At 41.8% G+C, this 280,228-nt stretch overlaps 7 protein-coding genes and 4 long non-coding RNA genes across 26 annotated transcripts; 7 read left to right on the plus strand and 4 right to left on the minus strand.

Moving 5' to 3' along the window:
* The first annotated feature begins 7,127 nt into the window (after positions 1-7,127).
* LOC125317826 lies at positions 7,128-15,572 on the plus strand. 2 transcript variants are annotated; one of them, XR_007200194.1, is made up of 4 exons: positions 7,128-7,221; positions 8,047-8,220; positions 8,698-10,442; positions 14,103-15,572. It is a non-coding gene; the product is annotated as an uncharacterized LOC125317826 (long non-coding RNA). The 2 variants fall into 2 exon arrangements; XR_007200193.1 differs by lacking the exon at positions 14,103-15,572 and having other exon boundaries at positions 8,698-10,708.
* A 3,782-nt stretch (positions 15,573-19,354) lies between these two features.
* On the plus strand, positions 19,355-55,302 carry PTCHD1 (patched domain containing 1). The gene is made up of 3 exons (XM_048287949.1): positions 19,355-19,826; positions 31,925-32,585; positions 50,654-55,302. The coding sequence occupies exons 1-3, from the start codon at positions 19,398-19,400 to the stop codon at positions 52,306-52,308; spliced, it is 2,745 nt and encodes a 914-aa protein (XP_048143906.1). The 5' UTR covers positions 19,355-19,397; the 3' UTR covers positions 52,309-55,302.
* On the minus strand, positions 47,132-135,748 carry LOC125317890. Its single transcript, XR_007200221.1, has 5 exons — positions 135,548-135,748; positions 80,828-80,909; positions 50,440-50,701; positions 49,707-49,799; positions 47,132-48,002 (listed from the first exon to the last, which is right to left on the minus strand). It is a non-coding gene; the product is annotated as an uncharacterized LOC125317890 (long non-coding RNA).
* PRDX4 (peroxiredoxin 4) lies at positions 135,047-142,967 on the plus strand. Of its 2 annotated transcripts, XM_048288046.1 has the most exons (8): positions 135,047-135,289; positions 137,054-137,171; positions 138,129-138,245; positions 138,805-138,927; positions 139,511-139,641; positions 141,233-141,267; positions 142,474-142,520; positions 142,844-142,967. In XM_048288046.1, the coding sequence occupies exons 1-8, from the start codon at positions 135,073-135,075 to the stop codon at positions 142,845-142,847; spliced, it is 792 nt and encodes a 263-aa protein (XP_048144003.1). In that variant the 5' UTR covers positions 135,047-135,072; the 3' UTR covers positions 142,848-142,967. The 2 variants fall into 2 exon arrangements, with proteins under 2 accessions (XP_048144003.1, XP_048143996.1); XM_048288039.1 differs by lacking the exon at positions 142,474-142,520 and having other exon boundaries at positions 135,049-135,289.
* A 3,989-nt stretch (positions 142,968-146,956) lies between these two features.
* Positions 146,957-169,570, minus strand: ACOT9 (acyl-CoA thioesterase 9). 9 transcript variants are annotated; one of them, XM_048287964.1, is made up of 16 exons: positions 169,397-169,570; positions 167,986-168,077; positions 166,426-166,452; positions 163,446-163,491; positions 159,667-159,837; positions 159,537-159,574; positions 157,427-157,510; positions 156,743-156,846; positions 155,877-155,950; positions 153,733-153,800; positions 153,187-153,298; positions 152,037-152,127; positions 151,182-151,267; positions 150,333-150,420; positions 149,997-150,147; positions 146,957-149,738 (listed from the first exon to the last, which is right to left on the minus strand). In XM_048287964.1, exons 1-16 carry the CDS (start codon positions 169,408-169,410, stop codon positions 149,680-149,682), a joined length of 1,305 nt encoding a protein of 434 aa, XP_048143921.1. In that variant the 5' UTR covers positions 169,411-169,570; the 3' UTR covers positions 146,957-149,679. The 9 variants fall into 9 exon arrangements, with proteins under 9 accessions (XP_048143921.1, XP_048143937.1, XP_048143928.1 ...); XM_048287980.1 differs by lacking the exon at positions 169,397-169,570 and adding an exon at positions 169,021-169,122; XM_048287971.1 differs by lacking the exon at positions 169,397-169,570 and adding an exon at positions 168,992-169,115.
* A 144-nt stretch (positions 169,571-169,714) lies between these two features.
* LOC125317895 lies at positions 169,715-173,597 on the plus strand. The gene is made up of 2 exons (XR_007200222.1): positions 169,715-169,879; positions 172,654-173,597. It is a non-coding gene; the product is annotated as an uncharacterized LOC125317895 (long non-coding RNA).
* A 1,472-nt stretch (positions 173,598-175,069) lies between these two features.
* Positions 175,070-177,816, plus strand: SAT1 (spermidine/spermine N1-acetyltransferase 1). Its single transcript, XM_048288076.1, has 6 exons — positions 175,070-175,342; positions 175,453-175,504; positions 175,589-175,672; positions 176,857-176,958; positions 177,045-177,085; positions 177,304-177,816. Exons 1-6 carry the CDS (start codon positions 175,277-175,279, stop codon positions 177,472-177,474), a joined length of 516 nt encoding a protein of 171 aa, XP_048144033.1. The 5' UTR covers positions 175,070-175,276; the 3' UTR covers positions 177,475-177,816.
* Positions 177,817-181,337: 3,521 nt separating this feature from the next.
* On the plus strand, positions 181,338-189,886 carry LOC125317916. The gene is made up of 3 exons (XR_007200223.1): positions 181,338-182,507; positions 182,585-183,531; positions 185,251-189,886. It is a non-coding gene; the product is annotated as an uncharacterized LOC125317916 (long non-coding RNA).
* Positions 189,887-197,785: 7,899 nt separating this feature from the next.
* On the minus strand, positions 197,786-225,613 carry APOO (apolipoprotein O). 2 transcript variants are annotated; one of them, XM_048288089.1, is made up of 9 exons: positions 225,524-225,613; positions 221,446-221,553; positions 218,996-219,115; positions 216,309-216,363; positions 215,166-215,261; positions 213,591-213,682; positions 208,437-208,544; positions 200,934-201,029; positions 197,786-198,099 (listed from the first exon to the last, which is right to left on the minus strand). In XM_048288089.1, the coding sequence occupies exons 1-8, from the start codon at positions 225,530-225,532 to the stop codon at positions 200,961-200,963; spliced, it is 657 nt and encodes a 218-aa protein (XP_048144046.1). In that variant the 5' UTR covers positions 225,533-225,613; the 3' UTR covers positions 197,786-198,099; positions 200,934-200,960. The 2 variants fall into 2 exon arrangements, with proteins under 2 accessions (XP_048144046.1, XP_048144056.1); XM_048288099.1 differs by lacking the exon at positions 225,524-225,613 and adding an exon at positions 223,363-225,461.
* Positions 225,614-235,297: 9,684 nt separating this feature from the next.
* On the minus strand, positions 235,298-263,823 carry KLHL15 (kelch like family member 15). 5 transcript variants are annotated; one of them, XM_048288145.1, is made up of 5 exons: positions 263,594-263,823; positions 263,275-263,358; positions 261,185-261,281; positions 250,574-251,285; positions 235,298-242,094 (listed from the first exon to the last, which is right to left on the minus strand). In XM_048288145.1, exons 4-5 carry the CDS (start codon positions 251,276-251,278, stop codon positions 240,985-240,987), a joined length of 1,815 nt encoding a protein of 604 aa, XP_048144102.1. In that variant the 5' UTR covers positions 251,279-251,285; positions 261,185-261,281; positions 263,275-263,358; positions 263,594-263,823; the 3' UTR covers positions 235,298-240,984. The 5 variants fall into 5 exon arrangements, with proteins under 5 accessions (XP_048144102.1, XP_048144092.1, XP_048144080.1 ...); XM_048288135.1 differs by having other exon boundaries at positions 263,588-263,823; XM_048288123.1 differs by adding an exon at positions 259,352-259,462 and having other exon boundaries at positions 263,275-263,823.
* Positions 263,824-264,148: 325 nt separating this feature from the next.
* On the plus strand, positions 264,149-278,385 carry EIF2S3 (eukaryotic translation initiation factor 2 subunit gamma). The gene is made up of 12 exons (XM_048288182.1): positions 264,149-264,255; positions 266,521-266,584; positions 267,051-267,178; positions 267,295-267,416; positions 268,809-268,903; positions 270,145-270,303; positions 271,490-271,624; positions 272,527-272,621; positions 273,529-273,673; positions 274,093-274,262; positions 275,214-275,386; positions 277,638-278,385. The coding sequence occupies exons 1-12, from the start codon at positions 264,187-264,189 to the stop codon at positions 277,699-277,701; spliced, it is 1,419 nt and encodes a 472-aa protein (XP_048144139.1). The 5' UTR covers positions 264,149-264,186; the 3' UTR covers positions 277,702-278,385.
* Positions 278,386-280,228: the final 1,843 nt, after the last annotated feature.

Raw genomic sequence — 280,228 nt, forward strand, 5'->3', positions numbered from 1 at the left:
ATGACATGTAGGTAGAATTAGAATTCAGATTTTTTTTTTTAATGTGTTGTATATGGGGGCTAAAATCTGGGTCTTCAATTTAACAGAATTCTCTTAAACATAGGTTTATATCACATACATAGATATTTTAACATCTTGTTGCATAGGAGTCACTTGAGACTTGTTTCATGACAGACTATTAAATGCAACTTAGTTTGAACAAATTATAGAAAGAGTAAAGTAACATTAAAATACTTCTCACTGAAGTACAAAGTTACTTATTTAGCAAACTGCTTCTCATAACATTATCCCTTCTTGTTACCAGCCAACACTTCAGAACACACTCATTCTCAGTAGCAACTAGTAATTTGTATTAAAGCATTTGAGAGATTAAGAGACAGTCATTAGACCCACTGTATTTTGGATTCATCCTACCTAGAAATGAACTAGAAGTTTTATATTGGAAAGATATTTTAGTGGCTAATGGAGATCCTACATAATAAAGCACTGGTGGGGATGAGGATATCTGATGATACTTTTTGTCTTCACTAACCACAAAAACTTTTAACTCTACTCCAGTTCAGATGTAAATATTTTATTTTGACACAAAATGCTTATGTTTTGAAGCAGTTTGGTTGGGTTTCACTGTAATGGTATGTTCCCCTGCTGTGAGCCTTTGGTCCATGCCCACCTTTGGTTGGGACATTTTCCCTGAGCAGTCTCACCTCCCCTGTTACAAAACAGCCTTTTCCCACTACTTGCAGGACCTACATTTGGCTCCAGCTGGGGTAAAGAATGACAGTAACATTTTCAACAGCCTAAAAAATTTAGAAAAAATGTAATTCAGAAACTGTATTTATGCCCATTTCATTGTTTTCCTATGAGAATTTATTTTTTAAAATGTTGATAATTTGTCTTTTTTCCTTGACAGGATAAAAGCCAATGTTAGGAAAAAACCTTAAATTTTCATCAAGATCTAACCTGATGTCTCCCAAACATGAAATCAAAAAAGAAAGACAAATTATTCCTTAAAAAAAAAAAAAAAAAAAAGGAACTAACATGCAAAACAAAGCAGGCATTTTCTAAAATCACAAAACCAGAAAAGACACTGCAAGTAACTTTTAAATTAACAGCAATGCTAGTTCATTCTGCTGAATATGATATTAAAAAATCTGTTTTAAAACATAAATGGTAAGATACCAGGCCAAGTGTTTTTTATAATGATTCTTTGACTAAAGTGCTTTTCGTGGTACTGTCCATCCAAAGACCTCACAGCAATTTTCCAGCACTGATGCGCTAACTCCCCTGACATTGACAAATACACTGCTGTTCTCTTTAGCAGTTATGGGAGATGAGTCACAGAATATAAAGTCTCTCACAGGAGGCTTTACAAGCAGCCAAAGTTTTCTAGGTGTGTTCTGCAACTCAACAAGCAGGCAATTTCCTGCACCCTGTGGGTGCCAGGTTCAAAATCCTCAGCTGTACCTTCAGCAGTGTGGGTCCCGCACAGCTCTCCTTGCCCCTCTGTGACATGGACATTTTCTGCAGCCCCCATCACCACTGCCTTGTCAACACCTCCAACCTAAATATCCTTAATTTTTCCTCTATAAAGTATGCCTGGATACCGTTCTAGAAAGGTCTAGATGGAGCATTTTATGCACTCTACTTGAAAGCCACCCTCAGCTGCAGACCTACCCTAGGACACCTGACTGTTGTGTCCCTACACCTGGTGCCTCTTCCCAAGCTCTTGTGTTTTGCTTCACATGCTCCTTAATATTCATTTCACTCCCAAAGCATTTCCCTCACCTCACTCCAGTTCCCACCCAAATTGTCTGGAGAAGGGGTGGGTGGGTAAAGACAGGAGGAAGAAGAAAGTTGCAATTAAATGGACCCCAAGATACATTCATGCTACAGTGAGAAATGATGTTATCCTTGCTTTCCCCACCTTCCTTCCTCTCCTCCCTCACATCTACTTGCCTGCTTATGATCTTTTTTTCTCCCACAAAGATTTGATAATCCTTTCACAGGACAAGAAGAGGGACCATATCTGGCAGGAGTGAGTGGTGCAGGGGCTCACAGTCCTCTCCCCAGCCCCAGGACAGGGCTGCTCCCCCTGTGCCCTGCCCAGGCTCCTCCCCAGGCAGGGTTGCACCTTTACTCCTGTTCATCAGATGTGTGTTTGGAAGCACAAGGAAAAAATAACAAGCTAAAGAGGAAGCAAGTCCCTCAGCTTGGCTCAAGTGCAGTTTTCAATGTTTAACCTTCTAAAATGGCATTAGGATTGCACCACAATTAGTTTTTAATATATCACTGCCTGAATCAATGTATCTTTGTTCCAAGTATTATATTTGCTGTAGAAATCATCTTATGATGACCTGCCACTGCAGAATTACACATCTGAAATATGTTCCAGGATTAATTAATTTATTAGTTATCATAAAATATCAACGTCAACTATTTTCATCATGCCGTCAACTGCGTGTGTACACAAGCTAGGGAGTACACACACCTTGTCTGAGGTAACACTGGTTTGCATAAATCACAATTAGGCAATGATCACAGTGAATAATAACCAGAATTAACAGTACAGCACATTCATCTTAGGGAAGATGAGAGTGACCAGGGTGAGAAAAAGACTCCAAGATCAAAAGACTCTGCTTGTCTTGGCAGCAGAGGCTGGCAGATGAGAAATACAATGAACCCAAAAGGCACAAGTGACTAAATTTACCACTGGTTCTTATAAGAAATGTATGATCAGGAAAACTCCATTGGAGATGTGTTTGAAGCATGTGAGGAAATGGGGAGAGGAAAAGCCTCACACTAGGTGAATCTTCCTGGGCCATGCCTTGTTTTCCACAAAGGCAACTAGAAGTGTTGGAATTGAGCTGTGGAACAGCGCTTCATACCAGAAAAACATACAGCAAAACAATGTTTCTTCCCCCCTTACTGAAAAGAAGCTACAAACCAGAGTTCCTCCTCAAGGCTTCCTAGCAGGGCAGTGGGAGCTCCTTTTCTCCTGCTCAGTTTAGCAAAACCATGCAGGAAAGGGAGGTGATAATCCCCTGGCGACATTTCACTTAACACTTCTCTGGGAGGCAATAATTCCTGTGTGCCACAGGAACCAGAGTAATGGAAGCAGGATCTGTCTCAGAGAAGTGTGTTAACATACTTGCAGCACATAAAGGACATTATTATGAGCTTAATCCAAGTTTTGATGAAAGCACTGTAAAGTTCTTATAAGGCCTTTGTGACATTAGGCACTTTCACTTCAGAGATGGTGCTGTTCGGCAACCCTAAACACTGAGAAGCTCCAAACAAAAGGAAACCCAGGCTTGACCCAGGGACCAGATATACAGATGGATTCCACACACTGAGGGTAAGTGAGCCACATCCTCTACCCCTTACCTGCAAGGTGAGGACAACAGTTCTGGCTCCAGTAAATAAGCAAATTCATAAGCATGTAGACACAAACCCAAAAGTAATAAAGGGTCACACTGGAACTTTTCTAAATTAGGGCTATATGATGAATTTCAGTTCCTAATTCACAAGAGAAGGCTGGGAGCATAAAAACTGGGGAACTGACCCCTATCCCTTCCTTTTTTGGACAATTTATTTCCTCCCTAGACATCTCTTGGCTCATCCACCTTGTAGGCACAGGTTTTCTTCATCTTCTTTGTACACCTAATATCAAGTTTTCTTCCAAGCTGGTTTCTCTTCACTGTCAGTAACAGCAGTGCTTATTGCAGCCCTCATGCTAACATATCCTTACACATTTTTAAGGGCTGTTGTGGACTAAGACATGTTTCATGAAGAGATGGAGAAAATAAGAGAGAGAGCAGGAAAATGGGCTAACCAGAGCTGAAAGTGTTAGGATATCAATACGAAAATGTATCTGTAAATTACGGCCTTTGCTATTTTTAGCTATCATTTCAGAAACAGCAATAATGATGGATACCACCTTTGTACCTCAACTCCTCAATGGTAACTTGTCCTTGAGACTTTGCCACTGCTGCATGAATAGGAGATTCTCCCGAAGCAGACAAGGAAAGCAGAGCAGCTCTGCATGGGACTGTGCCCAGTGATTTAGCTGCAGAGCTGCCACTCATTTTGCCATGTTGCTGTAGAGAAGCTAATTAGCCCCACTGAGAGTCAAGCTTTATTAGCCTCAGTGCATGTTTGTTAACCTTGTCTCACCATCAGGGACAACAATTGGCCAGCACAGGACAAGGGTCTTTGCACCAGACGCCTGCACACAGACATGCCACATGTTCTGGGTCTGTCCCTGGTGCAGTATGCTGCCCCAGTATCCCCAGTGCCGTGGCCAGGTGGGGAAAGTGGGGGCATGATTCACCCTGATCCCCACTTCTTTCCCACTGCTTCTCCCACATGCAAGCATAGGAGAGGGCTTGCACCAGTTCAGCAGAAACAACATTCTGCCCCACAGCTGCTGCTCACCCTAGGAGTAACCATATACACCTCTATTACAACAGCAACTTCAACTTTGGAACTAAGCTGGTACTCACTTTCAGTAAACACTGTCACCACATATTTGGCACCTACATTCCTGTTGCTCCAACTGCACTTTAGACCCAAAGTGCCTGCCTACTACAAGCAGGACTGAGGATACCCGGTGATGGACCATGCCTTGAGGCACCTGGGCCTGAACCTGCCTCTCAACACAGGATGCAGGAGACTACATGCCCATGGCAAGGCACCAAAGGTGCTCAAGCTTGTGGAAGTGCTCAGGGGCTGCAACTGCCATGTTCCAGAGCAAATAAGGAATGTGTATGTGCATGGAGAGTAGGTCGGACGATGGCTTTAGGCTCTCACCCTACAAAGGGAGGAAAGAAAATAATATCCTTAATCTGAAGAGAAGAAAATAAGGGAAACCATTTGGTCAGGACCACACAGAATCACCAGGCCAGAGATAGGAATCCTTTTGGTTACTACTGAGAATATGAATTAAGGTTGCGCATCATCTTTAACAGAAATGTATCAGATGACCCAGGGCATTGGGATTTGGCCTTTTGGCTGCACCCCATGAGCTCATTTCACTTGTGGAGCATTTCTGGAGTCCATTGCCCTTCTGTAATGAAACAGCTACACAGATCAGGACCTGGGCACAAAATGCTCTCCATGGCACCCTAAGCCTCCAGGTCTGCCCATGGCCTGCCTGCTCCAGCCATCCCTGGGCTCGAATGAGCACATCTCTGCAATGATCCTGAGAGGCACACACTGTCTCTATGGCAATGAGAGACAGGAAGAGCCTGGGAAAGATGCTGCAGAAAGGACTGTCTGGCACCAGGAGGAGACAGCAGAATGTGCAGAAGACCAGAGGAAAACATTCCCTGCAGGCTTAGGAAAGTGATGTGGCCATTGGATGACAATAAGGGACCCACAGGAAGATACAAATAAGTGTCAGTTTGCTTCAAGTCAGGTTTTCCTTACCATCAATATTTGCATTACCTTTTATTTATAATGGATTAAATTTTAACTACACAGTACTGTAAAAAGTGCTTACTGCACACCACCCAGCTCGAACTTCATCAGGCTCCTGAAAACTGTGAAATGTAACCTTTTCAGCTTTCTAGTGCAGAACTGCACTGCCTGTTATGTACTTTGTTGCAGCACAGGAAGGGGTATTATGAAATAACAAGTACTGCATAAGAGTACTTTCAGGTGCTCTCTGTATTTGTGTCAGGCTTTTCCCTCTTTGGAAGAACTGCAGTTAAAAGGCATTACATTAGCATAAAAACCATATTTAACTAAAAACATACCTACTATTATAACTGATGATTCAGAACAGAAAAGGAAAGTAAGACTTCTAATTCCACTTTTCCTATTTATTGTTTGTTTCCTTTTCAACACTTCATTCAGACAAGTGCAATGAAATGGCCTTGCCAGGTTCAGCCTCTGTTTATAGCTACCCTTCAGTTCTCAGTACTAGTGCCTTCTTGCCTCATATACAGGAACAAGAGAAGTATGTTTTAAAATGTACGTTTTAATTTTGTCAGGATTTGACGTGTCACTAGAGAAAGTGCAATAAAAGTCTACAAGCTTCTGCTTCTGCTATAAACTACTGATCATGATCAAGACAATATGACAGGGATTATTAGTCACATTAATTGTTACAATTCATATTCACAAATTGGTTTTAATCCTCCATGTACCTATTTGCTTTCAAAATCCAATCAAAACAGAAAGGTCAATTTTCTACTTAAATCCCTAAAAAGAAGTTACCTACAAAAGCTGCTGCACTTCATCTCTCTGAATTCAGGGGGCAGATTATGGAATGGGGCAAATTTTTACCTGTGCCAAGTAAATTAAGAAGCAGTATAGCATGTATTTGCAGGCTTATTCACCTGTGCTGTATCCCCACCGCATGCTCTTTCACAGCCACCTATTCCCTATGAGTGGGTAGGAGTGAGGGAGAAAGTGAGAAGGATGAAATATTGGGACAAGAATCCTGAAGTCACTGAAGAAATCAATATATCAGTAATATATTCAAGTTTCATATGTATGTGTAAACAAAAGATCAGGACTTACATATAATTCTGCATGTGGTATATGGGACCTCTTCCGAAACAACTCTCTGAGACATATATTGCTGCCCTACTGCTGTGTTTTTCAAAACCCACATCTTTTCTAGAAGAGAAAATGTCTGCACCTAGCAGATTCTAACTTTGTGTGGGTGTGTAACCGACTTGGTTACCAAAGAAACTAGTTCATGTTCTACACCACTGAAAACTAATATTACTATTAGAATAAATAATTGGATGGAGAGGAAGGGAGGGGGGAAAAAAAAAAAAAAAAGAGAGAGAGAGAGAATTACTGCACTGCAGATTTGTAACAACCAATTAATGGCCAGGGAGAGAAATGCCATAGCCTCTGTCACAAAATTTTCAGTCTACCTACACCGACCAAACAAGCCTTTGCTTTCAATACAAGTGTTTCAAACCCAAGCCTACACTGCTGTGTTCACGCACCACTGCACTGCCTACACGACGCGTTTTCTGCATAAGTGAAGGAAAGTTGCAGACATCTTGTCCTGTTGCCAAGACACTCTGACACTTGCTCAGAGACACTCTGCTGCTGCCGCTGCTGCTCAGGAATCCTCTGACTCCCTGCGTTCCTGTGCCGCACCTGGGCACTCCCCGGCTGCTCACACCTTCTGCTTTGCTTTTCCATAGCATTGGATTTGCCTTTCTTCTCTGCAGCAGCATCCACCTGTATATGTGGAAGGTGAACAAAACCCCAAAGAGCAGAACCGGATCATTTCTTTGGGGCAGAAATACTGTATTACTTCATGCTCGCTATGCTGGCAGGGTAACACCCATATGCTTAACGCAGCCTCGCGCCAGCACCACCAGCTGCTTTTTCAGGGATTTTTGGCTGGTTTTCCCAAAGTGCCACACCAGTGCTCTGGGTCGCTGCCCGTGTTCGGCGGCCGCTCCTGCGCGGTGCCGCGTCCCGGCGGGGCGAGGCGGGCGCGCCCGGCAGCGCTGCCCGACACCGCCGCCCCGCGGCCCCGCCGCCTCCGCGGGCCGCCCGGAGCGCCGGGAGCCGCCCGGAGCCGCCGGGAGCCGCCCGGAGCCGCCGGGAGCCGCCCGGAGCCGCCCGGAGCCGCCCGGAGCCGCCGGGAGCCGCCGGGAGCTGCCCGCGCCTCCCTTCCCGCAGCCCCGTCCCGCCTTCCCCTCTCCTCCCGCGGGCGAACGCGCGGGGTGCGGGGAAGGCGGCGGAGGAGATGGTGGGAACCCACAGCGGGTCTGAGGGGAAAAGGGAAACTGAGGACAGAGTAAAGGAGAGCAAGGAAGAGCGGAAAACGCGGGATCTGATGTGGACGCAGGATACAACTGCGCCTTGTGCAGCAGCCCGGCAGAGGCGGGGATGTGGCCCCGCCACACGGCCAGGATTTGGCCGAGCGCGGCCCCAGAGACCCAGCGAGCCCTTTGGGAGGCTCTTTCCAAGAACTGCAGGCAAGGGGACCCCCACAACATCGCAGTCAGTGTGAATGGAAGGCGCTGTTTTCCTTGCAAGAACTAATCGGCTCTTTTTTTTTTTCCCCAGGTAATCCTCTGTTTACAGTCTGTGGCTGATGCATCAGCGAGCTGGTGGCATCCCCAAAGAACGCTGAAAGCAGCAGAGACTCAGCAACGGGAAATGGGAAAAAATTATAAAGCTTTACCAAGAGACGCTGGAGCTTAGCAGTCACTCTCGACTCTGAACTCCACCTTACCGAAGGTGTCCCTTTTTCATTACCTTTTTTCTCACATCTGTGAGTTTGATCGTGCCAAAGCCCGGCCACTCTTCATATTTGTACTCCCTTTCCTCTATCAAGCTGCAGCCAGTTTCACCTTTGTCCAGGCCATTCCATGCCACCTGGACCTCTGGCTACAGATCAGTGACCCAGGGATTAGTGTGACTTATCTTGATTTTCTCTTTTGCTCAGAGGATCTCCCAGCCCTGACAAGAAGACAGATAACAAATTTCAGAAGCCAAAGTTGAGTTCACCCACCTTACTGCAGCTGTTCTCCACTCAAGCCCTTTCCTCCCATACTTTTACCCAGACAAAACCATGTTTCCCAGCTCTCAAATACCAGAGTCCTCAGGCAGTCAGACATAGCAATGAGAGGCAAGGACAAAGTCTGATGTGCGAGAAGGTGTACAGCTACGTAACTCATCAGTCTTTCCTTTAAATGGTCTTTTGTCTCGTTCCAGTCACAGCTACATTCCAGCACCTACAGCAAATGACGAAGGGTCTGGCCTCCAGGGAACAGACTCATTCCATATGCAACTCTGACTCCTTCCTTAATTGATCCTGGACACCTAAAAAGGAATGGCTTAATCCTAAAAAAAGCTAATGTGTCAGCATGTAAGTAAAATGTATGTTCACACTGAGGCCAAATTAATATTTTGGCACCTGAAATTAGGTGTTTCTGAACATTTCAGTGCCTGACTGTGCAACATGAATGCTCTTTAATACATACCTGTATATAAATTCTGGAAATGGGGCTGGGGGAGAAGTGGGGGAGGGGGGGCAGATGTCTCTAAAGCAAATGGCTTCCCATCCCCCACGTGAGTTCCTGAATGCATTATTGTCTCAGAGGACCCACTGACAGATCTGAAGCCTTAATATACAGACTTTGACCTCACAAGCCAAGAAGGAAACTTTTCAAGGGAGAATAAAACACTATCTTTACTGTGATTGTCACTACTCTTCTCTGGCAACAGAAGCGACACAGAAATACAAAGAGGGGTGACGTATGGTGATGGAGAAAGACAATTCTCCCTGTTCATTTTCCACTCCTGTAAGTAATGTGTTCCTCAAAACCAGGATTCATCCTCTCACTGTTATATCCTACCCGCTGGTTCCAGTTCCCCTCTACACCATTATTCTCCATCAGCTGCCTAAGATTTCTGTATCTTCATCCACCTCTCTTCCTCTCTATTTCAGTCAGGCTAATCCACCTTCCATCATATCAGAGAAGGATGCATTAAAAAAAAAAAAAACAAACAGGAAAACAATCTCCTTGAACTTAGCAGAATTGCCAGGGACCAGAGCAGCCCCTGGCTTCCAAAAAAAGCAATTACAAAGCCCCAAACTGAGCATGCTAAATACAGTGCTGTTTAAGCAGCCATCTCTTAGGAACCATCTGCTAAGCATGTGCAAATAGTGACTTTGGAGATTATTTTGATTTACCAAATTTTGGAAGAATTTTACAGGAACAGCAAGAGAAGGCTCTAAGTACTATTCTGACATAGGTTTTACAGAATAATGACATACTGATTTTAGTTTTAGGAATAACATTCATCTCCCATGAACCAAAATGTAAGCTTGCAGCAACCTTGAGGGGAAAAAATTACTCTTAATGATTTCCTCAAATGTACAGTAAATTTCATTGAAATATAGAACAGGCTTTCCTTGTATGATATTCCCATGCAGTCAAAAAAAAGCATGTGCCTTCAGGTGCAAAGCCAAACTCAATTAGTATTTTACACAAACCAGAATATACCCTGAATTCTGATCAGAGGCAGGCTGATGATTCATACTGCCATGGTCTGCACATTCGGATTTGCAAGAAAAGCCAGTGTACAGCTTGATAAGGGGTTTTGATCCAAAAATAGGCACAGATGTGATTTTAAACATTTGCCTGAGAAAATTAGGTTTAGACACTCTGCTTTAATTGTGTGTCATCTAATGCTGATGGGCACTTACCCGGGTAGAACACCAGCTCCTCGATTAAAATGTAAAGCAACATGTAACATTTACAGTAATGTAATTCTGTATTCATGAGCAGAAAGCACTGCTTGGAATGCAGCTTTCATCGAAAGCAAACCCAAAAACCCTATAAAGATCAAATGTACATCATACAGTAGGATAATTCCCTGCCTTTTTATCTCAGAAACATCAGGAACAATCGGAAAATCAAGCCAGTCCTATGAAAAGCATGTAAGAGAAAAAGGTATCTGATGTTTTCTTATTTTGAATACACATCTGCTTAATTATCTGATGGTTCTGAACTGAAAATGTATGCCTTGAGAATAACTGACCTCTCTCAAAGGCTGTATGCATTTCACCTGCTCATAAAAGGTACACCTGTGACTTACTGATGTGGGTTTCTTCCAGCACTGTACATTCCATGCTTTGTCATGAGAGACTTTTAGTACTTAAAAATAAAAACAGGCAGACTGTGGTCTTACCCTAAATACAGTACTCAGAGAAACCTTCTCCTACTGTCCTGCATATTCTTTAAATAGCAGTGTGGGGTAAGCAAGTAACGAGACATTTTAGGAGCTATTTAAATATGGTTGTGGTACATTTTCAGTGAACACGTGTTAACGTAAGGGGTGTATGAATGGCAAATCCCTTGCTTTATAATAACCTGGCTGTTTTGTTTTGTTTGCTGTTTTGCTTCTTAAAGGTCCCAAGAAGCTCCTCTTTTATTTTCTCCTGATTATAGCCAGTTCCTGGCTTTATTCATGGGTATTTACAGCAATGCAGGGGAAAGATATGTTTGTGACAGACAGAAAGGACAGTAGCAGCTCAAGGTACAGCAGCACAGAGGTACATCCAAACTGCTGACAAACACATCCCTGGTGCAATTTTCTGGTATTTGTTGAGAAAGCACGGGTGCAGGGCTGTAACAATGGCTATCTGGGATCCATATTTGTGGGAAGTTGAAAATGGGCTGGTTAAAGAGTAGGTAAAACTCACTTCCCCTTTATGATTCATTATATTACTTGGCTCACGTCAACATTTAAAAACAGTTGATAAAACATAACAAAGTATAATGTTAAGAATGATCTTACAGTAAAGGTTCTCTGGTCTGAATAAAACTCTGCACTGGTTTATCATACTGTATTTCCTAAATGCTGTTATACTGTTGATCATGGTCATTCCACTCCCTGTAAAAGGCAGGGGGTTTTTTTATCATCCTAGTTTTAAAGATAGGGAAACTGAGGCAAGGAGAGAATAAAAGTGAATTCCTTACAGCAACACAGCAGTTGTAGAACCTGATTCCTGCAGTTTTCAGTCCTTGGTCTGTCATCTGTGCTGCAGCCTATAAATGATGCCAAACCCCTGTGATATTGTCTAAAATCTACTCAGTCTGATACCAGTCCATAAAGACATACTGAAGGACTGAAGAAAAATTATAGGGTTTTTTAAAATGTCCTTTACTGAAGGTCTCTTACTTTATAGCCAACAACACTGTCAATATGACTCAATATGCAATCTAGATGCAGGTGGAAGAATGTGACAGAGCAGTATGAAGACAATTCTGAGTCAGTGTGCTGTCCCAAAGCTGTACATCTGTAATATACATTTAGATAATTGTTTTTACTAACAACTTTAGAGACACAAAGCCTAGCCAAAGGCTGTAAAGGGGATGTAAGTCTGACTACGAAGAAGTAAAGCAGGGGAGAAATAGGTTGATCAGCCCCATCTACACAGCTTGACTACTCTGCCAGGGACTTCATCAAACCCACATTTTCTCTTGAAAGAGAAAGTAGGTGAGCTAGGTAGGAGCTGTTCACTGTTCTCAGTAAGAAGTTTTTTTGCATCTGCAAATCACAGGCTATTTTTCTTATACTTCACCAGTATAAGATGAAGTATATATCTGTGTATATATATATATATATATATATGTAAACAGATGTGGAAGTGTGACACCTAACCTATTCTTAGGCCATATCTTTGAGTCACAGAAAATAGTGCTGGCTGAGAGAGTCCTCAAAGATACCTAGTTCCTTCTTCTACACCAAAGTGGGATTAGCAATACTTATGTCACACCTTATACATCTATCCAGCTTGCTTTTAAAATCCGCCAGTACTGGAAAGCCTGCACCTTTCCCAGGTGACCCTGCTGCTCCACATTAGTGTTAGAAAGGTGTCACCATTAAAAAGCTTTTTTAGTATCCAACTTAAACATCTCCTGCTTTTATTTAAGCCTATGTAAACATACATTATATAGATATAAAGAAGCATTTATATATATTCCATATATACAGTGTATACATGTGCCTTCGCATATACATGTGTATACATGTGTGCACGTGTATGTATTCATTCCTAAATCTGAAATCGGATGCTAACCTATTTTAATAGCTCCATGTGTTTTCTTCTGCTTTCACTTGCAACCTACTTCTTTCGCCCATTGTTGTATGAAGGCATATAAACAAAAGAGAAACAACATTCACACTATTCTAGGAGTTACACTCTGCCAAAATCCCAGTATGTCCAGACATATTTACTAAACTCACAGCTAATGTTTTGTTTTATACTAAAACTTGTCTCTTAAAGCAGTACTTTACCTTTAAAGTAGAGAAGTCATACATTTTATACACTTAACTGTTATGGTTAAATTAGAAATTCCTATTTTCTTAAAATAATTTATCCACAAATGAAACCTCTTTTCTGTTTTGGTCCCTTGGACACTGAATACTATAATTCCTTTTCTAGTAGCATTCCAATATCAGAATATTCAGGGTTATTCTAATAAGAACTTTGTATTGTGCACCCAGGGTAACACATACACAGCTATGCTTCTTCATTGGCTCACAGACATTTTTCCCAAAGGATATATGGTTTAAGTCTGTCCTCTGCTTTAGACAAACTCATGTTCTTGATAAAATTTGTGCATTTCCTATTTTTTTAGAAAGCTGCATCATCCAGTTATCTAATACAACTGCATTCAATTAACATCTACCAGACTGGGACAACAGCAAATTTATTGTGTTGTCTTGTCTGCTTGTTTTGTTTCTTAAAATGTAGTATGAAAGCTGTAAATTGACTCGTCTGCTTATATTAGCTGTAACATTTCAGTACATCAGGACCATTCAGACTGCATTTCAAAATAAGAACTTAATCCATCTTTCTGCAAGGAAGGACTTTTTTTTATCAGGCCATTATTATTTATGGTGAAGGAAAGACCTTTCCCTAGGTCTGGCAGAAGTGTCAGCAGTCACTCTTTTAAAATAAACAGGTGAGAGGCCATGATTAATAGTCTGATCAATCGCAAATAGCAGACGGTGGAGCCAAAAATACAGCCAGAGAGAGACCCAAAGGTTTCAGTTTAAGAAGCAAATCTAGATCTAAAAAAATATAGGGGAACCCAAATAAAAGCAGAGCATTTTTGTGCAGCCTATGCAATATGCAAGGGAACAGATCTATCCTTCCCCTCTACTGAGCTTTCATACAAGCAGAGGGGGAAAAAAGAAGAAAAAAAAAAGCACAGGCTCCCTTGCTCCCTGTTACATTCCAGGGTTTTTTTTTCAATCTGTTCATGTTAATGGTACAATTGGGGATTTCCAGTTTTTGTATCATCACTGCCAGGAGCAGGCTAATGGAGCATCTCAGAGACAGACCACAGAACTGCCATTCCAGCCACACAGGGCACTTTCCTCTTTTATTACACTCTGTAAAAGATGTCACACATGCTTTCTCTTAGCAGTCCTCATGAATCAGCAAAGAGCTGCCGAAGAGTGACCACCAGGGCACTTGGGAAAGAATCAGGTGCCAGCTGACAAAGTATTTCTTGGTGATTTACGTTGTTTTCATATATCTCTCTATCCACTTGGAGGAACAGGCCAGAGAGGAGCATTTACATATTTGCATATTACAGGACAGACTGCAAAGAAGAGATGTTGTCATGCAGGCGCAGGAGGGAGGATTTCTTCCCTTTTAGCAGATGCAAAACAAATATTCCAGTTCCTGTGATTTCTCCCAAGATCTGCATTAGCAAGTCCAATGTGCGGAGCGTGTGAGTCCTGTCACCACGGGTGGCAGCACGTCGGGGCACTGGGGAGTGCAACGTCAAAGGGCATGCACAGCCACAGCTTTTTCTCATCTTTGCCTCTCTCTTCCCTTCTGTTTGGTGAACACTAGGGGCTTACACACACTGAAGAAAAAATTCCAGCATGACTGATTTTGTCAGTAGCCTGTTTCACAGAGGTGAGAAATCACCCATCTTGAATTCCAGCAATGAAATCTATGGATGCAGGTTGCAAAATATGCGGCCATCCCTGGGCAGGGTATTGCTTCCTGGTTTGTACACTGGGTTAAGAAGGCAGCTGTTCTTCAGACAGCCCCATCCTTCACAACCCAAAGGACTAGTGTAGAGAGAGAAAACACAGGCTTTGTGATGCTGCTTTCTTCCTCTATTAAATTTCTGCTTTCTCTGGTTGCATAGTTTAAAAAGTCACCTTAGTTTTGGGGTTCTTAAGCTCTGACCATGCTGTTTGTGCCCATGGTGTCCCACTCCTTGGTGCCAGTCAAAAGAAGGTGGGACTGAGGAGAGGAAAAGAGGCAAGTGAAGTTTCACTGATTAAATATAAACTACTAACTGCACTGAGACCAGCTTTCAATTTCCCAAGGTTGCTTCTAGAATGCCCTTTTTAGCATAAGAAAATTGTCATCCGTCTGGGAGAAGTGCAGCACATATGAGTGAAAAGAGTGAAACTTTTGTATAATATTCCTACTGTGATGGAACCCAGGCTGGAAATAAGGAGGATGCCTCCTTCTACTTCACTTTTCTGTTAATTTCAAATGGACAAAAGTTGCAAGTTGTGAGGATCCCTCACCAATCAGCAATGGGAAATTAACTTTATCATTAACCTTGTCTGTGCCCTCACCAATTCAATTGGCATTGGCCCAGGTCCCAGACCTGAGGCCAACAAATACAGAGCAGAGCTTGGTCAGGTGATGCAATGAGAGCTACTTCTCTCCCCAGCCATCCTGGACTGGCTACATCTCGTCTTGACCCCTTGGCACAAAGCACTGGGTCTTTCCATGCCACCAGCGAGACTTTCAGCCAGTATAAATGAGCATAACAGAACCAATTTCAATAAAATAGCTTTTGTAACCCTTAAGAATCTAACCATAATTATTAAACTCTCCTTGAAAATTTTCTTTTTAGTTCCCTTAAAAAAAAAAGGTCTTTGTTACCCACCTCCTCACTGTGGGTAACCTCATCCTCTCCAAGCTCCAGCTGGAACCTGCATCACACATTGCTCAGTGCCTTGTTGCAAAAAACATTCCCCATTCGCAGCACTAAATCCCCTGCACATACTCCCAAAATATCTTCTGTGGTTCCTCATGCCTAACTAAACAATGCAAAATCCTGATTCTCTGCATACCTCCCACAGCCATCCCAGCTGCTCCTGACACCTTTCCTTTCCCCTAGGCCCTCTTCACTCATCTGAAGTTACTCATCAGGAATCCCCTCCTCCATCACTTCTCTCTGTTTTTTTTTCATTGGACCACTTTTGGGGAGGTAGGATAAAGAAGTTATTTTAAATAAAATCTTCTTCAACTTCTTCCTCTCACATTAGTTTTAAAACTTCCCATAGTAACAAGATTTGAGCAGATGCTTAAAGATATGCTCATTTCTAGATGGTCAAGCCATCCTAAAGCCCTCTGGCCTGGGCTGTGGGTTGCTTGACCCATCAAGGCCTTGCAGGCCCTGGGAGTGACACCATGGCCTCATGCTAATCCACATGACCCGTTTGGCCTTGAGAGCTTGTGAGCATAGGTCAAGGCAGTCTCTTTGCAGGGATCTGAGAGTCAACAAATGCTCACCAGCAGATAAATCTGCTCTTGAGAGCAGACTTGAACCCTGTGCAGATGCTGCCTTTGAGTCACATCTTCTCCATCTCCCTTTTACACTCTGTCCCCAAAAGTAGCTACCCTGAGGCATTTGCTTTGAAAGGACATAATCATATTGTTCCCCCCTCATTATCCCTATTCCCAGCATCTGCACCTCATTGTACGGTCATGTCTTCCCATCATTCTCTTCTTAATTTAGTTTGGAAACTCTCTGGAGCAATGAGACATCATTATCTATTTTGTAAAGCACCATTCAGAGCCGGAGCAGAGTGGCACACATACGTGATAGAAAACCTACCCTTCCATTTTCCTCCAAAGCAAATGCAGAGCAGGTTAATGCGCGGTGCTCACTGTGAGGCACGTGCCGCTGGCTTTCCCCTACAACGCAGGTGAGAGCTCACCGGGCTTTGGTCTTCACAGAGTGCTGTGGGAGCCTCCAGCTTTTCCACTCCTGACAACCACATTCCCACAGAACGCATCTTGATGGCGATTTTTGGCGTGCCAGAGCAATGATGCTCAATAACAAGGTGATTTCACTACCTGCGGAGTCAGGAGTATGCAGGTTTCCCCTCTGGTTTGGTAACATCCACAGGGTGTTTGCAGCATTGTAATGTACTCAGTGCAGTTCCAGCACACACAGCTGAGCTCCAGTAGCACATGTCAAGCTGCCTCACATTCCTCTGTATGTCCCTCCCCTATGGGAAACCCCACAGTCAAAGGCAGGGCAATTCCTTGGGCTAAAGGGAGGCAGAATTTTATAGGGTGAAAACCTATGACTATCTTTGGAAAGACATCATTTCCACTGCAGCTAACAGCACAGCCTGATGCTGGTTACAACAGGCAGTAAAACTGACACTGCTCTGGGAAGACAGAGGAACATCTAGCAGAATTGCTGATACATCAGTTTTTTCCTCTGTGCCCTTGCAAAAATGCATAGATATTGTTAAAGGTTGGTTTCAATGATCTTAAATGATTCTATGAGTCTTCCTGGGGTCACCTATAGCTTACCCAAAGTTAATGTGCTGAGAACTGGGCTAGATGTCAGATCCTCAAACTAGTTTTCCTGAGATACCCTGGAGAACTGCGAATTGGCCACTGGATGGTTACTGAAACAATTAATAATCTTCCTTCATTTTTAATAATGACAAAATATCTTTAATGGAGACCCAAAAAAACCAGCACAGATGATACTGCCTGCAGCAATGACAAAAGTTCTTTACTTGTTGCTAATGACGTAGAGCACTAGGCACATCCCGATGTTCCCCCAATATACAATGAGGTGAGCGAGCCTGTGTTCAGATCTGTGTAGAGTCATCTGCAGTGAGGGGAAAGTGCTGGGCTGGGACACCAGAGACCTGGGCTCTGAGGCCTGACCTAATACTGAATGTCACCTAAACTTGGGTCCAATCCTCTCCCATGTCTGTGCTTATGTTTCTATTTCCACTTTGAGATTTTCTTTAAAATATATTCAAATTAAATTTTCTTCCTTAAATTTACATAGGACTGATACAAGCAGTGGGGATCCACCTCTGTGGGAGTGGAACTGAGGAGGGGCGTGATCATGTTACAAACCCCAGCATTCCTAGATTGGGCACTCTAGATGCAGCTGCACTGACTTCACAGGCAGATCGCTCTCAGAGCAATTCCTGGTCCTGGGCATGAAACCCAGAAGAACCAGGCGATGGTGGGACCTTACTGACCTTGGCTGTGCTCAGTCAAGCCACTCACTTGCTCGCCACATTACAAGTGAAACATGGAAAGAGTTTAGCATTCAAGCTGGGTGACCTAGCTGTGAGGAGACAGGAATGGTGTCAAGGTTTTGTGCATGAAGCGCCCATGACAAAACATTAGCTTAAGTCAGACGCTACTGAAATGTAAAAGGGAGGATGACTGTCAGCCTATCAACAACCGAAACAGGGAGCCACTGCCGTTTTATGCACCAACACATATAACAGCTGTCAAACAGAAACTTCTTTTTCTCAGATTTGTAAAACCACCGGCCTGGGTAGTAGCTGGACTCCCACTACCAACACCTTTAGATTAGGAAGTAGTCGCTTGGGCCAGATAACAGCGCTAGGAATCAGCGTGCCCAAATATGCCAACAGCCAGAGCATTTATGCTCGTTGCTGCTATTTAAACACAATTTGCGTTTAAAAATGAGGCCGTGCCCCTGGACCGCACCCGGCAGGGACGGGCTGTAGCTACACACAGGTGGGCAGCGCGCTCAGGCACACGCCGCCGGGGCTGCCGGTTCGCGCTGAGGGGAGCGGCGCGGTGCCGGCAGGTGCCGGGGCTCCCCGCGCGGGGCACTGCCGGGGCAGCCCAGGGCGGCTCCGGAGACGATGCCTGGTGGCCGGAGACCGTGAGACGAGCAGGGACAGCCTCGCCGCCGGCACCCGCTTTCCCTAATGGGCATGTGCGGCGCTCGCACATGCCCACTCGGGCCGCGCGGGGCCGGCGGTCTGTGCCGCGCCGCGCTGCCGGCGCCGCCGCGGTAGCCGTGCGGCGGGACCGCGGGGCGCGCCGTCGGACACCCCGGGACCCCCGTCGCCGGGGGTAGCGCCCGGACGTTTCTGGCGGCCGGTCCCCGGCACGAAGCCCCCCACGAAACACACCCAACTCCCCCTCCACGGGCAGCGGCCGTTCCGCGCCCCGCCGCCCGCCCGTCGGGGCCAAGGGCAGCCTGCGCTGCCCCGTCGTCCCGGGGGCAGCGGTGCCGGCGGCGGCGGGCGGGGCCGGGCGGGGCGGGACGCGCCGCGGCGTCCCGAGCGCGGCCGGCGGGCGGGCGGTCCCGGCGGGAGGCGCGGCGCTGCGCCCGCCGCCCCGTGCTCGGCGCCGCCCGGCGTGGCCCCGCGCCCCCGGGCGGAGGGCGGGGGCGCCGCGGAGGGCTTTCCGCGCCCGCCCCACCTCGCCTCGCCTGCCGCGGCCGGGGGATTAGTCAGCAGTCTGCGGGCAGCCCCGCTCCCGCGCAAACTCCGCGGCGGGGGCGGGGAGCGGCGCTTGCCCCTTCCCCTTCCCGCGGCGGGGCGGCGGCGGGGCTGCCCCCCCCCCCCCCCCCCCCACAGCCCCCGGCAGTCCGCGCCGCCGCTCCGCGGCGAGGGGCGGCGGGTTGGCAAGTCAGGCACCGAGGGGCTGGGAAACTCCTCTCGGGCACGGCGGCGTTGCGGGAGGACGGGCGCCCGAGCCGCCCCGCGCACGCACACGGGCGGGCGGGCGCGCACACACACCGCACACACACGCACACGCGCGGCGGCGGCCCCCGGCCCCCCGCAGCCGCGGCCGGCGGGGAGGCGGCGCCCGGCGGGGCTGCCCCATGGTCTTGCGGGGGCCGTGGGGGAGCTGCGGGGGCCCCGGCGCGGCGCTCGCTCTCCTGCGCGCCCTCCGCACTAGGATGTTGCGGCAGGTCTTGCACAGGGGGCTGGGGACGTCCTTCTCCCGGCTCGGCCACTTCGTCGCCAGCCACCCGGTGTTCTTCGCCTCGGCGCCCGTTCTCATCTCCATCCTGCTGGGCGCCAGCTTCAGCCGCTACCAGGTGGAGGAGAGCGTGGAGCACCTCCTGGCCCCCACGCACAGCTTGGCCAAGATCGAGAGGAACCTGGTGGACAGCCTCTTCCCGGTGAACCGCTCCAAGCACCGGCTCTACTCTGACCTGCAGACGCCTGGGAGGTACGGCCGGGTGATCATCACCTCCTTCCGCAAGGCCAACATGCTGGACCAGCACCACACCGATCTCATCCTCAAGGTAACCCCGGCGGGTCCCCCGGCCCCGAGCATCGCCACCCCGTCTGGCTCGGCGCCCCGCTCCCCGCACCTGCCCGCCGGCACGGACCCGCCCGCGCATGCCGTGCTCTGCCCGCCCGGCACGGGCGCTGCCACCGCAGCTCCCCGGTCACCTCCCTGCAACAGTTGGGACGCCAGCCCGCCGCGGGGAGCCGGCACCGCGCTCCCCGCCAGCGCCGCAGGCTCCGCTCTCTTCCTCCTTTTTTTTTTTTTTTTTTTTTTCCCCTCATCTTTTTGTTTTTTCCCCGTTTTGCTTGTATTTGTTTTGGGTGAGCGAGAAGGGCAGTCTGACTAGCTTAAATAATTTTTCGGTGTCTCTACTCGCGTGGCAGTTGTGCTCCCGGCTTAAGGCGTCTCGGGCTTTGATAAACTCAAACTTAAAAAACAGTTAGGTACCAGTCAGGCTGCCGAGAATGGTTTGGGGGGCTGCTGCTGTGTCTGGACTGCACTTCTGCATGGAGAGGGGTAGCACAAAACCACCTTCTCACTGCTCGTCAAGGCAAATGACATAACTCAGCAGCTTATTTTTAGTGGATAGTGTTTTTTTCCCCTCCACTCCCAGCCCACCACCACCACCGGTTTCATAGATGAAGAGAAAATCCAGCCCAGCTATAGATTGCAGGCATGGTGCAGCCTGTGCTGCCGGTTCAAGTTAGAGCGGGCAGCATCTTCCCACTTGAGCAGCACAGAGCGTGCGAGCCACAAAGTGACAGGACATCTCTCCATACCATATATCATAACATGTCGGAAACCTCCGTTTCTTGAAGCTGGTATGCTAGTTCATACCCCAGTAGTTTTGAACAATTTTGGAAAGAAAAACAAGGAGGATAGATGCAAAAACTGAGTGTTAAGAGGGCCAAGTTCACTCAAGAAAAAGGAAAGGAACATTTGGAAATAACCAGAGGTGTGGCTAGCTCAATCCTGCACATTTTTGCTGTTGCCTTGTGGAAGCCCAGAAGATTTCAGCACTGCTTTTTTTTTCCCCCGAATGTCAAACTGTCAGCCCATATAAAAGCCAATGTTAATTATCCTTAATCACTTCAAGGAGTGTCTCTTCTAAAATGAAAAAACAGATGCAAACACTATTGTAAGAGACTTCAGGGAGACCTCTTTACTAAACAGTGAAATAACTGTTACAGTGAATTTATTTGTATTTTATTTCCACTGTAGGCACATATAGAACTGTGGTACAGAGCCACTCAGTATTTTCTGTTTTCTTTTTGACATATTACCCAACAGTAATGAGCAAACATTTAATGAGTGTCGACTCACTAAGTACAGTAACAGCAATGTTACTGGCAAATGAGAAAACTCCAGAGAAACGATTGTCATTCCTTCATTTTCTTGTACTGTGAATTGCATTTGTATCCAGTATGTGCACATTTACTTAGTCATAGAATAATAATGATAATGGATTTTTTCTATGTACTGCTTTCTCTAGAGATGTGTAGTTTTATCAATAGCAGAGTGACACACAAATAAATGGTACCCTGAATCTTTCCGCAAGCAAACTTCTGCATAAGATTTATCACATCAGCAAAAGAGGTATAACTTAGAAAGTTCTGTCAGTATTTAACACAGCTTCATTTTTAATAGACAGAATTCACTAACAAAATTATTCTTTTTCTTTTAGTGAGATAATGAACATCATTGCCATTTGATTGTTTAGACATTGTCAGGCATATCTGATGCATTATGTCCAACTCTTTACTTATCTACTTAATTCCAATATGCTTTGTGTAGAATAGAATAAGTGCCTTGTCCTGATTATGTTTCTGTTTGTGGGCAAAGGCAGGCTCAGGCAGCTGCCTGTCCAACCTTGTGGATGGCCCCATGGGTCAAAGAACAGCAAAACAGGAGGGAGTGCTCCTAGTTCCAAATATTGTTATATCTGTGGTGATGCAGGGCTACATCATTTTGTGTTAACAGGGCCCACCAAGGGAAGGAGAAAGAAAAAGGTGGCCATCAAGGTTTTCCTATACACATTCTGTTGCATGAAGGAGAGAAGGGAGCAAAGGCAGCCCCAGCTGCAGTCCAGAGCCAACCAACTCAAAGGACTGTGCTTGTAAATAAGTGTCCTGGGTGAAACCATAGAGTAAATCCCACTCACATTTCTGAAGCTGCCGTGTAGGCACAGTCAGGGCAGAGAACTTACATGGCACCTTTGCTTATCTTTTCTTTTCTGGAGGATGACCTCCCCAAGGGAGAGGTTTTGCTTTAGAATAAGTGTCAGGTCGGACGCTGGCTCCTCCCACATGACTGTTGCTGCATCTCCACCCACAAGCAGGAGGATGGGAGACACAGGAGGATCGTTGCCCCAGGCAGATGCTGGCTCCTGCTAGAGCACATCTTCTTGGTTTCCTTACCTGCCATATCCCAGTTCATCTGCCAAAGAAGGAAGAGAATGAGCCTTGAGCAGCTAAAGCTTCCCTAGTCATGTGCCAAGGGAAGGAGATTTCCCCTGATTTAGGGAGAGGAAGAAGTCAGCTTCTGTTATTGTCCCTTAGTAAAGGGATACGAAGTTTTGGGCTCTGAGCGATCAAAACTGAAACATAGATGGTAGTGTCAAAAGTTAATCAGTCTAACATCCAAATCAGTTCATCATTCAATGAAATAACTCTTGTTGTGACTTCTCTAGAACACTCTGGTTAGCTCAGTGCAGTTCCTCAGGGCATGTTATTAGCCTGAGAAAGTCACTGTTGCCAGTACTGCACGATACCTTGTTGCTGGCTGGGAAGGGACTCTGGGCAGGGCTCAGCCTCAGAATTGTCTCAGCCCAGGGCTCAGGCAGCACTCCCAGAGCAGGAGCTGCTGAAGGGCTCCCGCTGTCAGCGCACATCTGCCAGCGTGACACTGGCTGCTCCCAGGACAGCCCCAGGTCTTGCTGGACACACAAGCTGCTCCACACAGGGTCTCTCCTCGTTAGCAGAGAGGTGTGTGGCTGCCTTACGGAATAGTTTTGATTTGGAGATGATGCCGAGTACTCTTTCATTTCTTATATTTGTGTAAATCTCTATCCGTAGTTGCCATAGCTCCCCATAAGTGCTTACACCATTCTAGGCCTGCCATCCCAGCATTGCATTTCCAGCTGCCATAGTCACTTGCAGAAGGGAGAAATCTGAACATATCCTGAATCTCTGGTCTTGAATAGTTGTTCCAATAAAAAGCCTTGGTAGAATCTCAGATATGGGAGAGATGCATCCTGAGACTGAGATATCGTGGGAGGACAATAATGAAATTTTACTTGCTGCAATACCTGCTCTATAGCTGAGCATAGGGAGCTGGCATCCTGTGCTATTGGTGTGCAGGATGTTTCTTCCTCAAAATTTGTCTTTCAAGGGAGAGGTAGGAGATAAAACACCTAATTGAAGAAAGTGTGCTTTTACCCCTGTATTTCCAATAAGTGCTTAGAAAAGCAAAAATAATTGGGATATTTGGTGTGGACCATCATGCAGAGGTTCAGGTGATTATATGAAGTCTGTAGAATTTGTCTAAGAAAACCTAGAATCCCACCTAAAAATAGTGTTAGAACAGCCCCCCTACCATTTCATGGTGATATTTTCACTTGCAGCAAGATACTTGTTAGGTTAAAGTCATACAGACTCATTGGGAATACAGACCTAGACAGATTTTTGAACCTCAGAAAATATGTTCTAACTTGGACAGAATTTGAGACACTGATCCTTTTGAGTCTGTTTATTGCTGTATGCTTACAGTGACTTAACTGCATTATACTAAAGACTTTTTTTAATTAAAGACTTCCCCTTTTTCGCAGAAAAATATTCTCTCTTCCATTTCCATTACTGTGTTAATAACATAGTACTAATATTTTTGTGGCAAAAACTCTACTTAAGATATCAAGACATAAAGATGAAAAGGGATTGAAATGTAACATGCCTTACTGAAGGGGATTGTATTTGCAGTTTGCTTCTATAAAAATCTGTAGATGACAGGGGTTTTTTTCTTAAAGAAACCTTTACTAACTACAAATTTTTAGAAGTGCTTATACATTGCTCCTCTAATATAAACTGGCCATTAATCAATCTAGATAACTGACTAAATATGTATTTGTGCAGACAAAGTAAAATTGGGTATTTCTGTTTAAAGACACATTTATTTAAGAACTTCATAACTTCTGATTTTGCAGAACAAAACAGTTTAGCTTCAAAATCTTGCAGACCTCATATTTGTTGGGGTTTTAGTTCCTCTTTCTGCTCCTTAATTATTCTGTTCCTGTTAACGTGTGTTTTGGCACGCTCTGTCTACGGTCCTCACGGATTTCCTCACTTACTTTGTACATGTGAGGAAATTCGTGGAGGAAACAACCATCTTTAGAAATAACCACGTTCCCTTGTCTGTGGTATTCCCAATTGCTCTGCTGTACAAGCATGGCACGCTTAAACCATTATTTCCAAAGTCAGTGGAAATGGGTTGTGGTTGTTCTGCGGAGCCAAAAGCTGGGTCTGTTGCGATCCTGAGTAACGCAAAGTACCCTTTTTTTAGAAACTTTTCGCTACTTCTGAATGCCTGGACGCAGGCAGTCAGCTGTGGATCTAGCAATGGATGTAGTAGGTCTCCACCTTCTCTGGGTAGCTCAGGCACTAAAAACACTTCTCGGGAAACCGTCAATAGAACGTACAGTGCATTCTGCTGAAAACAAAACAAAGGATGAAGTCCTGTCTTTAGAGCAAGGCTGTAAGATGAGGGGAAGAGTCCTAATACAAGGAAAACAAGGGTGTGAAAGCAGCAGAAGTGCAAGCCTGTTGTCATAGCAGCACAATGCTGCAGGGCTAAAATGTATCTTATGTGAAAACAGATGAGAATTAAGATACGCAGGTAAGATCCGGGCACAGCCAGGGAAGAGGGAAGGTAAATAGCACGTTGCAAGGACAGTGTGGAAGTGTGTGCAGAAACCCCCCTGAGCTCCCGGTGTCAGCAGCAGCAGCTCCTCTGCGTGATTCTTGCAGGCAAGAGGGTTTGGTCTCTTCCGCAGGCACTGGTCAGAGCCTGGAGCAGAAGTCCTAAAGTTGCCTATGCCTGGGAGGATGACTACATCTCACTGGTGCCCACCACACCCCTGCCCTGCTCCAGTAGCACCTGCTGGGACAGGGCCCTTCTGCTCTCCCTCCTTTTTCACTCTGTGGTGTGATGCTCCCTACAAACCCTGTGCTGCTGCCGGCTGAGCAGCCAGTGCTCGGAATGCCCAGCATCCCATGTTGCCTTGCCTTTCCTGCCTTGGAAGGTCAAACTTTGCTTCCCCTCTAACAAACAGAACACATGGAGGACAGGTGTTTTCAGTAGGTGGCTGAATGCGTTGTGTGTGCTGGGGGCATCACCCCTCAGGGAGAGCACACAAGTGGGCAGGGCAGGCATCAGAAGCCAGGGACATCTGTGCGTCACAGCCACCGAGGCCAGGCCACCCCCAGGCAGTGCCACAGGGCTCAGGGAGAGCTGCCGGGGCTCCCCACTGACCACATTTGTACTTCCCAAAAGCTGTGACAAGGCCCTGCCTTTAAGTTGGGGTTTACAGCAAGAGAACCCCCTCTCCTGTTGGAAGATAGAAGGAGGAGCCGAGCTGTTAATTAACACCCTCATCTGTGAACTTGCAGCTATTAAGTTTTCCCTGCAGCGCAGAAGGGGTTGTTCCTCAGCCTTCTGCTGGAGGAGCTCTTGGCAAGAGCCCCCTGAAAAGCAGTATAAGGATGGAAGGGTGTTCATGGAGGCATCTGAGGTGCATGAGGAGAGCCACCGGTGGTGGAAGACACAGGAGTGAAGTTTTACTGTTTTTTCCCCATCACAAAAAATTGATCTCGTTTGCCGCACACCAGGCTGTGCAGAGGTTTCTGCTGCCCAGGTGTCCTGCCCTCTAGCAGCAGTCGTCCCAAAAAAGAGAGTGAGCTTCTCTCGTGTGAACAAATTCAGGCAGATTTACAAGGTGATTGTCAGAATTAAGATGGTATTGATTAAAAAAGCTTCTCCACTTCAGGTTAGAGAAGAAAAATCATATCTAGTGATTTTCTGTAGCTACCAAGAAGACAAATGGAAATGTAAATGCACGCACATCTGCCGTTTCGAGCACTAATAGTTGTCCCTCAGTTGACAACTTGTAGTTGGAACAATTTTTAGATTTTATTTTTATGAAAATTGTTTGGAGAAAATATAAATCACTGTGTTTTGGACAGCTAAAAAAATTAGTCGCAAAAATAAATCCCGTGCATAATTAGTATCTTAGTATCTCTTCAGGAAACCTGATTGTAGGACTGAGAAAAAGAGCCAAGCTACTCATAGTGATCCTCACTGCTTGCTCTCCAGCTGTGACTTCTAATGTTTATCCCAAGCCATTAGAATCTCTTGGCTTGGTGCACGCTCGTCATCCCTCGCTAGGCTCGCATGGTCTGGAGGCCACTGCCCACTGCCCCCTTTGAACCTCTGCCCTGCACCCGCAGTCTCGGACTGACAGCAGGGCACAGCCCGGGCCAGGGGCTCCCTTGCCCTCCCCCTCAGCACCTTCTGATGAAAGTACACTCTTGAAAGTTTAATTCAGCCGATGTCTGCAGAACCCATGGTGGGGTTTTTTTGTAAATTAAGCTGGAAGCTGTGCAAGTCTTTTCTCTCTCATAACCTTTTTACGTTTTGACTGAGGCCACCTCTTGATGTAAATAAAAAAGTACACTGCAAAGGTATGAAATGCCAGAGATTACTGAGATCATAGGAAAAGTGGAGAAATTTATTGCTGTCCATTAAAGGCATTTTCTCATCTTCATTTTCCTTGGCACAAGTTACCTGCAAAAATTACTAAAAGAGTAAACCAGCTTCTCATAAAAATGAAGTGTATATTTAAAATTATTGTCTTCATCCTGCTTTCTAGTTTTTTAGTCTTGAACCCAAAACAGTGATAAAATTTTAAACAGTAATAGATAATGAGTTCAGAGCCTTCTCAGTCTTTCCTCCATAACCACAAGATCAGACATTTCTTTACTTTTTTTTAATTTTTTTTTTTTAATGAAAGCTGAAACTAAAAGAAAAAAATCACAATACTTCAGGCTCCAGGACTCACGGAAAAAACAAACTTGGTGAAAATGACAGCAAAAAAAATTCTAAGAGTGGCAACACTGAGGAGCGAAGCTAATGTTGAATTTGAACCATCAGATGGAGACTGCAAGACCAAATAAGGCAAATAATAGCAGCAACAACAAAGTAATATGGCTTTGCAAAGATGATGCTCCTGAGAGTAAAACATGTGTGTTCCAGATCATTTGCAGTGCAAGAGGACATCCATATATCCAGCTAGTTTTGTCTCATTGGCCATTCATCAGCTGTATGTCAAGTACAAAGTACAGCCGAGTCCTTACGATGAGTGATGTCCCTTATAAACACCACGTCACCACTCAGCAGCAAAACCAAACATGTTTTTGAGGTATATATGATGAGCAGGAGGTAGTTGTGCACATCCTTGTGATTAAAAATGGTGTCTGTGACTGACCCAGCTTCCAAGAGAGTCAGGATGTGTTTTCATGAGCTGGGCATGGGAGCTTGTCAAAGACTGAAGGGTCCCATTGCATGTTGCTGTTGTTGTCACAGTGGCGTTTCCCTGGGAGCAAAGCTGTGCCACCAGCAAGGTGAGACCCAAGTGGGACACTGGTGGCTGGGTCCTCATCCTCTTTGCCCAGAGATTTGATTGGGGTAGGAGATTGTGTAATGTGAGCTTAAAGGATTTCCGGGATTGGACCATTTTGCAGATGAATCAGCAGTTTCTAACCCATTCCTGCTGGGATGGGATCTGTTTCCTTCACAGGGAGGCTGCAGACTTCTTTGTTACCTGATTAAATTAACAAAATTCTGGTAATACCTGCTCACTTCTGAATGAAAGAAAGGATTTCTCAACAAAGCAAAGGCGTACAAGTTTTTCTCACCCCTTCTTGTAGCTTTCTGCATCTTTCGCAGGGACTTAAGAATAAAAACTAGTTTTGCTTTCTGTCCTGACCATACATCTCCAAGTACAACCCTTTTGCCTTCAGGCACAGCTTTGATGCCACTGCTGAAAGTTGTGCCAAGCTCTGTGCAGTCGAGAGCTGTCTCATAGAGCCCGGTGTGGGACTTGGCCATCCCAGGGCACCCAAACTGACCCTACTGCAGGGCTCTGGTTCCCAGCGTCTGTCTTCCTGTGCTGGTGGCAGAAGTAGGAGGACTGGCAAAAATAAAACAGCTTGAAGAATTTACAGCCATGGCTCCCTGAGGCCCTGGTGCAAATGGCTTAGCCCAGGATAAATGAAATGATTTTTGCTTCCTGGCATCTCCTCCTGGACAGAACCAGCTGGTGGGACAGTGCGATTTCACCACCTCCCATCTGTCAGCTGTGCCACAGGCTTAAACATGGCTTGATGTGGAGGTGTGAGACCAGTACAACCCTCACCTGGAGGTGTTTGCCAAAAGGGATTTGTCTCCTGGTTGAAGGCATCTTTCTTCTCTGTCTAAAATAAATAACCAAGTGAGCATGGGACTTAAAGTAAGCAAAGACCAAGATGTTACCAAATGCAAATTACTAAAGACTATAGGAAAACACTGTTCCAGAAATCTCTTAATGTTGTGCAGGACACACATAAAACACCATTTTCGGAAGGTAGAGGGGAAGTCCAAGGAATGGTCACTGTTTAAACAATGGCGAAAGGAAGAGGTGGAAGTTATTATTTCATGTCTGAACACTTTCAAGGACCACGTGCCACCGTGGTGAGGGAGCTTAGGTGCTGCTGTGCAGTTCTCATGCTCAATGCTCTGGCATCTCAGCAGCAAACTGATTTTTGGTTCCTTGCACTGTTAGCTAGCTGAAAAAGCTGGGAGTGATGAGCAAGTAGTGCATGTCTCCCTTCAAGAAAAACCATTCATTCAGCTTTTGTTATTCCTTTAAATTTCCCTTTCTCCTAATAGGATCAGTAAGGATAAGAACAGCTGGATAAGTGAGGATCTGGTAGTCAGTCATTTGTCCCAGAACTAGGTGCCAGGTTTATTCCAAGTATGGGTACTTGCTATTACAACCCTCTGCACCGAGGAGTGCAATATGCATTGTGCATTAGCATATTGCTAATGTTGTCCCCATCACACAACAGCCCTCACCATCAGACTGAAGTTTCCTGGAGGACCTCCTGGTGTAACATAGGCAAGCCAAACTGCAGGCTGTGCAATCCTTTGAACTCACAGGATGTGCCCTTGTAAGTTCTTGGAGCTTCTGTTTTCTGTGGAAACCAGTCACCCAGGGTTATGAGTGTGGGTTCCAGATGTGGGTGGAAAAATCTGTGTGGCTGCAGCTGAATTCCCAGTGTGGCAGCAGAAAGGAGAGTGCCGTGGGACTGAAGCTCTCATCAGGGAAGAGGCAGCATCTGTGGCTCACAGGCTGCCACAGGCAAGCAAAGGGAGAAAGGAGAGAGAGCCTGCAGCCATGCTGCAGCACACCCCTGCCCTGCACCAAGGCAGCAGAGGGCTTTCCTAGCATCAGGTCTGAAAAAAGTGCAGATAAATTGATGTGTTTGTCTTGAGAAGGAAGTCTGGGTCAGGATTCCCAGTGCTGAATTCTTGGGCATGCTGGTACAGTTCTCAGCATACTTTGTTGGGATGGAGGGAATGGCAAGTTTCCCTCTTTTTTGGCTGCTTGCCGCCGATTTGAGACCAAGCATTGTGGCCACTGGCAAAGCTCAGGATATATCTCATAGCTGCTCTAAACTGCACGAGCTTGCAGCCAGCTCTGGGGGCTGCTCAGCTGCCAGGATATGCCAGGACACAGAACTGTCTGCCTGTGTCCCTCTCCCCCATGAAGCCTCATTGCTGAGGTGGGGTGGGCAGGTCCTCCTCACACAGTGCCCAGTCCAGCACAGCATGGCCTCAGAAGCACCAGGCCACTGCTGCAGAACAGGCTCCTCAGCCTGAAATTATCATTTCCAAGAGGAAAGGAGTGTTTTAGGTATGACATTGAGCTTCTAGCCTTTCACTAAAGATGAAGTAATAGCTGTGATAGATGAGGTTATTTTATAACCTAAATATTAAAAGAAAGTGCTTCAGGTGTGGAAGGAAGCAAATGCTGCAGTGAGGCAGGGTGGGTAAATAGCAACACACACTGTTTGATAAAAGTTGCATGTCAGTTTAGTTTCTTCTGTGTTGTGTCACTCCATAGATCCTCTCTGAAGGAGTTGTATTGTGAATGTAATAAAGGCAGGAAATTCCTTCTATTCCTCCTGGTTTCCCTCAGCTGCGCTTCTTTGTGTGACGTCTTGTTTTATAGTTGTTGTCAATGAAAACCATTCAGTAGCTTCCACTGCAAAAAAAATTTAAATCAGATATCTGTCTTTGATCCGGTAAAGCAGGGAATTTTCGCCAAACTGTAGTGACATACATTAGAATTTGTACCCCAAAACAGCAGAGCTTTGCAACCCCAAACTGAAAACCCCATAGAGGTTCATTTCTTTGTCATGTTCCTATAAATCTTTTAATTTGTTTTGTTTTAGAAGAAAGTTGTGCAAAAGACCCTAATCTGTCATATAGACAGTTACATTTGCTCTCCCACCACAGTGAAAAATTTTGCTTCTCACCATGGCCAGGTATCGTGTTCTCACAGTAATGTGAAAAGATTTGTTAGTTCAATTCATTTCTCAAAGTTATCTTTCTAATATCAGTATTGAACTGTTACTTCTGTTAAAAAAATTAAAACTCCTCAAATGTGGAAAAATACACCCCCAAGCTGCTAGAGAAACAAGTTGAGAATATAGGAATGTTGTAATCTTTGTCTATATGATGTCACATTATCCTGGGGAATGGCGGCAACATAGCTAATTTATACCCATCACAGACTCTGCAATGTAATCACAAAACAATCAGATTCATAGTACCATATAAATGATGGGGGGTTGCTGCAAATAAAGTCACTATGACTGTTTAGTTTCAACAGATGCAGGAGGTTAGCCAGGGTTACTAGGCATTTTTTCCGTTGCCCCCAGATGAGTGTATAAGCTCTACTGCTCTCCTGTACACTGTCTTCTATTTCTTTAAACAGTGTTTGTCATCAGAAAGAATGATACATGTTAGCAAACTCAATATTTTATTTTTGAAAAGCATTGTAACCCCACCCTATTAGGGCTATTCTCTTGCCATATTTTAAATTTCTTGTTTCTTCTATGTTGACCAAAATGCATTCAGAAAATGTTGCAAGAGTTTTCTATATTTTTTCAAGAAGAGATGGTAATTTTTTCTGCCTTTCTTATGGTCAAAAATAACTGAATGTTTTTGAGGTCAGAGCTCAGGCGTGGCAAATTACAGAAGGATGAGAAACAACTTAAAAAGGAGGGTGCACTAAGAGCTGCTAGACCTAACAATAACCTACAAACCCTAAAGTTAGGGGACCCTCACTGGTTAACTGAACCTCTCAGAGGGAGCAAGAGAAAACCAGTGTCTGTCTGCCATTGCTTCCTGCTCTCAGACTACTGAGGATTTGATGGGGGAAGGAGGGAGGAGAAAAGAGGGCAAAGCAGTTGTTGCCAGCTGTCTTTTCCCTGCTGTGCCAGCAGTCTCTATACGTAGGACATGCAGCTGTGGCCTGTCCTTTACTCTGAGCGAGTGCTGGTCCCCTGCACTGCCAGGCTGCTGGCGAATCCTGCACAGGTGGCACACCTGGTCATGGTGCTCTTCTGCCTTCTGTACCTCAAGTTGATCTCTTGAGAGAGTAATTGGGCAATCCTGAGCATGACAGTGTCCCTGGACATGGTTGGGCTGTCGCTGGACCTGTTGAGTTTACTTATTTAGAGAGGCCAGTCAGCAGATGCATGTGGCACGTATGCAAGTCACATTATGCCAGAGTTACCAGCAAAGGACATAGGGGAATAATACTGCTGGTTGGATGCATGTTTCTTTTTTTTTTCTGCAATATATGTGCTATTAATACTGCAGTCACTGGAACTTTTGTTGTTGTTGCTTAGATCAAATAGAAAAGGGACGGCGGTGAGGAGCTGCTGTCGTTCTGGCTGCTGCTGTGCGAGATGAACTGATGAATAACGTGTGTGATTTCTCTTTCCCTTGTAGTTGCACTCTGCAGTGACCAGGATCCAAGTTCAAAGACCTGGTTTCAATTACACGTTTGCCCATATATGTATCCTGAACAATGACAAGACATGCATAGTGGACGACATAGTGCATGTACTGGAGGAATTAAAGGCTGCTCGTTCTTCTAATCGAACTAATTTTGCAATCACTTACCCGATTACTCACTTAAAGGATGGCAGGGAAGTGTATAATGGGCATCAGCTCGGTGGGGTTACTGTGCACAGCAAGGACCGGGTGAAGTCTGCGGAAGCCATTCAGCTCACCTACTACTTGCAGGCAATCAACTCCTTGAATGACATGGTGGCAGAGAAGTGGGAATCCATTTTTTGTGACACTGTTGAACTTTTCCAGAAATCCAACAGGAAAGTCAAAATGTATCCTTTCACTTCTTCTTCGCTGAAGGAGGATTTCCAGAAGACGAGCAGGGTGTCAGAACGCTACCTGATCACAAGCTTGGTCCTTGTGGTCACCTTGGCCATTCTCTGCTGCTCCATGCAGGATTGTGTCCGCAGCAAACCCTGGCTTGGCCTTCTGGGATTGCTGACAGTGACCCTTGCCACCCTGACTGCAGCTGGGATCATCAATCTCACTGGTGGGAAATACAATTCCACCTTCCTGGGAATCCCCTTCATCCTGTTAGGTAACTATCTCCTCTCTCTTTTGTGTGTTTGTGCCTCCCTGACGCATTTCCCAGTAAGCCGAGAAGCATCACTGCATGGTTCCTGTTCTCTCATCCCTGCAGCACTGCCCCATGCCAAATCCACACTGCCTCTTTTCTGAAACTCTTTTTATGCTGCCTGGATGTTAAAATCGTGCCTGGGGCTCCAGTATGGTGTAACACAATGCTGTGGGATGTGGAGCCTGTGCAGTAGCAAGGAACAAGGATGTGCAAATGCCATGCCTTTTGCAGAGAGGGAGCCCAGCTGCTGCTTCTCTGTGGATGTTTGATTCTGGTTTTGGAGGGAGACCTTTGCAGTGGTCCCTATGCAACACTGACAGCATCAGCTGCGCTGGCAAATCATAGGGCTGCCCATGTTGGACATTTAGGGAGTGCTGGCTCCTTTGGAGACCAGAGTGGTGCTGTCCTGGCTTGGCAGGTGCCTGCCTGTGGGATAAGAGCGGTGGTTGGTTCTGGGTTGCATTGCTCCAGAAGTCCCTGTGTTGGCTGAGCAAACATAGGGAGGGTTTCACAGCCCTGGGGGAGAGAGCTTTGACACCCCTGGCCAGGGATGGATGTGCAAGCCCAGCACCAGCGCACCCCACGGCAGAGGGTTATGGAGGGAAGTAGCACTGGCTGCTCCCTGGCTCCTGTGCCAGCAGAGACATCTTTATCTCCCTGGGTTTTGTACCACCTTCACTCGCTGTGGATATGGAGTGGTTTTGGTTTGGTTTGGTTTGTTTTCCTTGAAGGTAGGAAGGGGGAGGACAGAAGTGTGATCTTCTTGCTCCCAACCCAAAGTCAGAGCCCTCTCCTGCACCAGGGCGTTTGTGGGAATGCTGCATACTGTACCCAAAGAAGCAGGAGGACTTCACAGGAGACAAAATGAGAGCTCTGGAGAGTTCACAGCCTCTTTGTTTGTGTTTGGTTCATAACCAGTGTGAAAAGCTTTGTGCACTGTAGGTGTTTAATATGTCCTTGTTCACGCCATTATTCATTTGTGGAGAATAATACATGCATTGATTTGATCACAGCTTCCCCGGCTGAAAATCAGTGTTCAGTAATACTTCAGGTTTCAAGTGTGAGTGTCTCCACTGACTTAGTCACATCATCTAGTGATATCCGGCACCAGGTTCCTGTGCTGTGGTGGTACTGTAGTGCTGTAGCACTGTGGTATTGTTGCACTTTAATTAAAGGCTATGCTTCAGTGCATCACACTACCAGTTAACATACAGAATATATTCAGTGACAAACAGAATTCAGCTACATTACATCGGCTGTCATTTTCAGATGACATCCATGAAAGTTAAACTACATTGTAATCTAGAGGAAATGCAGCACAAGAAAGTCAGAGTCAAAAGAAGGGTGTCTTTCTGACCTGAGTCTCTGGTTTCTTTGGTGGGTTTTAATGCCTTTTCATGTATTATAAAATTCAATTCCTCAAATTAAGTAGTGTATATTAAGTGTAGCTTTAGATAGGAGGGGATTTTCAGATGTGTTACAACAGTAGCAGAAAAGCAGTCTGAATTCCAGACATATGAAGTGAAAGTACATGGGGAAAGCGACTCAAAAATATGAAATATTAGCTTTGTTTAGGGATCAAATATCTGCTCACTGGGACAACCTTTCAGATCTTTAATTTACTAGTAGTGATAATGCTGAGACTTGAAATCCTCAAAGACTTACAGATAACTATGAAAAGTTTCACATATCTGTTTTAGTGTTCCTTTAAGTGCCAAGCTGTATAGTCAACTCTGCTTTTCTTTTCCTTTTTCTTCTTTTTCCTGAGTGTGGGTTTTTTTTGTTTGGTTTTTTTTTTTTTTGGTCTGGCTTGGTTGAAGTATTCCACTCTTAAAAGGGCAGCTCAACTCCCACTGTGAACAAGCCAAGATATAGCAGCCAAGTTCATGTGAATCTTGCCCGCTTCTCAGCTGCATAAAATCTCCCAAGGGATGGGAATATCAACAGGTGAACAGAAAGCACTGAAGGCATTTTGGAGTTCTTAATGAGAACTGTTTTAAACTGGCAGATAGCTAGAAAGGCAGATTGGCCTTTTTTTTTTTCCTGAAGTACAACGGAAAGATTCAGCATGAGTTTTGAAATGTCTTTCATACCTAGATGTTGTTTTGCTTATAAAGGATGTTTTAAGCCGAGGCAACTGAAGGGTGAGATACTAAGAACCCTCCGTCATAGCCCGCTGAACTGCTTCCGCTTAATTTCAGTGAGCGTCAGATTAGATCATAGATTAACTGACCTTTAGAAAGCGAAAGGATTTCTGGCTAACGATGCAGCCCTGTATCTATTACTCATAATCTCATGGCTAAAAGCAAAAATGAGATAGAAAAAATGATTACACTGGACATGTTTCAGGCGAGGCCCCTTTACTGGTATACCTCATTAATGAAGTTTCCCTGGTTTATAGCAGCTGAGGATTTTTAACTTTTCATCAGCGTTGCGAAGGCGGGGGGACACTCTCCAGACATCATTTGACACAGGATGAGATTACATCTTTCATAACAGATAGTTTTCATCATGCACTTTGTCTCCTCCTTGGACTGCTTCCTCCTGTGTTTCACTGCACAACCACTACAGCATTTGCATCATGTCTAACCTGAGTTCCCCTTTTGCAACCTAGCTGTCCTCCTTATTTATCCACTGCATCTGGAAAATAATTTATTTTCTTTTTCTTTGTATATTTGGGACCATTCTCACTTGCCCAGTCCTCTTCCTTTTCATTGCAGCTTGCCTCAGACTATGTTTACCAGACTTCCAGCACTCTTCTTACTTTTGACCATTCCACCACATCTTCTGTGGAGTGTGGTGCCTAAATCCAGACACAGGATTCAGACTGAGGCTTTCAGCAGCACGGAGAGTAGGAGGATGATTTTTCACATCTTGCATATGGCACTGCTGTTCATACATCGCCATATGTCATTCATTTTTTTCTCAGCTGTGTGAAATGGTTGGCATTTGGTTGGTGGTATATGGTAATTCACAGATCCTTCATGTCGTTTTCTACCCTGTTTTCACAGTCATTTATTCCAAACAACACGTAGAAGTTTGCCCTTGTCCTTGCTGAATTATAGCTTGTTTATCTCACACCATTTCTCTTCAATAAGTTTATCTGGAGACCATCACTGCCATTCCAGGATGTATTAGCTGGTCAGCAATGTTTTACAATTATCAACCTTTTCATATTTTCAAGAATTACTTTCTGAATAGGTTGTCCAGTCACAAGCCCATTCTAAAAATATCGGCAGTGTGTCTGGAAAATAGTCTGATCCAAGTGCTTTGTAATACCTCTTTCATTCATCCTGTTTTCTTTGACATCCCTTATTCATCAGCCATTTCCAAGAACAAACAAGCTACAGTGAAGGGTACCAGCCTCTGTAGATGTTGAATCCTCAGCTTTAACACCAACAGGGAATTTAAAGTTACTAAAGTACCATGACTTACCAAATTACAGTCTTAAGCTCAGGCTGTGTAAGTGTCGGCAGGAATATCTTTTGCCTACTCCACCTGTTAAATATGACATGCCAGTTTAAACACTTCATACTTTGGTTTTAATCATGGTAGTTTGTTCTAATTTATTTTACTTTTTAATTAAGGCAGATTACTGTAACCTAGCTTACAAAAGATGATTCTACATAGTGTGTCACTACTGTGACAATTTTTATGTTGGGGCAGGTTTCTTTTTTGCCCTCCCTGGTTTCTAACTCAATGGCAAAAACGGAAGCCAGGAGGGATGTGCCAGATACCCCCTTCTCCACCAGATACTAAAAGAATGAAGGTTCCCTTTGGTGACTGGAGGCCCAGCTGCAAGAGGCAGGCAAGTGGCCATGGCTGGGGCTGGCCTGAACCCCACCGAGGGGCTGTGGGGTGAGACAGCAGAGGGGAGGCTGGCTGCAGCCACTCTTTTCTCTGGGATATCTTGTCAGGTCAAACTGGGAACTGTTCTTCTCCAGCTATAGGTTTATATAGGTACTTCTAACCTGAAAGTGAAGCCTAAAACCTGGGAAAATTGGCAGGCTCCCACCGTTCATCTGGACGTAGTTTGAATTAGCATACGTCTCAGTGGTTTTTAAAATTGCCATCCACATCTATCAGTGTGCACACAAGTCATTTAAGGACAAGTTTGCTCACATGTGTAGTTCTTTTGGAATACTTTGCTGAATTAGGGCTATTCATTTTTGACCATAGGAACCAAAAAAAAAAATTCTACAACTTGGTTTGATTTAAAATAGTTGATTTATAGTGTCAGCTGAAAAACAGAATTAAAATTCTGATTTCCTATTGCCTTCTTCATTAAAAACTACAGATGTTTGGTCTGGCACAGATGCTAATATAGCCGTCATAAGTTTCCCTTACACATTAAATTCTGTTTAAAAACTGCCAAACCTTTAAAAATACTGTTTTCCTCAAAAAAACACAGTGTTACCAAACAAATCATTGGACAACAACCAGCACTGTCTGAACAAGTTTTTGGCGTGACTTTTTTTCTTCCCAGAGGCAGAGTGGAACCTAGGCACTCAAAAGAAAATTGCAACATAGCCCTTTGCACTGCAAACTAGCAATGTGTTTGCTGTTCCTTCGGAAATGAATACAGCTTACTTGGGGAGAAGTGGCTGTCTTCAGCTGCCAAGTTCGTGAAAAGCATCGGCTGTGTGAAACCGCGGTGGAACGCCAGGCGCTGCCAGATATGGGCAAGGACGCGGGGCCAGCTCTGAGAGCTTATATTTAGCCTCCAATGCTGGCAGGGGAAAACCAGGTGGAAGTTATGAGAGAGGCTTGAGCTTGTAGCACACTCTAAAAGGAAACGATAGGCAGCAGCATGTGAAACAAGGCAAAAACAGGGACAAATGAAAAACCCCTTCTTAGCACCTCCCTCGCATCCCACCATGCAGCATGCCCCTTCTGGGAAGAGAGAAGGGAAAAGCAGTCAACAGAGAGGTGAAGGGAGGTATGACTGGGAAGGAGCAGGTGGAAATGTCAGGCAGGACCCAGGCAGGGTGCTCCTGAGGTTCAGTCCCAAGTGGAGGAAAGTCAGGAGGAGAAGAACACTTACATAGGGCTATGTCTGGCAGGAGGAAGCAGAGGAGCAGGTGAGTTGCAGAACACTTTGGAAGGTACCTGGAGGAACCAGGGCTCATAGTGGCACCTCACAGATGCAGAGAAGTTCCAGTTGCTGCTTAGAAACAGATTTGTTGGACAGACACCTTCCACATGGCTTGCCTGGAGGAGAGCTGTGCTGATGGAGGAGTGAGCTGAGATAGCTGTACAGGGGCACTATGGATGCAAAAAATTGGAGCACCAAAGATGGGATCTGAGGTCAGAGACAGCTGGGAAAGAAGATTGGAAGGAAAAGGTAGGCAACAGAAGAAGAGGGGAGGTCAATGTGTTTGATTATAGGAGTGAAAAGTACAGGAGGGCAAGTGAGAGGATTGTTGAAGGTTAGAGACCATGAAGGCAGCTGGCAACTAAAGCAAGCAGGGCAGCTGACAGCACAAACACCTGAGGGTGCTCAGGCCAGCACACACCAGTACATGGGGCTCACTGGAGCTGTGCCTCGGTGCCAGTAAGGCACCTGGCCTGGCTGCTGCTTAGTTCTCTGGAAGAACGTGCTGGTAGGGAGTTGCAACATATGCCAAATTAATACATCCAAAAAGCATTCATTATCCTCCCTATAAAGCATCCAAGTGTTTGCTATATTCAGTAAAGCTGAAGAGTCAGCATTGGTTACATATAGAGAGTTTCAAAGGGAGAACCAGCCCCTCCACAGGTCTCCCCAGTGCCCTTCAGTCCACGCACAGAGGTAACACACACCCCCAAATGTTTGACTTTGTACAGTATTTTTCCACCGATTTTCCTGCTGTCAGTTAATAAAAATGTAAAGCTTACTGAGTCTGGTTTTTTATTCCTCAGCTAAGCTTTCTCACTCTACCTGTCCAACTGTCCCTCTGCTGTCTTTTCATGCTGGGAAGAAGCATGTCGTCCCTCAGCTGGCTGCCTCAGCTGGCTGCCTCAGCTGGCTGCCCCCACATCCCTGTCTCACATCTCATCCATCTCTTTTGCAATATCTGGCTGCCTCCTCCAGTAGGTCTCACCCATCTTCCTGCTCCAGGCCATGGCATCTCCTTCCTAAAGCCTGCACAGCTATCAGCATTTTTTGGTCTCCCTAAGCTTCCTTCATCTTTTCTGCTGTTTTCCCCATTCCTGTCAATGTGTTCCCTCTGCCATTTTTGTTGGGTTTTCTTTAAATTTCTCCTCTCTCATCCTCCCTTCTTCTCAGCCACAGCTGGGCCCATTGTTCCTACCATTTTCCCTATATTCCTCCATAACTTCCTTGGCTCTCAGCTAGGTCCCCACTATACTCTGCAGTTGTATCTCAGCTGCTTCAGATTTCCCAGTGATTTCCACCATTCATCCTTTCCTTTTTTCACACTGCCAAAGCACTCCAAGAGTGCCCTGGAAGTACACTTGGTTTTTTGTCACTCCATCTGCTCAGTTTTCCCAGTTCAACCCTGCACAGCTCAGTTACAGTCCTGAAGCATTTTGTGGTTTGTTCCTTTCATCCCTCTTCTAAGAAATGAATAAAATTATCTGGTTTTATCTACCCTGAGCAGACAGAATCCCAGGCATGTCACGTTGCTCATCATGCTTTTTTCCTCTCCTGTCCTCAGTCCCTCAGTCTCTTCTGACATCTCTAAGCAGCCATGCATCTTCTGCAGTCCTTCAAGCATCACCTGGCATTTCTATTCCTCATGGGGGAGACGGGGTAAGAGCAGAAGTATGTTCCCAGGCCACCCTTTCTCACTCAGTGTAGCAGCTAGTCTCACGAAAGTCAGCGTTTTCCACCCAAAGTGGAGCTGATGATTCACCTTCTTCACCTGCTGGTCTTCCTCACTCCAGCTCTCCTCCTGAAGGATGATGTCCCAAGCCCCTTAAGGAACCCAAAGACTGAAGCCACTATTGTATGGAAAGGAAACAGACTTGAAATTGGTGGACAAATGGTGGCAGACTGTTTCAGACACCAGCTCTTTCCTGAGCTGTGCAAAAGCGGCAAGTAGAGCTTGCAGCTGGCACACATAACACACAGCCAACAAGGTGTCCAAGTTCCCCCCTCACCACCACAAACCCCAGTGAAATCCCTGCACATGTACATGCTTCTTGGCTTCAGAAGACTGCTGATGACTCAGATAATTTACAATATCTTTTGGAAAAGAGGAGCTATATCCATAGGAAGTTAGTCCAGAGAACATCTTAATATTGAAACCAAGTGCTGTACAGTCATTGAGTAAGATCAACCATTTCCTCTTGATTGGTGGTGCTCCAATAAACACTTGTGAGAAGTATGTTAAAGGTGATGCAGCGTGTTCAATGAGCATTCATTTATGCAAAGAGTGACAGAAAGCTGTTACACTTTTGCTGTCTGCATTCTTTTAGCTGCAGGGAAGTCAGTCCATGCGAGGGCTCAATGGAGGGCTTTGTCAGAGGTGTCCCAAACAGTCACAGCTACCAAGAGTCTGGCACAGACATCCTGATTTTCTTCAAGTAGTGAAGTCCCTCAGGGGAAACTTTCACATAGATGTGAACATACTGGAAATTCAGAGATTTAAGAAAGGAATCCTTTCTTTATATACACATGTAGGAAGTATATATGTGTATGTTTGTGATACACTTTGCGTACTGGGCCTGGGTGATCAATGAAGACCTGGGGAATGTCAGCAGGAACCAATGTTACTTCATTTTAGGTCTGTGAGAGAGGTGGTGCACACTGTGAGCTTCAAATAAATGACAGCCCCAAATAGGGAATAGCCTAGAGGCTTGTGTGCAGAGAGGGGACCAGTCATTTTCAGGTCATGAAACCTCTGGCGGAGAATGATTTCATCCAGAGGTGGATTAAATTGAACTGGAATAAATATGGATGCTTTGTGAAAAGCTCAGGTTGAGTTCCAAACTTGTAATTACTTTTTTTTTCTTTTTTTCTTTTTTTTTTTTTAATCAGTAAAAATAGGTTGGATGTGCTTTAACCGAACTTTTGCAACGTTCTGAACATTTTGTTTCACATATGGTTGATCTGTATATTATGAGTAAGAGTAGTGACAAACATCACTTAAACAGGAGAATTTAAGTGTATGCCTGAGATGTTGTGGTTGTAGCTTTCTCACCAGAAAAGGGGAAACCTGAAGTGTGGTAAACAAATCCATATTCCACTGGCCCATATTGCACTGGGTCAACACTCCTAGAAGCAAAGGATATTTTAGCTTGTGGCCTTAGAAATTTAAAGCAGATTTAAAATGTGTTTGCCCCAGATGTACCCACTATGTCTTACTCCATCTCCAGGAGGTTTGCTGTATGTTACTTGGCTGTTCTGTAACATGGTAAACATTAGCCTTGCACAGGTGGTTGCAGGAGGCTCTCACTTTTAAGTGCTTCTTTTACACAGCATGCATAAAATCTGTCCAAAAATCACTTAATAATGAAAATCAGTTTTCAATTTTGTCTGCTGATCCAAGTTATAGCATGTCATGTATGAGATGAGCCTGGGTTTCTTAACATACTAACTCCACATCTGACCACGTCCTCAGCTAGTGAGGCTTGAGGTACATGCTCCACGGGGAAATTCATCTTGCCAGCCACATCTGTCATTCCTTTACTGCCCTGGCATGGCACTCTCCCATCCTGTACAGCTCCTCTGGTGCACAGGGTGGTCCTGGCTCCCCACACACCCTGGGGTCTGCACCCCATGCCAGCAGCAGTGGCGAGCAGACCCCCGGTCGTCCTCCACACGGCTTTCTCCCTGTCTCTTCAAATAACACCTTACGCAGGGCACTCTGCTTCCTGAGGGATTTTCTGATGTGTCTGAGCTAAAGAGGATGAAGAGGCATTCCTGGAAGGACTTTGGGGCAGGGAGACCCTTTGGAGGCCGGAGTCAGGTGCTCCCCTGGTGCTTGCTCCAGAAGCACAGATTTGCACATACAGCACAGGTTTGGCTCAAATGCTTTCGGTTCAGATCTGCACAAGGTCTGGGGTGTCAGTAGATGAGCAAGCCATGCAGACATAAATATTCCAGCAGCTAAAACCAAATTTTGATAACACGCAGCTCCTTCTGTTGCACTGAAAGAAATATGACTTTTAACTTTTTCCAGGTCTTTTGTGAAAACAGAGGAAAGCAAGTGACACGTTTAAACAGAGCTGACAGCATGCTATTTAAATGCCAAAACAAGCCTTTGCTGATTTTTAAGTGGAATTAAATGTTCTCTTTATATATAAAAGTATATTTTGAACTATAAGTTAGTTTGCTTATCAAAATACAAGAGCCACTCAAGTTTCCTCTCAAATGTATCTCTGTTTTTAAAATGTGTTTATCTGACATTCTTGCTATCACTGTAACAACAAAATCTCAAATATTACATTGTTTCAAAAGTAAAAAATGATGATACAATAAAAACATCCATAATTCTCCCAAAACCTAAATCAATAATTTTATTTTCTTGAAATCAATGGGACTATTCAGGATTAACCACGTAAGTGCTGAATTGCATGTATAATCATTGTAATAGGAGGCTGTTAATTTAAACAGAATTTGGTATGCTTTAAAAAAATAATTTGAAAATGCAGTATTAAGTAGTAAGATTTTTTTCTTAGTGAATAGCTTTAAAATACACATATTCCAAAAATAAAAAGTGGTGAACCTTGTTACCAGCATTGCTGATTAGGGATTGTGGTGAAGTCTAGGATTGTGAATACCAAGGCATTGTAGAATTCTACTTAATTAAAATACTTCTCATGCTCTTTGTTTCTTTTCCCCTTATATAGGTAGAAAAATTACAGAATGTTTATGTGTGTCTTGTGTATTGTGTTTGTATTTCTTCAAAGCTAGAGATTTATATGTGGAATGATTTTCATTTCAATAGTAATACATAGATCATGGTTTTAAAATTAGCTTGTGACTTGTACCATTTTCTAAAACATTGGCTCGTTATTTGTTTGCCACAATAAAAAATACTACTGGAGAGTTTATAGTTGGGGTGCACCATGTACCCCAAGCATTGCTGACTGCATCTCCACAATTTAGGGTGAGACCGAGGGGGTGATTTCTTTTTGTCCGTGCCCACTTTGTGCAAATGTGTACTTCTTAGTATTGGTCCAAAAGGGCTATGCCTGACCAAAACAGAGTTTCACAGGAGAACAGAGAGTTGATTGGGTGCTCCATTTCCAAAAGCTCAGTTTAAAAATGTAGGATATGGCAGACATTCATTGCCAGAAGGCTGGGATCTAAATTACTCCGGTGCAGCAGATCTGTACGAGTCTTGTGAGGAACCTGCCCCCCTTTTGTGCTTGGGAGTGCTGCACAAGGCCTAAATGAGGCATCAAATTTGTGCTGGATTTCCAGACACACCCCATTTTCCTGACTGTGCATTAAGCAATTTGAGTACAGGCTTAATGGCCCGGAGAGTCTTTCAGCAGGATCTACGACTGAAAATACCATTGTGGTCTCCCAGCATGAAGCACTGAGCACCAGTTGAAGGCGTCTTCTCTGCGCACACCAACCAAGCCAGGGTGTGCTGCACGGGGACACTTTCTCTTCATGGTGTGTTTCTGTGGGCACAGCCGCCCACAGCTGTGAAACACAGCAGATTCTGAGAGCATATTATTAAACATTTTAGTTTCTCTTACTTTGTTGCCAAGTAGATACAGCACAAAACACAACTCTCTCTCCAGAGACTGAGGCAGATTTTAATCTGGTGTGAATGCACCAAGATACTGTGTTTTTGATGCTGGTAGTAAGTTCAGGAATACTTGGGCATGCCTGGGGCTTTCTGACTGGGATGGCCATTGCTGTTATAATATATATAGAGAGAGATCAGCCTGACACTTGAGGGTTAATGGTTAATAATCAAATGTAAAGCAAAACCAGAGAGTGATCAAATGGTTTCATGCCTAGATGCCTAACAGGCTCACCTACCTAATTTCAGTATGTTTCTTTCTTGGGAAGATCCCAAGTCAGGTGTTAGTACCTGCAGCCATAGTACATCTTAGGTGATATATGAGTAAAATTTAGTAGCCTTTAAAACAATAATTGCAAATACTGAATCTACCCAACAGGTTTGTCATCATGTTTTTGAGGTATGTTGTCATACCTGTAATTCAGTTACAGTACATGTAGAGTCTATGTGACAGGAGGTAAATAAAGCACAGCAATATGTACAGCCTATTCTTATACCAGTACATCCCCTCCCATGTTGCTCTTCACGTGTCCTGAATCCATGTACCATGCCTGCACATAGCATTCAGGCTTACTTGGCCTTTGAGCCTGTGCTTGGAGGTATAAAATGAGGTCAGGCTGCGCTTGTGTGGCTGGGACTTCAATCACTTTGCCAAAGAGAGAGGAAGCATTTAAGACTATTTAACTGTCCACAGCCTGCAGTCCCCTAGTCACAATTCCCCTGAGCTGAACACTGCTGCCTGGAAACACAGTTGTTTAGATGAGTACCTTACAGGATGTTAGTACCCTCTAGGATTTTACTCTACACTGTGAACTGGGCTCCCACAAACAGGCAAGTGTAGGAAAAGCGAGTAGGATTTACAGTGTGTTTTCTCAGCTCAGCACAAATGTTTGGGACAGACAAGTCTGCACTGTGGGATGTTCAGCATTACACACCCTCCTTCAGGTCTGACATTCACGCAGCAAAACTGGAGTATTGCAGCACCATTTATGGAGGACAAAGTTGGACATTGCTTAGGGTAACCCACAGTTTGTTCCAACAGCATGCTAATGATAGTATAGCTGGTCAGCTCCACCCTTGCCAGTAAACTCTTATCCACTCAGTGAAAAGTGTTGTATAAATTAGGCTTGGTGCTGATTCTGTCTGCATGCTGAAGGATCTCATTTAGCTGTAGTATTTTATTATTTTAGTGAGAACAGGGTATGGAGCCAAATGTTTGCTTCAGCTGGATGCAAATATTCTTGCTCTGCCTGTCATATTCGGTAGCAGTTTGAGCCTGCTATATGTTCTGAGCTGAAATCGTGCCTGCTGGGAGAGGCCACATGAGGCAGGCCGGGTATTTAGTCAACAACTGGTTGATTACAACTCCTGTGACAAAGGGAGTCCGGATTAGCGGTTTCACTTGGCTTGTCAGAAGATGGGAGCTGATGAGATCACTGATCTAGCTGGAAAAAAATAAGTCAGCAGGGGGAAATTATCTCAGTCTCTTTGTTGACATTACTGTGGAAAGCAGTCCTAGAGTTGAGCAGTGTACATTGTTATTTTTAATACTGTCAGCTAGGAAAATTCATTGCACCTTCATTATATCATATGTTATTGCAGGTACCGTTTTGGAAAGGGCAATTCCTGCGATATGTTTCTGATCTCCTCTGTACTATTTTTGCACAAGAGCAGTTCTTGAGACCTTGCCTGCATTTGCAGCAAGCTGGGATATGAATTTACAGCATCCTAGCTATTTCATGTTAATTCATCTGCTGTTTGTCTCTGCAGATGATATTTCACTCCACTTTGAATGTGAATCAGGCTGTGCTTCACAGATACCCACAAAGAAAGCTGGTGCAACATCGTTTGCCCTCTGTACATTCACACCCTTTCTCACAGCACACTAAATTCCTCTTGCAGACAAGTGCTCCAATTCAGTGGGGTGATTTCAGGCTTAAATCAACCTGAGTGGGACAACATTGGTCCAGCTGAACTGATAGTGTTACAAGGATGCAGCCATTACAGTGCAAGCAAAAACCTTAAATCAAAATCCATACTTAACCTCAGAAATTCCATCAGACCATGCTTCCACTTCAAATTTTCACCCCCCCCCCAGTTTACAAGGCTCCTATATATCCTACCATGAGTCATTACCCATTTCAGATGGTCTTTTGTGCCATCAGCATCAGGAAAAGATTTCGTTTAAAAAGTAACCTTCAAAAAAAAAAAAAAGGCTACTTTCTAATCCCCACCATTCTTTTAGTCCAGTGTAGACTATAACAGGTGAATTAGTAGCCATGTGGGAACAGAGAACTTCTGTAGGAGAAGGGAAGTAATGCCTACAGAGGGAGAAACCACATAGCCCAGCTTTGCCTCTAGTGAAGTCTGCCCCCTCTGGAAAACAATTTGTTGCTTTATTGGTGTTAATTGTGGCAGTTAATGGGCACCATACATCCTGGTGCAGCACTCAGCCTCACTGAGGGGCAGATCTGTTGTTGTTAGTGTTTTGTGTGCCTCTGCATTAAAATGGGATTGATAAAATCCATTACCCCTGAAATGCAGCCTTCCACACAGAAGACTGGAACTTCACAACGTGTAAGTGGTGTTTTATTCAGAGAGATTTTACTCAAGCATCAAACACATGCAGAAACATACAACCTTCAAAATAATAAGGACAAACCAGATGAGACCCACAGTGTACTATTATTCTCAACTTTCATAGATAGTTAAGAAGAATGATGCAAAAAGAAGAACCAAAAACCTCAGTCATTCCCCTTAATTTCTCTGACAGACTAAGTCTTTTTGGATATCCAAGCCTCATCTTACCATGATAAGATCAAAACTTCACATGATTTTAGAGCAAAATTGAACATACCCCTCAGTCTTTTTATAAAAGCAGGCAGCAGCCCTTATTCCAGGTAGGCAATTAAACCAAGCAAATAAGAGAACTGATTTGTGACTCCAGTGACCTGAAGGTCACTTCCCTGCCCTCTCACAGGCTCTGGGGCTGCTTAAATCCCTTCATCTCTCTCTGCTTCAGTTTCACTGTTTGCCAGTCAGGAGCAGAGCCAGCACTAAGCCTGGGCTGCCAGTGCCAATTCATAAAGGCCCCTTGCTTGAGCAACCACTTAACAGGGGAAAGGATGCATTTCTTTTTTGGGGTTTGAAAATGGTACTAAAAAGAACAGTTTCAGTGCCTGCACATTAGTAGTATTTAAAAATGAGGTAAATTATTCGATAATTTTAAGGAACAGAAAATTTTGCTTTAGTTTTCACAGCTTCCTACAAGTGCTTTTTTTTCTCATCTATGCTCTGCATTGATTTTGCAGAGCATATGTAATTGCAAGACTTGTTTCTGAAGGAGGCAAATGAAACTTTTTAAATAGCATTTTCAGGCTGCTCATAAAAGTGCTGTGTTTAAGCTAGGCGTAATTTATTTGGTTTATTGGTATTATTATTATTATTATTATTATTATCAGGTTCTAAAATTAAATGTAGCCCACCATAGGCTGAAAAACCTGTGAGCTCCTCAGCATTAACAGTAATTATCTTCTTCATTTTCTTTGGCTATTAAAGTCCTGTTCTCAGTCCTCCAACACATGGTAGGAGTATCTCCTAAATGCAAAGTAGCAGAAAAAGAGAATAAGAAAAAAAGTTTTATCCCCATTTTGTCCAATACCATTCTCCTATCCCTTTAACATTTTGCTTTGACCCTGAACCTCTTTTTCTTTAAAAAAATCCCATTTTTCTGTGTACTTCTTGTAAGCTCATGATTGTACAGCCTGACTGTAGGGCATGCCCAGTGAATCATAACAGCAAATGTCAGCAGGAAAAAATCTCCAGTAGCCCATTAGCTGTTTGAATTCATATTTATTATTTACTGAATGACCGTGAATAATGAACAAGTTGTTCTAAATGATTACAGATTTGTGGCTAAATCTCTATTAAAAAGGGAAAATCAGTTGAAGCAATTACACAATTTATTTACAAGGAAAAAATTTCCTTCATCTCATTAATATTACCTAGAGTAGATAGCAAGAGAAATAGAGTTAATTGGTGCAAATTGATTAGGGATGTAAAAAAAAATGAAAACTCTGAAATGACAGAGAAGTGAAAGAATGCTTCCATGGAGATATCTGCCCTAATCTTTGTGGGCTAGACTTATATGAACATCTGCGAGTTACTGTGTTGAAGACTGTTACCCAAGTTGTGTTTACAGTCAGTATTTAGAGAGGTAAATTAGGTTAGGTAAATCCCATCCCAGCTAAATACAGCTAATCTTTTGACTGCCAAGCCTAATTTGTGCTTGAGTTTGGGCCTAATTTTTTTCTCAGACTAAACTGGATCAGGTCAGGAGTGCCACTGGTGCAAAAAGTGTGCAACTTTGTCATTTAAGCATGTCCTCTTAAAGGTAAATGATAATTCCGTAGCTATCATATAAATGGACAGAGAAATCACAAACTGTACAACTGAAGGAAAATACCAGTTCCTAGTGCACAGATTGTGTAGCAAACAACAAAAGGAACCTATCCTAAAATAGGAGAGTATCCAAATATTTTTCTCTTGGCTTTGTGGAGCACATGTGGTGACGCCTCTTCATGCATTTAGTTGAGCAGCTCTCTAAATCAGATTCCATTTTAGGGTAGTCTTGAAGATTATGTAAGAGCAAATTGTGGTTTTCTCTTTCCTGCTTAAAGAAAGAATGTGGCATCAGAAGTCGTATTATCAGGCGTTATCCAAAATCTTATACCTGTTAAAACGGCATGTTCAGCATCATATTTAACTAGCTCTAATTTCCTTCTCTCATTGCAGAGTCAAAGGGTTTCCAAATTAATATGGCTATTTGAGTATTTTTAGGCAAGAGCCTATTAGCACTGATTTTTTTTTTTACAAAAACATGCTATAGCTAAAGCTCATAATGGAAGTAATTTGTAATATTCAATGACCTCATTTTATTCTGTTTTGCTCACTCAACGCTAATGCGTATGATGCCATGTGAAATTCACAGACGAGCCTGTCTGCAGGACTCATGGGAGCCATAAATGGATTAAACCTCTCACTCCCTGCTTTGGCAAGTGATCAGTTACATTTAAATAAAGGTCAGTCTGTCTTTACAAAGAACACACTGAAAGCAAGCTTAATAGCTTTCCCTACTGAGCCTAGAACATAACTATTTGAAGCATAATTAGCAACGGGGTGCCTGTCACTGATTGTGCTTTTTATGTCTGGGGAATTCCAGTATTCCCCATTAGCTTTAAGAGGGGGCACAGTGCTAGTTATCAAATTGACAGTCTTGACCTGGCCTCTGAAAGCAGCTGTAAAACATTGTTGGGGAAAATTAAGATGAATGCCAAAGCCAGGCTGTAATACTGCTACAGATTGGACATTTGAGGTGCATACCATGACTCTAAATAACAAAATAGGTAAAATATCTGATACACATGAGAGTATGGACTTTGTTACACTAAATACCAGGTGATAAGGACATACACCAGCTGTCCTATTGTCTCATCTTGTGAGCTCTGTATTGTGATTTCTTTATAAAATACTCCATATCTGTTTTTTTCAGCATAGCAGAGTGACCAGCTCTGCCATCTGTCAAAATACAGATTTCAGGAAGGGTGGAGTGAATCAGCTACAACTGCCCCTACAGTTAAAGGTGCTGGCCACAAAAGGGTTATTTTGTCAAGTTAAATACTTAGCCTGTATGAGGCATTTAAGAATAAACATGATTATAGACTCATAGAATGATAGAATAGTTTGGGCTGGAAGGGACCTTCAAGATCATCTAGTTCCAACATTCCTAATATATCTTGTGGTGTTCCAGTTCTTCAAAACACTTCATTTGCTTGAGGTTTCTTGACTGGTATTTATAGCCCTTGTAGCAAAAGTGATAATTGTCTACAGGTGGAGAGAACAGAGCTGATACAGCAACTTTGGTACTCTGCAGACAGCCTGAAATTCTAAGAGAGATCTGTGAATTACCTTGACCTTCCTGACTGGAGCATGAGCTTCAAAAGTCCAGTGATTGCACTTCAGTGTTATCAGCAGCTAATTTAGCACTGATCATTTTATCTAATACTATCAGGGAAGCTGGGTAAGAGCAAAACACAGTGGACTGGCTTTTGGGAATTTCTGGAGATAATCCAAGAGCAGACCAGAGAAGTACACAAGTGACAGCAAAATCAGCAAAAGAATAAGGAGGAGGAGGAATTAAAAGGCAGAAAAGAGGCTGGGATTAGATGGAAAGGATCTCTTTAGTAAAGATGAACGTTATAATGAATTATTATGAGAAAATATTACCATCTCACATTTTAGGGGTGATACAAAGATTATAGTCTGTTTATCTCTGTGTAAATCATCAACCTACATTTACTTAAGCCCCTCTCACCTGGTATTTGGTCAATGGCTGCATTCCCAGCTCAGGTTCACTACGAGAGAGCAGAGGTCTGTGTCCTCCAAACACATCTTCACAACATAGAAACTGTAAGAGGAAGATGACCTACCAGGGATTAAGTTAAAAGCATGTACTTTTCCTGATTTACGTGCACTTGGGGGTTAAACACAGGATTTTAAGTGAACAGGTTTTCTTCTCCTTTCATGAATGGTATATCCATTTTAAGAGTCAATTAAATACATCACAAAATGTAGGCATTGCCAAGAAAAATAGGGCTGTATTTGGTTTTATAAGATCTTAGATATATAAAGAAGACCAATGCCTTAAGCAGCTCCATATCAATTTTACCACTCTCCTTCTCTAAAATTTATTTGTGCTTTTATTTGTTTGTTTCATTTCTAGGATTTCTTTTTCCTGATGGAAAATTTGTCCAGGAATTAGAGAAATCAGTAACTGATTTAATTGATAATTTTCAGCTTATATGGAATTTTCATTTTTTACAGATTTTCTGCAAAGCAGCCAACTAATTCTCTGGTTCCAGAATAGGCACTTCAAGGTCATATATCTTTGTTTTCACCACAGGTCAAGATACCATCACCAGGAAAAACTAATCTGAAAGCATCTTTCGTCACAGGCCCTTGGAAATAATGAAACAAAACAGCCAAGCAGAGTAAAAAAATCCTTTTGCTTTAACCCATGAATCCTGTGCCAGCGGTGCAGAACTCACCTCAAGCACTGGCAGTAAGGTTTGCTAGGCAGGTAGCAAACAGACTTCTGTGGTTTACACCTCCATAATAATTTCTCTCTTCTGCAGAACGTTTCCTTCAAGCACTGGTAGCATCCAGCTGTGTCTCCTTCGAGCCTTTTAGCATGTCCACTTTACATTTTTCCATGTAATTCAGGATTTGTACTTTAAACACTCGCTTTGTTCTCTGTTGTAGGTCATGGGTTGTATGGGACTTTTGAAATGTTGTCCTCCTGGAGAAAAACTAGAGAAGACCAACACGTTAAAGAGAGGACTGCAGCTGTATTTGCAGACTCCATGCTCTCGTTTTCTCTCACCACTGCCATGTACCTGGTCACTTTTGGAATAGGTGCCAGTCCCTTCACTAACATTGAAGCAGCCAGGATTTTCTGCTGCAATTCCTGTATTGCAATTTTCTTCAACTACCTCTATGTACTCTCCTTTTATGGTTCCAGCCTGGTGTTTACTGGCTACATAGAAAACAACTACCAGCATAGTATCTTCTGCAGAAAGGTACCAAAGCCAGAGGTATTGCAAGAGAAGCCTGCATGGTATAGGTTTCTTCTGACAGCCAAATTCAGTGAGGACACGGATGATTCAGAGGAAACGAACACTTACGAGAGTCATCTTTTGGTGTGGTTCCTGAAACGCTATTATTGTGACTGGATAACAAACACTTACGTCAAGCCTTTTGTAGTTCTCTTTTACCTTGTTTATATTTCCTTTGCCTTAATGGGCTACCTGCAGGTCAGTGAGGGGTCAGACCTGAGCAACATCGTAGCGACTGCGACTCGGACCATCGAGTACACAACTGCCCAGCAGAAGTATTTCAGTAACTACAGCCCGGTCATTGGGTTCTACATCTACGAGTCGATCGAGTACTGGAACACCAGTGTCCAGGAGGATGTGTTGGAGTATACCAAGGGCTTTGTGAGGATATCTTGGTTCGAGAGCTACTTAAATTACCTTAGGAAACTCAACATATCTACTGGATTGCCCAAGAAGAATTTCACTGATATGTTGAGGAACTCCTTCCTGAAGACCCCTCAGTTTGCCCATTTTTCAGAGGATATCATCTTTTCCAAGAAATACAACAATGAAGTTGATGTTGTGGCCTCCAGGATGTTCTTGGTGGCCAAGACAATGGAAACCAAGAGGGAAGAACTTTACGACCTCCTGGAGACCCTGAGGAAGCTCTCTCTCACCTCCAAGGTGAAATTCATCGTTTTCAATCCATCATTTGTGTACATGGATCGTTATGCCTCTTCAGTGGGAGCCCCCTTACAAAACTCCTGCATTAGTGCTTTATTTCTGCTCTTCTTCTCTGCATTCCTGGTGGCAGACTCTCTGATCAATGTCTGGCTCACTCTAACTGTTGCCTCGGTTGAATTTGGAGTTATAGGTTTTATGACCTTGTGGAAAGTGGAACTAGATTGTATTTCTGTGTTGTGCTTAATTTACGGAATTAATTATACAATTGACAACTGTGCTCCACTGTTATCAACCTTTGTCCTGGGCAAAGAGTTCACAAGAACTAAATGGGTGAAAAATGCCCTGGAAGTGCATGGGGTAGCTATTTTGCAGAGCTACCTCTGCTATATTGTTGGTCTGATTCCTCTTGCAGCTGTGCCTTCAAATCTGACCCGTACACTGTTCAGGTGCTTGTTTTTAATAGCATTAGTCACCTTCTTTCACTGCTTTGCCATTTTACCTGTGATACTGACTTTCCTGCCACCCTCCAAGAAGAAGAGGAAAGAGAAGAAGAATCCTGAAAACCGTGAGGAAATAGAGTGTGTTGAAATGGTGGATATGGATAGCACCCGAGTGGTCGACCAAATTACAACAGTCTAACTTGATTTGTTGGCTGCTTTTTTACACTAGGTCTTACTGAGGAAACAAAAAGAAACCAGTACTGACTAAATGTGTGGGGAGAGGAAGGAGATTGGAGGTTTTCCCCTCCCTTCTCTAAGCTAAATCCAGGAATATTCAAAATTATGGGAGAAATTAAAAATAAATTTAAAAAAAAAAAGAGCCGGGGTATTGTACCTTGCTCAGTTCCTGTAACAGATTATATGAGAGAATTTGCACACTCATGCAAAGAGAGGTTAAATTGTAGATGCATGAAGTAAGATCTAATGGAAGAAGTTGGGTTCTTAAGCAGTCGTCTGCATCGCCTGTACTGCAGATGCTGCAATTATTGTGGCTAAACCAAATCATGTTGAAAGGTCAACTGTCAAGGCTGAAGTAGCACTAAATGTTCGCTGGATGTAAAGGCTTTACAAACTTTCTGCACAGCAATAACTCAAGTCAGTGAGTCAGCTCTTATAAGTCTTTGCCATCACATTTAATTTTTCTTTTCTCCCCTAATCTAAACATTTATGCAAGACTATATAAAAGATAGCAAACTGTACTGGGAAAGAAGGCAGTACACAGCAACCAAGTGCTTTCCAAACACTTTTATGTTATGAATCACATTTTTTTTCCTAAAAGTATCATTATTTTAAAATGGAGATCATCCCTTGTAACATTTTTAATCATGGTTTTATAGCTGTTTCTTTTTCTTATAAAAACAAAAAAGAACAAAAAAAAGGAACAAAAAAATCCATGTGACTCTGTCACTCTAGAAAATATATAATTCTATTTTATACATGTCTCGCTACTAGTTAAACATGTAATCTGCTTTACTAACTGTAATTTTGTTAGCACTCTACTAAGACACATGAGTGGATCTAGCAGCAGACAGAAGATGGTGTACTGAATATTTCAGCACCAAAATCCATGATACAAACCTCAGATACTAAAATGTCATCAAGAAAGTGAATGTTAGGGCTCTTTTAGTGAGAGCCTATTTCAGGCCATTCACTGGTAATGCACACTAAGAGGATTAGAGGGTAGTTTTACATAATGTATAACTTAATCCCTCGATCGTCCTAGAGTACCTGTAAAGCAATAGACCTTGCAGCTATGGGCTCTTCCAGGAGACAGTAGACAGGGAGAGTTGTGTGGAACAAACCGAAGGTTGGGACTGTGGTTTAGTAGCAGCAAGTTTAACAACGTCCCCAAAGAGCCCATATCTAAGGAGCCTATTGAAAACATCACATCTGAGAGGGGAAAAAAAACCAACTTAAAAATATTACATTACTGGGTCTTTTTGGAGCCGTGAGTTCTAAATCAATAATTCTGTCAGCATCTGTGATGTGGAGTAATACAGATAAAGCAGCATCTCTTCCCTCCTCCACCCCCTCCACCCATAAGCGCAACAAGCTCATTACTGTAAGGTTTTATCATGCAGTTGAACCCTAGTGGGGATGTGTAAGCCAATTCTGTAGGTTTTGCTGAGAGTTTTCTGACCATACATTGCCTGTGAAAACCCAGTAGCAGGAAGCTGGCTGGTGTGTCGGGTGGTTTCATATGGACTGTTGCTTTGTGGTGCAAAATGAATGTATTCCAACCGGACTCCCTTTTGCAGCTCATCTGGAAACTAAGAGTACTTGAAAAGTTTTCAGCACATGGCACAAAGTTTGCTTCAGTGCCAGTATCTGGAGGGGAAGGGATATGGCAAGAGCCATGGGGCTTGGAGCACTGGGAGCACTGTGGCTCAGGAGGCTGCCTGTGGTACCTGTACAGTCACTAGGACATCTGTGGTCACAAACCCAGGGTGTGCTTCATTCCATGAAACATCTCTTTAGCATCCAAATCCCAGTGACCCCCAAATGCCCTGTGCAAAACCTGCAAATGCCACCTACTGAATATTAATTTTCAAGCCAAGAGATACTTCTAAAGCATCCTTCCTAGCAGAAAATAAGATAACCAGATATTTTGCCCTGAAGCAAAATGTTACATTCTCACTAGCAAAACAAGTCAGCAGTGCAGCTGGCAACATTTACTTTCCCCTGGATAAGTCCCTTCCCTGACCAGAAGAAAGGAAGCTGTGTCCAGGAATGCACAGGCTCTTTGCTTAAGTAAACAACAGTTGCTTCGGTAGCAGCTGGGAAGCTGTAACAACAACTTCAGCCTTGGCAGAACACAGGCGGACACCTTGAAGACAGCCAGATGAATGTAAGGCTAGGAAAAAGATCTGTTTCCCCTGTTTTCTTTAGACTCAGGCTTGGGGTTATGTTTTCCAGCCAAAAATTATTCCTTAAATATACTTCACTGTAGATTTTCTGTGATCATCAGTATGTTGTTTAAATAATAGTCACCCTGTCCCCAGGCTGTTCAACAGGCAGCTGCAGTGGCTTTTAAACTTCTGAGGGCATTAGCAAATTAGCTGAGAGTTACAGAGGAATTGCAATTCCTCTGCAGTAATCTACTGACCTGTGGGACACTTGGAAATGGGACATGTGTCAAAGAGGTTGTTTGTACACTGCAGAGAGGAATACATGGCAAACACTGATTTTACACCTCTGCTATCCCTCATGCTATCACTTGCAGACACCAGACACCAAGATAGTTACCATAAATCTCCTCACATCTAATTGCAGTGCATAGACAGGAGCATCTTTAAAAAGATGTCCAAAGACAAGATTGCAGTTTCACAGATCTCTTATTAAATCTCACCATGTGAGGCCTTCAGAGATCTTCAAGAAAGGTGATAAAACCAGGGATAAAATTACTTCTCTATCTCCAAACCTGTCAGAAAAAGGATGTGGAGGCACTCCTGTGACAAAGTGCTGCAGAAGAGGCTTGGGTGTCCACAGAAGGCAGGGTGAGAAGTCATGCAGTCCACGCCCTTGCCCCCAGGGCAGACTCAACAACATGTAAATAATTTGTGAAGGATGTTTGTTCAGCCCATTCCTAAAAGTCTTTTTAAGGGCAGATTCCTCTCCCAGCAGTTCTCCCCCAGTGCCATGTTACCCTCTCCAGTAACCAGTAACCAGTAACCAGTAACCAGTAACTCCTGCCAGCCACCCAAGACTGGGTTAGAGAAGAGGAGCTGTGCTCCTCTCCACACAGGGATAGGACAGGCAGGAGACTGGAGCATCCCCAAAAGAGAGAGAACCCAGAACAGAGCCGAAACCACCTTACATACATTTTTCACTGTGCTTCACATCAAGCTGCCATTCCATTCCCCACCTCCAGGGTTGGCAAGGTACAGCTGATGCCTTTTCCTGGTCTTAAAATCAAGAGTCAAACACGGTTAGAAGGGGAAAAGGGATTTTACTTTGGTATTTATTTTTAAGGATCCTTAGGTGCACACATCTAGGTCAAGTGCACCGAAATGCACACCCCCAAAAGATCTGGTATAACATTATATGTTTTACTAATTAGCATATCTATCAAAGATTCCCCAATGAGAGGCTCGAATGAGCCCCCCTCCCCAAGGAGCCTCCCCCTGGATGGTTCTATCTTGGTTTACAGAATGTGTTCTGGAGAGGACCTTGGGGTCTGGGGCACACTGATCTCTAACTACGAAGCTTCTAAAATGTTTAGTCTCCCAGCTTGACAAACAAGTCCAAGAACGTAGGCAAAAGCACTAAGAATACAGAAGTTGTGAAAAGGTATAACAGGGGTATAAAAGAAAAGGCAAAAAATCATCATGGCATCACAGCCATGGAAGTGTCCAAGGTGCACTCAGCCCAGGTCCATGAGACTTCTGCCTGAATCCTGTTGGATCTGAGGGATGCACCAAATGCTCCTTGTCTACAGGTAGCTTGAATACCTCAACATGAACCATGTTCTCAAGGTTTCAGACTATGCTAAGCCACTTTGGCCTTCCTCCCCTTCAACTTTTTCCTCTGGAGCAATTATCTTCACCAAAGTCAGTGGACCTCCCTGCGCCGACTGCGCCTGGTGCAGATGCAGCGCTCTGTTCTCAGTCCAAAGCACTCCCAGTGTCGAACTGTGCATAAGATTTTACCCTTACTGGTGAACCTCCATTTTGGAAGACTACCTAGGCTTAAGCAGATTTTTGTCATATTCTTAAGTGGCATTTTAGCCCAGGTATCACTGTGGTTTTGTTTGCAATATAGAGGATCAAATTTTTTATAAATTCAGTGAGTAGAATACAGTATTATACACTGTCAGGCACTGACTAAAATCTAACAGTGAAAGTTTTAGCTAAGGCTAATAAGACTATGTAGGACTATGGCTCACTGAGCACATATACCTTCTACAAACATTAAAATTCCCATACAGTAAGGTATGGTGTACAGTATATTTTTACTACAGGGTAAGCATGGGGAAAAAGAGCCAACCTATGTGCATATGGCCCTCAAGATCAATCCAGTTTTCTTGTTATATAACTTCTGATGTTGTGTTAGCACAAGTCCACTTTCAATTTACAATTACTCTAACTGGAGAAAAAAATAAAGAAAGAAAATGTGGTATAGCTGGAATAACCATGTCATAAAAATTAATTGATGAAGGCAGAATTTTCTGCCCAAAGCAGAAATGTGAAAATGTTCTAGTTAGATTAAAATTATGGCTGGAAAGGTTGAGAAAAACCTGTCAGTCAAAGAAAAAGAGCTTCTTTTCCAAAGACAAGCAAATACACTTACCATGGTCAACTGCATGAACCTGGAGGGAATACAGTACCAAAGTGGCCTGAGGTTATGTTGAGTCACGAGAGGATTCACATCTGCTCTCAGAAGCCTTCTGAGCCAGCACTGAATTCAGGTAAAACATGTACTGTAAATTGAAAGGTGTACTTTTAAATGCTTTTTTCTAGGCTGACTGTCCTCCTGCGAGCCATGAAATCCCACCTCAGTCAACACCTTTATTTTTATTCAAAGGGAAAACAAAACAAAGTGGTGGCATGACTGGGCGGAGATCAGGGGAGTCCAGAAGGAAGACTGGCTTCTCTGAAAAACAGAGCCAGCAAAGCAAGGGGGTTGCGGGAGAAGACCTGGTGACTTCAAATCTTAGCAAAGTGGTGGTTTTTCCTATTTGTTAACTTTGGAAGCAGATAGCACGTTCAGGGAGACGCAGGGAAGGGAAGCCGAGTTAACAGGAGCCAGCTCCGGGTTTGCTGTGGACTCCAGTTACAGTAGCTCCTCTGCATGGTTGGGAACTGTCAGCAGGACGGGAGTGTGGGAGGGGCAGGGACGGCCCCTGTGTGGGCACTGGGGATGCCAGACCAGGGGCTGTGGTGGTGCCATTTCCCTTGTCCCTATCCCACAGCCCTTCCCAGGGGTTCCCGGGGTGAGCAGCCTGCAGAGAGCTCCAGCTCCCGGGCAGGAACAGCTCCTCACGATTCCCACGCTGTGGCAGCACTGCTGGCAGGTTTTGCTGAAGCAGAGCTTGCGTGGTAATGCACAGGCCCTCTAGGAAACCACTTTCTGGAAGCTCTTGGTTAGAAAGAATTACCCAGAGCCCTTACCTCCCCTGCCTTTGCACATGTTAAAACCCTGATCCATAAAAATCAGATTGTACAATTAGCTGTGTAGGGACAAAGTATTTCTTCCATAGCTTTATCCCTACATATATCACTAAAAGTACTTGTAATTTATTTTCTTATAAATATTGTGAAATAAGTAATCCTTTCTGGGGTACACACAAGTCTGATGAGAAGGAGGCAGGGAGGGGAGAGAGCCCCTTCCCCTTCCTGAAGGTAGGAAGAATCTTCCACCCACGGCCAGGCACTACACCATCGCTGCAGGGCACCCCCATGACCCCAGCTCAGTGCAGTGGGGGGGCAACCTTATCCCCCCTCCCGATCTTATTAGAGAACAGGGAGAAGCTTTAGCTCCAAATTATGGGGGGGACGAGCCCCCAGGAAGCCCTTGTGAAACCCATCCACTGCCAGGAAAGTGCAGTGGCGAACTTCTTGTTTGGTTGGGGTTTTTTTGAGAAAGATACGGCAAAAGTATCACAGGAGGGGATTTGAACACAAATTCCTGTCCATGGTGCATGGGTTGGAGCAGAGTGGCATGCCCTGACATGCCACCCCTTGCCCTGTTGTCCTGGCACAGCTTCCTGCCTGGAGAGAGGGCACCTCAGCATCACGTGCGCCTGCCTGGGGCAGCCGCTTCTCAGGCACAAATTGTTCTGATGTCGTTGGCATTCTGCAAGTCATTACCTTTTTTTAATTTTTGGGAAAAACAAAAAAAAAAAAATCAGCATAAACAATTCTAGATTATTTAAGCTCCAAGAAGTCTTAATCTGTGCATCAAATAAATGGCTTGCAAGATGTCAGGGGTTTTCGTTTAGGCTTTTTTTAACCTATTTTTACTATTTTTGTATTAATTTAGGGGAAAATTGTATAATGAATCTCAATGTATAGCATAAGCCTAAAATAAAATGGCTGTCTCTCTCTTTGCTTCCTGTGCTCCCAAACTGCTACAGAAATCCTGTGCCATCACCAATGCAACAAACTGATTTTCCTGGCCTAACCCAAATAATCAGGATGTGCATCCTCTCCAGATCCCCACAGAAACGGGTGGTGGAGTAGTTCAGGGGCACCTGCTCAGCATGGAGCCAGCGATGTCCCAAAGATGATGGGCATGCTGCTTCTCCAGGAGCCCCTCTTGTTCCAAGCTGCACACTGCTCAGCAGCAAGCACAGGGAAAATCCCTTCACTTCTATTAATTTCCATGTTATTGGGATCTAAGTCCTTTTTGGGGGAGGTGGTTCTAGATAATCCAGCAGCAGGACCCCAGCCTCAGCAGGCAAGCCAACATCTAAGGCAAAAATCTGAAACTGGATCAAAAACTACAGGTTATCTCCTCAAACAAGAACCAGACCTTCTGAGATCTGGTAGGTAGTAGACCTGAAGTATTTCTATTGAACAGAAGTAGTTCTATTGAACAGAATTATTACTATTAAATTTTTTCTTACCAAGACCGTACCAGCCACAAACTTAGAAGCTCCATCACCACTGAGAGACCCACCTCTCCCACCTGAAGAACTGCAGCTGCTGCCCCAGGATCTTCTGATGACTGTGCTCAATCATCTTTTTCTCATACCCAGGCAGATCACCCATTTACACTTTTGCCCTAATGTTTGGAGGAGGGGAGCAGCATTCCTACAGCCCCACTTGGACTAACTGCTTCAAAGCAGAAGCAAACCACCCTGCCAGGGGATGAGGGTGACAGCTACAGATGCTCTGTCACACGTGACTGCAGAAATGAGATATAATTCACTTTACTGTAAAAAGCAGGTGAGCCAGATCCAATCCCAAGTCACTGCAACAAATATCAGGGCTTTGGGATTTTTGGCTACCAAGGGCTTTTGGCCTCTTTAGTTTAATGGAAAGTTTGGGATAGCAATTTAAAGGTGACTCCTGTCACCTCTTACAGCTCCTGGCCTTGGCGCTTTCAGTCATTCTTTCTCTCATTGCCTTAAATGCAGAATCCACAAGCACTGTTGCCAAAAATTCTGTCTGGAACTGAAACTCAAATGATTTCAATTTTTCTAATTGCTTGTATAATATGAGAGGCTACGTCTAAGCATTGTGCAGGAACTCGGAGAGCAAAACCCCCGTACCAGGCTGCGTGTTCCTCATTTGTGTTAGCAAGAGCTCCTTCATGCAAATCTCCAGAGATCTAATTTACAAAATTCAGGCTTTCCAAATGTGTAATCAGCACATTTTATTCTGAAAATTCATCTGTACGTATACCTTCAAAATAGAGGCATGTTAAATCTGATTTTTAGCTTATCAAGGAATACAGTTCAGCCCAACAAACGTTCATGAGCAGCATGTGTGAATTCCACATGCAATTCTTACACTGCCACATACAAGTCAGAATATTTTCATTCCAAAATACCCACATTTCCATCTTTATACAACTAATTTGCACACAGAAACTAGGCAGGATTGTGAACCCAAAACAGTGAAGTGTGCTCATGTCCATGTTCATCCTGTAAATATCACTTGAACTTGTAAAGGTTAATGGCAATATAGAACTCATTGAGAAGAACAGGGCTTTTTTTGCCAACTTCAGTTTACTGGCAGAGAATAACTGAAATATATGCCAAGCACTAGCTAGAAAGAACCCAGTAATAAGACATTCAACAGTCCATCAGCAGAGAAAAAAGTCCACTTGAAAATTTATACATATGAGAAATGTAAGAATCGCGTTAAAGGCCTTAGCTGGGTATCCAGACTATACATAGCATATGTTATATATGAATGCAGAATATTCCATTCTGATTCTTTTTGGCCACATTCAACCCTCTGAAATATTCTCTGTTCTGTGAAGAGGCATACTTTTGAGCAAAACTGACATTTTTCTTCTTAGAAATTACCAATTTGCACAGGTGAAGTTTGCTGGAAACAAAATTTTAAATGCATACAAACAAACTGAAGCCAGAAAACACAATTTGTAAAAAATATGCCTTCACATACTGATTATATTTCATAATAAGCAATCTGTTCCCTGATGCTACAAGTAAAAAGTGATTTTTTTATTTGTCAGCTCTATTCAGGAAAATGAGATGCCCCACTAATGTATATATAGTGCATACACCCCCATACCTATTATGTATTTCTTACACGCCCAACACAAGTTGGCTCTGTATAAAGAGGAGGAAAAGCCAACCTAGAAATGTAGTTAAAAGCTGGTAGGAAGAATAGTTTATCTGAACTGAAATTAGTAATGAATCAGCAGGGGAGGAGCGACAGAGAAGTTTGGTAAAGAGTTTAGGAACAAAGACAATAGCTGCAGAAATGCAGAGCTGTTGAGAAACTAAAATACTCAGGTTTTATTGTGTCAGGAGGACGAGAAAGAAATTATATAAAAACTTCTGAGTTGCAAAGGGAAGGAAGGTCTAAGGTAGTATGAGAGAGAGAAAAATCATGTGAACATATGTAAGACTAGCAACTGTAAGTTATATTAAGGCTATCTAATAAAAGACAGGATCTGTCCATATAAGGAAAATAAAAAATCACAGCTGCCTAATTATATGATTTCAAATATAGATTCAGTACCTCATTGTTTTGGAATAAAAGGAGGAGATCATTCATAATCTAATCTGGAGTCCAGAGCTGGAGACTTTAACATGATATATAAACAATATCATACAGAATAAGAGATCGGTCATGGATTCTGGCTCAGAACTTGCTGAAAAGTGACAAATTGACTCTCACTATTTTGCTGCAGCTCTTACTTAGAGAAGAGCAGCTGACTTTAATGGTTCTGAAATGGCCATACCTTCCTGATAAAATACTTGTTTGTTGGAAGCATTTCTTTTCTTTTCTTTTGAAGATGTGATCAATTTTCTCTCTGGACAAAGTGAACCCTCAGGCACATAACCTACAGCAAGAAGTGGGAAATTCCAGCTCTCCTAAGGTGATTCCTGATTCATGGACATCCATCTGAAATTGAATTTCTCTTTTCTTTCCTCTCTGCATGCTATTGCAGGCTGTTCTAAACTTGTCTGTTGACAGTTTTACCAATCAGTATATCGTGCCCCTCTTTGCAAGAGAGGTGAGGTTCTACCAAGCCTCTCCTGATGTTGGCTCCAGAGGCAGTGGCCACCTTATAATTTCAGGATTATTCCTGCTCACTAGCTCCTCTCCTGGGAGCCTTTCTGTCAATATCTTGGATCTTACTGGAAGGGTGGCTACAACGGCTGTCACAGGACAACCAACATTTTGCTGATCTGACATGCCTCTGATATACACAAGTGACATAACATTATTAGATCTAGCAAGGAAAAGCATCCAAATCTCACTGTCAGGACATCATATGATATTTAATATCACCATCTGTGAGGATGTTTATACAGCAGATTTATTATATGGAATTTGCAGAAATGGGGAGAAGAGAGAGAAAGAGAATATCAATTAGACTGCTCATTCAGCACTTTCCAAACCTATCCATCAAAGGAAGAGTTCTTGCCTCACAGTCAGTGGTGATACCAAGCCTGAAGAATCTAATTTACAGAAAAAGGTTAAAAGAATTTGGCTTAGAAAGGGGAAACATGGACTTAAGAATTATGGATAAGATTGCTAACATCAGTGAGTTCCTTTTTTTTTTTTTTTTTTTCCCGCAGTATATGCTTCAAAGCCAGAATCTCTGAATATGAAATGTCTGAAGTGAGAAGCAAATAATAAATTCACGGAGAACATTTCACAGGTAGAAATGACAAATACATATAGGAAACTGTAAAGTCGAGGGAGACAAAAAAATCAACTCAGATGAGAAATGCCTAAATTTATTGTAGAGAGCTCCATAAAAACCTAGACAGAAAATCTCCTAAATGTACTCACAGCCCTGGAGAGCTCTTCAGGTGGTCTCTTCCAGCACCAGACCAAAATAAAGGTAAGAGTTTTAAATTATTGACAACTAAAACCAACAGAGCTTTAAAGTGTGGAACATGGGTACGGGAGAAATGGAAAAATTATGGGAAAAATACTTCAACAAAGTATTTACTCTTTGTGTGCACTGGCACCTCTCCACAGATTTCTTGGGAGTTATAGCCAATAACATTTGTTTAAAGCACTACCCAGACAACTGCTCCCCCCTTCCCCTGGAAGCCAAAGGCTGAGTTTCATTTTGTCACTCTGCTTTCAAGGCAGACGATCCCTCTGACAGTGTCTGAGTGACAAAGGACCTGAGACACAGAGGTGAGCAGAGATCAGCACAGGAAATGACCCATACCTGAGCCATGGCAGGGCAAAGTATTATTCCTCCTTCATCAGAGAGCTGTGCAAAAGAGGGCATTCCAATTCTTAATGTACTTTAAAAGCTTATAAGTAAAATCGGCCTCTGTGGTAGTCTGTGGTTTCCCTAAGCACAGACTGTGCTATGGATGCTGTCCAGGCCTACTTATGCTTGTGCTTTTCCAAAGCTTGGTAGCCCTCAGCCTTTGGCTTCGTGTCACACAGCCCCTCTGACACTCATATTGCAATTTTTATTGAGATACCTTTTTGGTGAAAAAGACTTTGTTCAGAACAAGCAAACCTTTTTAAATGCATGCTCTTCTATTTGCCCCAGGTTCCCACACCTGCCATCTCTATTCCCTGTAAGTACATTTGGAAATGAAGGTGGCCACAGTGGGAAGGAGAGAACTGGAAACCAAGTAAAAGTCCCATCATTGCAGTTAAGGGACAGCTAGTTTTGTGAGGCTCAATTACCAGTGATTTTGTGAGCCTCATTTTCCACTACCAAATTTTAAAAAGGTGCTCACTATTCTACTCCAAGCCAGGGAGAGCTATGGATTTTCAGTATACTCCAAGCAGAGTATAACCATTGGATTGAAACCATGTTGCCCAGTGGAAATAAAGCATTGGGAAGGGGAGGAGAGGTGGATGGAGTTGCTGGATTTGAAATTTTCAGCAGAAAAGACTGTGTTTTCTTTTTCTAAAGAAAGTTCACATATTTACCTTTGTTCTGATAGGAGAAGTCTTCAAGTCTGACAAACTCAAAGCACATAAAATCATTTACAAAACCTTCTGTGCAGGAGAAGAGAGGCGGGAGGTGAGCTGAGAAAAGACATTAAGGCAGTAGCAAATGCAAACAATAGCAAACATTGCACTTCTAGGAAACGCAGATTTGAATGCAGAATTGGCTAAATGTTACCAAAACTCTCCTGATGCAGGAGAAATAAAGTCAGGGAACGATTGTCAAAAAAGCCTTTCTACAGTTTTTAACTTCCTGTTATGGTTTATTTTTAAGGTCACCAGATCCGTGGCTTTTACACTCCATTCAAATCTGTAACTGTTTCTTCAGACGTAGGTATCATTAAGACACATTCAGCCATTGACCAAATATAAACCATACTCAGGTGGCCAGCCATAGATCTCAAGTAGTCAAATGTCATCCCTTACAGCTACCGCTATTCCTAAAATACATATAAAGTATATATATTTCACAGAATAATGGGGAAAATCTATACAAAATTCTAACCTACCTGAAAACAATTTGCTTTAAACAGGCCAAACAGAATTGAAAAATTGTTTCCAGCAAATACTTTTATAGGCTCTAAATGTGAAGGTAAAGTAGCTCTATTCAAGCCTTTTGAAGAGAATGAATGAGAGAATGAATGTGAAAAAGCACATGGAGTGCAATTTAAAGAAGCAAGCAAGCGAATCATGACCAGAGAATGTCTATAAAACCTTGGCAGTTGACCTTCACTGGGTGAGGATGGTAAGTGGTTTGGAGAATCAGCATTTCATCAAGTGGTTGAGTATATTTTTACCCTTTTCGGATATGAACCAGCTCATCAGGTAAAAACTGATCATGGAGGTTTGTCCATTTGCCTGCTCTCAGTGAGCATGAAAAAAAATCGTATTCCTAAATGAGTCTATGGTTTCTGCTGACTTTGGTTAATTCCAGTATGTTTCTGTTAACCACTAAGGGGACAAAAAACAGAAATAAAAATGCTCCAAACCTTTATTACTTTTTCTTTTCTTAAGGATCTATCCTACACCTCCCATTATCTCCTTTTGCTATGCCAGACCTCTCTTACGAAATTCCCCAGTTTTGGCCAATTGACTCAAGCACTCCCCTAATACGCTCTTGCAATTGTAAGTACTCAGGGGTTCCACTAAAAGGGTGGCTGGATGCAGCTTCAGGACTAATTGTATCCTATGAGTTATAGAATTATGCACCAACAGCTAAAAGGACACAATTACAAGGTGAACTATTGTGACACACACTGTGTAATGTCATACAATCAAATGCAATGTTTAGTAAACATGAACCTCTTTGTCATTTTGTATTTATTTATACAGGTTTAAAAAAAATAAAAATAAAGCACACATTTAAAAATATCCCTTTCTCCATTGTGTCTCTGCAGCATTATGCAGCTTCCTGTCGAGGCTGATGGGTAGGCAATGACTCGGTCGGTGCCTGGGGAACTAGGCAATGACTAGCAAGGAATATGCAATTCTTGTTTGATTGAATTATACCTGCAAAGAGAGGGATACAACCTTCCAGAGAATGTGGGAGAGAAAAGGAACAGCTCACCAGGCATTTGCTAGGAGCTGCCTAGGTGGGAACACCAAATTTCTGCAGAAACAGGAGCCTTAACTAACTCACTGCGTAAAGGACTGCATTTTTCCAGCAATGTGCCAGTAATGAAACACCAAAGGGTTTCTAATTCCTGGGCTCTCTTCCCCAGCTACAAAGTCTGGGGGAAAAAGGAAAGGGGAAAAATGTCTTCCACTTACAGCTGGAGAACTGATAAATCTCTGGCATGCCCTCAAAACAGGGATGTGACACAGCTCTGCAGGGAGCCAGCTCCTGCCTGTTTGCCCAAGGACCCATGGGCTATCCCACCAGCTCTCTGTAATACACAAAGGCTCTGCTTTGCAGACCTCCAGCACAACTGTCCCCCTCTCCTCTGGCAGTGACAACACACATTTCCAGATCTCTGTCTTTCTCCAGAGGAAGATTCTCTGGCACCTTGCCCTCCTGCAATTCCACCCTCCTTCTCTCTCCTCACTTGTTCTCATCCTCATTTATCTCACACACTCACATAAGAGATTCCTATGCAAAGGGGTGACCTCAGTCCATTCCCCTCTGGCCTAAGCCACACGACTTCCACCAGCAAAGGAAAGCAATTCACAATTCTGGCAAAATGATAATTTTTCTCCTTTCCTCAATACACCACGAGAAATGGAGAATAATCTAAAGACAGATATCCAAAATACTGCAGAGGGAACAAAAGCCAAACATGTTACTAATTTTTACAAAAGATGTACCATGAGTTTAGTGTAACTACAATGAGTGGAGGGGCCATATCATTATTTTTTCCAATGGTTACAGAATCATAGTGGGTTTTGTGGCAACAGTTTTGGTTTGTGCTTTGAATACAAAGCAATTACAATGTCAAATGGCATTATTTTGAAAAAAAGAGAAGCGTTTGTGAAATTTAATTGTGTTCAAATCCCAGAGTAATTGTGGTAATATGAATTATCATGTCAAGTTTCAACTCCATCTCTACATTTGCACTGCATGTGTGTGCGTGCTCACATTTGGTGCACTCAGTGGTACTCTTAGCAGTCATACAAGAGGGAGATCCCACATGGGCTGTTCAGGGCCAGCCCAATTCAATGTTTTCACTACTACCAGCATGGATAGTGTACAAAAGGATATGTTAATAAAGCATTTTCTGCCTAAGTTGGGAAGAACTGCAGAATTCTGAAGGCTGAGAACAGAGTCAAAACAGACCATTGGAAGAATGATGTGAAATCAGCTGTAAGAAATTCAGAAAAGGCAAGTACATGGAGGAAAGAGAAATCAGTGATGCAAACACAAAGTATGGAAAAACTGATTAAACAGCAGTTTAGCAGAAGACTATCAGAGGTTGCACTTGGTCACTGCTTCACAGTGAATAAAAACTGTCACAATGCTACAAAGCCACCACATCTAATCCTTACCCAATTTATTAAAAGAATCACATACAGAAGACATGGAAGACTTTTTCTTTTTTTTTGTTCTCCTTAGAGGTGATGAATCTTCAACTGAACACTGTAGGCATGACCCTTGGAAAGAGAATGGAATTGAATGAGAATGAGGAGTCAGAAAAATGCACTTTCTTCAGGAAAGCCTGCTTATTCTAGAAGAGATGAATTTGTGAACCACAGTAATGCTTTTCTGTATTAAAAAGGAATATAAGAACAGGTATCAAATGCTTCTTGTGTCCCCTGAAGGTGGGACAAGACACAATCAGTTTAATTTGCAGCAAATACAAGTCAATTTGCATATCCTAATTCCAAGAATAGGCATGCACTGGGAATATGCCTAGGCTGGCTGTGGAACCATCTTTAGCAGGGTTTAAAGAAGAGGTTACACAAAAAACTGCTTGAAACAACCTAGATACTGATTCAGCCCTTTTTTTTACAAAATCCAGTATTTTACAACTCAAGCATGGTATAGCAATTTAGGTTGCCCCAAGCTATGTCCCTTTAAATTGGCTCAGATTGTGTATTCAGAAACAGAGGCACCTTGAATTGCTTGTCATGTTACTTAGCATAAAAGCTGGATTCCTGGCCTGTGGAGGCTGGGATGTGTTAAAAAAAATGGGAGATTTATGTATCTGTAGCTAATACTTTTAAGTACGGCAATTTAAAAGTTGTAGCAATTCAGCCACAATGAGTGGAGAAAATGCAATGTCTTCTACTGTTTCCTGATGCACTTTAATATGTATCTGTGAAATTCAAGCTCTTTGGCTCACAGAAAACCTCTGCTGTAAAACATTCAGTAAGAAGGGTCCATGAAGTACAGAATAACAGCAGAAGAAAGAGACAAATTAATTTGCTGGATAGACGATTATTGGAAGCTTAGGAGAGAGAAATACCAGATTAAATACTTTCTCCATTTCCTTCTTGCAAATCACTCTTTCGGTGTTTAATGAGTTCCTATCGGTCTATGCAAATAATTCACAATGAATAATTTATCTGATTTTTTTCTGTTTGTGGGATATCTAAAAGCAAATTGGTTTCCTCTCACATATTCATTATTCAAAATTATATTAATACAGCCTTAGGTGAGTGCATTTTTGCTGCAGTTGCTTTGCTCTATCATTCAGTTTTCATACCACCTACATGTGGCAAGGGTCCCACCAAACTCCCCTTGTCCTCAGGGCAAAGATTCCTTCAGGGTGAATTAAGGTCCCACTTTTAACAGGCTCTGCAGGGTATCTCTCTGTCCACTGATGCCATGGAGGGGGCTAGCCTCCTAATCTGAGCATCTGGATCCAATGTGGGTGTCTGGACTAGGCTGCCCAGTGGGAATTACTGCCAGTGCTAAATTAAGGATCCTCTTGAGCTCCCCCTTTCCAAATTAGTTGGCTGAAGAGAAGCAAGATTACCCAGGGAAAGAGAAGAAGGACTCCTCCAGGCATCCCATTTCTGCCATTAATGTTCCCCGTCTCTTCCATTGGCTGTTCCTTGTCAACATTATCATAGAATCATGGAATACTTTAGGTTGGAAAATACCTTTAGGATCATTCAGTCCAACTGTGTATTACATATATGCTTGCACTTGGTTTGCACACAAGTGGTAGGAAAAGGATTATGACCTTAGTTTTGAATCTCATTTTAATAGTTCCTCCATGAAGGAAATTGCCACCATACTTGAAGTATCTCCACAATTTTGGGTACAGTCCATGGAACTCCTTCTGCTCCTTGGAACAGAGAATTAAATACTTGTGTGGAGAACTTTCAATTCACCTCTGTCATGAAGTTTAGGGATGCCAGACAGACCAGCTAACACAACAGGCATTGCTCCTGTCGTGTAACACATTGAGAATGCCAAACAATGACAGAGAACTAGCAAGGTCCTTCAGCAAGCAAATTTTGAATAGGAAGAAAAGCTTGAACTGCAGTTGTTTTTCCACATGCAGTCAGGTCTTTTGATAATCACATTATACAGAGGCAGTTCTATAAATTTCCTCGTGACTTCAGTGCAGACAGTTACGGGTTTTGGTAACTGAACGTGATGAAATATTTGTGTTGTTAGAGGCACTTGACAAGGAGACACACTGTATTAAAAGTTCAGTGTGTCCAGCTCCTTCAAATTCCTTCTTTAGCATTTTCAGAATTCAGAATGCCATATACACCGCAGCATTTGCCTTTGCAGAATCATCTTCCTCAGAAGCTCACCTCAGACTTCCTCTTTCACCATCTCAGACTGTTAGAAGAAGTCATTCAAAGTTATCAAGAATATTTTTATTCACAAATGGAAAGGTTCATTCTCTTTACTGCTATAAAAAGCCAGCTTAAACTGCTGACTGCTTGTGGCTGGCGTATTAATGTAAAAGTGAGAGAGCTTGCATGGGGGAGATAAAAAGGGGCAAATGAAAGAACAGAAAGCATGCAGGGAGAGAAAACATATTAACAGAAGAGGGGGAAAAAGGTCAAAGAAATAAGTGGAATGGGAAAAAAGCAGAAAAAGAAGGCAAAATATAGAGATATCCTCAGTAGAAAGGAAGAAACAGTAAAGAAAAACAAGGGTATTGGGAAAAAGCAGGGATGAGGATGATACCAGATCTTAAAATAATTCTGAGAAAATAGATAGTGATGCCAAAATCCCAGTAATTGAATTTTTGCCTTGAAAAGCCAGTGACAGCTTTGCTTAAATGTTTAGCCACATAAAATCAAAATCCACGTCCCTGACTGCATGTATCTCTCAATGAAGTCAACAAGAATCGATAGCAAGAGCAGCATTCAAATCCATGCTGTTTTCCTTGCAGAAAAGGTAAATACAATACTCTTTCCATACCTGCACCATTTCTCCATCTTTTTGTAGCCTCTGACATGCTTTCTAATATACGTCTATCCCAAAGCCACTGTTGTTAGCCTTCCTGTATTGATGGCATCCAGCTGAAGAGAAGCCAGTGAGGGAGAGCTCACATATTGTCTGTTCTTAATAAATAATCATTAAAGCATAGATTGGCAGCACCACAGCATTGTCCAGCTCTCAGTCTATTTGCCTTGAGTCAGCTGCTCTGTACTTTCTCCCTATTCTTGCATAATTGAATACTACATCTTACATTTCTTTTTTTCTCTGTGCAAGGACTGGTCTTACCTGAAAAATATTGTAAGCTCATTCAAATTTCATGAATTCATCGGATCTAATGCAAACTGGAGATACAGGAAAAACAAATAAATTAGTAAACCAGCACCTCTCCACTACCCATTAATGGTGGGTTTTTCTGTTTCCTTTAATTGCAGCCCAGGCCTGCCTAGCGTCTCCTCCATCCTTTGCAAAGGACACTGAAAAATTTATGAGCAGCCCAAACTTATTCAATCATTTCAATATCTCAGACTTATAATATATCACATAAAGTGAGTACTCAAATGCTTGAATCATTACACTGAGGCTGTGTTTCTTGGATCAGTGATGTTTCCATCCATCCACCCGATGGGTCTGATGAGACAATCTGCAAACAGGGGCCAGACAAGGAAGTAATAGTGTCACATAAGAGTTAGATAAATGCTTCACTAGTGGAACCAGCTTGAAGATTTCTTGGCAGTTTAGACAAAAACTTGAATGTCTTCACCACACAAGCAAATTAGTGGGTAGGTCTCCTTTCAGACAGTGGTGAAACTCAGGTGATCATGGTGGTAGAGGGTTGTGGGTGGGAACAGGGGGCACAGTGTCACCAGGAGGGGCAGGGAGCTGATGAGGGCCATGAAAATCTGGAAGGGGTGGCAGGTGGTCAGAGGGTTTCTGGAGTTTGTGGGGATGCCTGTTTCCTACCTTTCCATCTATCTCACAGGTACAGATGCACAATCTCCCAGTTTATTTTATCTCTAGTGAGGCTCTGGTCTACAACAGGGACACAACAGAGTACCAGACCCCAGCCCTGCTCCCTTGGGACCCCAACCCATGCCCTCTGGTGGAGGTGATCGAGCTGCCAGGCTGTCCTTGCTCTGTCCCACCCCAGTGGCGCAGCTGCCTGAGGGGAGCTGCACTTCTTCCCAGACGTGGTTTCCACCCCATCAGCTCAGGTGCTGCACACCGAGGAGGGGACAGCTCGGGCACTGCAGGCACTGCTCCCAGCAGCTGCCAGTCTCCCTGCCTGTCTGCTGGGACATGGGTAGGAGCACACTGCCCCGTGCGCCAGCCTGAGCCAGAAACACTAACGCTGAAAAGCACATTCTAAAATGTAACAGGCTCAGGTCTTCAAGACCATCTCACCCATGCAAAAACCTAATGATTCTTCATGTGGACATCAGTCTAGATACCAGAGCCGTGATGATTTGTAGGGAACCATCAGACTTGTAGGCTTCTCTGTATGTCTCATTTGGGATGGGAAGACAGATAATATACGATCAGGTTGATTAGCCAGAGGGAGTGACTTACAGTTTCGTGCACCGTCTGCTTTGTACACCTAAACAACAGAACAAATTCAGATATATTCCTGAGTGGCCTATATAATCAAAAATATCTATATCTAGACCCTAAAACAGAGCGAGGATTTGTTTCCCTTTTAAAAGTCAAGGTGTCCAAGCACATAATATAGAAGGAAAGAAAACTTAGTATTTCCCTCTAGAGGTCTTTTAACGAAAGAATGTGTCACAATGATGTACCGCAGGTAGAAAACAAATTTGATAAAATAAAAATGTAGAATAAATATTATTTTTAAGGACACTGTCTCACAATATTTTTGGTTATGATACAAAAGCATATATTTGATTTGCACAATAAGACCCTTTCCAGAAATACTGTATAGTCCTAAAATGTCATGCTGTAAAGCAGAATCATCCATCAAAATGCAAAATGAGCAAGTTTCTTATTTTGGGACAAATAGAGTTCGCCAAAGATATGAGGTCAGGTGAAAAGACGGAAAATTTTCTGTATTTTTCAGCCACCAGGATTGTGAGAAAAATCCTTTCTGAATTCTTCCCATCTATGTGCCTGTGATGTACCTGTGCAGCTCGAGGTTCCTTGTACACAGAAAGCAGGATGCATTAATCATGAGGAACAGAGGGCCTGGAGCTGCAGTGTGCCACTCCACTTGAAAAGCCTCTAAAATATGCTAGTGCCAGATCTGCCTCAGCTGAAAATTGTGTACTGCTCACAGTGATGCATCTGAAAAGAGTAAAATTAAATGTATGCTCTCAGAAAATTTGCTGCACATCTACTCCCAATTTCTTTCCATTTCTGCCCTACCAAAGGCTTGCAATTTCCTTCTCTGTCTTAAGCATGTTCCTTCTCTATCTTTCATCAGACCCACAAAGCTACCTCCTGCCTTTCTCATGAAAGTTCACCTCAATGAAATCACCAAGGTAAATAGGGCAAGCAAGATTTTCCCACTACCTCGCGGGGAATTCATCTGCCCAGGCTTCATTTTCTGTAATGTATGGCTTTTGTTCCTGGCCTCCTCCACACAGTTACGCACTTAGGCACGATGATAATCTGGCTTTCTCCCCATGTACACCTGGCAGATGGTGGTGTGTATTAGCTCTGACGGCAAGCACTGAGCAATGCAGCCTGCTCGTTGTCATACTGGAGCAAGAACAGCCTCGGCCACATTCCCAAGCACTTACTCTTTGTCTGGAGTTCCTCAGATATTTCAGTGCCAGCCATACATCACAACTTTAAGAGCTGAGGTGACAATTCAAAATACGAAAATCATTGCAGAGTAAATGAAGCAAATGATCGTTTTTGACAAATACACATGAGTGTGGCACTCAGAAATCTGGCTTGAATGTCTCTAAATAATTAAATTTATCTACCTCAGTAACTACATTTGAATTGCAAATTAGCTCTCCACCTCAGCCCTGCTGCATGCGTGCATCTCTGCTGGTACCTGAGCTCCCACAGCCTGCTAGCTCCGAGTGCAGGAGCACCTTTGGGTGGATGCATTTCGGTGCAGAGAGCACCCAAGGGTGAGGACGCTTGGCTTTGCTGCACAACGTTTTGTTGTCACCCTCCTTGCACTTCCTTTTGGTGCTTTTTAGTGGGCGCTGTGCTGTGCGGCACATCCACAGCCCAGGGACAGTGCCACACACGGAGCTGCTGGGGCAGGGCTGCTCCTGCAAACCTGGCTTAGTTCCATCACGTGTGTTGTGGTATCTTTTAACTGCATAAACCATCCTCTCTACCACGCTCCTGTCCTTTTTACACAGAATAGACAGGGGCATCACTGCTCACCTGATATTCCCCCCTGGGGGAATGACAAAATACACTGTTAACTCCCTATATTGTTTCCATCTTTGTTCAGTTCTCCACCAATGCCACCTTTATTACAAGTTACTCAAATCCCATTGTAAGACAGAATTATCCATCTCCCTACCACTTCTCAGCATATGAGCATTTTCCTGAGAACAATGACTTTGTTCTCCCAAATGTCCTGTGAGATGAGGAAACTTCCTTACATCCATTTTACAAATAGAGGCTTGAGGCACAGAGATATTAATGTCAACAGGGCTAATTCATTTGAAGTGTTTGCAGTTTGACTTTCTTAGGGAACCAGGCATTTTATTGCACTGCATTTCTCCACAAAATACCAGTTTCCTGGTCTCCATTGGAAACTCCAAGCATCCTTCACTTCATTTCAGTAAGTCAGACTGAAGGGCTCAGATAAGAAATCCAGAAATTGAAGAACACACAGGCATTACCTGTGAGAAATGTCAGTGAAGTGATGTGATTTAAATCCCCATGGAATTCCAGCACGTCAGGAATAAAATAAGGTTCTCCAGGGCAGTATTTAACAGCCCATCCCAGGAGACTTCCTCTTGTTCCATCTTACTCACTGCACAGATTCCCAGTTCCTGCAGCAAATAATGCAGAAGTCCTGGAGGTGACGGTTTCTCCCCATAGCTGTGACACATCTCCCAGCCCATGTACCCTGAACTATTTACAGCTCTGTGGAAAACCCTGTGTGTAAGGGGTGAGCAAGTAACCCAAAATTGCCGTTGTTGCCATTCAGGATTGTAAAGGCAGCTTTGCACTGGCAACTTGAAAACTGATTTTTTTTTCCAGTTCCATATCTCCCTCTGGTGCTGTAAGAAAACCCTTAGGACAAGTGAAGAAGGGGCTAGGAAGTTTCCAGGTTTCATGCTTGCAGCTCTGAAGTGATCCTGAGGTAGGAATAATCCTCTGCACAAGTGTCACAAGGATGCCAATGGCAAAGGGCCACTCTGGTTCCTTAGGAAAAGGAACTACACTCCACAATGGCAGTAAGTGAATTTTGGCCCTTGTGCCCTGAGCTATTCTATTCCTCAGGCCAGGTTCAACCCTCCTGGCACCTTGTGATTCTTGATACCTCAGGTTCTGTCCCACCTGAGCCCTGTCCTCATCCTGCAGGGCTCAGTCCTGCCTCCTGCTTCCTCATCCCCGCTCTTCCCTTAACCATTCCCATGACCCTCTCCAGCACAGACACACACTCACAATGAGCACTCTGCACACAGAATGAAATCAGACAGCAGAAACTTCAGTCTTTCATGGGCATTTTCACAGCCAGAGTAAGGGACAGATCCTGACACCAGCCCTGCTCCTCACCCAGCTTTCCAGCCCTGCCCTAAAGCTTTAACTGAGCAAGGCTGTCCCCTCTTTCTTGCAAACAGGCAAATTGTTTCAGAGAATAGAAATTGTGCACATGTTTTGGCAGTGAAAGTTCTAAACGTAACTCTTAAATTTTAGAAAAGTTATGAAACATAGAAAAACAATTATAAATATTGTTGTGTCCTAGAGTGAGGCTTGATTACCTGGCTGCATTATTTAAGGAAAGCTTTTACAAACAGAAAGAATATGCATGTGATCTCCGGATAACCAGACAATCTCAGCTGACAAAACTGTAACTAAATGACCACAGTACTCAGTGTAATTCTCTCTGTCAGGTGGCCAGCTCTCTACTAGCCAGAGATCAAGAGGTGAATTCTCTCTATAGTGTCCTTTCTCTGTATCTGAAAGCAAAACTCAAAGGTTTTTAGCAGCACATCCAATTTATCTCTTCCACTAACAGGCAGCGTCCTCTTAAAAATCTTTTCATCTCTCTATAGTACTAAATTACACAGTCCTAATCCCAACTGAATCAGATGATTGTGCCCATCTGTGCTGTGGAGGCACTTGCAGATAGCTTCACTCAACATAAGCAGCACCTGCTCTGCAAACATCATACCTGCTATCCACACCTAGAAGCGGTTTTGGCTGACTGACAAGCATTACTCTTGTAACGTTAGCCCAGCTGTATAGTATTTATTTATATAATCTATGTATGTGTTTATGTATTATTATTGATAAATAATAGAATAGAATAATATAATGCAATGATAAATTACATCACGGTTTCATTTGTTGGTTTGTTTTTATAATGAATTTATAATCTGTTAGTCCAGCTACATCTTTAGGTGTAGTTAGACGTATGGGACAGAATAGGCTATCTGGAGTCATCTGCCATATGCACTGGCTACAGACATCATGGATAGCCTTGGCAAGGGGAGGAGGTTCGTGCAAGTGTGATCTTTGTATTTTTAGAACGAGTTTCCTCAAATCTATCAAATGAAGAAAGGATATTATACTGATTCCAAGTGACTCCATCACTGCAGCTGGATACAAGATGCTGAGTGGTCACAGTGCCTGCCCACAGTTCAGTGTCTTACATCAGCCGGGTTGCAGCATCACCTTTCAAACACAGACAGGCCTGGTTTTCCATGACACACCTAGCTTGCCATTTAGGCCTAAGCCTGAGATCTGGGACCAGCAAGGCTGCCAACCTGCCTCACTGCTGTGACAAACTCATCAGCGACCGCCGGGCTTAAGACCATGATGCTCTGGCTGGACCCCTCACACCTGTAGCTTCAGGTTGCTTCCAGGAGGACAAGAGGAACTTTGGAACATGGTTTAAGCTGGGCAGATGTTCATTTGTGAAGTAATGTGCTAGAAGTTTAAGGAGTTGCTGTCTCAGCAGGGAGCTCCCTGTCAATCAGCTGGGTGCTGAAAGACTCCACTGAAAGAGCTCAAACTTGTTAAACATCCATGAGCTCTTTCCAGCGCCAGTGCCAGTGCCCTGGGCTGGGTCACACTGGAAGTCAGTGCCCCAGCACTACAGGCACAGCTTTAAAGGACCAATTTCAAACTCCCCACATGTCACCAGCAGAACTGATCCAACAGAAGCTTGAAAGCTTCAACATCCAGCCAAGAACCATAGGCTTGGACTGAAAGTCTTGGGAAAGAAAATGTGGGGTCTGCAGCCTGTTCCTGTGTGGTGGCCGGTGAACATACATTACAAGGGACAGAGAGTTCTCAGTAAGACAAGTCCCCAGCACCACAAGAACCTCTTTATGTTAGGGTGACCAGAAAGGCTTCTCCCAGGATGCTTGTTCTGTTATGTTAATCTATCCCAGTTTGGATTCCCCGGTTGCCTGTCAGCCTCTACCCCCTTGTCACTCCCCCAGAGCTTCCCCATTGGCCCCCGTTCCGCGGTCCGGCCTTTTCCCCACCCCCAGATAAAACTCTGAGTTTTGGGCTCGTGTTTGTATTTGCCTCTGCAACCTTCGGCAGTGTAGCAGCAATAAATGCTCCTGGCAGAACGCACCCAAATGCCCTTCTCCACTCTTCGCTGCCGACTGTAGCACTGAACCCACCCGTGTGTCTGTGGGGGCACGCGGGACCCCACGGAGCCGGGCAGGGACAGTGTTATTCCTGGATTCAGGGGGAAATTGCAGAGTATATTTCCCTGAATGATTAATGTAGCGGCCACAGAGCTAATCAATAATAGAAATAATGGCACACTGTCTGTGCTTACTGCATTGCTGTCCTTGCTTACTTTCACGGCCCTGGCCAGCCCTGCCTCTGCCACTTCCTGAGCAGGGCAGGGAGGAGGATTTTGTCACAACCGTGGTAGCCGAGCACAAGACGAGCCATGGCTGCAGGAGGATGTCCCATGTACCCTGGCTGGGCACATGAGGTTTTGGTGCAGGCAACCTCCCACAGCTCCAACCATGGGGCAGGGGCAAGAGCAGGCATCTGGAGCTGCTGGTGCTCTCCTGAGATTCATGACTGCCTCTCTGGCTCAGGGAAACATCCCAACAGCTCTGCACTTGCAGAAGTCACTGGGGGTGGGAACTACATGATCTTTAAGGTCCCTTCCAGCCCAAGCCTTTCGATGATTCTATGAAATCTATGAAATATCCTTCATTATATTTTAAATAGAAAGAACACTTCTTCTTTTACACTCTGTTTTCTGAGCCTTTGGATTGCCCTTGTCCAGGCTGGTCCCTTTGACAATGAAATCCTCCTCATAATGCAATATAGTAACATGACTTCAGACAGGGGAACTTCAAGGAAAACTCCAAAAGCTGCAGTAGAGCTCTCAGAGCCAGCAGCAGCAGGAAGGGATCACAGGTACACTCTCAGCACGCTGCTTACCTGGGGACACCTTCTTCCATTTCCACTCCACCATGTCTCATCAAAGTGACAGGTGTGAGACCATGGATCTCAGTTAATGTCTGTTAACTGCTTGGATGGAATTTGACAGAATATGAAATGCTATTACTAAATGCACAAAAATAACTAAAGACAGTATGAAGTGAGCATGTATAGATATATAAAAATTATATATATGTATGTATGTATGTATGTATGCATTATTTTTTTTCCCAAGAAGCCAGTAAAAAGTTACTGGCTTTTATCCCCTTCTGAGATACTTTTGGAATATGTACAATGTACAATGTACAATATGTACAAAAGCCCTGATAATTATTCTACCACTTGTTACATAAAACACTAGAGTGTCTCATATGTAAGCAATATCCTTCCAGAAATAATTATCCTTTTGACATAATGTTATATATATGCTTCTTTGTTTAGGCATCCAGCAGATTAATAAAATCAAGACCCAGATGCCTTGAGACAAATTAGCTATTTCCTGTCAATAAAATATAATGCAGCACACTTAATCTGTAGGAAACACTGGTGCCATGAAATGCTTTGGGCTGCCTGTGCTGCTCATCCCTGTGGAAGCACTGTTGCTATTACAGCCCTACAACCACACAGCATTGGTCCACAAGTATAGAAGAGCTTATCTAAATAAGAGCCATGAACAACGTAAGATGGTTCCGCACCAAAAAAGAGCCATTTGACTTTGAATTTGCTTAGTCACTCTCCAATTCATTTTTCATCTACAGGATTCTCTATATTCACTTATAAAACCAGGTTGTTTTTATGGAGGTTTGAATAATGACAGTGCTCTGCAGCTGTTTGGCACTGCTTCTGAAATGGCATTCCTGACAGGGAAGATGCCTCTGACAAGACCAAGTGATCACAGAATCATAAAATCATTAAGGTTGGAAAAGATTATTAAGTCCACATCTAACCAATCACACTGTTGTTAATGGCTTGAGAGAAGAAATATTCTGAAAAAGTTTAAAAAATCCAACCCCTCTTATCATCCTATATTTTTCTTGTATATTTCCAACTCATCCAAGGGTTGTTTTCTTCTCTGGACTTTGGTTAAAACACTTAGATGCTCCAGCCTAGTTTGGAAAAAAATCAGTGAGACTCATTTGCAACTAGCACAGTTAATTTTGGAAGACCTGTTGCCATGCCACAGTTAAGCTGCATTATGTTTTATCATGTTGTTTAACACACAAAACACGTGGTATCACCCTCAAATGTTTACCGCATACTCTCTTTTCTAAAACTTGACATTTATGACGTTTTTCAAGAAAGACAATAATTCAGGCTCTAAGCACTAAGTAATTAAGAATTAGTGCCCAAAAGCCCATGTTTTGAGTTCTGTGATTTATTGAAGATTTTCTACACTGACGAGGTCAAAACAGAGAAAGTGAAAACATACTGAACATTTCATGACTTCTCAGTGGCTCTGGCTTTATTTTACTCTCAAAATTCAGACTTTCAGCAGTCAACTAACATAAACCAAAATTTCTGACAGTTTCTCCAATTCTTCAATGCTGTATGAAAAGCCATCTTAACCAGCTCAAACAGTAAGTATGTTGGGACCAATTCACACAGGACCCTCTTTCTCTAAGGCTCCCAGCCCCCACCAAGGAGACAGAAATAACCTCTGCTGGACTTTCTTCTTTAATATAAAAAATTATAGGGGGAGAGGAGGGCATTCACTAATGATTTGTTAAGACAAGGTGGAAGTCCTGAACTGGCTAACTTTAATGGAAACAAAGAAATCTGTTCCTCAGCCAAAGCTTATGACTCTCACTGCCCGGTCCACTTCCACCTCCCTTTGATTTATAGCAAACTGATCCATTCCTTGAAACAGATGGGTTTTTTGCACTCCCCTCACAAAAAAACTAAACAACAAATCCAGCCAATAAAAACAAACCAAAAAAATCCTCTTCTTTAAACAATAGTGACCTTTTCTCAAGAAAATAACAATTTTGATAAAAGTTTATTGTTTCCCCCAGACTTCTGGTGACCAGGAAGGAAAAGGTCAAGTTCCCACTAGAGCATTTTTCATCTGGGCAATTTTGAGAGGACAGAGAGCTCAGTATGCTGAAGGTGAAGCCCCGAAGGTGACCCTGTCAGCCTGAGCACTGGCTGCCACCACTGATCCAGCCCCGGCCCCCCAGCCCCAGTGCCCCCTGCCACCCCCCGGGCTGCCTCCCCTCCTGCCACAATGCAGAGAAAACCCACCAAAACACAACCTCACCCATGCCACCCTGACAGAAACCTCAGAGAGCAGGACAGGCTCTAACAAAGCAAAGGACCCTCTTTTTCTTTTACACAGAACAGAAAGTTCTGCTCTGAGCTATGTGGCTCTATGAGGAAAATTGGATGTTAGGCAAAAAACAAATCTCAAATCTTTTCCATCTATCTGAGTAAGTGACAGTTGTGATTAGATGCACACACTTGGGAAATTACAGCATGTGGCAAGGACGTGGTACCGTAATCCTTTCAAAAATAGTTGTGGTGCCAGAACAGACCCCTAAGACACTCCAATATACCCCATCTTTCTCCCATTTCTGCTCTGTGTGACCCCTTTACCCCTCCCCACTGGGATCCCCTGCCCACTTCCCCACTCTGATGCAGGGCATTCCTTCATCTTGCAATGGAAGCAGCAACAGCAGGAGGCTTCACAGCTCACTGCCCTCAGCCCTGCAGCCTGGAACACGAGGGAGAAAAGCAGGGACAAAGATTATAGTGACTTTGATGGAGCAGGGGAACATGGATATTAAGTTGCAGCAGAATACGGATTAGAAGCTGTTGAACCTGGTTTGGCACAGAAACTCTGCGATGTCTATCTATTGCCTCTGCAAAGCTGCATTTGGCCAACCTGCTTGTAGCTTCTGGAAAGGTTTATTTATAGGCCACCCTTTCATTTTTGTTCATGCACAATTAGGAAGTGTGGAGAACTAAATCATTTGCAGCAAATGGAATTTGAACCGAAAGGGAAAATGCCTCCTTACATCCCGTGGAAAATGAGTTCCTGCTGTCTACCGCAGGAATCTTCTGTTTAACACCTCTGGATCGTGCATGAGTTGCAAACTGATGTGCTTTGGCTGATAGGGGAGACCCTTCTGCTCTTTTACATCTGTCTTTTCAGGTTCCAAGAGGAAGGAAGAAGCTTAGGAGTGAATTTTAGAAAACAATTTCATTTTGTGTATGCAAACATCCTCACTAGAGAACCTACTCACACCAGTCAAATCTCAGTATAAAGATCACTTATTCAACCCAACAGGCTGATTCCAAAAGCCCAGTACACAACATACAAATGGAAAAAAATCTGTGTATTTGCTGCATATTTTCACAGTCTTCAACTCGCTTACAATTAAACTTTCCATTTTAAGGAGTATTACAATGGGGTTTTAATTCAACAGCATCTCCAGAAAAAGATTTATACCTCATACTTCCATATTTATCATGCCAAAGGGTAGAAATAAATGAGCGTTGTCACATTCTGACACTGAATAAAATGTCATGAAAGTCAAATGACACACTTAGAATTTAAAATTTTTTATTCCAGGAGAGAGAGAAACTGTTAAATATATTTAAGAAAAGAAGTAAGGCAATCAAAACAATGAAATAGAGGATCTTTCTTGCTTTATTACCTCTAGTATGCCAACCTCCTCTTTGTAACAGCCAGGCAGACAAAGACCTGTCATCCAGTATCTTCACAAATTACAGTCCAACCTGTAAATACAAACAGAGCACTTGATATGATCTTCAGGCATTTCTATTTTCTATTTAATACTGTTTCATGCATTCATGTGCTAATAAAGGTTAAACTAGGTGATCTTTCAAGCAGCTCTCTACACTTTATCTGCCAGAGCTATAAAAGCCAAAGAAAATTGGTGCATTTATATTGTGAAAAGAGAAAGACTCCGAGCATTGTAATGAAGTAGGGTATTTCTTCTTGTGTATCATTTCAGCAGCAGTTGTTTACAACAAAAACATTTAGTCAGAACTGGATTTTTATGAGAAATCCTCATGTGTTACTAATCTTCTGCTGACATCAGACTGATTCTCCTGGATCTTTCATTTGCTTCTGGTGAATCACCTTGCTCATAAAACAAATTGCCTTGTCCTGACTTGGATTTCCACGTTGATTTTCCGTGTGGCTTCAGGTATATGCAGCAGTTTACCCTTGAGAAAATTCAGCATAGTCATGCTAGCACAGTCTTCATCCTAAAATAACACACACCATTCTACAACGAACAAAATAAAATAAAAAAATTGGAGGAATTAATTCTAAAATTAATTCCAGTATAGAACAGCCTTTTTACCTCAGATTCCAAAAGCAGAACCAGATGCACAATTAAGTACAAGGTGGGCCACATAACCACAGATGAGAAGCAGACAAAAGTGTTTATCAAAATATCTCCTTATTCCTTTTGACTTCCCAGCCTTGTCTTCAGCCTTCCTAAGGTAGCAATTTCTCCTCTATACAGGAAATACACAAGTCCCTTTTTAACCCTCTCAGTAGTCTGAAATACATACCAAAAAACCCCTTTGTGGGGCCCCACAAAGAACCTTTAGGCAAAATAAGCAGCTGACTAAAATCACCTTTTCAGATCTCCACATCCTTCAAAAGATAAGAGCACGGTCCTGAACATGAATGGTTGGTTTGGCTGAGAACTGGCAGAGTTGGATTACAAGATGAGGAAAAGGTGTAATGAAAACCTTTGCAATACATAAAAGAAATCTCAGATGAACAAAGCCAAAGAAGAACATGGATAGAGAGGCTGGGTTTAGCAAAAGTGCTTCCACGGTTTCACTGAATAGCTGAGATAAACAAGAACAGGCAAATCTTGATGCATCCACTCATCAGGCTAGAGAACGAATTATCATTACAGAATAAATGGCATTCTCCTTCAGGCAGAGTTGATATACAGCCATCTAGAGAGAAGGAAAAAAACCAAGAATGTCCCCTGCAAAGGAATTACAATAAAAACCCTATGTGTTACTATAATGTTTCATGATCACACAGGACGAGCCAACACCAATTAAAGGCCAAACTCTGCTCTGAAAGTACAAGCTCATCTCCCATTTACAGCAGCAATGGTAGAAGAGGCAAATTTTGGCCATGACCTTGTCTTTTATTAACATCCTAGATGCCAGAAGGCAGATTTACAAAGGCATTTTTCAAGCTAAAATTGCATATGGGCCCATTGACACAAATACAGGGATTTGCAGAAAATCCTCACAGGATGCCTGAAGTGGCTTTTTAAATTTTTAATCACAAACAAATGAGTCATGTTAGAAAGAGTACACAGAAAGAGAACTACCATCACCACCAGCACTGATTGTTTTAAAAAACCTAAATTAAGCTTGCCAAACCTAGCACTTGAAGTTTCTTTTCTCTGTTATTTGTATGCATACACAGAGTCTGACAAAGCATCCCCAAAATTATAACATAGACTTAAAAAAAAAGAAGATGCAAATTTTTAGAAATACCCACTATGGTGCAGTAAAATTCTTTCATTATTTTCCCATCATTTCATTTTATTCTGATAAATGCACACATTAAGCCCTTCTCTCAGTAATTTTTTTATACTCAAGTGGAATCTGATTTTTTCCAACATAGTTACTCTGAACTACTTCCTTCCTTTTCCAAAGACATTTGATCTTTTGCATTTGAAATGGAGCAACTGAAATTGGAATTGAGCAAAACATTTAATTTCCTTAGATCAAGAGATTCTTAGCACTTTCCAGATATGCTTTAATTATTTTGGGAGAACAACATAGCTTTCCTTGCTAACTCAGACCAGGTCTAGTAATTTCCCTGTATTGCAAACTAGTCAGTGCTTCTTTAGCCTAAAAAAAAGCTGATCTTTTAAAATATTGAGTTATGCTCTTTGAACAATCCACATCATGTGGATTTTTGTGGGGTTTTTTTCTGAAATATCTTCCTTGAATATTTTTTTACATAAGTTGGTAAAATGTAGATTATCTAAGTGTCTACAATTGTTTGCATCATCCTCCTCCACTTACTGTAATCTACAGACCTCAAGATTCTGGATATGACAGCAGTGCCACCATTGAAGGCACTTACGAAAGAAACAAACACCATGGCTACAGCAAGAACTTGAATTCATGTGCTAGAGGGTTTCTGCATTTCACAGTTATTGTTCTTTGTTTTGAGGTGGTGCCTACAGTTCTGAACAGCAAAATGATCCCTCCTAGGTATCAGGGGATGTGTAATGAAAACTGAAAGGGAAGATGAGAATAATAACTCGTTGACTAATCTTTTTTCCCCAGCTGTCATTTATGCCCTCACCCATGCCTTCATTTCTGTTCCCAAGTTATTGTTTTAATTTTGACCAAGCCCATGCTGAAATTGAACACAAAGCTATTTAAAATACTTAGGGTCCAATCTAACTCCTATTCAAGTAGATGGAAAGAAAGATGGATTTTATTTCTTTATTTCAGAATAGAAAATATTCCTGTATTTCTGCTAAGACAAAGGCTAGTGCAGGACATCAAACCACTACATTCCATCACATCAGAAGCATTTCCCACATGGGTCTTAACAACGTGAGATACAGATGAAAACAAAAGCCTTTTTCCCAAGCAACAGCACCACACCAGTCCCGTCCCAAGCTCCTCCTCACTCCTTCCTGACCCGGGGCAATTGCTCAAAGTCTTGTCCACATTTTTTTCAATTTACTTTCCTTATATTTACTGCCCAATTTATACTGGCAAGAAGCCAGCCAAGTCATTCCTTTTTGTTTTGAGAAGAACAAGGTGGATAATTTTTTGTAAATCATTTTTACAAACACAATATTCATTATCCTAGAGATGAACTGAAAAATCTACTGCAAGGACTGAGCAGCAGTTCTTAAACAAACTTTCTTGGTTTTATTGCTGGTGCTTTATTTTTCCTTTCTTTCTCCTCTCTTGCTGTCTCTGTCACCAGTACCAACCATTTTCACTCTTAATATCACACTGTAATTAAAGAAATTTCTTGTTCTATGGTTTAAAAAATTATTTTAATGACCTTCACTAATTCAGATACGTCTTCAAGTCTTTGTGCTATAGCTATTGAAGCAAGCAGGAGTCTCAAAATGTCTGTGAAAAGCACTTACTGAAAATTTTACATCTAAAAACACTAGCTAAGAATTCTTTTCAGAGGCTTTGATTCCATGAAGCCGCCATGATCTTCCTCCTAAACCAGACAGACAAAAAAAAAAAAAGCCACTTAGAGGAAAATGGGAAAAAAACCATAATACAGAAAACACTACCCTGCAGCAGAGTTCACATCTCAACAAAGAAGAAACTCAAGGACTGCATAACATCTACTAGGATGTTTGTTGTAGATATTATATTGATGTAAAAATGTATGTCTCTGGTGAGATGAAGGATGGTAGCGCAGAGCTCGAGAGAGAAAACAGGACAGCACCTGAATCCTTTGTTTTAAGCACAGAATCATCATATCATCATTAGGGCTGGAAAAGACCTCTAAGATCATCGAGTCCAACCATTCAACTGTATGGCACAGGAGACATATCCTTTGAGATACAACAGTTGTCTGTGTCCTCTTGCATGAAAAATATTACCCTGTCTCATGCCATGAGTTTGCAAACCACGTATCCCTACATGTGAAAAATAATGTGGAGCCAGACTCAAGTGAAGTAGGAGCAAGAAGCCCACAGGACAAGTATTCCTGCTCCGTGGCCTTCCTACATCACCAGAACAGCTTCTGCTGGCTCCCAACCCAAAAGACAGGACCCAGGAAAGGGATAAAAGAGGTGGGAGGCAGGACCATGAGGAAGCTTGGCTCCCAGAGCAAACCAAGCATCAAGGGAGACCAGGGACAGGAGAGCAGGGAGGCCTGAGTCCTCACCTCCTTTGCTATCCCTGTGTCCACGCTGAAGGAAATCCAGTGTTCACATCTGCCTGAAGCACAGTATTCCCCGGGCTCCCACTGCAACACAGCAGCTTTGCTCTGCCCCTTGCACAGCTCTGCAAAGCCTCATCTGAAACAGTTAAGTACAAGGAAGTGTAATTTTAAGTTCTATCCGTAACTCACACGGAGCTATTATAAAAGGAGGAACATTACCCATATTATAAATGTTACATGAGTAAACGAGGAATATGAATGAGTGAGAGCTATTCATCTCAATGAGCACTTCTCTCCTGGAGAGTGTTACAAAGCCACAGGATGTCCCCAAGTTTCAGAATTTGCATTCCCACCTTTGAGTTAGATGAAAAACTTGCAAAAGCATATGTATCTAGATAGCTCCTTAATGACCCTGCCTCTCAGGGGAATTCTGTGCATTGCATATTCAGGAGAAAGATGGCAATAGACACAACCACGCACGCTTACCAACAATAATTGCTACTTAAACAGCCATTTTCTCCTGCAAACAAAGCTTTACTGGGCACCTACTATCAACCCTCTGAATGAGGGAAAGCCAAAGATCTGCCAAAGATGTAGATGGGGAGCAGTGGGATAGCAACTGAAACCATTTCCATTGCCTACAGCTGTGTCTGTGTTGCAATTAAAAGATGTATGTGGAGATAAACGCTTAATGCTGAGGACTTAATGCCACATTATTTTAAAAACCAGGGAGGGTAGAGAGTGGGGATGTACTTCAGGCACAGTCAAGTCTGATCTGATGTGCTGAATTAGCAGTGGGCACACTGGTCTCCGTGCAGGAGGAGCTGAGTTCATGAGCTCTGAGACCACTCAGTACCACAAACCACATGACCTTAGTGCAGGCAACTGGAAGAGCTGTTTCAAAATGCATTCCAGATCTGAATAAAACCACTAATGTAAATGCACACTTCTTCATCCTGTTCCTCAATACTTTTGAAAACACTGAAATAAGTCATGCACAAAGGCACAACTCAAGGAGAAGAAAGATTGCACAGTAACTTCTCTTTTGCCCAAGCTGCTATGCCTTTCATGTTGCTTTGATAATAAAGGGAACGAAAGTCTGAAGCAGAACTATTCAACTAAACTACACTCCATTGCCTGGTTCTGAATAAAGAAATTTCAAGCTTTTCTACCTTACCTATTATGCTATTCTAAGACAGAAAGATTTCTATAATTTTAAAGGTTTGTTGGGGTTTTTTTCTCCTGCATTAACGAGATTTTTTTTCCTCTGAGAATTTAGCACTTTTCTCACAATTACCATTCCACCTCCAGTTTCTTTAACACACCTGTTTCTGCACAGCAGACAAGAATGAGCTGTTTTTGTTAGGTAGTGTCTTCCCAGTAGATGCTGCCACTGCAGTGCTGAGCACCTCTCACAGCAACACCGAACACTTCTTTATGAACCTTCAGTGCCAAAGTTGCACACTGATTTTGCTGCACCAGAATTCCATTCAGCAGAATTCATTGCTGCACCAGAAGCATCTTTCCTGCAGCATTAACAGGGATACCCCTGTGCCAGTGCAGGAACTGTAACAAAAGCAGGCAGAATTGCAGCCTCTCTCTTTCTCCCAGGTTGTTTGAGAGGGCAGGTACTTCATTTAGCATATTTCTTAAACTGGGAATTGTTTTTAAGAAAAGAAAAATACACACACAAAAAAAATCCTGACTACTCTTATTTCGGTTCTGATGCTCACAGAAACACCATTTTTTCCAGGTACAGGGAAGGTAAATGACAGCTTTAAACCAAAGTGATCTGTTTCAGCCAAATATATTTGCTTTTTTTCCTGAAACTTTTCTCCTGCCCTTCCACATGCCCAGACTGGAGAACAGGCAGTGGGTACAGAAACTCCTCCCTGCCAGGAAGCCAAACCACAAGCAGACACCTCCAGGGGTGAGCACAGGGCAGGGAACAAGCTCAGTGAAAGCTGGTTATAAACCAAACCCACATCGTGGATGCCCTGCAACCGCCCCCATTCCCCCTGGGGCTGCCCACTTACATAGGCAGTCAGCAGCTCCTCCGTGGCTCTTCCCTTTCCAAAGATACTGTGGCCCCAACCTCAACCCCTGCTTTGGTGTGGGCAGCTCTTTCCCCCTGGGCTGGGGACACAGCTCACTTCTGGCTTTGAAATTAAACCATTTGCCTAACAGGTCTCCCAAGATCTGGGCACCATCACAAGATGCCCAAATCACCAAAATTTTCACACCTAGCTGGGTTAGAAAGTTAGGTGGAGAGCAGAGCAGCATTTTCATCTGGGAGCCCAAGGAAGGGACATGACTGGCCCCACTGTGAAAGCAGCGAAGGATTCGCACTGCCCCGCAACCAGATCTTTCCGTGATGCCAGCCTGAGCTTTGTGATGGAGTGGGGAACATCTCCACTGCCTTCACATGATCCCACCTCAGGATTTTAGATCTAACTTTACTATGCTTTAAAAAAATATATCTGTTGTATAGGATTGGTCTGTTTCTACTCCTTGGTGATGTGCATGACAGCAACACAGCAGAAATATAGCACATGCCCTTAATTTAGTCCCTGTAAAGCTCTCCTGTAACTGCTTAATGCAATCAATTCCCGAGTAATCTGAACTGTGCCCACAAATGAGCATAAATTGGCATCGAAGCTAGGACAATGCAAGCAGTGGTGTTAATTCCCAACCATCTATTGTAATTCTGTATTCATTGGAGAGGTTCCTCTCCTGGTTAATTTTAGAAGTTCTTTACACAAATGACTGCTATCCTCTGATGTGGGGCAACAGGGAATGTCTTTTTAGCACTAAAATTACACAAAACATACTATGCATGTATGTACACAAGCAGAACTGAACAAAGAGTATTTAGAGAAATTCTGGACTCATTTGCTTTGGTGGATAAATACTGTTTTTAGGTAAAGTCCATTTACAAAATTACATGACACATCCATATATATATATACACACACGCATCCCTTCAGTACAGAAAATTCCCTTTAAAAGTATTTAGAGCTACACTGTGCATTAACTACAAAATAAGCCACATGCAGACTTGCAGATGACAAACAGCAAAGGGGGAATGATTTGCATTATTGCAGAGCGAGGTGAGGCAGGCAGCACGGGAGCCCTGCCCTCCTGTTCGCTCCGTTGTCTCCGGGGAAGGGAGGGAGCCGATGATGTTGGGAAGGCTGCACGGCCGTGCTCCTGCGCTCCCTCTTCCTCTCGCCCTCTCCAGTCTTTTCCTTCTCACACTGCCGCAGAGCTTTCCAAATGAAGAAGCTGTTTCCATGACACCAAACCCTTAATTTGAAGCATACATATAAACAGCCTATGATTGTGATCACAATGCACCATTTCTTATTTATTTTATTCTTTCTTTTGGTTCTGCTTTGGACAGACAGGCAGTTCTAATGAAATACAACATAAAAATCACTGGTTGTAAACAGCAAGCAGTTTCACCTTTAGTGTTTTACAAATACCTTGATTTTGTTCTCTATTAAATTTCTTGTCATGTTTAATAAACCTAAGAAGCAGACTAGTTGCCTAATCAGAGTGCTTTGTGTTTACGCTTTGTACTTTTAGCCAGACACATCTCCATGGTGCTTTGTTCTTTTGGTGAGGTCTTAGTTTAGTGCATCCTTTCCCCTCACTATTTACTTTTCCTCAAAAGCTATTTTTTGGTCACTCTCTTTCCCAGAACAGTGTTTTGTATTCCTCTATCATGGCAAACTTACAATAAGAAACTACAAATGTAAGTATTCTTTCTTTTTAAATTTATCTACATTTTTATCTATTTACCTAAAAGATAAATAAAAGAACATTCTTCTGGCATAAAAAACTGTAATAAAATATGTGCCACATTAAGAAAGACATAATCTTATATTGAACAGGACTACCATCAGTGGAACACACCCCATAAGCAACCATTTTATTTTTTAATTATTTAATTGTGCATTCTTAATCACAAGATCAAGATTTATTTGTCCTTCTAAAGAGAAATTTTAGTCAAAATATTCTCCAGTTAAAACACTGTAAATTTGTTTGATTCCCAGTGAAATGGAATCAGAAAGTAAAGATGGCAGGAAGATGACGGTTTTGTGCATCCACAGCATCCTCTCTCTCATCCAACTCCTGCTACCAATGAAAGCAGTGGCAGAAGCAGAATGCAATAGCAGGTAAGTGTTATTCATTTCCTCAGCTTTATTTACAAGTCTGAGACACCTACGGCGTGTACACCCGCACACCTGCTAAGCCAAGGGCAGGGAAAGCAGGCATTTACTGAGTGCCTTATTTCCCATTGCTCCACACCTGCAAGGCAGCTGCCCATGGGTGCCCTCAGCTCCCTTCTCAAACACAGCAGCTCCTGCCCCACTGCTACAGGTAGGAATTACAGCTAGGAATTACACTGTAACTGCAAGTCCCGTGCCATTCCCTGAGTGCGCAGGGGGACGCAGGGAACGTGACAAGGTGGCACATTTCCATCTGGCCATCACTGGTATGCTCACTGTGGAGAGCAGCTTGTACATTTGGGCCAGATGTTTCGTTCTCCTGAAAGACAGGAAGCAACAAACAGCCAAAACAACACTGGGAGCAGCTTCTCAATATGGAGGCCCAGAGACTGATCCCAAAATCAACACACAAAAGACAGAGCTAAATATGCACAAGTGATTTGATGTACCAGCAAAATCAGCACCATCCCTTTTCCTACCCCCAGATTACCCAGAAGTTCCTGCACACAAAGGAAAGGAGAAAATTCCATGGCTTTATGGCGCAATTCAACCCCTGGCATACTTGCAAGCAGTGATATATTAGGGTAAAGGTTGCAGGGGGGCTTCAGAATTGGAGCAATAAATCATTTTATTGGTATCTTTTCCCCATTCATGGAGGCTTTCTTATGACATAGACTTTTCCCCAAAAGCAGCCTGTTCCAAAGGCCAAGGAAGGCAGAAAGACTCCCTGCGCTGAAGACACCAGGTGTCCCACGAGGTAAAATGTGCTACCCATAAATGTGAGCACCTGGCTGTGCCATCCATGAAGGACACATCCACAGAAACTTGCAGGAAGCAACAAGATGAGTAAAGCCTGGAAGCCCATAAATAGCAGAAAACACTCAGGACGTAGAAATGTGAAACACAGGAGCAACCAGCAAAGCATGGCACCCAGAGCTGAAGGGGGTGAGACTGCTAGGTGGCCACAGGAGCTCATGCATGGGACACTCCCTTCTTCTGTGTGGCTACTTCAGCCAGGCATGATCTGCCCTTCACATGAGACCACACAAGAGCTAGGCTCAAGCCTGTGCCATGCAAGTTTGCTCTGCAAACCTCAAGCAAGTTTTTCAGTCATCTGTCAAAGAGGAACAGCAGTAGAACCACACTTCACAGGGACAGAGTGAAGACAAATATGCGGGAGCACATAGAAGACTGCAACAGCAGGTACTAAGGGACATGAAAAACCTTGAGAGAAGCAGCAGGTCTGGGGTTTGCAGCATCCCCATCCCTGCCTTACAAAAGGGCTTCCTTTCCTTCAGGAAATCCTCACAAGAGCATCCAGCCTGGAGGGTGAAGTGTGATCCAAGCTCTGTTGAGGGGTATGGACATCAAGGCCTGTGCTCACAGCTTTTTCATCGCTTGTGGAGAACCTGGCAATCTCTGAAAATAATTTGAGATGTGACAAGGAAATGAGATAATGATGCACTTTAAAGTCAGCTACTGAAGAGAGATGGGGTGCCTGACGAAGGACAAAGTTACTTGCTGGATCACACTGACAGGGCGACACCAGAGACAAGTGATTTGAACTGAAGGAAAGGCTTTTTCAGTTGTAGTGTAGGGTTTATACCATTAGGATGCTGCCGTTCTGCATGTTATTCTGAGAGCTATTAATGCATCTCTATCTTTTATTCAATTATATTTTTTCCCTTTAATAAACTTGCTTATTCAGTCTCACTATCACACCAAAGGACTAATTTGGATTTAATTTATCTCTCTCTGTGTACTTGCCATAGCCACTGTTCCTTTTACTTTTTCTCCCCTATCTGCCAGTCTTTTTAATTCTCTGTCTTTTGTGTGAGCCTCGTAGGGCAAGGATCATACCTACTTCTATTTTTGGAAACCATCTACAGGGAATAAATTATGGTGATTATGTCCAGCAGAATTAGATTGTAGTGACTGCCAGACATGGAATAGCCACTGTCAGAGATCCTCAGAACAAGATCATCTGGCTTTGCCCTCAAGTAAGAAAGAACAAGGAAGATGCACCACCAAAATCAGTATTATGAAAATGCCTCTATCTCTAATCTCTGAAAAAGTGCATGGTGAATGCTGCCTACAGCCAGGGAATCACAGAGAGAGCCAGGCATTTGAGCTTTACCACAGAAAGGACATAATAACATTAGTGACTGCTGAATTTAAAATTGAATTCTACTGAAGTTCCCATTTGAAGCTACACTTATTCCCTTGCTCAAGGCTTTAAGTGTGGGTAAAAGGGTGGGAAAAAGCTTTGAATGCAATCTTCATTTTACACATTTCTGATATTTAAAATGTTTCAAAATTATTAATGTTCTACACTTTGCCTCAGTCCAAGTGGTGGCTTATCTAATATTACTTTATGAAAAATTTGGAAGTATGAAAATAGTATTATCCATATATTCAACTAAAATCTGTTTATTTATGTAGTAGGAAAAAATGGCCAAATATTTTAACATCAAATTAAGTGTGTGGCATAGACCTCCCAGAGGAAAAGAAATAGACTCCTGTGAAGGTGCTCAGTTCAGTAGCTGTAAGGTGAAGGATGCCAATGCTAACACAGCTGCACTTTTGACTCAGACACTTGAGGCTACATTGGTGTGATGCTCTAGAGGTAAGGTGGTTTAAGGAGACAAGGTGCAGGCTGAGTTTCCCTAGCTTGTTCTTAACTGCTTTAAGCACTTTTTCTCTACTGGTGCCTCTATATATGTTCAAAGAGGGCCCATAAGGAGGGAAAGAAAGGGTGCTTGAGCCCTTATCTTGTTGCTTCTTGGTGTGTTAGAGACATCTGCAAGAGCTGGGAGTCTGGATTGTTTGGGTTTTGCTGGCTTTTTCTATCAAGAATGTAGGTTCTGTGTCTTGTTTGAGAGGCAGTCATTGGTAACCAGAGCTGTGAGAGTTCTGCTGACTCTCTAGAGTGAGGAGCTTCCACAGGTCCAAAGAAGACTGTCACCTGGCACCCAGAGCAGGTCTGGGTGTCTGCATGTATGAAAAACAGGTTGTTCTGAATATGTTTCACCTTTTTGTCTAACTGATGTAACCATGATAATGTGGATTAACATATCCATATTCATCTTCCTGTAAAAAGTATAAATTGCAGAGTTTCACAGACTTTTACCATAGTAGGTTTGTTTCTGTGGGCTCTCTTACCAGGTAGATATTTCTGAATATAAGGAACCAGTATCCATTAAAAGGCACTTTTTTTTCCAGTAACAAACAACCCTGCCAGTGTAAGAGGAGACCAGAACACTCCAAATATTTTTCTCCATGCTGACAATCATGACACACAGGTGAGATGATTGATGAAGCATCAGAAGAGCAGAAGGGAATGGACATTTTGGGCACATGCCAGATCTTCCTTTAGGCTGCTGCATTGTGAGCCTGCCTTAGGGCAGTTTCATTTCTTCTCCAGCAGCACATCATCCCAGAGCAGCAGAGCTCCTCCTCTGTGCCATGCTCTGGAGGAACCCAGGGCAGAGCAGTAACCACCTGGAATCCTCCCTGATGAGAGAAGCTGCCAATATCTGCCCAAAACCTGAAAGTTTATAAATAGACATCAGAACAGATGGGGAGATGCATCCCTTCCTAAGTCAGGATTTACATTTTCTTGCATTCATATTGCAAATGTTTTGTTGCAACCAACCCTTTGGGGATTTCTGTGATGGCTGAAATAAAAAGAGAGGATTTCAGGCAACACCTGACTGTTGAATTCAGAGGCCTAAGCCCCATACTCTTCAAAAGGTCAACACCTTCCCCTGTGAATCTGTGACTGATTGCAGGTATTAACATCTCCTCAACCACATAAATAGTCTTGAGTAAGGAAGGATTTCAGAACATTAACCTCAGTAATTAGTCTCCTGTATCACCTCCTTTAAAGGACGCATGCTGAGAAGGAGGCAATAAAGACATTCAAAGAAATTAATCCTTTTTCCTATATTTTTTCTTGTTTCTTCAGGCTGGCCCTAAGGAGGAGAGAAATTTCACCCTGATAGCTGGAAAGGCTCCTATGGTTGAGCCTTTGGACATCTACTCTTTTCCCTGTCTTAAGGAGGAGCTGGTTCTGGTGCACTTATGTAAAACGCAGATGTTTCTTTCAAGGTCACTTGGCTGAAATAGCCACTCGATGTTTTCTTTCCTTATTCCAACATGCTTTCACAATAGCTTTGTGTTCATCTGGCAAAGCAACATGTACAGCCACACAGTTTGGATAGCTCACCCAGCAGCCCACTGCTCACCACTGGCACGGGGTATATCGTGATATCTACAAGATACCTATCACAAAGATTTTTACCTTGTTTGTTCCTGTCAGGATTGGTGAGCAGTTTGGAGGAAAGTAGCCAAGGCTGCAGAGTTCAATTAAAACTCCCCCATTTAATGACAACCCTTTACCAATCACAGATTTCTGAATCACTCCGTTCATTCTGTCTTAATTAATCTTCTGGCCTCACATCACCCCAGCTAAAAGAGCCTGTATTGGATATGAACAACACATATAAGCAGCCCACACATCTTGCCTAATACCACGATGTGCACATGGGGATAAGGAGCTGAAAGAAACATGAGATGCAATTGATAAGATAGCAGCACCATCCCTGCACTGTGCACACAAACTTCACAAACACTCCCATTGGAAAAGGAATCCCTGAGGAGCCATTGTGTGGGGAACCCACAGCTCAGGCTCTGTAAGAAAGCAGTGGGAAAACCTGCTGTCTTCTAGGAGCTGATACAGTGTCACTGTCACAGAGCTACGGAGTGAGTGAGCAGTACCCACTGCATTTTCACACTATGAAATCATATGTCTTTTTAATTTGAAAAAAGTTTGGCTGATTAAGGTTATTGATATCTGTATTTCCTATGGGAATTTTAATAGCAAACAGGAAACCACCAGATAGAAATATCTATAATAGTAATGCTGACAGACCTCTGACTATAGCATCCTAAACTCTGGCTTTATAGCAACCTGCTTAGAAGTTTCTCCACCCACAGAATTTCAGTCCTAGCCTAGCTCTTGGGACTGCTATATTCCACTTTTAAAAGCAAACCCATCAATTATCTGGATAGTGAAGGAGTGAAGGATAAACTTGAACAAGTTACATGAACATTTTAATTAAAGCACATCTTGACAAAAGATCAAGAAGAGAATAGTAAGTTAACATCCATAAAAAATGTGTTGAGACAGCTCTGATATATTTTCCAGTTGTAGAAAAGGTAATTGGATGAAATGAAGGGGAAACAAATTCAATGTGATAAATGTAATAGATATTTATTGCTACAAAGGATTAGCTAAAATTACCTTCAAGCACAGGCTTGATATGATAATTTGGTAAGAAGAAACTGCCTTTCCCTTTCATACTATATCAACTTCTTTTATTATGATGTTCCATAAAGGGGAGAAAAAAATCACATTATGGATTTGCTGGCCTGTGGGATAACCTTGAAATTGTGCCACTGAATTTCCACATCTTTTTTTAGACCTCCAGTATGGAACCAAAATAGTACTGAAAGTACATGGAAGATTAGAATATGGGTAAATACAGAGTGGGACCTTTTCTTGCCACAGAGAAAATCCCTGCGACCTCCACTCATTGAGAGTCAAGGCACAAATGAAAGTGCCTAAAGGGAGAAGAAAAAAATCTTACTCAGAGAGATAACAGAACTTTCTCAGCTGTGAGCATTCCTTGTTGAATGAGAAAGTGTTCCTTTAAACTATCACTCCACACATACTGTGTGTGTGTGTGTAAATAGCGGTGATATATTCGTGTCACATCTGTACTGGTTCCGTGCCACAGGGTGTAATGAAGCACATGGCTTTTGCCTTCCCAATAATGACTCACATGCTACCTACAGTAAACTAAGAAGAGAGGGGTGGCACAGTAACTACAAATGCAGAAAAAATGTGTGGTTTTTTATAATTTCCGTCTTCTTGTAACTATCCTTTTCTGTTTTCCTTCAAGAAGCCAAACCAAACCTAAGTAGCACTTTTGCCTGAACAAGGAGTGCTATAAATAAGTGTTACAAACAAGGAGTGTTATAAACAAGTGTTATAAAGAAGGAGTGCTATAAAGAGTTGAAAACCCCTATTTTATCTGCAAAACAGACATGCTGACATCTATGGCATGACAAAGCAAATGGATTATTTCTAGACTCCAGGTTGTGCAGAGGTGGGACCTATGTCTGTAAGACTGTTCCTAGCACAGTAGTGTTGCTACTAAAATATTAATAACAAATGATATACATAGCCTGAAGGGTGGGATCTTTTGCTTAAACTCAAAAAACTCCACTGAACAAGCGTATGACACCATCAGACACACTCTCTCGAAATTGTTCTAACTCAGTATTGACATTTTTCTCCATTATCCATCACATCCATGAGATTTTAATATAATTATTTCAGAACATTGCTCAGCTCTTGTCTGCTCTTGGAAATATATCAAAATAGCTACAATTATTCCGAGATGGTTTATTTCAATATAAATCCCAAAGCGGACACTCTTATTCCAAAATAAGAGTTCTTATTTCCAATTTAATTTAATCTAGTTCTAAAATATCCTCCTGGGAGCTTATTCTGGAATAGTTCTTTTGGTACATTTCCAAATGTAGGCAAGCCCAAAGTCAGGGATTGGAGACTGGAGTTTGCTGAAGAGAAAACTCTGTTTCCACTTGAAAAAAAATCCAAACCAAATAAGCTCAAGAAATCCATCCCTTTCAGAAGCACAAGCCCTTACACAAAAAGGGTAGAGATCCTATTTCAAGAATAGCAGTTTGTTACGTTTGCATGTGCAGATACCAATTAATGTTTCATCAAAGGAGTCACTCACAGAGCTCCTCCACCCCTTTTTTTTTCATCTAAACATATACTGTCAAAGCAAAAGAGAAAAAAATAAGAGTTGGAAACTAAGCAAAGAAAATAATATAGCTCAGGCAGCCTTCTGATCCTGAGAAAAGTGAAATGTAAAAGTCTCCATTAGCTCAGCCAAACATTTTCCATCAGTTGCTAATTTTATACAGAAGGTGTTAGTATGCTGAATGCTAGGCTGTATACAAAACCTGCAATAGGCAAGCCTGAAGAGAAGTACAATGAAGCTGTGAACCTATGGAGGGGGAAAAAAGGATATTTGTTGCTTTTTAAAATCAACTATACCTTCACTACACCAAAGCCTAAACTTTCTAAAATCTCTGGAATACAAAAGGGAACTTGGAGAAGATCTCAGTTTTCTTTACCACAAATGAACTTAGAGAAGTAAAATCAGAGAATGGTTTGGATTGGAAGGGACCTTAACAATCATCTAGGACCTATGACTTAACAACTTCCTTGCTGGGGATATCAGCAATCAGTGATGGTGAAACAGGACACTGGGAGTGTTTAATGTCAGAGTGGTTAAAGTCATTAGAACACGAGCAAACATGGGGACCTGTGTATGACTCAGCAGCTTTCTCTCTATCATTTGGCTTCACTGACCACTCAATAATATTTCCAAGGGTGAAACAAATTCTGATATCAGCAGATATTGACAGATAGTTGTTACCCAGAGCCTCTGCCTCTCAGTGTATATGGGCACAAACAACAAAAAAATCAAAAGAGCTTCCTAATACACTAAATGTAGGTAGTTGATCCAAGCAAGTTGTTTTTATTACATCTGTCCCACAAGTGTTAGTAAGAGATATGGTCTATCCTTTATGGATTTTGAAGACTGTCAATAATACTGCTTTTTTTCCTCATTTTCTACTCATCAGCCTAACGAGAGAATTCAAGGCTTTCTTATTTTCTTTAGAGTCTTTTTTTCAGCCTGACCATGCACAAAATATATACAGCAGCATTTACCAACACTGCCACCAGTATCCCACAGAGCCAGAACACATCAGCTCTATCTTGCATCCCATGTACACCTTTCAAATCTGTCCCGAGTACCAGTGACATGTGAATCCCCTGTCCTTGTGACTGTGCTCTTCTCTGGGACTGCCCAAAGGCTCTGCAGTGGCTCTGCAAGGGCCTGCAAAGATAGCAGTCCTGTCCTTGTGAGACAGTTGTCTCAGCAGCCCATCTTCACCCTGGGTCACACATCACACAACCAAGACTTCGGAGTCAGGGACGGAGTCTCCTGCTTTAAACAACATCCACTTGGCAAGCCAAACATGTAAAGAAGAAAAGCTACAAAAAGTAGCTTCATGTCCCTTTTCTGCCCTCAAAAACACACCAATTACACCTACAGCAGCAGTGCTTCAGGCCCACAAAGGTTGCATTGCCATGGTTTTGGTTCTTTCTCTTCCATAGGGAAGATTTGTCCCTTCTTCCTCCCAGTGCAGAGGAAGAACCATGACTGTCCCATCCCACATGATGCTGAGCTGTGTTTCACAGCCAGAAGAGAGACCTCAGCATGTCCTGCGCTCTACAGACCATCTGTGTTTGAGTTGGGAACTGTAGAATGAGAAATGGCAACAAAGGTGTAGATTGCCCCACAAGCCCCATGCAACCCCCTCTGATCAATCCCTTCCTCTGGATATCACCAGCCCTCCTTGTACCTCGGTAACATCACCACCAAAGCTGTGAGGGGTACCAAGAGCCACAAAGTAAGCAAATATCCCCATCTAGTGTCCCTGAGTGCTGCAGAATATATTCTACTATTTTCCATCTCTTTTATCCCTTTCCAGTCGTCCTGATTCTTAGTGAGAAAGAAGCTCTCTCCAAAAGAGAGACTAAAAATTACCACTGCCCCCCAGAAGGGCATTATGCAGGCTTTAGGCAGGCAAACAGCTCAGCCAGCATGCTGCTAATTACATTTCTGCAAGTCTGGTCTGAGCTTTCTCTTGAGCAACAGCTGCTTATTATTCCATCTCACATGGTCAGTCTCTGTGAGGTTTCTTTCTTGGCTCCATTCTGCTAATCTGACCACAAGGAATCGACAAATTAGTTCTAGAGGATAAACCAAAGGGGTTTTCGTGTGGTCCTTACCCCCTGTTTTGCATACGGTGCTTCCAGCTCACGACTGTCTCCTCAGTTCTCCTAGAAAATCTCCCTGGCTACAGAGGCGTGTTATTTGAGGGTGAAATGCATTAGCCTCTGTTTGCTCCAAATTTAATTCATCTATTTAAATAATTTATTTCAGCATCCATCAGTATGAAAGCTGGGCAAATTGAATCCAAAGGATTTGAAGACACATAGATTAAATAAACTACCTTCCAATCCTGGCTCTCAAATTATCACTGCCCCTGGATTAATTCTACCTTCTCAAAATTATTAAATTTGTGAAATAAAGATGAAATAAACATAAAGCAAAAGCAAATGGAATATAAACAGCCAGAAATCATAAGATATAATACAGAGCCTTAAATCATACTAGAAGTCATTCAGTTTAGGTTCTTATTAGAGCTCTATAAAGTCATGAGTGGCATGAAAGAGATGAATAAAAAATTTTGTTTCTCAAAATACAAGAAATAGGGGTGCATCACATGAAACTTTCAGCCAGGGCTCTAAAACAAACAAAAGTGAGGACTTTCTGACAGAGTGAATCATTGAATTGCTAAACTCATTGCCAAAAGTGCTGCAGATGCTGAAAGCAAAAGTAGAATCTGACAAATCAACAAGATAAGGCCACAAAGACTTATTAAACACAGAGATCAGAAAATCTTTAAGCCATGAACTGCTGAGGGGTGGGAGAACATATTGGGCAAACATCACTCAATACTTTCCCTGCAGTTACACCCTTTCCTTAATTATCAGCTACTGTCAGAAGCAGGATACTGAGCTTGATGGGCTTTTGGTTGAGCATAATGGGGCTATTCTTATAGTGTGACAAGTCACGAACTGGATTTACTTTAAAATGTTGACACTGGCTTCAGAGTCTTGTACCAGAAGGTGACTAAAGAGCGTCCAAGTTAAACTCAGACCATGGAGTTTAGGATAACAATTAGTCTCTCAGACTTATCTAACTTGCAGGAGTTGTTCATGTTGCAGCTCCAGTTGATTGTCAAATCCATTAAGCATCACTACTGCAAATGCAAAGGCAGATATTTTTCTATGGCTATGGCTTATGATGAGAGCAAGCCAGCAGGTTACAGCACAAAAGACAACTCACTCTACAAAAGGTCCCTGACAAGCAGCTTCATTAACAGCAAGGATTTTAAGGAAAAAAAACTTTTTAAAGAGTAATATCTTCAAGAAAGGCCCCAAAATTTGAGGACAGGATTGAAATTATTTACAACATCTGTTCCACGCAGGTAGCTAGAAACCATAGTCAACACTGCTTTGAAGTCTCTGGAGAGTCCTTTGGAAGGAAGCATAGAAGAGCACATGGTCCCTGCCCCATCTGGACTGTAATTAAAAGCAACACTTGGAGAACAGAGTCAGAAAGATGCTTGTCCAAGCCAGCCCTCAGAAATGAGAAGCAGAGCAGGTCATCACTCCAGAAGATCTGGTGCTAAATTCAAGGAGAGGAAACAATCTAGTTTTATATCCTTGCAGTAAGTGGTGCAGACCCATACTTCATCACATAACAGGCAGCACCACCTGGCAGACTGATCTGCTCTTGTTCAACCACAACGCCAAAGTTTCTGAAAACATCAAGACAGCTCAGTTTTACGCCAGTTTTAACACTAGCTGGAGAGTCACCAGGACTCTGAGAGCAGTGCAGCAGATGATAGACAATATTGCCATACCCCAAGTCTACTGCCAGAGCTGGATCCTCACACCAACAGCATTTTTCAGAAAAGCCAACATTTAATTTTTGTCTGCTAGAAAAGATCACACATAAAGGGGGAAGAAAGCCCTAGATTGATGCAGCCTGCAGACTTGACTCAGCCTTTATTGTCTTCAACATAAAGACCCTTGATGCCCTCCTGGGAGTGGAGTGCAGCCTTCAAAGTTGCCTGGAAACGTAAAACATGATAAGAGTGCTCAGGTATTGAAGCTGCTCTCAGAAGCCAGGTGAGGACAGCCTCAGGCCCCCACAAAGCTCATGGAGAAACAGCAATTACCAGGAGCAGCAGAGGGAGTTCACTGCCTTTGTCGCCCACATCAAGAGCGCTCAAAAGCCAGACAAGCAGGTGCTCCCAAAGGTGGCATTGGGACATGCAGGCAGGTGTGCCTCACCACTGTGACACATTTCACAGTCACATCAAAACAAGCTCTTTCTTTCTTATTCTTCCCTTGTTCTTCCTCCCTCAGTTCCCCATGCAAGGTCTGTCTCCACCTTCTACCATCATCTTGCCACAGCAGGAACAGCCAAATACCTCAGCCCGGAGTCAGAAAATGTAATGCCCAACCTGCTGAGTGTCCTGAGCCAGCTCTCACTCTGCACCTTCCTTTGGGGAACAGTTCTCAGCCATACACATTTCCTCCACCAGACTTGTACTGGTACTGACCTCTACTCTTGAAACAGCCTTCAAAACCCTTATCAAGGCTTCCCTTCACCAGTCACCATCCTAACCCATTTACAGTCTTAAAATTACAAGCCCTGGATGCCTGCCAGCTTAAATAATGCAGATCCAAATGACTTTAAATCTGTCTTTTTTTTTCCTCTCTGCATTTTCCATACACGGTGTTAAGACCCACAGCAGAAAACTCTGTTTCCCTGTGTTATTCTATAATTTGCAATGCCACCCACCAAATGGTACAGTAGAAATAGTTAATCACATAGGCTTGGGCTATGCATAAGCTGAGTTGTAAAGGTGCTAATAGATATATTTGAATTCAAAAGAGATCTGAGAGGTGGAAAATAATATCTTATTAGTATGCTATATGTGTGTGCAAAGCAGCAGCCTGTTCTCTAAAAGATGTGGGGAAAAAATAGTAGAATCAAAGCCCTCAGCTTCTCTTATAAGAACATATTAAAATCAGTAATCTTTCTACTTTTTCTCATTCGAATTATTAACACTATTGATTTCTAGATCACATAATTTTGAACCATTGCAAAAAATATTACACACAGTAAATCTGCATTTCTGTATATGCACAACCACTCGTGTCTGTCTCTGGGTCCAGCCTCAGGTACCAGCAGCCCAGTGTTTCCATACAACTTGCAGTTTGCCTGGCATTTGAAGAAATGTGTTGAACCTGAATCACGTAGGAAATGGATCCTCAAAATGAGCTGTTAAAATGTACTGAATATGGGCTGAAATAACACAGCATGGCAGCATCTTCAACTTGGTTACCTTTATTTCCCAGAACAGACATATTCCTCAAATACATGCAGTTTATGGGAATTGCTGTTTCTGTCTTCAACACACTGCTGGTTTGCAGGTTGTTTTCTCTCATTCCCTCTGCTCACTCTGTGACCAACAGCCTTCACAGAGCAGGTCCAATTGAATGTATGACTGAGCACTTATATCAAGAGGCCAGGGACAGAGGTTCTCCACAGAGGCAAGGGAGAATAAGATCAGTGAAGCACACAGATTATGCGTGGGCAGGATCATACGTTTAAAACTTAGACAAAACAAGTATACCCAAGCAATTAATCCAAGTTTCATTATGACTACTTAATGCGCTCCTGTTAGTCAACACAGTAATTCCATCACATCCATCACATTGACATCTCAGCTACAGAATTTGGAAATGATTCTGCAAGATACAATTTGGGGGAAAAAAATTATAATTTCTTTTTAAACCTTGGAGCATGAGGGGGAGAATAAATACTAGGCTATCTGAACAGACTCAGAGTGTTTCCACTGGCATGGAGAGGCATAAGATTTCAACCTGTTCTCTTTTTAAACTGAATTTCAACATTAAAAATGGATAAATGGGTTGTGCCACCCACAGCACACTCTGGGGACCAGGAGCATGACTGAATTTTAAAAAGCATTAGGCAGTCCCTGCCTGTAGGCATTCTCCCCCCTATCCAGTTCTCTAATGTACAAACTGGCACAGTGAAACCTGCCATTAGAGACTGTGTTTCCACAAGCAAGGGACGACTCTTGCAGAAACTCTTCTTGGTTCATCTGGTCTCAAACAGCAAACCCAGATGAGATGAAATTTGCTCCCATGGGCTTCTACTTGGAAGTACTTTCCTTTGTACTGAGTAGGTAAAACAGAAAATGAAACAAAGCAAATCCCTTGGGCATATTCCACTCTCCTCAGCTGTTCAGCATCAACCTCCCAGGGTCCTTAACAGCATGAGTCAGGTTAAGCAATCTCTGCTGACCAAGGCAACTGGAAGATGCCATCCTGAGTGTGGCACACACACCATGAGGCCACCATGCAGCTCTGGCGCCTGCAGGAGGGCACAGCCAGCCAAGTGCTACATCAGCCACTTGCAGCAGGGAGGGCAAACACATTGTCAACACTGTGGTCTGACACTGGCTTTGCAACCCCCATCTTTCAACCGAATGTTGCCTTGAACACCAAGAAGTTTGTATCCGTATTGTATTCAACACACCAGCTGTCTTGGGGATACCAAAAAGATAAAAAACCAGAAAGGAAAACCGTCTGTAACAAACTCTTTCACCTCTGTAATCACAAAAGCTGTCAAGAATGCAGAGGTCTATAGAGTGAAGCTTCCTGTTCATTCTGAGCACTGGAACAGGTTGCCCAGGGAGGTTGTGGAGTCTCCTTCTTTGGAGATACTCGAATTGTCTGGACACAATCCTGAGCAATGTGCTTTAGGAGAGTAGAGAGGTTGGACCAGATGACCTCCCATGATCCCTTTCAACCATTCTGTGTGATTTTGTGATTCATCATTTTCTGGGAATGAGGTGGTGCTCCAGCAAAGCACACAGCACACTATACATGAAAGTCAGGGTGACACAGTAGATGGATAATAAGAATCACATACATCTACTCTGTTCTGCAGGGATCAAAACATCCATTCCTTTATCCATATCCTTTTTGCAAGGATGAATCATGCCTATAGCAATCATGTTTTCATTAATTAACACTGAATCTGTCTTTCCTGAATTTAAAAAAAAAAATCAAAACACAAATTCATTTTAAAAGTTATGATTAAATGAAACAATGCTCTTCTGTAGGACATTTAAACCTTGCTTAATCATGTGCAAACCCCTAAAATCAACACTTATATATGGTTGGCCCATCACTTTTTAAATTATTCACAGAATAAAATATTTTATTCTTTTTATACTGGGTCCTCTACATCACCTCTGGAAAGTATCCCACAAAGTACAAGTATACATGCAGTCAAAACATAGTTGCAAAAAACCTGTAGTGCAAAACACAGAGCACTCAAAACTAGCTCATGTGCATATGGGTTTTTAAAGTTGAACTGCATAAAACCCAACAGAAGTGCAAAACACTGAAGACTTGATTACCATTTTTGCACCAGTACAGCCTCCAGGAAGATGCAATATTTTCTTAGTATTTTTCAATTGAATCTTTATCAATAATATTATTACTTTGTTTTCATTGAGTTTTGATTAAATATTTCAGTTTTGGTTTTGTGGTTTTTAATGTTCAGATAGAAATTGTAGTGTTTCACCTGCCACAGACATCATGGAAAGTATTTGACACTTCAGGGGTTTTCTTCTGTCCCTGGAGTTACAGCAAAGGCAGCTTCACCATAGAGTTTAGGATCTCCTTTAAAAAAAATCTCTCAAATGAGTGAAAACTATTGCTGCTGGGAGCTCAGTGGGTAGCAGACACACCAGGTGCTGCTGAACATTCAGTTCATGCACTGGGCATAACCGGAATTGGAAATAATTAGATGAATACTTCAGTCCTGAACTGTGCCTGTTCCTCTAATCCTCTCTGTTGCAACTGTATTTGCTGCTTAGCAGTACCAGCTTTAATTCCCAGTTCCTAATTAGTGCTATCAAGCACCACTCTCTCAATTTCATTATACAGAACTGGATGAAACCTTAGGTCAAGTGTACCTCCCAGGTGAGCTTACATTACCATTTGCTTCCTAGTTTCTATATATGCTCTGCATGTTCCACCTCAAGCGATGGCAGATCCTCTGTAAGTGCTGAAATTGTTCAGCTGGGTCCTCAGGGCACCCCAAAACACAGCAGACACCACACAACAACTGCCACAGCCCTGAGGTGTTCAGCTATGGCAGTGCAGCTGGTAAAAGTAAGCAGCCTAATAGCTGATAAATGTCACCTGGGTTAGCACAAATCATCCTTCACTCAGTGTTTTTCCCATTCTTACCATCCTCTTTCATGACAAACACTTTGAAATAAAGTTACATAAGCAAAAACTGGTAGCTCACATCCACGACAAATTACGAGCATGAAATACGTGACAACTTTACATATTTACAAGGCTTAGAGGAGGCATTTGGATCATCAAGAGCCCTAACCACATGGTTCTTAATATGCATTTCCAACTCTCAGGGATATGATGAAGAGTGTTTTCACACTGCTGGCTGAGCACTAATGGATTTGGAGCTGTTAACTGTAGTCCACAGGCATCCTGAGATGGTGAGCTAATGTGCATTTAATTTTGCTCATTTGGTTTAAGCACAACCAGGTTTAGTTATAACACTGTATTGTCAGCACCAACCATCTGGGGGTTGAACACTGTGAGAAAAGGGTATGAGTGATCGGTGAAACCCTTTGAGAAGGGAAAATTTAAAGAAAAGCAGAAGAAAAACAGAAGAGAAACGGGCAGGGATAAGAAATAGAAAAAAAGTCAGAGAAACAACAGCAATAACAGGCAGTGACAAAATAAAGCACCGAAAAGGAGTGCCTTGAATAAATATCAACATGTCTGGTTGCTCCACACATCTGAGTAAAGACTGGGTGCTGCGAAGAAACTCACTGAAAACATTAATATCAGCAAACTGAGAAATGCCAGTGTTTCTGTTTTAGATATCAGCCCTCAAATTAGGATTTGAGTACTGGATCCTCTCCTGGAAAAAGAGCAATTCTAAAACCATTCAGTTAGTCCTGGAAACATTTAGGGGCTGCATGGCCATTAAGCAGCTTATGTTAAGTTTCCTCCCTGAAAAGCATTCAAAATACAATATTTCAAAACAAAGGGGGGAGGAAATGCTTTTCAGGGAAGAAACATAACATAAGCTACCTTGATATTTTACTGTCAACTTTCACCCGTAAGTTTTGTAAGTTATAACAGGCTGGCAGGATGTTGGCCCAGGAACTAAAGGATGACAAACCAAACATTGATACAGAATCACAGAATTTTCTGAGTAGGAAGGGACCCACAAGGATAGTGTACAGAAAAACAAGATCATCTCAGGCTTTTAGAAGTGTTGCTACCAGCAGAAAGAGAGTCCAAAGAAGCAAAAGGGTCAAAGACATGAAGAGAAGAAGATCTGAGCAGGGACACCTCTTCTGCAAACCAGGAACACAATCGTCTTCCTCAGCTCTTGATGTGCACCTCAGGTACATCCCAGCATGTAAGGACCTGAAACCCAGACACATTCCCAGGGAGAATACAAGCAGAAAAAAGTGCCTCCAAGTACTTCAGGGTGAAGGAAAAACAAGAATGCAATACCGTGTCCAAAGCTGTAAGCACAGACCAGCAACCAGACTGACACCAGTTCGTCTGACTGGAACCAGCACAGAACAGCATCCTGGCAGGGAGACCATGAACCAGCCCCAGCCTGAAATACTCTTGGCACTAACAAATGGACCAACCATAAAAAAATCTCAATAGATCATTTTCATCCTTATAAATTTTGTTACTAATGATTTCACATCAGTCCAAAAGAACCTTCCATAGCTCTTACCCTGGCGGGGCCTGAAGCAAGGCCAGCTCTGAGCAAACAGTAGGTATATGCCCCTAATTTTTAAGACTAACTGTGGTAATACAGCTTTGTCATCACCAGCAGCAAAGACTCTCCCAAGAGGCAACCTTGGAGAGCCTGGGGGGGACTTTTAGAATCACATTAAAATATGTCTGGTCTTTAGCATTGGCCAGAACTTCTCTGTTTTTCATGTTTTTCAATGCAAACTGAAGACAGAGGAAAATCCACCATCTTTGAGTGACTCAAAACAAGCATCAGTTTAAACTGCAATGTCAGATGTACAAGTGGAGTGTAGATTCAGAACCTGCTGGCAAATTAATATTTAACAGGAATCTTAGGACTTTAAAAGTATGCTGCACACTGCAGGCTTTTTTATATTAAAGGAAAGAAACTAAATACCAGCTAAGGTTTCATTATGCATTCATACACTACTTATAATGGGACATTTGTGGAGTGGTCCCTCATACCAAGGTCCTGCAGCAGTTTAGGCCAGGTAGGAGCAGGGATCACAACACAGGTGAGCTGCCTCCACCACACTAAAGCTGCATCTCACATGTGTGAACACCACCCCGAAGCTGGATGCTGCAAGGGCCAAGCTGTGTCCTGAGCTGAATCAGCTCATTTGGCCTGGGTACTGGGATGGTGTTTTGCAGTAGAAATTGCAGACAAATCCAGAAGGATTAGTGGCTGGAGAGCAGGAGCTGAACTGAGAAACCTGCTCCTCCTGCCAAATAAATGCAGCAAATGAGTCTTGGGGAATCAAGTAGAGGGTGTTATGTGAAGGAAATGAGTATCACTGTCTCCTATAATGAGGGCCCCCAAGGACTGGTTGCACCAATTAAATTAAATCAATTTCATAGCCAATATTGCACTATTGCACAATCATCTATAGAAAGTGATATTTCAATTAAGAGAATTTTCTCTCAGTTTAGATTAAGACAGTTCACAGTAAATTTTTTAAAAATTAATTTAAACCATTGCTGAAGTGAAATCCAAGCCTTGACAGCACACCATTAGCTGATTTCATGCAAGCCTAGAAAAAGTAACTTCTCAGCAAGATACATAAAGTTATGAGAAAGATTTTTGGGGTTTGTGAGAAGATTTATTATTGCCACTTCTTTTCTAAAATTCATTTCTAAAGCAATGTGAGACTTCCCTTCATTGTGGCTGGTTTTGTGCTTGAGTGCTGCTAAGCAGTTTGTGTACTGAAAAGGGCTTTTTTGCTGATAAAAGATACTGAGAATTCTCTTAAGCTTGGAAAATTAAATGGCCAATGAAGATCTATCAACTTCCAAGCCCTTTTTTTTAATTAACTTATGAATTCATACAACCAATCATTACACAGCAGTTTAAAATCTTCAGAAGATTTTTTTGTTTGTTTTTATAGGAGAAAGAAACTCTTGAATGGCAAAACTGGTGAACAGTGTTTGTAGGTAAGCCTGTCCATCAGAAGCAAGAACATTCAGAATTTAAGCATTCAGTCAGACTGACAAAGATTTACTGCAAAAAGCGAAAGCATACAGACATTTGAGTTAAGCTGCCTTATGGGAATACTTATTGGAGTTTTCTTCCCCTGCAGTGAGGTTTTATTGTCACTTCATCTCAGGCAAGGTCCACTCTTGGAATATTTGCCAGTATAATCATCTTCTATGTATATATGGGGAAGGAGGGACCAAGGAGGAGAGAGGGAGGAAGCAAGGGAGAGGAGGAATGAGATCATAGGGCATTTTTAGACTTGCCAGCATAGATACATTTCTGTTGGAAAGTCACTTTAGCTAACCTCATTTGTTTTATTCCTTATCATATACCTGGTATAAATAACAATGTTAAGTGTAACTTTTTGCTGTTAGAAGCTTATAAAGACTCCAACTATATTACACAACTGTGAGCAATGAACCTACTGCTCATCTAGAGGTTATCTGAGATGTAGTGAACGGTTTTTCATGTCTCCTCAGCTCAGTTTCATACAAAGTGCAGTGGCTTGCATTATTTCAGCTCAGATGGTTTGAGATAGCACCGATAGCGAGGTAGGAATCACTGCATCCACATTCTGCAAAAAAAACTTTCTGTCTGACAGCAAACTAAGCAGTCACAGCTTCTGCACTGAAAACCTTTTGAACCACTTCAAGGTCTTGCGTGTGCCTGGTGATGTCATGAGAGGGCTGGGCTGTAAAGCTATTCCACTACACCAGACAGCTTCTAGAGTAGCCTATGACCATGACCCAAGAAGGTACATCCTATGGCTCCACTTGCATTGCTCTGTTATGATTTCTGATCATTTCTCCATCCCTCTTATGAACTGGCAGAAATATCAGCCCCCAAATCACAGACGAGCAACGATCCAGTCCTGCCTCTCTGACCCTTCCAGACCTCAGCTCCCTGTGTCCCTTCTTTGAAGCCACAGTGGTACAACTCGTGTAAGCAGTTCCAATGTATTAAACTATTCCCTGGGGAGCTTTCCTCACCTAGAAAAGTCGATAATGTCCTTTTCTCAGTTAAGCATTCATTAGTTTTCTGTATGCAAGCCATTGAGTGGGCAGGGAAGAGCAGAAGGATGTGTATTGAGAAGACACAATGTTCTCCTCTGGCAATGTGGGAAGACTGGCACATCATAATGCTCAGGAATAATAATTGCACCTCTAGTACTCCACTACCTACTTGATCAATGTTTAATAAAGATTTAACATACTGATGTTTTTGAAAAGTAACCATCAGTCCAGATACACAGCTTGTGAGGGTCAGGAAAAGGGCAATAGAGCAGAACTCTTAAAAAAATGGCTCACTAAGAAATTTGATTGAAACAAATAGAGTTGAAAAGCAAGTTATTATTTCTGACTTTTGCTACCAAAAAGCAAAATTTCAAATTAAAAAAAAAAACCAAAATAACATATTTTCAACAAAAACACTGCGAAAGCAGGAATAGTAACTATTTGAGTAACTTGTGTTGCCCCCCTGACATAGGCCAAGCTCTGTGGTCCAGTTGTACATCACATCATGCCTGAAGATATCACTCCCCCTCACTCATGAAAACCATTGCGTCTGGGGAACCTGGCTTACAGGGCAAAATGGGGGCATGAGGAAAACAAATGGCAGCTTTCTGAAAAATTTGGCACAGTGCTTCCAAAACCAAAGGCACAGGTCTTGGCTGTACTACCTCTGTTTTCAATGAAAAGCACCTATTTCTGCCAAAATGCTATTGAAGTTCAAGTGATTATTTTACTATATCTTAATTGATTGAAAATGTTACCTCTCAATTTTTGTGAATTACCCTCCTTGAACCATTGGAGGCAATGATGGACTAATCTTTCTTCTTACATTAAATGTGGTGCTATGGTACTTGACTAATTTTGCTAGACTTTCAAATCTAATAATAGCATTCTACTTAATTGATTTAGTCTTTCTCAATTCCACTTAAATTAGCTTTCTGCTTTAATTAAATCACAACATATTTTATGCCAGGAGAGAATTGGTCATTTTTACCTGCTGGTATAATTACGAAGTATCACCACAATGCACAAGAGAATCCTGAGGTCTTTAGCTATAAATAAGCTTAAGAGTTAATTTTATGCTTCTGTTTTCCCTCCAATATTTATAGCATATTTGCATTGCTGATATGTTTTATGCTGCTATGTTTTACAGCGTTTTGCAGACAGTCTTGCAATTCTCAATATGCAATAATAGGAATTAAATATTTATGGTTGTGCATAACTTCAATTCTCTCTGCAGTCTTCAGAGTTCCCCGTAGAAGTCAGCATTTGTCAGCTCGGAGCCTGCACTGGCACCAGTGATGATTGTACTGGCACTGCCTCATGCTACAGCAAAGACTCTCTCTAGCCCCAGATCATCCATAATTTCAGTGCATTTCATCCCATCCTCTTCACAGAAAAAAGTTATCAAAGTGAAAACTGTTGCCCTACTTTCCCAGCCTGAGGAAGACATCATCTGAGAGCTGAGATTTTGCTTTGGTTTCCATGTATCTCATGCACACCTTGGAGTGAGAGGTTTGACACTGTGTGGGACACTTGTAACTCATGCCTCTGGTCAGGCCAAGACTTCAGAGTTCCCTACACCTGAGAATAGGTCACACAAAATACACAAGGAAGAGATGTACAAGCTCTCTCCAGGGTGCTTGAGTCTTGCCCAGAGGCTGCAGTGAGGGACTGAAGGAGCAGGTTTTCAGGGACAGCTGCTCTTCTTCCATCTGGAGCCACAACAGGACAGGACCAGGAGAGTATCCAAGCTCCCAGCAGAACCAAACCTGCAGCTGACACACACAACAGCTGAGATGAGTCTTTGCCTACTGCTGTCCTGGGTCCTACTCCCTCCTGGGTCTGGGTATCCTCCTTAAAACCCACTCTGGTGCTGTTGCTAAACTTTAAGATCCTTTTCTAACTAGAAGGCAGAAAAGCCTTGTTAGTGGCAGGCTATCCCATGCATTTATTCTAGAAATTTCAAGATTAAATAAGAATCAAAAATTAAAAGTGCTGTTAGCTTCTGTTAAAAATGTCTAGACTTTTTATTTCTTTTTCTGTTCTCTTATCTGACCATCTGTGCTGCTTTGAGAACAGGAACTCAAGTTGTTATCTCCACTGTACACGATGAAATGGACCCCGGTAAATCTGCAGGTCCCTCCCCACAACTTTTGCCCTCTGCTATGTAAATTACATTATTTCACATAGTTATTTTAATGATAATATGGTGCTCTTACATTAGGCCTAATTTCCTTTCAACACAGCCTCAAAAGAGGGAGCTCATTTACAGCGTTCTAAAGCACTTGTATTTCCTTATTGCCTGAACTTTTCTAATATGAATTCTTGTAAGACAGAGCACAACATGAATTATGTGTATCTGTATTCACTCATAAGCCTATAAAAACTTGCATTTACTCCCTTCCTGCTTTTTCTCCTTGTTGGATTTGTTGTTTTCTTCTCAACACGATCTGTTAGGGAACTGGTCCAGAAAGCAAAATATTCCTTTGTTATATGTACTCTTTTTTATTGTTCCTAGATATAATTTCAATTTTTGTCTGGCAGAAGGAAGGAAGGGACAGTAATGATTTCTCCTAAAAAATGAAAAAAGCCTAAAAAGTTTTGGAACAAGATTTATGCCTCCAAAGGGCTACTCGCTCAAAATGCCCTGTGTCTCAGTGTGAGCAGAGTTACATGCCTTCCCAGCTGAACATCATCTCTGAGTGCCCTGTCTGAAAGAACATTCAGTCTGTACCTTGGACATTCATTAAATAGAAGTGAGGAAATCCTTTTTATAATGCTGCGCATAGACACAGAAAATTATCCCTTGTGCATAATTGCAGATGACAATTCTTTTTTTTTTTTTTACATGGGTGTTTGCATACATATGTGTGCATTGAGACATAAATAATATAAATATGTTATTAATGACTCCCAGTAATAATACTGCTGCATATTCTGGTGGTAAATGACTTAAGAAATCTCCCAAGGGATGCTGTCACTGCAACAACATTGTTCCAACATTGCTGGAATGGGACAAGCGGAGTGGACAATTGCTACAGTCAACTCACTCCTCACGTGGAGATAGAGCCCCTGGTAGCTTTCCATGACAGATCTCTACCTATAGCTGCACCAGCTCTCTACACAAAAACATAGGTGAAGTCTTCAAATCATGTGAAGGCTCACAGCACAAAAGTTAAGATCTGAAAATATTTTATGGAAATATTAAATATTTTAACAAAATACAGCTGTGTAGTAACGGGACTGGTTCAGTAAGTGCTTGGTGTAGTCATGTACATATGGCAGTGTCTATCTGGAGATCTCTTTCAGTCTAAAATTAACCTGAGTTTTAATAAAAGATTGCTAAATGAAAACAGCTAATTAAAGGCAAAGGCAAAAAAGTTGTAACATCTTAACTTTTATTTTCTACCACTATGACCACAAACAAGTAGCAGAATTCAATCACTGATCTTACATTTGACCTCACTTAGATGTTACCCACAACCTGCTGATGTAGTAGCTGAAGGCAAAAGAAGTAAGGTGAAGAATAATTATAATTAATAATAATAACAACTCATAATATATTACTGCTACACATATACACAACATGCAAGAAAAAGAAATCACATTAGCAAGAAGAACACATGCAGGAGACCTAGTGCTTTTCCTGAAAAATTGTCCAAACTTCTTCCTTTAAGTAATACTTGGGAGCACATTGGGTTTTAAGGCCAATTGTTCTCACATATTGAAATTCTGGGAACATTGACTTTCTTCATTAAGTCAGAGCTATAATCCATAAGATTGACAATAAAAATATTCATGGTACTTTGTCCAATTTTCAGCTGATCATCATCCTCTGCAAGCAAAGCTGCAGGAAGCAAAAAATTGAGTAACTCATTGAAAAACAGACCAAACTGCTTTACTCTCAAAAACCAGTGTCCATCTTTGGGAACACACTGGCAAATTTAAGTAAGAAAAATATTTGTCCATGATCTACTCAGCATATGACCTACTTCTTACATAATGATTTACTTGAAGTAAATTAAATTAAGCATTGCCAACCATCAAGTCTTTACTTACTGAGCTCTATTGGGCTTGTACCCAAAAAATCCTAATTTAGTGTGAGACTCAACTATTTTTAAAAATTTTTGCAAGTCTGTCCTGTACTTGTTATAGAAGGGACAACTTTGCCATAATCATGTAGCATTATTGACTTGACAGAACTACTGGTGACCAGACCAACCACTCATCTGCAGTGTGGCTTATGACATTTCACCTCTGGCCTCCTCTGCCCTGCAGCTCCACTTACTCCTCCAACCAGGCCAAGACCAGCATTTCTCACATAGCTGGAGTGACTTTCCCTCCGGGGGGCTGGAGAGGTCTCCGAGATCACCTGCGACAGAATGGAATGTTCCTCTCACCTTAGAATCATAGAATCATTTAGATGGGAAAGACCTTTAAGATCATCAAGTCCAACCATTAGGACTCTTTCTGCAACAAGTCCAGACAGACTTTTGGCCTGAGGGTACGAAACCTGCTAACAGATTTTGGTAGACTTGCAGTGAGGGAGAACCCAAGCTACAAATCCCAAGCATTTGGGAGAGTGTTCAGGGAAGTATCACTGTGTACTTTCTCTTATCTTCCTCTCTCACTCGAGTATCTGCAGCTGGACAAAAGGCAGGATAACTAGTCTGAAATAGTATTTCTTTGCTTATGTTCATTAGGAATTACTGGCCAAAATTTGATATTTGGAATTCACAGAAAGAATGAGATGACGTAATGATGCCATGAAGATTTTTTGCCTTTTCTTTTATACCCCTGTTATACCTTTTCACAACTTCTGTATTCTTAGTGCTTTTTGCCTACATTCTTGGACTTGTTTGTTCAGCTAAGAGACTAAACATTTTAGAAGCTTCGTAGGTAGAGGATAGTGTGCCCCAGACCCCAAGGTCCTCTCCAGAACACATCCTGTAAACCAAGATAGAACCATCCAGGGGAAGGTTCCTTGGGGAGGGGGGCTCATTCAAGCCTCTCATTGGGGAATTTCCCTCGTTCCCTTTTTCCCTTCTCTTTTTGATATTCCAAGGAGTGCAAATAACTCACTGGCTTTAAGAAATCAATGAACTGTCATGTCCCTGCAAGTAAATGAATGACATTTAGACTTTCCACTATACAAGTTTGAATATCTGATTGATTTTATGCTGGAAAATTTAGTTTAGGCAAGCAGTACTGCTAAAGTCTCCTGTATCAAAACAAGACAAGACTTTCATTTGAGATCTCCTGAAAAACAGAGTGAAACTGTCCAAACTCTTCAAGTACCCTTGGATTGCTTGACCTTGCAGGGGAGCTACTTGTATCAACCAGGGAAGTGCAGCACAGAGTGAGACTATGCTTCCATCTCTAAGGCCTCCACTTTGCTACACCCTTCTATATGAATGACAAAAATTATCTCAGGAATTAAAGTACAGCTTAAAATACAAGTCCAAGATGTTCTCATAACAAGGGTCTTAGTAGCACAGCAGTAGGTAGCAAAGTTTACAAACTGTGCCATCAGAAAAAAAAAGCAGTGCAGAGACACTTCAGCTAGAAAACTTCCTGGGGAAATAAGGTGGACAGTGGCTGAAGAACTTGTTCAGACTTTGTGCCCATTAGAGCAAAACCACCCCCAGCCATGTCAGTAACTCCAGGTCACCAAGAACTACAACTCCCTTCCCAATACCAAACTGAAGGTCTCACTCAGCTAACTAGTCTACAGTTAAATCTCACTATCTGATTTAATTCTGAGCTTTAAGATTAATTCTTTTTTCTGTCATTTGACTGCATTTTTTTGCCTTCCTTATTAAGGAGAAAGTTGGACTTAAGTTTTATGTTATGACAGCACCCTTCCCTGAGACTATGTGCTGATAAACAAGGCTCTGCCACTTCCATAGCCATTTTTTCTTTTAGATATTAACCAAACCAATAACAATTTTATCTGAAGATAAAGAGGTGACCAACAAAGAGAAAACAGCTTTTTATTACCTTAAACATTCTACAAAGTTGTCAACAAAAGAAGAGTGGGTTGACTGAAATGCACATCAGTCAATAAAGCAGCAATCATCATTTCAAATCACTCAGGGAAAAATATGTTTATCTGGGGCTGCTTTTATGAGTGGAAATGAATTCAGCCAAATTTCAGAGAGGAATAAATGCCCTTTTGTCAGAGCCACCATAGCAAAATCGTTACTGCTTTCTGACTTCTATCACGATGTCAAAACCCAGAATCTCACAGGACATGTGAGTGCAGAGCCCCCTCAAACAGAGATCAAGGAGAGGATATTGCATAGAACCAAAGCCAGCCCCTTCCAGAGCTGGATGTATTCAGCCCTACCCTGATTTGGGTGAAAAAAGAAAACAGTGCAGGGTGAATGTGCCAGCTCAAATCCATGGCCAGGTGTGCTGCTGCATTTCAAATGAATTGCAAGCGGCAGATCAGTTTTACCAAACAAGAAGGGAGCCACAAGCGTTACATCTCAGGAAAGCACAGGTTCTGATCACCAGATCAATTCAAGATAAATAACAGTGTATCCCACACAGCCTGCGTATCTTAAATCAGTGCTGCTGAACTATGCCTTTTGAAGCAGAGCTAAAAATGACATTGAAGGTTTTCATGTGACTTTTACTTCAGAGTGAATCCATTCAGCCTGGGGAGACATAAAGATCCTCTCAGAGAATCTGCTCTTATCTAGCAGCAGCATTCCTGCTTCCTTCAGGGCTGAGGACACCTTTAATACCAGCATTATCACTCAGGCATCTCTTCCCACAGAACGGAGCCCTAATTTGATGAGTATGTGGAGCATAACACAGAAGCAAATCACGACAGCTTTAGACCCTGTGCCCTGCTCATCTCCCCAAACAACTCCACTTCTACTTTCAGTGACTAGTTACCAAACTTTCCTGACAAATGAGTCATTACCTATCCACCCATGATTCTTTTGGCAGAAGAAAAAGCCTTGTGCAATATCCGTCACTCTGAGGGATAGCAACAACAGCTGAAAAACAGCTATTACCAGCAGGGCACTGCTCACAGAGCAAGGGACCAGTGTACAAATCCATGTGCCAGGCTCTCCCAGGCCACAGCACTTGCAGACCACCACCTAGAAACCTCCACCTCTAAAAAGGGACAGGGCTGGCTCCCCAGAACCCCTCACGTTGGGTTTTTTCCATGCTGAGAAAAGCTTGGCCACTGCAACTGAGCCAGACAGAGCCAGATGTGCAGGAGAGCTGGTCCCAGCATTGTAGCCCCATTGCTGCACACAAAAGACTCTCAGAGAATGGCTGAGCTCTCCAGTTACCTTAATACCATTACTAACAACTACCTCATACAGCAAAAAAGATTACTTTTACTTTTATGCATTTTTCCTGAACACTTGAAGGAACTATCTCCTAAATACCCTCTTTCCTTTGAAACTCTGAGTTTACCCAGGTAGCATCTCACTCCATGCCTGCCTCACCCTCCCTGACTCCACTTTTCCCACCTGCATTCCCTCCCCCGTTTGTTTTCTCTATCATCAGTGTGCTTCTGCTTAGAATCATTTTTAAATTAAGTTTTCATGTTAGTTCTTTATCAAGTATCTTGATCTAAGTTTGTTCTGTTGAAAAACAAGTAAATGGCATTGAGCAGGTCCCTTCTAACCCAGGCCATTCTATGATCCTGTGGCTCTATATTTGCAATTTTTTGTGCAGAGTATAATCTGCGCTGCATCTTCCTGTTATATCATACTGATAGAGGCCCTATCATCTGATAAAAGATTTTTACCCTTTTTCTTTTCTCTGTTTTCTCAGACACAAAGTTCTTATTTTTTTAGTAGCACCTGATTCTTATGGAAGACGTCTTCCAGATAGACATTCTGGAAGCAGCAGCAATAATTTCTGACCTGTTATGGGCAAATCAGCAGTATTAAGTGATCTTCAAAGCACTTCTGTAGATGGTACAAAATACATATAAGCTGCTCCATTGGCAAAATTATCTACCTTCTGGTGCCATTACACAGAACAGCCTAATATGCATAATTACAGTAATTATACAGAGTACAGCACAAACAAAAACAAAATTATATGCTGCTTCACACTGGCACTCTTTCAGACAGAAATTCATTTTCACATTTACAGTATTGCAAATATGGACAACATTATTAAAGCAGAATTTGAACATAATTATGCATACCAACTCCACATTAAATTGGTGTTTTCCATCTTCAGTAAGTTGTAGGTAGCTGTTGTGATGTCTTCTTGATAGTACACTAAACCACCTAAACTCTTAACAACCTGTAACTCCATCTCTGCTTTTCTTTCAACAGTACCACTGAAAGTTAAATATCACAGTACCACTGAAAGTTAAATATCACAGTATCACTGAAAGTTAAATATCACAGCATCTGTAACCACCTGCTGCCTTCAGTCTAACTGATTCTGCTTTACACAGCGTACGGAACTAGTAGGAATTGCCAGACAAGAAACCTTGACTTTGGGACAAAATGGATCTAAAATCGCATCTTCAGGGAATTCTAAATAAGGAATATCCTTCCTTGTTTAGAATTTAAAACATACTTTTCAAGTTTCTCTGTGAAAAACAAGAGAGAGAAAATATTTTAAGCAGGACTGTTTCATTTCAATTATTTTTAAGCAAAATGAAAACTTGGAGCCCAAGGTCAGAGATTTCCTACACTGCAGTAACAACCTGCATGAACACAGCTCTTTCCAAAACACACGTCCCCTATATCCTATGATAAAATTTCAAGCTACTGTTATTTTATGCATATGGTTACATAAAAGGAGAACCCCTGTCGGGACACAAGACTGCTCTGACTTTGGGCCTGCCACATTGGCTGGGAGGTATCCTGGACCTTTTCATCCTTTCAGCCCCAGCAGCTGCACAAGGCCCTGGGGTAAGAACAAGAGGGAGATGAGTGAGTATTAAAGTGTTGAGGGTACCTGGAAAGGACCCATCAGGCACCAGAGATAAGACATTGCTGTGACTGGAAGAGTATCCAGAACCCATCTAGACAAGCAGAAAGTGCTTGTAGTGCTGGGGTGTGACTGCAGGCAGTGAGCTGCTGCTGGGACAGAAAACCTCCACTTGGAAACTCAGTAGCTGGAAGAGGTAGAATAACAAATGGCCCAGTGTAAAGCCTCCAAGGAAAGAAGGTTGATCCCAGTAGCAATTTCGGAAGTCTTTCTCACCTAACTGTTTGGACAGCAGCTCTTTCACAGATGGTTTCATCTATCCAGGCTTTTGATACTTAGGATTGGGAAGGCAGAGAAGGAAGGATCATTGCAAGCAAGCTGCTGAGCAAAGCCAAACTGAATAATTTGTTAAAGGACTGTATTAGTAGAACAGTTTTCCACACTGTCACATTATGATGACCTCAGCTCAGAGTGGATACACTGGCAGACATTAAAACCAAGACCACCAGGAAATGCAAAGATTGCAGATGTGAGAGGAAACCCATGAAGCCCTGCTGTGGGTCAGCAGAGACAGGGATGTTCAGACTTGTCCAGACTGATCAAGCATGGGAGAGGAGATCTTGATACCAACAGCCAGGCTCCTTCAGCCACCACCCTGTCCTGAAAGTCCCCAGGTCTGAAAAACCATCTGAGCAGAAAAGCACTCTTTCTTTCCAGGCATTCCTCTAGTCAGCTCTGAGTGAAAGCTAAAATGCTAACATTGCTTAAGGAAACAAGGCTCTTGGTGTCTGCATCCAGGCCTGTTTGCCTTTTGCTTGTGTCTCTTCCCTAAACTTTTTTGAGCTCACCGGACAATTTAGATCTAAAAAAGACAAGCCAGAAGTCTTACAGTCATTAAGTTCCTACACATTTCCTGAAAATAGGGTGTGGGTGGAAGAGAAAGACCTCATTAATGCTGCCTGTGAGGGAAAGGCTGGTGAACAAACTCCCACCTCTTTAGAAATCAGATTGTACTCAAAGGAGAGAAAGCAAGTGGTTATGAAAATCCCAAGTGTGGGGAAAGCTTGAGGTCTGCAGAGGACCCAAACAGAAAGATCAACACCACAGAAACACAAACTTTCCTTCTTCATATCTTTTGACATTCAGTCTTACCATTGGGGGTAATCCAATCTATTTTGTTTCAGGACCTGAAAAGAGAAGGGACCAGATGTGTTTGTGCTTGGAGTCTAAGTGTACACATCTGTGAGCCCACATAAGCTTCATGCAGGAAGGAAACACTCCTCAGATAACACATGAAGCTGTCATGTATTTTTAACTGCCCTGAGACTGGGGAATTGCCATCTGTAATTGCTGATAGTAGATGACCATTGATAAAATTGATGGAGCCCTGGTTGTCAAGTGGACTGCATTGCACAGGCAGGGCAACAGCTGACAAGGAAGGAAAAGAAGAGTTTGGTTACCACAAAACAACTTAAAAGTAGGGTGAAAGCTTTATAATCAAAGTTGTGGTTGTGGTTCACATATTAGATGAATATTCTGCTTCCGAGTGGAGATGCATCCAGCTGACTCTTTGATAAAATTATCTATTTAATCAAATTCAGAATCAAATAGCAGCCATCTTCTTCACTGTTAATATGGGGGGGAGGGGTTTTTATATATATGTTAGCATGTTGTATTCTATGTGGTCTCTGACTGGATCTCCACCAATTGCAAGGACTCAGTCCTTCACTTTTCTTGGCAGAAAATATTCTACAGTTTTCCTGAAGTTCAAGCCTCAGTTCTCATCCCTACAGCACTCTGACTATATAATAATCTTCAAGTTGTCACTAAGGAGCTATGGCAATTGCTTGAAGACAGTAAGCCAAAGCAGCTTTTCAAACATCTACTTTTTTTTCCTATATTCTTTAATCTTAATAATCACAGAGACAACATATAAAAAGATTGAAATATTTTAAATAAGGCAGAGGATATTTTAATTTATTTAATCACAAGATTTTCCAAATGTGACCATTTAAAAAAACATTTCCACTGCAAATACATGAAAAATAAAATGCATTACATAGAATGATTTCAGCTTCTGACATTTTATTTCCATATCTGATTTATTTTATGGGAGTGTTCTGTCCATTTTGCTTTATCCCATGATGTTGTTAGATGAATTAACTTTATGCTCAGATCAAACCACCTCCCTAATAAGTTCGTTTAGCCTTTTGGATGCAGCGCTGAAATAGGCACATCCAAGCTAGTCACAAATGAAGATTGCTCTGAGTGGAACTCACTTATGGCCAAAGGCCAATTTCTCACAGTTTTCAGGGGTGGCAAGTCGATAAATCTGGAATGACAGCCAGTTGCCAGGAGGTCAGTTTTCTGAAAGTTGCATGGGACTTCAGTTTTGCAAAAGGACAAAAAGCTAAGGAACTCAAGGAGCCCAGTTTGATTCATAAGAGAGAAACCCTTTTCAGAGCCTTCTTCCCCTACAGGGGACCTGGGTTCTGTTCTCTGCACCAGTTCCCATGAGAAGGTCCTAGCGACTGATTAAAAATGTATTCTGGATTCACAAAGTCATAGATTGGTTGAGTTTGGAAGGCAGATCATCCTGCAGCACAGGCCTGACCTGTGCTCAGAGCTGAGTCAACAAAGGACAGTTGCCCACGGCTGTGTCCAGTCAGGTTTTGAATGTCTCCAAGGAGTTTTGCCTAGGAGCACTTTTTCCTTGACGTTCAACAGCAGAAGAATAGGTGCACTATACAAACTGTATCGAAAAATTTGGTAAAAGCAACCATCTCTCCCTAAAACATCACCTCTCTTATTAGACCAGTATGGTCTTTACTAGTACTACTGCTATTGCTACTATAAAATTTCAATTTCCTATTTTGGACTTTAAGAGTAGGTTTTACAGATACTTTACCAGTATTTAAAACCTCCTGCCTCTTACCTCTGCATACTTGAACAGATTGCCTCATATATTCTGTAAAACTATTATTAATCACATTTATTACCTGAAGATTTAAGCCTTCACTTGAGAGATCCATATAGAGAGTGAGAAGGTGCTTTTGGAGAGGCACGTTTCTGAGCTGTGTACTTCTTCCATTAATCAAGGCACCAAAGGAAAGATCTCCACCGACACAGCTACACCAGTTCTCAGCAGGCAACAATCTCCCCTTAATGTCTGTAAAGCATTTCTTATTTAACAATATCAGCTAATTAAATAATCAGAGAAGCATATGTCTATGGAGAATTAGAGAAGTATATGCCTATGAAGACTGTTCAGTCCCAGGCACAAGTGTGAGAATGTGTTTTTTTTCTTCTAATTAGCATTGAAGCTAAATTCCTCCTTAACTCTTTATCTTACTGCTCATTTGAATTTCTCAGAAGCATTCATTTTGACTCTAAGAAAAGCTGTGATTCAAATCCTTGCAGCTTTGCTGATGTGCAGATTAGATCTCCTTGTGGAGCAAAGCGTTCCCCAGGACGGCTCTGCTTAGCAGGATGCAGGGTTTGGTATTTGTGTGAATCAATCCAGACCACTTCAGGGTCACTTTTAGCAAAGGAAAGCCTGCCTGTTAAGACCAGATAAGAGTGAGGTCATTGATTTATTTTTTCCTCATTATCTGGCAAGGTTTCAGTTGAAGCCTAAACTCATTATCTCTGTGGAAATACAAACACAACTTGGTCCCTTGAAGCAAGTTAATTTAGTTTGAAAACAGTTAGGGAGTTACCTTCTGAATTCAATTAGCTAATAACTCCTGATGGGTAAAGGTCACAGAAGAGCAAGGCACTGTGCTGTTTTAAGTTAAATGCAGTTCTAAGTAATATCAGAGCAGCACTTCTCCCCTTCTTACTGAGTCATGGCTGCAGCTTCTGGCCACCATCCCCAAATTCTCTGTCAATAAGAGAGAAAAATTTATGCAAGAAGGGATCACCTTCAGGCATGAGAACAGCAGCAGAACCTTTGAGCCACAGCTCCTTCAGTGTCTTCCCTTTATATTGGAAGTAGATCAGCAGCAAAAAGACCTCGTCCCTTTCAACCACACTGAATAAAGCCCCCTTACTCACCAACGTGAATCAAAATAATGTGTACATTAAAATCCAAATCCCTCTCTGCAACAAGACGCAGTCAAATGCAGTATTCACTTTCTATTCCCAGCTGCAGAGATGGTTCTTACAAGGACTGATGCTGTAGGAGAGCCTGTGTTTCTGCAAAAGATACGACACTTGTGGATCACTCATGGGCCACCAGCTGCAAGAGGCTGTTTCAGGCTGGGCTGGGAAAACATTTCCAGTTTAACATCCAAGTTAGAAATAATACTGTGATAGAAACACTGACAGGCTTGATCACAGTATAATAACTGTTGGTATTAACTACAATAATAGAGGGGAAGTAAATGGTGGGAGGGCGGCACATTTTAATTGTTCTCTCAAGGAAATACCAGGCTCTGAACTACCCTGGCAATCACGAGCTACAAGCAGTTCCCTCTTAGAGCAACAATTTTTCATTTTATAATGTGAAAGCAAATTTCTTGCCAGTATTACCTCAGGTCATTAGCTATATTGTAATTCTTGTGTTTTTCCAAACTGATTTCCCCCTTAATTTGATTTTGAGCAGCTGATTAAATTTGCCCTCCTTGAAGAAACAGACATTCAATTTAACTCTAGTTCAACATTCTCCTGGTATCAAAATACAGTTCTCATGGTCACACTTCTAGCTACAGAGTAATTTTGTCACCGCTTTAAAGGGACATTCTCTAACCAATGACAGTATGTTGGCTTGCTCCTGTACATCCATCAGATGTGCTCAGAAAGCAGAACAATAAACTGTACAATGCAAAAAAACCTACAAATCATTGAACTACAGGATGAAGGAAAACCCAATGCAGCATAGGTATTAATTTTACTTACTTATCCTACAAGGAACCAAATTTGATACCCAGAAGCCTGGGTGTCTCTGGTTCATTACTGAAGTCACCAGGGCTCTCACCTTCTCAGGCAGCTGGATCAATGAGGCCTTCCAAATACGTTCTCTTTCAAGACTTCGAGTGGACATCCGGGCTGGGTCTAAATTTTTTTAATAGGGATCAAGCCTTGGGACCCTGTGGATCTCTAAGCTATTTTATGTGCAAAAACATAAAAAACATTAAACAGAAACATTATGCAGAAGAATTCTGTTGGATCAGATCAAAGGTCCACTTAGTCCAGTATTCCACTGCTGACAGGAGCCAGCAGAAGATACCAAGAGAAACAACTTTTAAAAGGGGTAACCATGCAGTCATTTCTCCACTCTCTCCTCCCCACATCCAGAGCCTGCCACGCAGACAGCTCCTCGGGCACAAATGTCATCTTGTTGCCTAATAGTCCCTGATAGATTTCTTTTTCCATTAATTCACCTGATTGGTTTTGAGCCCATCTAACCTCCTGGCACCCAGCAGAATACTGTAAGACTGGTTCCAGTTTAATCACACACCACAAGGACCAAGTCTGCTGTTGTTTGCTTAAGCCACTACCCAGTAATTCCACCTGATGTCCCTTGTTCTTGTTCTGGGAGAAAGGCAAACAACCATTTGCTACTTATTTTCTCTGTGCCACTCATGATTTTAAACACCGCTATCGCATGCCTTTCCACCTTCCCTTTTCCCATCTAAGGAGTCTATTTAATCAATCTCAATTCAGAAGCTGTTCTTTGTTTGTGAAAACACTTGTCAGGTTTCTCTGTCCCCTTCGAACACTGCCATAGCTTTTCTTAGACGTGGAGATCAGAACAGCGCACAGTAATCAAGAGGTGAATGCACAGCAAAATAATTATTTTGTTTGCTGTGTCTTCCCTAGCAATTTCAGACAATCCATTTGCTTTTGAGCATTGCTCTGCCCTCAGCCAACATTTTTAGAATTACTGACAGCTAATTTGAACTCTCTTCCCTGAGTCACAATAGGTAGTTTAAAGTCCATTTCAGCATCGTACAGTCAGGTTTATTTTTTCCCATGTGCGTTATCTCGTGGCTATTGGCACCAAATGTAGGCTGCCATTTTACTGCAGCACCACTCACCACGTTTTTAAAAGTAGATTTTTATTCTTCCTACCCTGAATAACTCAGTCAAAGAAGCATCCAGCACTATTTAGGACATTTTCCAGACCACTTATGAATACGCCAGACATCACAGAACTCAGTGCAGATCCCTCTGGGATTCCACTTGTTATCTCCCACTGAAATACCTGACTGTTTATTCCTCCTCCTCACGTCATTTCCAGCAGGGAACTTTCCTTTCATCCTGCTACCGTTTTGCTTCTTTAGGATCTTCCGACTGAGGAGCTTATCAAAAGCTTTAGAAAAATCTGAGCACACTGTACTGACCAAATCACCCTAATCTACACTCATGTCAGTGCTTCAGACAAAGAGCAGTGGATTTCTCTCAGACACGATTTCTCTTGACAAAAGCCACATTGACATGTTTCCAAAGTCCTTTTTAAATACAGGTGTCAAACTGCTATTTTCCTTTCCTGTGGTACAGTGGAGGTGTACTGTGCGGTGGAGGTGCAGGAGTTTCTGTTCCGCTACTGAAAGTTGGATGAATCTGAGTGTGCAGTGGTTGCAATGACCAAAAGTCCCTCCAGCCCTAATCATGCAAACAAGACCCTGCTTGCTCTTCTGAACAATGCCAAGCACTGCCTCTTCTCCAGGGATTCCCTGTTTAGTGCCTTCAACTCACAGTCACTCATGTTGCTTTACAGCAGCAGAATCCCTCCCCATCATGACTCTTTCTCCACTAACACTCCTATTTTATTCTGCAGCTGCTCAGTTCTGTGAATTACTCCCACACCTTTAGTGCCCTACACACCCCCACAGAATAACCTTTCCCTCAGCAGCCAGACCTCTCCTGCAGCCAGGCTGCACCTTCCTTGTGAACTCAGGCCTTTCTGGAGCTCACGGAGGGGGGCAGGATCTGCTCTCACAAGGGAGAGGCCCCTGCCTTTCACCCCACGTTCAGCCATCACTGAAGAACATTACATGATAGAACTAACTTTTAAGAAGGTTTAACAAAACTCCAAATTAAAATTCTCATGGGTTGCCCAGTGAGGAAAATTTTGAACCCACAGAACTATACCAGTGCTTCCTTTTACAATCACGGATTAATCACCTTAGTGTTATGGCTACTCATGTAAAGCCTGAGGCATTAATGAAATTAATGCAAGTGACAGAGTTTCTCTAATAACATTCAGCTATTTGACAACAGATCTGGTAGTTATTTCAAACCGTTGTGGTTATTCCAAATAAAATTTAACTATGCAAACACACTTGGTTTCTAATTTTACCTGGTTTTATGTTAATAGGCTTATTCTTATTTTATTCTTATCCCTTTTCAGATTTTTCATTTAATGCCTTGGAAAACATAAATGTGCACATTTCAGTGGCAATTTAGCTTTTCAGAATATATCACAAGTTCTTAGAGCTGTATACATAAAATAAGTAAAAAATCCACCAGGATCTTAGGGACTGCTTTGCATGTATGAGGTGCTACCTGTAAAAGAATTCAATCAGAAAATTCATTACAAAACGTGAGAAATGGCCCAGAACCTCCAGTCTAGTGTATGCTGAAACTTATGAAGTGGTGTTAAGGGAAAATTGTTTCCAGAAGACATCAGATAAGATAGCAAAGATAAAGACTTCCAGACAAGGAATTGGAAATCAGACACACAGTGATGCCCAAAATACGCCTTTTTAATTCCAGGTACAAATGCTCTAGTTAACAGGTAGATCTGTATTCACTCATGTGAAGCGAGACCAGGGATTAAAAATGTTCCTGTCTCTGAAAACAGGTATTATGAAGTATTTTAATAGTAATGGAGTATTCTCAACTGTGGAGGGGCAACCTTTCAGTGGAAGAAAAAGAATTAATTTGAGTTTTTTCACTGACACAGGTGTCTGTGTGCGTACATCTAGAGGCCATGTGAGCTCACGGAGCATTGTAAAAACACAGGCCCTGAGCTTCTCAGTCTTTTTGATATTGAAAGGTGAAACAGGTAAGATGGCACTACTTTCCTGTTGTGAAACACCCTCAAATGTCTCCTTTCACATTAAATGTCTTTTGAGTAGGACCACTTATGTCCCTGGGGCTACAGTAAGTACCACTAGGCAGCAACCGGTATCATTTACTGCAAAATTTGTGTATAAAAAATCAGCACTCCAGAAGCCAGAAGGACACATGTATAACAAAGATTTCAGTACTTAGCACTCATAAAGAAAGGAAAATTCAGAAACGTTAGATCCCAAACCTAACCACATTAGGACAATCACTGCACAGAAACAGAGCTTGAATGAACAGTTTCCAACTAATTAAAACCTAATAACCATGGCAATGTTTCCAGCTCTGCATGCTTCACTAAATGTTTCATTTTTTCCACTAACTTTCATTTCATATATTTTAGTAATATTCATGTCTCTTGATGCATTACTGATACTCAGACTCAGTTCAGTTCTCCCAAGTCTTTATTCCACACTAATTTCCTCAGGTGCCTGAGTCAACCTTTCAGAGATGATGTTCCTCCAAACCAAGCCTGGTCTAGCTGTTTTGAGGTATTTAACCAGGACAGCAGGGTCTGCTGGGCAGAGTGGGAGCAGAGTAATGCCAGACTCCTCCTGGTGATGCCTGTAACCTCATTTTCTCCAACCAGGCACTGAAAACAGCCCTGACCCTGCTGCATCTCTCAGAAGCAGTTTTCTGCTGGGGAAGGGAGGGCAGAAGGAGCTGCTGGCCTCTCCCTCAGCCAGCCCACAGCAGGACAAGCCTGCAGGCACAGCAGAGCAGCTGTACAGACCCCACACACCGCCCTTACACAAACCTCATGTAAGAACCACAAAAAAATCTGACCCATGGCAAAAGTGTCCTCCACACTTCTGCTTTCAGCCACCCAAAGGCTGGGCACAGTTGTTCAGGAACATCACAGTATTTGCTTGTTTCCCCAAAGTCTTTCCTTCAAACATCTCACAATTACATGGAAGTTCATCTTTCATTTAAAACAACGGCAGTCTGGAGCCTCCATGGAAACCCAGACATGTGAATCCTACATACATACCAGGAACCAGACAGCTCTAAAGATCTCCAGGTCTCTTACTGCTACTGCTTTCCATCTTCCAACCTCTTAGCATCTGAGTTTAGCAACACTGCACAAAAGCTCAAGGCATAGGGCTCACCATTTCTTCCTTCCAGGCTTGGGGCTGTTATCTAGCTCACTCTGGAGAGTGAGGAAAGAGGGAGCACTTGGCTGGTCTGCCCAGCAAAGCTCACACTCTTCCATTGTGGAGCGCTGCTGTCACCAACAGCAGGCTTCACACCACAAATGTTCAGGCTAAAAGCAAAATCTTTATAGCTTCTGAAAAACAGACAGCCCCTGTAGCTACAGACAGGACAGACTTGTTTTCTCTGAATGGCTGCAGGAAGATTTAGTGCATTTACTGACCAGGCTATACCTTCTGTCACCTGGAGCCTTCTGCTTCCTCTTTATTTGCAATTTTTCAAAGAAACCCCTCTGTGAGGCAGGACATACTGGTGACAGTCTATCCCTCCCTCCACAATAACAATCCCACAGCAGCTCTCCTGCCATTATCAGAAGCACCCAGGAGCACCAAGATGCGAATGGGAATGAACTGAAGCATGAAGTGGCTTGGGATTATAATGAACTACTGACCCTTAACAAACAATTTGGTAAATATAAACAGTGGTTTGCTGTGGTGACCTACTCAAGCATGTCCAGGCAGCAGGTACAGCAAGCAGGGGACTCTCAAGGTGCACTGCTGCTGCCTGGGGAGGAGCAGAGCACAAAGCTCAGGGCACAGCCAAGCCTTTCAGTATCAATGCCAACTTGCCGCAACAGTTTCTGGATGGCTTTCTAGTAAGAAAACTGACCAAATGGGTAATAAAAATGAAATTATCAAGATTATGCCAGGTATTTTTAATGAGGCATTTTTTAAATCAATTATTTCTTGCTAAACACTAAGAGGCTCCAGTCTGTTGGTTACGTGGCTGCAGACTCATCAGGACAAAAAGCATCATGGCAGGCCTTTGAGAAATGGCAGCAAATGTTGCAGACAACCTCGAAGTCTGCTTTCCTACAGGATGATCAGGAGATATAGAATCTGACTTCTTGGGTTGTTTGGGTTTTTTTAATGCTGCTTGTTTCATTTCCATTAAAAATACCATCTGGCAGAAATTTTATCTCAGAAATCAACACCCAGGTCTAAGAGAGGAGCTCTGCTCCATCAGCTATTCTGTGTTATCAGCTTTCTTAACTGGCAACTTCAGCTCAGTCAATAGTTACTCACAGCAGCTACTTCAAAGCGTAGGCCTGAGGAATAATCCCTTGCAACAGCTACTTGTGCAAAAGATCAACACATCATTCTATATATCTCAGCAATACTTACCATCCTCAAAATCTTAGAAAGTTTTAAAATCTTTTTTAAAATAGGGGGCATTATTCAGCAGCAACTCCCACACAGTGAATGACAGAGATGACACAAATTTTGACAAGACAGCTGCAGTTCTGGAGTGGTTCAGATATATTCAACCCTATGTCCAGGGACAGACTTTGGGTCATGCCTGGAATGGCACACGGAGCATTAACTGTGCTCATGCAGAAGTGCTATTTTATTTTCAGATTACATGATGGTGTGAACCAACCCAGTCCCATTTTCATCACTTTAGACTGCATACTGAAGAAAACAGTAGTAGTAGTCTGGTTCTCACTCTTGTATTATGATTTAAGTGTGCAAGTTGCACACTGTGCTTTATTTTAGGCTTCAGGTGCAGCAGAAAAAAGAAAAGCAGCTGCACCCGACTGTAGCAAGTATTTTCTAAATATTTTCGTCCATATTTTGATTCTGTAATGGTGAATGAGACTGTAAGGCATAAATTCATAAATGCTTTGCACATAGGTAGTATACTTCAAGTGTACTACCTATAATACCTACAGTATCTTGAAATCCCTATGCTTTCACTTAAGAATTAGTAAACTTGCAAACTTTTCCAAACTTCTAAGAATGATGCCTTTCCTAAAAAAGAGTAAGCAGGCAATAATAAATAAAACTCATAGCTATGTACCATGGGCTTTTTTTCCTTTAATCATGGGAAAACAACAACACTAGATTTCAAGATTAGTTGTGGTAGATCAAATATTGACTCTTGCACAAAGGCCACCTGGAAAGCTGACAAATCAAAGCAGAAAAAGAGCTTTGACTCTAACGGGAGTTTACTATTAACCCAAAGTAATTTACAGTTTACTACACAACTTATATACTAAATTAGACTATTGGAGTGAACTATAGGAGACTTAAGACATATACCTATGGTCTGGGGAACACAAATACTGGGTCCATTTCCCCTCCAATTATTAAGAAATTTTGCTTTGCAAGGAAACCTCTAGGTCCTTGCATTAGACCAAGTGGGCAAGCTGAAATAGTTGAACCTCTGAAATATGTGCAAAATTGAGTTGGGATGGGTGAGGATGTTACCATAAAAAAGGTAAAGTCTTCATTTATTTATAGCAGTTCTACATGGAGCACAGAGATTTCTGAAAGAGCAGAGAAGAAGCAGGGCCTGTGCACTCCACTCAGATTAGTTAGAGATGATAGCTTTCCGGAGTGCTACCCAAACTCCCAGAAAACTGTGCATAGCTAGCAAAACTGGAAGCAGAAACAAAAATCCAGTAGTGATTTCAGCACTCTATAGTGACCAGGTTAAAACTCATTTTCTGTTACAAATTTTCACCTCTTTCACCAGGATTTGTATGGTTGGGGGATTTTTTCCGTCCTTTTTAAGAGACTACTGTGGTATCACCAGCATCTTCACTCTCAGAGTTTACCCAATAGTGTAAACTTTTTACTGAAAAAATTATATAAGCCTGATTGTTGTAACAAGTTCACAGGAACTGGGGTTGTTTATAAGGATTGAATACAGATTTCAACTTGCATTTCCTACACCTGTGAATCTTGTATTTTAAAGAAGCAAATACCAGATCCCCAGATTTCAGGAAATTTCAGACACTTTGAGAACAGAGGACTCCAGTTCTTTCCATCGGTACAACAAGCATCGTACTGCCATCTAGTGAGCAATGTAAAAGCTACTGACACATCAAGGTGCATGAATATTTCTCATTACAAGCCATTTTTCTCTTTCGTAAGTACGAAAAGAAGAGAAAAGCAAATTTAGGTATAAAACAGTGCTAGAAAACAGATAATATAAAAAGCTTTTCAAGATAAAAGTGAAGAGGCACAGACAGGCCAGCATAAGGAGAAGAGCTGGAAGGTTTTAAGACCATGTTTTCCCACTATCCTGGGAATGCAGCCTTCTCTCCTACACAGATCATGGGATCACCCATGCTTCAGACAGTAGGATCTATTTTTTGACAGCAGCTAAACATTCCATTTCCCTTCAGTGCCCAAATGCAAGGCACATAGCACACCCATAAGCCTGAGCAAGGCTTTAGTGGCTACCCACAGAAGAGGCATCCCCCAGCTGTCACCAATAAACACTGGCAACATCTGTCTCTGTTCTGGTTTGAGAGAATATGGAATTCGGTTGCCAGAGGGTTTCTTTCCATCCATGAGGCTGTGATTCAGACACCTGCAAGGGCAGGACTTTGCTTTTTGTCTGAGCAGAGAGGTGACAAATCTTCCGCTTTTCCCAAAGGCTGACTGAGCCCAAGGCTTGGACCAGAGTGCTCTAGGCTCAGTTCAGACCTGAGAAGGCAGATCCAAGGGTGAGATCCCGAGGGCAGGAGCCTGTGAACCCCCGTGAATGTCCCTGATGGAGATTGCTACACTTGACACAGTGGGGTTACTGTTCTGTGGGTAGAGGTCTCTCTTGGTCAGCACCACCAGACAAAGCTGGCTAGGTGATTTTGGGTAGCAAGCTCCGGGCTGTGATGGTCTCAGGGCACAGCAGCAGCATGCTGCCAAGGGCACGTCCAAGACAGCCAGCATTGGTTTTCCAGTGCTGTCCTTCACAGTTCACTGACTTGCAGAGAACAGCATATGTCTAACAGGTGCTGTTCAGCACTGACTTTCTCGGTCCTCACTTGTCAGTACAACTGTCCAAAAATTGTGCTAGTGCACAGAGATGTTTTGGGCACTTTCTTTGAATACATGCTTGTTAAAGGGAAAAAAAAAAAAAAAAAAGGGAGAGCATAAACACACTTGTAACCCACCCCCAGGTGATAGCCAAAGGAAAACTGATGAGGCCCTGCAAGGACTACATGACTTATCAACTCAAGAAGGTGGTTTCACAATGTTTGTTTATATTCACAAACTTGTAGATTCTGTCAGCACCTACAGAGACAGAAGAAAGCTTGGAACAGGAGCTTTAGAAACCATACTCCCCCCTCATCCGGTGACTAGCAGTACCAACCACCCTTTTTTGCCATGCTCAGTCAAACACATCAGTAACGTGCTCTGTCGTTTTCCTATCACACAGGCCCTGCAGGGTTTCTGACACCAATGACATAAGAAGCAGAGTCAGAGGAGAAAGGGAAAGAAATGAAGCAGAACTTTTCTATGGCAGGTGGGTTTGCAGAGGAAAAACATGAATTCCTCTCCAAACACTAATGCATTCCCCAGAGGTAGGCTGCAAGAATGAACATATCTATGATGCTTCTATAGTACAACGTGGCAGATTTTACAAGGTCTATGTTTATATTTATTCAGCCATACTGCTTCCACAAGCTGACAACACAAGCAGCAGTCAGAAGTCAGGATGCAGCTCCAATTAAAGCAAATGGCACCATGCAGCACTCCTCAGCCAGATATACTTTCTCTTCAAGCCCCCTTTGCAGTAGGCACACACAGAGCTGATCCCACCAGTCTGGCCTTAGTAAGAGTCAAAGAGAAGAAGTCTTCTCTAATTGGTAATTTTAATTATGGTCATTCTGTTCCAGTCCAATCCCTCTCACAAAACAAATGCTTTCTACCCTCCTTTCTCCAGCAAAGTTTCCTACGCTATAGATTTTTTGTCATGCATGACAAGCAATATATTTGTTAAAATGTCCCTGTAAACCATGAGGAGGATAAAACCAATTGCTAGTTTCACCAGCACAATATTGAACATCTGCTCCATCTGTTCCAGGAAATGGTGACAGGTATCTTGCTACAATATATTACACTAATTTTTCCAAGATATTTTTATGTTCGGTCATTTAAATTGCAGTGAGGTATTTTATTACCACACAGAACCTCCATAACCACTTCTAAACTGCTTAGTAGCCTAAATCACTCCCTGCTTACAGAACTTTAGTGCCACCATCAAGCCCTTTCCCAAAACTGACCCATCTTTGTGGGCCTGGATATGGCAGGACATGAGGAATGCTGCCTGCAGCACAGTGGGGGAAAGGAAGGATTTAAGAAATTTCCCTTTACATAATGGTAAGCCCTACCAGCTTCAGAAGAGCTGTATCACAAGATGAATGTAGCAGTGTTTCTCTTATCACACTTTAACAGCATTGCTTAATATCACCAATTTAAACACAAAAATCAGCATTCAGTTCAAGTATTTCATCACTGGGGAAAAAAAAAGAAGACTGCCCATCTCCATTTAGACACTGAACAGTGATATACATTTGGACTTCATCTTGGATTCCATTTATGAAATTTTTCTTTTTTTAATCACTTGCAGAAGTCTTGAGAGTACAGCATCACCCAGGAAGTCTTTCTTGGTGCTCTTTTGAACTCTGTTCCATGCCTATATAGACTTAATCACATGTGAAGCTCAAATTAGCGCTATTAAACTAACATTCTATTCTGCAGATAAAACTCGTTTTTGTCCTTCAGCATTTTCTCCACTCACAAGAGGCCTGCTTTTTTCCTATTTTTACTGCATTGATTTTACTGGTTTTCTCTCTCATTTAGAGGCATGCCGGAATATCTTTCAACTGAGGGATGTTAACATTATGCAAAGTGCATACCTTGCAACTGCTCTTTTTTTTTCAACTTCTCTGTATGTCTACCTCTCAAATCACTGCCATTTCCTACAGCTCAAAACACCACCACAAAGAGAAGAGCAGGGCCGACCAAAATAACTTTCTCTGTGAACACACAGAGGCCATCACTGTCACTTTTCTTATGAGCAGTGAGATTGAGGAAAGCTTGGTATTAAATTCGGTGCTACTAGAGTTGGATCATGTAAGACAGTAATCTCTCAACACATTTTAGCAAGCTTAAATGTAAAACTTGTCTGATTCCAAGATCAGTGGGAGTACAAAGATTGTTTAAGTGTTTTTTTCCACCACAGCCACAGTGCTTAACATGCGCAAACAGGTTTTCTTCATCCTCCTTTTAATGACATGACCTTGATAGGGGTGAGGTGTCAAACTCTAACAGCAGCAAAGAAAGGAACAGGTTTTATCCTGCTTTCAACACTTTGGGAGGTATAATCAGAGAATGGCCACCACCAACTCCCTGTGGAAAAAACAGGACAAGGGGATCTCATGTGCATCAAGTCCATTTCCCCTGTAGGCAGACATTTAATACAACTTTTTTATAACTCCACGCATGCTGATCAAGCCCAGTAAATATGCAGGTGTTTTGCTCCTGTACTCATCAGAGGGCTGTTCCAGAGCCTTACCCTTCTGATCCTCAGTAATCGTCAATCCCTTCCTTCAGGTGGGCAAACATATCCAAATAAGATTATTACTGTGGCAGTAAGGATATGAACAGCATGACCCTAACTTGTAGAACCTAGACTGGAACTTGAATGCCAATACCAGAAGAGATGGGAAAGGAGACCCTTCTGGAGAGAAGTCAGAGCTTTGGGAGAAAGGAACACTAAAATCATAGGCTAAGAAGTACAAGCATGACTGCAAGATCTTGTTTCTCCCGCTCCTGTGAATTTAATTTTGTGAAGTATCTTTTTAAAGATTGAAATCTGCTGCAGGAAACCACAAAAATAGTAGGATTTTTTCAAGACACAACATATAATCACAGGTGCCTTGCTAATCCTTTTCTTCTTTTACAGAGCCTTTCTTCTTCGAAAATGACCCTCAACTCAGCATTTTCTTTTGCCTCTGCTCTTTACATGCCTGTTCTGTATCATTTAAAAAAAAAGGAGAGAAATTGTGCTGTCCATTCTGACACAGGTACTACACTATCCTGAAGGTACATTTATCACAAATCATCTGCAGAGACAGGGTGCACTGCAGACATTCCTGACACTGTCAGTCTGGAGTAAAACTTTTACTGGACCACCAGTTTACCCAGAGAATGGCATCCACAGTGCTCAAAACACAAAAAGTCAACACTTTTGATAAGGGACAGCTCCAGCTCTCTCACACCTTAATTTTTAAGGGCCCTGGGTACAATTTAATTGATACACTTAACAGATGACCTAACCTGTCCCACCCAATAGGTATGCCTAGTTCAACCAGAAATTGTGCTGCAAAGCCTTACCAACTGCTTGTCACAGCCTAGTTACTGTCTCCAAAATCTTGTTATTAAATGCACTGTGGAATTACATTCTATCTATCCTTATCTGTGATAAATATGTAACTGTTTTGTGATACGAACCACAATCTACTCAGCACTGGGAAAAATGATCTCTCACAAGGCAAACTTGAACAAAGGCATCTGGGTCACAGAGATGATCACAGCGTTGGAGCATCTCTTCTGTAAGCGTTGAAGTTGTTCAGCCTGGAGAAAGCTCTGGGGAGACCTTAGAGCAGCCTTCCAGTACCTAAAGGGGGCTTATAAGAAGGATGGGGACAGACTTTTTAGTAGGGCCTGTTGTGATAAGACAAGGAGTAATGGTTTTAAACTACAAAACAGTACATTAAGACTAAATGTAAAGATGACATGTTTTACAGTAAGGGCGGCAAAACACTGGCACAGGTTGACCAGAGAGCTGGTGGATGCCCCAACCCTGGAAAACATTCAAGGTCAGGCTGGATAAGGCTCTGAGCAACCTGATCTAGTTGAAAATGACCCTGCCATTGCAGGGGTATTAGAATAGATTATCTTTAAAGGTCCCTTCCAACCAAACCATTTTGTGATTTAATGAATTAAAGCACTTAGTGTTTCATTTCTGTCAAACCACACTCTTACACATCCACCACGTGCACCACATGGAGCCCATTCAGCCCACCTGGCAACAATTCAAGATTTTGAGCCTGAGGCAGTGCCCTTTTTCGCATTTCCTGTATTCATGAGGCCAGAACGCACAAGCTGCACTTGGCATAGCTGGGTATGACCGCGAGTGATGCCCTGCCCACAGAACCCACGCTGCCACAGATAAGAGAGATGATAGCAGATGGGAAGCCTCTCACGCTGATAGTTTCCTTCTGCGATCACACGCTCCGGATACGTGCGCGCGCTCTCTCCACACACACGTGTATTTTTCCCCTCTTTCTCTACACACATACACAATTCCCGTCTCCTCCGAGGCCGAGCCCCGCCGGCACTGCCCGGGCTCAGCGCCCGGTCCCACGGAGGGAACAGGGCCCGGGGCGACTGTGCCGGGCTGGGGTTCCTATGCCGGACCCGGGGTGGCCGTGCTGTGCCCCGGGGTGGCTGTGCCGGGCCCGGGGGAAGCACACAGCTCCCCGTGCCCGCCTCCCCGAGCCCCGGCCAGGCCAGGCCATGCGGCGGGAGCGTGTGCGGACCAAGCTCCTCCCCGCCGCCGCCGCCGCCCCTCGCCGCGCCGCGGGGACGTGCAGTCGCTCGGCGGGACATGGAGGCGGCCGGCGGGGCCGGGGTCCGGCGCCAGGCGCTGCTGCTGCTCCTGGTGGCGGCGGCGCTGGGAGGCGAAGCGGAGGCGGAGGAGCCGCGCCCGGCGCGGCAGCGCGGGGACGAGCAGTGCCATTACTACGCGGGCGGGCAGGTGTACCCCGGGGAGGCGGCTCGGCTGCCCGTCTCCGACCACTCGCTGCACCTCAGCCAGGCCAAGAGTGAGTGCCGGGCGGGGATGGGGCCGGGGCGGGGATGTGCCCGCAGTGCGCCTCCGGGCTGCGGGGCGGAGGGGGCGGCGGCAGCGCCACGTCAGGCGGAGCGCGCGGGGGCTCCCGATCCTTTCCCTTCCCTTCCCTTCCCTTCCCTTCCCTTCCCTTCCCTTCCCTTCCCCACGCCGGCTCTGCGTGCGGCCTCTGGGGAGGCCTCGGCAGGCAGGGGAGGGGCGGGCGGACCGGCCCCGCCAGCCCCTTCCAGACCTGCGTGTCCATCGTGGTCCCCGCCGCCGTCTCACGGGCGTCCAGCAAGGTCTCTGGTTGCAGAAATGGCGAACGAGTTCAGGGAAGCGCTTTAAGGCGTACACAGGAATGTTTTGTGCTCACGCCGCGGTCAGAAGCAATGAACGGGCACGTCTGTAACCCGCTGTCACCGCGCTGGGTTTGGCACTGGCTTTCGTGCCTCTGCTCTGTTGTGATTTAAAGGCTTTATATGACAGACCTGGGGGCAAACACCGTAAATCGCGCCGCAGTGAGATGTTCAGGGATACCTGCTCCCAAGTCCCATTCTGCAGGACAGACAGTACAGAAAGATCACACAAAAATTATCTTCCCTGTGAGAATGTACAGCTTGAACATCCTTTTCCTTTACTGAGCCAGGGTGTACGTTCTGTTTTAAACGTTTGCAAGCAGATGTTAAAAAAAAAAAAAAAAAGCAGCCAAGATATTTGTAACCAACATTGTTTGGGTTTTTTCTCCCTTTGCTATGTCAGTTATTACAGACGGGTGTTTATAACTGCAAAAACAATTACCTTAATTTAGAAGGGGGTCCAAACATGCAGTATTTTGTTTAATATCTTTTCCTTCTCCCTCCTAATCTGAAGGTCCTTGTTATACATCCTCACTGACTATATTCTGCTGCTGTGGGCTGTCCTAAGAACAGGAGAGCCAAACAATGCAGGCGCCATCCAGATAATATTTAAGATTCCACATATTTTTCTCAGAAGCTTTTCCCTAATTTCCTGGAGATGTGTGTCAATGTCCTTGACATGTATAGAGATCACCTGGTAACTCCAGCATACGCTATCTTTTGTCTCACAATTCACATTGCTATGAAAATAGTACCTGGCAGATTAATTTTTAATATTTTAAATTCAAGGTTAATCTCTTCTGATAGGAATAGTAAATTTATTTCATGCATTTCAACTGGATATTTTTTTAAAGCACAGCTGTCTTCAATTTGCTTAGGAGCTGTAATTTAATAAACATATGTTGCATTTTTAGGCATTTGTCTCTAAACATGTTGTGGCGTGTATTTTTTGTGGACCAGAACTCCCATGGCTAAAAAGGAGCAATGTGAATTTGAACTATCTTATGCCTCTGGTTCACAACAGCTATTCCTAACAAAACAGTGTGGGTACCTGAAGTATTGAACAGCTTCCCCTTCAGTCTAGCAGGTGCCTTGAGCTGGCAGTGCACACATGGTTTGTTCAGGAGGCCCAGATAAGGTTTGTGTGGCCTTGATTATCAGTTGTTAGCAGGGCTCACATACAAGCACAAGTTGGTCAAATTATTTACTTTCCATGTGTACTAAAACCTTCATTTCTTCATCATTCTGCACCCCCTGTTTAGAGCTGTAAAGCAGTTTCATTGTGGAACTGTGCTGCAGGTTGTTTTTCAAGCAAAAGGAAGAACAGCTGTCCTTGGACAGCTTGGTTTGAACACGGGCATCATATTCTGACTTTTAATTGAACATTCTTTGCATTTCAGTCTCCAAGCCAGCACCTTACTGGGAGGGAACAGCAGTCATTAATGGAGAGTTTAAAGAGCTGAAATTAACAGATTATGAAGGAAAATATCTTGTCTTCTTCTTCTATCCTCTGGACTTGTAAGTAAGAGCACTGTAGACATACCAAGACTGAGTGCAGCTACACTAGATTCGTAATTCATTAATTCTTCTCTTTTTTTGAGGTCTTGTATTTTTGTTTGATAAGAATTTGGGAGAGAAGAAAGGAGTGACAGAAGAAAATGTATTATTTGCATTTGTTTTCTCATCATGCATTGGTAAAATTGCAACACAGTCTTTGTCCTAATAACTGTGTCCACTAATTTGTGTCTCCACACAAAAAAAACAACTTCGTAGTTCCCCAGTTAGGCAGCTTCTGTGTCTGTTTCATGCTGTAAATCAGTGCTGCAAATAGAAGACAGCATCCCAACTATATTTTCTAGAGTGTGTCTATCCAAGAGGTGGCATTTTCCCTTTAAGCTCATCCTTGTAACATCCTAAGAGCATTTAACATTAACCTCCTTTATTTAGAATGCAGTAACTTCACTGATTGAGTGAAAACATCTCTGCTTTCTAAGGCACAGTCCCATTCTTTTCCACAAAATGAAGATGCATAACTGCTTTAATATTTTAACATGATTAGCTTTATCACTTCAGTTCTTCTGTAGTACAAAAAGTTGAAGACAAATTAGTTAAAACTTGCAGACATGCTCAGTAGCAACAAATTATACTATGATTCTCTGAAAATTTTGGCTTATCGTGCTTAAATTCAGACAGTTAATATTCATAAAATCTAAAAGAAAGTCACTGTAAAAACTCTGAATCCAGATTGTAAGATAATTGTAGATTTATAGTCTTCAGAAATAATCCATTTGTAGCTAAGCTGGAGTCTGAGGGTGGAGGATTTGTCAGGCAGCATTTTGGTTAAATACTTGAAGAAGCAATAAAAATAAGCAAAAGCTGAAATAATTTATGATAAATCCACCATTTTAAGTTAAGCAGAGAATTTACTGGCTTTCTCTTGAAATTTTGACTTCTATCTTGTCTTAAATTTTCTAGTACATTTGTCTGTCCAACTGAGATAATCGCCTTCAGTGACCGAATTGAAGAATTCAGAGCAATAAATACCGAAGTAGTAGCATGTTCTGTGGACTCCAAATTCACTCACTTAGCATGGTATGTATCTTCCTCTTGTCTTTCACTAAACATTGTTCATGGTTCAGTCTTAGCTGAAGAACGGTACTCCCCAGATTTTTAGCCTGTGTAGCTATATCATAATGTGTGAAAGTGTGATGCTATTGACACAAATGTTTAAAATAAATTTTAACCCCAGTGTGTGAAAGTACCTTTATTTTTGAAGCTTGTTTCATGTGTATTGCTTGCAATATGTCATGTCTCAGTCCAAAAAATAGTACAAATACAAAAAGAAAATACAAAACAATGAAACTATCGGTAAATGCTTCACATTGTCCCAGTTCATGAGCATGTTGGCATAAAGCAAATGTGACTGATAAGAAAGAGGTCATCATTAACAGATACGGACAAAACCTACGAAAGATCTACTGAACATTCTGTTCAAGCCACAAATACTGTTCATCTCCTTTGTGTGCAGAACAGAAAAAATGTCACTTGCACTAAATCCTTCTGTCCATACTGATCTGGTTTGTGATTTCTGACTTGTGTAGGGACTATAAATCTGTATGAGAAATACATCTATATTTCCTTTCTTTCAAAGGATTAATACTCCCCGTAAGCAAGGAGGACTTGGACCAATGAAGATTCCCCTTCTTTCTGATCTGACACACCAGATTTCAAAGGATTATGGAGTGTATCTGGAAGATCAAGGACATACACTTAGGTATTTCACTGGATCGCAGTTCACTTGGGTTTTTGCTGGGGTAATTCTTAATGCTTTATATTTAAAGAAGCATTTGAAATTTTTCTTTGAGAGCAGATTTTACTTGGGGATTCATAGCAAGCAACAAATATTAAAGAATACCAAAAAATATAGTCATAATGAGTCAGAAGAGGGGTCAAGGCAGGGCAAATATGCAGGATTCACCAGAACTACAGTTGCTCAGGGACCTCCCAAGTCCAAGTGGAGTCAAGACTAAGGTTACCTAAAGAGGTATGTTTGCCAAAAACTGAATAGTGTCTTTTGGGATCCCTGTAATGCCATAGCATCTGCACATACCCTGGCAGGACCTGTCAAAGCTTAGTTTTATGTTCTGCAAAGAAGTATCCCTTTTTGGTTTTAGCTTTAGCTCAGCTCATGTCATGTGATACCCAGGTAAAGAATAGTAGGTTACTGGTGGTGGGTGCTGTATGGTGTTTGCAAAGATCAAATTCCTCCCATCCAGCAGACATAAAACAGTGCATAAAAACAACGCTATCATTAATTCTGTTTCCTAACACACACACACACTTTTTTTTCCCCACAGAGGCCTTTTCATTATTGACAATAAGAGAATCCTTCGACAAATCACAATGAATGACCTTCCTGTTGGGAGATCAGTGGATGAAACACTTCGTTTAGTACAAGCATTCCAGTATACAGACAAACATGGAGAAGGTGCTCTTTTAGATATTGCCATATTGAAGATTGTTTTACTTAGCCTGGAAGCTGTATTTGTAGCTTTTTGGAGGAAAGATGCTCTGTAGCATTAAGGACTGGCCTCATGCAGTGACTGAAGTGGTTTGATTGCCCTGCTTAATTCTGTGGTCCCAGGTCCTTAGGCTGTTTCTAGAATAGTAATTTACATTTTGCTTCACATCCACGAGAATGAGAGCATAAAGCATTCCTTAGTGTGAATTTTGGCATTGGGTACCATGTGTCACAAGCATAAACCTGTGCAAAATAAGAGGCTGTGAAGAATGAGGCCAAATATTTCAGTACAGTTTTACATACTAAAGTAATGGAGATGCAGGCCATCCTTGTCCTGTGCCATTCATTGAGGAGCTGTGACAAGTAACTGATTGTGTTTCATGTCAAGATACATGGGTATACTGTGGAAATTATAGCACCATTTATACTTGTGTCTTCTTTGTAAGTGCTATGTGATCATCTTTCCCCAACAAAGAAGTTTTACTCTCTTCAGATCATTATTTTGTATCAAAAATTGTTATTCCTCCAGTTCAAGCATAGGGTGAACTTTTCACATTTCTTTAAATAATTTATTTGAAGATTTGTTCAAATATAAATACATGTTCAGCAGCTTAACTGCCAGTTCAACTCAATGTCACCAGGAATTCGAAAGTACCTTTATATGAAGATACAACTCATTATTCTGCTGTGCTGTACAGACTTGAAAAGATAGATGCTGATACTTAGGCTATGCACATCTAAGGAAATTTATCCACATTTAGTTACAAAGCCATCTTACAGAATGTTGATTTGCAGTGTTTCCAGAATACCACATTTTTTCCTAGCTTTTATGTGAATGTTGAGGAGAGCCTCTGTAGATGCCTCATTGGTTTCTTTGCGCAGAATAACAGTTCTCCACAATTCCTACTAGCATTTGAGGCATTTTGTCTGTCAGCATATCTTAAAGCAGTGTAATGTGGCATAACTACTTGGAATGAAACCTCAGAGGGAGAGCTCTGAACGGATGAGAGTTTTACTCCAGAATATGCAGCTGTACACGTGGTCCCAGGGCCCCCAGCCACACTGCATGGTAAGCACATGCTGTGGTCCCTTTGCTCCTAAGCAAGGCTAAAAATAAAATCAGTCTCTTGTGGAATCTTTGAACTGATTTCTTTAGTAAAAAATTCCCCTAGTTTTGGTTTTAAAGAAAGGTAGGTAGGTCTCTGGGTAGTCACCTGAATTTTAGTAGAAAACTTCTGGTTTTACTAGAAGAGGTGTTGATTCTCAGACACTGCCTTGCCAATACTTCTTTTAGAAGGGCACAAGAATTAAACTAAGGTATAGGCATCTATCCAGAGGTCTGCAGTTTTCAGGTAACATAAGTGGTAGGTTGTGTCAGGTATAAACTGTTAGGTCACCATCCCACGTGTAAAGAAAACTGCACATTTAATAGTTTCAGATATTGACATGTGACACTTACTTCATGGTGTTTTACTTCATGGTCAGAAAGAGAATCTTAAGCACACAAAAGTCAGTGTGTGTAAATATACTTCAGCTTTGTCCCTTTTTTTTTTTTCAGTTTGCCCTGCTGGTTGGAAACCTGGCAGTGAAACAGTAAGTCACTGTTTATATTAACATGCATGTACTACCAACAAGCACTCAGTCATCATTTCTACTAAAACCAAATCCAAAATCTTAGCAACTTTCAATGAGAACATATGATTAATCTCACATTATTAAAGTTACATCTTTTGAATTACTATTGATTTCATTAGGGGCTTGTTTCCATCACAGTAGACATGTTCCAGTTGTTTCAAACTCCTGGTGTGTGAACAAAATTCACTTGATCACCAGTGAGTTTGTGATCAAGAACTTTCTTCCTGTTAACACCTGATGAGGGAAAGTAGGAAACTCCTGAGGTAGTTATATCTTCTTGGTTACTTGTCCATATAAATTCTTGGTGGAGTTGTTTCTTAGTGCAGATCCTGAGCACTACCCAAAAAAAAGAAAGATAGAAGTTGCCAGGCTGCTGTCGTATGTGCCAGAGCCAGTGCCATTATCAGCACTCCAGCAGGGAGCACTGTTTTGCTGTGCAATTGCCCTCCCTTCTTTGTTACTCCTGGGCTCCATGTGACTGCAGGCAGAGGAGCCAGAGTTCAGATAAACACCCATTGAACTTGTTTGTGTTCCCTGGCCCAGGGTGAGCCTCAGCAGAATAATGAAACTTTCACCAGAGGTCTGAGCTGCCTCGCTCAGATGAGATCACTGTCATTTATTTGAGCATGTGGCTTCCTTCTGAACCATCTGGTGATGACAGAGCACTGTTGTTAATGAGCTGGCTCAACAAAAACCAGGTCCCAGAAGCCTCTAAGCAGAGTTAGTGAGCATTATACTTGATGGTAAAAAACAGTGGAATGTTAAACCATGTTTCCTTGCTGGATGAGAAAACGTCCCAGGATGACTGGAGGCTGGGAATCAATTTTTTCAAGCTGGCAGAGGAGTGTCATAGTGGGGAAAGCTGGATATTAAGATTGTAAAATGAAAGAGGGCTGGCTGGCCTAACATTTGTATTTTGGTACTGAAAACTTCTGCCCTCCATAAGTAGGATTACCTAGATAACAATGGCATTAACATACTTTCTAAAAAACAGTCTTAAAATGCTGATAGTAACAGCTCCAATACTGCCAATTTAATAATCTAAAGCAATACATAAGCATTCTCCATCTCCTCTGTGCAAAAGATGCAGATAATAGCAGAGTAGATGAAAAAGCCTTTCTCAAAGATGTAGTCATGCCTTCTAAATGTGTTTGATTTAATTAGATCAAACCAGAGGAAGCCATGAGAGTGTGGTGGCCAAGGGAAGAACTGTAAGTAAATTCTAAACCTCTAGATTAAAGACATTAATTTATCAAAATACCTTGCTTTTGGGGCAAGCTGTCAAAATTCTTCCTTTGGTAGGCTGCACTCTCTCATGCCTCAATCAGTTGAATCTCTCTGCTACTGCTGTTACATACCTTTAGAGATGAACAGTAATCTAGTACCAAATCAACTGATAAATTACTCTTCAGTGTTGCTAGTGAGTTGGCAGTAGCATCCTACTATGAAATGCTGTGCTGTTCTGGCTTTATAGTTTGTTGTGTTTTCGTGGCTTTGGTTTTTGACTAACATTTCCATTTTCTTTCTTGCACAGATAATTCCAGATCCAGCTGGAAAACTGAAGTATTTTGATAAACTAAACTGAGGCTCGCATGTGTTGAACTAAATAGGTCACATTCAACTTGATTTTTGCCAATAAAATTTCATTAATTTTGGTACTTTCTTGAGTTTGATTAATATCTAACAGCAGTAAAACATTGAAGGGCTCGTTTAAACAGAAGTCTAACCTGTGTGAAGCACAGGTACCTTGTTAGTTATTAGAGCATATTCTTATGAAATACATGTTTTCTCTTTAGGGTTTGTTTAGATGCTCAGTCTTCCCCAAATTCACTTCTCTTAACATCTTGGGCTTAGATTCATGACTTTTGCTATTAATATATTTCTTAATTTCTGCAAAAATCTTGTGTGTTTTCCTTGAGTGTAGAAACTACAGCTAGAAAAGGGCCACTTGATTATGGTACATTTGTCTGTAGTCCAGAGTCAATAGCAGTAACCTCAAAGCCAGGAATAAGTTACAGTTGCTGAATTAAATTTCCAGTCTGTGTAAAGCTTGAAAACATCTTTCCAACTACTAAGAACATACCCTATACTATATAAATCAGTACATCTGCACTGAAAAAAACACAGCTCTGCTGGTTTATGTTGATTCAAGGGCTGAACCAGTAAATTTTTCTATGCTCAAATTTGTAGTGTATGTGCTGGTAAGATTGATTCTCCTTCACACTTCCTGAGTTAGATCCCTGTCCCTACACTGTTAACAGATGGATGTGGTGGACAGTGTCCTATGCCAATCCACTCATTAACTGTGGCTCCCACTTTTAAGGGAGTAGTTGTAGTCTTTCCCAAGATCAGTACTGGCATGTGATCAAAGGAAACTTTGTGGCTGATGGACGTGGATTTCTTCTTCCAAGGGAAAAGAACGTCCCCATGTAAGACATACTTGTGTGCACTGGAGAACCCTTTCCTAAGGATGTCATCTTGCTTCTTCCTACCTCTTCCTCTTTTTGACATGGTATTGTAGAGTCTGTGCAACTGGAAAAACAGCAACTGAAACATATGTCAGCTTTTCACCAGTCTTGAAAAGGTGACCAGCACCTTCGTGCTCCAGTCTGTACCACTACATTATTACTCTCAGTTGGATCCCACATGCCTGAGAACTCAGTTCCCCTTCCCTCACCAGACCATACAATTCTCTGCCCTATATACAGACACTTCACTACAGTTCTGTAGAACCAGGCCAGGACTTGGATTTGCACTGTGAAGTTACATGATTTTGTGGACTTGGTTGAGTATTGAGCAGCTCTCTGTGTTAAGTCACTGCAGACACAGAGCACAAGAGGCTGCTTCACTTCAGCTCTGATACAAGTAAGACCTACGCCCATGCCACAGGCAGAAGGAACCACAGCCAGAGCAAGCAGAGCTCTACTGAGCTTCCACCTCCCTGTCCCTGTGAGGTCTGGGGAAAGAAGGAGTCCCTCATCCCATCTAGATGGTAAGAGGCAGAACGGGATCAATGCCAAACCCCAAAGGCTGCTAACGTGCTGATCCAGCCTGTGACGGCAAAGACCAGAGGGCAGCATATAGAGAGGTGCTTTCTCACATGACTAGGATGTTAATCACCTTGAGTTTTACTCACCCTGAAGCACCAAGAGCAACACACAGAATGTTCAGATAACTCCAAGCCACTGCAGCGTGACAAATGTGGGCCCAGCTATTACACAGATATTCATCAGCAGCCCAAGGCACAAAACAAATACAACACTTGTGCCCCCTTTAGAAATGGTGCCTGTGCCCTGCTCCCCAGAGGCCTTGCCCACCTCTCCAGCCAGGTGGCTCTCAGTCACACCTGATGCTCTCCCAGCTGCAGGAACCTCAGTGGCACTGAGCCAGACAGTGACACCTGATACAGACACAGGTGAGGTACCAGCCACGTGTTGAACACACTCCACCCAGCCCAGGGCTCCTTGCAGAGCCCAGTGAGCAGTGAGTTACAGCAACAAAGGCACAGGGTGTAGCACTGGAGCACAGTCTGCACCACTACAGCAGCTGTCAAAAGCTGTAGAGACTGAGCCAAGAACAGAAAACAGCACTGAGAACACTTAGTGACTGAAGAAAACCGGGGCCATCTGCATGCTTTGTCCAGTGCAAATTTAGGTCCCAGAGCATAGCTGCGCCAACTTTCAAGGTTTTTATAAATGCACATTTATATTTTAAACATCCAGGAAGGGATGGGAGAAGGATTTTTTTTTAAATGCAGTTCAATGGGGATAAAAAGTATCAAGAGAAATAGGGAAGTAGTCCTTAAGCAGACTTGAGTTGTCATGTGATTGTACATGCTTGAGATGAACAAATGACAAAGCAGTCTGTTCTTCCAGTACTCTTTACCTGAGGTTTGAAATAGTGGAAAAATTAAATTTCATGGATCTCTGCTTTCCCAAACCCTGGGATATATTATGGGGCCTCTCTTGGAAGTGCATAAAATGTAGATGCTATTGTGAGCCTGTCTTCTCAACAGAAAGAGCAAAAATGCTCCTGTAAGGCAAGTAATGACTAATAACAAGACACAGTCTTCAACTTCCTCTGCTATTTTGGGCAAGCCTCCCACACCCCACTACTGCACCCTCAGCTGTTAAACTATATGTGGTGGTGAGGTCTGCAGCTGAAAGCCATCTCTCCAAGCAGGATGGATCTAGCTGAGACCTGGATGTCACTTCTAGAAGTATTGAAGAAGCATCAATTCAGATAATAATAATGGCACGGATTTTTGATGTTATTAGCTGACATAGCCTTCCTGAGTTACACCCAGGAAGGTTCCTTGCCCACAGAAACCTCTTCCTCTGCAAACTCAAGTGTATCCAAAAAATAACCACCACATTGCTGGGAGCCTGTACTGGTATTACATTTACAGTTAGACTCAATGATCTGACAGGTATTTTCCAATCTATTACCTATATGTAGGGAAATGGGCAGTGATGGCAGGCTAGCACAGCTCTTTTGAGAGTGCTATGGAGGTCATACATAGTTCTGGAAACCAAGTTGCTCTGCAGATCTCTCTCAGTAATCTGGTCTCAGCTGAGCTGAAATAAGCTGATGCCAGTCAGAGCAAGCTCTGTGGTGTGATTTATCTCTAATGCAGATGGCACCTGTCTTCTCAACAGAAAAAGCAAAGAGCTGAGCAGTTACCACATAGTGATGCCGTAAGGACCAGAACCTCTACCAATCTTCTTTCTGAGTGCCCCAAGCACCAATCCCCAGAGTCCCATTCCCCTTCTCCAGAAATCTCCCATTTCTGCTATGTAACAGAAGGGAAGCAAGGACCAGCCAATGTCCAGCAGTGCCTCCAGCCTCATGGACTGGAGCCCCACAGGGCTGAGGACCTCTGCTGGCAGAGAAGCACTCCAGTGTATTTTCTGTGCAGGTCTGGTCATCCAACTACACCTTCCACAAAAGGAGTCCCCAAATTCTCTTTCATGAAAGCTGAACATTTACCCTTTTATTTTCCTGTCAGCTTGTTCCTAACCCAAGAAGAAATGATCTCTCCTATGCCTAGTTAAGAACGCAGTCAGAGGAGAATCAGCAATCAAACCAGTGTCACCAGACAAAGGTTGGACTGGACGTGCAGTAAAACCCATTGACCATGCAGTGAGCTTAGAGCAGGTTTCTGAACTAGAACTGTTGCTCAGTGGCCCACGTTGCACCAGCTCCTGCAAACTTCTTCCCAGAGTGCTGAACCCCAGAATATAGCTGCAAAGGAATGGCCTGTATTTGAAAAAGGGCTACTAGAAGCTGTTACATGAAGTTTAAGTAACTAATTTTACTATTTTTTTAACCACTGAAAAATGAAAACATTTGAAACAAAGCACTCCTTTGAGCACTTAATTCAGCCAGTCCCACAGAAATCTCCTTTTATATCACTATTAAGTGAGAGGGCAAGGGGAGGCAATCCTGCTCCTCCTCACTGTATTCCAAGACATGATGGGCACAGACATTTGCTTCCTGCTACAGAGCCACAGTAAATTAATTCTACAGATAAGTTTACTATAAATAAAAATATTTTCTAGCAATTCCTTTAGGCTTCTGTGGTAATGGTTAGTCACCTACAGCAGTGACAGGTTGTATGTAAGTTGCAACATAAACCAAACATAAATTACTATCTTGAAATATTTTAATTCTAAATGTGAGATCTGAGAACATTTTTCTCACACACACAAAGGCACAAAGCAGCATGCATGCCTCTGAACACATGCAGCCTGTCACCAGAGAGGGTGACAGCTTCTCAGAGTAGAAAATGCATGAGTACATATACATAGCAATAAACAGAAAAGCATATATCTTTTACATATGTGTATATACACACACAAACACATTCTGCATGTCTGTACATACATTCTGTAACTACTGTCATTGTGCTATATGATTAAGTTATCATGAACTTTGAGAACACATCAATTTTTCTAGGCATCTTCATTTGTGGCATTCATTTTCTTCACTGTGTCCAGAGGTTCTGATGTCACACCTTCTTCCATAGTCTATTACCTCTTCTTCTCCTCTACAACCATTTCCCAAAGGCTGAATTTAGAAATTATGATAAATTCATCTTTAAATGCAGCTGAAAAGTCAGTAGAGGACAAACTTGATATCCCCTTAGCTTACAAGTGTTAAAAAAAGAGCGATCCAGGTAGGACCACTGGGTCAGTGATAAAAACCTGCAGGAGTAATACATAGTTCTGAAATAGATCCTTTCATTTCCTGCCTTCCTATTTATTTTTTAACAGTCACCACTGATCCCTGCAGGGAGGGGGAAGAAGCTCAGATAGAATTTCAGTTCTTTATTTGTGTGGTCAGTCTAATAGAGTCAGTTTTAAAAAGGAAAAACCCCAGGAAATACAATGTTATCTCCACAGCATCACAACAATTAAAGAAAAATATTTTAACATCATAGATGTTAACATCAAGATTTTAACGTAGAGCTGAGTCAGCACTGGAGTGTGGCTGAAGAGAGAAACTCTATGGAAGGAACCAAGAGTTTACTATCAGGGCAATGCATGAATCTGTTCTGGATCAGGCCACACCCCTGTGCCTCCTCTGGAAAGCCATCTAACTCATCCATTAACAGCAGCTGAATCTTAGGAAGGAAAGGCTGATGTGTAACATGCCGATTATTACAGTGGTCAATTACAATTCCTCACAGGAATAGCAAAGAGCTGTTAGGAGTCATGAACCTCATGCCATCCTAGCACCAACGGAAACTGGTCCTAATTGTGACTGTCTCAGGCTTTCTTACTCACAAATAAAAGCTCAACATGCTGCTTTATTTTACCAACCTGCTTCATGCATCTGTCCTGATTCACACAATTCCTATTTGCTGCATTCTCTTTTCAAAAGACTTTAAACCTCACATGGAAGCCAGAATCTGTTCTTGTGTATTGTAAGACATGACATTTCATCCATTTAACCACTGAGCCCAACTCCTCTTTGGCTGTCCTGATCAGTTAGGACATCAATCTTGACATGAAGGTACCAGAGATCCACGTTTGTGCTTGTGACATACTCACTACTAAAAGCTGATGCCTCCCATCCACTCAGCTTCCTGGTTTCAAGAAATTGGAGATTATTAAAACTTTCTCCATTACATCAGAAGTGTTTCAGTATCAAGTACTCTGTTCCTGTTATTTATTTGCCATAATTATGTCCACCGTGGTGTCCCCTCTATGGTGGGGAAGTACTCTGACCTTCACAGGTAAACTTGACAACCTTCAGAGCTGTGCAGTACTCATACTGCACTACAGTCCACTAAGAGTACAGATAAATAATCCAGCTGAGGAGGAGACTGTCCTCTAGCTGTACCACCCCTCAGTGGGATAAAGATCCTCCCATCATTCAGCAGCTGACTTGGGAGTTGCTCAACACAGATTCTCAGGACCCCTAATTGCAGCACCAAACATCACCATAACCATTTGGGCAGCATTTTACCTTTTTTGTTCCCAATCCTTAGTAAACCAAAATGTTCTGTTCTACAATGCTATTTCCCAGTCCCACCCAGTCTCAACAATCAGACCTCTAGTGCCCAGGCCATGAGAAGTAATTCACTAAGGAACTCAGAGTTATATATTAAAACAAAAAACAAAAAAACTTAGAAGAGGCTGGCAAGGACACAAACAGAACACCAGAAAATACCATCTGGCCGCCTCCTTTCATTGCAAAAATCAGTTTCCTCCCAAGGGAACATGAAACCATCCAAACAGAAGCTGCAATAACCTTGTAAAATCCACACTGATGGGAAACACCTGCTTTCCACTGTGCACACACTAGTAACTTCTGAGCCTCTGCTGCTGCTCAGATGCATGTGTCCTTGCAAAAAAAGAATTATGACCCTTAACCTAATTTACACAAGAATGTAGGTCAAATTGTTTCACTTGTGTTTATCTACTTACTGCACACCTTTTTCTGACAGAACTTCTATCCCTTATCAGGGAAACACAAAGGAGAGCTGCTAAGGGAAAGGCAGCAGATGGTGACAAGACAGCAAAGGTTGTAATGAGATCTCTCAAAGCGGACAAAGAGAGTCTACCCAAAGCCTAAGACTGTATTTTTTCAGCCTCTTTTCCTAGCACTGGCATGTAAAAGATTTCAACAAATTCTAATAGTAAAGAATAAAAAAAATCCAAATATATGCAAATACATAAAGAATACTAAAACAGCAGGGTTTGGTGCGGAGCTTGGGTTTGGTTGGTTTGGGGGTTGTTTGGTTTGGGGTGGTTGTGGGGCTTTTCTTTGAGTATTACAAGCACCTCTCCATTAGCCACCTCTGGTGACAGCTTTTGCCAAGACAGCATGCTGCTACACTGCTGAGGCAGCACCCAGTGCCTGTCAGATTTCTTTCATGACTGCAGTAAAGTGTCGCTTCCCATCTAAATACAACATGGACTCTGAAATAAAGCGGACAAAAGAGAGAACCACATTAGGAACTTAGTATCAATAGTGGGCAACTACAACTACACAGATTGGCAAAAATAAGAAGCAATCCACACTGTCATCAAAGCATAAAATGTACGTGGTTTGCCATGAAATCCTGTTAAATTACTCAAATGCCAACAGTTCGTCTATTAAAATGACCAGTGTTCCAAGAGAAAGAAATCCATCTTTTTTACAGAATTATGATGACAACATACTAATGGGATACTTGCCTCCATATGTTTTAGGTACAACTTGTGGGACCTCATTTTCTGATATAAATGTAAAATGGAAAATATTGGTAGTATGGTGCTCCCTGGTATTTGCATTGTAAACTTCACTGTGTACTCGAACCTGGATGTAGTTGTTTTCTGTATAACAGACCTACACAGTTAAAACGAGAGTTACAGCTTGTAATTTACCACCAGTGCTGAAAACTGTAACAGACTTCATTATAGCGTTTAACAAGGAAAGTCACACACTCTCATAACACAGTTCATTATCAGTGACTAACACTGGTGACAGCAAAGGCAAGGTTTGCTCCTTTTCAAAAGGAAATCAATTCCTACCTGTCCAGAAAGCAGTAACAAGGATCCAACTTCAACTGGCTTCTGAAACATGATATCATCAACAGATACGATAAAGGGTCTGGAACCCCTGAGGAAGCAAACAAGAAATTTATTTTTACGAATAAAAAGCATGTTTGAAGGCATTTAAAATATCTACTTGTCAGCATTTTAATGAAGGGTTACTAGAGAATAAATCTCTTCCTTAAACAGAGGCTACAGGAAGTGTTAAGGAGTTATGTCATCACTGGAGGAAATCTCTCACACCAATGAAGTACACACTAAGGACACATTATTGCACCATTATTGTATTTTATGACTTACACTTGCTAGACAATCTTCATGCCATCATTGCTCAGGCCTCAGTTTTTCAAGGACTGACACAAACCACTGAACTTTACTATGCATATTAACTTACATATAGACCTTTGCTGGGTGATGACTTCAGTCACACTTCCTAAGCTCAAGCAGTTACTAGAAGTTCAGAACCCATTCCTCTTGTATACTGAATGCAAAGATGTAATATTTATTTGATAGAGTGAATATGTTATATGGTTAAAAAGTCCATCTCAATAGCTTGGTAAGAGAAAAGACAACAGAAAAATCAATGTATTTTCTATCTTGACAAGTAACGCTTAAAACTCAAACTTCAAGGAGCAAGATGCCAATCTCTTTGTAAACATGACAGATGTTCCAAGTAGAGCAGCACTGTGCACTAATAGTGCATGATTCTACCAGACACCTAAGTTTTTTCAGCTCAGATTGTCATTAGGTTGGTTAGCTTGGGTTCCCAACCTCTGTGTATGTGCACAATGCTCTGGATTATATAAACATTGCAGATCTACAACTCACCCATAGCTGCAAGCAGTTGCCCATCCCAGTTCAAATGCCTTTCTCATGAGAAAACCCCCAAAGATCCTATTGAAGATGTTCCGTTCCTGTACATAGAAACAAATACCAAATTCTTTTCAAAGCCTTATGTTGAAGTCTGCACTCCACAGTATTTAACAGAAGTCCCAACACCTGAATATATAAAAAGCACTACTGAAATACGTATGTAAAATTGAAAATGCCCAAGGCAACTTTACTTAATAGGAGCTCCATTATCCGACTAATCTGACAGCAAAGGTAACAACTCAAAACTGTATCAGCAACCAAAGGCCAAATGTTTTGCAAACACTTTGCAAAGGAATTTCTTTACACAGAATGGACAGGCTGGTAAGAAAACAAGGTCATTAAAAATCATCCATTTTGCAGTGGTAATCCATACAAACAAAAAACTGGTGAAAGAAACTAGGCTCTAAATACATTGCAAGGACTGCAGAAGCCAAGTAAAATAATGGTTTGACTCATCTTACATGAAAATTCATAGAGTCACAGAATGGATTGGGTTGGAAGGGATCTTAAAGGTATCTCATTCCAACCTCCCTGCCATGAGCAGGGACACCTTGCACTAGACCAGGTTGCTAAGAGCCCCACTCAGTCTGAACGTTTCCAGGGATGGGGCACCCACAAATTCTCTGGGCAACCTGTTCCAGAGCCTTACCACAATCACAGTAAAAAACTTCTTCCTAATACCTATTCTAAACCTCTTCCCTTTCAGTTTAAAGCCATTACCCCTTGTCCTGTCACTATCCTTGTAAAAATTCCCTCTCAAAGATACTTCTCAAGTAACTTTCTGTAATTCATTAATATTTCTCAAAATACCTCAGGATGGCAAATCTGCAGGGCTTTTAGCTTTGCATCTTCCATCCACACTGAACTGGGTGGTAATTTACGACTCTTGAAACTCACTGTCCTTTGGAAGAGACAATAAACTTTACAGTCCACAGAATTAGCAGAATTCAGCAAGCCAAAAAAGTATAAATAGCAAATGCAGACACACACTAAAAAAAAAAAAAAAAAACCACAAAATCATAGAACACCATAATAAAACCCAAAACAGAAATGGTATCACTAAACACTGTTCCAGCTGACCTTGAAGCCTTATCTAAAGCTGTCCTTTGATTTGTTACTGCAATAAACCTATGCTCCTGATATTTCAAAAACTTCTGCTAATGTTCAAGTTTATGTGAATGAAGAGGCTTGAGAAAGGTACATGAAAGAAAAGATGAATCACAATCACAAAGTGCTCACTTTGTCAGAAAAGCTTTGCTCTGTTTTTTGTCATAATAGGAAATAAAAGCACACAGTGAGCTAATAGAATAATTCAACATCAAACATGCAGACAGTTTTTGAAGTTTTCAAACCCAGATGGAATGCATACAAAGTACAACTGCTAATTTTAAGGGAAAGCATGTCTGCCTCTGGTAAACAGACTTAAATTAACAACTGTATAGGCTAATAAGTTAAAATTATAAATTATCACAAATACAACATTGCACTAATGTAATTAGACATTGTTCTATCACTGTTGGCATCAGATGACTTCACACCAATCTCAAGTATAAGAAAAATATGCTAACAACTCCCTCAAATAATGTTGTCAGGTATTGTATTTAAAACACACTGCAAGGTTATTTGGCCAAAAGGCAGCCAGTTCCTGCCTTCACAGGTTTTTTAATTAGGTATCATGGCAGAAAACTGATTGTGCAAGTCATGACCATTCCATTCTCTTATTTGGTCAAACATCATTAACCTTTTTCCTCAAAATTATTCCTAACAGCTTGTTTAGAACAACAGAAGATTCTCCTAAGAACTGCATATGTCACAATAAAGTTTGTACCTGCATTTCAAATAAACTGCCACAGAATTTAAGTGTGCATTTATTCCAGACTACCCTCTTATGAGCACCCACTCAAAAGGCACTTTTCTCTTTGATAACATGACAGTTCTCCTTCACCCCTCCCCTTCTTGCCTTGTGTCCAATGTATTAAGGAATATATCATGGACAATGTTTCTTTCTTCTGCAGTGGGAGCCATTTTCAGTAAGGAAGCAGTGCTGAAATCAATCCTCCTCATCTTGTTCACTGAATATTAAAAAAAACCCATAGTATTAGAGTTCAAAGAAAACACAAATAATGGCTCTCAAGATTTTAACCTCAAATCAGCTGTCTTTCCATTTTTCCTTTTCCCCCTGCAACTTAAATCCTGTAACTTCATGGTCCTATAGATCCAAACAGAAATTTGGCTTTTAGAATTGACTGCATTGAAATAAAAATAAAGCAGAAATTCAGTAGTACCTCGGGAATGTGATGAAAAACTTCTATATGTATTTTATGACACCCACACACTGTTCCTACAGAAAACTTGAGTACTCTCCTCAAATACAGAACATATCTAACAAGAAACCCTACAGAACAATCAGCTTCAGGTTTCGCCAATGGTACAAGAACTTTACTTCCTCCCAGCTATTAAGTTGCAACTGAGGCAGATGTGCATACTACCAGGAAATACAACATACATTCCCCTTGCTTGAAGATTTCTTCCTCCTCAGGGCTCTCAGGAATGAGTGGATTAACAAACGCTGGCCTACGGACAGGAAGTTTTTTTTAAGTTACCAACTTCACAAGAATTTCTCCTGTAAATACATTATAACAGTCTTCCATTTTTACTCACATACACAGAACAAGATGAATGACATACTTCAGGTTATATGATAGAAATAAACATGGCTGCCAACAGAGTATCACATTAGCTTTAATTCTGAACAGGCAGCTAAGTGATCCAACCACTACCTACTGCAATCAGGAAAGAGAAAGTGACACATCCATGGTTCTTAAGAAGCTAAAATTGTACCCATAAATTATAATGAAGACTGTTCAAGAAGAAAGCTGTTCTGAAACTCAGCAAATGAAAACATGATGATTTACGATAGTCTAAACCAAAACTTGATTGGTACCACTCCTCCTGGAATAGAAGGAGCACGGTGCCGTAGCTAGCAAGTGTTTTTTATAATCTACGTGTTCCCTTGACAGCCTTATCTACAGCCAAAAGCTGTTTACCACGTGCACCACTTATCAAAGAGGATTATGACGTGCCTTGAGCACAAATTTCTGTTTGTTTTACTGCACGAGTAAGTTTACTTTAACCTAATTATATAACATTATCTTCACAAGTAAAGAAAAATGCTTATTTTCAAGAGTCATTCTTCCCCTTAATTTCTAATTATAATTTTTCTACTTTCGATATTTATACAAATGCTGAGAACAACATACATATATGTACATATACACACATGCACACACATACAGACCTGCTGAACAACTCATTTCTACTCCAGGCCTTTACTTGGGCTGCCAACAACAGGCAGAGAGGATCTTTTCTCTTAGAACAAGCTGCTCTTTCCTGGTTTGCTAAACCTCTGGGTTTTGGAGATCCACCAGCTCCTTCTCCATCACAGAGCTCATGTCCCCTCTCCTCAGCTCAGCACACATCTACATCAGATCTCCTGACCAAGCTCCAAGCTGCTGAGATGCAAGTTTGCTGTGATCCCAAAGCCACACAACCATGTTTCTGTGGGGCTACAGCCAACCTAACATATCCTGTACCTCTCTGAAGAGTTTTGACCCCACATAAATACCCTTCTTATATGGACAGAATGCTTCCAGAACACAGCCGGTCAGTGGCCACCTAGTTTGTACAACAGCCACTGGAGTTGGCACCTATCTGCACAAGTCCACGTAGGCTTGTCCTCAGTCAATCAGCTACTGAAGAATTAATCAAATTTGATGTAATTATTTCAAAAAATTAGTCTTTAAAATGGGAACCATAATATAATTGGATTTCTTAATGTACAGTATGTTCACTGGTTCTAGAAAAAAATCTGAAGAAAACCAACCTAGAAACTACTTCTAATTTATCAGGACTGCATAATTCTATCATGTAAAACCCCTTCATTAAACACAACCTTCTTTGGTAAGTACAAGCAATTATTTAAACCAATTAGAAACAGAGAATTGTTTATTACTTTGGCAGACTATACAGGAAAGAGATAAGAATTACAGCCAATTTTTTTGATGCTGGAGTCATAAATCTAAACTGCAACTGAGCAGCCTTTTATTCTAATGACCAAGGAATTATAGAGAAAGTAAAACCAGAAAAGTAACAAAATAAGTGTCTGGGGGTTTTTTAAGTTCTGCGTAATACTTACCAGTTCCATCTTAGTTACACAAGCAAGTTTTAACCGGAGTTATACTGATGACACCTATTGTCTATTAGGGAATTAATGGTATTGTTCACTCAAAGTCTACTTAACCACTGAAACTCAATCATTAACTACTAGAATGCAGGTGGGTTTCTGGCAGACTCGTTCACCACTTCTCATTCACTTCTGTGTTCATTCGGACCAGTCACTCAAACACAGAGAAAAATCTGTTAAAAAAAAGGGTCAGATCCCAAGACTACCAGCAATTCCTGGTATCATGACTGCTAAAATCAAGTCTGAAGCTTGTCACAGGAAAGTTAACACTTGCCAGCAGAAAGCATCAACTATGTGGTTTATTGATGACCTACATTATATGACTCCTACCCATACAGAGCAAGCTGCCATGTTTGCCACTTTCAGTACAGCAGAAGTTAGGAAACTTTTCCTGTCCTACAAATTACCGTGTATTCTCTGGGTCCCGGGCCACCATGACAAAGGTTGCATCTAACACAGGGCTGTAATCACCATCATGTAGCTAAAAGAGACAGGAAAAATATATTACTGAACTCTAAAATTGTAAATGTGCTTAGCGAACTGTTTAGTCGACATGAACTATTCAATCACACTGTTAATTCTGCTGACTTTCACATTCTGTCATTCCTTCCAACACCTCTTGCAATAGGTCAAAGAAAAGGAAATAGTTAAAACTTTCCTTTCAGAAATTCTACAATGTAAACATTTTCCAGGTTGTTAAAAACTTTGAGCTGCGAGGGGAGGAAATCAACATAGGCACTGTAAAAGGACCTGCTTAACCTTTACTGTGAGAAATGCCATAGCATTTTTTTTAATACCAAATTGCCACTAAGGCCAGCACTGTAAGGAGTTCAGACAAAAAAGGTGTAACATTATCTTCTACATCAGAGACTTTACTTCAGGAGAGCAACCGAATAAAAAAAATTTACCCATTTACCTGAATTATCACAGAATCATAGAATCACAGCACGATTTGTGTTAGAAGGAAGCTTAAAGACATCCAGTTCAAACACCCCTGCCATGGGCAGGGACACCTTCCAAGATCAGGTGGTTCAAAGCCTCTTCCAACCCAGCCTTGAACACTTCCAGGGATGGGGCATCTCTGCTTCTCTGGGCAACCTGCTCCCGTACCTCACCGTCCTCACAGCAAATAATTTCTTCCCACAATCTCATCTAAACCCATTCTCTCAGTCTGAAGCCATTCCCCCCTTGTCCTGTCACTATATGCTCTTGTAAATTCCCCCTGAAGCACGTCATGCCTGTCGTAAGATGGAGAGAGGTCACAAGAACCAACCTGCAGCATGTGCATCTTCACTTCCATAGAGGTCTTCCCAACCCAAGAAACATTGCCTGTGAATTTGATGTCACAATCTGGATGTATAATCTTCTGGCACAAATCTACAAGACAAACATTAGGGGTTACTGGAGACAGATCACTCACAACTGTCCTAGAATGGCCAGATTCTCTAGGACCTTTATGTGATCTGAAAGTGGCAACACACACAAAGACAACCCAGAAAAGACAGTTGTTGCAAGGGACCACACTGCTTGTCTGCAGTTTCTGCCCCTGCAGACTTCTGAAGCCAGAACGGGAGTAGGAAGCAGGCACACAGGTGGACAGCAGACTCAAGGAAGTGCTCAGCAGAACAGGCAACACAGGCAAGATCCACCAGGATAAACACAGTGCAATAATGAAGCTAGGAACCTGCATGCCAAAATAAAACTAAGCACAAAAGTGCAGGAACCATGGAAGTCGTATTTTGAAGGGAAGTGACATATGAATGCTGAAAAGCATCTATAAAACCCCCTTCCCATCTCCTGTCAACAAAAGCCACAAAACTTCAAAGATAAAATAAGATGAAGTGAACAAAACAGGAGTGAAGAAGGTATCCTCAATAACAACCATGGGAAGGCAGTAGCTGGTGAAAGAGTAAGACAAGCAGATTCAACTATTTTTATTTACTAAATTGCCACTTACTGATTTTATCCACCAGAGCTGTGACTATGGATAAAGGAGACCTTGGCTGCATTTCCTGCTTGGTGTGAGTGTAGCAAATAAGAACTGTGAAGAGACCAAAAATGGAGTCAGCTCTTTAATAAAAACATAAGTGGAACAGATCAAAGTCATCTTTGCAAAGCGTAAGAGGTACCTGGAAAACACAAACTAAAGTATCCTACTACAGGAGAGCACACCTTCCACATTTTCATGTATGTAACACATGGGACTGTTATAAAGAAAACAGCAGCAGATGTCTCAGTTTTATGCATATTTACTTACTACAAAGATAAATTTAACTAAGCATTTGAAACCAGCTCATCACTTGACTTTCAATCCCACAATCTCTTCGCTCTACCTCTGCAGCTCCCTGTCTCAGACTCTTCCTACGTTCTATTTTGATTTCATGGAGGCTGTCCAAAGATATATGCTATCTGAGGACTTTTTAAATACTGATTCCTTTCAAGAGGTGGAGATTAAATAAACTGTGCCTTACAGGCATGAAAACATAGTCAGAGGTATTTATCACATTGCAATTACTACTAGCTAAACCATACTTAAACTAATTAGGTTTGCTCATAAGAGCACATCCAAGTAAACAGACTCCTTGGAGTAATTCAAGGCTGCAAAGATATATTTTTTCCTAGTGCTCATGTAATTTTCACTCAACACAGATTTTCATTTTCAAAAGTATCTGTCTTCTACTTAGTGAGATAAGAGAAAAAGAATCCCCATATGGGCCATTCACTTCAGAGTTGGACTTGATGATCTTTGTGGGTCCCTTCCAAACCAGAATATTCTGTGTTCTGGAAGATCTCTATCCTTCCAAGTAATCTAAGATGCTTTTTCCCTATGTTTACTGAAGTCACAATTCTAAAACCTGTTAGGCTTATCAACTTACATCATTATGACTACCCCCAATATTGTCTAATTGGGACAGAATCTTGATTAACCCAAAACAATACATCCCCAGTGGAACTGACTGGAGCCCAGTATGACTGCAAACAAGGCAAAGAGATTCTGTGCTTTCAGAGGAAAAAAGTAAGATCTTCACAGATTTCTGGGCAAAATAAACAAGGTACAGAATGAAAAACAGGCTCATGTCATCTTAACAATGGAGGGTAGCCAATAGTTTGATGTCTCCTTTTCTAATTCAGGACAGATACTGAAGCCAGTATCTTCCGCCTCCCAGGAAGAAATATCAGTCATGCAGCTATTTTGTCTATCCTCAATAGACATGCATTCATTTCCTTCTCTGCCTTCCTCAATTTTGTCCATCTGGACTTTCAGAAGGAACAGAAAAAAACTGTTTTATTCACAACTTTCCCTTAATAAGCACTTAATTCCTTGTCAAAAACCTCCATCAAAAAGCTCCCAACCAGCTACAGAACTTGGATGAAGGAGGAAATCACCTGGTGATGTTTTAAAATAAAAGTATCTCTCAGCTCTATTAACAACCTCACACTTGTAATACAGAAGTCAAAGATCTTGAACTTTTCAAGATCACAAATAAATAAAAGGAGAAAAAAATTAAGAAAGTTAACTCATGAAACAACTGAGTTGGTTTTACCCTTAACAACAATTTGCAGAACCCAAGAATATACACCAATTGTTTTTAATTTGTTCTCAGTGGATACATTACATTATTTTCAGATTATACTCTCTTGTCCCCAAAGGGATGATTAAAATATTTGCATCTTATTATCTGTTGGGGCTTGTGTCAGTTTTTGTTGAGGTTTTTTTTCAAGATTAAAAAAAAAATCGAAAGTTTTCATTTTCAAGATGCACTCAACAAATTTTCTCTAAGTTCACATTCAATGGAAATTCATAATGTAGAATCACTTTTCAGTAAATTACTTTTGTAGCTGGTCCTTTAAAAATCTGACAGAGGTAGGAAGCTGAACAATTTTGCTTCCACCTGTTCTTTATCATCCTTCCTTCTCTTTCAGTACCAGTGTCTTCTTTTTTTCCTTCCCTTCTGCAATAGCACAATTATGGCTTTCCCTCCAAGGTCATACTGTGCCACACCAAACAGTGCTCAGCAGTAGTCAAATTCACTTTGTGCAGCCTTTACAAGGGCATAGGTACATACCTCCTAAACTGTCAAGATCTTCAAGTATCCTTCCAAACCTGCAATATAGGGGTTTGACAATTAAATATCTACTCACATGGCAAACAGAAGTTAACAGTTTCCTGTACGTGTAACATGGTTGCTTTGTTACCTTACACTGTTCTGTACATTCAGGTACTTTTCTCTTATTTCAGGCTGACTTCCTAGAGGTAGAATAACTTCCAAGTAGCTATCCTTCATTCTCCTAGGAGGGAGATCTTCCTGCCGTTTTGCCAGTAAAGTATGAAGAGCTTTTCTTTCTTGCATTGCTTGCACATGATCCCTGGTAAGAAAAAAACCATTATTCTGAAGTACAACAGAACCACAGCCCTAGCTAAAAGATGCCACATTGGTGATTGTCAAAGTTACAACCAAAATGTAGCAGAAATAGCAAGACACAGTGAGCGTGCCTTGAATAAAAAGTGAAACGCACAAAATGAGAGGTGCTAAGCAAGACTACTGCAGAAATCTTTGAAATAGTTAGTACACAAGTGGTAAGCACACACTTCACACTAATGAGATTAACAAAATGCATCTAATTCTGAATGCTACCAAAATGGTTCCCCTTGAAAAAAACAGATCAGACGTAACTAAAACGATGAGGTTTGGTGCATATTCATGTCTTCCATAGCTACAGTATCACAAATCATCTCACACTGCCAATTTTAAAGGACTGACCATCAATTTACAATCTCTCCCAAGAAGTAAAGTAGATGTACAGTGTTGGCTAACACTAACAACAAGAGAACTAATCTGCTAAGACTTGCCACCATCCACAGGTGAGCTCCCCCTCTGCAGCATCAGTTCTAACAGCAAGCTAAAAGACAAAGAAAACTAACCTACTTCTCTTTCTCTCTTCCCACCCAGACATCTTAAAATTATACAGGAAAGTTACAGAAAGAAACAACACAGAAAAGGGAGAACTATTCCTTCAGAGTTGCTTTTCTGGCACCACCAAGTCAGAGGGGTTGCAACTCTCACAATGGAGAAGGGGCCAACTTATTGTCACTTCTTTCCAATCTACCAAATGGATTCCTTGCACAGGTATCTATAAGATGTAACAGTCTTGCCCAATATTTTCCCTTATGTGTTCCACCCAAGTTCCCTCCCCTTAGAAGTGCAACCTGACTGAATAATGCAAGTATTTCCTAACATCTCTAGAATCAATACCCATCTATCAAAAACCTAGGGGTTAAACATGCAACAGTTCTGGTATAAAGCCATAGAGTATGCAAAACTATGGATCCATTTCATAGAGCATGAGAATGCATGAAACACTAAGCAACCAAACTTAATGTTAAATTTCTGGATGTGTGCCATTCCTTCAGTTGTGCATGCTGCATTGCTGAGATCTCAGTGACACTGTGTTAAACAAAACCAATTAAAAAAAAAAAAAAAAAGAAAGAAAACAACAGAAAACCTTTTCACCAAAAAGAAATTTTGTCTTAAATTTTGACTTTGTGTGAATTCTGGGTATTAGCCATTTAAAATGAAAGCTTACTTGGCTTGAGTATTACTTACGAAAATCAAGCTTCAACATATTTATATTCCCTCTTTTCTGTTTAACAAGTTTCAGGGAAATATGAATAATCCATGATCAAAAACAGTGAAAGTCAAGCAGAAAACTTCTGTTAGTTTCATTTGTTTGTTTGAAACATAAGATGTGGTTTACCTCATCTGGGTAATGTGACTACCATGGAGTTCAGAGGAAACAGAAAGATAACAACCTCCTCCAGAGGGTTAACATTTGAAGTTATGTCACTGCATAGAAATGGAATATACTAGATGACTAAAGAAAGATGCAATGTCCAAGATGATGCATCTTCATGCTTTTTAAAAATGTTTTTTCCAAGGTCTTTCAGTGAAAGGCTTAAAAAGAAATTAATCAGAAAGTAAATCAGAAATTTGTCTATAAAGAAACCTAACAATAACTATATTCAACTATATTCTGTTTTCACCAGTTCCATCCTGGGTCCTCTGAGGTCAGCAGCAGAATTCTTCTTGACTTCCACTTCAGAATATGCTCTTCAATATGCAGAAGTATTGGGCTCAATGTAGTAACATTTGTCAACAGACAAATACTGTTACACACTGCAGTACTAGTTTAACAGTAACAATAAGTCATCTAAGTATTAACTTACACCTGCCCTAAACATTCTGAGAAATGTTTACATCTTTCTGAAATGGCCACGATGCCATCTAGACTATATTTAACAATGAACAGATTAATAGTTTTAACTACAACTGAAGTACAAAACCAGAATAAACACATAAGCAAGATATATCTTTTTAATAACAAATGAGTACAAAATGCCACTGGCTTTTACAAGAGACACCACAAACCAAAGTCTCCTTTTAGCAAAATTAATGGCTGAAGATGTTCCTCCAACATGCATCCCTCCTCTCTCCCAGCATTCCAGATATATGTACATCAGTCCTTCCCTAGCTCCCTTTTCAGGACCCCTAAGCTGTTCTTTCAAATATTTCCCCTTCAGTCATTCTGTGGCCTAACTCACTTAAATCCCCAGCTGTTCATTCTCCACATGTATCACCTCTATTACTCCATTTTTAAAGTGGGCTCTCAAAGGCTACATGATCCATGTCCTCCAAACCTCTCTGTACTAAATCGGTCATTCTCAAGCACTCCCATCTGTGGTCTCCCTGGCATTACTTCTTCATGGTAGCTGAAGGATTCAGTACTCTGCAAACCATTTCTGCTGTATTTTGTACAGCACAAGAGAAGTATCTATCTGAGAAAAACACTGCTGTGGTGATCCTGGTGTCAGTCTGCTCTCCCTCCAGGACAGGAGCAGTGGGGATAAAAAAAAAAAAAAAAAAAAAAGAGATGGAAGAACAGACTTAACCAGAGCACTCTAAAATCTCAATTTTCAAATGGTATTTCCATATGACATCGTTCCTCCTCAGCCGTTCTGGGGTGTGGGAAAGGCTTTTTCATAAACAATTTCTAGAGCCCTTTCTAGCTGACTGGATGAAAAGTTCAAGCCCCCTCATGCTTAGATACTACTCTTACTAAGCAAAAATCAGCTTCCCAGATTCAGGCATTCTTGTTAGCATGCCTACAGTTGTGTTCAGATAAACTGAGTCAGAAGACCTGGACACATCAGACACTCCACCCAGGCAAGCCTCTCTTCATTTCCCTATCACTGCACAAAGTGGGAAAGAAGAGCTCAGCAAACACAGCCAAAATTAACAGTAAACATGGGACCAACCAAACTGCAATACATAATTCCTCCAGACTGCTATACCAACTTTTCCAGACTGTAACAGTAGAGTGTTACAGTCAACTCTGGCTTATTCAGTGCAATAGAGGGGGAGGAAAGTAACTTGAATAAAGCCAAACCAGCAATTATTTAAAGTATATGTCAATTAATCAAAAATTAAGTTAGAGCAGAAAAAGGAAATGCTCAAAATGCTCCTGATTAAAGAGATTCTGATCCCAAGCTGACAATTTTCCAAAGTGACATGGGTGCCATTTGGAATGCAGCCTGCTACACAGTGAGCAAGCTCAGCTGCCTCTGAATCCAGCGCAGGATAAATCCACCACATGAGCAATCCACCTAGAGATAACTCAAGAGGTAACAGCAACACAGCATTGTCAGCCAGACTCTACAGCTCGTAACTCCCGTTGGATTTAAAGCTAGTGGGACAATCTTGTAAGCACCAAGATGAGGTATTTTGTTTCTGCCAGAAAAATCTTAGAAGTTTGTGATCCACAAAGTACCAATTCAGAAGCCTTGCTTCAATTACCTTTTAGTGGGATCTTTTTCTTCCCTGGCCAGCAAGCTAACTATTGGTAACTTCCACTACCACAACCCTGAGCTCCACCTTGGTTTCACAAATGAAGTCAAATATATGTAATGCACACTGTACCTCCAGTTGGTAGATGCTCCCACTATATCCCTCAATTTCCTCCGCACTGGAAAAAAAAAAATCAAAGCAAATCAAGCTTAGTTCTGCAAGTGATAAACATGAGGTTGTGTTAAAGGCACAATTCTCATCCCAGAACAGGAAAATTAAGCAAATTCATGCAAATAGCAGCCCAGAAACAAAAGTTTGGCCAAATTCACTGCTGCTGTTAGTAGGCATATCACAGGAATGGGTTGAGTAACATAATGCCACAGCTTATTGCATATGGTCAACAAAGAGTATTTGTTAGTGCAATCAGTCACCTCCAGTGCTAATTAACAGCTGAAAGACAGCATGGATCAAGATTAGATTGGGGAATTTTGATGTGAAAATATTACAGCCTAAACACAAACTGTGGAGATAACACAAATCAGAAAGTCGTAAAAGAACTTAAAAGGGAACAGTGCAGCTGGGAAACAGGGAATGAGGAGAATACCAATTAAATAATCCCACCCACAAAGGCAGGCAGTATCAGCAGGCTGGTTCTTGCGAGCAGCGTTTCATAGCCCAAATTTTTAGCAGTCTGAAAGAACACAGTGTTAAGACACTGAAGACAGGTCTATAAAATTTATTCTGGCCCTGTTTGTACCCTCAGACTTAATACTAGTTCTGCACAGGTTTCTCCTAAATTTCAAGAATAATCTGCATAAGCATCTTTTCTACTCTTTCTCAGATGAGATTATTAAGTGTGCTAAGGTCCCACCAAATCTACCAAATTACCCCATGGCTGTTAGGCATGTGAATGTTGGCTATTTGGAAACACCTGAAAACAAGTAGCAACAATTCCCAAGCTCAGAATAGAAGTTGAGAATTGTATAGAATTGTATTGTGTTGTATCCTTGCTTATTTACAAAGATTTTTTTTATACAAAGAAGTTCAAATATTAGGACAAAATAGGGATATATCAAGGAAGAGCAACCAAAAATAATCCAGAATTTCATGGTGAAATTGAAAGAGGCTGCTGGTGAGTCACAAGCTAATCCTTTATCAGGCTTGTCGTTTTTCAAGCTAAATGCCTGGTCAGAGTATTCACAGTGATCAGCAAGCTGTCCTATAAACCCTGGAGCGAGTCTAGCTGATTCCTAGGATTTAAATCACATTCCACTCTCTAGGCCAGATCTACTCAGCTCTGCTCCCCTCCTCCTCAGTCACATCAGCATCTGCCCAAGTCCCCCACACCACCACCACTGCTATACCCCAAACCTCCCCTTCCCTGTTCCTTCTTCTGCAGCACCCTCAGCCCCTGTCCCTACACTCCCAGCCTATTTCTATTCTGCCTGCCTGCTAGAAAAGCACCAGCCTGAGCCAGAGGCAGGCAAGGGATTGACTGGCAGCCAGCACATGGATCCCAGTGACTCACCAACAGACAGCAAACAGCAGGCTCTGTGGCTGACCCCAGCTCTAGCTCTGGCACCCTAACAAACCTCTGATTTGGAAGCCAATTTTCAAAAAGTTTCTGGAAATATGTTTCTCTTGGAGACTGGTGGCTCATCTATTTTGGCTGACATCAAACAACAAAAGGTTCTGGAAGAAGAGGAGGACAAGAAAATAGGCAGGCAGAGACAAAATAAAATAGATTACTTAGGCCTCGTTTCTTTACAAAATTAGGCTAAACACATGTTTTGAAATTAGAAGACTTCTACAACTAATTCTAAGAACAAAAAAAAAAAAATTCAGTGAAAGAACCTGATTGAAAATCTTGAGAGTTGATTTATTTTGGAAATAGGGAAGGTCTGATTCCTTTTTCCTTAAGCAGCAGGCTTGCTTACAGAATAGGGATTACTTTCTTGTTACTCATACTCCAGCTGTGAAGCTACCATAGCATGCATTTGATCAATACAGCGTCAGCAGAAACACTGTTATAGCTTCTAGAACGCAAAACCTCAATTTTTCAACAGTGTGCAGACTGTGCTGGGATGGAGGGGGAATAAACAGCACTTTCTCTTTGCTTGCACTAAGTTCATCTTCCTTTTCAACTCCAGAGGTAAAAAGCTCTGAAAAAAAATCTTGGGTCCAAACCTGCAAAAATGTATATAAGCTGTTAATCCCATTTAACACATCTGCTTTCTATTTTAGGTATAAAAATAAGTATTTTTCAGGCTGAGAACACATAGAATTTTTATCTTAATAATGAAAGGGACAAAGTGTGAAGTGTTTCTAAAATGCTGTCAAGCAAAATCTAGTCCATTTTACAGCTCATAAGTATATAATTTTTCTCTTTTTTTTTTCTCCCTGCAAAGACTATATTGCTCTTCTTGATATTAGAAATTTAATTAACAACAGAAATTTAAGTAAGAAAATTAAGCACGAAAATCTATAAGCTATTTCTCTTATTTGAAAAATATCCTAAATATGCAAAACAGTTATAGCAAATGGGACTTCTCCATCATTATCATGTTGCATATTTCACAGTATCTCCTAAACTGTGATCAATGGATCATCAATGCCAGAGCAGCAGGCTCTGAGTTTATCTGCACTGTGGAAAAAGACACGAGGAGGGCAGCTGAACAAGATCACTGCATTCATCTCTACCAGTCAGATCCATGCCCCTCATGCTGGTGCCTCCCCAGCTGCATCCAGGTTCAGAGAGACCACCAGCTTTGGTACAGAGCTTGGTCTGGACTTAGGTGAAAGACGCAGATTCAAATGCCTAAAATGAAGCCAAGTACTGCAGGAGCTGCTGCCATGAGAGATTTTGTATCCACAAGCCTCTGAGGAACGTATTATCCAGCACTGCAGACAGAGTATGCTGACAGAGATTTAGTGCAACAACACTGCCACAATTAATACCAGGGCCATTCACCAAAGGGAAAGGGGCTTTAAGCAAGTTAACAGAGGATAATAATGGCACTTCATTTTTCATCAAAAAGTAAGGAAAAACGGTAGCTGAGTAAGTTTAGTGTTATAGCAAATATTTTAGTATGTACAAATTACCACAACACACCATTATTCACATGAATGGGTGACTGTCCTGTGGAGTACAAAACACAGGTTAGATTAACAATGAAAAGAAACAATGCATTTTACATCTAATAGGAGTCACTTGACTATTCTACCTTCTTCAGTTCCATTTAGGCACATGTTCCTTAATTTTAGTAACTGCAGGCAATCTATCCTTGCCTGAATTACAGTCAGTGTCTTCTTGGTTTCAACTCAGTTTGTCCTTTCCTTTCAAGCCAGCTTTCCAGTTCCTTGTCTACCAACTAACTCTGTGTGGTATCTGCTTGCAGTGTAATCCCAAGCAGTTTTCCAAACTTAGAGCTACCATGTACTGTTGACAAACACTGTTAACTTTAGAGTATCTGGAGCACTTTTCAAGAAATGGGATGAGAGCTTTTCAGAGGAAAATTCCAAAGTCCTGTTTTGTGTAGCCTTTCGGAGAACCATAGAAGAAGTGAAGGCATTCACAACTGGAACCCAAAGTTGTGAAAAGGAAGCATGTGAAAAGCTAGTAAGAAAAAGTATTTGGTGTTTTGTGAAAGCATGGATACCAAATTGAAGGAACATAGTTTACATATCAGCAAAACTCTGAATTTTAACCATTTTGAAACAGAATCTCAAATGCTTACAGTTATTGTAGTCCACAAAATATTAGTACCCCTTGGAGTACCAGAATGACCTCACTGTTTCACTATTTTTATTGGTCTTCTAGGTTGTATCATTATCAAATATCCAAATAAACAAGTAGGGCAAGTTGCAAGTATGAGACATTCTGTATCCTTGCTTCTCTCCTTTGACCTCCTAACTTACCATTTGAAAACGAAAATAAGTTCTCTAACAACAAGTAACTCTCATTTTCTCTTTTACTGGATGACCAGTAACTACTGGTGACTTCTGTTTAGAGAACAAAGTAAAAAATAAGATCTCAGAAATAAGCAGTACTCCATGAAGGAATTATTTGTACCTGGTTCCAGCCTTCTTCCTCCTGCCCTTTTCTCAGTACAAGGGATTAGAATGCAAGAAAACATTTTTTAAAGCTTCTGAAACAGGAGCATTATGGTTTATTACTATTAGAGCACTGAAACAATCTTTCAACACAAAGTTCTATTGACAAGAGCAATTTCACGAGGCAATGCTGCTGATCCGATTAAAAGATTTCTGCAAGTTTACAAAATTAACAGGATTGAAACATTAAAAGTTCTGTAAGACTTTAATTCCACTCAGTTCCCCATTTCTTGGCCATTCTCTCCAGTCTCATTGCACCTGCCTGTACTACACTGACTTTCTATCAAGAGCAGCAGTTATCCTGCCAGAAAAGAACCAAGCTCCTCCAAGGCTGAAGAACCACAGGAGCCTCTAAATGTGAATTTCAATGATTATGCATATTTGTGCCATTCACCTCCAAACAACTGTCATTTTCTGCTGCTTCCTAAACACACCATGAGCTAACAGACAAGGGCATGTTCATTACCCAAACCATATAAATACATGAAGGGACACCACCTGAAGAATAAACTCCCTAGTAACATCATTAAATCTTCTGGATTACAGCCATTTACTTTACCTTCAGACATGTCAGGAAGCCCTGGGGAGCCACTGATCCCAGAAGTGAGTGTCCTAGCCAGAACAGAAGGAAGCTTCCTCATGATGCACAACCTATAGGCAGAGGAGAAGAATTTAGCGTTATTAAAAATAATCCCATGGAAATAATTTAGGACTTAATTTGGAATTATGCTGATGACTTCAGAAACACCAGTCCTCATTTTCAGCTTGATTTTTAGAACTAGATACAATCAGTACAACAGTTCCAAGACAGTTGAAATTCCAACACCTATTCTTACCTAAAAGCAGGAAAGAAGAATGTTTCACTGATGCCCTGAGACAACCAATTTAGACCCAACACCAGCTTCTGCCCTGTAGCACCTTAACGCAGATCAGGTCCATGTGCCTCTAGGAAATCATCTATGACCCAAACCATACACTTCTGCACTTGGCTGGTTCACACAGCAGCAGAAGGAGGAATATCCCAAGGATTTCACAAGGTCTCACAAGCAGTCACATTCAGCTAAGCCTGGTCTTCTCCTCCATGGCTTAGTACTGCAGCAACTCAAAAAAGCTTAAAGTGCAGGATATAATCCTCTTAGCCATTAAGCAAGAAGGGACAACCATGAAACCCTTCAGAGAATGTAATCCACCCACAATTCACCAAGTGTTCTACCAGGTACTAGCCAGCACTACTCCTCCAGGCAAGCATTAACTGTGGTAACACAAAAACACACAGAGAGTGTGTAAAACCCCTTCTGATAGTTCACAGCATCATCCTGACAAGGAATATAGATTGCTAGTCCCTTAATTTTCTTCCTCTGGGACTGGAGTTTCACCTCAAAAAAGGAAAGGTGGCAAGTCCTCAGGCACCAACAGAAAAGCAGGGCCATTTACACATCTCTCTCTACTTCATCTCCACATATGTATCATGTACACACAAGCTTTCTCTGTCTGCAGATACCCCTGGAGGCCTTAAGAGAGTAAAAGGGAACACACCCACACCAAAAAAAAAAAAAAAAAAAAAACTCAGAAGGCATCAGAGTTCCGTATGCACCAGTAATGACGTGAATGACGATGGTGAAACGCCTCTATGATTGCTGCAGCCTCTGGGCTCGGTGTGTCACGGCGCAGCCAGCAAACGCCTTCCCGCTCCAACTGCACCCCGCAGGGCCCCCTCACGCCCACAGCCCCGGAGCGGCCCGGGCGCCGCGCCCAAAGCCGCGCTGCCCGCGGCGCTGCTCAGGTATCGGGGTGCCCCGCCCCGGCCGCGCCCCGAGCCCCTCACGGCGGAGCGCGGCGCGGCTGCGGGGTGAGGGTTGGGGCACGGCCTCCCCTCCCCCGCCCGGGCTCGGACCCCGCCCCGCCGGGGGCACCGTCTTCCCCCAGCCGCCATTCCCCACCCGGGCCGAAGGACGTGGGGGCCGCCTTACCGGGTGGGCAGCATGGTGCTCGCCGGGGCTGTCAGAGCGGGACCGCGCCTGTCCTAGCCACACAGTCCTCCCACAGCAGCGGCTCGCCGCGCACAGAGCGGGCTCCGGGCCGCCCGCAGCTGGGAGCCCTCGCCCTGCCCACCCCTGGATCCCCGGGCGGCACCGCCTGGCCTCGGCCTGCCCCGTCTCTCTGTGCCCGCGCAGTTTGGCCTCTCCCCGGGGCGGAGGTTGGAGCAGGACAGCGTTAGTAGTCGGGCGGGCGCGGTCGAGCGGGCGGGCCCTGCCGGGACGTGCTTTTAATAGGCATCGTGATCTTTTCTTTTTAATGCTCCGTTTTTCCACTGTACCGTGAGGAAGGCGGGCTGGCGGCGCTCAGCTGGGCGCTGTGCCCAGAGCCCTGAGGCGCGCCCCGAGCCGTCACACGGCCGTGGGGAAACACGGCCTCCTGCCCCGGCCCGTCCCTGGGTGGCACTGCTACGGAAGGTAACTGAGAGCCTTGGAATTTTCTGATCTTAAGATCTTGAAGAGTGACGCTATCACTCTCTACAATTCCCTGAAAGGAGAGTGTAGCCAGGTGGGGTCAGCCTCTTCTCCCACGCAACCAGAGACAGGACGAGAGGACAATCTTAAACTGCGCCTGGGGAGGTTTAGGTTGGACATTACGTAGGAGGAATTTCTTCACAGAAAGGGTGCTTAGACATTGAAATGGACTGGCCAGAGAGGTGCTGGAGTCACCGTCCCTGGAAATGTTTAAGGAAAGAGTGGATGTGGCACTCAGTAGCATGGTCTAGTGACATGGTGTTCAGTCACAGGTTGGACTCTATGATCTCAGAGGTCTTTTCCAACCTTATTCTGTGATTCTGTGAAAATACAGCTGTGTTAAACAACCTGTGTGCTTTCCACAGTCAAATAATCAACGAGTTCAATTAATCAGAATTTTTTTATTCCTGGGAGCTGAAGAAACTTAGAGCAGAGATGACATGGGGCCTGCACTGGCACGTGTGGCAGAGGGGCAGCCCCGGCTCTGCACCAAGACACCACAGAGCCCATAAGGACCAGAGCACCTACTGTAACCATGTCTGTACCTCCTGGGGACTGGGATATATACATGTGTCCAGGTGCAGCCCATGACTTCCACACCAACCAGAATGTCTGTGGTTCTCACTGGCCATTTCAACTTGCCAGCAAAACAGTGCATATAGAAGGTACAAGTTAGCAATGAAGTTGTTAAGCACCCCTTGCTGAAGACTTAGCAAAGACACCAGCAAGATTGGATGAGGATATGAGAAAACACATTCTGACAAACAGAAGGTACATTCACCAGAGTAGTCATTACTTGTAAGGGTAACACCTGAAAACCAGATGGTCTTTAAAGTCCCTTCCAACTGAAACCATTCTGTGATTCCATGAAAGAGCTGAGGGCGCTATTGCAAAGCTTCTCGCTCATCTGGTCATGGAAAAAAAAATGTGGAAACCTGGTATGCATGTGTGCTGAAGGTTCAAAAATCAAGGCACCATGAAAAGAATCACTTCTGAACACTGCAGAAGACTGTGCCAAAGCCAAAACTGTAACTGTGACAAATAACAAAAACATCTACTCATTGTGCAAAGCCCATTAGTTATAAGGAAAAATTTAGATTTCGTAGATTTCTTTTTAAAGCCTGAGATATTTCCCTCTGACAATGCAGGGTCAGAGCCAAAGGGACTTCTACTGTATCCAGATACAATACTTCTACTGTATCCAAAACTGAGGCCTGGCTGGATTTTTTCCCAACATTTATTTCTATAACTTTTATACCCCAAATCATTTGCACACATGATATAGATGATTTGTGGATTCAGGCAGATAATTAGTTATGTCTAAATCCTAAATTCATTAAACTGCATAATTACAAATGACAGGAAAAAAGTATTAGCCTACAGGAATAGGGTTCTAATGACCTAAAATATGTTTTCAAAGATAATAAAGAAAAATTATGGTCATTTTATTGCCAGCATATGGAAATTCATGTAGCTTTATTATGTGAAACTGTTAATTTTGCATTTGCTCTGAATTCTGAGCAGTGCTCATGCAGTATTTATTTCGTATTTGTACTATTCTGACAGATAGTAATATTTTTTCTCTGTACAGCCTAGTGTTGGTAAACTGTAATTTTAAGTGGCTTGAAAAAGATATCAGAAGCAACTGTGAACTCATAAATATCAATGCAAGGTCTAAGTACTAGGAAGAAAATATTCAGTTGAAAATTTTAAGAGAATCCCAGATGTCCAAAACCATCAAAAAATTACAGGTCAATACTGAGTATTAACTGCATTTTCTGTATTTTGCTCCAGAGATTTGACAGGACATACAACTTGGATTTAAATACTTGGAAATATTTAATAGCACAATCAAAAATCATTAACTCGCTACATTTTAATGTGGAATAAGGAGTTTTTCTCTTATTTATTACAAACAGAGAACCTCTGAGGCATGAAAGAGGCATTCATACAGGAATGCAAGGAATCTTCCCAGCGAAGGAGGAAATCAAAAATTAAAACAGGAAGAGAGTTTGATTATCTGAACAGTAAAGAAAGAAAACTGGTGCCCACTTTGAGCCTTTCTGTCCATGCTCCAAGGAAAGAGAGCATTAGAAAATTTAGATGCAAATAAAAACATGGTTTTGATACAAGTGCAGATAAGGTCCCATAACTCTCTGAATAAATTGTTAAGTTGCATTGCCGTGAAAGGATCTGGGGGAACTGTCTTGGCTATTTCCTGTATCTTCAGACTAGAAAAGACCTCTGTCTCTGGGCAGGATGTGGGGAAAACTGCCTCAGTCACTACTGAGCTCCATGTGCTTTTATTACCAGCTGTTTATAATAAAGTTCCTGTTTATAAAAGTTCCTGTTGCATGCTAAAAAAGAAACTGCTGCTTGCTGTTTTGCACAAATTTTTCTGTTTCTCTTATGAGTAATATTTAGGGAGAAGATACAGTAAGAATAATAGGAATGATGCACATTTTAGATAGTTCTAACCGTTTTACCTTCTCAAACACCAAAGTCCAACCCTCCTGGTGGAAATGCAGATGGATTCACAGTCAGCAGATTCCGCATGGAAGAAGCTGTTGGCTGGTACAGGAGTGAGATAATCCAGACTTCAGTGCATTTTTCATTATAACAGATTATTTCAACCTTGGTTTACCTTAAAAACGTTTGCTAACTACCTACCAGCACACATATTTGCACAATTTGGAAAAAACCTTGATCCTTTTCAGGAGACTTGCCACTACACATTCCTTGGAGAAGAGGGCAGATCAACAGGCTGTGACCACTGAAGGATAAAATCCAAGCCCTGTGCAGGTCATTAGAGATTTCATCATTGGCCTCAGCTGTGTCAAGATGACATGAAACCTGCTCAAAGACCAACAGACCTGAGACAAAAGGAAGAAGCTGTAAAACACATGCCCCATCAGTCTGATTAATTCACAAACTGAGTTCTTTTAGAACCTTTTTGTAAAATATTCTCACCATTCTTAATAAACTTACTTATTCTGGAAAAAATATCCCTAGTAATACATAACTAAATAGTTGTACTATAGTCTCTGAGATCTAGATAAGAAATTTTTAGTTTTCCTCTTTTTTTCCCTGAATTCTCTCTATTTCCTGTTGTTTCATAAAACTTTTTTTGACACTTCATGAAATTTTTTAGTATTTTTTTCCTTCTGCCTTGTGAATTTGAAAGCTAAATCTGATGAACTGTATTAACTGGGGCAACACAATATCAGCATATTTCTGAGCAAGTTAAAGCAGGATTTTCAAAAACAGCCGAGGGAGAAAATGTTTGGGTCTTTTTTGCTGAGACTTCAATTTCTAAATCATGTGACTTTTCTGACTTGAGAAGAAAGAAACCAGGCACTTTTTGTTGTTACACAGCAGTAGGTTTCCTGATAGTGTGACTTCCTCTTTGTGAAATGCAAAACAAAGAGAGTTGAGACAACACAAAGGCTGTTGTCTTTCACAGAGACAGTATTCCCCATTTCTGATCTCAGTCTAATCATCTCTAGGGAATGAAAAAAATCTGTATTCATTAAAGGTATGTAGTTAGACTGAGTCTGTTCTTTGGTAGTTTCTTCAGATTCAGTCTCCCTACCAAATGCCCTGTCCTGAGTGATTTCCAGACTCACAACCCATGAAATAAATTTTAACTTTTCTACTACTAGCCACTGGCTGTTGCTTAGTGATTTGGAAATGCTTCTGTTCTTTGGGCATCTCTATTCTTGCTCCAGTAGAGGGTAAACTGAGCCAGTTAGGGTGTTTGCATAAATCCTAAATTACTCTTCCAGGCCTTCAGGCACTTTCCACTGCGTGCTAACACCAGCCACCTGAACACACACTTTATACACCTTTCTTTATACAATCCTCTTGCAGTATCATGTTCCGTGCTGGACCCTCTGTCTAAGGCCAGCCTTGTAGCTTCTTGGATACACTGAAAAATGGGGGGTGTATTGTGAAAGTCAGCAGCATGACTTAGTGCCTTCCCATATCCCAAACCATTCTTAAAACAATTCAGACTAAGATAGAGTTAAGATTAAGAGCTCCTTTACAATATGTAAGAATGGACATGATAGTGGCACATCTAGTAGAAGAGGGTGAAAAGAAAACCATGCATATGGCAAAGACTTGTACTTCTCTGGGTGGCCTAGCTGGTAGGTCCATGGACCGACCACATGCTCATCTAGATTATGACCCAGCTCGTTCCTCAGCATACAGCAGTATCTCTAGGTAATACCCAGAGGAAGCACAGGGCTGAGGATAACTCCTCCATCCTCTCGTACTCTAAAGTCATGGTTTTTGAGTCTACCCAGATGGAATTTTCCTCATCACACCCACCTCTCTCCTCAGTGACAGCCATACCTCCATCGGGATGGCATCGCATCCTCTCTTAGGCAGACTACTACCAGATCCCCCTGCTTTAAATCTACTCCTTTGTGCTTCTCCCAGCACAATCCCTTTTCCTCCAGTCAGGCGGGTTACGGTGCGTGTGCCAGACTGGGAAACGTCCCAACCCCAAGGTTAAACTTCAGTGGTTTGACCCTATTTCCTTAAGGACGTTCCTGTCCGGGGGCGTACCTTGGTGCTAGACACGGTCCCCCGCGCCCGGCCTTGGATACGGATCACTGATCCGTGTTTCCCGCAAATACTGCGGCTTTTTTTCTCTCTCCCCACCGCGGTGCACGAAGTGCCCCCAGTGCCGCCCCGCGCTCTGCGGCAAGGGCGGCGCCACGGCTCCTAACACAGTACCCGCGCAGGGAGAGCCCCGAGCCGAGGGCAATGTCGGGCCCGGTTCTCGGGGTCCCGCGGCAGTCGGTGCCGGGAGAGGCGGTGCCGGGGGTCCCTGAGGGGGGGGTCCCTGAGGGGGGGGTCCCTGAGGGGGGGTCCCTGAGGGCCGCTCCCGCCGCCCCGCCGGCGCCGCGCAGGGAGAGCGGGCGGGGTCTCGCCCCGCTCCGCCAGGGGGCGCCCCGCGCGGGAGGGGGAGGGAGAGTCACGAGACGGCCGCAGCTGTTGCTGGCAGGCCCGGGCAGGATTCCGGGGAGGGGCGCGGCCATTGGCTGAGGGCGAGCACGAGGGGCGCTCCTATTGGCTGGTGGGCGGGGAGGCGGGGCGAGAACGTCTATAAATGAGGCGGCCGAGCAAAGTAAGCCGCACTCTCCGAGCCGGGGGAGCCGCGGTAGCGAGCCGGGACCGCCAGCAGCCGAACGCCGCCGGGACATGCTCGCAGCCTGACTGACCGCAGGTGGCCGCCGCGCCCGGGACACGAATGAAGAAGCAGCTTCTCCTCCTGTTCACACACCGGGGACTCGTCAGCCGAGGGGGCCGCAGGGGGAAGCGTCGCCGAAAATGGCCTCGTTCAGTATCCGCGCCGCGCGTCCCGAGGACTGTCCCGACCTGCTGCGACTGATCAAGGTGCGGGCGGGGTGCGGGGGATCAGCGCTGCCCGCTGCCGGAGCAAAACAAGCTGTTGCGCAAGGGCGGGGGGGCGGAGAGAGGCTGCTCACAATCTCCTTCTCTTCCAGGAACTGGCGAAATACGAGGACATGGAGGACCAAGTGGTCCTAACTGAGAAAGGTACGGAGGCTGCAAGAGCTCACCCGGTTGGCGGCTGAGTGACAGCGCCTGTGGCTCAGCTGCGCGTGTATTCTGCTTTTCCAGAGCTGCTTGAGGATGGTTTTGGCGAGCACCCTTTCTACCATTGTCTGGTTGCAGAAGTGCCGAAAGACCAGTGGTCGTCTGAAGGTGAGACTTCCTGATACTTATTTTTGGACGCTAAGTACACAGAAGCATCATTTGCTTAATATTAATGATTGTAGATAAGGTTCCACCAGTGGACTGGGGTAGGAGGAGTAGGTTAACTGCTAAAATTCAGTAATGTACACTGATACTCTGCTGAAGTGGTTGCTAATCCTGGAAGCATGGGAGATCAGGTATAACATAATGTGCTTGACTCCAATTAATTAAATGGCTTTTCTTATTTGACCCTGACTTACCTTTATGTAATTCTATTGAATCACATTTTTTTCTTTAATTTGTCCCCAATCTTCAGGTTACAGTCTCTAGCTTCGCCATGTACATGGCCCTTCTGTGTACATGGATGGGCGGGGAGGTAACTAAAAGATCCGTTACACAATAAAGTAGATGATCATAATAAGAGGTAAGGTCTACAGGGACAAGTGCTATTCCCAAACCTTTACCAAAGACACAGTAGATGACAGAAACCTGTTTGCACGCTTCTCTTACAGTATGTGCAGAGTGTTATGGCAGATGTAGTTAAAATACTCAGGGTTTGTTTGAGTGGGCTGTTGTTGGAAGAGTTGGTTTTTCTTCTCTCTTGAGCCACAGAGTTAAAATTGAAGCTGTAGCTTTGCTTCCCTTGACTTCATGGTGTTGAAGGTAAAGAAAACAGCGTGATGCTCTCAGTGGAAGCATAAGTGGAAGTGCTTGAAACGCTGCTGTAAAGGTGGCCTGTAAATAGGCCTTCTGGCACAGTAGTTACTGAGGAATGTACACAGAAAGATCAGTGTTCCTCAGGGTTTGACAGACTATTCCTAAGGAAGCAGAGCTGGGGCAATCATCCAGATTGTGAGCTGCTGTGTGAAGTTCTTACTTGTATTCCAGACTGGAAATTAATCAGTAATTAATCAGGTGTGCATTATTTTGTGGAAAAAAAGCTGTGTTAACACTTACTATGATTTTGAGGATTTCAGGGTATGGACAGGGCAATCTTTTTTTACTAGGTTGATACAAATTTGTCAGAACTTGTATTTTCAATTGTGTGTTTACTTGCAAGCTTCATTTTTAATTGTAACCTAGTATCAAATGTCTGCATGTACCAGAGAATCTGTATGTTTAAACATGCATGTAAGACCTAATATTTTTGCCTTTTAAATTCTGACTAGCTGAAGTTACACCGTTTGTTTCAGAAACATGTGTCGTGGGCTTTGCCATGTATTACTTCACTTATGATCCATGGATTGGAAAACTGCTGTACCTTGAAGATTTTTATGTGATGGCTGAGTACAGAGGTACCTATTGCAGAATTAGATGAGTTGCTACCCATAGGGCTTCTGTAGATTTAAAACTTAAGTTTCTTGTTTTTTGGTTTTTTTAGGACTTGGTATTGGGTCAGAGATTCTGAAGAACTTGAGTCAGGTATGTCAAAGTTCTAAGTCTAAACAAGAATTAAAGGAGGTGGCAGGACTCTAGATGGCTTAAAACATTGCCTGGAGTCTGGTAGACTTTGAGAAATGCTGCAGTGGCTGCTGGAATGAACTCAATGACTTGTGGTGATACACAGCTGCTGATTAATGTGGCTGGTTGTCCCTGGGGCTGTCTCGGGGGGCTGTGACCGTGTGGCGTTGGCTTTGCAGGTGGCTGTGAAGTGCCGCTGCAGCAGCATGCACTTCCTCGTCGCGGAGTGGAATGAACCCTCCATCAGGTTCTACAAGAGAAGGGGCGCCTCGGATCTGTCCACTGAGGAGGGCTGGAGGCTCTTCAAGATTGACAAAGAGTATCTCTTGAAGATGGCAGCAGAAGAGTGAGAGATTATTCCAGCAAATAATTTGTTTCTGTGAATATATGTGCTCTCTGAATAAACTCCTTGCTTTCTGTGTATGTACAGTCTGTAGTGGAATAAAGTAGTGTGGATGCTAATAATGACAGTGCAGGTGTGGTCATAGAGTAATTGGTACTGTGATCTGGAGTTGAGGCATCTGTGAAGTTCAGTATGTGCTTGTGTGCATCCTTTACCAGTGTGGGCTTGTAATCCTTGTATATGGAAACTTCATTCTTGTAAGTGTCATTGAAATGTGTACAATGTACACACTGGTGGGGTTTGTTTTAATTATTGCCTTTTATAAAAATAAAATAGTGTTTTCACTTCATGGCCATAGTTTTGACTTTTCATTTTCACATAAAGTTTTCTGTCAAATAATACACAAATTAATAAAAAGACTCAATTTACTTCAACCTTCTCACAAGTGAAATGATTTACCATGGTCCCAGTGCGTTTGTGTGCCTGTGGGGCATGGCAAGGTTCTGAGCACCTGAGTATTGGAAAGGGTTTGATATCAACCCCCCGCTTCCTGTGTGGTGCGGGGCATCCTGGCTTGTGACATACATTTTTAGGTGCAGTTGGAGTCCCTAAATTAGGTTTCTGCTCTCTGGACAGCTGTTCCAGAAAGTCTGGAGCTTGGGACTTCCAGTTACCTGCAGAGCACCTCAGTTGGAAGGGCATAGCCTTGAAGGGAAAGATGCATCCTGGTGTGATTTCAAAGCCTAAGTAACAAAAAGTGGGTTTGACTGGTCGCACGGAATGAAAGTATATTTACAAACTACACAAAAAGCTCTATTACGTGATTCTTAAAGCACCAAAATTGCGTGCTTCTGGTGGCTTCTGTTTCTGTACCTGATACCAGGTGTGGTTCAGCATTTCTGCTGAGCTTCAGTGGCTGTGTTGAGCTGTAAGAGGGAAACCATCCCTGTGTGTTTACGCCTTTGCACAGCAATAGGTGAAAACAATGCTGCTCATCAATTTTGAGTTGTCTTTGAAACAAACTAACAATTTCACAGTACTGTATTTGCCCTTCTCATAAGTTGATGGTGAAAGTGGATGCATGCAAGCTTTCTGCTGCTCTCCTCTTGCTCTCTGGTAACCCTGCAATAAAAGGATTTTTTTGGCCAGCACTACTTTCACTTCAAAGGAAGGGAAGAGACTTAGCTGCATTGTAACATAAACTGGTTTAATTAAACAAGGTTTTAATCCTGCTGGTCACTGCATAAATCATGGATTGCATGGAAGATGTTTCCTCATCCTAGAGAGTAGTGGGAAGTGGCTGCTTCAGCAGTGGGAAATGCTGAACTGATTTTAAGATTAAGGTATCACTACCTAGGGCAAAGAGAGAGCTGTGTGTGAACCTATTCTTATTTTCTGTTTTGTTTTTAGCTGATGTGTAGTCAGCAGTGTGTCAGCTCTGCCCAGGTATGAGGTTTGGTTGTCAGCTGTTGCTTCAAGAGTGAGAGTACTAATAAAAAATACAGGAGCTCTTGGAAGAGAGCAGAAGGTAGCTCTTCCTTGGGGGTATTGGTGGACAAGGAGCTCAACAGTGTCTTGGCAATGTGCACTCAAAGCCCAGAAAACCAACCCTGAGGACTGCATCCAAAGCACCATGGGCAGCAGGGCCAGGGAGGGGACTCTGCCCCTCTGCTCCACTCTGGTGAGACCCATCCAGAGTGCTGCATCCGGCCCTGGGGTTCCCAACATCAGAAGGATGTGGATCTGCTGGAGTGAGTCCAGAGAAGGCCGTGATGATGATCAGAGGGCTGGAGCACCCCTCTCATGAACACAGACTCAGAGAGTTGTAGCTGCTCAGCCTGGAGAAGAGGAGGCTCCAGGGAGACCTAGCAGCTTTCCAGTACCTAAAGGGGCTATGGAAAGCTGGAGAGGGACTTTTCTCAGGGGTAAGAGGGCTTTAAGCTGTAGGAGAACAGGTTTAGACTGGCTCATAAGAAGAAAGTTTTACTGTGAGGATGGTGAGGCACTGGAACTGGTTGCCCAGAGTTGTGAATGTCTCATTGCTGGACGCATTCAAGGCAAGGCTGGATGGGGCTTTGAGCAGCGTGGTCTACTGGGTGGCATCCCTGACCATGGAGGAGGTTGGAACAAGATAGTCTTGTGAGGTCCCTTCCAACCCAAACCATTCTATGATTCTGTGATATGGTTCCAGTGCTTATCTGGTCTAACTCCAGCTGGACTGAGAATGGAATCTGTCACAAAAATTACTTTGATTGAGCAGGTCAGGTTCTGCATAAGAAACATCCCTTTCCAGGACTGCCCCGGTGCAGCACCTCAGAAGCTGTGGCAGCATTCATACCACACACAGGAGCCTGAGGTTCAAATCCCTCTTCTACTCAAGGGGAGTGGAAATGTGTTTTTCACTTGGCCAAAGATTAAATGCCGGGCTACAAACCTCCCTACCCTTGCTGAGCCTGTACTCTTCTGGAATTCAGCAGGCCAAAGGAAGTGAGAACAAGCCTACCCAAGGAACCAGCTCAAGAGCTGGTGATGGAGGCAGAATGGGAAAGAGGAGATGGTCTCCAGCAGCTCTCACTGAGCCTCAGGGTGGTGTATCTTCTCCTTGGTAAAGATGTAGTAACTTCACTGGTTACTCTGTGAGCTACATTAACCTACTCATCTCATACCCACTGCATCTCAGTCCTAGTACAATCTGTTTGGAAGTTATTTTAAGCTGGTGCTTCTGGCTCCATGTATCAGACCAGAAGGTGATTGCCAGTAGAGCAGTTTAAGAGTGTTTTTATTTTGAAATTAACAGTTCATTAGATATCTAGGGCAGGCCTGCTTAAATCTCAGGCCCCAGACTTCTGGAGCACAATAAAGCTATCAAAGCTGCATGACTGAATGGAACAAGCTAACTAATTAGGCATTATAATTAGGAAAGTAAGCAGCTTAGTCAAATTTTCAATCAATTTAAAATTGTTTATCATATCTTGTTCATCTTCTGCCAATGTGGCTTACCATTGCATTTTCTAAAATTCTGATGGAATGGATTCTCAGGGAGTCACAGAAAACAAGTGAGGCAGTGCTAAATGAGAAGACTTTTCTAGCCAGTGGGGATAATTTTAAACATTCACATGTGAAAGGACATACAGGGACCAACTGTTCAGATGTGACTTTTGCTGAGATCCTACTAAGAGGCAGGGTTTTTAAAGCCAGCAGAAATATTCTCACAGTTTTGGTAAGATTGACTCTCCAACAGTGATGTGGTAATGCCATGGGTCAAGAAAAGACCAATTTTAAATCCCCTCAATAACTTTTTCTCAAGCTACGGGAGGACCAAAGCGACTCTGGAACTACAATTGAGACATACAGCAGAGTTTTTTCTGTGGCTTTAGATGCTGGAGAAACCTCACCTGGCATGACTTTCCTCGGTTCCAGGACCACAATCACACCGCCAAGCTGAGTGCCAGGATATGGATGGGGGCTGAGCAATACCAGCTGGCTGTGAGCTGGTCACTGGTGTCCCACCAGTGGGAGCCCATCACAGCAGAGGCACAGGGCTGGCGTGTGGCCTGCAGGTCAGCCAGCGCTGCCCTGTTCCCCTGCTTTAGCGAGCCTGCCTGCGGGGAAGAGTTAGGGAGCGAGTGTTACCAGCGCTGATAACATCTCCAGGGAGCTGAGGTGCAAAGCTCCTCCTCGCTCTCCCCCTCAAACTCATGCCCCGGGAAGTTCTCCTCAGGCTGAGGCAGCCGGCGAACATTTCGCAATGGCAGAGTTTCCTCACTCCCATCGGGAGGGGACAGAAGGGTGGCCTTGGACAAACTTGCGGCCGGAGGATGCGTCAGCACCGTCCCCGGCTGCGAGCAGAGGGAGCGCCGGGCTCGCCGCCCCCTCTCCGCTTGGCCTTTTCCTGTTCACAGGCTCCTGCACAATGAGCCGAGCCGTAGCCATAGCGACGGCATGGAAGGAGGCTTTTTTTGTCTACATAAGTTAAAACAAAATATATGTGAGGAAAACAACCCTTCCCCCTCCCCTCTTCTTGTAAAGAGCCTTCGCTGTCCATATAATTCAAAAAAGCCAGTGCAAACTTTTCCTCCGAAAAAGCGTGTGGGGGCTTTACTGCATTCCTGCAGGCGGTGTTTTGTCTTGGGAGGAGAGTCGCCGTCCTAGAGCCTGGCCCGCGGGAAGCGGAGGTGTCAGCTCAGGGAAAGCACCACCTCCGTACGGAGAGGGACTCGGGAAAGCTCGGCGTAATTCCCCGCCAGGCAGCGCTGCCCCGGGCTGGAGGCCAGCCCAGGGGTGTGAGTCGTGCCTCCTTATCTTTGAGCTGACCAGAAGCTTTACTTCCTTCGGCTTGCACAAGCTTCCTCCTCACAGCGCTCGCCTCTCGGGGCTCTCCCTCCGCATCCCTCGGGGAGCAAAAGCTGAGCGGGAGCGCTCACAGGGACCGACGGACGGCAGCGCCGAGGGATGAAACCTGCCGGCTTTAAATCATTCACCTCACGCAACAGACTCGGCTGTGCCCGGTTGTTTTGCTTGCCTGGGCAAGATTGCTTAAATGGGTTTTTTTTCCCTTTCCCTTTCCTTTTTTTTTTTTTTTTTTTTCCCAAACTCAGGTTTCAGAGAAGTGGCTGCAATTTAAAGGAAGGCCTCAGCTCCTGTCTGAAACCAAGCAGCAAAGCAGCACCGTGCCTGCTGCTCATGTTTAATCTCACTGCAAACTCAAAGCAGGCTCTAACTTCACCATCCAGGAGAGATTCCCTCCCAGGACTCTTTTTTCTCCCCCCAAGGCTTGGCTAAGTTTTGTTTGCTGTCCGACTGGTTTTTGGTAAATACAACCTTGATGGAGGGCTTCAGAACCCATCAGGAGCTCAGACTTGTCCCCACAAGGAGCTTGTGGAGGAGAGGGTGTACGGTTGAAGACAGTGGATGTGGGCTCTGGGGCGGGAGCACAGCCCAACACCAGCGCAGCACTGGGAGATGCACCTCTCCCGACCTGAGCTCTGACTTTTTCTGCAATCAGAAACACTCTGTGTTTGATAACAGAATAAAGCACAGGTACACACCTCAGCTGAAAATAGTGAGTGAGGAGGAGGAAATTCCATCTTCAAACCAATTTTGGTTTCATTTCACAGATTTACTCCAGCCCAAAGCAAGAGACAAAAAGCCCCAAGGGATAATTAGCTTGAGAGGATGGAAAACAAACACCCTGTTCAGAAAACCGGCTCTCAGGTAAATAGTTTTGTTTATTTGTGTTTTGAACTTTGCATATTTTGATTGTTGATATAGCAGGTGTCAGATGGTCACATCCACTCAAAGGGAAAAGGAACCTCCGTTTTTTGAACTGTTTCCCTTCTCCACTGAAACAGACTAAAAATAATGTGCTTTGGTAAGATGAAACCAGGTGCCCATCCGCTCCTGAAAGTTTGCTGTCCAGTATGATGAGGTGGTTTTACATCTTCCAAATCACCTCCCAGGAACCCACTGTGAAGGGATGGGACATGAATCCCTGAAATTCCTACTAGAAACCTTTCTCCACACAGGGAAAAAACATGAGAGACACGGTAGTTTTCCACATGAAAGCCCATCAGTGTTTCCAAGTAACTGGATATTGCAGTGTTATTTTTGAAACACACTGATAAAACTGCAGGGTGAGATTTTGCAAAGCTGGTTACTATAATTGGACGCCCAGATACCACTGTGAAGGTACCCTTGAACAGTCTTTATTGCTCTCACGATGAGCAAACTCCAGTCTGGGCTCCCTGTGATCTCCCTGAACTTCCAGATTTGGCCCACTTGAGTCACTGACACACAAACACCACCACACACCTTGTGCAGGAGGAAACAAGACTTGTAGTTTTGGTTTGTTGTCTTGTGCCTTTTGCAATCAGTTTACATGATAGGATTTGGGTTTCTGCCCCAGCCAGCTTCCTGCCACAGCCTAGGACAAATGTACAAGAACATTTTCAACCTCTGCCTCAAATGTTTTTTAGCTACATTTGCAGGTACATGGGAGTTAACATAGAGGGATGGATCAAACTCTGCATTCACCACTCCTGGAGGTCATAACCTCTGTACAGAGGTGTTGCAGTGGGGATCCTGCAACACGCATATATCAAACCAGGAGTCCCGTGGAAAGGAAATATATATATGGACAGACAGATTCTTGCTAGCTGTTTCAGAGATGTTTATTTCTCCAGCCGCATGGCCGGAGCTCTGCCGAGGAACTGTTCCAGTCACGGGACCAAGGGTCCTTCTGCCCGCGCAGGGAGCACAAACCAACCAATGGGAACGAGGCTGAGCAGGGGCAGGGAAGCCCCGTGTCTGTGCCCTCAGGGCCCCTCTCCCAGGGCTGCACGGCAGGGGAGGGACCCCAACACCTCACCCGTTTTATTTTAATAAAAGGAGAATGAAAACAACTGGATAAACATAACAAGAACAGTTTCAAAACAAAACAAGCCACCCTCCTGAGTCTTTAAATGTCCAAACAGATTCTCTGGAACATCTTAGGGCTGACAGAAGGGAGACAGAATTCTCTGAGCATGCTTTGTGGGGAAACTGAGGCAGGAGAGGGTTTAACTTCTTCCCTCCCCCTTTTCATCCCCCACTCGGCATTGGAAAGGGATTTTTGGGGAAACAATTGGCAAAAGCATGGTTTTGTGAGGGAAACCATGGGTGAAAAAACGGATTGGGAATACACTGGGGGTAATAGGACATAGGGTAAAAGGGAAAGGTGGGATTAGGAAAGGGAGACTGTAGGGGGGGCTTACAATGGAGATACTGTCTAACATGACTACGATTTTTTGCATATATACTGCCTTTTACAGGAACACCATCAGGCCCAGTGACCTGCGATGCTTGTAACCCTTTTCTCCCTAGTACAATATTAAATTCCACCACTTCTCCATCTCCCAAGCTTGGGATGCATTTTTCAGGGTTATTCTTTTTAATAGCAGTTCTATGCACGAATATGTCTTGCTGGTTGTCATACCTTGTTATAAAACCATAATTTTGCTTAACATTATACCATTTTACTATCCCTAAGGTCTTAGTTGCTATGATCTTTTCCTTTTTTCGAGTGGCTGCTGTTTTCTGTCTCGCTGCGTCTTTGCTCTCTCCTTCGGTCGCTCCCGTGTTGGAATTCTCGGGGCTGCTGGTGCCTGCGCGCTCTTCCCGGGGTCGCGTTCGGGGCTGCGCGGGCCGGGCCGGGCCACGCCGCTCAGTTCTCCGTGCGTCGCCTCCTCTGGTCGCAGCTTCGCTGCCGCTGCCGGGCGCTGCACCCACGTCTCGGCCGGGCCCCCGGGCGATGACTCCCCCGCGCCCCGCTCCAGCGCGCGTCTCGGCTGGGCGCAGCTCCGTTCCATCGCCACCGCCGCCAGCCGCCGCCCGCGCGCCGCCCCTCTCGGCCGGGCGTTCACGGGGCTCGCTACACCACGCGCTGCGCGGGACCGGGCAGGCACCGCCGGGTCCCGCCGCTCCCACCGCGCCTCGCTCCGCCGCCGACACTGCGGCTCGCGTGGCTCCGCCCGCGCGCGGGAACTGCCTCGCTGCTGCTCGCAGAGCGCTCGGTGCACGTGGCCTGGCCCGGCCCGCGCAGCCCCGAACGCGACCCCGGGAAGAGCGCGCGGGAGAAGGACCCTTGGTCCCGTGACTGGAACAGTTCCTCGGCAGAGCTCCGGCCATGCGGCTGGAGAAATAAACATCTCTGAAACAGCTAGCAAGAATCTGTCTGTCCATATATATATTTCCTTTCCACGGGACTCCTGGTTTGATATATGCGTGTTGCAGGATCCCCACAGAGGTGTAGCTTTGCCACTGGGGCAGAAAATGTAAGTTAAAAAGGAGGCAGGAGAAGAGATCTGCAGCACTGAAGGAGGCCAGGTGCAGGGGCTGACCACAGCCTGCCACAGGAAGCCACACACCCAACAGAGGAAGCAGCATCCAAGGAAACAGTTTAGACTTTATCCTTTCCAGATAATGTAATCAGAACAAACTAGAAGACTTATTTCACAAAATCAGAAGTCTTAGAGGTACATTCTTGGGATACATTAATAATATCTGGATTATTTTTACCTCCCATTGATGTAATTAGCCACAACTCAGTGGATTAGCAAGTACTGGATTTGGTGGTGTGGGAGCAGGAATTATTTGTTGCTGAAGAGCAACAGGCAGAACTAGCAGATGGAGGCAGCAACAAGTGCTAGGATCAAAGAAATAACACCTTATTAATCCAGTTTTAAACAAAACGAAACTAGCTGAAAATTTGAGGGATAGTGGCTGTTCTTTAGCCAGGCAAGAAAGCACACCCATTTTATGTAACTACATTTTTCTGAAAGCTGTAAAGCTGCCAGACTGTAAAACAGGGTGATAAACCAAAGTCCGCTGCATTACAAAGTACAGCTAGTCCAAATGACAGTGAAGTCAGGACAAGGCTGAAGAATCCCAAAGGAAAACAAAAATAAATTACATAAGCAAATACTCAGGATTTATAGACATGAGTTGACTACCTCCTCAGCACAAAGTAATAAAATTATTCTGTATTTGTATGCTGGGTTTGCCATCACCACAATTTAAAATTTGATTACAGAAGTCCTGCAGGCACTCAGAACCACAGAGCTCCTTTACCTGCCACTTGGGCTTGGTGTCAGCAAGCTATTATTTTCTGCTGTTAAAAGCCAAAGCACTTTTCACCCCCGCAGCTCAACATAGTCAGACATCCCTGCTTCACTCCCAGGCAGGGCCAGGTTTGCCTCTAGGCACCCATAGCCGTGTGCCTCTCCAGCACAGTTTGGGCAGCTGGGGCTTCCCTTACACGGGCTTACATCTGGTTTCTCAGCTGGGGTACTTTCTGCAATAAGCACAGGACTGCAAAAGTGAAACTTCCTTTTAACACAGGTCTAAAAGCAAGTAGAGGTGTAGAGGAGGATGTGACATTATCTCCTGTTTGTTCTTAAAGAAGCTGTTGAGACTTTTGGATCCAAGAAGTGATGGTCCTTTCACTTAACTTATAAAGCATCAGGTGCTCCTGTTAACAGAAGTACAGAATGTAACCCAAATGTAAATGCACCTCAGGCACATGCAGCTTGCAATAAAAGGTTTAGAAGCACCAGTATGCTGTGGGCTGTGCTGGGCCAGCCCTCACCCCTTGCCAGAGCACAGCCACAGCCCCTCAGCTGGCTGGGCTGCCCTGCATGTGCAAAGCCACATGGGGACAGTGGCACTTGCAGCTGGTCCTTCTCTTTCATGATCTTTTCTAAGTTCAGCCACGGAGGCCTTACTTTACACAGCTCCAAACAGCACCAAGCCCAGCACAGGTGCTGCAGGATGTTTCGGAGGAGTTTCTGTGGGAGCTGGCACAGGACAGAGGGGCATGGAGGTGTCCATGAGCAACTGGAAGTTCCCAACCCCGTGGTGCACAAGCACTTGCTGTCCACTGAAGGTCGCACCGAGTACTCCGTGGGAGAGACAGATGCCTGGGGAAATGACCACAGACAACTCCAAGTGTAAAATCCTCGTAGTATTGTTTCTGGTGATACTGCAGCCAGCAAAACCTGCCTGGCTGCAGCGTGGGGGACACCTGCAGGCTCAGCACCTGCCAACACACACACGGAGACGCACTGTGCCAGCCAATGCCAAGACTGTGTCCTTTTCCAGGGAGGCTGAGCCCCAGCAGCCTCATGACATGGCAAACAGTGTTTGAGAAAAGCCTGGTTTGTCCGAGGCAGCTTCTCTGCAGCGGGGCTGAGCTGTGGCAGCTGGGATTTAGTGCCTGCTGGGACACCACAGCCAGAGTCACAGCTGTGGGCTCGGTGTGGCCCATGGTGGGAGCGTGATGGAGGAGAAACCTGCTGAGGTAAACACAGGCAGACGTGGGGAGCAAGCATGGATTTGTCCCTCCCCAGGCTTTTGGGCATGCCAAGGGCAGGGGAGGGCTGGCAGTGGGTCTGCTCAGCTGCTGGGCCCACTCAGCAACTACTCGGCATCACAGGGAAAGGAAGCTCAAACTTCTCCTTCAGACAGGGAAGTGCCTTGTCTGAAGAGGCTTCGGACTGGAACGTGACAGGCCCAGGGTGTGTTACGGCGCCGTGGATAACAGCATGCTTGGCTGCCTGTCTCACAGGCAGTGGCCTGGCACATGGGGTAAAACACACTCTGAGTTTTGTAAGTGAAGAAATACAGTGCCCTGTGGAGAAGCAGCAAGCATTCCCAAAAACAGCTTTCTGCAACACAGCTGGCTTGAAACATCAGTATTTTTTCCAGAGAGTCTCTTTTACCAAAACACTGCAAACTCAGCCACTACCCCAGGCCAGGCAAGTACAGCCAGGATGATGTCCAGGGCTGACTTCAAGTCAGCCCTCCCTGTGACACCTGAGAACAACCTCCATAGACATCCAGCAGTGCTGCCATCATTAACTAAATCCCCTTTTTTTCAGAGTAGTTTATTTAATCACATAGTCTCAGAGTTATGTGTGACTCACATCACGTGTGAGTGAGCGCACATGAGTTCCTCTTCTTCTGCCCCGTTAAAGCCATAGTTAAAAGACTTTTCCCACAGAGATATAGTGGAGTTTTACTTAATTCACAGCAAATACAGTCAGTACCTGAGTGATAATGTGCATAAATAGTACATGATTTGCACCCGATCAGGTTTTTTTTGTGTAGTTTCCATTAAAGGTGTAGCAGTGAACTTCTAATGCTCGTGTCCAGCTGTGGGATGAGTGGGATAAAAGTGGGCTGGGTGGAAAGCTGGCTGAAGGGCAGGGCTCAGAGGGTTGTAGTGAATGGGACTACATCTGGCTGGTCACCAGTGGTGCTCCTCAGGGCTCAGTTCTAGGGCCAGTTCTGTTCAGTGTTTGGAGAAAAGGAGGCTGGGGGCAATCTCATTGCTCTGTACAGCTTTCTGGGGAGGGGAAGTGGAGAGGGAGGTTAAGATCTCTTCTCCCTGGGGTCCAGTGGTGGGATGTGTGGGAATGGTTCAAAGCTGCATCATCAGGGGAGGTTTGGACTGGACATTAGGAACCTCTTCACCAGGAGGGTGGTCAAACACCAGAACAGACTTCCTGGAGAGGTGGTTGATGGCCCAAGCCTGTGTTTAAGAGGCATTTGGAGAATGCCCTTAACAATCTGCTTTGACTTTTGGTTACCCTGAAGTGGTCAGGCTGTTGGACTAGATCTTCTTTGTAGGTCCTTTCCAAGTGAAATATTTCTGTTCTGTTCTGTATCACAAGGAAGACTACAGAAAGTGTGTTGAAGACACTAAACATTGCATTTTTGTAAACAATTTAAGTGTTTTTTTCTTGGGACAACTGTATGACTAGAGAATTAAATAAGAGACAGTTACAATCACCAATTAGAAGTCTGTACTACACCCTCTGTTTTGGAAATTGCTGCCCATTGCAGCCAAGTGCCATGTTTTGTGTCCTTTGACCAGCCAAAAAAGACATGCTCTACCTGGAACCCCAATGTGTCCCTGACTCCGTCCCAGCAGGGTGAGGATCTGGTCCCCACAGCAAGGACTGCCAGCCCCAGCTGGTACCTGCTGGCTGCCTCCCTGCAGGTGTTCTAGGGGGGTTTGGCATGGGAGGACAGCCCACATCCCACAGAATCCTGTGGTGGGGCTGACTAATGGCTGAGCCACGTCTCCAGTACAATCACGTTGCTTACAGTAAGCCCATCTCCTCTCATTTCCTGGAGGGCAGTGGCTGGGTGCCATTTGGACTTTTTCCCATGCCTTTTGTGAAAAAGGCAGGAGGTCTTATGGAGCTCTGGGCTGCCCATGTCACCTGATGTGTGGGTGTGGGGGCTCAGCATCATCTCAGGACCACCCTCCTTGGGCCATCCCCTCATGAGAGGGCTTGGTGCAGCCTGACCCTGTGAGCTCACACCAGCACTGCTGGCAGCACCCACTTCCTGCACTGAGCCCTGAAAATTCCGGTCGGGCACCCAACACCTGCCAGTTTCTTTTTAGTCAGAGGCTCTGCGACACCGGGTTTTATCTGTCCTTCCCTGCCCTATGACAATCCCTCATCCCACTGACTCATCTGAAGGTAAATAGTGCCCAGGTAACCTGGCACTCAGCAGGAAACCCTCACCTCTGCTGTGCCTGATCACAGGTAACCTTCAAGAATGCCCCAGGAGAAACATTTGGTGCACTTTTCCAGCAAAGTGTTTAAAAACATTTATCAATCCAAAACCACCACTGCACTGGGATTATCATATGACATATTGGTTGTGTCTACTTATGTTTTCAGTAAGATAACAATGGCTCAGGCTTGTTAATCTATAAAGAGAATTAGGGCACTGTAATGGCATAGGCATGCTTGGAAAGGGCCTGATAACTTCTTTGTTATAAATACAGTTTTGCTTGTCTCTTTCCTTCCTTTTTTTAGTACAAATGAAATGGATCAGATGAATAAATCAGTGCCTAAATCTCCATCAAAGAAGCAAGGAGCCTTTTTGATTGCTTTGCTACAAGTAACTGTTCTCTATGAAATTTTTTAAAAATCTCAAATTAATTTCCTTTTCCTGAAGTCTAAATGTTTGAACATCAAAATGTTTAAAGAAAATGTGTAGATCAAAGAGTCAAAAGAAATCTCATTGTGAAACATAATAACAAGACTTTGGGGCTACTGTAGCACCTTGAGTGAAATCGGGGCTGGGAGGGCTATGCTGGGTGCCTGCCCACCTCCGGCTTTGTGCATCCTGGAGAAACAGGTTTTCCTCTTACACAGCTGGAAGTCACCCACAAAAATATCCCTTAAGCTTTAACCTGGGGAGAAGTGTGGGGTCCCTTCCAACTGTACTGCTGAGCTGGGAGTAGGAAAGGGGAGAAAGGAGAAGGGGATTGGTAAGAAACCAATCCTTACAAGTGGGGGGAGAAAATCAACAATGGAGAGCGTGCATAAAAAAAGTCCACTGTAGGTTTTCACTGTGCCCTTCTCAAACCACAGTGCACATGTTTGCTCACTCTGGTTTTGATGGTGGCTTTTTTTTTTTTTTTTTGTCCCCATCATGCACTCACTGTGGAGGGAAGGTCAGGTTTGAGGAGCTCACCTGGCCAAGGGTACCACAGTGTTCCCCCAGTCAGGACAGCTGTCTCCTGTAGCTGCCTTCACGTGAGCAGGAAACTGAATGTCAGAAAAACAAACACGCCAACCTCTTCATAAGTAAACATTCATAACCTTGAATAGGTCCCTGTTATGCAAGGCACACTAACACCCTTTCAGGGTGCAGGGCACCAGAAGTGCTGCAAAGCTGCTGTTTCCAGGATTTTAGGGACAGCCACCCAGATTTGCAGCCTCCCCACAAGGGGGCTGCTGCTGTGCCAGTGTGGGGAGACAACCTGCAGGCACCCGTGCCAGCACCACGGCCCCACACACCGTATGTGTAGGAATAGGGCCTCCAGGAGCACCAGGAGTTCTCTAGACATGCTGGTGCAGAGCTGTGGTCCCCTGTACCGGGTCAGATGAGGCCACGGGGTCAGCACAGCCATCACGACTAAAAATTAACCTGGCTCAAAACCTTAATGTTTAAAACAAATTACATTTTAAAAAAAAGTCAGTCTATTGTTTTCCAGCTCTCTAAATAGTAGTTGACCAGGTTTTAAGGAAAACTGTTCCAAAATCACAAAGTGATAAAAGCTGCTAGATAACCATATATGAGGAGCTTGAACATCTGTATATGAGAAACCTTGAAAACAGGGATAATGAGGTGCCAGAATTCCTCAAGAAAATTACTGAGGTGAGAGAAAAAATGCAAGGAAGACCTCAGCAGCACCCCCGGGCCAGGGAGTGCTCTGGGCAAAGCCAGGAAAGTCCACCAGAGAGAGGGATCACAAACACAGTGAGACAAAACAGCTGAGAGAAAACAAGTTATTGCAGAGAATGAAGTCAACAATCAAGTATGAAACCATTACAGAATCCTCTGCCTAGAAACCCCAGCACTGAGCGCCTGCATGGACCAGAAAGAGTCCCACTTTTCCAGTCAGAAAGGACATTGCAGAATTCTCCTGTTCTCCAAGAGCATCCCTCTGGAGCTGGCAGGTGAACCAGATGGATCTCACGATGCTCCTCAGCCTTCCTGGAGGCAGAGCAGTCTTTCAGCTGCAGGCACAGAGTGGAGAACTCTTGTGCAAATAAAACTGTTCCTCATATGCATTTCACTCCACAAGGAAAATAAAAACATAGAGGAAGTCCCACAGGACTACTAATTAAAATTACTGCCTCACACCTCCTTTGCGGTTATGATTTTATTTATTGCAGTTTACTTAGATGTGATGGCTATGTGTTTATTCATGGTAGTAGCCTTCCAGGACAAAAATCAGGCTTTGAGCACAGCACATCACATTCTTAGTTCAGAGACTTGGGGCCTGAGGTATGTAGAGTTCTGCACATCTATATTGCACTTTACCTCACCCACTGGGAGCCTAAAATCATTTGGGTTTTTTGCTTCCATAGTTCTGTTACTTTTGGGTGTGAGTCACCCTGGGCTGGCTAGCCCAGGGCAGAGAGTGATTTTATAGCACTTCTCCTCTAACATTCCTCAAACAAGAGACTCTCCTTAGCAGGCTGACCTCATCTGCAAATAGGATAATACTGTAAAAACAATAATGCTAAAAAGCGACCAGTGAATATCTGGCTTTTTTAAGAGTTCAAGGAGGGTTATGGTAGTAAAAGAGGATGCACTCATATTTATGTTACCTCTTTTTTCCACAAGCTAAGCCTCCTTCCCCTTTACTGTTTTCTTCTTTGTCAAAACAGAGTTGCTGATTTTAGCATCTGTGTATTTTGCTCTCTTGTACAATGAGAGATCATACTGATCTTACTCCATCAAGGCAGAAGTACAGCCAAAGGTTGTTTGACCCCAGGGACGTGTCCTTGTACAGTTGGATGCTGTGCAAAAGCTGCTAAATGGCAGAGGACTCCAATGTTATGTATAAATTGGCTCGTACTCCCTCTTGGCAGGGATAGAAAGAGCCGAGTAGTGCACATTTCTTTCTTCCTTCAGCCAGTAACAGCTCATCCCTTTCTTTGTCAGATGAACCCGGAGGCAAGTACAGGAGAGATAAACAAAACAGACCGTGCCTCACTGACCTCCCCCTGAACCACAGACAGGAGAGTGAGTCCTTTGCTCCTGGTAGAGCTGCGTTTTCTCCGGCGCCTCCCCTGAGTTTGGTGTGAGGCGCTGTGCTGAGCCCAGCGCCTGTCCCGGCGGGGCTGCTGCCTTTGTTCCCTGCGTGGCACCGCCGGGGCCGAGCCTGACTCACTGGCAGCTCCCGATGCCATTCCTCATCTCTGGCAGGATATGAAAAATGTGTCAAGCCTGGCACACGACAGTAAACATAATTCTTTGGGCTGGCTTTGGTGCTTTCACCAGCCGGTTTTAGTTTGGGCAGTTTGTAAATGATGCTTTTAAGACAGGAGATCAAAATCCCCCTGGTGCGGCTCCTCAGTAAATGCAAAGATGACTTCAACGCGCTGCGCTGCATTACAAAACTCTCTTTTTTTTCCTTTTTTTTTTTTGGTCCCACGCCGAAGTATCAGCGCAGTGCTTTGAACTGAGGTTACCTTTATGATTCACGGCATGAATGAGCACTTAGTGTGCGCATACAAGAGCCCTGTACGAATCAGGAAATGGCTCTTTCAGGTCTCCTGACAAAAGGAAGTGAGTCTGAAGCTTGCTAAAGTTACAAAGAGGACGTTGGTGAACTTAATCTGGGGCAGGGGGTAGGGGGAAGGGAAGAATCCCTTTTCTTTTCACTGAGGATTGATACACAAGCTCCCCGTGTTTCTGTACATCATTTTTAACAACAACAACAACAAAAATTAAAGGGGCTAAAACTGTGGTGGTGAGGGCCGTCTCTAGCTGCCTGCCTATGATCCCTAGCTGGTACGTGCATACAGCCACGAAGACATTTCTAGCTTCCCGCTTCAGCATTCCCCCCTTGGCTGGGGCAGTGAGAGCTTTCCTCCATCCCTGGGGTAACGATGTGAGTGGGCAGGGAGCGAGCATCGCGGCACACCCCTGCTCGGGGCATCCTGCCCTCTCCTCTGCCCGCGGAGCGGGGGCACAGCGGCCTCCAGGGCGCCGCAGCACTCCCGGCCAAGCGCTGGATGTGGCTCACTTTCAGTTCAAACAAACCGAGTAAACTTCTCCGAAGGCACGGGTGCTGCGCCCTGGAGTTGAGCGAAAGTACTCCAGGTAAAGACACGGAAGATTCAGAAGCAGTGGGACACAGAACAGCGGATTTTGACTGATGTTGGTACGGAACGTGGTAGGTCCTGTGGCTTCACACCGCAACGGCCAAAGCAGAAAGGAATTAAGTTCTCCGTGTGAAGTTATTCTTTTATCCAGGCATGCAGGGGCTGAACTCACTACTCCCTTGAAATGCACATTGCACAAGCCCCTGGAACAAGATGAGGTGCTCTCTGGCAGCCCTTCAGCACTTGTCTACACAGCCCCAGTGGGTAAAGGACTGCACCAAGAGCCGTCCCGCCGCAGCATCTGTCCCCTCAGCCAAAAAAGCGTGGAGCAAATGACCCATCTTGTTACTTCATAAGCTCTTACAAACTTCAGGTTAGCTTTGCTGAGCAAGATTCAGACACTCAAGACTAAAGTGCATCCTTCAGCTTTAGTTTCTATCAAATTAAATTCTTGAGTCTTGTGAAGGTTTATCTTCACACTATAAACAAGAAGAGAAGTTCCCTGGCCAAGCTGTCCCATTGTCCCCGCTGCTCCTTTCACAGTGGGCACAAAGACTCTGGGATCACGAGCACAGCTCAGGCTGTGCCATGGCTATTCCCAGGCATACATAAGCAAGTCAGCTGGAATCTCCCTCTCTCCAGAAGATCCAGCAAAGCTTACCCATAACAGGATCATGCCTCAGTAACTGGGGCTGGTGATGGAGCACTATCCAGTTTACCTGCCACATCTGGACACAGCACATGTGACTGACTGGCTTTGAGTGTTAGTTGGTAGATTTAGACCTTTAAATGCAAACACAAAAAAAGAAAGAGGGTAAGGAGGAGTCGAGAGACCTTAGTCTAGTGCAGGCATTGTAGGTCCACTTCCAATGGAGCAGAGGGAGGGACGAATCTTTTAGAGGGAGCAGACTGGTAACCAGCTGTGAGACATCCTCAGCCCACCTTTGATTTTGCCAGTTTTCATCAGTGCAATGGCTACCAGTAACACCAGCTTGAAAACGTGGCTGTGAGAGCAGCACTCTGGAGGAATCCATGAACGTCAAGTCCCGCTCAGACTTTCGTCTTTAAGCAGAGATGGCCAGTGATGAATTTCACTGACCTGAGAAAACACCCCAATTGCATCAATATACCAACATTTTTTCCAGAGGGACCCTAAGAAAGCTGCCAGCTCCAGTCAATTTAAGAACCATATAGTCAAAAAATACCAGACTCAGCTTACGGTACAGACTTAAGAGCACAGGAGGATGTTGCACAATTAGAAACTTTTTTTTTTTTTTTGCTATAACAACTTCTGCTTTGTAGTTTAGATATTATCAAATGTTTTCCTTGTAAACAAGAAGCTTTTGTACCTGTCAAAACCCCTCTGGAAGGGGGTTAACCTAGGCAGCTGCCAGGCCACCCAGGTGCTACAGCCAACGCTGCTGTGAGAGGCTGTATCCAGGAAGGTCCAGCGGGAAGTCATGCAGGCCTTCCCAGCATGCCTGAGCAGCCAAAATGCTCTTTGTCAATAGCAGTTTATTATGATGAAACTGGCTTTAGAAGTAACTCAGAATTTATAGGAAGGTACAGAAGTAATCATAACAAAACAAAAAAGGGAAAAAGAAACATATGCAGCAGTTTATATTTGTCCGGAAGCAAATGTGCTCACACTGAGGTTTTTCTGGCAATAAACAGAGCAGTAACAAGTCTCTTCAACTCCCAGGGCACTTTTTTCTCAAGGGGTAAAATGCAATTCCCTCCACATCAATCCTGCTCTTTACTGCTCTCCTTGAAGGTGACAGATGCAATGAGAAATGCTCCAAAACATTTGACTTATGACTGCTGTGAAGTCTGTGTCTGGGGCCTCCTGCAGTCAGAGCACTGAGTCTAAATCAGAGTTTTGCAATGAACACTTGTGGCAAAATCCTGTGTGTTTCTTGAAGGCTGCAAGATTGTGCATATTTACCCAGGCTAACTGGATTATTCCAGGCTGGTGATGCTCCTTCTAGCAAAGAGAGGCCTCGCTGTCACTTTTGATATATGACATGCTGCCTACAAGAATCCTGATCCCAACACAGGGCCAACCTGATGACCTCCAGTTCTACAACTTTCACACGCTGCAGATAAAAGATGGTGTTTTTAAGAGAGAGCACTGCAACCTCTGCTGCAGCCACTGTAGCAGAGGATGCTGAGATGAGAACACTGTTTCAGCTGCACACAGTCCAGTTACCAAGCCAAAAAGCCTTTAAGTGGAAGGATGACCAAACAGGAAGCTTGGGTGGGGAATATACCATCTTAAACCTACATTGTAATACCCACAGGCAAAGTCTGGCAAAAGGTAACACATGCATGCACAATTTAGTTCCATGTGTGCACACACACACACACACACACATATATATATATATGTATACACATCAACAGTGGTCAGGTGCTCTCCTGCTCCTTATTAGGAAGGTCTGTGCCAAGAGGATTGAATGTTTACAAACTCTTGGGCTCTTACCAGCATGAAACTTTTTTTTATTTCCTGTAGTTATAAAAACCAGAAGACATCAGGAAAGGATTCCAGCTAAGGCTGTCTTGCTCACATTTTGGAACCATCTCCTTGTCATGTGTGTATGCAGGTGCTTGAAGGCAGTCATTTCCTGCTACATAAAAGCATTCTGGTTTGATGTCAATCACTTGGGACACTTTTAAGCAGCAGTGTAAATATGCAGTATGAAGATGCGATCAAGTGAAAAGCATTTAAGTGATATTTATTTAACCCAGGATTTTTAAAACATGCACACGTGTGTATGTAAACAAATAACTGAATTACCAAATAATCACATCCTTAAATGCTAATGTGGCATATGCCAAATATTGAAATAATATGAAACTGAAAAAAATACAGGCATCTAAAGCTGTAATCCTAATTGTGGTAATTATTCTCTATGTGATATGAGAATGCATAAGTGAAGAACTATCTTTAAGGCCAGAACCAAATCTATGTCTGTACCACAGGAGTGGTGTAAGAGAGCAGTTACAGCTCTATTTCCCAAGTTTCCTTTCCACTACTGACAAAAATACTACTTTGATCCTCCCAAGCCTGCTTGAACTATGTTGGCAAGTTTAAAGAAAAAACAAAACCACACACACACACACACCTCCCAAACCCCATGCAAGAACTCTGCTGCCTATATCAACATGCATCTTCACCAGCCTAAAACAATCATAAAAACATGGACTGAACATGTTGGGAGATACTGTTTTTCTGCCTGAGGCAACCACATGCCTTATTGCCTGTACTAAAAAAAGGTTGGCCTGTTTTACAATGCCCACACAGACTGGCATTCACATTGCCAAGGTCTGCTTGTTTTTCTCTAAAAATCTGTGGAATATGCTCAGCTGGAATACCTAACCATGCAATAACAAAGATATTTAAAAGCATTTTGAATCTGATTTACTTTGTATTTTCTTCCCTGCTCTTTTTAGAAAGTTAATGTATCATACAAACATACTTCATTTCATCCTTCGCCCATTCCTCATATTCATTGATTAATTAAGCAGCATTTAAGGCTCACCAACACAGCTTTAAATGCTGAGCTACTTGGATTACAGTAACTTGTAATGCATCAAGCCCCAAAAGAGGGACTCATGGAAATGACAACAAATGATGAAAGGGTTTTATTGTGCAAAGATTTCAAAATGCTGGAAATCCTTTTGTATTTCCCTCCACATCACTTTTTCCTCCCCTCCCCTGGCTGGGAACAAGGAAACAGCCAAGTTATTCTATAGCTGGTTCCCACCACGGTAAAGTTCTGGTTCCCATTGTGCTGTGCATTCAAGCAAAAACAAGAACAAGCATTAACAGCTCCATTCCCATCCATCCACCAGACAGGAACTCACAGATGCTTCATTACACACCTCCCGCTGGCACTGATGAGCCAGAGGACTTGTACAGAAAGGAGGGGGGGACTCAGACAAAACACAAGAGTCATTGTAATTGTTCCCATTCCCAATTCTATGAGCTCACGTTAGCCAAAACATCCTCCTCCTTTCAGCTTTCCTTGCTGGTAAAAAATACAGGCACTGTCAACACCACCTCGAGACCTTTCAGATTGTGCAAACATCACATCCGTGAGTTTAAAGAAGACAGGAGGAGGGGAAAAAATGGACAATTTTCTGTAACTGGAATTTTATTTTATATATAAATAATAAAGAGACTGAGGGATTTTGCTACTTGCAATGTTGATCCTGCAATGGGACAAGCATGGGCAGACTTGAGTCCCACTACAGAAGAGAGGATGAAGTCTCAAGACTGACCCAAAACACGTAGTGTCCTTTCACAGAAGCCATACCAGAAGCCTGAGCAGCAGATCATCAGACTGTCCTGAGGCAGAAGGCAGATTAGTAACATTCAAAATGGATTCAGATGGTTTTCATCTTTTTCTTGGGAAATTGTTGCTCATATCTATATTTTTATTCACCTATAACCAAAGAAAGGGGACAGTGGTTAAGGGGGAGAGGGAAGGAGGGAGAAAGCAGAATTAAATTTATCACAAGCTTTTCCTTTCCATTTTTAAAGTGCAATTATAATTTTTTTTTCTTTGCTGTGGCAGGTTTATCAAAATCTGTTTGAGAAACATTCTCAGTACCAATTTGCTTCAGTAGAGATATTTAACTCTTCATATTACCAACATCAGAGCACTAATGATCATGTCTGTTCTAGAGAACTCGATTCCCATAGTTGAACTAAATAGAAATACAAAAGAGAAAGAACACTTCACAGCAACCAAACACCAACTGGAATCTTGTATAATAAACCAACTTCCTTGAAAAGAATTATTTTGAATTCCCATCAAATGCATGTTTTCTTAATCTTACTTATTCTGGTGTAAAAATAGGGCAATTTAACTGAAAGAAATGGAATTACATAAATATAGATCTGTAACAGAGTGATATGCTATCTTCATGGAAAAACACAAAACCCTGTCACTTCCATGCAATTCCTAAACACAACAGCTGGATAAAATTAAAGCTTGCTTCTTCCACAGTGGGATGTGGTTTCAGCTGAAGTTTGCATATAATTTTTGATGACAAACAAATAATAATAAATAAAGGAGGTACAATGCTGCTGAGTTTTGGAATAGAGAAGTATGTTGTTGTCTTCAACTCCATATGATTTTGGCCCTGGCTGACCATTCAGAGTTCAGAGACCCATGCTGTGGCAAATCATTGAGGAAATGAGATTGTCTTTATTTTAGTAACCACATTCAACAAGGAATATTACCAACAGTTGAAAATGCACTGAGACTTTCAGGACTGATCTCATCCAGAATAAAAAAATGTGTCTTTTCAAAATTCACAGCAGTGTTCTCCAGCCTCTGGGATCACCCAAATCCAACAAAACATCTGGACTTGGGTATGGAGTTAAATTACTGGATTTGGTGTCAAGCACAAGTAACAAATTGCCACCCCCACAGAACAGCTGAACTTGATACTGAATTGAACTTTCACCATCTGGTTGCCCTAGGTCAAAAATCCAGCAGTTCCCTTCATGTGTCTCCCCCAGAAACAACATGAGGTGAAGCACGTAGGTTTCAAAACCAGGAGCACCCAGGTACTTCAAGCTCCTGGACAATTTATCTTCAGTCTCTTAAAACCTTCCCCAAACAAAGAAAATGTGCCTGAAGCAAAAGGCTGACATTTCGAAAAGTGAATAAAGGCCTAACAGAAATTATATTCATAGCAAGAAATTCTAAAAGAAAATAAAATCTATTCATGGATTTCTGTTTGTAATGAACCTTGATATTTGTACAGTGTCACAAACAAAAGTTCCATTTTCTTGGTTTTTTATAATTTAGTAGCTCTGTCCTAGTTGACAATAAGCACAACAATATCTCAGTGAATTTTAGAGAGGCTTTTCTTCCTCTTGGTTCTATTGGGATTCTTTACACACAAAAAATATTTTTTAATCCTCCTATTATTTTTTAGTTTTTATTTTACGTGACTATCTTACAAACTACTTGGAAAACATGTATTCCTAAAGACTTTATATTCATAGCTCTAAAGGAAAAACTAAGTTACTCAGTACATCAGCCAGTCAACAACCTCACATTGCTATTTTGAGAATCAGCTATAGCAATTAAAAACACATTAAGGGAGCCAACATTAAAATCTAGGTTTTCTTTTAAAGCTGCCCACGTAACAGTGGCACGCTGCTGCTCAGCAGATGGGTGCATTCTACCACATCTGCAAACATATGTGACTGATGGTGATGCATGGGAAAAAAATGGGTGCTGTTTGCCAGATCTGGACTCTATTTACACACTTGGCAGTAAGGAAAAAAAAATAAATTCTGGTGAATGGAATACTGCATATGAAAACGATGAGGAGTCCCTACAATGCCAGGATCCCTTTCTGATGAAAAGCAAGTTTTTAACATGGTGCAAAAATAATACAGGGCAAAGAGAAGCAAGTAGAAAACATGTTCAGATGAGAAATTCTTTATCAGCTGATAACAGAGCAGGCATCTGACAATTTGCACTAAATGATGTCCAATTACGTTGTAATTATTTGTAATAAGCCTCAAATACACAGCAATTTTTATCCCATGAAACCAAACCATCATAAAAAAGTCAAGAGTATGTTTTTGTTTTGCTTTTCTAGAAAATGTAACCATAGGACTTGCTTGAGTTTAGAACACAGCCCCAAGGCCAAGTCAGAACTGGTATCTCAACTCAAGTTTCTGCCTTGGAGAACCTGGAAACGCTGCCTCCATTTCCTCCATCTTTTCATCCCAACAGGACTCATTTGGGAGCTGCACTAAGATGAAAGGTCAGGCACATCGTGGACTGTTACAGACTGTAAGACAATGCTGTACCTTGGCACTGACAAATCTTTATAGAGAAAACTTATCAGCAGGAAAGAGGTTTCTTTTCCCACCCTAATACTTGTACAAGCGTGACAAAGAAGGCAAAGAGGTTTTGGTATGGGAGGCAGAAATGGGAAGAAGAAAAAGAAAAGAAAAGGCCAAAACCAACCAACACTACAATCACAAGACTTTCCTCATTTAATTCAGAACCCTTCAAACAGACCTATATTTACTTGCAATGCTCTAAAGATGAAGAATTTAGATTTCTTAGCTTAAATAGTGTTAAGGAACGCACATATTCCTGACAAATTTTAGGACAAATAAAATTATCTGTCCTCACTTTCCTCATCATTATGAAGAAAACTACAAGTCAAACTTTGCAAATGTTCAGCTCTTCCAAGTTACTCTGCTGTATAGTCAAAAATTATTACCAGTCTTTATCCTTACCTGTTTGATGCCAGGTGATGTAGCATTTTACTTCTGAGTTTGCTCTTTATTTGAAGCAGCATGGACTTCCAGGGGCTTGTCACCCACTGCATCACCCTTGAGGAAGAAAAATTGTGCACAAAAGTTCAATTGAGACAATCCAGGATTAATGTTTTTTCCAGAACAGAAATCCTCTTCAAAAGCTGAAACAAAAATGTCTCACAAAATCAAGTGGCTCATGAGACTAATTCAGTATAATACACTCAAATATGATCTATCAAACACTTTCTAGACTTTAGTCCTCCTGTTGTTAGCCAAGCAGTTAAAGGATTTGAAAGAACAAGTAGCTTCAACAGAAATGCTTTAATTGACTCATTTTGCCTGTATTAATAATAGAGGATGAATACCCACAGAGTAGTTGCTATTCTGCATTCTCTGAATTCTGTGTGGATTTATACAATAGGCCTCTTTTAGCACATATCCTTCTAGAGAGTGTTCTCACACTTTCCCCAACAAAAATGACAGAAATCAAAGAATGAAGATAAGCTTGTTACAGGGTCTGGTCTATCTGTTTGCCAAGATGCTATAACAAACAAGCATTTGATTATAGCTTTTAGTAGATATTGATAAAAAAATACTTAAAGGGCCACACACGTGGCTTGGGGACTGAAGCAAATTTACATACAAGGACAGGCTGAGATGAGGGTCTGTTCAGACTTGTGAAGACCACACAAAGGGGGAACCTAACTCCTGTCCACAGTTCCTTAATGGGCATTTACATATTGGGAAGAGCCAGGTTCTTCTCAGATGTTCACATCCAAAACACCGGGAGAAAAGGACAGAGGAGTATGGCAAATTTCTCTTAGATCAAAGGACAAAAAATTATAAATATATCACACCACCAATCACTGGAGCAGGTTTTCCAGAGAACTTTCTAAATCCCTGGAAATATTCAGCACATGACTGCATAAGGCCTGAACCACCAAATCTAATTTGAAACTGTCTCTGCTTTGAACAGGGGCTTGGGTGAAATGATCAGAGGTGCCTCCCACCCTCAATTGTTCTTAAATTCTACACGTGGAAATTAAATGGCATTTCCTCTTTATTCTAGAAGGCTATTTTTACCAACATGACTTAAATAAAGAGATGATTGGTGACAGCCAACATGGCTTCACTAATGGCAAAATGTGCCTGACAAATGTGGTGGCCTTCTACAACAGGGTTACAGCAGTGGTGGATGAGGGAAGAGTGACTGATGTCATCTGTGACTTGTGCAAAGCACTTGACACTGTCCTGCAGGACATCCTTGTATCTAAACTGGAGAGACATTGAGTTGATGGATGGGCCACTTAGTGGATAAGGAATTGGCTGGATGGTCACACTCAGAGTTGCAGTCAACAGTTTGATGTGTGAGTGGAGACGAGTGCTGTTCCTCAGGTGTCAGTGCTGGGACCAGCGCTAACATCTTTGTCAGCAGCAAGGACAGTGGGATTGAGGGCACCCTCAGCAAGTCTGCCAACAACACCAAGCTATGAGGTAGTCAACATGCTGGAGGGAGGGATGTCATCCAGAGGGATCGTGACAAGCTTGAGGGGTGGGCCCATGCAAACCTCATGAAGTTCAGCAAGGCCAAGTGCAAGGTCCTGTGCCTGGGTCAAGACAAACACAAACACAAACACAGGCTGTGCAGAGAATGGATCGAGAACAGCCCTAGGGAGAAGGACTTGGGGTTGCTGGTTGATGAAAAGCTCAACATGACCCAGCACTGTGCCCTTGCAGCCCAGAAACCAGCCACGTCCTGGGCTGCATCACAAACAGCGTGGGCAGCAGGTCTGCTTCGCTCCTGAAGACCCACCAGGAGTGCTGTGTACAGCTCTGGGGCCTGTGACATAAGAAGGGTGCTGGACTTGGAGCAAGTCCAGAGGAGGCCAGGAAGATGACAGGAGGGCTTGAGCACCTCTTCAACAAAGACAGGCTGAGAGAGTTGGGATTGCTCAGCCTGGAAAAGAGATGGCTTTGGGAAAACCTCTAGCAGCTTTCCAGTACCTACATGGGGCTACAAGAAAGCTGGAGAGGGACTTTTCACAGGAACAGGTAGGAATAGGACAAGGGGGAATGGTTTTAAACTGAAAGAGGGCAGGTTTATTAGATATTGGGAAGACATTCTTTGCTGTGAGGGTGGTGAGGCACTGGCACAGGTTGCCCAGAGAAGTTGCTGACACCCCATCCCTGAAAGTGTTCAAGGACAGGCTGGATGGAGCTCTGAGCAACCTGTGGAAGCTGTTTCTGCAGGGGGTTGGAACGACGTGATCTTTAAGACCCCTTCCATCCCAAACCATTCTATGATTCTGCTAATGCAATGGAAATGCTAAATGTGATGGAAAATGTAACAAAAGAAGCCAGAAGATACTGGAAAACATTTCAAAGCATGGGTCAAATTTATACATTACCAATTAAACTCAATAAAGCACCAAGTCTGTGTGATCCTGCATACGCTGTGCCAGAGATATGGACTCAATATATCAAGATTCAATTATGAAGATACTTCTTAAATGTCTTATTCAAAAAATGCCTAGCAAGACCTTTATAAGGTAATTATTTCTTTCAAAAACCCATTTTGTTTTGATTACTACCCTGGATATTTCATAGTAGAGGAAATCACATCCACAAACCACACCCATTTCAAAATAATGATCTACTCTGTAATTTGCCTGTACAGGAACTTTTAAGTTATGACATTTTACTAAAATTTACAATGAATAATCTGACTAATGATGCCTCATCTCAAGAGTTTACTCAATCCCGAACAAGTGAACTAAAAATAAGCTCCTCACAGAGAAGTCTGTGTTTTTCCAGTTTCTTGTTTTAACTCGTAAAAAGCAATTATTGTCTAGGTAAGCTTTTTTTTTTTAGTGTCTTGAAAGAGGAAAACAAACCAAAGCAACACACATACACACAAGAAAACAGGGGTCTTGCTAAATTCCTTTGTTTCTATGAGCTCAGGAGATCTCATCCCAGGGCTTGCCTTCAGTAGAACTACTAAGCCTGAGTTATTTAATTCAAGCCAATCCACTATCATTCCTCACACAGTCATTTGCTGAATTAGCAATTAAGAAGTTTTTAACTCCATCCACTGTGTAAGTAGTGAGTCTAAGTGACACTGCTCAAGTGGTAATGTGACTTTGCCAGAAAAGGACTTCCTGTGGCACAGGCACATAATTTTACAAGAAAGTGCCAAAATCCTCTAGCACACCCAAAACCAGGTCAGAAGCAAAAAATGTGTTTAGATCAGTGACTCAGAAGACAAACTTCCTATGTGCCAGGGTACCCTCTCATGATCAGAAGCAGGCACATATTCAAGACAGTCTTTCTACTTTCTGGCTCAACACAACCACTCCATAACAAATCTGGGTGGCCAGAGTTCACACATCAGAGCTCTATCCCACAGCACAAGAGGAAATATTTTGCATTCTTGTGTTTCTGTTTCAAGTGAAAGGTAACTGATAAGAAATCTCCGTAATACATTCATTATAAACTGTTCAATACATTGGGATTCTTTGGGATTAAAAAAAAAAATCATTATTTGGAACAAAAAATAATACTAAGGGGACTGTACACTTTCAGTATATGAGTGCTTAAAAAACACCCCAACTTAGCTCACACAGTATCTCACAGAGATACATTGAGACATAAACTTTAAACAACAAACTTTACAGAAAACCCACCATGATTACTCTGAAGATTTTCCTACCGTACAAAGAAAAACACCCCAAAGCAAACTAGCTAAACGTCAAACCCCCAAATGTGTAGTGCCTTCTGCCCTTACGTTACAGCCAAGCCAGGTGCAGAAGTTGTTATCTCAGAAGTCTTGCAGATGGTCAGACCCTTTTACACTAATCTTAGAAATTTTAACTTCAAAAGTACCTAAGATAGGTATGTATCTTTTATGCTTACGGAAACTCTTGAAAGGAAAAGTATGGCTACCAGAAAAAAAACAGCAGCTGCAAAAGAAAAACAAAGGCTCACCTGGGCTCAAAGATTAATAATTTACCTTCTGTCCTCTTTTGTTTGCAATGTATTGCTTGGAATAAAGAGAACATCACTGCCTTACTTTATTCATCCTCCCCCAGTCAATCAGTAACAACTTCTTCTTTAAGTTGACCTTGAACTTAACTCTCACAAAAATATGAAGTACTTCAAAAATGTTGCTCTAAGCTGCCCTTAGAGAGACCAACTTTTTGCAGAGTAGATTCCCTTCTGTCTGTCCCACCTCTAAAACATCTAAATTCCCACTGCCCATACTAAGGATCCATTCCAAAAGAAGTAATATTTCTTACAAGTTTCATACTGTTACTCTTCTTACTACCAAACAATAAAAGGAGGGGATGACAGGAAACAGCATTTTTTGCCAGAAGTAGATGTTTGTCTTTTAGTTCAGATGACCAAGCTTTTGCCTGCCTGTTCAGAAGCTACCAAAGCCAAGCCTGACACACATTTTCTGTAGAAAGAAGCTCTCTCAGCTGCTTATGTTGTGTTTTAAAAGATGACCAAAACACAAGTGACTTAAAAACTCTCTTAAAACACAATTTAAGGTTTGTTATGGTCACAATCTGTGATGCTGATGGGAAGGCTCCCCAGTCAAAACACTGACACCACAATTTTCAACAGAGCTTTCAGGTGAAGAAGGTTCTGGTCCACAGTTTCCTCGACTCTTGTTCTGAGCAAGTACAGGAAATCAGCCAAAGCTGAGCCCTCTTTGCACTTGGAGACATTCTATAACCAGCTAGGACTTAATAAAATACCCAGAGATAGCCATAGAGGTAGATTTTAAATATTTATATATTTTGCATGTGTAATAAAAACATGTGGGTTTAAAAACTGTACGTATTATATATTAGTATTGCTAAGTCACTGGTGATGTCCATCAGCACACTAGACAGGAATGAAAACCAAGTAATATGCTGTAAAAGTTTCTCTCAGGCTCTGAAGCTGGCTGAGAGGGAAATTAAGTTTTCTGCAAGTGGGAAAGAGCAAACACAACAAGAAAGGAACAAGGGCTGAAAGAAGGATATATTTAGAGCTGCAGTGCTGTTCTGGTTTTACACAATTTGGCCACTTCACTAAAACCAAGGGTGGCCAATTCAGTGTTGCTGGAAGACAGAGAATCCAAAATTGTTAAAAATACAGCAGAAGTCTTTGAATGGTATAGAGTAAAGACAAAGTGAGAACTAAGTCAAGAAAATAGTTTCTCTATGTGCTTTGGTTTTAGCAGAAGGATTTTATCCTGACATCCTGAAGAGCTGCATCCTTCAACAGCATATTAAAAACATTTATCTGACTGACTTGCTGTATGGAGGGGCTGCAGCCACAGTGTTTTAAAATGTAGGCACAGAAGGTCCCAGAATTCATCCTTCTTGGCAGAACTCAGAATTCAGTTGATATGACCTCAATTTGGCAGAGGTTTTTGTTTCATAAAACCTTCAGAAAATTAACATACCACATTTATTTTAATGACATATTGCTGCACAAACATGAAGTTATGCACAGCTGTGGTACCTATGACTATCAGACAAATTATGAGCAATGTAACAAATTAACAGAAGCCAAGAAGAGCCGCCCATTATAATTCTTGACTATTTGCAAGAATCCTTTGTTTAGCAACAGGAAAATGCTGGAGTAAATGTCACAAAAACAAAATAACGTCTTTTGCTCTGGCATAGTTTCATGAAATGGGTTACATCTGCTGCAACAACAACTCAAGAGTAACATTTAGACCTGTCTTCACTATTTCAGGAATCTCGCTGCCTAGGACAACAATAAGAAATATGTATACAAAAGCAACCAAATTCTTTCACAAGGTTATCAAATTAAAACAGAAGTCACAGAATCTATCCTAGAATGCTTTGCCAATTTTAGTATATGATAGTTAAAAGCATTTTCTTCCATGCCACTTTTGTATCAGTAAAAACCTCCAATAAAAAATGGAACTTAAACAGAAATTCTTTTGCTTCAAAAGTCTATATGATTTGCTGATAATCCATATGATTATTTCCATAGGAAACAAACCTGAAACAAATCCAAAACAAACCCACCCTTACCCACCCAAATTCTCAACGATGTATTTTATATGGTTTCACCAACCCAGGCCCAAGGAAGCTTCAGAGCAACCTTCTTCCATTACAAACACTTCTCAGTCCCCATTCTAGACAAAAGCATGTGAGCTGCTGTTCAGCTTCTCTGCACACCAGGGAGACAGCACCCTCTCTTTAGGAACTTCAGAGGACAAAGCACCAGTAAGGCTGTTTGCCTCAGAGGTAAGAAATCCGTGAACACGGGAAGTGCAGGCAGTTTCATCAAGTGATCAAGTCCTCTTTCTTCATTTGAGTCACAGGGTTTTTGTATCTTGTCTAATCCACCAAGTTACACAGCAACAGTTCACACTGACAGTATCTGAACAATGAGATGAACTTTAGGAGGACACCAATCAAGGGGCATTTTGCTCCTTTGTGCAAGTAACATGTTTTGGCAACTAAGGGGTGTGATTTAAAGATTCTGCAAGGAGGAAGAGAAAGAAGTGTGTTTGCTTAGTCGTCTCTGCAATTCTGCACGGTGTTTGTTTTTCTGCTGAGGTAGCAAGTGCTTGAATAAGCCTTATAATAAGATGAAAGTGTCAAAAGTTTTTGTCTTCCAATAACAACCACATGTTTCCTTTTGAAAGCCTGGGACACAATTACACTAAAAGTTCAGCTATTTTTTACTAATGCTGTCAGTTTGTCTTTCTGAAATATTTTAACATTGCCTTTTTTTCTGAGTTTCTTTTTGACAGCCTAGGTTTTAGGAAAGGTACAGAATGATTAACTAACCTTTGTTTATTCAAGTTCATTTACTGAAGTGCCTTGGGCCAACACAAGATGAGTATCCACAGATGAAAGTCTCCACTCTCAGAAGACTCAGTAACTGCCAGGACATGTGAGCATTTCTTCAACCCAGCTTGTTTGGAATGAGTCCTACACCCAGCCCTACCTAGGGAACTCGGTCCCATCCCTGCAGTGTATTCAAGTGCAACTGTATCTCCAAAACATCTCTCTACCAGTCACAGCGAGTTTAGAAGTGAATTTAAAACCACAGAAGCTTTACATTACACACTTGAACTTTCATTTCATTAAGCAGCAGCTTAAAAAAATACCTAAAAGCCTTACAGGCTTTCCCTGGCACACATTTAATCAACTTGCTCAGTTCTCCAGTCTCTCATACTATGCTTCACTAAGCCATCTACACATATTTCCTAGAAATCTGTTTGCTTATCTGTATCAGATTATACTAAAGGAAACTTCCAAACAGCATTTCTGAAAGTTTAAGTTGAAATAAGCCTAATGTTTTCCAACAGCTTAAAAAGACAGAATGAAAAATTTCTCTTCAGAAATAAAGGCCAAGTCACAGTGGAACAAAACCACTGCTGCTTGTAAATTTTTTGACTGAAGAGGCAGTGGTAAATTCAAAAATCAAGTTCCTCAGACTTCTTACCTTATCACCTTTTTCCCCAGATTTCTTCTTTTTAGGATTATCCTTCCAAAGAGATTCTACAGCAATATATCCTTGAAGACTCCAGTCATACAGCTGTGTGCCAGCAACCTTTGAAACAAAAGTTTTTTGAAAGCATGAGTGTAATAATCTGGGGAATATTGCCTTGCTTCTTATTTAAGTGGAAAAAGTCTCAAAACACAAGATGTTTAACTCTTCCTGTTCAAGCTCAGGATGTACAGCATTAATAAACATCTTGGGAAAAAAAGGTCACATGAGGAATAAGAAAAAGAATGTGCTAAAAACTATATGAAGACTACCTGAGAATATATCTGTACAAACAGGAGGGGAATGATGCTGCGTGGAAACAATCCTGGTTTTCTTAGTATTTGACATTCAACATAATTAACATAAGCAAAGTATTTCTTAATTTAACAATATCCATTTCAAAGACCAAAAAAACCCTACTTAAGTTTGTCCCTATTTTGCAATTTTAATTTTCTTCTTATTTGTTTTTTAGAACTTGCTGATAGATGGCTGTAGTGAATAACCAGCTGTCAACTCCCAAAACAGAACATAGCTAGGAAAGACTGTATTTGGTATATTACACCAACAGCTATTTTATTACAGGAAAAGGCCTTAAGTCTAATAAAACAGTATCCCTTGTCCCTTATGTGAAATAGAACTGTTATATCTATATATCTATATATCTATAACCCTTTAAAACTAAAGAGTGTTAGGTTTTTATAGCAGGGCTCAGGTCTATACTCACTTTCATATCACTATCAGTTTCTATATGAAGAACAGCAAAATGGACAATCTGTCCAACTAAACAGCTATTAAACTAAAAAAAAATATTAAATCAAGCACTAAGAAGGTATTTCCCTATCTTCTACAGCAGGCAAAGCTGGAAAACCCAAACTCTGACAACAGGGCAAGCGTAAATGTTTCTGAAACAGTTTTCTGATGTTTCTGAAAAAGTTTCTGAATTACATTTTTAAGTTTCTTCCAGTCTCCATCAATTCACTGTTCAGAGATTTTCTGAGCCAGAGGTGATTTTTATGAGTGCAAAAAGGCCCAAGGAAATTCCCTTCTATGAACTTTTGGCACGGGGTTCAAGGGGAAGTGCAAATTTTTAGCATCCCTGTGCCAAGTCTAGTGCTGGGTACACATGGTGTGAAGAGCCACTTCCCCTTGTTTGTCTGATTTGTAATCAGCAAGACTGATTACACCAGTTATTACACAATGGTACAAGGATGTGCTTCTGGGCAGATACCATGTGCTTGCTACCTTACAAAAGAGGCTATTGAATAAACAGAATTAATAGAAAACAAACCCAAATCAGCAACTACACTTCCAAGTCACAACTAAATCCAAAACATAGGCTGTCTTAAATACAAAGTAGCCTTTTTGTCACCATATCTGACCAATTACTTTGGTTTAAACAAGTCCATTGGATGCACTGAGTTTTCTCTATAGGCGAAAGTGAAAAGGGTCATCAGAAAAAAGCACAGCAAGTGAACCAGTTAAATCTCCAAAACTGCCCAATTTAAATTTTACAGGTATAGAGAGCTATTTTGTTTTTCAGTATCAGGAGGGTTCATTCTCAAGCACTTCAACAAAGTAGTGGGTTCATCTGAAAAGATGGTGATCGCTTGTGCAAACAGTACAAACCTACCAGGACTGAAGAATAATCACAATAAACAAAGTGCTGGTTTTGTCTGCAATGTTACTGAAGAGACAGCTACCAATATAAAATGAGAAAAACAACTATCCATAAGCTATTTTATTCTTTCTGCTTAAAAACACTCCATTAAAATATTTAAAAGCACACTAAAGGCCTAGCAGTACAAACTTAAAAATGTTCTTATTTTAGGAGTCATAGGACCAAGTGATGTACGAATTGCATTAAATGAGAAATTGGTCATTGATGTCACTGGATTAAGCAGCTACATCACAAGGTACAGCAACCCTGACAGTTTAGTCTGCCAAAACCAACCAATGTTTCACCAGTGCACAAACCTCCCAAGACCCAGGACTCACAGATACTTTCACAGTTGGAAAATACAGTTCTAGGCAGACTGGAAGGGCAAGATACAAGGTCAACATGCTAGAATACCATCACTGTTGAATGCAGCACTGTAAGCAGGTTTGTATGCTAAGTTTGAACAAACAAGTTCAAAAGTCAGATCGCGTGGTTTCAGATTCAGTGGGATTCTGAAAGTTCAGGGTGACCATGGGCCACCAACACCCATACTGGGCACTACTGGGGTAGCACCAGGGGTCTCCAAGGCCCAATGTGCATGGAGAAGAGCTTCCATATTTTAATCCCACATAGCACCATAAGCACGCATTACTGACTATACTGGATGTTGCACACAATTACACACATACAGAATTTTAGTTAGCAATTCTTTATCTACATTTCATGCTGGGTAACTAAACTGAGAATCCACTGGTTTTTCTACATTTACACTGTTAACAAAGCAGTCAAAGTGCCATTTCACGAGCATTCGGCAGCAAACATGGATCAAGTGACCACAGCTCCTGCTTTTCAACTCACAGTTCCTGGAATCATGTCCTGCTCTCAGCTGTGCCAGTGCAGCTGTTTATGCCTTATAGACTGATCTAAGCAAAGGACAAGGTATATGTTCAAAAGACATAGAAATAATGTGGTCTGCTGTCAAAGAAACAAAACTTGCTTTTGGGAAGCTTTTATTTCTTTCAAGAATGAAAGCATAACACACAGTACTTTAGTAAATTTGAAAGGTTCTAATAACAAATGACAAAATTTAATTCCCATGATAGAGTGGTTAAAGTAACTACATAATGGAAAGTTCTTTCCAGATGGAAGATAAGCCACAGTAAATACAAAGTATTTTGAATATATTATGATTATCTGGAAAGCAATACCATTTCAAAACACTAAGTAGGGTTCCACCAGAATAAAATAAACTTTAGCATTAAATTCAGTTCCCTTACCACATACACAGTCTGACCTTTTGTTCAAAGTTATTAAAAGTAAAGTCATACTGGCAGTAAGGAAATAAATCCCTTACAAATTTGTGATTCATTAGAATGATTACTAAAGCAGGGAAAAAAAAATAACAGTCTATGCATTTCTTCCATCTTCAGTTAGACGATTAGTGTCTGAAAACTGTTACCAATGATGAACTCTGCTGCCACAACTCCACTTAGGAATTCATACAGCTTAATTAAAGAAAAATTTTTACTTCCAGAGAATTAAGTGTTGGACCTCAACTACAAATACATTTTTCCATGTTTATTTCCAACTCTCCATTGGAAAGTCTTAAATAAAAGTGGGAAGGAAACAAAACACCCCTAAACTAAAAAAAAAATAAACAACGCAAGACCCAATGAAGGGAATTATACAACTGTAAAAGAAAAAGCAGTGATGAAGTACTTAAGCGTGGAAGAAAAATAAAAGAACATAATATAGAAAATAAAATAACTAATTAAAATTTATGTTCCAGAATATTTTCTATATGGTTTTATTAACTTAGCAAGTGAGCTTTGTACTGCAGACATTCCTTTCTAGGTTTACAGACATTTTTTGAAAGGCTTATGAAACATTTAAAAATAATTAATAGAGAGGAAGATGTTTCCAATTTCAGATTAAAGCCTAAAAATTATAGATGGTAAGATATGATATGCTTAAAACTTTGCTTTTTTAAGAAAAGAAAAGCACAAGATAGATTAGAGGAACCAAAACAGTATCTAGGATATTACTCTCCCCACAGAAGTTTCCAAATTCATACGTCTACTGTCCAGACCAAGTCAACAAAGCTAAACCTATTCCAATCTCCTATCAGATTTTTCATTACAGTCAAACTAAGAACTGTGAATTAATCAAAGAGCAATCATGCACTTCAAAGTTCTCATAAAATAAACTAAGTATTGTGAAGCTGTTAGCAGCAAATCCATAGTTAAGCCTGAACTGAGCTTCTTTAAAAACAGTAACATCAGTTTGAACAGTGTTCAATCACTTCCCACTTCACTGTTCAGAAGGCAAGCAGAATTTTAATACAGTTTCCAACAGAAATGTCTAGGCTTCTTAAATTTTGATGGGTTTTTTTCCTGCCACTTGCATAATTTTCACTCTCTGAGAATAAGCCAACAGAATTATCTGTATTTAGAGCATCTGAATCCTGGAAGCACTAAAAAAAGATTCCATCAAAGATCAGAGTACCACCACACTGGCAGAGTTCAAACTCAGCAGTTTTGACTCTCCCTAAGTCAATGACCTTTCAGTTTTTAAAGAACATCATATGTTCTTGAGAACATCATATTACCATTCTGACATCTCAGAGTTATTAGCAAGTGCCCAACAACTAGATAGCAAATTTACCAAAGGCTGAAACATAAAGAATTTCTGAAAGATACAAGTCTGTGCACTGTGAGTGGTTAAAAGCTGGATTTGAAACACAGTGTGGTGGAGAACTGAGGAATCTGCCAGTACCACTAAGTGTGGAGAGCAAGGCACATGACCTAACATCAGCAGGGGCTGTAAGCAATTCTGTGGTCTCTTCAGTTCTTGCTCTCACAGGAAACTCTCTCAAGCAACTGCAAGTTAACATGTTTCTTTGTGCCTGGAACAACAAATCCAGGAACAGGGAAGGCATCCAGTAAGTTTGCAGCAGAATTCTTATCCCATTCCAGAATATGCATGCTATCTTTCTTAAAACCCTAACCAAAAAAAGGCAGAAAATGTCAATAACATTTATCTCAAAATGTTATGATGACTTCTCTATAGAACTCTTTTTTTTTTTTATTTCAAACACTGTTTTCATTTGCTCACAAGATATTTCAGGCTTCCTTAGTATTGTAAGTAAACACACAAACCATACTCACTTAGCATATTTATGTTAATTTAGTGTCACATGAGGTTAGAGATTCTGAAAGGAAATTACATTCCTCTAACTGAAGACACTACTGCAGATGTTAAAAAAAAAGTCACTGAAAGGAACATGTCCGATTGTCTTTCAGCCCAGACTGCATCTGCTTTTGACAAAATAACTGAAATGTTGTTAATTGCCACTGACATGGCTTTTAAACATGGATGACCAGTTAATTTGAAGCTAGGAGGCAACAATCAAAGTAAAAGAGACTTCTCCAAAGAAAGGTATCATCACTGACCTTCGCAATAGCAACTGCTTGCTGAGGGTAATACAGGGAGGTACCGATACCCATGAGAGCTGCAGGATACACTAACTTCTTTATTTTTGATCCTGTTTTGTAACAAAAAATCAACAAACACAAACCATTGTTAACCAAGACAGTTGAATGGCCCCAACATTTTATTTATATACAATTCTCTTAAATACAGTTTAGTGTATTTTCTCTTCCATCCTACCAGTTTCTTAAGAAACATAATCACTCTGATCAGTAGAGGCCTCCCTAATAGTTTGCTAAACATTGTAAGCTTCACTAAGATCATATCTTAGATTCACTGTGCACATATAATCCTTTGGGCATAAACTGCTGACCGAGTCTTGGGACTAGGACTGGACACAGCTTCACCTGAGCTCCTCGGAGTAGGAGTCTAGAAAGGAAGGAGGTTGTCTCTGAACCCTGTGACTCAACAATCCTCCCCAGACAGGTCTGTCTGACCTGTCCTCTATGCACTAACTGATCAGGTGAACCTTGCTGTCAAATCTTTTGACATCATTGCTTTGTATCAATAAGCACATTGCTGCTCTCTCTTACAAGTGAAGTGCATGACTCCATTTGCAACACAAGGTTAAAACTAATTATCTCCAATGGCATTTTAAACCAAGCTGGATGACTGCACAGTATTCACATGATTAAACTTTGAATACTGTATTCTCTACTTAGTGAGCAGCTGTCATTTAGGAAAAAAATAAAGTACTACTTTCACCAGCTTCACAGGAAAATTAAGTATTTTGAGGTGCACTTCTAATTTCTATACAGCCAAGCACACTCTTCCAGTTTGTTCAACACATTCAGGCCCCACAAAGGTTTATTTTTGTCCAAACCATCTCCTCACTGGTATTTAAATTCTACAGCTTTAAAGTTCTGTTACCTACATTTCACTGCATTAAGAATATCTCAACGTAAGCACAAAATAATTTTTCACACTTAACATTTCTTAAACTAACGCTTCTTTTTAGGAAAGCATGAACATTTCTTCAACAAGGGTGATGAAATTAACTGTATCACTTTTCTGTAGTGCAAAATGTGCAGGTATTTATAGTACACCCAGAGTTCACAAGTCTATTTGCTGAATCACCATCTGCAGCAGTTCTGTGCCTGGACACATAATACTTAGAAGAAACTCAAATATACACCTAATTGGACAAACATCATAGTTCAGGAACATCTGTATTTTACCATAATTCACTCCCCTTTTGTTTTCTACAGGGCCATATGTGATCAAGAACTTCAAAAATTAAAAATATTTTTAGGCTAAAAAGTACCAAACCAGTCCTTCCCCATTTTTGTTATACTAAGCTACAACAGGGAAATACAGAAGACTAGATTCTAGTAACAAATACAGCAGGGATAAAACAATAATTGTTGGTTATTAAACACCTTTTCCATGAAGTTTCTTTATAATTGAAGCAACATTGTAGAAACATGCTTGTACAGTTTAGTCAGATCTCATTGTCACAATTAAAAATTAGTACCCTAAAACCCACAAATAAATTACCCAAAATCGTAACATAACCAGTTCAAATGGTTCTCACTTACCTCTAGCAAGAAACAATCCAATAATTCCAGCAAAACTTATCACACCAAGTCTTGGATAAAATCCAGCAGGGGGTTTTTGGAGAAATTCATAGCCCTCTGAAAAGAAGCCAGAACAAAGTGCTTTAATGTAATGTGAAAGTGTTTTTGTGATAAGGAATCATCAATACACGCTGGCAATTGTTACAAAACACAAAGAGTTATCAAAACACATGTAATTATCATGCCCATTTTAGATATGCTGGCAAAAAATTCAAAGCCTTTGAGATCTTCTCTAGTGACACATGAATGAAACTGAGCATTGTATTGTATTTATCAATTTTCATAGGAGCTTTGTCTTTGCTCCTGGGCCATCTGTTTTGTTTTCCTCTTTTGCATCTCAATCATGTCTTTTTCAAATTAAATGATAAAAACCTTTACAAAATGGCATTTTACAGTTACATGTTAACAAGAATTAGTTTCAGTAAAGTATTGTACAAAAACCACATCACAGAACAATGGAAAGACACAGCAAAAACAAAGTGCACTTGAAGATGGGAGTCTGGTGGGGGGAACGGAAACTATGGAGAATCTTCCATGCAAACGAATTCAAAGGACTGAAACCACTAAGTTTAAAGAAAAGAGGTGCAGTATCTGAAATGTGCTCTACATAGCATCCATGCTCAGTCCTGGTAAGCATAAGTATGAAAGGATGCTCACAAAAACAAATTAAGATCTATGGAAGAAAACCAAAATGACAAGGATAAACATTACAAACAAAAGACCTAATGCTAGCAACAAGTAATATACTTTACAGTAGGTTTCAGCTACTAAGCTGGGTCAAGCAAATACTGCTACAGGCTGAGTCAAGCAAATACAGCTGGCTGGGAATAAATTGTGAGGGTTTTTCCCCTTCTTTTCCTGCATAACTAATTTTTAGTGACATTGATAAACATAAATGCTGGTCTCTAGTTTTAATTGTTTAGAAATGTAGTGTCATAAGTGACCCACAAAGGAAATTCAAACAGATACACAGTGGAAATAAAGTAGTTTTAAATGCATTAGAAATTATACATACAGTGATGCTTAATGGAATTCCCTTTAAACTAAAGACATAGCATAGTCCTGCATTTTAAATTGCTAGTGAAGAAAACTAAGCTGATTTACCTCTACCATGCTCAACAGCTTTTTCTAATTTGGGCATAGCTTTGGCATAAAGATCCTAAAAAAAAAAGAGAACAAGGGTAAATAGATACCAAGTAACTAAAATATTACCTATAGACTGTAACTGACCTGACAAAGAAAGGAGACAAAAAAAAACACTAAAGAAAAAAATGATGGGTCCCTAAAATAACTTACTTTTATTCCCACTTCCACCCTTCACTTACAGGGCTATGCTTGCTCAACATTACATTTAGCATAACTTACAGATTTTTCTCAAAGCAGTCTTTGGAAAAGATGAAATATAATACTTCAAAGCACAGATGTCAATCTCAGTATTTTATTGAGATCAGGCAGCTGCAACTCAGAATTATCTCAGGTTTCTCAGTGTATGTAGGTATTGCAAAAATACTTGAGGTAATGCAAAGAAAAGAAGTATAATATTGCAATAAACTACTTCTTCACACTTCACAGGGGTATGTGACTCATTCTGCAAGGTGATAAATTCCACTTTCCAGAAGACTGTCTTAGGCTAACAAGACTGCATTTTGAAGTGACTTGGAAAATGAGATGTCCATAGATGTCCAAAGTAAATCAAAGACACTGCATAAACCCCACAGACTAGTTCCCCGTTTTTTTCAGACTGAAAATATTCAGGAAGAATTCACATTGCCTTTTATCAAAACAGAAGAGAAAATCTCAATAAAAAGAACTCTGCTGATTGTTATTTATGCTAATAATCCTACAGAGAGACAGTGTAAGGCTGACTAAAAATTAGGGAACAAATTCATACACATATATGCCCAAAGCTAACGCAGAGAATAGTCTTGCAATTCCACCTGAACTGCATCTGGATGGGATAATATCTTTAGAACTTTCATCTCCTCACTGGCAAGAGTGATATAAAAAAACCTCATCTGTCATGAGACTGAAAAAGTGTTAACATGTGACACACAGCATAACTCTAAATGGCTACTGGTCTTACGAAAAGCCAATTTAAGACAAACTTGCTCTAAAGACGCCAGAGACTAAGTCTGATCTTCTGTCACAGCTGAAACACAACTGGCCCATTTCTACATGAGGTTTTGAGCTGCATTTCCACTATAGTTAACTAATTTTGAAAAAGTAAAATGGATATACAAACACAACCAATTTTATTCTCATTGTCCTGGGTTATTTTTGATTTTAAAGACAACTAAGACACACCTAAATATTACTTTCTTCAACACAGCAAGGATGGGAAGGGGGTGCAAAATCAAAGCTACCTCCGACTACGGTTAGGCAAGTAAGGTTGCCCCAAACCCATGAAGTTTACGTGCCCACTTCATAAAATGAGTCACTAAACCACTGCCAGCAAATGGCTTGTTGTGTGTGAGCAGAAGAGCACATCTGATGTCAATGATCACCAGACAGACAAAAAAAATAAAACAAACAGGATTACAACAGGTTAGCAAGACATAAAGCAAGGTTAAAGGCTTATCTTTAGTTAGTCCTAGTGGGAACTAACCTCCTCTCCAATTTCGTTCCCCAGTTAGGGTTACACAGACAACCAACCAAAACCCATGTGTTCAGGAGGCCAGAGCTCTGACTATCCTGCAGAAAGCCCCCCTTCCTTTTTCAAACTGCAGCCAGTGCTCCTGCTGGTGGCACTTCAGAAGCATTAGATTGAGTAACTCTGCAAAAATGTTTCAATCCTATTAAAGGTACCACCAAAGAGAATTTCCAGGCAGAAAGGACACCCTGATCTGCACAGCTTGGCTTTCAATGGAGAGCTGGGCAAACAGCTTGCACCTTAAGGGGATTCATAACAGCCAGACAGAAAAGCAGCAACTCGACTTAAGTTGCCAAGAGGCAACCACAGGGCAAGGATGCCCTTGCTTCAAAAGTAACACTCAACATTTCCTGAGCAGGAAAAAGCAAGAAAGCCATCCTGGGGCTTTGCAATCTAATACTAACAATTTAGGCCTTGACTACAAAAATCTTGGTTTTCCTCTCTGCTACAGAGACTGTTTTTGTATTTAATGACTATTTACTCTAAACATACTACCTAATGATATGAGAAGGTTTTGGGGCTAGGTCTGGGGATTAGGTTTACCACTGCTTAGGGGTATGGGATTTTCTCTCTTCGAGAGAGCTGCATTCCTTCCCTCAACATTCCAGTTCAGCAAACACTGATTTATTTTTTGCTAAGTTGTGTTTTGTCACAGTTGCAGTGAGGGCAACTTGGTTTTGCTGCTCCAAAACACACTGCTTGATAATTTAAGGCCTCCTTGAGCATGAAAACTGCAAATACCACTATCCTATCTTCCTCAGCCACAGAAAAGTGCCAAATTCAGTTATCTCTAGGTATATTTAAGCCTAAAGTTCACTTCAGAAAACAATTCTATGCTTTAGTTAATTTTCTTTTCATTCTTTTGGAAGGTGAACCCCTAAATCCAGGGTTTAGTTCAGCTAGTATAGAGACACAACTGGTTTTGTGTGACAAGAGGGTAAATAAAATATGACCTGAACTGTGGTAAATTTTAAGCAATGCAGAAAACTTTAGGTGATGCAGCATTTTTGAGAAATGCTTTTACAGCTATTAACTTTTATTTTGCTGCTATCTGTTACTTCCAACTCTGAAAAAGCAAACCACAATGCCAGCTGGAGCTTTATCCCCGAACCATCACCAGCTGCAATACAAACCATTATACCTGACACCAGGCTGTATATGGCTCCATAACATGCCGTAAACGGGAAACTCCCTCTTCCAACTCCGTTTTGGGATTCTCCACATATTTAGTCTCACGAGCTGGGGAGGAGTACAGTGACAGCTGTGAATATTAGCAAACAAGATGTTAAAAACAAAGGTGTAATTCTGTAAGTAGGTCTTCAGGGCATGAACAGTCCAAGCAGAGAACACCTAACACTGTGCTTACTACATAAACAATGCATAATAAAAATTCACACAGCTCTGAGACAACCATTATGAGCAAAGTTTAATTATACAGCACATAATTATGATGAAGATGACTTCTAACTGCTATACAATTCATTCATAGCTGCTATATGATCCAAGTCACAAGTTATAAATTAATATTAAACTAGTTTAATAAGAACACACAACATAATTGTGAAAAATGTTTCTCACCTTAATCAGCACTTCTGGTTCCCAGTTAACATACTGAATGTACTAGAAATCACAATCAATCATTTTCTATATTTGCACAAGCCATCATTAAAGAGCCTAAGCAGCTTCTAACAAAGGTAACATCCAATACAAATGTGCCTGTTTGTTACTGACCAGGAAAATGGTACAACATCCCAACCTTTGGTCATTAACCACATCAGCAACTGACAGCACTAATGGCACCCTGGCACTGAGCAAAGAGGAACTGTAACGAGCAATGGGCACCTGCACATAATAAATGCTAAACCACCCTCTTTAGGGTGGAGAATCACAACATTTACTACAATTACCTAAGCATATTTGAAATTGTATTCCATTAAAAAAAAAGACCGAAGTCTGTACTGTTGAAGATGAACAGCAAAGTTCAGATCAAAACAAAACATATTAAAATTTCGAGCAGTTTATATACTACACTGATGTTTAGTATAAAAAGCTTATATTTTATACCATATTTATACTCCATTTAGTAGTTTATTATAAACTGATGACTGCAAGTATTGCTGCATTAAAATGTAACTAGCTAGCCCTCTTCTCATGATCAGCTGGAAAAGAACTGTCTGTCATAATCAAAAAACCTGCTAACCATAACATAACATAAAATTACATAGAATTTCTCCAATAAGTTGATAACTTGTGCAGCTGGATTTCCCATAATACTTTGGAAGACAAGGATTTTCAGCCTCATTTCCCTAGGAAACCTGGTCATCCCTGGCAATCATAGTCACAAGCTGAACTTTGATCCTGTTGGACAACCTAACAGCAATGTCTGGCACAGGGACAGAAGCCTCAGAGATAAGGAAATTCTCATATATTTTATGAAACTAGACAGCTGACACAGTAGAGATCCAAACTAACACCCTGTGAATGGCAAGAAAGGCAGCCAAAACTCCATGGCTTGCACATTCTGCTGTGCTGGAGTTGATGGCAAGCCCATTACTCAGCTCACATGAACTCCACGCTGCTGCCTCACGCCTGACTCAGGCCAGCAGAGGTTGGGCACGCGACAGCCCAGGCTGAGGCTCCCAGGCCAGGGAGGGCCAGGAGCCCACAGCAACTACGGCTCCTCTCACTCTGTACAAGGGAACTGCCCATGCAGACACAGCCAAAACACCTAAGTATGCACAAACACGAGTCTAACTTAGTTCTAGTGCTTATGTAACAACACTTCAGCTTGGATTGAAACAACTTTAAACAACTGCACGCTTTCATGGATATAAAGCTGGATTTAGTTATGAACTACTTCTATTAATTTTTTTTTTAATGTTGGAGACTTTTAAAAGCCTGTGCAACAATGCTGGTGAATCTACAGTTTGACAGGGTATTTTAAAGCTCTACTTATAAGCAAGACATCTGTAACATCTTAAAGAAATGAAGATATAGCGGGTATTTATTACCACTACTTATTGTATTTGTTGTTGCTTAGGTCTGAATACTGTGAATAAAGAAAAACTGGTAAAATTCTGTAGGCTACTATAGTGGATTCAAAGTATTGCCAGACAAGAATTTGGATCATAAAAAAGAGAATGTTTTTAGAAATAAAACACTCTGATTTCCTGTTTTAGTGGAGAACATAAATGAATTTTTATTAGAATTTACCAACAGTACTTACAGCAAAAAGTAAGTGGTATTATCTGGATAAAAAGCAAAGAAAATATTCCTGTGGATTTGAAATATACCAATAAGTAAATCTACAAACATGAAAACGTAATTTCTGAATGAAGAATACAAGGCTTTTATGTAGGAAAAAGATCTTACACACAAGCAAGCCTGGCACTATCAAGTGAAGAACATCAAATGTGATGCCCAGGTAAAAGCAAAACTATACAGATGTGTCTGTTGTGGAAAACTGAGAAGCAAATATCAAGGCATGAATACAAAAGGTGACAAGATGTACCTAAATGCTTTCACACATCAAAATAAGTATTTTTCAGAATTCTTTAGATAGAAGAGCACTAAGGCTCTAACCACACTTACCTCCTCAATTTTCAGCAACTCTTTTTTGGAAGTCTTCTCTGAAGAAGCAGCATAAACCTGGATAGAGAGCAAGCCCAGGCTGACAGGGGTGGCCCCCAGCCGAATTACCTGGAAACATTATAGGAAGACAAGTATATCATTATGTGCAAACAAAACAGCAACACGTTTGAACATATCCAGGTAGACAATGTTTATGTCCCTCTACATGGTAAAAAGTGATATATTAAGATGCTTGGAAATTAGGAGAAAGGGCGGTCAGCAGTACACAACCTAATGCTCTCAGGCACCCACATGGTAACATCTAAATGACTCCAGATGGTAGTTGGAAAAGCCTAAGGCTAACAGACACAGTAGAAATAAACACTAATCTAGAAGAAATAAAGGCTAATCTCACCAGTTTTCATCTCACAAAAAAGATCTCATTTTCTCTCATTTGAAATAATTTTTGTATTAACTTCCTCAGTTTAAATAGCAAGATTATATTAATATTTTAATCAACTTCATGAATGCCCATAATACCTCAATTTTTCCATAGTTAGTACCAAGAAGTTCAGTGTTTTACTTCTACTTAATATTTGCATCTACATTTAGGAAAACAATAAGACCTACAGCTATAAATACCAGAACAAAATCAGTACTTTCTAAGAATTTTAGGAATGTCTCCTACTTCTCTGTCAGAAACACCAATTACTAGACTGTTTTTTGAATACTCTAAATTCAATCCAATCACACAATACAACCACCATGAGTAAGGTGGATATAATTCTTCCAATATTCAGGACCTACACTAAATTTTATTTCTTAATGAGAAATTCTGCTTCAATTTAAAAAACAGAAGATAAAAATCTTAGCTGCACAGTAAACCAAGAATGCCAAGAGAGCATTTTCCAGCAAACGCACATCCTTATTAACAGCAAAGTATAACTCCAGAAATGTCAGTGGGAAAGCTTTTAATGTCTCATACTCCTGTTACTGCTCATGGAAATGTGCAGAGTTACAACAGCCTGGTTTTTGCTGGATCAGGTTACAGCACGAGTGGATCTAACACCAAACTGGAGGCGTGTGGCTCCTCTCCAGCACTGGCTCCCAGAAGTCCTGCTGCTCACCTTGCCCTAGCTTTGGTGGCTGGATGCTTCCACTGTGAGGCAATTCACCTTGCCAATTTGGCAAAAGATTAATCCTGAAAGAGAAGTGGAGAGCTTTGTGCGGGATTAGTAAATTGAACCCATCCATGAAACAGCCTGACAAGCACCAGAGGAACTGTGTGGTCCAGGGAAGAAGGGATGAGAAAGGAGAAGGCAGCAAGGCCTCTTCCTTTTCGGAACTAATAGGGTCTGTTGCATTGACCTAGCTGCTTGTGAGACTGAAGCCGTGGTCAAACCAGCACGTCCTTCGTGCTGTAACAGCGGTAACTGGCCCAGCCATGGCACAATTGCTCTTTCTGTTTGTTCCAGAACTGTTAGAAAACAGCTTTAAAATTATCCAGACCTCATCAGCTTCTTGTAAGCAGTTGCGCATTTGCAGCTTAAATTTCTTCCACTGCTTTGCAGGTGGAATGTTTATTAAATGTAACCAAGAGACGCCTCCAACTAAAAATTAGATGATATAGTTATCAAACTTCCTGAAAACGTTCATTTATGCGTAGAAAACAGCACACAAGAACTAGGTCACAGGATTGCTTTTCTGGAAGACATAAGGGATCTGATGGGTCAAAATGTATGGAAAAACTTGCTTACAATGGAAGTTTTTCCTTGTCTGAATTTATGGACTCATTACTAAAGCACTATAAATGAAACACCACAATGACTGGATCAGCTGTTTCACAGCCAAGGAAAGACAAGGATAATCTTTAATAGTGTTTGCTTAAACACTTTTCACATACTTCCGTTAGCCAGGACAAAAACAAATGCTACTAACCATTAATAGCTGTAGAGTTTATTTCCTCAATCTTTCCTTTTTTCACTGCAAAATTGTTGTGACACTGAAAAGGCAAAAATCTAAATGCATTTTCATTCTGAAATATGTTTTCAAACAGTAAATGGTGCTAAGCGTCACCAGCAGAAACCATAAATCCAAATGCTTTAAATATTTGAGATTTTTATATAAAGACACAAACAGCAGAGCACAACACTGGAAGCACCTTGGTTTCACAAAACAGTATTGGCAATCACAAAACTACTCAGACTGAAAAGGTCAACTGTTTATATTATCAAGATACTGAAGTGCAGACATTTTCCATCAGTTCTACTTCTTAGCAAAATGAAATTAACCACTAAAAGTGCAAGTTGAATCTCTTCTTAAATGTGCTGTTCAAGTCATACTGCAATGGTCCCCTACATCAGCCTTATGGGACAGACAGAACTGCTGCTGAAATACTGCATATTTGTGCAAACAGAGGTATTTATTTGGGAGTATGAAAGATCAACTGCTGCACTTCTTGTTTCCAAAACTCCCTCTAGGATCTCATTTTTGAATTCCATACTAACCATGTATTACTAAAACAACTGGTTTAGTAAACATTTTGACTGATTGAGCTGTGCCTTCAGCCTGCCAGTCTTACAGCCATGCAGCCAGTATCAGAAAAGCAGAGCTGACATTCTTTTCTATTGGCAGTGCTCTGCAGCTATTTTAAGTAAAAAAGATACATTTACTCCTCTCTAGCTGAAGAATTCAAGTTTGTCTTTAGACACCACATAGGAAAAGCTTGACCCTACTTTTGAGAAGGCTGGTACTGGCCCTAATGTATGTAACTGCTTCATTTTTCTCTTCTTTTTCTATTCTTCCTCCTATTTCTCAACCTGAACTATAAAAACATAAAACCAAAATCCAAACTCTTGAACACTCCTGTCCCTGAAGCACAAATACCCTGGACAAAAAAAGGACAAAAAGCCACCTTCCCCTTTGGCTCTCAGAGGCATAACATCAGGTTGGCCTGCAGCACCTAAATCCTCACTGGCTGTATAAAAGTACTCATATTATGCATACTGCCTAAATGCGTAGGTTCACATATAACCCCTCTAATGACAATTCAGTATCAATTACGGAATTCTCAATGATTCTGTGAACAAAAGAATTCCAGCAGCTGCCACAACATTAAAGCACGAAAAGAAAAAAGTTGTGAAAAGAGCAGAGCACGTGAAGGCTCAGCACATCAGTACCACAGATTCATAGAATTGTCAGGGTTGGAAGGGACCTCTGGAGATCATCCAGTCGAACCCCACCACCAAGCCAGGGTGACCTGGAGCAGGTGACACAGGAACATGTCCAGGTGGGCTTTGAGTGTTGCCAGAGATTCCACGACCTCCCTGGGCAGTCTGTTCCAGTGCTCTGCCATCTCAATGTAAAGTTCTTCCTCACGTTGAGACACAACTTACTGTGTTTCAGTTATGTATTAGTATTTGGTATACTCAGGATATTGGTATCTAGACATGTTATCAATATTTGACACAGAAAGTGGTACCAAGGAAATTGAGTATCGACAATCGAGCAGCACCAGGTTTTTGGTTGTTTTTTTTTTTAAAAAGTAGCCGTAACAACTATCTTACTGACACACAGAGCTCGCTTTTAGGCTGATGGGATCTGGGGCTGCTCTTATCAGAGGCAAAGACCTTTGAGACAGCGAGACCCGGACCGCGCTTTTCGCAGGCTTCACGGACAACCTTCACGCACTAAAGGGACACTTTTCAAGCCCGAGTCGACGCTTTCAAGCGACAACTGCACGAACCCAGATTCTACGGTAACACAGCTCCGCGCTGCTGGAAGCAATTTCAAAAGAAGAAGAAGCTGTAAAGAAGGAATGTGATCTGCACGCACGAATCCAAGCTCTGCGGCAACACAGCTGCGCGCGGCTGTATCCCAGGCGCAGTTTAAGCAAGGAATGTTCTCTTTTCATGCAACACGGAGGACACGCGGTTCTGAAGCGCTAAAAGGAGCGATTAAGCAGCTGCAAGGAGAGTGGAACTAAGAGCCTGCGAAGAGCTAAAGGCAGAGCCCGCGGGCGGAGCGGGGGAGGCGGCGGCGCGGCCCCGAGCGCTGCCGGCGGCGCGGGCCCGGCCCGGCCGCGGGGACCCTTCCTCACCTTGAACATGGCGGCGCCGGGCGCGCGGCGACGGAGCGATGGCGTCACCGCGGCGTGACGTCACGAGCGGTGTCCCCGCCCCGCGCCCGCCGGGGGCCGGCGCCGCTCGGGAAGCGCGGGCGGTCAGATGCTCATTGTCTGCCGCGCGGGAACGGCGCCTCAGGGCTGCTGCGGGACAAAAGGGAGGTGCCGGAGTGCCGAAAGGGCGCACACGCTAGTCCGCAGCCCCGCAGCATGGCTCGGTGTGTTACCTTGCAGCCTTTATAAAGAAGATTCGGGTATTCGGAGATCACAGAATCAGTCACAGGATCACGGAATCAGTTAGGCTGGAAAAGACCTCTGACGTCATCGAGTCCAACCCATGACCGAACACCACCGTGTCAACTACATCACAGCACTGAGTCCCACGTCCAGTCTTTCCTTAAACACCTCCAGGGGCGGTGACTCCACCAGCAGTCCATTCCAGGGTCTACTCACCCTTTTCGTGAAGAAATTCTTCCGAATGTCCAACCTAAACCTTCCCTGGCACAGCTTAAGACTGTGTCCTCTCATCCCGTCGCAGGCTGCCTAGGAGAAGAGACCGCGCCGCACCTGGCTACACTCTCCTGCCAGGAGAGTGCTAAAGTCACCCCCGAGCTTCCTTTTCCCCAGGCTGAACAACCCCAGCTCGTTCAGCTGCTCCTCACAGGACTTTTGCTTCACCAGCTTCATTGCTCCTCTCTTTCACTGCAGTATAATTTGGATGGGTAGGCTGGTTTTGCTTGGGGTAGAGTTTCTTTCCTTCACAGTGCTGGTACTGGATTTGTGCTGAACACAGGATTGATAATACAGAGATGTTTTTGTTACTGCTGAGCAGGGCTTACACAGAGCCAAGGCCTTTTCTGCTTTTTGTACTGCCATGCTGCTGAGGGGGCTGGGGGTCCATGGGAGGTTGGGAGGAGACACAGCTGGGACAGGTCACCTTAACTGTCCAAAGGGATATTCATGATCAGTGTGTCATCATGATCAGTACATAAACCACTCTGGGCTTAAGCCCAGCTGGTACCTAATCCCCACACGGCTGTTTGCTCACTGCCCCACCAGCAGGATCAGGGAGGGAATCGGAAGGATAAAAACTAGAGAGCTTGTGGCTTGAAGACAGTTTAACAGGGAAAGCAAAAGCATGCAGACAAGCAAAGCAAAACAAGGAATATATTCACAGTTTCCCATGTTTGGGCAGGTGTTCAGCCATCTCAAGGAGAGCAGTGCTCCATCACACGAATCGATGACTTGGGAAGACAAATGCCATCACTCCAAATGTGCCCTCCCTTGCTTCTTCTTCCCTCCACTATACTGGTCATGATGTCACATGGTCTGGAATATCCCTCTGGACAGTTGCAGTTACCTGTCCCAGCTGTGTATCTTTCCAGCCTTCCAAGCACCCCCAGCCCTGTTACGAGCCTGGCAGTACAAAAAGCAGAAAAGGCCTTGGCTCTGTGTAAGCCCTGCTCAGCAGTAACAAAAACATCTCTGTATTATCAATCCTGTGTTCAGCACAAATCCAATACCCAGCCCCTTACCAGCCACTGCAAAGAGAATTAACTCTACTCCAGCCAAAACCAGCACAATGGGGCTTGTGTATGGATAGGGTTCTGTGCCTTTCTAATCTCATTAAATTAAAAAAACAAAAATCAAGTACCCTTTTCTCAGCATTTTTACACTCCTTGGTCTCTGCATCCCCTGTGGCATCTTCCAGCTCACTTGAGTGAGTTGGACAGGTGCAAGTTTTTTTTCTCACATCTGTGGCAAGAAAGGGTCTTGCGTACATCCCACGGTGACTGACTTGTAACTCAGTGGGAGATGAACATCAGAAATGAGTAGTTCTAAATTTCTGTCAGAAAATGGACTTGGAACAGGCTGCCCAGGGAGGTGGTGGAGTCACCATCCCTGGAGGTGTTCAAGAAACACAGTTTCTTGAAAACAGCTAGTATTGATTTTAGAATATTAATAGCATCTTGTTAGTCCTAGAAAATGTTATTAGAAGAATTTTAATGCAAAAGGTGAATCACTTGAAGAATATGGTAGCAAAGAGTTCATCAGAAACAGTACTGTGGAAAGACAGACAAGGTATGCACCCTTGTACAGTTTTCTTTGTGATGATAATTTTTGTTGTTCCCTCTTAAAGAAAATTCCTACATTTCTTTACTGCAGAATCTTTAAAGACCTGACAGAAGCAGCTGTAGCAGGAAAAAGCTTAACCACTGCATTGCAGAACTGGGCAATGCTCCCTAACAGGCAACTTAATGGGACAGCAGAAATGCCATGAACAAATGGTACAAAATGAGCTTCTGTACCCACAGACAATACTGATATTTTATAATGGATTTGGTTATAAAGATTTTAGCATGGAAGAGTTAAACCTAAGATGTACTTAAGTGGCCAGTGAGTAAAGAACACTAACTGGCCTCTTTCTCCATTGCACTATGTTTTGCACTATCACTTACATTTACAGAATATAAGCAGCCAGTGTGAGGCAAATGTTTATGGAAAACTGATTTTGCAGCATTTTGTGGAGGTTTTGTCAGGATGTGACGGGATAGTTTGCAAAGCAAGCACTCTCTTTTTAAGTTTGGTACACGAACAGTAAAGAAAATTCCAATTCTTTCTGGACATAAAATGGTGTGTATGTTACAAATACATATTTTTGTCATCAATTTATATGTAGAGGCTATACAACAATTACTAATACAATTATGTAACACAGATAAAAATATCTGAAGAACAGATGGTTGCTTCAAAAAAAATTTTAATCCAAATAATTTTATTAGCTCAGGCATCTTCAGTGCATTTTTTTTGGTTAATGTGAAAGTTAATCTTTAAAAGTATTGATATGACAGATTAAAATAAATGGGAAAACCTTTGTAGAGGAGAACAATACAAATATAATAGCTTTCATGTAGGTGTATTGTTCTCTTATGCTGGAGGAGGTTATCTCTGCAAAATTTCCCTGGGACAAGGATAATATATGCCATAATGGATTATGCACAGTCCAAAACACTGTCAGACAGGCTTAAAAAGGAGCTGAAGTTTCTGCTGCTGAGGCCACAGAATAAAGAGGTTTGGCATGACTGACTCCTGGCTGTTTCTAATGTAAGAACCTCTAGCAAATTTCAGTTTGATTTTGCATGCCAGTTTTTTTCTCTCTCCTTGGTAATTGGCTTTTCTAAACACTTGTGAAAGATACATTTCCTTTAGAAAGCTGCTGCTCAGAGAAGCTTGAAAATGTCACTACAGTTCATAAACTATGTCAGCACAGGCAGAAATACAATTTAAGAAACTCGATCTCTAATCCTCTGCCTTAGCCATTATGGTCTGAGCTTTCATAATGTTTTATTAGATTGCTTGTTTACCGTTTATTTTTTGGTCAGGAAAATAAGATCAGTCCTTTACTAGCAATACAATTACAGTTCTTTGCCATAGATTTATAAGAGTAGGAAAAAAAAATTATTTGTTGCACATTAAGGCTAAAATGTGAGTGTGTAACATCTGCCCATCAAATACCAATGAAGTTACCTACTCACACTGATCATTGGAAAACAATTCTGAAACGCTGGTTTGTTTTGATGTTCTCCTTCATGATAGATCATCTTGTATATTCAAACAAACAAACAAACAATCCCAAGACCCCCCACGTTTTTCCATGCACCTTTTTTCATTAAAACAAATGATTCTTTAAAATACCATGACTTGTCACTACAGTTTTGCCAGCCTGTTTAGAATTGGGTTTTGATGTCTTTATAAAAGAAACTGCTATTCTGCCTCTTAGAGCTTTTTGTTTGTGTTGTAAGTGGAAATAATGCTGTTTGGCAGATCTCTCTTCAAGTTCATTGAAAATATGTAGTTATTAGAAAATACACAACCACAAGGGCCCCAGTAAATTCAACCTTCAGTTGTTAAGCAGCTTCACCCAGTGCTGTGAGCCTGGCGCTCTAAATGCCCACACAAAGCACAGTGGGAGGGGGCATGTCAGGCACACAGCTTTGCTGGGTGGGTCCATTTCTCAGGTTCCTGTCACTTTTAGCACATATTTGTTAAGCAGCTAATTGAACTGGCCTTTATTGGGTGCATGACAGACCTTTCACTGTGCCTTTGTGAAGGGGGAGTAGTTTGCATATCCATAAGAGTACTCCTTCATCTTTTCTACTTTATTCACTTCCTAAATGATGAAAAAAAACCAAACCAAAACAAAAAAACCCAACCAAAAACTAAATTGAGCAGATTTTTGTATTTAATGATACTGTCTTAATTAGAGTGAAACTTACCTTGTGCCTTTTCTTTTCATACTTAAAGTGGGTCGTTTCTCAACATTTGTCAGAGGTACTTTATTGGCAGCTACAAGGTCTGAAGTCACACATTCAGAAAGTAAATTAAGTGTTGAGGACAGATGCCATTGCAGAACTATTTGTGCTTTCCCACTGACCTACCTTTAACTGCAGCAAAGTCTTTACTGCATTCACATCTGAGGTAAACCAGGATTTGAATTTCAGCACCTGTTGTCTCACCAGCTTTGCCACATTTTGACAGCATCCAAAATACACTCAGTGCTTTCCAAAGAAAGATCCTATAATCTAAAACAGGAGACAGGTAGAAAAGAGACATGTATAATGCAAAAAACCCAGTGTAAACCAACCGCATCTATTTTCCCTTTTGATATTACCATGGTTAAAAACCCAAATGTTCCTTCCCTAATTCAGATCTTTGGCTTCTTGCTGCAGCCATCAGTAGCTCTGGTTCCACGTTTTTCAGTCACTCCTTCTAGCTGCAATGAACAATTCTTCTGTCATTCTATCAACAAGTTGTTGATACCAACAGAGATGTGTGGATTGCCTAATAAAGCACAGATACAGGCTACCAGCAGCAGTGAGAACACAAACACCTTTTTGATGCCCTTAAGCACCCATCACAACAAAGCCCAATTCCTTCCAAAATTCAAATGCACCTCAGATTTCAGTTGAACAGGATACATTTTGGAAATCAACTAAAGCTAAAAGGTGGGAGGTCCTGCATCTGTTGCCAGGCTTTATGTATTTTGTGCATGAATTTTTTTACCTTAAAAATTATTTTCACAGTAATCCCTAATTTCTTAGCAAGGTGATGTGAATAGCCTATAAATGTATTGATTTACATATCTTCATAAACATACATGCATATTCAATGCAGTACATTATTTACCTAAATGACAGTTTCTAGGTCTACCAAATAATTTTCAATTAAAGGTACACATTCCTTCTGGAAGCAAAATGCCCTTTTTGGGACATAATCTGGTTTCTGTGCAGAGCCCTCGTCAGCCAGGAAGTCCTTCTACAGTTCCTTGCTCTGTGGTACCATGGCATTTGTTTAGGCTGGGTTTGCACCTTTGCATTCCTTTGCCTCATATTCATTAAAACCCATCATATCTGGTACCTTCCACTACTGCTTCCTTTCTGGGAGCATTTGCCACAAAGGAGCAGCACCCAGCCTTACAGAAGCTTAATCCTGAAGTGCATTTAGGAAACTCTAGGACATGTTCCGGGGGCCTCTCACAATCACTAATGAAAACGGTCCTTTAAGACGGCTTCCCCTAATGATCCCTTATAGGTTTAATACCTGTTATCCTCTACTACTTCTCCTAATGTGAAGCCATTGATCTCTACCCCCCACTCCCTCTGGAGAAGGGCTATGGCTGGCATGACTGCAGCTCATGGTGTAGGAACCAAGGGGGCACAAGGTAGTGGGGCACAGCCTGACAGAGACTTTACTTAACTGCTTCCATCGAGCCCAGCATTTAAAACTACCTCCTCATGCTTGTAAATCTGTACAATATGGTGCTGGCCCACCAAAAAAACAATGCCTTAGCATGCTTTGGCTGTTGCATAGATGAGAAAAATACCACATTTCTCAACCATGATCAAATAGGTTCTTACTAATGCAGGGTATTATACGGGCCCAGAAACTGGGTGTTACAAATAGGAACAACTTCGCTGAACATCAAGAGTGGCAATTTCATGAATTGAAAAGCCTGAGGGATCAATCCATTGTTACAGAAAATGGGAATATGAAGCAGGTAAATTTTATGTCTGGTTCCAGACATTATCTCTGGAGGATATTGGATGATTTCCATCCATAGCAGATGCATAAATCATCAAAAGTTAAAGTACTGGAAAATTGCTAACCCTTCCAGTCACTTTAATGTGTTCTGCCCTGCTTTGAACAAGGCTGCAGATCTGAGAGCAGATCTCTCTGTGCCTTCCTACACCGGTTTAACAAGTTTAGCAAAAAATACATTATTGTCATTAATTTTTACCATGGGAAAAATAAAAATCTCTGCACAGCAAAGCTAGGACAAAACTAAAATTGAGAAATTCTGATCACTTTTTAAGGAGCATAACTTCTGCAGAGTACAGTTGGTTATTATTTGGGTGTTAACAATTTTGTACTGAGATTTCCTTGGCTGAGGTATTTAGTTTCTTTAACTTAGGTAGAAGTCAGTCTCACTCCCGTTGTTTTCAGAGAACAGCACTAACCCAAAATCCATGTCTTTCAGAAAACAGCTTCCAGAAAGTTGTTAATTGGATCAGTTCCCAACTTTAAGAAAATAATTCAACTAAAAGCTATAGTTCAGTTAATTATCATCACTTTTTTTCCTTCTGACTACATGATGCTTTTCAGTGCTTTGAATAATCTGTCAGGAGAAAGATTAGGAAAAGTCATTACTTGACAGTAACTTCCTGATTGCAATAAATGAACTCCAAATCAGGAGGAGAAGAAATATACAGATTTTTAAAAAGGCTTTTGTTCTCTGAAATGTCTTCTGAAGCTTTAGTATTTTGGATTTCATTATAGTAAGTTAAAATTAAGTTCTTGATATCAAGTTGCCACCTGTGTTAGAGGAAAAAATCCTTGCAGAAATACCTGTAAGAGCCAGAGGAAGAAGTGAGAGTGTGTGTGACACAAGGCAAATCTTACGGAACATCCTCAGCCAACCAAGGACACCTAAGTAACTAGGACTCTTTCCTGGGCACAGATTTGCCAAGGGGGCTTTCTGAGAGGTGGAGGATGATAGCAGAGCAATTCCTTGCTTTCCAGGAGTGAAAATAAAGGTCATCACTATACCAACATTGGGGAAGCATTTAAGCCATGCCTTACATCAACACCAGAAGCACAATCCATGCATTTTGTATGACTTCAGCAATCTGGGAAAGTAAACACAAGAGGAATACACTGACCACCTTAGAGCTTTTACCCTGAAATGACAGAACTTAAACACAGAGGAAATACTTGGTTTCAGTTGGAATGATGTCATTCCTTTGACAAGGAAAGGATGGTAAAGTCAGAAAGTCTCATCAATAGCACTCAAGTACATATAAACAGACCCATAGCATGCACAATTCACCCCAGGAAAGAAGATTCTCACACAGAAAAAATAATTACATGGTGTAACTCAAACTTGTGAGATGAACCACATGACAAACTCCAAACAAACCATGTTTAGAACAAGCCTGAGGACATACTGAAATGGCTGTGGGAAAGGAGGCTGCCAGTTTAAGCCAAAGACAGACATAGCTGTCTGGTAAAATTAAATAGTGCAATAAAAGGGTTAACCACTAAAGCCTTCTATCTCATTAGAAAACAGATATTTTATTCCACACCACTTACTGAACAAAATTTTTTTTTGTAATACGGGAGAAATGCTACCAAGGGTGACAGCACCAGGAGACATTTGACAGACATCAGATACACAGCAAAGAGTATTTTTTAGTTCCTTGAAGTACCACATACCATCAATCTAGAATGTTTGGTGCTCAGCATATGATGCTTAATGCTGGCATTCATTCCAATGGATAGATCACTTTCCAATGGATAGATGACTGACCAGTCATTGTGTGGTTAAACAGACATCATGATGAGGTTTATTTTTACCTGTAAACATTGCCTAAAGCACCTGTCAGCACAACTACAGAATTGAATGTAGAAGTGGGAAGTGTTAATGAAAACAAGAAATTAAAGCTGCCTTTACACATATTCCCTACCCTCTCCCTTGAACAAAGTTTTTGCACATGCCAAGAAAGCTGCATTGGACAAGGCTGCACTCCATTTAAAGGATGACACTGAACCATCAGCAAGATCTGACAGGCGAGAGGCTGGGTAGGGGATCACATATCCACAAGTATGTTATGAACTCAAAAGGTACAGAACTGATGCAGAATCTGTGCAACACCCAAAGCAACACTTTGCCTTTCCGTATTATGAAGCAAATGGATTCAAAAAAGAAACAAAAAAACCCAAACCCAGAACCCTACAACCCCAGTCTATAACAAAGGGGAAACATCTGCTGAAACTGGGAATTTCATGTCAACAAGGATAATTTATAGCAAAGAATATAGAAGGCATTCACCAAATAAGCCCATTGCCAAAATAACATTAATTTCATATAATACAAAACAAGTGAACAGAGATTACTAACTACTACCAAAAAATAAGGCCACGTAATAAAAAAAAAGTGAGGAATTTGGTATGAACCAGTCAAAATGTGAGAGCTCTTAGTGAAACAATGGAAACTTTGTTGGAGATGCCTGATCAGCTACAGAGGTGCTAATGAGTAAGTCAAGTCGGGCATTGTGACGTCTTGGAAAAAAGGTACTGCCAAAAATTCATCCTGGCTCACTGAGAAGGGAGACTAAAAAGGTGAACAAAAAGAGATGTAAGTAACATTTACAGTGTGAGAAGACTGTCATCTTCTCTTCCACTGTATCAGTCTAATGCATTTGGTCTCCTTTTGAACCCAAAATGGGGACATATCACAATTAAAAGTGGCCCTTCCTCCCATTAATTCATCCACAGCATACTCCCGTTAAAGAGTACATTGTGTAGGATGAAGAAAAGTTACTAAAAAAGGAGAGGAAGGAGGGGAGCATGGGGGAAGTTACTTTATGCAAATAAAGTTTAAAGTAATTTGAATTATTAAAATAAAATTAAAATTCTATTTTAGAACTCAATATTAAAAAAGAAAGACACCACAGTTATTTTCAAACATTCTTGACGGCAGACTTTTAAACCAGAGGCTTTGATCTGAGAGAGACTTGACAAAATAGTGACAGAGAAAGAAAAATTGTGGCAATGGACTGACAAGGAAGGCTTTCATCGGACTGCCTGAGAAAATATGATTATAACCTGGTTTACCTGCCCTCCCACCCTGCTCCCCCTCCCTGGCATTGAATGCTGATCTGACACTTTAATCCTGAAATGAAGTTTCCCCTTCCTATTACAGGAAATGTTAAGAAGTATAACCTGGCCTTCTGGCACTTTGAGGTCCAAGTGTGTGGTGAACACACGTTGGCTGGGAGCCCCCAATTCCGTGTACCTGACGGCAGGGAACGCTCTCTCCTGGCTGCTGACCAACACCAAAGGCTGCCTTGGGTGTTCAGTCTTGGAAGTTAAAATTCATGCTTACACACTGGGGGACAAATGTAACAACCAAGTCAACTCCAAACATTCATTCAAGCTTGAAATGCAGAGCAAACAGATAAATGCACTACAGCAATTAAAATTGGGAAGACTGTAAAATACAGTTAAAGAGAAGAACTTGATGTCCCTTATAAGCACATCCAGCACGATGGGATAACTTTAACAAAATCTTACACAAACATTGCAACAAGACAGTTTGAAGAGCTGTTTAACTGAGTCATCTCTGAAGTCCTGGAGAAAGTAATCCAGGTCCACTACACTTTTAAGTATTACAAAGTTTACACAAGAATGTTTAAAGATTAAAAATATTTTATTTACACTTTTCTTTATACACATTTTATACATTTTTTTCAGCTTGAAACCCAAACAGAGCACATATGCAAGTCTGAGCATACTGTATCCATAGCAAGGGAAAATTACTTTCTGCCAAAAAAAAAAGACAAGAAAAAATGCTTTAAAACAGTTAAAAAAAGGCAATTCTTAAATTATTTAGAGAAGTTTATAGCAGCCCTAGGGTAATCATTAGACAGTTAATCCAAATGTATATATGAGGTCATATACATATAATTTTAATTTTCTATAGGAAAAGTATTTCCAATAGCTAGACACAAACACAGTACAATTTGAAAATAACTCTTCCTGTTAACTTATCAAATACATTCTTTTCAATACAAACAATCTGATATTGTACACTGGAATTGTGGGATATTATAGTGGAATTGCAATCTCCAGCATATAATAATTTATTTTAAAAAGATCTACAAAAATAACAATATATAGGGAAAAATATTTAAAATAAAAACATAGTTCACTCTTCCCTTCACCTGCTCCAGAACTGACATAAAAGTTAGGTGGGTCCCACTGAGGTAAAAAAAGCCCCCTAAATATAGCTAACTTTACAGTCCTACAGAACACTGCATTTCCTAGACTTACAGTAAGATTTTTCTACCAGAGCTATAAATAAAAACTATCTGCAAATAAAAATTATTTTCCCCTAGCTACCAATTTAATATTAATCCAAAGGTACTTGGAATTGATTTTTGAAAGCTATTTTTAAAAGATTACATAAATTGAACTTAGAGAAGTGTAAAAAAAATTAGTAGAGGGACATACAGGAAAGCTGTGCTCAAAACAAATTAGTTTTTCTGCCACCTGACATATACAACTAGGTTTTATGAAGTTTACCCACACAAATAGAAATTTTCAAGTTACTCACCTACTTTCAAAAACAGAATACAGATGCAAAAGTAGTCATTAGTATTTATTTTAAGCAGCTTCAAGTTGTTTAACAAACATGAATGAAAATCTCAGAATATTAGCTACAGGACACCAGCAAGCGCTGTTCAAATAGATGATGTGTTTTCCAGTTATGTTCTTTCCCACTCTCCTTCAGTAAACCCTGCCACGTGTGACAGATGCTTATTCAAGTAACTTCACCACCTATATATATTTTTATTAGCAGAAGGAGAGCAGGAGGGATGTTTCCTTTGATGGCCCCAACCCTATAAACTCGTAAGCACAGGCTTAGTAACACTTGCGCTTTTATGTTTTCCTTTAAGTACCTTACAGTTGTCTGTTTCTTTGTACTGGACTATTCACATATGTGAAGTACACATCTGAAGTGTTAAAACAATCTGGGGCCCGATTCACTATTTCTGGTTTTTTTAAGAAAAAGTATATTAAAAAGGCAAAATAGCTCTACAAATGCAACTACTTCTAAAAAGACTTTGACATATGCAGGCTGACACAAACTGGAAGTTTATTTCTAAAGAACTGTTAGTGTGTCCCCACAATGCTTACGCTCCCTTTGCTGAAGAATGGACATAATGAGTTAAGCAATGGGGTTTTTGAGATCGTTTGAATTTGCACCTGCTGAATTTTGTCTTTGTTTCCTGAGTGTCAAGTGAAGCTTCATCCCTGACACAAGTAGTTACCATATTATTAGCATGAGGAAATGCAGCACTTGGGTTTCTAAGGCAGGAGAGCCTCAAAAATAAATAGCTGCAAATCTCAGAAACCAGGGAAATATTACAGTCAAACCCTCAGAGCTAGTTCTAACTGCTATCACACTGCAGAAAGTAGGGCATCCATGTTTTTCAGAAGAAAGCAACATAAAAGCAGTTGCCACGTAGCTCATATGCTGCCACTTGCTAGAAGTGCTCTCTAAAACAGCAGGACCTCTGTAAAACCAAGGACTGCCTTCTTCCAGCTGAATTCATGGGGAAAAAATTCCTAAAGTTTATTTTTGCCAGCTGATACCTTCCACAATGAAACTACCAACACTTTGTGGGAGAAAATGAGCTATTTTTTCCTTATGCAGTACTTATAAAAAAAAATCTGCCCCCTAAAAACAGACATAGGAGCACACGAAATGGGAACTGGCAGTATCCGGTCCCTTTACAGGAACACTGTGCTTTTTGTCTATTGTCTTGTTTGAAAAGAAAATTTCCTCCTGAAGTTGGTTGCTAAATTAAGAAATGAAGCTGATACATTTTTGTATAGGTGCGAAAAAAACCCTCTAGATTGTAACTCACTATGTCCACTTTTTTAAAAAAAGGCAAGTACACTTGCCTTCCAAAGCAAGTCTTATGTTGAATTTTAAAATATGTGGGTGACATTAGATTTGCTGGTATTCCACAATGAGATGGGAACAGGAGAACCTCCCCAAACCTAATAACCAAAGATCATAACTTCCTTGACAAATGAGAAGCATTTAAATGTTTTTTAAAACCCATCTTAATCTGACCATAATGCTCAAAATTTGATAGTAATAGACAATTCTCATTAGCCAGCTTAGGTTTGTTCCTATTAAGGTACTAAATTATCTGGAGCTAAATACTTAGAGCAAACATAAAAAAATTTTCAATTAGAAAAAATCCCTCCAATATACAAAGTAACAAAAGTAACTGCCTCAAAAGTTCCATTGCAGTATAAAAGAGAACAGAAGCTAATTTTTGTATTTCAGGTCTGAAAAATAAAAGCACTAGAAATGTAAACTGACAAAACATTCTCACATATCCCCACCATTCTAATCCCAAGCAAATTCCAACCATCCCTAATGCTGGAAAGGTTACAGCCAGCCTCTCAATGGAGACACAACTTCAGGGAAGCTGAAACCAACAGTTCAATTACGATTTCACAGAACAATTGCTACTATCATTACTACAATCCTGAACAAGATCTTTCAGAACTGGACACCTGAAGATAAATATGAGCTTAAAAGCAGAGCACCAAAACCAATTGGTTCTTCATTTTTCAAGTGTCAACACTCACCAATGACTTTAGTGGCAGTTGCTGAGCACACAGAGCTTCAGAAGACGCTTAAATGCAGACTTAAAAATGTAACTTGAGACACCCCTATCCTTATCATTACTTTTAATAAAGTCTTGGCCATGTCTCTCAGACATCTGACTCCTGACCACCAGAGATCCAGAGCCAGGGCCTCTCCCCACACTGGCACTGGCCCCACGTAAAGTGCTCTACTCTATGTAACGTGCCCATGACAGCTGCCTCACAAAGGACTAGTTTTTGCTGCCCCATTAACTTTTGAAAAATGAGCTGGTGACAAAGAGAATAATAACAAAAAACAAAACAAAACAAAAACTACCTTGTTTTTTTTCTCTTGTGCCCCAATACCCCATGAACTATGTACAGTGAGCACACAGCCAGCACCTACCAGAGTCAGTTTATCTCTACCCATGTAGGGTGACGTACACACAAATCTCACAGTGGAACTGAGGTTTTAGTGTAAGCCACATTTGCGTTAAGCTATCAAGAAATTAGATTTCTAATTCAGTGAACTGAATTCTTATTAAGAAAGACACATTTAGCTGCAAACTAGTCTGCATCAGAAGGCTGAATATCAATATTTGGTCCAGTCTCTTCTGCTGTAAATAACTTATCACTACAGCTGTGATGGCAAACATTCTCTCTTTCTTTTAAAACATACGAAAACACTCAATTAATAAATCATTTCTAACAATAAACAAACCCTAAAAATCTGCTGACTTGCCATACAGCTCCAAATACTCACATTTCAACCCAAAACATAATTCCTACAAAGACACCAGAGCGCAATATGAGAAGTTTTACACATTGTTTTAACTTCTATTATTTCAAACTTCATTTACAGAAGTAGGTATTATTTTTAACATGGAAAACTTAGGGTGATTTTGGTCCCTTTGTAAGTGCATTCTTTTGAACTCCCTGAGTACTGTACACTCCTTTTCTACAGTGAATTCTGACTGGAAGATGCTGAATAAAGTGGTTTTGCATTGCTGCATATAAAGTAAAATCTATTGCTTAAAATGAAACACAGCAGCGTTAGATTTTACAAAATATGCAGCCGCATGTTTCAGCATCTGAACTACCTGTGAGCCTTCAGCTTCCCCAGATCTCTCCTTTAGGTTCTAGAAGTGGCTAATTTCATATCCATAAAGATAGTCAAAATGCAATTACTGTTATTATTTATGTCTTGGCAGATAATTCTTACCAATCTGCTGTCACTTATACCTGCAAATTAACACAATGGAATATTCAAAGCCCCCTTGGACCAGCCATCTCTATTCAGGCACTCCAAGGTCAGTAGCCATAGTTGTGTAGGTTTTTATAAAAGAAACAGAAATTATACTAACAAACCAATCACCTAACTCCGTATTTTCAAAACACAGTAGTTCTTAAAAGTTAATAATAATAATAATAATAATAATATTATACCACTTCAATATGAGTACTCATATTGAAGTGCGGGTATAAGCAAAGTACTGACAATAAACTGCAGTATATCCAGCATCCAGTTCCAAAAATAACTGTGGGTTGCAGCAGTGCTGAGCATTTGCTTATTGATGTTTTCCATTTTAATGAAAAAAGAAAACCAGGCAGCACATTGAAACCAAAAAGAAACTCAGGTAAAATGAGTTTACTTTCTAAAAATAATTTATAAAAAAACAAATAATCAACAGTTCATTACGTAGCAACAATATAAAGAGTTTAAGGTTACTGAATCAATCAGTATATACTAAAGATAAGATACTTTGATACCACATGAGGCCTTTTCACTTCAGAACCTTGAATTATTTAGCTCATTAAGGAATACCTTAAATTCAACAGATATGGCTGAATCTGTGCACTAGTTAAAATATAATATTGTAACTGCACATAAAAAGATGCATTTATATACAGTTTTTACAGTGTATCCACATGTGTGTATACATTTTTTTTACTCACCAACAAACACAACACAGACAATAGAAGGCAGCATAGAAATAGTGTTTTGAATATAAAAATGCTTTGTTTTCAATTTAGTAGAAAATGTGTAATTTGCATTTTGGCAGACTTACTGGTACAACTATACAAAACCAGGAAAAAGGTCATGCAAAGGGGTTAAAATTTTTCTCCAAAGTAAAGAAGGGAAAACAAAAACACCTAGTAAATTTGAGAGTACTTCGCAGTTAATGGGAAAAGCATCTAAAAGACAACATGAAATACAGAAATGGTTTGGTTTTGTTACTTTATACCTGGTTGTACCCTAGTACAGATGATGATGTGTATTTTGATGCCCAATAAAGAGTGAAAATAACATCTTTCTTTTCCTTTCACAAATATTTTGTCAAACTCAACTTATTTCAAAAGCATAGCGGTATAATGGCCATTAAAAAAAAGAGACCACATTGTGGACATAAAATACTACCAAAAAAAAAAAAAAAGGCAGACTCAAAAATATATTTTGTCTCATACTAACAATTACATTTGTTAAACAAAAAAAAAAAACAAAAAACAAAGCTTTCACAAGATCAGACCAACTATCACCTTTTCTAATAAACGTGGTAAGTACACTCCCTGTACATCCTGTTTCTCTTAAGCATTTAGCAGTTGTTCTTATACACAAGGAAATGTCTCTGCAGGAATTCAACTGGTTTGTAGTTTTTTTAATGAATTAGTATAGCTCTTTTGTGTTTCATGGGATTGTTCATTCTGTTTTAGCTGCACCGTCTAACATGCTCCAAAACATACTCAGGAAAGTGCAGGCTGCAGACCTGTAAGCCGTCCAGCTTGCAGGGCATCCTTGGATATTCATCTTCTTTCCATTTGTTTTCCTCTGGATCAAAAGTGAGAATCGAATCACTGTAATGACCATTGTAGCAAAGGCCTCCAAGAACCATTATCTGTTTGTCCAGAACAGCTACACCATGACCACTCCTACCTATTGGCATAGAAGCCAATATAGTCCATTGATCAGTATCGGGGTCATAAACCTCTGTAGATGGACATCCTTGAGATTCAAAGGAGGCTCTCAGGATCACACAGACACCACCAAAGACATAAAGCTTACCATTGTAAGAAATCATTTTGTGAAAGCATCTTGCATAATTCATTTTGCATTTGTTCTCCCAGCAGTTAGTGACCACTTGAGTTCTCCGTGTTCGCTGCTCTACTGTCCCTTCTTTACTGGGATCAAACACACACACTTGCTTAGAAGTTGAAGATGACGTAATTCCACCAGTGATATACAACTTGTTACCAAGCACAGTCCCTTCATGTCCGTACTTATTGACTGGATAGGGATCCACAAATTCCCATTTATCTTCAGTAATATCATACCGTTCAGTTGAGTAAAACGTTTCATCCCTGGTTCTCCCAGCCACTGCATAAACATACCTGCCAATCACTCCAACAGCAAACTCAGAACGTGGCACAGACATGTCTGCCATTCGTAACCAAGTGTTCTGTCTTGGGTCGTATCTAAACACTTTGGATGAAGCATGAAACTCACCATCTGGCCCCAGTTCTTCCCCACCTAACAAGAACACGAAGTTATTTACAATGGCAAGGCAGTCTGGTCGTAAAGGTACTTGAGGACCCTCCAGTTCCCACCAGACCCTCGGTTTGTGCAAGAGAAGAATTTTACTGTTTACCATACTGTGTCCTATCATTCCTCTAAACACTGCAGTCTGGGGTTTGGCAGAACGAATTTTGTTCGATTTCATTTCCATCAAAGGCTGTTGGTGAACGCTATGAAAGTAATTCATGGCTTGGTCAACCTCATGTCGCAGCTGCCGGGAGTATCGATAAAACTCTGATGTTTTTACCTATGAATATATTTAAAAGATATTAAAATTCTGACCAAGAGAAACAATCCAGAAAACCTAAAGCACTATGTGTCATTAGAAGATTATTTTACTTCGTTTCATTCAGGCAATCTTGAGAGCAATTGCATTTATGCATGAAGGTTTAAACTGATGTATTGTTATCCAAAATCCAGAAGGCAATTTAGTGATTAAGAGCAGTGACTCACATTTTCAGCAGAGTAATCACATGCAGAATTTATGCTGGAATTAGGCACAACTGAAATCCCCAATTCTAAAAATCATTATTCCTTCTCCTGAAAACAGCTTCTGTTCATCTTCTGCTTAATCCATAAAGCACCCAAATTAAAAATTCACTCTTTTCCTGGGTTTCAAAGACACTCTACACACCTATTCTGTGGTTACCAAGGTCTGCTCTAGTCTGGTTTTTTTCTGAATTCTCACAAATGAAGTCTGAGCTCCCAAGTGCTAGGCTCTGCTCACAGAGCTATTTAATTGCCATGGGGTGGGAAGGGAAGGTACCCAACCCCCTTCCTTCAGAATATGTGCTTACGCCAACCACTCATCATGATGTTGACCTTATGGTTTCCCCTCTTTGTGTCTCCACATGTTAACACATGCCTTTAACACAAGAAGGAGACATCTCAACATATAATCCTTTGGTTGTGCATTTCTTTGGCAAATTGCAGAGGTAGGTTTGAACTTCCCAGGTGAGAGATACAACCTACGAGCCATCCATGCTCAGTTTTATTGGAGTTGTAGGCATGGGGGAAAATAAGAATTCCTTTCTGGAACCCTTCCTACTATCTAAGCCAATTTAAGTGCGTGAGGCTGGTCCTGAGACCATTCCAAAACACATCCCTGTCTTGAACATTTTAATTAATCTAGCTCCAGGCATCCTCAGCTCACTGTGGGAATCTCTTCAGAGGCTTCACTCTTCCTGTACAGTCAGGTGTAACACAGCATTCTGAATCACACTTCTAAAACAAATAAAAACCTGCTAGACGTTGCCAAATCCACAAATCCTTGATCAGATTTGATCCTAAATCCCAGTTTCTTTCACACAAAATTGGATTGCTTTCAAACAGTCTGAAAGCCTTTAGTACCTACCAGCTCCAAAGAAGAAGCAATGCTCTGAAAAAAATCTGAGGCCACTCTGAAATTTCAAGTGACCACAAGGTAACACCAGAAGCTATTTTTAAGTATCTTTTACCCCATCTCCTATTCTTTGTCCCAAAGAAAAAACGCCTCAGGGTTGGTGGTGTGAATTTTGACATATATGGAAAGCAATTTGGAAATTAATGTTCTTTATACCTTGTGAATAAAGTAACTGCTTGTTCCATAAACACATACTATTAAAATTTTGTTAGCTGTCTGTTAATCATCTCTTCCTTGTATAGTAATTAAGACATTCTGCTGTCAAAGAATCATTTTTTAAAAAAATCTTTTGAACTGTTCTTATTGAACATAATTTGCACAGTTGAGACAGTTTGAAACACCAGATTTCAAAAAAAAACCCTGAACACTAACCTACTATTGTAAAGCAGTGTATATAGCTCAAGAGTGACAGTAACTTGATGTTTTTATTTACGCTTTTTCTTTCCTCCACTTTAATTTTGACAAGTTCAATTTATCTTTGTTTTTAAAAAAAGAGGATGGTCACAGGCAGATCACATATATTATTCTTGCAGCAATGTCCAGCTTCTTCCTACTGTTTTTGCCAGAATCTATTTTGGAGCAAAATGGTTTACTCAGGTATGGTACTTACAGAACATTCACATTAAGCCAAACTCTTCTGGGAACAACAGCTCTATTTTCTTGTTGCAAATAAAGAATATATCATGCAAAGATCTGCTCATATGGTACTTGTTAGAATAAACTGTATACCTTGCCTGACTGAAAAGACTGAATATAAATTACAGAAAACATGCTGGCAGGGAGAACCACAGAACAGAAAAATGATAACATACAAAGGTTACAAAAAATGAAAAAGAAGTTAAAATTACAAAGAACCATGGCTGGGCTACTTTATCTTTAAAAGGAACTTTCAAATTCTAAACCAGCAGGACTACTTCAGGTATTCCCAAACTGGAGCTATCCTCTTTGGAATTAAATAAAAATATAAATTATCTTTGTTCCACCTATATGCAGTTCAGGCTTTCTTGGATAATTATGGAAGACAACAGGATCAACATGCTTACATTGTGAAGCATACCAATAAAGCTTGGCAGAGATAGAAAATGTTTTTCTTTCTCCCTCAACATTTACAACTCTGTCATTAGATCTAGAAATTGGAATGCCAGCCAGAAACTGGAATTAATATAAGCCTACATCCTCATCACTCTACTCCTTCACATAACCTAAATCTCATCCCATGAGAGCATGCCAAAGGAAACAAGGTGTGTCTCTAATTCCAGAGACAGACCCTCATGACCAGGGAATCAATCTATTTGTTTACTACTGCTTATCTTGACAAAGGCACTCATGACAAAGCAAAGCCTCAATCTCTTACCTTAAACAAAAAAGACATCAAGGAGCAAATGCCACTCCCAGTTATTAACACCCCTCTGTGACTGAAGTTCATGGGGAAGCTTCAACATGCACAAGTTTGAAGAGGTGAACATGAAAATACACAAGCACTAGCAATTCTTACAATATGCAGAAAAAAAAATCCCACAAAGCAAGAGTGATTGACTACCTCGATTCTGGTAAGAAAAGGTAACTGGAACATTCCTAGACTTGGCTGTTGAGGAAAAATATCCCTGGTTTTAGCTATCCACCTTTCACCAACACAACACTGCCTCTCACAGGAGCAGTACCTCTGCTGAGGCTCAAAGGATGGTCTAAGATGAATGTTAGGATATGCCTAGGAAAGTACAGACTGCTCATGCTTGCTTGATGCAAATGAAAACAAAGCAAAAGTAGGTCATTTGGCCCACTTTCAGTCATACTGTGAAATATCCCAGAATTATTTGAAAGCCCTGTTCAGCACAGTAAGGAAAACCCTCTGCCTACACTTTCAAACAATATTACAGTAATTGTCATTACTTGTGTGTAAAATCAAAAAAGAGAAACATTAAACTTTAGGTAGTTTGGTGTTTAAAACAACTGTAAGTTGTGCATGTCAGCAGATGAAAGCACATGGCCTTTTGTGGGAACTTCTATCTGACACCCAAAACATGCAGAAGGAAAGCCCTCAGCTTTCAAAAGTAGGCTTTGCCACTACCTGTAAGTAGCAACAAGAAGGTGATCAGCAAATATCTAAGTGCTTATCAATAGACCAATTTTCCTGTTAAGTTCAAATGTAGAAGCTCTGGAAGGAATGTGTCCATAATTACCAACATTCAAGCAGAACACAGAGATTTCTGCAAAGCAGATGGAAACGTACATTAATCATCATGAACCCTGAAGCAAAACAAATGTGCATTCCTAAAGAGTACATCATCAACTCTGAATTGATAAAAATATATAAATGCTTCAAAGCATTTTTGAAGTTTAAAGAAAAACTGTTCTGTTATCTTGCTGAAGGGTCTCAAAAAGGCATTTTAAGTCGGACTTCCTTATCAACCCCAGTCTTACTGTAAAAAATGGAATTTAATCCAAGTGCTAAAGCTTTGCTTGTGTGGTTTTTTACATTCTTTACATTCTTTCCTATTCTTTGTTTAATTTTCTGGAGAAAACCTTTTTAAAGAGGTTATACTGGGACATGTATATGTAATGTAAGAGTTTCCTCAAGATATGCAGAGATGGAGAATAAGAACTATCTCAATGTATTAACTACCAGTTACAGTGGTTCACAGTCAGATTTTTAGCTACACAGACTGAGAACAGCACAAACTAAATCAAATGTGTCATTCCATAATAAAAGATGTAACAATAATTAAAAACATCCACCCCTCTACTCACCCCCTAGGCAGTCAATACCAAAATCACCACTATCCTTCCAGTCACAGTAAATTTGAGCTTTAATGCATTTTCTCTTCTTCATTTTAAATCAGTGAACACTCCATAAAAACTGCTGGCTTTCCAAATTAATGCAGCTTTTAATCATTGCCTATTTTTCTGCTGTATTGCAATGCATGCTTTTCTAGTTGTAGCAGCTATGGGAATCTCAGAATCTTCCATTTATATTATATGAAGAAGTAAAACAAAAAATTAAGCCATTAATTTCTAATTTGAAAAGTGATCTCCACAAAAGACCAGCTGTGTCCCATATTATGTTCATTAACTTTCCTCCTCCCCCAAAAAAATTACACTAATTAATAAGCTGCAGTAAGAGCAATGAAATGCAAGGTAAATGTTCTGTAACATGTTTTACTTCAGTATATGGCTTTAAAAAAAAAAAATCCTCACATAACCTTTTATAGTTACTGCTCTATTTGTATTCTTTTTACTTAGGTTTATAAGAAAAAGCTTTCAAAAGCAGAAAGAAAGGCCTCTTTTGAACTGCCCAAACTAAACAGCTATTATTTGTGCACCTGGCAACTAAATTTTAATGTTATTATATGAGTGGATATTAACTTGCTTCCTTCTGTAGAACTGGTAAAAAAACCCCAAAGACAAACAAAAAGAAAAGTACAGAAAAATCTCCATGGCTCATACTGTGACTTTAATCACTTCTAGTCATGTAAACAGAGACCTATTTTAAAGATTCTAACTTATTGTGCTAAAGTTTTCTAAGCCTGCCAATTCTGAATGTGCATGTGATGCAACTGAAACTCAGCTAGTAGGAGTACAAAAGTAATGTTCCACCTTTCCAATGAACAATGATGGCATCCATATCACACTTTTAAAGACCAAATTCTTACTCTTGAAAAAAAATCAAACTTAATTTACTAGAGATTAACCTGAATAAAAACTAAGGTCCATCAACTCTGCTAACAAAGATCCTTATTATTTTCACATCTACTTATCTCTGACCATATTCTAATCACAATTATAAGCCAGTATGAGAACTGGTCAGTACCAGTGAAGGGTTTTGAAGGACTGTTCTACAAGTGTTACAAATCACTTAAGTAATTTCAGCCTAACCATAGAAAGGCACAGCCTCTGTGCAGCAAGGACAATGCCCTCAAATTGATTACTTGGCTGTTCCTTTTTAAAAACTGAATTCATCAAAGTCAAGCTGGAGTCTAACTCAATCTAATCTCTCAAATCAGAGTGGAGTCAACGATCTATATGCCACAATTAAGAAGCTCAGCACATAATAAATACTGCTAGGAAATCTATTCAAATCAACAATAACCTTAACATCCAAAAATATTAAGCACAGCACCTATCTACAGTAAGAGGGGTCCCCTAACCTCACCCACACTTCTTATTATAAGCTTCAGCAGACAAAGTTGTATAAGTAGATACACATGTACTACTAGACATGGAGGTAAATGGGAAAAAAAAAAAGAAATTCAACACATTTAAGAAAGGTAAAGTCACATTAACATAAAATTACAATGACATCTTCTCAAAAATTATTATTTTCTAGGCACAGGACAGCAGATATTCAAAGACAATGTGCATTGTACCTCTACACCAGAAGCTGATGAATGTAATGATTAGTAAGTTTTTCATTTAAGCTTGCCATTTATAAATCAGCATGGGCTAGTCATAACAAACCTTACAGACTGGACATAAAAAACCCCTGGATTTTAAGGACACGGGTTTTGAAACAACATTTCCATCTGAGTAGTACACAGAAACTAAATGGAGCTTAAGCAATATTTATCAGAGAGATCATTACATGGTTGCCTCCAGTAACATGGAGATTAACTCAATGATCCAGGTGAAAGGCACTCCAACTTCTATCTCCAAAATTCCTCAAGACTTACAGAGCCATGGACATGTTTCATAAAAATGAAAGCACAAAGTGGACAGTGAAACTTGTGCTTTCCCCAAACACTTTGCCTTCACTTTCTAACTATTCCCTAAATCCTTACTGGATTATCTTTCCATTTTCTCTCATACATCTGCATGTACTTTAAGGGCTGAGGAACAAAAGGAGTATCTACTCATACTTCAGAAGCCATTCTTCCAGGACAGTTTGCAGTAAGCAGACAGGCTGTACCTTCACTTGTGCACTCTAAACGCACATCAGACTCCAGGTGTTAATCTAGAGTCACTGATTTCATTTATAAATTGTGTACCTCTCCAAAAAAATGATGTAAGGAACAGAATGGCTTGAGAGGCCGAAAGTATCCTTATCATGACTTGCAAAGTTATATAAGTTATTTATATACTACAGTGACAGGCATCTGAGAAATGTCCATTAGAAAGATTACATAAAAGTACATATGACAAGCCAGCCAGTGTGTAGCAAATACAGAGTTAGCTGAACTGGCAGAGTCAAACTCAGACTTTATTTGGTACATTTATGCATTTAGTATGTGCTGGCTTCAGGAAAAGGGTGGATTCTGTTTGTGAATCTCCAAAAAAGGCAGTTTTACCACTATTTCCCCATTCCACACAGAGAAGAAAGAAGCTCTCCCCGGGTTACTGCCAGAACAGTGAACAGACGCACTCTTTTATTTAAAAAAATAAAGTGTTCTATATTCTGATGTTGGCTGCAACTGCAGTTGTCCTTTGTCACTTGTCATGCTGGATAACTTAATACTCTCTAGCCAGGGTAGAACACAAATACATTCCTAGCTGCAGTAACAAATGACATAATTAGCTCTGCTTCCCTCTGCTGAGTTGTCTCACTCCATAATCTGCACTGGCTTTTCTCTGCTCCCACATACAATTAACACGAAGGGTATTCACAGACAAAGCTTTTACATGTAGATATATAATCTGGGATGCTGAAAACAACGTCTCTCCTGAAGTTGTACCTATTGTGCCTGTGAAGATAAAACATGAGAAGCACTGTATGCAGGATTTATACCAACAATATCAAAACCAACTCCAGAAGTTATACCCAAATATAATGCTGAAGACCAACATACACTTTCACTTACAGAAATTTAACTGAAGACAGCTTGATGCTTGAGATTGTATCCCCAAAACTCATAGGGCTGAAGCAGTCTCACACAAATCCTGCCCTGTTAGATTAACCTCAAAAAAGTATGTTGTAAATTCTGTTTTATTACTGAAGAGCTTAAATGATGTAATAATATGATAAAAGCGCTATTTAAAAGACACAAGACACTACAATGCAGACTGTAGCATTAGCTAGCTCTTACTAGTTAAAAATGTTTTAACCCAATATAAACATTACATTAGTGCTCTAAAATATGTTTAGGTATTTATTTTATATCTATAGTTTAATATAGCATCATAAATATATTTTATGTATTATTACTTCCTATACTCAGTTCACAACAGAGAAAAAAATTCAAAATATAAAAATGCACTAGTCTGAAGTAATTAATAGCTCTTATAATCTGAAACTGAAATAAGTATAAGAATTACTGCTTGGATGATCCAGTGGCCCCTAAAACCACCAAAACCAATACAACCTTCTCTGCATATTCACTAGACACTAAAGTAAAAATATATGGGAGGTTAATTTGTAAGAAGCACAACAAAAAACATGGGGTCTGAACTCCTATTAATCTGCTGAGAGGTGAAAAATACAGAAGTTGTATCTTATCACACAAAATTAACATTGTTAAAACAGCACAGCTCAAGGAATTCCTAACCTGAACACTGTTACTAACCTGCAAGAGAACTGATTACAAAGTACTGTAATTTTCTACTGTTAACAAATATTCAGAGATTCTCAAGAACTAAAACCAATATATTTTTGTCTGTTCTTCAACAGAAGAGTAGAAAAAGCAAGTTCTCTTTTACCTCTTACTACATACAATGAACAGTTGAACTATAAGATGACCTGCTACAAAGAGTCCACTTATATTTAAAGTAAATCATTACATTTGACACAATAATTTTTTGATTGTGTTATGTCTTGTGTACAACCAAGCGTATGTGTAACTTTGCAGGATCGGAGCTTACTTCTAACTGCTGTGTAACAGCACAAGCACTGAGGATACAACAACAACAAAAACACTCTGCAGATTTAAGAGCAGATGCTACTTTTCATTTTTAAATAACCCTCCCCTGTACTTAAGCCACATAAGATCTACAGTCACTATTTTTGATTATATTGATAACAATTATTATAACATATACCCTACATATTATGTGCAGGTCTAAAGCCTCTGGAAAGCAAGAAGCAACTTGTGGAAAACAGTTAAGAACGTTTGAAATCAAACTAGATAAAAGTGACCTTATTTCAAAATGTTTTTTCCATATAAAGTCATGTATAAGCATGTACTGCAAACATACCTGTTCTCCAGCCACTGTAGGTATTATTGTCTAATAACCAAAGACAATACTTTTAGATGTTTGCCTTCTATGCCTTTCTTTATTAGAAAAATAAACGCTATAATTCTGTTCCTTCTCATAGCTTCAGGAATCTTACCTATTTACTGGCATGCTGCCCTAGCTAAATGATGAATCCTGCCTATTGCTTTTCAAATGCACCAACCTTCTCAAAAACACTGGATGGTGTCATCAAACAAAACCTGATGTTCTGAATGATGGTGTCCGTATGCCTCCAGCGTCTTCTATCATGGCGCAGCCAGGCCTGAACAGCTTCATACAGCTCTATCTCTGGAAACCTGCTCAGACGATCATTATCCAAGTAAGACATGAGCTTCTCAAAGCTCAGATATGAAAGGAAGTCAGGTCTGGACATGAGTGGCACAAAATTCTCTAGCAGAAAGGAATCCAATTTTTCCCTGACTCCTTCGATGTTTACACCAAAATCATCCAGAAGTCTCATAATTTCTGCACAGTTTTCTAAGCAGATTTTAGCTAAGAGAAAAGAGCAGCAAAACTTTACCACCTCTATAAGCTGGACATACATGGCAGCCTGAAGGATTTCATGAACAGTGTTCATACTCAGTTCAATAGTTCCATAGTACATGAATTGGAGGACATGACTGAAGCCTGTAGCTGTCAGACCTTTCAAATGGATTTTGTCCTGATCTCGTTCTCGCATGTCAGCTGTGAACATAATCCTGAAGTAATCACTCTGGGTGGCAAGCAGTGCTTTATGGGCCTGAAATTGGTGGTCTTCAATGACAAGTGTGACATCAAGAAGCAATCCCTCCTCATACAGTGCTCTGAATCCTGCAGAGACACTGGTGTCATGGATGGAGGAGCTAAACCCTTCCACGTCCCCTGCCATGAATCACCTGGGGGGAAGAAAAAAAAATAAAAAAATAAAAATAAATCATAATTTCTAATAACATATTACAAGCCCTTCCTGACCAGATAAATCCTAACTCAGATCGCTTTGATTAGGACTTAAAAGTCTTCACCATTCTTTTTGTTTTCTCTCTGGCTGAAGAATCAACTTAGGAAAAAACTTAAAACACAAACTTTAAATATTTCTCCCCCAACCAAATATTCTCATTTCAAAGACAGGGTAATGAACAAAAATAACTATGCAACACTGCCAAAATGATTCCTTACTCCAAGTTAATTCATGGTCATATAATGAACTAAAAAGGTTGTCATGGTTTTTTTCCTCTCCCTTCCATCAATCTTTCTAAAGAATTTATCTCAGGGGAGCAATAAAACACCCACTCATGAATAGCAAAGGTTTCAAAAAGGAAGCCAAATTTCCTTAACTTCAGAAACAAGCTTCAGTAGATCTGCACATGGTATGATCAAAAAAAAAAAAAAAGTATTATGTTCTAAAATCTATGTCAAATTACTCAAAAGTTATTTGAAGGAAAATGAACATTTTCAGAGATACTATTTGATATTGTGTGCTTCACTTCTCCTGTAAAAACACAGTCCCATCATGTTCCCCCTGTTTCTTACTACAGTGATTAATATTAGATTATGAGATTTATGAAGTACAAAATACTAAGGCAATAAGAAGCACTGACAGGAATAAGTCCCAAAAAATAATATTCTGTATTGTGGGCTTAGTGAAGCTCAATTGCTCATTAAGCATTTGCAGATACAGTATTACTTATATGCAAGCTATAATTAAACTGTAAATAAACCAAAAAGAAATCTAAGAGTAGCAGGATCCTACCCTGTTAAAGTCAAGGAAGATAAATATTCAATAATCAAAATAAAAACCTATTCAAAATCCAGAAATTTCTCAAAATGTTGCTCAACTTCCTTGGGTTTATGTATGGTGAAGTTGCACAAGGCAGCTTGAACCAATTAACAATTCTTCAAAGGACAACAGCACACGCCATTTTCCTTCTCTGTCTTATTCTGGGACCTGAGCTCCTGCTGCCTACTCTGAGCCATTTCTGGGGTTCATTTGGCTTCTCCAGAAAGTCCATTCAACTCATAAACATGACTAAAAAATAAACTAAGAGCAGGGAGGGACAGACATGAAAAAGACACATGACACAAACATGACCACCCCACTCCCCAGCACACACAAAACCTCAAAACTAGACATCTTTCTGATTCCCAGTGAGCTGACTTCTGACTTGACATTGTGGGGTTTGGCACACGAACCAACGTGATGCAGAGGGCAGGGCACATACTTGAGCAGGAAGAGAGAGAAAGAGCAACAACTTCCCTATTTGACATTAATTTACTATTATAATTGATTCATCTTGTTTTATTCCTCTTCATCCCACCTTAAATTACACTGCAACTTTCCCTCAGATATTTGTTGCATTTAACTCTGAATTTCCTATAACAAGTAAAGCTAATAATGTTTTGGTACTGGTAACCCACATGAAAAGCTAAATAATACCAACAATTAGAAAAACCTGCAGATTCTCAACATCATAAAACTTCACACAAGTATATGGATCCAGAAGTGACTCTAGAGTGGCCCACGTTTCACAGCCTCAGGGAGCAGTTACCACTTACCCCCACTTCTTCAAGTACCACATTTTGGCTGCTGCCATTGTAACAGGAATGCATTTTATTAGACTCAAAAATGGATAATCATCTCCTCTCCTTCACTCCTCAGCACCATCCTGGAAAATCAAACTGGAGACACCCTTTGTCTGTGCAAAACTAATCTGGTGAGTGGTGTTTGTAGCCACACCTCATGGAATTAGCACCACTCCCACACTGCTGAAGCCTAATAATGGGTTCTGTGCAAAATAAAGTCAATGCTGGGAGTGTTCATTACAATTAAGGCCTTCTCACAAAATTCAAATTCCTGAAAGTAAGAGCAGGAGCACAAGAACAAAAATGATAATCCAATCACTTTCTCACCAGTATTCATGATGGCACCTTCCCCTCAATGTCACTGAAGACAAAAAGAAACATGCAAACTGCTCTGGAACCTCATATTGTGAAACTCTTATTCCTCAACATCAAATGCCTACCAGAAAGAAAAATTACCATCAGATATTTTTCTTAGTTGTTGCCAATTCTTACACAAAAGCAGATGAGGAAAGAAGCACTTCACTAACTCTTACCACCTCAAAAAGAAGCAACCAACTGAAGAGGAAGCATAGAGCCTGACTTTACAGGATTTTGCTTTCTAATTGGATTTCTCATATCAAATAAAAAGGTAAGCACCAATATTAGCTTTTTTCCTTCTTTCGTTGGAGCACTTGTAATTCGTCTCCTCCCATCCCCAGTTCTCTGATGTTTAATAATAGCTGAGCTCATACCTCACTCTTCCCTCTTCAAGAGATTTAATGATCACTTGCCACTCATCTTCATAAAACATAGAGACTTGAAACAACTCTGACTGCTATCTGAAATCAGCCAAGAGGTTCAGAGGTTACAAGGACTCTCAGACAGTAAAACTGTGTAAGTTACAGTGCTTCAGGAGACCAACTAAGACTTGGCTCGGCATCAGTTCCATGATCAGGGTTAAAAACAGGAAAGGACAGTTGGAATTCGCAAATGTGAGAACGAGAACAGAGTAACACAACTGTATATCGGGGGGAGGAAAAGTCAAAAATGAAGCAACATTCCCCAGGTGGCTGAAGCAATATATATTCTTCTGGAAATAATGGGATATCCCATCACACAGGCAATATCACTGAGAGGATTTCTTCAAAACAGTATGTGCATTACTGTGTACCTGAACAACATAAAAAAGCCACGGCAGCAAGCTCCAAACACACAGTAGCATCTTTGCCCTTCCCTTGAGAAAGATAATTACATTATGGGTACTCCACAAATAAAAGGAGAGAAATTAACTTGTACACAGGATGGCCCTAAAAGAAAGGCCTCTTTCACCACCCTCAAAGAAGCAAAAAGGAAAAGTTGGCAAGTGAAGTTAAGCAAAGACATGTGGTAGATGCACCTCCAGTGCTGCTTTTAAGGATCAAAACAAGTAAATCATACTCCAAACAAAGAAACAAAAACCCAAAACAAACAAAACCCATGAAAAAACAGAAGCTACAAACCAACCAAAACACAAACAAACAAACCCCCCAACCAAACCAGCACTAGAGAGTACTGGGCAACTGGCTCTAGGTGGCCCTGCAGGTGGCCCAGATGATCTCCAGAGGCCCCTTATAACCTCAACTAGTCTGTCAATCTGTGATTCTGTTGCTTTGGCACAGACACTGCACTGATGTGGGGAATTTTTTTTGCAACCTCCTTTTTAATTCTGATTAAATATAAATAAGACAAATATACGTGCAAAAAAAAAAATCATATGTTACTATCCTTCAAATTTTCAATCTAACAAGGCAGGAATCACTGAAATATTGAGAAAGAAAACCCACCTGTGTTTAGGGAACACCTTTAAGGGCTCCAATTTTATACATCTCCCTACAACTGGCTATTCCTTTAAAATATTTAAAACTCTTAGCCACAAATGTCTACAAGGGTAACAAAGTGGTCAACACTTGGAAATTATTATTTCTGAATGTTTTAAAAATGTGGGTGTTTAAGTCACTTAATCCTTCTTTTCACATTCCTGCTGATATTGCTTTTAGAAAATCTACAGTTTTCAACATCAAAATATTTTTCCTCACAAACAGCAAGCATTTAATGGATTATTTAAGTAAACACAAAACCAGTAAGACTTCACCTTACATCACCTAAAGAAGCTTCAGAATTCTGTGAGTGAAAAGCAAAAGGACTAGTTGTCTTCCTGTATTAAATACAAGGAGTGAATATCCTTTTTTTGGCATAAAGCCATATACATGATCAGCAGATAAATTTTTCTTTAAAACAAAAAAATATATTGCCAGTGCAAATATGCAAAGGGGTTAAAATACTGCAAAAACTGGGAAACTAGATAATTAAATGCGTATTATGCTTATCTGGTAAAAGTCTTCATTTATAAAGCTAACATCCTCCGTCAAAAGCAAATAGCAATGTGGTAGTTCAAACATTAAAAAAATACTCTCAAACAAAGTAATTTTTCTAAACCATAGCTATGCCATTCCTCCCACACACACTTGCAATCTTTGATGTAATTCTATGCACTATTCAAATGCTGCAGTTATTTCCCAGAGGACAATACCTAACAATTTTTTTTTTCATATTTTCAATAAAAATGGAAAATTCAGTTAGATTTTCTTCATGCATGCAAATCACAGCAGCACACTTAATCCTAAGGAAGACATGGAGCCTGCAGTGGTCTATAGGAAAACTGGAACAAAAAAATTCCAATGTATAAACAATAAAGGGGAGGTGGGGGGCAATCTACGTTGACATTCGTTATTGTTCTGCACATATTAGAGCCGATCGGGGTAATGCAGCACAGGAAGTAAGACTCTGCTGAAAAGTCAAAAGAGAAATACATTTAACCTTACTAGCTGTTCCTGACATTTTTTCCTCTTTTAGCACATAATGCATTAGAGTCTACAGTGCTGTGACTGTAAAACCACTTACTTGGAACACTGATTTCTCATCTTTATTCTGCAGATGTAATAAAAGTCTGAAAACCCTAATCCAGACTGCTTTTTCTTGCTAAACAAGGAGAATCTTCTTTCCTCAGGGTGTCTGAGGCTCTTAGTCACAAGCAGAAGAAATGGAGTCTAAATGTACTACCTATTGAGAAGCAAGTTATAGAATACCTGCTTTTGACTCATGCCCTCCTGGATTTAAAATCTCTCCAAAAGCAGTACTACCTGAAAAAGGGCCCTTTGAGTATGTGTCTTTATGTAATATGTAAGCTTATATGCATTTTCTAGGGACAGAAATGTATCGTTCTAGGAAAGTATTGACAATACCAAGTCTAGGACACCAGCTCAAAGGAAAATTTCTGCTTTCCTTTACTGTTGTTCCTTAGTAACTCATTTGGGATGCTGAGACACAACCAGCAAGTTTTGTTTTGTTTACTGATTATGGAGTACTTGTTCATTTTACCTAGCCCATAGATATTCTAAGAAATCACCTTCATGAACACAGCTGAACAACAAATTTTCACATCATAAAACACTATTATCTATGAGTTACACCAGAAGATATTTCACCAGACACATAGAACCATGCTTTGGTTACACCAAGTACTAAAACAGAGCTTAAAAGTCAATAATCTCTTCCATCCACCAAATACATGCATTTAAATGTGAATTTTAAAGCCATTATGCATGCTTTATTTGGTGAGGTGCACAGCAAAGGCTGCCTAGAGCAGAATTCTTTGACCCTAGTTTTGTTAACACGCTTTTCTGCAGGAATAGGACATTTCTCCATAGTCAAATGTTATAGACACATATGAAAATACAATACAACAAGTATTTGAACACACTAGCAAACATTCACAACTGCACACATGGCTGAAGGCTGGGCCTTTGAATGTAGTGTACTGTACTGAGTAAGAACGCAATTATAACATACACAGTACAAGTAATGTATCCCCCAAATTAAACCTTTGTTTACACAGTTTGACACGAAAAACATTATTTTGTCCACCATTTTTCATCATAATTTCCTACTAACAACAGCAGAAGGAGTGATGTGATGTGGGATAGATCAATAACCAGTGCATATCAAAACTTTCCGTTGCTACAACAATTGCAAATGTAGGGAACAAAGAAATACATCCAGTTTCCACATGTTTTACCTAAAATGCTTTATCATTAATACACTAAATTTGGGAAACAATTTATCTTAAACTATTGGTATGTTCATGTTTAAGGCTTCATCCAATCCATCTCGAGAATTCCAAAAGCACTGGATTTACTTGAGAGACAAGAAGTTAGAAGCTTACCAATCACTGCCAGTCAGAGGAACCAGACTGCCAGAACTCCAGAAATTAAAACTTCGCTGCTCCTGATAGCTGTCCACACTCCATTTCTTAGGGGCACACAGCTGACCAGGACAGCTCTGCTGCCGATCTCTGGCCATGCTGCTATCTGGGAGCAATCTGAATCAGTTCATAGCAACAGTGGCACTTTGTGTCAGTGCTCTCTGATGTCATTAAAGCTGTGCCAGAAGCATCAGAACTAGTTACAACCAAACCTACTACAACTCCGCATGGATTGTGCCTCAGCTCAGGATGATTATCCTTCACTCTAAGCGGGCCAGAACCTGTAACTGCACTTCACAGACACTAAGATAGCTTGAACCATCTGTCTAAAAGGTCACTGCATCACAACACCTGTACAGAAAAACCTGCTCCCAAACACAGAGGAAGCTCACCACAACGCGCTTCCAATTGCATTTACTGATACCAGAACAGGTGCCCTGTATAAAACAGTTGATACACCCACAAAAATGAGAATTGTCTTTAACTGGAAAAACTTGTATTACTCATACCTAAAAGTTAAATGATGATAGTGTTGCAAACTACAGATTTGCCACAGCTCTCAAAGTGGACAGGACTGCTCTATCCTGAGCGATAACAGTTCTTATATATATAATATTTGTGTCTTATAGAATGATTCATCTTTTCAAATGTAAGAAAAAAGTATGAATAAAGTGTGATTTTCTCACTGTGAAGCTATTTACGTATAATAAATTTTATGTGTATGTGAAGCTGTTTATGTATAATAAATTTTATATATATGTGAAGCTATTTTGTGTATTCTATACAGAAAAGTAGCAAGTTACGCATCTGTTAGTGACAAAAAATCATTTGATTACCACAAATTTTTAGCATGATAAGACGGGAATGAGCTACAAGTAGTATTTAAACTATATGAATAAAAATATTTTACATCTAAATTAGGATTGCTAAACTACCCCCTCCATTTGTCTTTTTGTTGTCTGTATCTTTATTGCTAACTTAGTAAATACTCCTAGCATTTTCTGAGAAAATTACATTAATTGTGCCCTTTGAGGCACACAGGTTTGACCTCACTGCCAAATGTCAAACTCGCTTGTCAGAAACACAGAAATCTCAAACATATTTAATTTCTACGCCTATCCCCCAAACTGGCAGCTAGATGAATGAAAAAGGTCTGATGTCTCCAGTGTGAGCTCAATGGTTATCTGCTGTGCTCTGCTGAAAGACAAATCAACACGTGTAGATGCAAACCAGCCACAGGGTATAATTAAGGAAAGTGAAGGGAGATGAGTGTCAGTGGGAAAGTTTATAGGACATGTGGTAGAAATTAAACACGTTTGCTAGGTGTTGGAAGGCAAAAGACAGGAAGTATGTTGGTGCATGGTGGTAAGCTCAGGAGATCTGAACGTGAACTGGGGCAATAGTGGTGCAAGAGCTGCGTTATCCTAGGGGCAAGTATACATAACAAGTCCACAGGAAGCCAGACTTCAGTAGTTCTGTCCTTTTATCCAGTAACAGCTTTATGATTCTCCTATTCCTCTTCTAAATGGGGAGGGGGGGGGGGGCGGGGGGGGGGGGGACGACACCCAAATCCCAAACAATAAAAAGGCAAGAACTTTAAATTTTTAAGTGACGTTTCAGTATTCACCAAATAGATCCAGTAGTAACCCTGGGTAGCTCTACTCGTTCAGATCACGGATACTTTTTTCGCCATCAGCTACGATGGGGGAGAACTGGCCATTTTCGGGGCAGGAACTCAGATGACCTACTTCAACCTGTCTGCTCGCACGCTCAGCCCCGCTCCGCGGTGAGCGGAGCTCGCAGGCCGAGCTCCCCGGGAACTGGGGCCGGCAGGCCCGGGGTCCGCGACGTGCGGCCGCAGGAACCCGAGGGGCCCAGCGGGGGCTGCGCTCGCTCCGAACCCGCCAGGCTTCCGGTGCGCCCCCCCGGCGCGGCCGTGCCCGATCCCCGCTCCAGCCCGCCCGCTCCCCGCCTGCCGCCCGCGGGCACCCGGCCCGCCGCCCCCGAGCCCGGGGAGGGTCCCTGAGGGCCAGGAGGGCGCCCGGGCCACCCTCGATGGGGCGGGCGGCGGCGGCGGGAGGGCCCGGGGGATCCTTTACCCACCTCTCGGCAGCGGCGGCGCTGAGGACGCGGCTCCTCCCGCTGGAGCGGCGGAGAGGGGCCCTGGCTCCGTGTACCATACAGCCGGGGGCGGCGGAGGGAGGCGCCGGGGGGCTGCGGAGAGGGGCAATGGCTAAGGCGAAGCCGGGAGGAGGAGGAGAAGGAGGCGGAGGAAGAAGGGGGGATCCTGCGCTCCCTCCTCCTCGCCGTCCGCGCTCGCGGGGAGGTGGGAGCCGCCCCCGCCGCGCCGCCCGGGCACCGACGCTCCCAGCCCGGCCCGGCCTCGCCCCCGGGGTCCCCGCCGCCCTCACGCTTGTTTACCTTCCGCGCTGCCCCGCGCGGCCGCGGGCGCCATGTTCCTCCGGCAGCACCGCGCCGGCCGTCACTTCCGCCGCACCTGCGGCCGCGCGGGCGGGGGACCCGGGGCACGGAACGGGCACCGGCAGCCCGGCACCGCCCCGGGCCGGCCCCGCTCGCCAGCTCTCGCCCCGTGCGGGCTCAGCCAGACGCCGGAGCACCGGCACGCCTCGAGGAGCACGGCTGCAGAAAGCGACACCGAGAAGCATCATCGGCGTCCAGCCCGCGAGGACGCGCATCCACACGCGTCCGCTTTCGGAGAGTCGGGGTTGCTCTGCTCTCTCCCACCCCGCTACCTCCAGGCTATCGCCCCTTTCTCCGAGGCTATGGCAGCTGCCCGGTGTAGCGCTGCAGCCCGTCCCGGGCTACAGCAACCCCTGCTCGGGGCCGGCTGAGCTCCTCCCCGGCCACCGGCCAGCCGCAGGTGCTGCGGGCTGATCCCAGCTCCCTGCTCTCCGCAGGCTGCCTTGCCAGCCGGCGTGGGAACCGGGTCACCAGAGCCCCAGGGGTCGGGGCCGGCAGCCGCCGGCGCTCAGCGGAGCAGCCCTTGAGCAGCGAACAAACTGCACGCAGCCCTGGGTGGGACGAGCAGGGCTTTGCCTTAGTACAAACATCACCCGTTTGCTTTCGCTATTTTGCCTTTGCCTGGCAAACTCTGATTTTATTGTAAGGGATGAACTAACCTACGTGGACCTTTGGTTTGCCACTACCACCCCCAAACCGTTTGCTACCCTTCTACGTACCTCCCTGTCACCTTCTATGTCACTGCTGCTTTAAATAGCAGGCCACAGGCTGCCATCCTCTCCCTGTTTACTGCTGTTCCCACCCCCTTCACAGCCTATTTTCAGTCTCTCATTACCACCCTCTCCCCATTGATTTATAAAACAAGTGTACCTTCTCTATAGCTGCCACCCCCAGGCTGAATGTCTTTCCCACCTTTCACAGCTTCACACAATGAACCAGCTATTCCATGTGGTGCTTCACAAAGACTTCCCAAGGCTATTCCCACTCTGTTCAACTGCCCACTTACTGCTCCCTCGTGCTACAATCAACCTCCTATTCACTCCTTCATCCCAATGGCCAGACCTCTCTCGACTTGGCAACTTCTTACTATTCCATCTCACTCACTCATGCAGTAAATTTGCCCCATCTCCCCAGTCACTGTTTTAAAACCTGTTACTTGTGCACTTACTGTGAAACAACTGGCCTTTACAGACTGACCCTACAGCAGGTGTTCCTGCCACCTATGTCTCAAAGGATGGACATTCCCTCCCTTTTCCATAAGGTACATCTCCGGCTGCAGCAAGCACGTACCCACCCATAGCTAATGCTGCAACAAAGAAAAATGAGTAGAAACTAAGTTTCCATAAGCAGAAATGACACAACCAAAACTTGATGCATCCTTCTCCACTCCTCAGACTTTTGACCTTCATAGGTCAGCAAGAGTGGAAAAAGCTAAGCAAGACTTTTATGCTTTACCTGACTGTCATTTTGCTGTCTGCAGTTTGTGTCAAGCTGAGGCATAAGATGATCTTCAGGTCTCTCCTACACACTGTCACAGAAGAGGACCTCAAACCTAGCCACAAAACAAAACCACAACAGCTTTGACATTTAAAACATCTCAACATTTCAATGCACAAAACCCCCCTCCTACCCCCTTCTCTTTCACACTGAACAGTTTGCTTCTACCAAAAAATCAAAATATGATAATAATATCTCGATTCTAGTCTCCTAAATAAAATTAAATAAAATTAAATTTAAGCCTCTGACAAGGACCACTGGTATCAAAATTACCTTACTAAGTATTAATTTAAACAGAGATTTGGGTTGACCCCTCTGATTTAGGCATCTGTACAAAATCAGTGGCTAAGTAGTTACCTGGCTTAAATGAGTATTGCAATGAATAAAATTCCGGATATAGTTTTTTGAGCTATATTAATACACTTGTTACCGTTTAATTATAGTATTTTGAAATTTATTTAATTCATACATACATGTACAATGCACATATATTGACATATGACATAATGTCAACTCCTAGAAACGTTCTTAAATATTTTACTCGGGGTTATTCAGCCTGGACAAGAGAAGGCTCTGAGGAAACCTTATAGAAGCTTCCAGTGCCTAAAGGTGAAGGCTAGAAAATAAGAAGGCTAGAAACTGGACTTTTCACAAGGGCATGTAGTGACAGAACAAGGGGGAATGGCTTTAAACTGAAAGAGAGCAGGTTTAGATTAAATGCTAATTCTTTGCTGTGAGGCACAGGTTGTCCAGAGAGGCTGTAGATGCCCCGTCCCTGGAAGTGTTTAAGTCCAGCCTGGATGGGGCTCTGTGCAACCTGGTCTACTGAAAGGTGTTTATGCCCATGGCAGGAAGATTTGAATTCAGTGATCTCTGAGGTCCTTCCCAAACCAAACCATTCTATGATCCTACAATAATTAGACATTTGCAGGCTTTAGACTTTCCTGGGTTTTCTTTATCCTACAAATACTTCCAAATAAGTGAATCAAAATAGCAAGAGTTCCTCGGAATATGTAAAATTTACAATCTCATTGTTAAAATAGAAGCAACAGTTGTGTATTCTTTTCACATTCCTGACAGGGTGTTTGGCAAGGATTAAGTCCTTTTTAAAGGCTGTTTCAAATGTGACAAGAACTATTTCCGTAATTTTACACTGCGCTGCATTTATTGCATAATTTAAACAGGTAAGTAATGACATAGTCCAGTATTTTCAGTTCATTTTCATAAAAGAGGGATTGTACATGTGCGGACATTGAGGCAACTACAATAAAGTATTGCATCATGTTCCCACTACACTTTGTGTATCTCAGTTGTTTTTCCCAGAAGTGAGATATTTAACACAAAATTGAAAACACCATGTGGCCTGATAAAAGATTAGATATAAAAATTTATTTTCTAAACCAATGTACATGATTGGGTTGCAAGACAAAATACATTTTGTCATTGGCAACACCATCATAGATACTGGAAGGTTTCTTACGATGTGTTCCTGTTAGTTTCTTCAGATCAAGAACAGTGGCAATGTGTTTGCTCTAGCTATATCCAGCAGAACTCACTATAACTCTTGCATCAGGAAAGCATGGCAACAGTAGCATTTGTCAAAGTGGGAGGTTACAACCATTGTTCAACCAGGCATACCAGTTTCACACAGATTTCTATCATCACACTTCAACCACGTGGTTGTCTGCCCCAAACCTGCTTTTTTTGACCTGCAAAGCCAGGCAAAGTCTGAGAACAAACATGTTTTCCAACAGACAAAGCCACAGTTGTTGGCACAACACACACATACTTGAGATGACTGGTTACCTGCACTGAAACCTGTTTCCCTGACCACGGAAATACTATCAGCAACATCCTCTATGTCTTTAAGAGGTTCCCATGAAGAAGTCAGTTTGATTTCCCATAGGGAAGGGTTGGGAATTTGGCCTTTACTCCCTGGTGAACCTCTAAACTGGCTCTCATCACTCGATTAGGGATTTTATTCAATTCTTAAAGCATTTATGTCATACCAAACTCTGGAAACAGCAACTGTTTGGTGGGATTTTTACCTGTTTCGTACAAAACATTCAGGTTGTTCGCATCTTGGGGCAGCTCTTATATCCACATCGTCTCCCTAACAATAAGCGCCCAGCCTACAAAAGACAGTAACAAGAAAAAAGGTTGACATTAGAAAGATCTTCTCACGCTGACGGCCAGCAGAGATTATAACACGTGTACGGTGACATGTTACTGTTCAAGCAGACACCGTGTTCGATGTGCTCATTTCATACGCGCACGGACATCGTGCTTCGGTCTTCTCCCCAGGTGCCTTTCTGCATCGCACCCCCTCGGCACCCCAAATAAATCCACACAGCAACAAACCCTGACCGCGGCACGAGCCTCCCGCCTTCGCTGTGTCTTCCAGCGAGCCCGGTGTCCGCCGCGCAGCAACGGCGCTGTTTCGCACCCGCGCTGCACGGCACTAGCGCGGCGTCCCCGCGGGCCCGGGCGGCCTGTGCTGGGCTCCCGGCGCTCTGGGGCGGGTTTTTCGGGACGTCGGTCTCCGCGGGCTCCCGGCCCCGGCCGAGCTGCGCGCTCCCGTAGCCGCGCCGCGCCCGCCCCGGGCTCCCCCCGCGCTCCCGCGCCCGTTCCCCGCCGGCCGCGCCCCCGCCCCGTGCACGCGCACGCTGCGCGGCCCCGCCGCAGGCCCCGGTTGCATCATCCGGCGTGAGGGCTACCGGGGGTCCTTTACAGGGCTGCCCCGCGGCGCGCCTGGCTCGCGGCCGCCCCGCTGCGGGGCCGATGGTGGCCTCCCCGCGCTAATCGCCGTTTCTCCTTGAGCTCGGTGTCCGCCCCCGGGCCGGCCGGTGCCGCGCTGTGGGCCGGAGGGTGCCAGAGGCTGCGGGCCGGCAGCGGCGGTGCCGAGCGGAGCCGGCGGTCAGGCGGCCGCGTGGGACTCCTCACTTCCTTCTCGGGCCAAGATGGCGGGGGACGAGGCGGGAGTGACTCTGGGGCAGCCGCACCTCAGCCGGCAGGATCTCGGCACCTTGGTGAGCGCCGCCCGCGGGGCGTCCAGGAGTGGGATCGGGCTCCCGGGGCTCGGCGGAGGCGCCCAGGGAGTGGAGGGAGCGGGCGGGCCGCTGTGGGCGGGTGAGTGGGGGGGTGCGGCACGAGGGGCTCCGAGCCTTCTGCCGGGCCCCACCACGGCTGGTGCGCGCTGAGGGGGCGCGGGAGGCGGCGCCGCTTCGGGGGGCCGAGTTTAGCACGCTGGGACCGAGCTGAGGCAGGGGGACGCGGGGCAGAGCAGCGGCGCAGGGAGCAGGTCTTGCCGGTCCTGGTGGGTGTGGGACGCCCGGGCGAGGCGCTTCTCCTGCCTTTGAGTGCGAGGCTTGTGGGTCCGTGTCCCGCGTGTGCGAGTGAAGCTTTTATGGCTCACTGGTGAGTGCAGTTTTCCCCGTGTAAGGTTTGCCGTGTTCTGCGGTATTACAGACTCTTCCTTTGCCAAAGTAGAACCATGAATTTGCGCTGTATTTCTCCAGCAAGCTCGAGGGCTTGGCTACCAGCCCTGTCTTGCTTGGTTTGCCAACAAAATTTTCTTGACTATTGACAACTGCCGAGAAATACCAGTTCTACCTACCACTGTAACTACCACTGCAACCAGTTGCAGTGGTCTCCCGCTTTGGTAGTCTTGCCTGTTAAGTGTCTCGCCTGGCTGCCTCACTTATTACACTTGTATGCTAGTATAAGTGTCTATGTAATGTGTATTTCAAATTCAAGTGTATATATATAATGTATATAGTCAAAAATCCTGTTGCTGTGTCCCTGGTGTTCAAACTGGAACGGCTTATTTGTCTTTACAGTAATCATGTTCGATGTTCCTCGGGCTTGAGCACAGGAATTCCCTTTGTGTTACGGCGAGCATGTCAGCTAGGAGAGACGGTTTCTTTACTTCCTCTCATTGTTGTGGCGTTTCCTAGTCGGAAAAGGACTAGCTGGAGTGTCAGCAGGAATTACCTTTAAGGCCTGTTCTGTCGGCCCTTGAGTGCTTATGGCTGAGTGGAGCTTCTTGCTGAGCAATAGCCTTATACCAGTCTTGAAGAAAAAACTTCATGCGTGCATAATTGTGTGCACCAGGAAGAATTTTCCTGGTGGCAGGAGTTGCATCACGCTGAAGTTCTGGTCGCCCGGCCACATGGTGCCATCTGCAGGTCACATTCCCATCGCTGGGAAGTCATTTTAAGTTCGATATACAATAAATATAAATTTAATTGTGTGTCTTGGATGTTCAAAATTTGTTTTGTATTGAACATGAACATTTTATTCATGTCGTACTTGAGAACAGAATGAGTGAGCTTACGTTTTTTATACAGATCTGTTTGATCACTGTGCACAGAACCTTCATGTAACAGTGTAAACAATACGTGATTTAATGTGTGTGTTATTTGTATCCTAGCAAAACATTTATATCTTGTCCTGCACCAAGGACTCTTTTGGCATCATGAATCTTTGCTTGAACTGAGTGGCTCATCCATATGAATTCAATGCAGGATGGAAATTGGCTGAACAGGGGAACATTTCAGTGGATTTCAACACTTGTCCGTTATGTGGACAAACAGCTTTAAAAAAACCTAAACAACTCTCTCAGTGTTGTTTCTTTATCTGTATAGGGTGTATTTGTGAGTGCTTTATTTTGCCAGTGGCTTTCAATAAGTTCACACAACAGACTATTTAGGACAGCAGAAATTTTGTCTGGTACCTGAAGTAGCGATAACAGTAGCTGAGGAAAAAAGTAGCCATTAAAAAGAATAAAAATCCATGGTGCTAGGGAAACCTCTGGACCCACTGACTCAAAAGTGTTAGTTGTAATTATATATTGGCTGTAATGGAACCTTACACCAATTAAACAACTGTTTATTGACAAAGCTTTGTTTTTAAAATATTAGTGCAGTTCATCCTGTAGCTTGTTGAAAATGAATTTGCCTGTTACGTGTAATTTAGGTTTGGGGGTAGGTAAGGGCTTGGGGTGTTTTGTTAGAAGCTTCTTTTGAGGTTTTTTGTTTTGTTTCCTCCTGTCTTTAACACCTTGCAGTCAGTGCCAATTTACAGCCAGGGTTTTGAATTGTAGCCTGTACTGATTCACAAGCAGGGCTTGGTTCCCTTTTGGTCATATTTCACATGTTTAAAAGACTGGAATGGATATAATCTAAATTGATTTTGCTGAGTAGAACTACTCGTTAATTTTCAAGTTTCTAAATTTTTAACTTTCTAAACATTTATATACAAGGTGAATAAATTCTAAAATCTCCCTTATACAGGATGTTACCAAGTTGACGCCTCTTTCACCAGAAGTCATCAGCAGACAAGCAACAATTAATATAGGTAAAAGCAAACTTATAAAAAAGAGGGGTGCGTTAAGGTGACTCCTTTTGGTGCTTGTGCAGTAGCAGATGGTGCCTATGTGGTAACACTTCCAAGAAATTTGTACAGAAACAGTTACATAGTAGGTTTAGGGACTTTTCAAGCCCTTTTGACTGGAAAAGCACCATTTTTTCTTCAGGAACACAGGTGAATGGCATAGGGAATAGTTGCTAAAGCAATGTTTGTTTTACCTTGAAATTAATCGTTGGGATGAGTTTCATTAGAGTGTAAAGATCTGTCCATTGGGAGCTCAATTTTGGATCTTGTTCGTTTAAGTAAAAATGTTTACAAATTCCATATATCCTTCTGATGGGGTTCTGGACTTAATGGCTGTGAAGAATTTGAGGTAATTGTGTGTTGATCATAGTGGAACATTGCACGGAATTAAACATTGATGTATTGACAAACATTTCCTTTTGAAACACAGGTACAATTGGTCATGTAGCGCATGGAAAGTCGACAGTAGTCAAAGCTATATCTGGAGTTCATACTGTCAGATTTAAAAATGAACTGGAAAGAAATATCACAATCAAGCTGGGTTATGCTAATGCAAAGGTGAGTCATTAGTGTAAATGTAGCCCCTATGTTGCTAATATACTTCAGTGGGGATGTAAGCTTACAGGTAACTAACCCTTGAGGAATTAAAACTTTTCCATTTTAAAAAATCACAGATTTACAAGCTGGATGATCCAAGCTGCTCTCGACCAGAGTGTTACCGATCCTGTGGAAGTAGCACCCCAGATGAGTTCCCTACAGATATTCCTGGCACCAAAGGGAACTTTAAACTAGTCAGGTAACTGCTTTAAATGACTGGAATAAACTGTGCTTACTTCCCTTTCTACAAAAACAGGATTGAGCTGAATGGGTTCTGGCAGACTACACATTCTTAGATGGGACACCCCTGAGCTAAGATGTTGTTTAAACTCTCGTGAATTCCTTGGTGGTTGGTGGTGACAAGCACTCCATGGTACAGCACAGCTGTGTCTGCTGTCCTCAGCTACTTGCAGGACTTTGAAGTGAAATATTTCTGCTGTTAATATAAGTACATTTTAAACCAGACAGATTGAGAACTAATGTGGACCTTACAAATGCATCTTCAAAATTCCTTTTGAGAGGATGACCTTTGTTAAACTTTTTCTTCCTAAAGGCAGAGTTTTCAAAGCTTTTAAAATGAATATATGAAAGCCTGATGCTTAATGTGAGATAAGGTCTCTCACTGGAGGCCAAGTGTTCTTTATTTACTTGATTTCTGATGAAGTGTAGCACAGTCTTTATGGAAGCTTAGTAACCACAGCAGTTGTTACATGAGTCTGCACAATGATTGCTCAAATGAGAGTAGTCATGAAGACTGTTGTACAAGATTCTTAGTTTGTGCTTATGATGAAATACTTATGGGGCTGTAACCACGTGTCTTTCCTTTTCTCAGATTCCCAGCAGAGCACTTGTACTAAGATTAACTTCTGTTGGAGTGTGACAGGCAGGCAGCCATTGTGAAACAACTGGTTAAAAGCTTTGCAGTCTTTATCCTACTGTTACTTGCTTGTTGTAGATTTCTAACATTATCAGCAAAGCAGCACATCAGTCCCTTGCTTTTTGGTGGCCTGCCACTAGAAACGAGGATTCTTCACTGGATAGGTTCAGGAAAGAATATAGTGAATACAATATTGGTCTAAACAATAAAATCATAAGGTTGGAAATGTAACAGCATCTCTGTAGACAAATCTTTGAAGTGCAGTTATAACCATTTAATTAAAGATGGATAATTTCCTAAAATTGGAGAATGGGAGATACCTTTTAAAAGAGATAAGAGAAATCCCATTTGGTGTGTTGGGTTTGGGTTAGTGGTGGTAGGTTGGTTTGATTTCGGGTTTTTATTCCAGTGCATTTAACTCTAATCTAATTTACAAGTAAATTGGTGAAATATTAAAGAGGAACTTAATGTGGATATGTGGTATTAAATCTTAAAACTCAGAAAAAGTATTCAGTAGCTGTTCAGTAGCATTTGTGTTCTTTTAGAACTTTTTTGAAAATATTTTTAAGATACTGCTTTTCAGCATCTGTCTCAAAATGTTTATCTATTTTAAGGATACTTTTAACTTACTCTGCCTAATCACTGACATTAATCAGTCAGAGGAATTGTTGATAATGGGCTTTTGGATTTCTCTTTCCCATTCTCCTACAACAGGCATGTCTCTTTTGTGGATTGTCCTGGGCACGATATTTTGATGGCTACTATGTTGAACGGTGCAGCAGTAATGGATGCAGCTTTACTGCTGATAGGTAACAATTGCTACCCAAAAACAGAGCTCCATTTTGTAGTGTCATGAAGCAACTTTATGTGGGCTTTAAAATCTCCTGGGAGGTGGTGAGCAATTTAAACAAGTGAATGCTTTTGAGATGTGCTAAAGAAAATCAAGTCGTGCTAAAGAAAATCAAGTCATGCTAAAGTGGCAGTGTACTCTAACAAGGTGGCTTGTTTTAAGCACAGGTATCCATACTCACTAGTCTGGTAGCTGGCCCCATTGACAGAAGATAGGTAACGTGAAACCTTGTAGTACTATAGTACTGTAAAATTTTTATCACTTTATGGAAACAGATTAGCTACAAGTACGTTTGGAGTTTCTCTGAAGGCTCAGTTTCCTTTAAATATGCATGTAGTCTTTGTCATACAGTAGAGTTCACAAACAACAGTACAAACAGTAAACCCAGATAAATATGGACAAAATTTAAATACAGGAGATTTAATTTAATCCAGACAAATTTTGTTCTGGTTTGCCAGCAACAGGAAGTGAGTAAAACTAATTTTTATGTATGTATAGAACATTATAGTGTTCTGTAGTGATACATAGCAATTATCTTACCTTGACAGGATATGTCAGCAAAAGAAAAAAAACTGCTTCAGATACTGTAATTTAAAGTCTGAGATAAATGATGAGCTGTCATTTCTTCTGCCTGTTTATCTCTAGAAAGTGTGATAGACCAAACTTCAAGCAAGATTAACCACCATAATGGCCCATCAGTCAAAGCTGGCTTCTTAGATGGCTGAAATCTAAACTATACTGATAGCAGCCCTATTCACATACTTGATAGAATTATAGTATAACAGAGTTTGGGGATCTTGGTATTTTTATGACTTTACTGATAAGAAAATGTTGCGATATTTCTTGAAAGGTGATTTGTCTATTACGCTACTGTCAGCACTGAAATATCTGAAGAGCTAAAGGATGGAGTAGATCAAGTTAGGTCTTGGTATCTTTGGATATTTTAGGTGGGAGCAGGTTGAATGGGGGAACCTCTCTGGTAGCCTCTCATCTGTCCTGCATTGTGTGGAGGCTACAGCCAGCAGTTGTGAGGGAGAATAGGTGCTTATTGACTTGGTTGCTTCACCTGTAGGTTACTGAGAGACAAGTGTCTTTTCTTTTTTTTTTACGTAATGATAGTGGATGGAAGTAGATGTCTTAACTGTAGGAGTTTTGTCCATCTTTATAGTTTCTATATTCTAGTTACTTCTCTTCTTTCAGCTGGTAATGAGTCATGCCCTCAACCTCAGACCTCAGAACATCTAGCTGCTATAGAAATCATGAAACTGAAGCACATTTTGATTCTACAGAATAAGATTGACTTGGTGAAGGAGAGCCAGGCTAAAGAACAGTATGAACAGATTCTTGCATTTGTACAAGGTAAGTTTTCGAGAGCAGAAGTCCAGTTAGTGGTGGAAATTCAGTGTTGAGAGTGATTTTTCTATATGTTCATAGAAAAGCTTCTCTTAGACAATGCTGGTGGATATGGTCTGTTAATGTGAACTTTAGACCCCGGAGTTGTGTTTCTTGCCTGTTGCAGACTGCATGCAATAACGTTATGGCTCTGGGTCAGAGCTCTGGATATAAAACTAGTAACAATGGCTCTTACTTAGTAGCTTTCAGTGGATTTGTGATTTCTTCCTGGATTGCTTCTTTGGTAGAGATTGCACTGTGATTTTACTGGAGTGCAGGAGAGAAGGAAGCTGTACGCATTAGGGGCATCTTGTAGGTATAAATACTTTTTTTTTTTTTTTTTTATCTAATGACAAAAGATTGCTCTTTCATCTGTGTGTAAATCCCGTTTGGGCAGTGTTATCCTACTCTGTAACGTTCTGCTCACCTTTAGCGTGCTTTGAGTTTTATCTTTCCCAGGAGCTTCCACTGTTATCCCTGTTTATCTGCAGTAGGTGGGGTGTGTGACAAGCTGCAGAGCTAGATTGTCACCATCAAAAGTAGCCAATGAGTCTTTTTTTTTTTTTCTTTTTTTTGTAATTCATAATTGTTGCCTTGCAGAAGCTGTTCGTAACAACTCTGTCAGAGTGGCTTGATGTGTAAATTTGGAGTTTGAGAACTGAAGCAATCACAAGAAACATAGATGAAATTAAAACTAATGATGTCTAACAAACCTAGATTAGTAAATGCATTCTTCTGTAAAATTAGGATTTTTCTAAAATATGTATTTGTATTGCAAAATTTGAAAAACAGAAATCATTAAATTAACAGGAAATTTAGTTTGTCATAAAGAAATCTGACTGTAAAATTGATACTGGTGTAACTGGAATATTGATCTCTCTTAGGAAATCTTAAAAATACTTTTGATCACAGTGTAGGAAGTGAATTCTCCCTTGGAGTGGAAGATTATCTTGCACATTTTCAGAATGCCTTGAAAAGTAGGTGTGGCTGATTTGAGCTAAGGTGTTGAAGGGAAGGATAAATGCTCTGAAACTGCTTTGGGAGATACACACAGAACGTGCCATGAAATTCATTAGTGTTTTTAACAAGGACAGAACATTTGGTCATATTGTACTCTTATAAAGGCTTACTGTTGAACTTGATTTTGTTTTAGGTACAGTTGCAGAAGGAGCTCCAATAATTCCAATCTCAGCACAGTTGAAATACAACATTGAGGTGGTTTGTGAATACATAGTGAAGAAAATCCCAGTCCCTTTGCGAGACTTCACATCTGAACCAAGGCTTATTGGTATGTAAGTGCTCAGGCCTGGGTGTCTGTGGCCAAACATTTTTAGAATGTGCCTAGCACATGCTGAGTGCCCTAAACAGAGGTGGGTTTAAAAGGAGTATTTAGAACACTCTTATTTTAAAACTTACATGTTTTCTGAGAGCTGTATTGTTTGTTCACTGCTAATTGCTGTTGGTTTTGTGTATATTTTGTGCATATGACAGCACTAAAATGCAATAAAAGTGAGAAATTTGTCTGTGTCTTAAAAAAATCCCTTTAGTTGCTATGAATATAGTTTTGATTTAACAAAATATTGACCAACTGATGAATTTGAAAATTATATTATTTCCATGGAAATATTTTGGGTAGCTTGGTTAGATCTTTTGTGTTAGTCTCCTGTTTCCTGGTTATAATTGTCAAAGTCTCAGTTCTTGTCCAGCATATTGTGAAATGCAGTTCCTACAATGAATTAATTTGTTTGCCTTTTTTTCAAATAATCCAAGAGAGTCCTACACTGCATAAATGCATAAAAATTGACCACGTTACATCAAGGTTACAGTATTTAACTATGAATACATTAAAACAAAGTTCTAGTATTCACGACTAACATTGTGAATATTGAAGGGGTTTTATAAAATGGTTGATCATTGCTTTCTTTTTCAGATACAGATCTTTAAGTTACTTTCTGCTCTGCAGAAAAAGTCATAAGAAACATTTATATATATGAGCAGTTTAAATGGTTTTGAGAATAAAATCAACAGTCTGCCTAAAAATTTGGAATAAAATATTGATTGTTCTGTTTTTGTAATATTTATAAATGTGTGTATACTTTTCATAAGGCCAGAAAAGCAGTCAAAGTTGCTAACGAAAGACACTGTTTAAAAATCTGATATTAAATATAAACTTGGTTATGGTCTCTTCAGTAATTAGATCTTTTGATGTCAACAAGCCTGGCTGTGAAGTTGATGACCTTAAGGGAGGTGTAGCTGGTGGCAGTATTCTAAAGGGTGTTTTAAAGGTAACCCTTTCTCTTTCTTAACTGGAAATTTGTAATGACAATGAGTAGAGTTTTTCTATGCTTTCTACAAAATATATCTATTATATAATTGATTTTTTTTAAAACTTGAATACAGTCAGATGGCACTTACCCTTTCTGTCTGTACTTCATTTTTAGTTGACAGTTTCAAAATACCAGAACAAGAAGCACTGATTTCAATTTTTTAAATATATTATTGTAGTCCTAACTTTTGCTAATAACGATAACAGATTTAGTGCCTTAAAAAAATGGAAGGAGCTATTTTTTTTCCTGTCCTACCACTTGGACTTGCTGAATTATTGTGGGGAAGAGGAGAGCAAAAGAATTTTAAAAGCACCTTGGAAGTGTCTGTGAGTTCTCACAGGTCCCACTTCCCCATTTAAGTATTCTATGTATTTTCATTTTTTTATTGTCCTTGCTTGCCAGCAGTAGATGGAAACTTTAAAAGTTGTTCTGCTAGGCTGGAGAGCAAACTATGTCTCAGAACATTTGTACGGCTTGTACTTTCTTTGGTTTGCAGTGTATTGATGTCGATCCGTTACACTGATTGAATTAAGTCAATTTTTCTCAGTGCTGAAATATTTCTAAATGAAATGTTGTGTTTAAAAAATAAATTGAAATTTAGATGTTGGAATTATTGCTGATAAAGATTGTTTGCTAAAGCAGTTTTACAAACTGTATTGAAAAGAAAAATCAGTTGTTACATTTGCCGCAAGTATTGTTCAATTTGCAGCAAATGGTGCAACAGAAATCCTACAATCTGCAGTAGCCCAGAACCAAAGACTTGTGTAAGAAGTAGATCTTGGGATATACAGGTCTTATCTGTGACTAGTCAGCTTCATGTTCCTGTGAAATAACCAGTTAATCACTTTTTCACTTTTGTAATTAGGTGGGCCAGGAAATTGAGGTGCGCCCTGGTATTGTATCCAAGGACAGTGAAGGAAAACTCATGTGCAAGCCAATCTTTTCCAAAATTGTGTCACTCTTTGCTGAACACAACGATCTACAATATGCTGCTCCAGGAGGCCTTATAGGTAAGAATCTTATGAAAAGATTTATTTCTTCATGCTTATTGAAAACAGTTGTCTTCATTCAGCAACAAATTTCAGTGTAATTAACAAAAATACAGTGAGAAATTTTAGGCAATTCATATATGTAGAGAGAGACAGGGTTGGTGTGAAAAATGGATATTTAAGGCATAAATAATTTTCCTGAATGTCACTGGCCAATGCAGATCAACTTGCACTGTTCATTGTACCAGCTTTAACAGTAGAATATTTCTTCATTTGTTTAGACAGCTCACAGTCTTGCTGACAGTTTGAAAGTGCTGTCCAGGTAATAGGGAATTCCCAGTACATTCTCTGGTTTTTTTGATCATCTTCAAATATTTTAGCACATGAAAATGACAGCTACCTTCCAGTTACTCCTTGCCACTTCCCTTGTTGTGTTGTAGGTGTTGGCACTAAGATTGATCCCACTTTGTGCCGAGCTGACCGCATGGTGGGCCAAGTTCTTGGTGCAGTTGGGGCACTGCCAGAAATATTTACAGAGCTAGAAATTTCCTACTTCTTGCTGAGACGACTCTTAGGTGTGCGCACTGAAGGAGACAAGAAAGCCGCAAAGGTCTGTGCCCCTTCTTTTGTTTTTCCTGATTTTGCTTCCTGTGCTAAGTTGCAGTAATGAATATATTTCTTTGATCATATGTAGAAATTTTGTCTCCCTGTTGATATAAGCTTGTCACAAAACTTATCTCCTTGTTTAATACTGCAGAAGAATGCTTTTTAGAGCAGTAGAAATTCATATCAGAGTAGTTTAAAGTAGCATACAGGATTTATGTGTCAGGTTAGGTATTTTTCTAAACATGATGGTAGTTGTGTTTTGTTATCATCCTATTCATTTGTGCAGTAATTAGTTTTACAGTGGTACTGATCTGCTTCCTACTGACATGCTTTTTGTAGATTTTTTTCACTGCAGAACTTCTTAAAGTATTTTTGAAATACTCTAGTTGAAAAGAGAGTGAACTTGAGGCACAGCGCAGACATTAACAGTAAACAGTTTGTGTAACACGATCTGTTTTACACAAATCAAATATTTCCCCTGTTAGCATTTAAATCTATAAGCTGCTTCATGCAACAGTAAGTAAAGTGCTTCAACGCTCTCTGATCCTGTGAAATGAACTATTTTTGATTTTTTGCATGTAGGTATAAGGGAAATGAGAATACAAGAATATTCTTGTAAATAATCTGTATAACATCACAGTTTGTAACAATATCTCTCTGACTGTTTGTTTCTAACACATTACGTGAAATCATCAGTATATAGAAAATGTAGAGAAATCCCAAGTACATCATACCAAGAACGTCAAAACTACATGTACAACATCTTTATGTATTTGTCCTTTTGCATATAAAAATTTTTTCTACTGACACTGCTGCCCATAGTTTGTGTGTCTGTATTTACAGTATTTCTCAGCTATACCTTTTCTTGTGGCAAGAAGATACTTGGTACTGTCTGAGCTATTTTTTGTTGTAGTACTAAACCTTATGTTTCAGAGTTCTGTATGTCTGTCTTCAGGTGCAAAAATTATCGAAGAATGAAGTTCTAATGGTAAACATAGGATCCTTATCTACTGGAGGGAGAGTCAGTGCTGTAAAGGCTGATTTAGGGAAGATTGTGCTAACTAACCCTGTATGCACAGAAGTGGGAGAAAAAATTGCTCTGAGTCGAAGAGTTGAGAAACACTGGCGGTAAGTTGATGAAAAGTTGGTAGAGTACCTGGTTGCTACATTGTTAACAAAGAAATACATGGATCTGATTTTGTACTAGAATAGGTAGGTATAGGTCTGTCTTAAAAATTCTTCTGGATTCCCCTATCTCATTGGCACCATAGTTTTGTGGAATGCTTAATTTCATTGCTACCCTCTTTTGTAAACAAACACTATGGTTGGGAGGGTACCTATTAATTAACAGACAAGGAAACACCTGAGGTTCATGGTTTGTTGCCCAAACTGCCAAGCTGTAAATTGGGCTCAGTAGGGAATCTTGGCAGAGGGGTTGGGAAATTCTGAAAATACTAAGCCAAAACCTGTCTTTATGCACACCTCAATTGTGTTCTACCCGTGGAGCTGCATGTGATCTCCAGTGCAACCTGGAAGTAACAGCAGGGGAACACAGGAGGGATGTTCAAGTGTTTTATGTACTACAAGCACAGAGGAAAGAATAAAGTATCAACTGGATTAACCCAATCAAATTACAAATACAAAATGTCTGACTGCACAGAAGCATCTGGAGGCTGAAAATGATGAATGGAATTGGTTGGTGGTTCATTTTATCGTAGTGCCAGAGTCTCTTTAGGTGATTACATATACTGTACCTGTCGCGTGTTTCATAAGACTGGATTGATAAGAACATAAAGAGTGTTTAGATTTGTTGGCTCTGCACAGCCGTTGTAGTATGAGAGAGCACAGCCATTTTTACAAGAAGTCTGTACTGTATGGAAAGGAACTAAGCTTTAAATATCCATGGATGCATGTTTCTTTTTCAGATGACAAGAAAATGTAGACAGGAATTTAGTGCTTGCTGTCTCAGAGCAAGATGACAAATTAGGGAAGAGATTATTCTCCAAAAAAAAAAAAAAAAAAAAAAAAAGCCAAGACAAAAGATAACATGTCTTGAACAGGAGAAAAAAGATAACATGTCTTGAACAGGAGAAAAAAAAAGGCAGGACTCAAATTAAGTCAGGTAAAACATAAGGAAGAGGAGAAAGTATATAGAAATTATGTTTTGGGTTTTTTTTTTTTTTAGGCTGTAAACTGATAGCCTGTGCAAATTGTAATGTGTCTTTTGTTGCCTCTGTAGATTCCTTCCCAGTTAAAAAAACTTGACCAAATATTGCCCAAAAAGACCACCTGTCTCTGGATTATGAGGTGGGAAAATAGGGGCAGCCTGCTGTAAAGATAATTATTGAAAAATTGATTCCCACGCTGTATTAAAAAGATAAAGACAATGTAAGGAAACTGGAAGTTGAGAAAAGGGAAAGAAGGCAAACTGGGAAAAGCAGCATAATAAAATCTAATTGGAGTGAAGATAATATACAGTTTGTATTGTGAAAAGGAACTTGCAGTGTGAGACAAAGGAGTCTTGAAAATACAGAAGTTCATAAAGCAAGACTAAAAAGAGGTATAAAATAAAAAGGAAATATACAGATGCATAGAGAGAGGCTAAACAGCAAATGGGGTACACCAGTGATTCCAAGGATCAGTGAATTCAAAGATGGTCAAATTATGCCCTATGGGTATGGTACTAAAAAGTGGGAAGTGCTGATCTAATAACCTTCAGGTCCTTTTTTGGTGTCCCAAGACAGGCTCTACTGCTTAGCAAGGTAAATTGAGATGCATGTGTGGTTCCTCACCAGAAATTGGAAAGGTTTTGAACACAGTCTTATTAATAATATGAAATGCCTGCTGACTGTGGAAATGGATGTATTCTGAATTTCTTTTTACAAGCATATTTTTCTGAGGCAATAGTGGCCTGTAAAAAAGGCCTTCATTTTTCTGAATATAAATAGCAGCACTTACCCAAGAGTTGAGTTACCGTCACAGGCTACCTGTTCGTTGAGAGTTACAGCTGTTTGTACTCCTACTGAACTCCTTTCATTTCTGCTTTAAAGTAATGCAACACTTCAGACACAGGTGAAAGAGATCCAGCTGTGAATAGATCTACCATGCACCAGTACAACATAAGTTACAATACTTTCAGATTTTCAGCTTACTGTTCAGTACACCCTTAGCTGGTTACAAATGTCCTCTGTCCTTCTCCCTTTTCTATTCTGTGTTTCCACTAAGCAGGTTTAGTTCCTGTAGGATGTTTTGGGTGGGAGATAAGTGTAGAAAATTCAAAATGTAAGAACTGAAGGCATACAAAGGACAGAAGGATGTTCACTTACACAGGATATTTCTGACTACTATTAAAAGTAATATAAACCTTTTCTTTTTGCAGTTTAATTGGTTGGGGTCAGATCAGAAGAGGAGTGACAATCAAGCCAACTGTTGATGACGACTGAAGAACATAAGAGGGCTTCATTTTTAAAGATGAAGTGCCTATTTCTATTTTGGAGGGGGTGTATTTTCACAGTGGAGTTGGAAGCTGTGCAAACAGTATCTTTGAGTTGTATGGCTGTCCTCGTATGTTTTATTGAATTTTACCCTCTTACTAAAATACTAGTCACTGTCACCATTAAAAGTGTAAAAGAATTGGCATAGAAGTGGGTTGAATTATCCACATTTTAGGAGAAATTAATTGTACATGTCTCATGGCATGTCTAATTTATGTTACTTTGTGTTTCAGACATATCTGTTTAATATCAGTAAATAAAACCAGCCCCAGTGTAACACACAAACCATAAATCTGGTATTGAAATAAAATATTGCTTATTTTCATTAATTCATACAGTTTTTCTGAGTAACAAAAGACTGCAGTGATTGTTGTACAAGAATTAAAAGCAAGCAACCAAACTCTTCTTGGAAGACTAGTGCGTTTTCTGCACAACTGTTTTGTCTAGACAGCAGTTTACAACAAAAAACTTTATTCATTTCTTTCTATGGTTCTGATTTTAGGATTCTAAAGTATTATACTTTGTAATTAGGATGGCAATGTTAACTGACTTAAATTTGTCATTTCTGATATTACTACATGTTTCCTTAAACCCCCAGAGAAAAACTACAAGTAAACTGGATCTGAACTGGCAGTACTGGTTTTGGCCTATTTTAGTATGGGTTTATGAAAAGAATGTGATTAATTTGAAATGTAACTTTGTCATCATGGAACTCTGTGTGGGTGACCTGGGAGTTCTTTATACAGTAGGAGTAAACTACTTCAAAATTACATTAAGCAAATATAAAATATCTGGAAAAGGCTGTAAAAAGGAATGATTTGGGGTGGGGGCAGAGTAACGGTGGTAGAATTGTGAATAGGATGAGGAAGAAAGGTGTAAAACCAGTTTTGCTTAGGTACTCTGAATCACATGCCTCAGGAAAAAACATAATGTAATAAACTTACTGTAGGGTGCTACTACTTTAATCCATTTAGATTTCACTCCCACTTCTTCAACTGTACTAATATACATAGTTCTAGCTATTTTATACACTAGACTATCTAGCAAGTTGTGCTACTTAACATATTTTGGTGCAAAGTACTGTGTGTGTTTTCAAAGCTTGTTTTTGGTTTTAGTGTCTTCAAGGGCTTTCTAAAGGTAAATATGGTTTTGATTTCATCAAACTGGACTTTGATGAAACGGCTTGCATTTTGTTCCTCATATTGTACTGTGTTCCATGTTCCCTTATTATGCCTACACTCCTGTACTCAGTTTTTCCATTTGTAAAGTACTACCTCACATGGTGTTGAGTGTAAATACATTAATTTTTGTATCGTGCTTTTCCATTTTAAAAGCAAGAGTCAGCTGTAGTTCTGACTCTCCATGTACTTGATCAATCAATGTGTCTGTTTCAAGGACTGCATCTTCCATGCTTTGGCAGCTCTTTTCCGTAACTGTGAATTCTAGGACCTTGGATAAACTTAAGCCTCACCTAGTCTGGGAGTGCGAGGGTGAGCACAAAAGAGAGCGTAAGCTACAGCAGAGTGCTTGGATGCCACCAGCGCCAGGGTGAAATTTAGGGCCAAGTCCTTTATCAGTGCACTGCACCCATGGTCCTAATGAACCATATGCTGAAACACTTCTGAGAGACTGGTTAAGCACCCATAGACATTTTTAGGCATTCAGATATTCTGGAGATTATTCTCTTGATCTGCAGTTGAAAGAACATCAGTGCCATAATCTTGCCAAAGTTGTGCATCAACCTGCTTTCCCAGTGGCTCTTGCAGGCAGAGTGAGACTCTCACAAGACTCGCCTCTTTCTACACTGTGCTGTATATCCTGTCACACCAGGAAGAGGGCCTGGGAGGCACATTACATACTGAGTTCTTTTTGTTAAATGTTTTTGTGAAATGTTAAATTTCCTCTAATGGAAAACTTTCACTGCTGCCATGAGTGATGAGTAGTGGGATTTTGAGACTGCTAAACATGTGGAACATGTGTCTGCAGCATTGGAAAGCCAAGTGTGAACAGTGTAAGTGCAAATACATTGCGTGCTGATGTGTCTGTACCACCCCCTCCTCAGTCACTGAACTGTGATGCTGAGATGGTGAAGGACAAAAGAAAGCAATATGTACAGCTAAGGAAGTTGAAAATTATTTTGATTTTCTTGGCCAGGATCACTGTAGGGATAGATGCATTGTGAGCTCTCTCACTTTACTGAGGATTTGCTTCAGTGATGATTTTTTTTACTTTTTTACCCTTTGTAGGTCATATTCAGCTACCTGAACAGAGGTGTGTATTTGCATTTCAAAGGGGTTGGGTAGCCAGGGTATGGTAGCCAGGTGTCACACGTACCACTTCTGGAGCAGTAGCTAGGGCACAGAGGGTGGCACCAGCACTGACACATCACTCACTGCACCTCTTCCATAATCCGTCGGAACCCGATTTGAGGGGAGTGCCAGTATAGTGAGACCTTGCTATTGGGAGCAATGAGTAA

This window comes from Corvus hawaiiensis, chromosome 2 (assembly GCF_020740725.1).
Source record: "Corvus hawaiiensis isolate bCorHaw1 chromosome 2, bCorHaw1.pri.cur, whole genome shotgun sequence".
NCBI classification, from domain to species: Eukaryota; Metazoa; Chordata; class Aves; order Passeriformes; family Corvidae; genus Corvus; species Corvus hawaiiensis.

Bases quoted from the DNA above. Each gene is read 5' to 3' on its own strand.
- PTCHD1 (XM_048287949.1), top strand. From the start codon at position 19,398: ATGGTCTTGCGGGGGCCGTGGGGGAGCTGCGGGGGCCCCGGCGCGGCG. The intron at 19,827-31,924 runs GTAACCCCGGCG...TTTCCCTTGTAG, and splicing joins ACACCGATCTCATCCTCAAG to TTGCACTCTGCAGTGACCAG. The intron at 32,586-50,653 runs GTAACTATCTCC...TCTCTGTTGTAG, and splicing joins AATCCCCTTCATCCTGTTAG to GTCATGGGTTGTATGGGACT.
- PRDX4 (XM_048288046.1), top strand. From the start codon at position 135,073: ATGGAGGCGGCCGGCGGGGCCGGGGTCCGGCGCCAGGCGCTGCTGCTG. The intron at 135,290-137,053 runs GTGAGTGCCGGG...TTTGCATTTCAG, and splicing joins GCACCTCAGCCAGGCCAAGA to TCTCCAAGCCAGCACCTTAC. The intron at 141,268-142,473 runs GTAAGTCACTGT...TGATTTAATTAG, and splicing joins GGAAACCTGGCAGTGAAACA to ATCAAACCAGAGGAAGCCAT.
- ACOT9 (XM_048287964.1), bottom strand. The intron at 163,492-166,425 runs GTGTGTTGTGGT...TTTTTTTTCCAG, and splicing joins ACCCATTCATGTGAATAATG to TGCGGAGGAAATTGAGGGAT. The intron at 156,847-157,426 runs GTAAGTGGCAAT...TTTGTCTTGTAG, and splicing joins AGCTCTGGTGGATAAAATCA to ATTTGTGCCAGAAGATTATA.
- SAT1 (XM_048288076.1), top strand. From the start codon at position 175,277: ATGGCCTCGTTCAGTATCCGCGCCGCGCGTCCCGAGGACTGTCCCGAC. The intron at 175,343-175,452 runs GTGCGGGCGGGG...CTTCTCTTCCAG, and splicing joins ACCTGCTGCGACTGATCAAG to GAACTGGCGAAATACGAGGA. The intron at 175,673-176,856 runs GTGAGACTTCCT...CGTTTGTTTCAG, and splicing joins AGACCAGTGGTCGTCTGAAG to AAACATGTGTCGTGGGCTTT.
- APOO (XM_048288089.1), bottom strand. The intron at 208,545-213,590 runs GTCAGTGATGAT...TTTGTTTCAAAG, and splicing joins AAGCAGTTGCTATTGCGAAG to GTTGCTGGCACACAGCTGTA. The intron at 201,030-208,436 runs GTAAGAAGTCTG...TTCTTCCTCAAG, and splicing joins CTGGGGAAAAAGGTGATAAG to GGTGATGCAGTGGGTGACAA.
- KLHL15 (XM_048288145.1), bottom strand. From the start codon at position 251,278: ATGGCAGGGGACGTGGAAGGGTTTAGCTCCTCCATCCATGACACCAGT. The intron at 242,095-250,573 runs GTTGGTGCATTT...ATATATTCATAG, and splicing joins CATCCAGTGTTTTTGAGAAG to GTAAAAACATCAGAGTTTTA.
- EIF2S3 (XM_048288182.1), top strand. From the start codon at position 264,187: ATGGCGGGGGACGAGGCGGGAGTGACTCTGGGGCAGCCGCACCTCAGC. The intron at 271,625-272,526 runs GTATGTAAGTGC...TGGTCTCTTCAG, and splicing joins ATCTGAACCAAGGCTTATTG to TAATTAGATCTTTTGATGTC. The intron at 272,622-273,528 runs GTAACCCTTTCT...TTTTGTAATTAG, and splicing joins TTCTAAAGGGTGTTTTAAAG to GTGGGCCAGGAAATTGAGGT.